The 288,358-nt window shown below is 41.5% G+C and overlaps 2 protein-coding genes across 8 annotated transcripts; one reads left to right on the forward strand and one right to left on the reverse strand.

Moving 5' to 3' along the window:
* Window positions 1-21,740: 21,740 nt before the first annotated feature.
* Window positions 21,741-178,413, reverse strand: LOC139754494 (major facilitator superfamily domain-containing protein 4A-like). 2 transcript variants are annotated; one of them, XM_071671761.1, is made up of 12 exons: window positions 178,362-178,413; window positions 137,122-137,605; window positions 101,709-101,831; window positions 95,782-95,884; window positions 54,659-54,854; window positions 31,128-31,352; window positions 28,787-29,044; window positions 28,181-28,354; window positions 27,283-27,430; window positions 26,416-26,486; window positions 23,886-24,003; window positions 21,741-23,237 (listed from the first exon to the last, which is right to left on the reverse strand). In XM_071671761.1, the coding sequence occupies exons 2-12, from the start codon at window positions 137,240-137,242 to the stop codon at window positions 23,020-23,022; spliced, it is 1,755 nt and encodes a 584-aa protein (XP_071527862.1). In that variant the 5' UTR covers window positions 137,243-137,605; window positions 178,362-178,413; the 3' UTR covers window positions 21,741-23,019. The 2 variants fall into 2 exon arrangements, with proteins under 2 accessions (XP_071527862.1, XP_071527863.1); XM_071671762.1 differs by having other exon boundaries at window positions 137,122-137,602; window positions 178,362-178,404.
* Window positions 178,414-202,480: 24,067 nt separating this feature from the next.
* Window positions 202,481-248,340, forward strand: ENGase (cytosolic endo-beta-N-acetylglucosaminidase). Of its 6 annotated transcripts, none has more exons than XM_071671764.1 (12): window positions 202,481-202,616; window positions 207,672-207,881; window positions 208,430-208,578; window positions 215,908-216,071; window positions 219,339-219,478; window positions 223,200-223,365; window positions 229,375-229,581; window positions 232,296-232,358; window positions 235,708-235,802; window positions 236,471-236,611; window positions 243,532-243,702; window positions 247,076-248,340. In XM_071671764.1, the coding sequence occupies exons 2-12, from the start codon at window positions 207,679-207,681 to the stop codon at window positions 247,200-247,202; spliced, it is 1,626 nt and encodes a 541-aa protein (XP_071527865.1). In that variant the 5' UTR covers window positions 202,481-202,616; window positions 207,672-207,678; the 3' UTR covers window positions 247,203-248,340. The 6 variants fall into 6 exon arrangements, with proteins under 6 accessions (XP_071527865.1, XP_071527864.1, XP_071527867.1 ...); XM_071671763.1 differs by lacking the exon at window positions 202,481-202,616 and adding an exon at window positions 202,692-202,820; XM_071671766.1 differs by lacking the exon at window positions 202,481-202,616 and adding an exon at window positions 202,692-202,820 and having other exon boundaries at window positions 243,535-243,702.
* The last annotated feature ends 40,018 nt before the right edge of the window (window positions 248,341-288,358 follow it).

The raw sequence follows: 288,358 nt of genomic DNA on the forward strand, positions 1-288,358 counted from the left end.
CTACGGTGACTTCAAAGTCTGTCAGTCGCCGGCCTCCTAGTCCATCTTCTTCACTCATCCTTACTGTTTTCTACAACTTCCTCCAGAGTTCCTATTTCTTTCAAGTGATCTTTTGATTGCCTCAATTTACCTTATTATGGGAAGTCCGGCTGGACGTATTCCTTCCAAGGTGAGTGATACTTTCTAGCATATCTCGCGTGTTTCACAAATGCAGTATAACGTTTAAGTCGTCTCATATTCTGGTGTTTTTGATCTTCTCCATTCTTGAAACTATCACGTCGGCTTAGTCCCAAAACTTTGACTTCAAAAATGCCACCACGCTCACACCCATCCAAAAATTTCACCATCGCTCTCCGTTTCTGACAAGTTCCCGCATCACCTCAAAGACAACCAATTTCCTCTCTTTCTGTCACAGTTTCATATTCTACTTTAAGTTTGCGTCTATATTCCTCTATCATTGCACTTTATCGCCGGCACTTGCCTATTCAGCCTCAGTTGTATTACTGCCAAAACCTGACGTAACTCTTCTTATATCCAGGATTGGTTTACTGCTGTTTGAATTCCTTTGTATTCCTTTGTATCACAAACCCCTGCCGCAGACCAACCTTCACCTAGAACCATTCATTCTCCTCTCTTTCTACACCCTTGATAAAAACTTTTCACCGTTTCTAGCAGCTTTCCTCTCACACTGTATATTCTTAAGACGTTCCACAAGGTATCTCTATCGACCCCATCATATGCTTTCTCCAGATCCATAAATTCCACACACAGATCCATCTGTTTCTCTATTTCTCACGCACACTCCTTAATCAAATACCTGATCCACACATCTTCTACCACTTCTGACACCACACTACTCCTCCTCTGTCTCCTGTTCTGTACATTCCTTTAGCTTCTCAGTTAATACTCTCCCATACTCAACAAACTTATACCTCTGTAAATTGAACGTTCAACTTTATCCATCTTATCTTTATATGATGACACTATACATTCATCCTACCAATCCTTAGGCACTTCACCATGATCCACACAAACAATGAATATCCTTACCAACCAGTCAACAACACAGTCACCCACTTTTCTCAACAAATTCAACTGCAATACCATCCGCTCTAGCCGCCTTGCTACATTTCATTTTACTTAAGACTTTCGCCATTTCTTCTCTCTTCACCATACCACTCTCTATGACTCTCGCATAGCACCCCAACCCAAATACCCTACATCTGCAACTCTATTATCAAACGCATTCATCAGTCCTCCAAAACATTCACCCCATCTCCTCCTTACTTCATCATTACCTGTTATCACTTCCAATTTTGCTCCCCTTCACCGATTTTCCTATTCATTCTCTTGTTTTTCGCGTAATATTCACCTTCTGAAACATTTTCTCATTCTTATTAAGTTTACTGATACTTGTTCATCCCAACTCTCATTTGCCTTGTTTTTCAACTACTGCATACTCCTCTTGACCTCCTGCTGCATTTTCTTATACATCCCTTAATCATTTGGACGTCTTTCCTGTATTTATCTTTCAAACGCCTCTCTTTTCTCTCTCATTAGCAACTTTACTTCATCCTATCACTCACTACCCTTTCTAATCTGCTCACCTCCCACCTTCAGCATGCCACATACACCTTTTGCACATGCCATCACTGCTTCCCTAAATACCTCCTATGCCTCACTTACTCCCCTCGCTTCATTTACTCTTGCCTTTTTCCATTCTGCACTCAATCTCTTCTGGTATTTCTTCACATAAGTCTCTTTTCCATGCTCCTAAACTCTCACCACTCTCCTCTCATCGACACTGTATCCTCCTTAAAGAAAATCTTTACAAATCTTCACCCTCGCCTCCACAAGATATGGATCACGTATCCTACCAGCTGCCCCTCACAGCATGTTTACATCCAAAGTCTCACGTTTACACGTCTCTCAATTAATATGTAAACCAATAATGGTGGCTCACATACCTCTACTCGAGTATATCACTCTTCTCAAAACAAGTATTTCCAATCACCAGTCCTTTTCAGCACACGACTCCACAAGCTGTTCCCCATATCCATTCATGATACTGAATACCCCATCCCCCCCAGTTGTACCCTTAATTGCTACATTACTCACCTTCGCATATAATTCACCCATCACTTATACCCTGTCTCTTACATCAAAACTGCTGACACATTCACTCAGTTGCTCCCAAAACACTTGCTTCTCATGATCATTATTCAAGGAGGGAGCTTTGCACTCGTGAGGCCCCATCTCTTGAACATTTTCTTATAATACATAACTTCTTAAATCCATGCATGATGGCTACCTTAACTATATCCTCAGTTATTCTATTCCACGTATTCAACAGGTTTACATAAATGTACTTTTTTACATCTTTTTAACAAGTGTTTGTTTAGATTTCATGCCATGTTGTCTGGTTGCGCAGTCCCTACACCTCTGGAAGAAGTCTTCAATGTACACGTCATCGGTCTTGTTTAATGCCTACAAAGTATATGTTCAGGTCACCCCTCACTCTTCTCTCTTCCAAGGTGGGCAAGTTTAAAGCCTCTAGCCTTTTTGTGTATCTGCTGTATTGACTCTATAACGTCTTTGTTGAACAATGTCCAGAATCATACTTACAGAATAGACAGAGCAGCAACAACACGGCGTACGAAAACTTGAGGAGAGGTGACGCCACGTGAATGTAATGAGATGGAAGGCATTTCATTCCACTCTGTACCTATTGTATTGGCTCATTGTGCTATTTTAGCTGGGTAACCAAACTTGAGAAGCATACGCTAGTTTTGGCCTTGTGAACGCTATGAAATGCATGTTGAATATTTCCTTATCAATGTACACATGTGAGTTATTCTAAGATTTGCCAACAGACAGTTTCCCTCCTTAACTATTATCCTAATGTTGGACTTTGGCGACACGTTGGGACGATGTCGTCTCCCAAGGACTTCTCACACACAGATACCCATTTATCGACCAGCCCCGAGGGGAGGGTGAACACCTTGGTTGGGGGGAGGCCGACTGCCATGCACAGGATTCGAATCCATGGAAGTCCGACTCCAGGTTGTCCATGCTAACCACTATACGAAGGAGGCCTGTGTATACAGGGGTGTAAGTTTGTTGAGTATTCCCAGGAAATTATAGGGAGGGTATTGATTGAGAGGGTGAAGGCATGTACAAAGCATCAGATTGGGGAAGAGCAGTGTGGTTTCAGAGGTGGTAGAGGATGTGTGGATCAGGTGCTTGCTTTGAGAATGTATGCGAGAAATACTTTGAAAAACAAATGGATTTGTATGCAGCATTTATGGATCTGGAGAAGGCATATGGTAGAGTTGATAGAGATGCTCTGTGGAAGGTATTAAGAGTATATGGTGTGAGAGGCAAGTTGCTAGAAGCAGTGAAAAGTTTTTATAGAGGATGTAAAGCATGTGTACGAGTAGGAAGAGAAGGAAGTGATTGGTTCTCAGTGAATGTCGTTTTGCGGCAGGGGTGTGTGATGTCTACATGGTTGTTTAATCTGTTTATGGATGGGATTGTTAGGAAGGTGAATGCAAGAGTTTTGGAGAGAGGGGCAAATATGCAGTCTGTTGTGGATGAGACGGCTTGAAAAGCGAGTCAGTTGTTGTTCGCTGATGATACAGCGTTGGTGGCTGATTCGGGTGAGAAACTGCAGAAGCTGGTGACTGAGTTTGGAAAGCAAAAATGGGTATGTTTGAAGGAATAGTGGTTCCAACAATGTTAAATGGTTTGCGAAACGTGGGCTATAGATAGGGTTGTGCGGAGGAGGGTCGATGTATTGGATATAAGATGTCTGAGGACAATATATGGTGTGAGGTGGTTCGATCGAGTAAGTAATGAAACGATAAGAGAGATGTGTGAAAATAAAACGAGTGTGGTTGAGAGAGCAGAAGAGGGTGTATTGAAATGGTTTGGTAACATAGAGAATGAGTGAGGAAAGATTGACAAAAAGGATATATGGGTCAGAGGTGCAGGGAACGAGGAAAAGTGGGAGACCAAATTGGAGGTGGAAGGATGGAGTGAAAAAAGATTTTGACCGTTTGGGGCCTGAACATGCAGGACGGTGAAAGGGGTGCAAGGAATAGAGTGAATTGGAACGATGTAGTATACCGGGGTCGACGTGCCGTCAATGGAATGACCCAGGGCATGTGAAACGTCTGGGGTAAACCATGGAAAGTTTTGTGGGGCCTGAATTTGGAAAGGGAGCTGTGGTTTCGGTGCATTATACATGACAGCTGGAGACTGAGTGTGAACGAATGTGGCCTTTGTTGTCTTTTTCCTAGCGCTACCTCGCGCACATGTGGCGGGGTGGCGAAGGGAATGAATAAAGGCAGCAAGTATGAATTATGTACATGTGTATATATGTATATGTCTGTGTATGTATATATATGTATACGTTGAAATGTATAGGTATTCATGTGTGCGTGTCTGGACATGTATGTATATACATGTGCATGTGGGTGGGTTGGGCCATTCTTTCGTCTGTTTCTTTGAGCTACCTCGCTAACGCGGGACAAAGCGACAAAGTATAATGAATAATATACTTATATATATATATATATCGTCAGGATTGGCGGAATGCTTGCATAGTGCCACTGTACAAAGGCAAAGGGGATAAGAGTGAGTGCTCAAATTAGAGAGGTATAAGTTTGTTGAATATTCCTGGGAAATTATATGGGAGGGTATTGATTGAGAGGGTGAAGGCATGTACAGAGCATCAGATTGGGGAAGAGCAGTGTGGTTTCAGATGTGGTAGAGGATGTGTGGATCAGGTGTTTGCTTTGAAGAATGTATGTGAGAAATACTTAGAAAAGCAAATGGATTTGTATGTAGCATTTATAGATCTGGAGAAGGTATATGATAGAGTTGATAGAGATGCTCTGTGGAAGATATTAAGAATATATGGTGTGGGAGGCAAGTTGTTAGAAGCAGTGAAAAGTTTTTATCGAGGATGTAAGGCATGTGTACGTGTAGGAAGAGAGGAAAGTGATTGGTTCTCAGTGAATGTAGGTTTGCGGCAGGGGTGTGTGATGTCTCCATGGTTGTTTAATTTGTTTATGGATGGGGTTGTTAGGGAGGTGAATGCAAGAGCTTTTGAAAGAGGGGCAAGTATGAAGTCTGTTGTGGATGAGAGAGCTTGGGAAGTGGGTCAGTTGTTGTTCGCTGATGATACAGCGCTGGTGGCTGATTCATGTGAGAAACTGCAGAAGCTGGTGACTGAATTTGGTAAAGTGTGTGAAAGAAGAAAGTTAAGAGTAAATGTGAATAAGAGCAAGGTTATTAGGTACAGTAGGGTTGAGGGTCAAGTCAATTGGGAGGTGAGTTTGAATGGAGAAAAACTGGAGGAAGTGAAGTGTTTTAGATATCTGGGAGTGGATCTGGCAGCGGATGGAAACATGGAAGCGGAAGTGGATCATAGGGTGGGGGAGGGGGCGAAAATTCTGGGAGCCTTGAAGAATGTGTGGAAGTCGAGAACATTATCTCGGAAAGCAAAAATGGGTATGTTTGAAGGAATAGTGGTTACAACAATGTTGTATGGTTGCGAGGCGTGGGCTATGGATAGAGTTGTGCGCAGGAGGGTGGATGTGCTGGAAATGAGATGTTTGAGGACAATATGTGGTTTGAGGTGGTTTGATCGAGTAAGTAATGTAAGGGTAAGAGAGATGTGTGGAAATAAAAAGAGCGTGATTGAGAGAGCAGAAGAGGGTGTTTTGAAATGGTTGGGGCACATGGAGAGAATGAGTGAGGAAAGATTGACCAAGAGGATGTATGTGTCAGAGGTGGAGGGAACGAGGAGAAGTGGGAGACCAAATTGGAGGTGGAAAGATGGAGTGAAAAAGATTTTGAGTGATCGGGACCTGAACATGCAGGAGTGTGAAAGGCGGGCAAGGAATAGAGTGAATTGGATCGATGTGGTATACCGGGGTCGACATGCTGTCAATGGATTGAATCAGCGCATGTGAAGCGTCCGGGGCAAACCATGGAAAGTTCTGTGGGGCCTGGATGTGGAAAGGGAGCTGTGGTTTCGGGTATTATTACATGACAGCTAGAGACTGAGTGTGAACGAATGGGGCCTTTGTTGTCTTTTCCTAGCGCTACCTCGCACACATGAGGGGGGAGGGGGATGTTATTCCATGTGTGGCGAGGTGGCGATGGGAATAAACAAAGGCAGACAGTATGAATTATGTACATGTGTATATATGTATATGTCTGTGTGTGTATATATATGTGTACATTGAGATGTATAGGTATGTATATTTGCGTGTGTGGACGTGTATGTATATACATGTGTATGGGGGTGGGTTGGGCCATTTCTTTCGTTTGTTTCCTTGCGCTACCTCGCAAACGCGGGAGACGGCGACAAAGCAAAATAGATATAAATAAATAAATATATATATATATATATATATATATATATATATATATATATATATATATATATATAATCTACAACGTTAGACTTTTTATGTGAATGTCAACTTGTGATTTAGTGAGATGTGGGTGTTAAGTACATCCTTGGTGAAAACGTCACCAATAGATCATCTTTATGCTAAACCAAGCTATGAATTACCAGCAAATGTTACGGTCTCCAGAACCTCGTTATTCCTGGTTAGTTTAACCAAAACAAGATTCCGTTCTCCTCACCTCACAACGTCTAGAAATCGAGACTTACTCACGCCTCACCCCTGACCACAGTATGCCACATGAACGCATTTCAGTGATTTTATCGTTCCAAGTATACTTCGTAGATGATGGAACTCCCATGCAAATGTAATATACCTGCACAAATTTTCTTCAGTGTCATGTATATGACATGGCAATATTTTCCAACGTGTCGTTGCTGCCACTTAAATCATTCCCCAGAAAATACTTACACGAGAGAATCTCCACACACATCCCCAAGCTTAGCGAGATGTAGCCTCAAAACGTTCTCGTCAGACATGTAGATTGGGCTCTTTGATCAATAGATATGTTCCTAAAATTCACTAGATATGATCCAAACATGAACTAGTGATGAGGAAGAGGAGTATGTGCTGTGACGTAGTGTAAGTAGGTGTGTTGTAGTTTTCTCTCGTGTTTCATCTATAAGTGACTATACTTATAATAGTACACTGTTGTGTTGTTGTTAGAACTTTTTCCTGAGGCATCTGATCTGTCACTATTGACTACCTGTAAGGTGTGTGAGCCCTGGTGGTGCTCTGTTGTGGCTGTAGGCTGAACGCTTTCCGTAGGCGTCGCCTTTGCTCCAAGAATCTGACTCTTAAAACAAAACTGCACGTAGCTCCTGCATGACCCGTGTGTACAGAGTCACTAACGCTGGTGATAATGATGAGAAAACAACCAAAACTTTTTTTGGGAAATGAGACAAAAAGAAGATACTTCACTTTATTGATACAATTATAGGAAATGAAAAACAGTTTCTGAACAACAGGCTTTCTATTGTCGCTGAAAGTTGGCGTTTCATGGAAAATCTGGAACGCAATTGTATCAAGACCAATATATATATATATATATATATATATATATATATATATATATATATATATATATATATATATATATATATATATATATATATATATATATATATATATATATATATATATATATATATATATATATATATATATATATATATATATATATATATATATATAACTAAAAGGAACAGCTAATACAACCATTTTTACAAAGAACTTTATCGAAACATCATCTGTAATAGTTTTGTGTCACAAAAATACTATCAATATCCAACTTTACAAACTAGTTTGAAGAATATCATTATATCCAGTTTGAGTGCAATACATAAACACTACTGCAAAAACTGTAATCTGTAAAACCACATTTAATAACGTTATTGCAAATTCATTATTGCTTTTCCTTGATCGACAAGAGGCAAAAGACGAGATCCTATAAACAGCAAAAGAACAAAGTCAATATACGTTGAAGTTCAGTTACAAAGCAGGAGAACCCTGGCAGGTTCAGGAACTACTTACACATGTAAGAGCCTTGGTTAGCTTATATCTACTTACACGTGAGGGAACCCTGCAAGGTTCAGCTACTACTTAAGCAAGAGAGAACCCTGGAAGGTTCAACATCTACTTACATGTGCATGACCATAGGTCAGTATGAAGTGTTGTCAGCTCATGACACAATAGAGTGTGCCTCATGATCAGGTTCTCCATGTGTCTAGTGTGTCAGGATCTGCACTCCCCACACAACAATGGTGACCTTTAAACATTTGGCACAGCATTGAAAAATGGAATTATATTTGTTGAATAGATCTTCATCATGTTATATGGTGTCGTGACCAAAAAAGCAGCCATATTTCCAAATGTGTCACACAATTTGCGAGTTAATGAGATAGGTGCAGCAAGGAGAAGGAGGGGAAGGGTTGATGTGGGATTTCCGGAAGAGAAGGAACAGAAGGAATATGAGAAGTAAGAGAGAAAAGGATAAAGAGATGGAAGGACGCAGACAATGTTATCAATATGAATAGAGCCAGTGTACCAGAACACATCCGGCAACTGACAGGACACTGGAGTACTTAGGAAGGACATGCATCAAGACACCAGCTGGTTCATAACGAAGTTAACTTTAAAGAAAAAAAAGAATGTAGGTATAGTGGCAGGTTATATCAACCATACCACAGGAGAACCCTCCGACCAGGAGCCAACACGGTAAGGTTCAGCAAAGTAGGTCCATTGCAATAACATGATAAATATATATATATATATATATATATATATATATATATATATATATATATATATATATATATATATATAAATATATTGGAAAGGATCACAATTTTGCGCGTGATCACGTACATTCCTATGAGTCCACGGAGAAAATGAAACACAAGTTCCCAAGTGCACTTTCGTGTCATAATCACATCATCAGGGGTGACACAAGAGAGAAATAACAGTCAGTTGATATACAACGAAGAGAAGTAGCAAGGACGCCATTTGGTAAACATGTGATTGTCCAAGACGGACAACGAGCATATCATAAACTTATTATGTGGACAAGAAGGTGAACTGTTTACAAATCTTATCAACAATATAGTTATTGTTGATAATGAATAAAGTTATTGTTGATAAGATTTGTAAACAGTTCACCTTCTTGACCACATAATAAGTTTATGATACGCTCGTTGTCTGTCTTGGACAATCACATGTTTACTAAATGGTGTCCTAGCTACGTCTCTTCGTTGTATATCAACTGACTGTTATTTCTCTCTTGTGTCTCCCCTGATGATGTGATTATTAAACGAAAGTTCACTTGGGAACATGTCGTGTTTCATTTTCCCCGTGAACTCATAGTAATATACATATATATATATCTTATATATCTTATCCCTAGGGATAGGGGTGAAAGAATACTTCCCACGTATTCCCTGCGTGTCGTAGAAGGCGACTAAAAGGGGAGGGAGCGGGGGGCTGGAAATCCTCCCCACTCATTATTTTCTTTTAATTTTCCAAAAGAGGGAACAGAGAAGGGGGCCAGGTGAGGAAATTCCCTCCAAGGCCCAGTCCTCTGTTCTTAACGCTACCTCGCTAACGCGGGAAATGGAGAACAGTTTGAAAAAAAAAAGAAAAAAAATATATATATATGTATATATATATATATATATATATATATATATATATATATATATATATATATATATATATATATATATATATCCCTGGGGATGGGGGATTAAGAATACTTCCCACGTACTCCCTGCGTGTCGTAGAAGGCGACTAAAAGGGGAGGGAGCGGAAGGCTGGAAATCCTCCCCTCTGTTTTTTGTTTTTTTTTTTTGATTTTCCAAAAGAAAGAACAGAGGGGGGCCAGGTGAGGATATTCCACAAAGGCCCAGTCCTCTGTTCTTAACGCTACCTCGCTAACGCGGGAAATGGCGAATAGTTTAAAAGAAAAAAAAAGAAAAATACATATATATATATATTTATATATATATATATATATATATATGTATATATATATATATATATATATATATATATATATATATATATATATATATATATATATATATATATTTTTTTTTTTTTTTTTTTGCTTTGTCGCTGTCTCCCGCGTTTGCGAGGTAGCGCAAGGAAACAGACGAAAGAAATGGCCCAACCCACCCCCATACACATGTATATACATACGTCCACACACGCAAATATACATACCTACACAGCTTTCCATGGTTTACCCCAGACGCTTCACTTGCCCTGATTCAATCCACTGACAGCACGTCAACCCCGGTATACCACATCGCTCCAATTCACTCTATTCCTTGCCCTCCTTTCACCCTCCTGCATGTTCAGGCCCCGATCACACAAAATCTTTTTCACTCCATCTTTCCACCTCCAATTTGGTCTCCCTCTTCTCCTCGTTCCCTCCACCTCCGACACATATATCCTCTTGGTCAATCTTTCCTCACTCATTCTCTCCATGTGCCCAAACCATTTCAAAACACCCTCTTCTGCTCTCTCAACCACGCTCTTTTTATTTCCACACATCTCTCTTACCCTTACGTTACTTACTCGATCAAACCACCTCACACCACACATTGTCCTCAAACATCTCATTTCCAGCACATCCATCCCCCTGCGCACCACTCTATCCATAGCCCACGCCTCGCAACCATACAACATTGTTGGAACCACTATTCCTTCAAACATACCCATTTTTGCTTTCCGAGATAATGTTCTCGACTTCCACACATTCTTCAAGGTTCCCAGAATTTTCGCCCCCTCCCCCACCCTATGATCCACTTCCGCTTCCATGGTTCCATCCGCTGCCAGATCCACTCCCAGATATCTAAAGCACTTTACTTCCTCTAGTTTTTCTCCATTCAAACTCACCTCCCAATTGACTTGACCCTCAACCCTACTGTACCTAATAACCTTGCTCTTATTCACATTTACTCTTAACTTTCTTCTTTCACACACTTTACCAAACTCAGTCACCAGCTTCTGCAGTTTCTCACATGAATCAGCCACCAGCGCTGTATCATCAGCGAACAACAACTGACTCACTTCCCAAGCTCTCTCATCCCCAACAGACTTCATACTTGCCCCTCTTTCCAAAACTCTTGCATTCACCTCCCTAACAACCCCATCCATAAACAAATTAAACAACCATGGAGACATCACACACCCCTGCCGCAAACCTACATTCACTGAGAACCAATCACTTTCCTCTCTTCCTACACGTACACATGCCTTACATCCTCGATAAAAACTTTTCACTGCTTCTAACAACTTGCCTCCCACACCATATATTCTTAATACCTTCCATAGAGCATCTCTATCAACTCTATCATATGCCTTCTCCAGATCCATAAATGCTACATACAAATCCATTTGCTTTTCTAAGTATTTCTCACATAGATTCTTCAAAGCAAACACCTGATCCACACATCCTCTACCACTTCTGAAACCACACTGCTCTTCCCCAATCTGATGCTCTGTACATGCCTTCACCCTCTCAATCAATACCCTCCCATATAATTTACCAGGAATACTCAACAAACTTATACCTCTGTAATTTGAGCACTCACTCTTATCCCCTTTGCCTTTGTACAATGGCACTATGCACGCATTCCGCCAATCCTCAGGCACCTCACCATGAGTCATAAATACATTAAATAACCTTACCAACCAGTCAACAATACAGTCACACCCTTTTTTAATAAATTCCACTGCAATACCATCCAAACCTGCTGCCTTGCCGGCTTTCATCTTCCGCAAAGCTTTTACTACCTCTTCTCTGTTTACCAAATCATTTTCCCTAACCCTCTCACTTTGCACACCACCTCGACCAAAACACCCTGTATCTGCCACTCTATCATCAAACACATTCAACAAACCTTCAAAATACTCACTCCATCTCCTTCTCACATCACCACTACTTGTTATCACCTCCCCATTTGCGCCCTTCATATATATATATATATATATATATATATATATATATATATATATATATATATATATATATATATATATATATATATATATATATATATATATATATATATATATATATATATATATATGTATGTATGTATGTATATCCCTGGTGTAGGGGAAAAACAGTTTTACCTCCATATTCCCTGCGTGTCGCGGAACCCAAATGAGAAGGGTGGGAGCGAGAACTGGAAACCCCCTCCCATATCTTTTTTAAGTTTATGAAAGATGAAACAGAGGAAGAAGCCAAGCCTTGAATACTCATCTTCCTCGAAGGCTCCTTCTGCGTGTGTATATGTTTGTGGATGTAACCAAGATGAGGAGAAAGGTGATATGTTTGAAGAAAGGAACCTGGACGTTTTGACTCTGAGTAAACAAAGCTAAAGGATAAAGGGAGAGAATGATTTGGAAATGTCTCATGAGTAATATCTTAGGATAGCGAGAGAGTAAAAGGTTAGCAGGATTTGTGAATTGTGTGAGAGTGTGAGGAAAAGAGCTCCAGATTGAAGTGGGTAAAAGTGGAACTGGATCACGGGAGATGGATGATCATTAGTGCTTATGCACCTGAAAATAGTGATGGGTAATTTAGATGCGAAAATGAGTAATGATATAGTTAAGAGATATAGGATATTCAGTAATGTAAATGGAAATGGTGAATAGCTTGTGCGACTGCATGAAGCAAAGTGCAGTTATTTGTCCTACCTTGTTTGATTAGAGGCAAATACACAAGTGTCAGTATGTGAAATACCCACTTACAAGGAAGGAAAACAAATGATTGGGAGATGTATGAGAGAAAACGGAAGGAGGTCAAGAGGAAGGTGAAGGGGCTGAAATAGACGGCAAATGAGAATAGGGGTAAGAGAAAATTATCAAACTTTCGGAAGAATAAAAAGAAGTTTTTAAAGGAGGTAAATAATGTGCGAAAAACGAGAGAACAAATGGGAACATGGGTGAAGGGGGCAAAAAGGGGAAGTGATGATAGGTAATGATGGAGTGAGCATTTTGATGGATTTTTAGAAGTGTTTTATGATAGAGTGGCAGTTGTAGGGTGTTTTGTTTGGGGTGAAGAGTGTTTTAGGGGAAAAAAGAAGAGATAATGTAAGCCTTGCGTAAGATGAATAGTTTGTAGTCGTAAAGTATATTCTTGTCTGTAAAGTGCACAACTTTACACTTGTCTACATTAAACATCATTTGCTATCTGTCTATCCGTTCTACTAATAAGTTAAGATCTCGCTAAATCATTTCGCAGACACGTATGTTTACAGCTTTATCTCCTAGATTAGTATCGTCAGCAAATTTGGAGATCTTAGATAAGAGACTGAGTTCTTGGTCATTAATGTATGATAAGAAAAGAAATGGGCCTAGGATCTACTCCTGTGGCACACCACTCGTTACGTCTATCCAATCTGAGGCTTCGCTGTTTAATACTACACACTGCTTTTTTCCGGTAAGCTAGTCTCTGGTCCATGTTCAGAGTTCTTCACCGATTCCGTGGGCTTTGAGTTTATTTAAAAGTCTCTTGTGAGGTACTTTATCGAAAGCCATTTGGTAATCTAAATATACTACATCAGACGGCAATTTTTCATCCCAATTCTGATAAATAACGTTGAAAAATTTCAGCACATTCGTCAGACAGGATCTTCTACTGCGGAAACCGTGTTGGTTGTCCGACATAATATTGTTCTTCTAAAAACGGGACAATTTCATCTAGCATTTTTTTGTCCATCGTTTTACTTAACATTGACGTAAGGCTAATTGGAAATGAAATGTTTGAAAGCAATTCCTGTGTGAGGTGGTTTGATCGAGTAAGCAATGAAAGGATAAGAGAGATGTCTGGTAATAAAAAGAGTGTGGCTAAAAGAGTAGAGGAGGGTGTTCTGAAATGGTCTGGACAAATGCAGAGAATGAGTGAGGAAAAGTTGACAAAGAGGATATATATGTCAGAAGTGGAGAGAACAAGGAGGGCGGGGAAGCCAAAATGGTGATGAAAGGATTGGGTATAAGATATTTTAAGTGATCGGGGCCTGAGCATGCAGGAGGGTGAAAGGCGAGAACGGAATAGAGTAAAATGGAACGATGTGGTATACTAGCATAATGAGGTCAACATGCCGTCAGTGGACTGAACCAGGGCATTTGAAGTGCGGTGTGTGTGTGTGTGTGTGTGTGTGTGTGTGTGTGTTTAGGTGTGAATTTGTTGTGTTTACCGTGATATAAATTTTTGACAATAGACTGGAGACTGTTGAAAAGGACTGTTTATACATTGTTATACTTAACATACACACACACAAGATTATAACAAGCATTTTGAATGGTACCGTTATCATAAAACATTAGATGCCCCATGAATTAACAGAAGTGAATAACATATATACAGTAAAACTGAAAAAACTACAATACATATTCCAAAGATCATAACTGCCTTCACAAAATCAAAATCACACCACTAATAAACAAGCCAAACTTACTGACGCCACCGTAGAAATAAGAATCTTGTGTAGCTGACCTTTGTAGTGGTAAAGTGGTCATAGTACACCAGGATTGCCCAAATGACGTTATGAAATATGACCAACCAATCTGAACATGATGAATATCAGCCTCAAAATTGAACTTTGATATTCTGGATCATACTTTCAGTCCACACACACTACGTATATCGACAATGCGTGAGTGTGGCGCCACGCCCGGACGACAGCTCAACGTTTGTCACCATCTTTGACGTCATAAGCAAGGCCATTGTTACCCAAGATGACCAAAACATCGACATCAAGTAATTATTTACTAATACTTTCTAAGTTTAGCATACCCTTCCTCTAATACTTCCCAAGAAGGTGTAAGCCATAGGACGATTCAAACAATGAAGTACCCTCTTTATATCCCTCCATGTCCGGTTTATATATATATATATATATATATATATATATATATTTCATATTTGATATCTTATTTGCTTTGTCGCTGTCTCCTGCGTTAGCGAGGTAGCGCAAGAAAACAGACGAAAGAAATGGCCCAACCCACCCACATACACATGTATATACATACACGTCCACACATGCAAATGTGCATACCTATACATGTCAATGTATATATATATATATATATATATATATATATATATATATATATATATATATATATATATATATATTTTATTTCTTTCATACTATTCGCCATTTCCCGCGTTAGCGAGGTAGCGTTAAGAACAGAGGACTGGGCCTTTGAGGGAATATCCTGACCTGGCCCCCTTCTCTGTTCCTTCTTTTGGAAAATTAAGAAAAAAAAAAACGAGAGGGGGGGATTTCCAGCCACCCGCTCCCTCCCCTTTTAGTCGCCTTCTACGACATATATATATATATATATATATATATATATATATATATATATATATATATATATATATATATATATATATATATATATATATATATATATATATATATATATATATATATATATATATATATATATATATATATATATATATATATATATATATACATATATATATATATATATATATATATATATATATGTGTATATATATATATATATATATATATATATATATATATATATATATATATATATATATATATATATATATATATATACATATATATATATATATATATATTTATATGTATATATATACACAGACATATACATATATACACATGTACATAATTCATACTGTGTGCCTTTATTCATTCCCATCGCCACCTCTCCAAACATGGAATAACAACCCCCTCCCCCTTCATGTGTGCGAGGTAGCGCTAGGAAACGACAACAAAGGCCCCATTCGTTCACACTCAGTCTCTAGCTGTCATGCAATAATGCACCGAAACCACAGCTCCCTTTCCACATCCAGGCCCCACAGAACTTTCCATGGTTTACCCCAGACGCTTCACATGCGCTGATTCAATCCATTGACAGCACGCCGACCCCGGTATACCACATCGATCTAATTCACTCTATTCCTTGCCCGCCTTTCACCCTCCTGCATGTTCAGGCCCCTATCACTCAAAATCTTTGTCACTCCATCTTTCCACCTCCAATTTGGTCTCCCACTTCTCCTCGTTCCCTCCACCTCCGACACATATATCCTCTTGGTCAATCTTTCCTCACTCATTCTCTCCATGTGCCCAAACCATTTCAAATCACCCTCTTCTGCTCTCTCAGCAACGCTCTTTGTATTTCCACACATCTCTCTTACCCTTACATTACTTACTCGATCAAACCACCTCACACCACATAACGTCCTCAAACATTTCATTTCCAGCACATCGCCCTCCTGCGCACAACTCTATCCATAGCCCACGCCTCGCAACCATACAACATTGTTGGAACCACAATTCCTTCAAATATATATATATATATATATATATATATATATATATATATATATATATATATATATATATATATATATATATATATATATATTTATATATATATATATATATATATATATATATATATATATATATATATATATATATATATATATATATATATATATATTTATATATATATATATATATATATATATATATATATATATATATATATATATATATATATATATATATATATATATATATATATATATCATTTTGCTTTGTCGCTGTCTCCCGCGTTAGCGAGGTAGCGCAAGGAAATAGACGAATGGCCCAACCCACCCCCATACACAGGTATATACATACACGTCCTCACACGCAAATATACATACCTACACATTTTAACGTATACATATATATCCACACACAGACATATACATATATACACATGTACATAATTCATACTGTCTGCCTTTATTCATTCCATCGCCACCTCGCCACACGTGAAATAACAACCCCCTCCCCCTCATGTGTGCGAGATAGCGCTAGGAAAAGACACAAAGGCCCCATTCGTTCACACTCAGTCTCTAGCTGTCATGTAATAATGCACCGAAACCACAGCTCCCTTTCCACATCCAGGCCCCACACAACTTTCCATGGTTTACCCCAGACGCTTCACATGCCCAGGTTCAATCCATTGACAGCACGTCGACCCCGGTATACCACATCGTTCCAATTCACTCTATTCCTTGCACGCCTTTCACCCTCCTGCATGTTCGGGCTCTAATCACTCAAAATCTTTTTCACTCCATCTTTCCACCTCCAATTTGGTCTCCCACTTCTCCTCGTTCCCTCTACTTCTGACACATATATCCTCTTTGTCAATCTTTCCTCACTCATTCTCTCCATGTGACCAAACCATTTCAAAACACCCTCTTCTGCTCTCTCAACCATACTCTTTTTATTACCACACATCTCTCTTACCCTATTATTACTTACTCGATCAAACCACCTCACACCACATATTGTCCTCAAACAGCTCATTTCCAGCACATCCACCCTCCTGCGCACAACTCTATCCATAGCTCACGCCTCGCAACCATACAACATTGTTGGGTCCACTGTTCCTTCAAACATACCCATTTTTGCTTTCCGAGATAATGTTCTCGACTTCCACACATTCTTCAAGGCTCCCAGAATTTTCGCCCCTTCCCTCACCCTATGATTCACTTCCGCTTCCATGATTCCATCCGCTGCCAAATCCACTCCCAGATATCTAAAACACTTTACTTCCTCCAGTTTTGCTCCATTCAAACTTACCCCCTAATTTACTTGACTCTCAACCCTACTGTACCTAATAACCTTGCTCTTATTCACATTTACTCTCAACTTTCTTCTTTCACACACACACACACACACACACACACACACACACACACACACATATATATATATATATATATAAATATATATATATATATATATATATATATATATATATATATATATATATATATATATATTTTCCTTTTTTTTTTTGCTTTGTGGCTGTCTCCCGCGTTTGCGAGGTAGCGCAAGGAAACAGACGAAAGAAATGGCCCAACCCACCCCCATACACATGTATATACCTACGTCCACACACGCAAATATACATACCTACACAGCTTTCCATGGTTTACCCCAGACGCTTCACATGCCCTGATTCAATCCCCTGACAGCACGTCAACCCCGGTATACCACATCGATCCAATTCACTCTATTCCTTGCCCTCCTTTCACCCTCCTGCATGTCCTCACTCATTCTCTCCAAGTGCCCAAACCATTTCAAAACATCCTCTTCTGCTCTCTCAACCACGCTCTTTTTATTTCCATACATCTCTCTTACCCTTACGTTACTTACTCGATCAAACCACCTCACACCACATATTGTCCTCAAACAGCTCATTTCCAGCACATCCACCCTCCTGCGCACAACTCTATCCATAGCTCACGCCTCGCAACCATACAACATTGTTGGGTCCACTATTCCTTCAAACATACCCATTTTTGCTTTCCGAGATAATGTTCTCGACTTCCACACATTCTTCAAGGCTCCCAGAACTTTCGCCCCCTCCCCCACCCTATGATCCACTTCCGCTTCCATGGTTCCATCCGCTGCCAGATCCACTCCCAGATATCTAAAACACTTTACTTCCTCCAGTTTTTCTCCATTCAAACCTACCTCCCAATTGACTTGACCCTCAACCCTACTGTACCTATATATTTTTTTTTTTTTTTTTATACTTTGTCGCTGTCTCCCGCGTTTGCGAGGTAGCGCAAGGAAACAGACGAAAGAAATGGCCCAACCCCCCCCATACACATGTATATACATACGTCCACACACGCAAATATACACACCTACACAGCTCTCCATGGTTTACCCCAGACGCTTCACATGCCCTGATTCAATCCACTGACAGCACGTCAACCCCGATATACCACATCGCTCCAATTCACTCTATTCCTTGCCCTCCTTTCACCCTCCTGCATGTTCAGGCCCCGATCACACAAAATCTTTTTCACTCCATCTTTCCACCTCCAATTTGGTCTCCCTCTTCTCCTCGTTCCCTCCACCTCCGACACATATATCCTCTTGGTCAATCTTTCCTCACTCATTCTCTCCATGTGCCCAAACCACTTCAAAACACCCTCTTCTGCTCTCTCAACCACGCTCTTTTTATCTCCACACATCTCTCCTACCCTTACGTTACTCACTCGATCAAACCACCTCACACCACACATTGTCCTCAAACATCTCATTTCCAGCACATCCATCCTCCTGCGCACAACTCTATCCATAGCCCACGCCTCGCAACCATACAACATTGTTGGAACCACTATTCCTTCAAACATACCCATTTTTGCTTTCCGAGATAATGTTCTCGACTTCCACACATTCTTCAGGGCCCCCAGAATTTTCGCCCCCTCCCCCACCCTATGATCCACTTCCGCTTCCATGGTTCCATCCGCTGCCAGATCCACTCCCAGATATCTAAAACACTTCACTTCCTCCAGTTTTTCTCCATTCAAACTCACATCCCAATTGACTTGACCCTCAACCCTACTGTACCTAATAACCTTGCTCTTATTCACATTTACTCTTAACTTTCTTCTTCCACACACTTTACCAAACTCAGTCACCAGCTTCTGCAGTTTCTCACATGAATCAGCCACCAGCGCTGTATCATCAGCGAACAACAACTGACTCACTTCCCAAGCTCTCTCATCCCCAACAGACTTCATACTTGCCCCTCTTTCCAAAACTCTTGCATTTACCTCCCTAACAACCCCATCCATAAACAAATTAACAACCATGGAGACATCACACACCCCTGCCGCAAACCTACATTCACTGAGAACCAATCACTTTCCTCTCTTCCTACACGTACACATGCCTTACATCCTCGATAAAAACCTTTCACTGCTTCTAACAACTTTCCTCCCACACCATATATTCTTAATACCTTCCACAGAGCATCTCTATCAACTCTATCATATGCCTTCTCCAGATCCATAAATGCTACATACAAATCCATTTGCTTTTCTAAGTATTTCTCACATACATTCTTCAAAGCAAACACCTGATCCACACATCCTCTACCACTTCTGAAACCACACTGCTCTTCCCCAATCTGATGCTCTGTACATGCCTTCACCCTCTCAATCAATACCCTCCCATATAATTTACCAGGAATACTCAACAAACTTATACCTCTGTAATTTGAGCATTCACTCTTATCCCCTTTGCCTTTGTACAATGGCACTATGCACGCATTCCGCCATTCCTCAGGCACCTCACCATGAGTCATACATACATTAAATAACCTTACCAACCAGTCCTATATATACCAACCTTTATACCAACCTATATATATATATATATATATATATATATATATATATATATATTGTCCAATCACATGTTTACCAAATGGCGTCCTAGCTCCGTCTCTTCCATGAATATCAACTGACTTATATTTCTCTCTCGTGTCTCCCCTGATGATGTGATTATTACACGAAAGTGCATATATGTATATATATATATATATATATATATATATATATATATATATATATATATATATATATATATATATATATATATATATATATATATATATATATATATATATATATATATATATATATATATATATATATATATATATATATATATATATATATATATATATACACATATATATATATATGTTTTAGATATCTGGGAGTGGATCTGTCAGCGGATGGAACCATGGAAGCGGAAGTGGATCATAGGGTGGGGGAGGGGGCGAAAATTTTGGGAGCCTTGAAAAATGTGTGGAAGTCGAGAACATTATCCCGGAAAGCAAAAATGGGTATGTTTGAAGGAATAGTAGTTCCAACAATGTTGTATGGTTGCGAGGCGTGGGCTATGGATAGAGTTGTGCGTAGGAGGATGGATGTGCTGGAAATGAGATGTTTGAGGACAATGTGTGGTGTGAGGTGGTTTGATCGAGTAAGTAACGTAAGGGTAAGAGAGATGTGTGGAAATAAAAAGAGCGTGGTTGAGAGAGCAGAAGAGGGTGTTTTGAAGTGGTTTGGGCACATGGAGAGAATGAGTGAGGAAAGATTGACCAAGAGGATATATGTGTCGGAGGTGGAGGGAACGAGGAGAAGAGGGAGACCAAATTGGAGGTGGAAAGATGGAGTGAAAAGGATTTTGTGTGATCGGGGCCTGAACATGCAGGAGGGTGAAAGGAGGGCAAGGAATAGAGTGAATTGGAGCGATGTGGTATACAGGGGTTGACGTGCTGTCAGTGGATTGAATCAAGGCATGTGAAGCGTCTGGGGTAAACCATGGAAAGCTGTGTAGGTATGAATATTTGCGTGTGTGGACGTGTGTATGTACATGTGTATGGGGGGGGGGGGGTTGGGCCATTTCTTTCGTCTGTTTCCTTGCGCTACCTCGCAAACGCGGGAGACAGCGACAAAGTATAAAAAAAAAAAAAAAAAAAAAAAAAATATATATATATATATATATATATATATATATATATATATATATATATATATATATATATATATATATATATATATATATATACATATATATGTATATTGGAAAGGATCACAACTTTGCGCGTGATCAAGATATTCCTATGAGTCCACGTGGAAAATGAAACACGAAAAGTTCCCAAGTGCAGTTTCGTGTAATAATCACATCATCAGGGGTGACACAAGAGAGAAATATAACAGTCAGTTGATATACATCGAAGAGACGAAGCTAGGACGCCATTCTAAATGGCATCCTAGCCTCGTCTCTTCAATGTATATCAACTGACTGTTATATTTCTCTCTTGTGTCTCCCCTGATGATGTGATTATTACACGAAAGTGCACTTGGGAACTTTTTGTTTTTCAGTTTCCCCGTGGACTCATAGGAATACCTTGATCACGCGCAAAATTGTGATCCTTTCCAATATATATACACACACAATCTGTTACAAAGACTGTAAGGAAATATGTACTTTCTTCCACCTCCCAGCGTTCTACTTTTTCCGTCATACATAACTTAAAATAAAGTGGCCATGTACTTTATATATATATATATATATATATATATATATATATATATATATATATATATATATATATATATATATATATATATATATATATATATATATATATATATATATATATATATACATATATATATATATATATATATAATCACTTCCACTCTCTCGTCTTGAACTCAAAACTAAGCAAAAATGTTTTTAAAGCTGTAGCTACGCCACGTTCAGATATTTTGGCTTCAGTGCCAGAACAACATGCCTATCGAAGCATCCTTGCTTTATAATACTGAAAATAATAAATACAATAAAACTCTTTTTCCCTACACTTATATTCCACCATATTAACTTCTCATTCCTGGTTATATATGGATAGATCAGAGAAAGTGTAAAGTTTTTAAGGCTATAGGTATGTTCCACTTAAAGATTCATTCTCTCCAGATAAGCTTGAAGAGATATGAGGAAGCTTTTACAACCATATCAACGTTCCTCCGACGTAACCTCATTATACATCCAGTCGCACGACTACCCCTGAGCAGTTCCCAGAGCCACGGTGATCGTGTATGAGCAACAATAGACTTCCTCCACGTGACGACCCCTCAACTCAGCTGGACAGAAGTCACCTTGATTCATCACGGCCGCAATTCGACCTATAAGACTCATTAAAAATGAAAAATTTAATAGCTCCCTATATGTACTGGGCTGTGTTATAACGCAGGCAACTTCTTGCAGCTAAATGAAGATGTCGTCGTTAGGTGGACTGGGCAACAGTACCATCCAAATGAACTCTTACAGTTAAGCTGGTAAATCATAACTTTGGACTTGTTGATAGCACGACCCAAACGACTCTTTTCATGTCAAACAAGTGATTCGTAGCCCTGGGTGGACATTGCCATAGTACATCATGAACGTCCACTACAACTAAGCCGGGTAGTCGTGGCCAGGGTGTACTGGGCCACAGCATGACATACAATCCTCAGTTCTGTCCCGGGGAATCATCATCCCAAATGGACTGGTCTTTAGAATGACTACAAACGACTCCTTAGAGTTGAAATGAGGAGTTGTTGAACTTGGTAACTGGACCACGGCATCACTCAGACGACCCTTTAAAGCTGGGCGGGGGAGCCGTCGCCCTGGGTCGAATGTCCCACGGTATCCGCCCCGTCGGCGATGCTTGCGTCCTCTCCCAACGAGGATTCAGACAGATCACTTCTCATCCTTGTGTAGTACTTGACGTGGTGCTTCATGAGGCCCGTGTCCTCGGCAGCTTCCTCCTTTTTCCTCAGTAGCAGCGCCTTCAACCGTTTGATCAGATTCTGCTCAGCTAGAGGGCAGAGGAGCGGGGGTCAGTGTGGGGAGTGTTAGTAAAAACGGTTTGAAAAAGGGAGATAGATGTGTTTGATGATGATAACTATAGATATAATTAACCTGGATTCTAGGAAGAATCAGAGACAAAGATGTTATGACGAGATAGGAACAATGTGATGTGCTAACAAGACAGAGAGAACAGGTCCTCATAAGCTACACTAATGTTATGATTTAGGAAGAATACATCCTGTGGCAGTATGATCACCTGTCTTGGTTACGAGTCTTGGGGAAAAGGAGATATTAGTACCCTACAGAACTGAAGTGTGATGACCTGCACCATCAGCATGGCAACTGCATACGGCTGGAGGTGAATGGTGTGGACTATCAGCATGGTGACTTACAGGACTCTTGGGCGATGGTGTGAATTCCCGGCATGGCGTCTCACAAGACTGGCGGGTAACGGTGTGGGCCACCGGCATGGCAACTTACAGATTGGCGGGTGATGGCCTGGTCCACTAGCATGGCAGCTTACAGGATTCATGGGTGATGGTCTGGACTACCAGCATGGCAACTTACAGGACTGGTGGGTGGTGGCCTGGACCACTATCATGGCAACTTTCAGGACTGGTGGGTGGTGGTCTGGACCACTAGCATGGCAACTTACAGGATTGGCGGGTGATAGTGTGGGCCACCAGGTGCAGTAAGATGATCACCACGAAACTTAGTAGAGTCATCACCACACCGGATATCAGGACGCTGGCTGGACCGATCGAGTCAAACTCCTACAGAAGGCCAGAGCGAGTATCAAAGACGCTGGAAGAAACTGAAGTGTAGGTGAGACTGGGAAACAAGGCATTTGGGGACAAAAGCAAGAGAAAGAGGCTGAGAGCGAAATGGGGTGTTACACCGAGAGACAGCAGTAGGCTGGTGTATATATATATATATATATATATATATATATATATATATATATATATATATATATATATATATATATATATATATATATATATATATATATATATATATATATTTTTTTTTAATTTTCCAAAAGAAGGAACAGAGAAGGGGGCCAGGTGAGGATATTCCCTCAAAGGCCCAGTCCTCTGTTCTTAACGCTACCTCGCTAATGCGGGAAATGGCGAATAGTATGAAAGAAAAAAGATATATATATATATGTATATATATATATATATATATATATATATATATATATATATATATATATATATATATATATATATATATATATATATATATGTATATATATATATATATATATATATATATATATATATATATATATATATATATATATATATATATATATATATTCGCCATTTCCTCGCTAACGCGGGAAATGGCGAATAGTATGAAAGAAAAAAAGAAATATATATATATATATATATATATATATATATATATATATATATATATATATATATTTTCTTTTCTTTTCTTTTAAACTATTCGCCATTTCCCGCATTAGCGAGGTAGCATTAAGAACAGAGGACTGGGCCTTTGAGGGAATACCCTCACCTGGCCCAATTCTCTGTTCCTTCTTTTGGAAAAGAGAGGAAAGTGATTGGTTCTCAGTGCATGTAGGTTTGCGGCAGGGGTGTGTGATGTCTCCATGGTTGTTTAATTTGTTTATGGATGGGGTTGTTAGGGAGGTAAATGCAAGAGTTTTGGAAAGAGGGGCAAGTATGAAGTCTGTTGGGGATGAGAGAGCTTGGGAAGTGAGTCAGTTGTTGTTCGCTGATGATACAGCGCTGGTGGCTGATTCATGTGAGAAACTGCAGAAGCTGGTGACTGAGTTTGGTAAAGTGTGTGAAAGAAGAAAGTTAAGAGTAAATGTGAATAAGAGCAAGGTTATTAGGTACAGTAGGGTTGAGGGTCAAGTCAACTGGGAGGTAAGTTTGAATGGAGAAAAACTGGAGGAAGTAAAGTGTTTTAGATATCTGGGAGTGGATCTGGCAGCGGATGGAACCATGGAAGCGGAAGTGGATCATAGGGTGGGGGAGGGGGCGAAAATTCTGGGAGCCTTGAAGAATGTGTGGAAGTCGAGAACATTATCTCGGAAAGCAAAAATGGGTATGTTTGAAGGAATAGTGGTTCCAACAATGTTGTATGGTTGCGAGGCGTGGGCTATGGATAGAGTTGTGCGCAGGAGGATGGATGTGCTGGAAATGAGATGTTTGAGGACAATGTGTGGTGTGAGGTGGTTTGATCGAGTAAGTAACGTAAGGGTAAGAGAGATATGTGGAAATAAAAAGAGCGTGGTTGAGAGAGCAGAAGAGGGTGTTTTGAAATGGTTTGGGCACATGGAGAGAATGAGTGAGGAAAGATTGACCAAGAGGATATATGTGTCGGAGGTGGAGGGAACGAGAAGTGGGAGACCAAATTGGAGGTGGAAAGATGGAGTGAAAAAGATTTTGAGTGATCGGGGCCTGAACATGCAGGAGGGTGAAAGGCGGGCAAGGAATAGAGTGAATTGGAGCGATGTGGTATACCGGGATCGACGTGCTGTCAGTGGATTGAATCAGGGCATGTGAAGCGTCTGGGGTAAACCATGGAAAGTTGTGTGGGGCCTGGATGTGGAAAGGGAGCTGTGGTTTCGGGCATTATTGCATGACAGCTAGAGACTGAGTGTGAACGAATGGGGCCTTTGTTGTCTTTTCCTAGCGCTACCTCGCACACATGAGGGGGGAGGGGGATGTTATTCCATGTGTGGCGAGATGGCGATGGGAATGAATAAAGGCAGATAGTGTGAATTGTGTGTATGTGTATATATGTATGTGTCTGTGTGTGTATATATATGTGTACATTGAGATGTATGGGTACGTATATTTGCGTGTGTGGACGTGTATGTATATACATGTGTATGGGGGTGGGTTGGGCCATTTCTTTCGTCTGCTTCCTTGCGCTACCTCGCAAACGCGGGAGACAGCGACAAAGCAAAATAGATAAATGATATATATATATATATATATATATATATATATATATATATATATATATATATATATATATATATATATATTTCCCCAAATTGTATAATCATGGGCTTGCATGACCTAAGATAAGCCTAACTATATGGGAATCAGAAGACCTACTATAACATGGCCTATGATGACCCTAGCTCTATGATGTGGGACCTGCGACGATCCCTAACTGTATGATCTGAAACTCACATGACCTATGATGACTGGGATGATCATCTCGCCAGCAGCTGCCGTCACCACCAGCACACTCGTCATGGAAGCTGAAAGAGTTAGATCGAATATCAAGATAACAAAGTCTTAGAAAGAGTTTCTGGGTACGAGTAACACGAGCAATAACAAGCAGTGTCCCAAAGTAGCAATAACAATCATTGCACTATATTGGATAGTCTTTTTCCATTTTCATATTATCTCTAAGAAGATACGTTCTTCAGGGTTGAATCAAGATGTGATTACGGAAATGAGGTTTAAAGTGTTCATGTATCTTTAGCACTAGGTTATTCAAATAAATATTCACATTTCCAAACTTCATAAGGATTCATGAACTCATCAAACATGTTTTGATAACTGAAGATACGTATCTAATGACCTGATTGATGCACTAACTATTTTACGTATTAATTCCTTCTCTGTGTACCTGAAAACCAACTGGAGTATTTCAAAACTGGTTTACTGAATCAGGGTAGAGTCCATCAACTCGAGGTAGTGGGTGCCTCCTCATTACTGGTAATAACATATTGTCTGCAGTTAACCCCAAGCTCTCTGGTCTTTACGTTCGATGAACACTTTTCCTTATCCGAGACTTGATTTTAGGGAGGTTAGTCACAGCATCTCGTCACTGTGATGTTCTCACATGGACAACAGATGGCACTACTGGCCAAAGGACAAGTTGACATCGAAAAAGTAGACGGAATTCGTGTGTAGCGGTGTGTACAGTCACTCAAGAGGAATTCTTCTCACCAGCTATGTCCCAAGTACTCAAAAGCTGCCTCTTACAAGTAATCCCCAGAACAATAACACATGGCTAAGAAGATAAGTCTTTTGCATTAGGCTACTCACATGTGACGTGTATGTAGGTCTCGGCGAGGGAGACAGCAGTGGGGTAGACGGAGGAGAGGAAGGTGCCAAAGATGCAGGTGCCCACATACAGGACGGCGTGGTTATGACGAAGAGACAGCATCAGCACCATCGCCACCAAGCACCCACTCTGCAAGAGTGTCTCGTTAAGTTCCTCCAGCTGAGTAGCTGTGGCAATACAGGCAATTTTCTGTTCTGTATCTTATTGTCTTAGTCAGTTGTCGGGTCTTTGGTAGATTTATAAGTACAGCTGACGCGAAAATGAAAGAAAAATGTCTTCAGATCCCATAACCCTCCTGAAAATATATATCTAAGTGGCCTGTATTGTGCAGGTAGCCTGGATATCCCAAAGCTTCAAAGAAACACTCACGACATCAACAACTCTCACCACAACTCTCCCTCCTCACTTTATCTATCCACAGCTCACTTCCATCACATTAGTAATATACATTCAATCAATGTGCTGCAGTTTTTCCATATCTGGGACTTTAGACGCTCACGCTCACCCATCCTTCAACCTCTCTCTGCAGTCAGGATTCACGTCCATCCATTTTAAACACAACCATACTCTTACTTGGCTTCATTATTACCTTCAGAAAAGAACTAGATATTAATAACCATGGAAGAATACAACTTTACTACTAATGATTCATTGGCAGGAAAGTTTTGCTGTTCATATATTTTTGACACAAGCTGATTATCTACAATGTATGTCGTTCTTGAAGTAAGCAAAAAGTAACATATCCAAACTAAATGTGAAATAAAAAAATCCACACAGTCATGAATAGAAACTGTTGATATAAGCAAATCTTCAATCCACACTTGAGAAAGATTTTCGCTATCATATATCATCAAGCAGCTGAGAACACTAGTGACTCACAATATTACACATGAGCATAAAGGAAGGAGCCAGCTTGGTGGCTATGCCGATGGACATCAGCCTTCCGAAGGCGAAGGTACCCCAGAAGCAGGCGTTCAGGTAGGCCGCCTCGTTCGTAGACATTCCCGCGATGCTCTTGATGGCATAGGAGAACACATATCCTCCGTAGCCCGCCTGCAGGATTTACCATATAGATTAGGTGGGAGGGAAACAGTTACCACCTACTACCAAGGGTGCTTCTTACATACGGCTGTGGAGTCACTATGTATTGCTGCTAAGAGGACACTTCCTACTTTATGTCAGGGAGATATGTCATTCCCGCTGCTAAGGGAACACTACCTATCAACTGGGAACACTTCCTACCTACTGCCAGGGAGACATTTCATTCTTGCTGTGAGGAGGACACTTCCTACTTCTAGAGGACTTTTCCTATTTAGCATCAAGGGGACACCTCCTACATACTGTCATAGGGACACTCTCCGTATACTGCCATAGAAACATTCCCTACTGCTTACTCTTACTTGGACACTTTTCATGCTCATTGTCATGAGAACACCATGGAATATATCACACCTGCTTCCAGGGGAACACCACGCCATCACCCACCTGCAGACCATCATAAAGGAAGAGCATGATGGCCGTTAGGAGCGTCACGGCGATGACCTGGTCCCTGGTGACTGCCGGACGTTCCCCGCCAGCTGCAGGGGTAGGCTTGGCTCCTGCTCCTGCCGACGTCTGCATCTCGTAGGCCTCTTTGCCAGCCTCTACGGTAACTCCAACACTAGGCGCTTCGGTCTGACCACCGTTGCTTAACCCGAGCACCTCTCGGGCCACTAGTACTGCCAACAGCAGCAGTACCGGTGCCTGGCCAGGAAAAAAGGTTAAAGAGTCTTATTACTAGACAAAATATAGTAAGTATAAAGGTGCAATGGAAAAATTTCTGTTGTTGCTGAGGCAGACCTAATCTGTTGTCAAAGACAAATTTTGCAAAATCAGCATGAATTTTGGAAATCATTATGAGATCTTTGATATTTGAGTCTCATCACAACTCCGACCATCAAGGCATGAGATAACTTCACACGAAAACTTGTTCACAAGTACAGAGAATTACTTTATCATTCATCCTGTCTGACTTACTGGCCGTTGTCGAAGCAAACAGTATTTTACCATCTCGGATGTACAGAATTTATCTCTGGCACCGTCCTCGTCGAAAAAAAATCAGTTTTTCTTCTTTTTTTATAAGTCCATCACATAAACTGTAAAGTGACGACTTGCCTGATGGAACTCCTGCGACACACGTGAAGGTCATGATTGTGGTATATTAAGTGTCACCACTTTATCGATGTTGATCTTTGTCCGTATCTCTGTACGTGATGTTCACTAGTAACCTAGCCTAGTATTGTCTATCATAGTTATTACAGGGTGTAATGATGGTAAACTCAACCCAGTAATGTTATTTGCCGATCGAACCCCAACAGGTATAGTGAGAGAACACTGGCTTGGTTCTCACCAAACACGTACCTGACGAATGATTCTGCTTAGACGAAAGTTATCATCTAAATATGTAATCATTGATTACAAGCTTTCATGACCCCCACACAACATTTGAACCGCAGAATCGTATTCACCATGAAAAATAGTCTTTATGATAAGGTTTTAAAGCAAATATATTTCCTTCTAAAAGATACCAAAAACTAGATAACATTTCAGGATAGATTTTTAGCCCAAATCTTTTATCTTTTAAAACTATAATAAGACATAATGTAACACTTCTATACTCGAAACAGTTATGGAAAATATCTTATAATGTTTCCACTAGCAGGCAGACATCTGATAAATACGAAAGGAATAATGACAATCTTTAAATTTAATCATGAATTACAGGCCTTAATGATCCCAAACAATATTTCAACCGCAGATTCGTATTCAGCATGAAATCTCGTCATTATTCTGAGAATTTCAAGCAAAACTATTACCTTCCAAAAAATACCAAAAATATCAGGTAATAATTCAGGATATCTTTTAGCCCATAAAACCTTTTCTTTTTAAACTGTAATATAAATAGGAAATGGCTTTGTACTTGAAATAATCAAGTAGAATACCTCATAATGCTTCTAGCGGGCATATACCTGATGAATGAATACGAAATGAATGACAATCTTCTTAAAATATAATCATCAATATAGTCCTTGATGACTCCAAAACAATATTTCAATCCAGATTCGTATTCAACATGAAGATATTCCTTTTACTGAAGTTTTCAAGCAAATCTAATGCCCTCCGAAAAATACCCAATTTTGTAGGGTATTTGTTACCCAAAATGTTTTTTTCTTTTAAAGCTGTAAAATGATATAATGAAAAGTTCTTTACCCGAAATAATCATGATCAATATCTCATAATTCTTCCCCTTGTAGTGTTGCTTGCTCCTCTGCTCGGTTACTGGAGGCCACACACCTACATAACCATCATATTATCGTTGCTCTGGTGGTATACTTTGTAGATAACTTGTCCAGACTCTTTAAAGCTATCAGCTATAATGATGTTCCTGGTTGCAGACAATCAAATTACTAAAAAGATAATTTTCGGTTGCTTATACCGTACATTTGCAGCTTTCGATTTCACTGGTCATATTTTCCTCTTCCATCACCGTTAAGCGGATAAGGAGCTATTTCTGAGAGTCGACATGTTATTCAGAAAACGGTAGAAGGCATAGATTATGTTTTAAGTTCTAGGCTACATTGATTCGTATTACTAGTTTCCAACTAGCACAAGAATATCATAAAACTAGAACTGCCATTCAGCTCATCAAGGGCATGTAAGTGTAATGTAATATCTTTAAATAAATTAGGCAGTACCACGTCCTTCAGGTCTCCCATGAACCTAAGATCATCCATTAAGGATACTATACCTACCTCTAAGTGCCTTAGGTAATGAGACCTAAACTTACCTGCAGGCTAGAGAGGATCCAAAAAGCGTATTGGATCTCAGAGGTATTCTTCGCGTCCTGAATGTCATGAATTTGCTGTGACATATTAGGTGCATTTTCCAGGTCCAGTCTGTGGTGGTTATGGGTCTTGTTAAGAGCCGTCGCCGTGCAATCCTTGTTCAGCAAGAATGGCTTGGCGATCATGGGGGATAGGAACGCCCCCAAACCGTAGAAGAAGTGGAGGGCCTGAGAGAAGGACAGAACGTTATAGAATCCGTTCGCCATTTACGCAAAAGTGGCGTTTAATGTTTGGCTTGTGACTGTGGAAGTTACATGTGTTGTTCCCGCCTCACGGCTTTTTTCTTTATCCTGGCTGACGCTCGTCAAACAGCAAGAAAAGTATATGTATATGATCAAAGGCAGGTTTATGTTGAAATAAACTTTTGCTCTGTTGGTCGATCCTAACATTATACTTATGTTGTGAGATCCTAGTATCCAAATCTTTCCCCGATTGTCCAATAAAGTCTGGTTACAGTCTTTACATGGGACTTTGTAAACAACACCTGTATTATTTGATGGGTTATTATTGATGATGGTTTTTTTTTTATGGCGTTGTCATATTTGAATACTACTTGAACATTAAGTTTTTGAGAATGTTAACACATTCGAGAAAATTCTCATGGAAGGGGAAAAACAAGGGATCTTTGGCAACTTTTACGTTCTGACTTATTATTTTGGCCACTATAGAAACGTTTCCTGCTGTATTCTGACACTGATTAAGTATATTTATTGAGTATAGTAACTTCTGTCCAATGTACTGATTCATTTTCAGTTCATCATCTAAGAATTCAGGATCTGAAATTCAATATGCTCTTAGGTACATAGATATGATAACTTATCTTTTTACATTAACATGATGATTTGAATGATAGTGGACATAAGACAGTATTTTTGTAGGTTTTCTGTAAGCCTTAGTAGCGCCAGCATCACCGAATTGAGAAAGGGACTAAAACTTTAAGGTCACTGAGTAAACTTGGATTGCACAAAGCATTTTTGTTACCAACAACATCATTGCTGCATGGGATAATCTTCCAGAAAATGTAGTTCAGAGTAACACCTTCAATGTCTTCAAAATTAGGCATGATCATCATTTGTCATTTTCCTGTGGTATATCGCTCTACCTTCTTAACCACCGATCTCTCCCTGGCCATTTTGTGGTAACATACTAACCGTGATTAGCCCATGTCACATGCTGTGAGAGAGTAAGTAAGAATCTTTGATCATTTTCCAACAACAGGAATGATATAGGCATGGTTAGTCGAGAGGCTGGAGTTATAGCTCATCCTTACTATTGTCTCTATAACAAAAGGTGTGAAGGGATGCATGTCGTTGGTGATGGATGCGTGATATATTCATATTTATTTCACATGACTTTCTTATAGAAGAAATTTCCTTTAGGCATATTAATCCTACAAGGTATTTTTTTCTACCTAATTTCCGTCCGGCGTGTTTCCGGAAGGAGTGGAAAGAGGGATGAAACCTTGGTTTTGCTATACTTTTCTTCTGTTTTTAAGAAGGCTGCTCTTTTTGTGTGTTAAGGCTTGACCACCATGTTTGGATTTTGGGTCTACGTGGTTCATGTATCTACATAACTCTCTCTCTCTCTCTCTCTCTCTCTCTCTCTCTCTCTCTCTCTCTCTCTCTCTCTCTCTCTCTCTCTCTCTCTCTCTCTCTCTCTCTCTCTCTCTCTCTCTCATCACATTTTTACTCTCCTCTCCCACTACATTCGTTCCGTCCTCTTTCTCTCCCTGCCCCTCAATCTACTCCCCCTCTCTTCTTCCCTTACGCCTTCTCAACCAAACAAAGAAATGTAAAACTACTGTCATGAAAGGATGTCTTCCAGTTTGACGAAGTGAAACAAATAGGACTCGATCCATCATTTCTTTCATCTGCCATCAGTTCTCCCACATATATATCTATGAATGCGATTCATGTGTTTATCATGTCTAGACTCTAACGTGTTAGCAAAACCGATTATCATAGACAACATTTCCAACTGAAGAGGAGATCTAAAACATTTCCCAGACGTCCAGTTAAATAGATTCAAGCAACATGACACTGTAGCCCATCGTCTTGCGAGTTGTTTTGTGTGGTCTTCTCTACACTCGTCTGGCCACGCTCAGCTCCTGCGTGCTAACAACCCTTTCACCCAGACGCTCCTCACTCTCTCCTCGCAAATTACACTCACTCTCCCTCTTCCCTACTTCTGCTCATTTCATTCAAACACGCCATCCTCGGCAGCCTTTCAGAATCGGTCCTTTCCATTTGCTCGCCGTGTCTCTGCAACTCATCGTTGGTTATTTCACCCACATATATTTTCCTTTTCTGCACCTCCTTTTCACACTCTCTCTCTCTCTCTCTCTCTCTCTCTCTCTCTCTCTCTCTCTCTCTCTCTCTCTCTCTCTCTCTCTCTCTCTCTCTCTCTCTCTCTCTCTCTCTCTCTCTTCATATTGCAGTAATCATCTCTAAGTTCTGCCATACACGCACGCCTCATACTGACAGAGTAAACAGGCACCTGCACACTTACGTTCCAACTTCTTCAACCTTTCCTGAACTTTCAACATTCTTCTCAATACTTCATCTTCTTATTCCAACATTTTTCCTGAACTTACCGTCAGACAATTTGAAACGCAAGCGATTGTCCGTCAATCTCTCATATCGGATAAGACCCTGTTACTGTACTGCTCTACCTCGTACGTTCTTGCGGCAGCTTCGTGACTGCAAACTCTGCTAGTGCTCTGCCTTGGGTTCACTTGGGATAGATTCAAGAGCCACATAGAAATACATAGATTCACAGACCACACAGACCCATGGTCCAAGCGAGGTAGTCTGGCCTAAACACTAAAGAAAAATGCAGTGCCCTCAAAAGCGGTAGAAGAAGAGAACAGCAAAACAATGGCTCTCTCCTCATCCTCCACTTCCCTCGGCAACACACTTGTAGAGTTTATGTCTGCGCCGGATAGCTCTTGGAATATCTGCGGTGAACCATTCAGACCTGTAGTTAGTTTTATCATATTTGTCATGCACAGGAACGAATGTGTCCTGTTGAATCATAAACTAGCGCTTAAAACATACCCATTATTCGCCTGTAAATGAACCAACAAGAATTAGACTTTTCAATGCGTTGCGCAACCCATTAAATCTCCCTTTAAAGATAGGGGTAATATTACTTAAACATGTTATGGTCACATGCACCTAGGTGTTCATCGACACCGGTATTAGTTATTAAGAACTCATGGCAGTAGTGTCCAAAGTGAAGAAGGGAGAATGAAAGAGGAGAGAAAGACGTAGATTAATTGGTTAATGTGAATAGGTTGATAGATAAATGGATAGACAGATAGACAGAGAGATAAGATATGATTAGATAGATAGATAGATGAGATATGATTGAATACATATCTCAAGGAACAGAAAAGAAGCAGAGAGATGTAGATAATCACCTACTTAGAAAGACAAACAGACTCACGAGGAAGACAAAGAAAGGCCAACGTTGATACAGACAGACGGACGGTTAGACGGACGGCAAAACATATAGACAGACGGAAAGACACACAGACAGATGGACAAACGAAAATGCGCAGACAGAAGAAACAACCAGAGTACATCTCACCTGGTCGACCATGATCCTGTCATCGATGATCACTTCATCAGAAAGAGGAACACCGTCTTATGTTTCCCACAAGGTCTTGGACGCAGCTTCTCCTCCAACCCACCCCCTCCTCTCCCACCTTCACCAAGTCTTTTCGTTTCCACACTCCCTTTTTTCTCGTGCGTGCCAACATGTTCATCTGTGTACCCAAACCGCTCTCTTTGCCCCTCCATCCCTGCATCAGTTCCTCCTCTATCTTTCCAATTTCTTCTCTGGCTGTTCTTTTTCGACCTCCCAATTTACCTTTCCTTTGCTTTCATCCTAAATCCCTTACCCCAACACCTCACTTTCCCGAAGGATCTCCCTCCCTCACCCTCTACCTCCTCCTTCAAATAACCCAGTTCCACCGTTTACTCAAAGCCTCAGCTGCAGCACGTCTCGGCCTGACCTTGGTACCCCCAGGGGCTACGACTTCACCGTGTGTGTGTGTGTGTGTGTGTGTGTGTGTGTGTGTGTGTGTGTTTGTGTGTGTATGTGTGTGTGTGTGTGTGTGTGTGTGTGTGTATGTGTGTGTGTGTGTGTGTATGTGTGTGTGTGTTTGTGTGTGTGTGTGGGTGGGGGGGGGGAATTGACTATTTTGTCAGTTTCCACGTTCTGGACCCTCATCATCGCTACAGACCCGTCCCTCTCAGGAACCTCATCATCTTATGCATTAAACTATCCACCGAAGAGGAAAATCATGTCATATTGTGATGTTAGTTTATTTCACATCACACAGTGTTGAAATGTGTCTTTTTTTTCTTTCATATTGTGATACCATTATATCATATGCTATGTTCATCAAGCTACTTTAATCAGGGAATCTAAGAAACGTTTTTCGAATAGACTGTGTACCGCTATATTGTACAAATCTAGTGAAGACTACAAGGCAGAAAAATTATCAGTTATGGACATGGGTCAAACATACCTATTTCAATCTCAAAAGTAATTTGCGTATAGAAGGAGACTTGTGAGCCGGATTGAGTGGGTCATTACAATCAATAGTGTAGACAGGTGAGGGTGGGAGTCTCCCTGAGAGGGATAGAGGCCAGACACTGGTTGGCTGCAGGCTGCATCCTTCACCGAAACTGGTGACTTCAGAAACAAGTCCATTAATTTGACTCTTACGCAGGAATTCTTCTCCAAGGCCATTTTACTCTGGAACTGCACTTCTATTCCACTCCAGTCTAGAATATGTCACCAAGAAGCATAACACTGGCCTTACACGATACTTAACTGCTGGATCTACATGAATACGCCGTGAACAAAACTCAGCACGACTACACATCAGCGAAACGCTAATCATTTAGGAACAACAACCTAAAACCAATAACGAAAACCCCGGCCAAGACAGGATACTACTACTACTACATACCCCAGCACCACGCAACAACCAAGGTGCACGGTGCGCTACATGAACGTCCGCCTGTGGGTACTTCCTAACCTCACCCAGCAGTCATTCCTGGTGGCTCCAGCAACCTCTCCACACACGCTTCTGTAGATGATTTGATGAATGCAGAGCGAAACACTGAGGAAACTCTTAGAGGTATGTTATCACACTTCTCAGCCATATTCAAGAGGATATTAGACGAGGTGAATGATTCAGAAAAAAAATCTGATAACAAAAGGTTATCTAGTAATCTTATCAGAGAGAGAGAGAGAGAGAGAGAGAGAGAGAGAGAGAGAGAGAGAGAGAGAGAGAGAGAGAGAGAGAGAGAGAGAGAGAGAGAGAGAGAGAGAGAGAGAGAGAGAGAGAGGACTCCTCCCTCGTAAACCCTCGCAAACTTTATTGTGTGTGATAACATTATATTGCTGATGATTAGCTCTCACGAGGCTCGTGGGTTATGGTGGGTGAGGGGACTAGAGGCAGGATGAGGGATGGGGGGGAAGAGTAGGAGGGAGGGAGTGCTGGTGATGGTGGGTGATTGGGAGGGAGGAATTGTGGGCTATGGTGGGTGAAAGGGCGGGAGGGAGTGTGTTGGGAATGGGGAAAGAACTGAAGGTGAAGAAACACAGAATGAAGGGATGGAGCGTAATATTAGAAGGATTAGAGAAGACTGGAAACAGCGAGTGATGCAGGAGGAAGTTAGGGGATTTAGACAAAAGATGGACGTTTGTCTCGTGCTTGAAACACAGGGAAAATCGTAGGACGGGTGTGGCGATGTCTGGGAAAGTAAGGTTGCGGGAAGACTACCGGAAGAGTAGCAAGTCAGTACTTGTCAAGTATCTATGCCAGGCCCAGTTTCTCTCTCTCTCTCTCTCTCTCTCTCTCTCTCTCTCTCTCTATATATATATATATATATATATATATATATATATATATATATATATATATATATATATATATATATATATATATATATATATATATATATATATATATATATATATATATATATTTTTTTTTTATTTATTATTTATTTTGCTTTGTCGCTGTCTCCCGCGTTAGCGAGGTAGCGCAAGGAAACAGACGAAAGAATGGCCCAACCCACCCACATACACATGTAATTACATACACGTCCACACACGCAAATATACATACCTATACATCTCAGTGTACACATATATATACACACACAGACATATACATATATACACATGTACATAATTCATACTGTCTGCCTTTATTTGTTCCCATCGCCACCCCGCCACACATGGAATAACAACCCCCTTCCCCTCATGTGTGCCAGGCAGCGGTAGGAAATGACACCAAAGGCCCCATTCGTTCACACTCAGTCTCTAGCTGTCATGTAATAATGCACCGAAACCACAGCTCCCTTTCCACATCCAGGCCCCACACAACTTTCCAAGGCTTACCCCAGACTCTTCACATGCCCTGGTTCAATCCATTGACAGCACGTCGACCCCGGTATACCACATCGTTCCAATTCACTCTATTCCTTGCCCTCCTTTCACCCTCCTGCATGTTCAGGCCCCGATCACTCAAAATCTTTTTCACTCAATCTTTCCACCTCCAATTTGGTCTCCCACTTCTCCTCGTTCCCTCCACCTCCGACACATATATCCTCTTGGTCAATCTTTCCTCACTTATTCTCTCCATGTGACCAAACCATTTCAAAGCACCCTCTTCTGTTCTCTCAACCACACTCTTTTTATTTCCACACATCTCTCTTAACCTTACATTACTTACTCGATCAAACCACCTCACACCGCATATTGTCCTCAAACATCTCATTTCCAGCACATCCACCCTCCTGCGCACAACTCTATCCATAGCCCACGCCTCGCAACCATACAACATTGTTGGAACCACTATTCCTTCAAACATACCCATTTTTGCTTTTCGAGATAATGTTCTCGATTTCCACACATTCTTCAAGGCTCCCAGAATTTTCGCCCCCTCCCCCACCCTATGATTCACTTCCGCTTCCATGGTTCCATCCGCTGCCAGATCCACTCCCAGATATCTAAAACACTTTACTTCCTTCAGTTTTTCTCCATTCAAACTTACCTCGCAATTGACTTGACCCTCAACCCTACTGTACCTAATAACCTTGCTCTTATTCACATTTACTCTTAACTTTCTTCTTTCACACACTTTACCAAACTCAGTCACCAGCTTCTGCAGTTTCTTACATGAATCAGACACCAGCGCTGTATCATCAGCGAACAACAACTAACTCACTTCCCAAGCTCTCTCATCCCCAACAGACTTCACACTTGCCCCTCTTTCCAAAACTCTTACATTCACCTCCCTAACAACCCAATCCATAAACAAATCAAACAACTATGGAGACATCACACACCCCTGCCGGAAACCTACATTCACCGAGAACCAATCACTTTCCTCTCTTCCTACACGTACACATGCCTTACATCCTCGATAAAAACTTTTTACTGCTTCTAACAACTTGCCTCCCACACCATATATTCTTAAAACCTTCCACAGAGCATCTCTATCAACTCTATCATATGCCTTCTCCAGATCCATAAATGCTACATACAAATCCATTTGTTTTTCTAAGTATTTCTCACATACATTCTTCAAAGCAAACACCTGATCCACACATCCTCTACCACTTCTGAAACCACACTGCTCTTCCCCAATCTGATGCTCTATGCATGCCTTCACCCTCTCAATCAATACCCTCCCATATAATTTACCAGGAATACTCAACAAACTTATACCTCTGTAATTTGAGCACTCACTCTTATCCCCTTTGCCTTTGTACAATGGCACTATGCAAGCATTCCGCCAATCCTCAGGCACCTCACCATGAATAATACATACATTGAATAACCTTACCAACCAGTCAACAATACAGTCACCCCCTTTTTTGATAAATTCCTCTGCAATACCATCCAAACCTGCTGCCTTACCGGCTTTCATCTTCCGTAAAGCTTTTACTACCTCTTCTCTATTTACCAAATCATTTTCCCTAACCCTCTCACTTTGCTCACCACCTCGACCAAAACACCGTATATCTGCCACTCTATCATCAAACACATTCAACAAATCTTCAAAATGCTCACTCCATCTCCTTCTCACATCACCACTACTTGTTATCACCTCCCCATTAGCCCCCTTTCACTGAAGTTCCCATTTGCTCCCTTGTGTGTGTACGTGTGTGTATGTGTGTGTGTGTGTGTGTGTGTGTATGTGTGTCTGTGTGTGTGTGTGCGTGTGTGTGTGTGTGTGTGTGTGTGTGTGTGTGTGAGGAAGTGTTTGTCAGCTAATGAGTCACGTCAGGACTTCGCTGTTAACCAAGTTAAACCTTTCCCGTATCATTACCAACTAACTTTCCACCTTCAGAGCCCAGTACAAGGAAGGAAAACGATGTATGTAACAAACGTAATAAAACTAAAGGGAAGAAAGGTTTTAGAACGTCGTATTTAGAAAAAAAAATAATTGTTCTAGTAAAGACAGAAGGTAAGATTATAACAAGAAAACATGATCAATGTGGAGATTTAAAATGATAACGTACAGATGTGGGACTTGTTAATCAAGACTGATACTTAACATACCCAACACAGTATTTCAATTTTTAGGAATGCGATGCTGTCTGGGAGTCACTTAAGTAAACAAACCTCACAAGAGAGGTCTGGAACAATAGTCACTTCCTGCAAGCTGAAGGGTCGTGATGATTCCGTCTGCTGCTGGTGTGCGGTTTTCTTCTTACCTTCTAGGAGACAGGAAGTTATCAGATGAGTGTGTTGGAGAATGGTGATCACCAGGTGTATGTGCTGGAGGATGATGATCAGGTGTATGTGTTGGAGAATGGTGATCACCAGGTGTAGTGCTGGAGAATGATGATCACCAGGTGTAGTGCTGGAGAATGATGATCACCAGGTGTATGTGCTGAAGAATGATGATCACCAGGTGTATGTGCTGGAGAATGATGATCACCAGGTGTATCATATGCATCACACTGTCTTTTTTTGTTTGTTTTTGATGATGTAGATTGCCTCCAGGAACAAGAGACGGCGAGGGTCTTGTTCTGTGTTGATGATCTTGGTGTTCTCGTCCAGGTCTTGTGTCAGGCGGGAGTTATGTAGAGTGGCGTAATGGTTCTTGATGCCTCCGTTCTGTAGGAGAGAGGTGAGGCGCCTCGATAGTCTGGTCCGTGTCATTCCAATGTATGAGTGAGGTCCACTCTCCTCACTGTTGCAGTTGTGCTGGTAAATGACACGGTCCTCCTGAAGGGGCGTCTTGGTCACGGCGGATCTCTTAGGAAGCAGATGTTGGGCTGTTTTCACAGCCTTGTAGTAGATGACTATACACATTACCACATTACCTCTATCAAAACTAACATCCATGGTCACTTGACTACAGACTGACGTGCTTAGGTAATTTTGCCATGGGTCAGGTCAAGGCAGAGGTGAGTCAGGCTGCCGGCCAGCAGTCCCCTGGGAAATCCATATTATATTACTCTCTGGCCTTTGTAGCCAACCCGGCCACTCTACATTTCTCGTTTTCTTCTTTTCTTTATTGATCCTCTCTGTAGTGTCTAGCCAACGTGTCAACACATCCTAGATAACATTTATATGTTATATTTGCTTCTAATATCATAATGTTATCAAAGAGTTAGATGATTTCCTTTAAGATTACATAAGACGTGTATGTTCAGATCTGCAATTCCCTGGAAGCCACACATGTGCAACAACTTTGGCAATGTGCGAGTGTTCCTTTAGTAGACATATACTGAAATGCTGCGTTGCAAGCCTGCAATAAGCATAAACTGGAAGGTTGTTCCATGAAATGCTTGTGTCGCCTACACAGCAGCATAGATACATGGAGTGGAATATAAATAGGTTGAAATCTTATTATAAAAATTTCAAAAGCATTTGTATTACGTTCCATTGCCAAACGTGAATTTTTCTCCAAGTTATGACCCAGGTTAGATTCCAAGTTTAACCTATCCATATTTGACATAAGTTTCTAACCAGAGTTATGGGTTTTGTGTTTCAATTCTTTCGTTTTTTTGGCAACATTTGTGTAAAGTTTTTAACCAAAAGTTAATTGTTCTTAAAGTTAAGAGGTAGGCTGAAATATGAGTTAGATCTTTATAAAGGGCTCTAACTCATTCAAAATCCAAACTAGAGTTATGGGTCGTATTCCATTCAGTTCCTGCTGAGAAACTATCATATTAAGCTTCCTGAGTATCAGATCACAGGTCTTGAGTATCAGATCACAGGTCTTGAGTATCAGATCACAAGCCTTGAGTATCAGATCACAGGTCTTGAGTATCACACAGGTCTTGAGTATCAGATCACTGGTCTTGAGTATCAGATCACAGGTCTTGAGTATCAGATCACTGGTCTTGAGTATCACACAGGTCTTGAGTATCAGATCACAGGTCTTGAGTATCACACAGGTCTTGAGTATCAGATCACAGGTCTTGAGTATCACACAGGTCTTGAGTATCAGATCACAGGTCTTGAGTATCACACAGGTCTTGAGTATCACACAGGTCTTGAGTAGTGTTGAAAGTTATGTTGACGGCTGAAGTGTGCCTCCAGAGAATGACTGTGGCTACGGACAAAATGATCCCCATGTGTCCGCCACGCTCGGCAGGCGACACAATAAGCAGTTCTCACAACTTCGTGGTTTTATCCGAGGGCAATAGTCTTCTGGCAGTTCGATGGAAGTTTAGGAAAGCATGGGAATAAAAGGCTTGTCCGGTGTTTGTGTAGCAGAAGAAAGGAGCCGCACGTGATTATTGCAGGCTAAGCGGCCAGCCACACCAGGAAGATAAGAATAATGACGTGATAATCTGATTTTGTTTTCTGTTCAAAACTAATACAGAAGTTATTATTCAGAGTTTTGTAGCAGTATTTATACTTTATACTAATCTGGATTCGCATTTTATACTAGTCAGTATCTATAGTTATACTAGGCAGTCTTTCAATGTCATTTATATTTACAAATCTCTTTTTTTAAGCATTATTTTCAGTACTAACTCAGAGTTCATCATCATCAGTGATAACCCAAAACCAGTACTCTTTACTATCATCTGAGGTACATTGTAGACCTCTTACAGTTCTTTGTATTTTCAGGTAAACATCTGACAAATATTTCAGTGGTGAGATTTACGTTAACCTGTCACCAGCTGTTCCCACAACACTGACTTTTACGGTGACATTTATTTTATCATGACATATGAGAACCGTTCTTATGTGTAATACATCCATCGAAACACTCGTGTTGGTGGTATTTTGTGCATAACGCGATAAAGACACACGGACGAACACACGTGTAGCTGGGAAGCGTTCCCCTTGCCCCAGGTCTTAGTGTGCAAGGGAAGCAGAAAAACGTAACGTGAGACAACGGAGAGATTTACTCACACACCAGCAGAATGTTCAGCACAAATGATATTTTTAAACTTAGTAACTCATGAGACGACACACAGACACCTTGGTGAGGACTTTGTTGTCGTTACGTGAAGATAAACGAACACAGACACGCGAGGATTAGCAGTTCGTGAATAAAACACTGGCCCACTGAGTGATGATGAGTGGTGCATTATACTGAGGCAAAAGAGGCTGTAATGGAGAAAGCATTTTAATTGCGATTAGGAAAACTAGGATGGTATGAAAATTGCCCGACATACAATGAACGAATTTACATGCTGATCTGCATGTCGTACCACCGAACATAAGAGGAAAAATATCAAGAGCAGTGTCAGCCATGGAAGTATGGGTTATCATGCACTCAGACGTGATGTGATACGTTGGTCCCCGGCAGTCATGCGTATAGATATAGTATGACATGTTCAACTGTCAGTCACAGTAGCATGAGATGTTACATGTTATCATTACAAATCACCCGGCAAATGAGCTCACATAAAGAATATATTGTCATAGACCTCAGTCATGTGCCCGTAAAGAACATGAGAAAAGAATCGCAAGATTAAGGTATAAAACTGACACTATATCCCTTGTGCACGTGGATACTATCCTTAAGCACAAAGGTACGACCCTTGGGTATGATAGCGTGGCTTTTTACGTAACCCTTAAGGATCAGATCGAAGAACTGGGGTTAAGAAAGTATTATGCAGCACCAACTTAAAATGTCGTCTAGTTCCTAATTTCTGAGTTTGATTTCACCATGAGAGGAGACGCATAACCCAGTCACCTCACAAACTTGTCCATGGACTGTGCTTACGAGGAGCCACCCTTGGTCAACATCTTCAATGTTTAGATAATCCAATCAGCCGTCTGTCATTTGCGACTGAGAAAAAGGGATGAAAGTACAGAATAACTTTTATAAAATGTACGTTCAACACTGTCTCCTGTTCGACGAGTCAGCTGCCCATCCTTCGCCCTCCTAAGGCAGCAAGTTCACATAGTGATGTCATGGTCAGCAACGTGGCTGGAATCGCTTACATCAAGTTAAGGCATCACTTCTGCCATTGCTCTGTATGCTTTCAAGTTTTGCTACAAATCTTAAGCTCACAAACTGTCTTGAAAGACCTAATGGTCGAACATTATACCTTTTTATTTGTTTGCATCATCTGCTCTTTAGATTTCAAAACTTTACTTGCTTCTTAGTGTGCTTGGTTCATGCAAGCGCCAACAGACGTACTGATGTTGGCGATTTACTCAACTCTCGTAAAAGCATTTAAGAGTGCATGATGATGGTGTTCCATTGGTGCACAAAGAATCTCACCTAAAAATAAACCAACGTATCATACGACATGAAGGAAGAAGTTTAGGTTTGGTGAAAACTGGTCGAATGGTTAGAGTGACACTCAGACTCCCGCTCCACCTGGGTTCACTCACATGAAGCTAAACAAATATAACTCAACCCCAAACAAGGTTAGTTTAGCTTAAGTTTGTAAAGACTGTGTTTAAATGACCGTGAAGCCACATGTGACTGCGTTCGTAATATGACGAGAGATGAAAGTGCACAAACGCTAGTGCCCGCATCAGCTGAAGGCTCCTGAGCCATGTGTTTCCCCACCACTCAACCCTCTCCTGCCGCAGCTGTGTTAGAGTTGCTGTTGTTGCTCTGTTGGTCTTCATAACAAAGTTAGCCAGGATGGTGGTAGTCGTGGTGATGGAGTTACCCCGCCAGACTCTCTGGCCGTAGCAGAGGTCTAGGGACGTCACAGGGACTGTGAGATAGGTGAACCTGCGTCCTGACGCAACACCTAATCCATTCGCCCCAACACCTGGTGCGTCCCTCGTTTCAGTGGACGACGCGATTACCACCTGGATCGTCCGCAGGGGCCATCGCTGGTGACCCTGGCTAGTGCCCAGCACTTTGCATGCAGAGCAGCTCAGACGACTCAGACACAGGATGGGATCATCTGAGACCGACCAGCCTTCATGGCAGCAGACGCACCCGTGCCTTCCCTGAATTACGAAGCCGTCGTCACAACTGGACTTATAACTGTAGTGATCTTTATCTTGCAATTCTTTTTGTATCCTAACTGATTCTTTAGATTTGCACAATATTTCAGAATGGAATTATTTTCCAAAAGAAGGAACAGACAAGGGAGCCAAGTGAGGAGTTTTCCCTCTAAAGATCAGTCATCTGTTCTTGAACCCCACTTCGCTAACGCGGGAAATAGCGAATATGTACAAATATATGGAGAGAATAGTTTGATTAAGAGAAGAGTTAGTGAAAGCCTTTCGGAAGATAGAATCCAGCAAGGCAATGAGTTTGGATGGTATTGCAGTAGAATCAATTAAGAAATGGGGTGACTGTTTTTTGATTGGTTAGTAAGGATATTCAGTGTATGTATGGATCATGTTGAAGTGTTTGAGGATTGCCGGAATGCATGCATAGTACTATTGTACTAAGACAAAGGGGATAAAGGTGAGTATTCAAACTACAGGGGCAAAATTTTGTTGAGTATACCTGGGAAATTATATGTGAGGGTATTGATTGAGAAGGTAAAACCATGTACAGAGCATTAGATTGGGGAAGAGCAGTGTGGTTTTAGAAGTGATAGAGTATCTGCGTATCAGGTGTTTTCTTTGAAGAATGTGTGTGAGAAATACTCAGAAAAACAGATGGATTTGTATGTAGCATTTATGGATCTGGAGGAGGCTTAAGATAGAGTTGATATAGATGCCTTGTGGAAGGTTTAAGTGTATATGGTGTGGGAGGCAAGTTTATCTGAGATAAAAACTTTTCCCTGCTTCTGGCAACTTGCCTCCCACACCATATATTCTTAATATATATATATATATATATATATATATATATATATATATATATATATATATATATATATATATATATATATTTTTTTTTATTTACTTTGTCGCTGTCTCCCGCGTTTGCGAGGTAGCGCAAGGAAACAGACGATAGAAATGGCCCAACCCATCCCCATACACAATGTATACACACACACGTCCACACACGCAAATATACATACCTATACATCTCAATGTACACATATATATATACATACACAGACACATAAATATATGCCCATGCACACAATTCACACTGTCTGCCCCCATTCACTCCCATCGCCACCTCGCCACACATGGAATACCTTATCCCTCCCCCCTCATGTGTGCGAGGTAGCACTAGGAAAAGACAACAAAGGCCCCATTCGTTCACACTCATTCTCCAACTGCCACGCAATAATGCCCGAAACCACAGCTACCTTTCCACATCCAGGCCCCACACAACTTTCCATGGTTTACCCTAGACGCTTCACATGCCCTGATTCAATCCACTGACAACACGTCAACACCGGTATAACACATCGATCCATTTCACTCTATTCCTTGCCCTCCTTTCACCCTCCTGCATGTTCAGGCCCCGATCACTCAAAATCTTTTTCACTCCATCTTTCCACCTCCAATTTGGTCTCCCACTTCTCGTTCCCTCCACCTCCGACACATATATCCTCTTGGTCAATCTTTCCTCACTCATTCTCTCCATGTGCCCAAACCATTTCAAAACACCCTCTTCTGCTCTCTCAACCACGCTCTTTTTATTTCCACACATCTCTCTTACCCTTACATTACTTACTCGATCAAACCACCTCACACCACACATTGTCCTCAAACATCTCATTTCCAGCACATCCACCCTCCTGCGTACAACTCTATCCATAGCCCACGCTTCGCAACCATACAACATTGTTGGAACCACTATTCCTTCAAACATACCCATTTTTGCTTTCCGAGATAATGTTCTCGACTTCCACACATTCTTCAAGGCTCCTAGGATTTTCACTCCCTTCCACACCCTATGATTCACTTCCGCTTCCATGGTTCCATCCGCTGCCAGATCCACTCCCAGATATCTAAAACACTTTACTTCCTCCAGTTTTTCTCCATTCAAACTAACCTCCCAACTGACTTGACCCTGAACCCTACTGTACCTAATAACCTTGCTCTTATTCACATTTACTCTTAACTTTCTTCTTTCACACACTTTACCAAACTCAGTCACCAGCTTCTGCAATTTCTCACATGAATCAGCCACCAGCGCTGTATCATCAGCGAACAACAACTGACTCACTTCCCAAGCTCTCTCATCCACAACAGACTTCATACTTGCCCCTCTTTCCAAAACTCTTGCATTCACCTCCATAACAACCCTATCCATAAACAAATTAAACAACCATGGAGACATCACACACCCCTGCCGCAAACCTACATTCACTGAGAACCAATCACTTTCCTCTCTTCCTACACGTACACATGCCTTACATCCTCGATAAAACTTTTCACTGCTTCTAACAACTTGCCTCCCACACCATATATTCTTAATACCTTCCACAGAGCATCTCTATCAACTCTATCATATGCCTTCTCCAGATCCATAAATGCTACATACAAATCCATTTGCTTTTCTAAGTATTTCTCACATACATTCTTCAAAGCAAACACCTGATCCACACATCCTCTACCACTTCTGAAACCACACTGCTCTTCCCCAATCTGATGCCTTCACCCACTCAATCAATACCCTCCCATATAATTTACCAGAAATACTCAACAAACTTATACCTCTGTAATTTGAGCACTCACTCTTATCCCCTTTGCCTTTGTACAATGGCACTATGCACGCATTCCGCCAATCCTCAGGCACCTCACCATGAGTCATACATACATTAAATAACCTTACCAACCAGTCAACAATACAGTCACCCCCTTTTTTAATAGATTCCACTGCAATACCATCCAAACCTGCTGCCTTGCCGGCTTCCATCTTCCGCAAAGCTTTTACTACCTCTTCTCTGTTTACCAAATCATTTTCCCTAACCCTCTCACTTTGCACACCACCTCGACCAAAACACCCTATATCTGCCACTCTATCATCAAACACATTCAACAAACCTTCAAAATACTCACTCCATCTCCTTCTCACATCACCACTACTTGTTATCACCTCCCTATTAGCCCCCTTCAATGAAGTTCCCATTTGCTCCCTTGTCTTACGCACTTTATTTACCTCCTTCCAGAACATCTTTTTATTCTCCTAAAATTTAATGATACTCTCTCACCCCAACTCTCATTTGCCCTCTTTTTCACCTCTTGCACCTTTCTCTTGACCTCCTGTCTCTTTCTTTTATACATCTCCCACTCATTTGCATTTTTTCCCTGCAAAAATCGTCCAAATTCCTCTCTCTTCTCTTTCACTAATAATCTTACTTCTTCATCCCACCACTCACTACCCTTTCTAATCAACCCACTTCCCACTCTTCTCATGCCACAAGCATCTTTTGCGCAATCCATCACTGCTTCCCTTAATACATCCCATTCCTCCAACACTCCCCTTACCTCCTTTGTTCTCACCTTTTTCCATTCTGTACTCAGTCTCTCCTGGTACTTCCTCACATAGGTCTCCTTCCTAAGCTCACTTACTCTCACCACCCTCCTCACCCCAACATTCCCTCTTCTTTTCTGAAAACTCATACAAATCTTCACCTTCGCCTCCACAAGATAATGATCAGACATCCCTCCAGTTGCACCTCTCAGCACATTAACATCCAAAAGTCTCTCTTTCGCGCGCCTGTCAATTAACACGTAATCCAATAACGCTCTCTGGCCATCTCTTTTACTTACATATGTGTACGCATGTATATCTCTCTTTTTGAACCAGGTATTCCCAATCACCAGTCCTTTTTCGGCACATAAATGTACAAGCTCTTCACCATTACCATTTACAACACTGAACACCCCATGTATAACAATTATTCCCTCAACTGCCACATTACTCACCTTTGCATTCAAATCACCCATTACTATAACCCGGTCTTGTGCATCAAGACCACTAACACACTCATTCAGCTGCTCCCAAAACACTTGCCTTTCATGATCTTTCTTCTCATGCCCAGGTGCATATGCGCCAATAATCACCCATCTCTCTCCATCAACTTTCAGTTTTACCCATATCAATCTAGAGTATACTTTCTTACATTCTATCACATACTCCCACAACTCCTGTTTCAGGAGTAGTGCTACTCCTTCCCTTGCTCTTGTCCTCTCACTAACCCCTGACTTTACTCCCAAAACATTCCCAAACCACTCTTCCCCTTTACCCTTAGGTTTCGTGTCACTCAGAGCCAGAACATCCAGGTTCCTTTCCTCAAACATACAACCTATCTCTCCTTTTTTGGTCGAGGTGGTGTGCAAAGTGAGAGGGTTAGGGAAAATGATTTGGTAAACAGAGAAGAGGTAGTAAAAGCTTTGCGGAAGATGAAAGCCGGCAAGGCAGCAGGTTTTGATGGTATTGCAGTGGAATTTATTAAAAAAAAGGAGGTAACTGTATTGTTGACTGGTTGGTAAGGTTATTTAATGTATGTATGATTCATGGTGAGGTGCCTGAGGATTGGCGGAATGCGTGCATAGTGCCATTGTACAAAGGCAAAGGGGATAAGAGTGAGTGTTCAAATTACAGAGGTATAAGTTTGTTGAGTATTCCTGGTAAATCATATGGGAGGGTATTGATTGGGAAGGTGAAGGCATGTACAGAGCATCAGATTGAGGAAGAGCAGTGTGGTTTCAGAAGTGGTAGAGGATGTGTGAATCAGGTGTTTGCTTTGAAGAATGTATGTGAGAAATACTTAGAAAAGCAAATGGATTTGTATGTAGCATTTATGGATCTGGAGAAGGCATATGATTGAGTTGAAAGAGATGCTCTGTGGAAGGTACTTAGAATATATGGTGTGGGAGGCAAGTTGTTAGAAGCAGTGAAAAGTTTTCATCGAGGATGTAAGGCATGCGTACGTGTAGGAAGAGAGGAAAGTGATTGGTTCTCAGTGAATGTAGGTTTGCGGCAGGGGTGTGTGATGTCTCCATGGTTGTTTAATTTGTTTATGGATGGGGTTTTTAGGGAGGTGAATGCAAGAGTTTTGGAAAGAGGGGCAAGTATGAAGTCTGTTGGGGATGAGAGAGCTTGGGAAGTGAGTCAGTTGTTGTTCTCTGATGATACAGCGCTGGTGGCTGATTCATATGAGTAACTGCAGAAGCTGGTGACTGAGTTCGGTAAAATATGTGAAAGAAGAAAGTTAAGAGTAATTGTGAAAAAGAGCAAGGTTATTAGGCACAGTAGGGTTGAGGGTCAAGTCAATTGGGAGGTAAGTTTGAATGGAGGAAAACTGGAGGAAGTAGAGTGTTTTAGATATCTGGGAGTGGATCTGGCAGCGGATGTAACCATGGAAACAGAAGTGAATCATAGGGTGGGGGAGGGGGCGAAAATTCTGGGAGCCTTGAAGAATGTGTAGAAGTCGAGAACATTATCTCGGAAAGCAAAAATGGCTATGTTTGAAGGAATAGTGGTTCCAACAATGTTGTATTGTTGCGATGCGTGGGCTATGGATAGAGTTGTGCGCAGGAGGGTGGATGTGCTGGAAATGAGATGTTTGAGGACAATATTTGGTGTGAGGTGGTTTGATCGAGTAAGTAATGTAAGGGTAAGAGAGATGTGTGGAAATAAAAAGAGCGTGGTTGAGAGAGCAGAAGAGGGTGTTTTGAAATGGTTTGGGCACATGGAGAGAATGAGTGAGGATAGATTGACCAAGAGGATATGTGTCGGAGGTGGAGGGAACGAGGAGAAGTGGGAGAACAAATTTTAGGTGGAAAGATGGAGTGAAAAAGATTTTGAGTGATCGGGGCCTGAACATGCAGGAGGGTGAAAGGCGGGCAAGGAATAGAGTGATTTGGATCGATGTGGTATACCGGGGTCGACGTGCTGTCAATGGATTAAATCAGGGCATGTGAAGCGTCTGGGGTAAACCATGGAAAGTTGTGTGGGGCCTGGATGTGGAAAGGGAGCTGTGGTTGCGGGCATTATTGCACGACAGCTAGAGACTGAGTGTGAACGAATGGGGCCTTTGTTGTCTTTTCCTAGCGCTACCTCACACACATGAGGGGGGAGGGGGATGTTATTCCATGTGTGGCGAGGTGGCGATGGGAATGAATAAAGGCAGACAGTGTGCATTGTGTGCATGTGTATATATGTATGTGTCTGTGTGTGTATATATATGTGTACATTGAGATGTATGGGTATGTATATTTGCGTGTGTGGACGTGTTTGTATATACATGTGTATGGGGGTGGGTTGGGCCATTTCTTTCGTCTGTTTCCTTGCGCTACCTCGCAAACGCGGGAGACAGCGACAAAGCCAAAAAAAAGTGTATATATATATATATATATATATATATATATATATATATATATATATATATATATATATATATATATATATATTCGAGTAAGTAACGTAAGGGTAAGAGAGATGTGTGGAAATAAAAAGAGCGTGGTTGAGAGAGCAGAAGAGGGTGTTTTGAAATGGTTCGGGCACATGGAGAGAATGAGTGAGGAAAGATTGACCAAGAGGATATATGTGTCGGAGGTGGAGGGAACGAGGAGAAGAGGGAGACCAAATTGGAGGTGGAAAGATGGAGTGAAAAAGATTTTTTGTGATCGGGGCCTGAACATGCAGGAGGGTGAAAGGAGGGCAAGGAATAGAGTGAATTGGAGCGATGTGCTCTACCGGGGTTGACGTGTTGTCAGTGGATTGAATCAAGGCATGTGAAGCGTCTGGGGTAAACCATGGAAAGCTGTGTAGGTATGTATATTTGCGTGTGTGGACGTATGTATATACATGTGTATGGGGGTGGGTTGGGCCATATATATATATATATATATATATATATATATATATATATATATATATATATATATATATATATATATATATATATATATATATATATATATTTGGTAAATATGTTTACCAAATGGCGTCATAGCTTCGTCTCTTCGATGTATATCAACTGACCGTTATATTTCTCTCTTGTGTCTCCCCTGATGATGTGGTTATTACACGAAAGTGCACTTGGGAACTTTTCGTGATTCATTTTCCTCGTGGACTCAGAGGAATATCTTGATCACGCGCAAAATTGTGATCCTTTCCAATATATATATATATATATATATATATATATATATATATATATATATATATATATATATATATATATATATATATATATATATATATATATATATATATATATATATATATATATATATATATATATATATATATATATATATATATATATATATATATATATATATATATATATATATATATATATATATATATATATATATATATATATATATATATATATATATATATATATATATATATATATATATATATATATATATATATATATATATATATATATATATATACATATATATGCGTGTGTGTGTGTGTGTATTTATCATATGTGATGTAACTTGAACATTCATTGAACTCCAGGCGAAGCGGTGTCTTGCCTGAGTTCGCACTTTTGTAACCTCCTCATGTGGTTTCTCACTTTGCGATCCTGGCTCCGTGTTATGCCTCTATATTTCCCAAGTTGTAGCAGCCTTGTGGAAATAACGTACGCCGTGAAAGCCTCGCATGGAAACATCTCATCACACTGCCAGGTCCCTGGTGGAAATATCTCGCAAAACTGGTGTTTCTCGTGACAATATCTTGCATAGCACGGGAGTTTCTTGTGGATATATTTCGTGCACTTTGGGAGACTCTCGTGACAATGTCTCGCACACTTCAAGGGTCTCTCGTGTTAACATCTAGCATTTAGATGTCTCTCGTGACAGTATCTCGTACGCTGCTGTAACCTCGTGGAAACCTGGCTCACTACGGGTGTCTCTCATGACGGTATCTCTCACGGATCCCAGTCAGAGGTGCCCCGCCTCTACACACTGCCAGCCGCGCCACATTTACGTATAATCATTTTCCCAACTTTTGTCTATCTTTCTCTCCTTTTTTTTCCGGTGTCCAGTAAGTATTGCTTCTTCTTTGTTGTTACAGGTCCATTTTTGAAAACTTTGTAACTCTCTCTCTCTCTCTCTCTCTCTCTCTCTCTCTCTCTCTCTCTCTCTCTCTCTCTCTCTCTCTCTCTCTCTCTCTCTCTCTCCATCTGTTCCTCTCACTTCCTCCTTCTCCATCTCTACTCTCCACCTGTCTTACCTTTAAAAGATCTCCAGCAGGCTGCCGAGGGTGAGGTGGTGGAGGCCTAAGAGAGTATTGTGAGGGAAGAGACTACGTAAACAATTGTTTGTGGTGTGAGGAATACATGACTCGAGGTGAGACTTTGAACAAACTTTGTCTCATTGGATGTATGAGTCCGAGAGTATATATATATATATATATATATATATATATATATATATATATATATATATATATATATATTTTTTTTTTTTTTTTGCCGCTGTCTCCCGCGTTTGCGAGGTAGCGCAAGGAAACAGACGAAAGAAATGGCCCAACCCACCCCCATACACATGTATATACATACATCCACACACGCAAATATACATACCTACACAGCTCTCCATGGTTTACCCCAGACGCTTCACATGCCTTGATTCAATCCACTGACAGCACGTCAACCCCGGTATACCACATCGCTCCAATTCACTCTATTCCTTGCCCTCCTTTCACCCTCCTGCATGTTCAGGCCCCGATCACACAAAATCTTTTTCACTCCATCTTTCCACCTCCAATTTGGTCTCCCTCTTCTCCTCGTTCCCTCCACCTCCGACACATATATCCTCTTGGTCAATCTTTCCTCACTCATTCTCTCCATGTGCCCGAACCATTTCAAAACACCCTCTTCTGCTCTCTCAACCACGCTCTTTTTATTTCCACACATCTCTCTTATCCTTACGTTACTTACTCGATCAAACCACCTCACACCACACATTGTCCTCAAACATCTCATTTCCAGCACAGTAAGTCTTCTCAGTTGACAACATTGACTCCGGGATGTTAAAGAAGATAGACAGTAAGTTATACATCCCACCCTGTCTATTATTCCTTAGAAATTATTCAAGTTGATATGTTCTCATAATGCTAAGGAACAAAAAAAATGATCACAGGAGGTGTGTCAATCGCTGCAAAATTACCCTGCAGTGAAATTACTCTTAAACTGAAGACCCTGATTATACAACACAGTAAAATACTGCTTCAGTTTTCATGACAATATCGTAAAAAGTCCGAGAAGCCATTACTAATACATTTACTGACTCATATGTCCAGTCAGAGACGAGTCTCATATTCTAGAAAGAGAGTGATGTAAGAGATGTGAGATGCGTTATGTTATACTGATCATCTCAAGTTATAATGTGTGCCGACCTCCGGCTGGTCTTCATAGATGTATATAAAAGACATGGGACATAAGACGGAAGAGATCATCTCCAGGACTTGAATACGTCCGTGATGAGGTAACTCTTCTAAATTACAAAATAATATGTTTTCAGAGAATATCCTGCACCCAAGTGTGTGAAAGGCATCATAATCTTATCTCAAAGGAATTTGAAGATAAAGTGGCAGAAACCCACATCAAATATCCTCCCCCCAAGTGACTCATACTTTGATAACAATATGGTCGACCCTCATGCGACAAACCAATTATGCTTTGCCTGTATTTCTCATGGACTCAGAAATATGAGACTCGCAGACAATGGACGCGTAACTAGGCGTTTGTATGATTTACAAGATATCATAGCAAAAGAATTCCAAAGGACTTTCTATCGTTTTACATCAACATCAAGAATGCACAAAAGTTACAAAATGATTATAGTCAGGAACATTCGAGTTAGTCCTACGAGCACCTCACAGCGGGCATACCACCCTCCACTGCGTCCTGAGATTCATATACAAAGCTGTTAACCCTTGACCTCCTGGAACTAAGACACCATTGACGCCTTCCTGAAGTCCTTACTACACACAGGAACTTTTCCTTACAGAGATCCTTACTTCAACTATACTACGAATCACTAAAGATTTCCCAGAAACCTTTCCTCTCTCTCTTCCCCATCCTATGGCATCCATAGGAATCCATCTTCTGTTTATAACATCCCATCAAGTCGTCCCTGAGATCTGTCTGTCACTTACCTGGAGGAAGGGAGCCACGTTCATGCCGTACAGCTGGATCATGGATATGTTGGCCACGGTGTCGATGGTGCCCATGAAGAAGCCCATGACGGCGAGGACGGTGGCCAGCCAACCCAGCACGGTGCAGTAGGGGATGATGGCCAGCGTCACTGCCAGCATGGCCGTCGACGTCAGCAGCACCACGTGGTTCCCGAGCCTGGGGTGCGAGACCGAGGGACAATCAGTGAGGTGCGCTCGGCCGCTGGTCGTCAGGCCAGGACAGGATAGAACTGCGCGCCGAGACGCCAGTAAAACTTCCACCTGAGAGGTGTACCTTCTGATGCTGGTCGTTGTACCTCCCAGACCAATTGTTTTGCACAAGATTCAGGGCAGTAAGATCATGAGACATTTTATCTATATCATTATATATATATGGTGGCGTTCGAGTTGGTGTGTTCATATCTTTACGTGCGCTCTTCAGCTTATTGTAGATAATGGATTTCAAAGATCTGAAGGAAAGGGAGAGAGTTAAGGAGGAGGGGAAGGTGAAGGGAAGGGGGAAAGTTCAGAGGAAGAAACCAAGATCATATAACTTTGATGTTACTAAATAGCTATGAATGATTTCATTTTAGTGTGTGCGTGTGTGTGTGTGTGTGTGTGTGTGTGTGTGTGTGTGTGTGAGGGATGTGAGTAATTTCTTAGGAAAGTCAGTTGTGAAATGAATGTAATTCAAACAACCAAGATATTAGAAAGTGGTGGGAATGAGTTACCACATGCCACATGAAGGATGAAAAAAAGAAATGAATTTCCGGGAGGAGAATGTTGACCATGTATTGATGGGGGCGAGAGAGAGGTTACAAGGAGCAGCTCCAGCTGCTCTCACTAGATAATGGTCATGATATGGGCAGACATGAAGACTCGCTGACGGAGTCATCTTACGTATATTTGAAGCTCCCGTCTACTTCATCACCAAAGACCTAGGGGTATAAAGAGAAGAACTCCAACTCATTACGAAAACCAGTCTTTCTAAAAACAAATTTGAGTTTCTAATTCTCTTCGTCAGATAGTTAGCCGTTGTAAAGTGGTAGAATTATAAAGCCTGTCGTCTTATCACAGACTTGGTCACTGTGAAGAAAAGAAGAAACTTCCTACATAGACCGATGTCAGAAAAGCAAATAAGTTCGGCAAAATTATCTATAAACTGAGTCTTTAGATTTCACATTGTTTTAATAATCACTTGAAAACTTTAAGTGATATCTATTTTTCTTTTTTTTCTGCAGCAATCCCAGAATGTGATAATGAACAAGATCTGCTTTTAAGAAACAAGTGACAAGACAGAGGTAAATGTATAGAAGTAAATACCATACACCAAAGAGTTACCAGCGCCTCCAAGACCTCTTGACACAGTGGAAATGGTTCAAGATGGTGACCATCTTCTGGTGCAAGATGATAGTGACCATCTGCTGCTGCAACTTGATGGTGACCATCTACTGGTGCAAGATGATGGTGACCATCTGCTGCTGCAACTTGATGGTGACCATCTACTGGTGCAAGATGATAGTGACCATCTGCTGCTGCAACTTGATGGTGACCATCTACTGGTGCAACTTGATGGTGACCATCTGCTGGTGTAACTTGATGATGACCATCTGCTGGTGCAACTTTATGGTGACTATCTAATGTTGCAAAACGGTGAACTTTCATCAAGAACCTCTAAGAACTTCCCTGAGTTTTTCGAGAGCTCTTAGAACTTTCTTTATCTTACAAGAAACCGTCAGAAGTTTCCGACATTTTTCATAATCTCTGAGGAAACAGCAGAGCATCTCAGAATTTATAATATCTAACTCGAGCCTGAACGATCTACATAAATGTGAAAACATATAAGACAAGTATCAATTCTTAGAACAAACCAAATTATTTTACAACTCAGCAGAATTTTCAGAACTTATAGGAATATCCTGCACCCTCATGGAACTCTGCAACATATCCACACAGGTGGTCATGGAAGAGGCAGGACGGAGTGGTCAAGCAGTGGAGGAGGACCTGCTTCCTGCTTCCCTGCACCAGGGTGCAGGCAGCAGCCCGCATGGCCTTCATGTCTTGTGTGTGTGTATGTGCGTGTGTATATGTGTGCGTGTGTGTGTGTGTGTGTGTGTGTGTGTGTGTGTGTGTTTGTGTGTGTACGTGTGTGTGTGTGTGTGTGTGTGTTTCATAAAGTAAAGAATTCTATGTCAAGAGATAGAAATAGAGCGAAAGAGTGACGCAGACAACCAGATAGACGGACGGAAAGACAGACAGACAGAGACAGATGTAGAGGTAAATCGGTAGAAATGGAGAGAGAGAGAGAGAGAGAGAGAGAGAGAGAGAGAGAGAGAGAGAGAGAGAGAGAGAGAGAGAGAGAGAGAGAGAGAGAGAGAGAGAGAGAGGAGAGAGAGAGAGAGAGAGAGAGAGAGAGAGAGAGAGAGAGAGAGAGAGAGAGAGAGAGAGAGAGAGAGAGAGAGAGAGAATGGAGATAGACGAGGAAAGAAGAGAAAATGTGGGAGGAAAGAAAGAGGCATTACTACACATCTAACTTACCCAAATATCAAACGCCTGCAGGGAGGCTCTAAAAGCTCTTGAAAGGAAAATTTAAGTGATGAAATGTGAGTTTTTACAGCTACTTTATAATAGTTCTCAAAGTTGAAGTTCTTAGAAGAGACCATGGAGGGGCCCAGGAGGTGGACCAGACATCCGAGTTCCTGCCGACAGTAACTTGGTCTTCAAGAACGAGGACCGACCATGGGGAAATGCACTCACTCTTATTTTTTTGCTTACCTTCCTTCCCCAACCATCCTCCTCAACAACTCGCCATACTTACCTTCCTTTTACTTCCACTTCCCATACTTACCTTCCTCTCTTTAACACTTATCTCACTTACCTTCTTTGTCCTGCCACTCACCACAATTATCTTACTACCCCTTCCACTCCCCACACTTACCTTCTTCCCATGCTGAATTCCTCTGCTCATCTCCCCATCCTACCTACATACCCTACTGTCTTACCTCGACCTGCCAAACGTATATACTTCTCGTCCACAGGAAACAGGTGCTTTGAAATGGTTTGGTCACATGGAGAGAATGAATGAGGAAAGATTGACCAAGAGGATATATGTGTCAGAGGTGGAGGGAACGAGGAGAAGTGGGAGACCAAATTGGAGGTGGAAAGATGGAGTGAAAAAGATTTTGAGTGATCGGGGCCTGAACATGCAGGAGGCTGAAAGGCGTGCAAGGAATAGAGTGGATTGGACCAATGTGGTATACTGGGGTCGACGTGCTGTCAATGGATTGAACCAGGGCATGTGAGGCGTCTGGGGTAAACCATGGAAAGTTGTGTGGGGCCTGGATGTGGAAAGGGAGCTGTGATTTCGGTGCATTATTACATGACAGCTAGAGACTGAGTGTGAACGAATGGGGTTTTAGTTGTCTTTTTCTAGCGCTACCTCGCACACATGATGGGGGAGGGGGTTGTTATTTCAAGTGTGGTGCAGTGGCGACGGAAATGAATAAAGGCAGACAGTATGAATTATGTACATGTGTATATATGTATATGACTGTGTGTGTATATATATATATATATATATATATATATATATATATATATATATATATATATATATATATATATATATATATATATTTCTTTCTTTCAAACTATTCGCCATTTCCCGCATTAGCGAGGTAGCGTTAAGAACAGAGGACTGGGCCTTTGAGGGAATACCCTCACCTGGCCGAATTCTCTGTTCCTTCTTTTGGAAAAAAAAAAAAAAAAAAAAAAAAAAAACGAGAGGGGAGGATTTCCAGGCCCCCGCTCCCTCCCCTTTTAGTCGCCTTCTACGACACCCAGGGAATACGTGGGAAGTATTCTTTCTCCCCTATCCCCAGGGATATATATATATATATATATATATATATATATATATATATATATATATATATATATATATATATATATCCCTGGGGATAGGGGAGAAAGAATACTTCCCACGTATTCCCTGCGTGTCGTAGAAGGCGACTAAAAGGGAAGGGAGCGGGGGGCTGGAAATCCTCCCCTCTCGTTTTTTTTTTTTCTTTTTTTAATTTTCCAAAAGAAGGAACAGAGAAGAGGGCCAGGTGAGGATATTTCCTCAAAGGCCCAGTCCTCTGTTCTTAACGCTACCTCGCTGTCGCGGGAAATGGCGGATAGTATGAAAAAAAAAAAAAAAAAAAAAATATATATATATATATATATATATATATATATATATATATATATATATATATATATATGTATACGTTGAGATGTATAGGTATGTATATTTGCGTGTGTGGACGTGTATGTATATACATGTGTATGTGGGTGGGTTGAACCATTCTTTCGTCTGTTTCCTTGCGCTATCTCGCTAACGCGGGAGACAGCGACAAAGCAAAATATAACTATAAAAAAAAATACATATATATATAAGTTTCACAATAATTCTTCCTCACTTGTGTGTACCAATTCCTATGTTGGATGATCCACAGTGAGGCCAGGCTTTAACTTGAATGCAAAAAAGCTTTAAAATGAAGGGGGAATGAAAAAGTGGAATGAAAATATTTTAGAACTTTACGGGGAAATGGAAAATCTGGCTTTTAAGAAGGGTCATGTCGTAGTTGTTAGGAAAGAGTTCCAAAGCTTCACACTGATGGGAAAGAATGATATCATGATGGTGGAATGCAGTGTTGAGTCATTAGCGCATGAGCACATGTGCTTATCTGTTGAAGAAATACAATCGTTGATAAAAGGAAAATGAGTGTAGGAAAACGAACAGATCCCGAGGGACACCGCTGTTGATAGAGAAAGAGGAGAGGTTGACCCACTGACAGTTCTAGGAAAAGATCGGGCTGAGAAGCAGTGAGATATGAGGCAGCAACGAAAAGGATAAAAGCCCTGACAAAGAGCTTTTCCTGTATCAAGGGCTACAAAATAGCATTCTCCAAAGTCTCTTAGAGTTGATGACCAGGCATACTGCATGGGAGGCTAATTTAGAAGCGCGATCACCGGACAGGAATAAGGGGAGGGGGTCTCTTCGAATGAAAACATATCATTTCAATGGAATGGAACAAAAAATACATGTGAGAGGAACGCATGCGAAATGGTTGACCTCACCAGCAGAGTGCCACAGGAGTCTGTTCTTGATCCATTACTCCACTTGATCCATGGGAACGACTTCACTTCCACTCATGAGGGAAGCGAAATGCATGGAAGATTATATTAATTTAGACTCATTCTAAAGTTAGTCTGATACATGTTCGATGAAACACGACCTGACAAGATATAGAGTAATGTGGATGGATCACTGTGGAAGCAGGCCTCAGTATGAATATTATCTGGTGGAAGATATGTTGCAGGAATCCGTGTGAGAATGACTTGGGAGTCGACATAGTCCCTAACCTGTTGCCAGAGCCCAACCTTAAGAGACCAGTAAAGGAGAAATACTGCTGTCGAATAGCATTCAAGTTCACGGATGAGGAAATATCTAGCAATCCGTTCACATCTTACTTTAGGCCAAAATTATGATATGCATTTATCATAGCACATATAACTAGAGAATGTACAGAGAAGGACAACAATTATGGTACAAAAAATAAGACAGTTGATTTATCATAGCACATATAACTAGAGAATGTACAGAGAAGGACAACAATTATGGTACAAAAAATAAGACAGTTGATTTATCATAGCACATATAACTAGAGAATGTACAGAGGACAACAATTATGGTACAAAAAACAAGACAGTTGATTTACAGCGAGAGACCAGACGCCATGAGTTTGCTCACCCTGAAAGAGAGAAGAGTAAAGGGTAACTTAATCACAACCTCCAGTCTGATGGTGTCGACACAGGACAGGTCTTCGAAAGCTGTAAACATAAGGTAACCAGAAGTCACAAGAACAAACCTAGCGAGAAAAAAGTTGAAAGATATGTAAAGATCTATTTTTGTAGTATAAGAGCGGTAGATGATCGGAATAAAGTACGAGAGGAAACTGTAAATGATAATGGCGAACACAAGTGTATCAAGACGTATGAAAGTAGAGACAGCTCAGATAATGAGACCCCATAGGTCCTGACATCCTCACCCGTATGGAACATGTAGGTTATTATACACATACACACACACACACACACAGACACACACACACACACACACACACACACACACACACACACACACACACATACACGACTGTAACCAGCTCACTGAAATAGTTCCAGCTAAACACTTTAAGAATTCCTAATGATTCAACTCCACATTCAGAGAAAACGAAATCTCTGCCACTTTCCGACACTTTGAAGGGGATAGAGGTAAAGGCTTACCTCTCGAAGGCGCTCCTCTTCGATGTGTGCGTGTGTGTGTGTGTGTGTGTGTGTGTGTGTGTGTGTGTGTGTGTGTGTGTGTGTGTGTGTGTGTGTATGTGTGTGTGTGTGTGTGCGTGTGTGTGTGTGTCCGTGTGTGTGTACCACTGAGATATCTTTTTTCCTGCGCTTATCTGAAACATTTCACATCTATAGGTCCCCCATTATTCATGGAGTCGTTGATATTGCAGTAGCATTTGGAAAATGTACCAAATATTTCAAGACCTTCTGTTAAGGTGAATCAGTCAACAAAGAGAATATTTACAACTCACTCTTGATGATAATGTTTCCCGCCACAACCATCCGACATGATGGCTGTGGCTCAGAGTCTCTCTCTCCCGTGATGTACAGAGGAGGAAACTGTAGGTGAGACGTGAGCTGATAGTTATAAAGAAAATGTATGAGTATTCTCTCTCTCTCTCTCTCTCTCTCTCTCTCTCTCTCTCTCTCTCTCTCTCTCTCTCTCTCTCTCTCTCTCTCTCTCTCTCTCTCTCTCATCTCAAGGCATATTTTCCCTTGCGTTGTTTTTCCTCTTGTTGTATAAGAGGCATACAGTGCTCTCGCTTCACAATGTTTCTCCAAAATAATCTTCCTAAACCACAGTAACATTCGAGCGTTGACTGAGGCCAGCTGTATATGCTGACCTAGGTCAGCTTGATGCTGACCTAGCCTGCTCGACAAAAATTAACCTGACTAAACTGTGGAAGTCACTCAGTTTCACATTAGACATATAGTGGTCATTTATCATATACCTTATTGTAGGATGTTTGTCTTTTACGATTTTTATAAAAAAAAAACGAAAAAGCATAACTTTAGTTCTCAAAGCCGATCGAATAACTTTTAACATGTTAAAATTCATAAACTTGTAACGGCAAAAATGATTGGGCATTATATTTCATGACTTTACAGTTTCACGAATTTTCTAGACTACGTCATAATGTGTACAGAACATGGTAAATGTACAAACATATAAGGAAAACTGGCTCAAAATGAATGAAGGACGCTCATCTAAAATTGATAAAGGGCGCTAATTCAAAATGGAAAGAAAGAGACTCGCTCACAACGAACAGAGGTCATTAATTAATTATCCAACAACTACGTCTTTACCTCCAACAACGAATTAGACGCACTCATGGGTAGGAGCTCCCGAGGATGTTAAGTGATGAACGTTCTGAAGGACAACATGAGTGATGGAGGGCGAGCTGGTGTAGACCTAGGGAGTGTGGAGGTGTAGGAAGGGTAGAGGGATGCCAGTGACTGACACAAGGGTATAGGAGGAGTAACAGTGCTGGGATGACATGCCGGTGAGGGTAAAAGGGTGAGGGAAATGCGATAATGCTGGAGAAGCAATGTAGAGTTACTGAGAGGCAAGGTTAATGGAGGTAGAAAGCTGGTGGGAACACAGAGGTATAAGAATGCTGGAGCAGCAATGGTGTTGGATGGTTTGTGTGGTGGAGAACGAGGGTGGTAGAGGGTTATATTGATGGAGAGATAAAAGCGGCGGAGGAGCAAGAGTGTCGGGGGAAGAAGAATGGTGGGGCTGTATAAAGCATGGAGGATGAACGAGAACAGAGCGGACTACCTGATATAATCTTACAGATAACTGTGAACATATATCTACTGAGGGACGAGTAAAGAAACAAGAAATAAGATAACTTCTAGACCTTTAGAGAGACAACATCAGAAAAACTTCTATAATCTTATAAAGTTACACAAATTAATATTAAAATTCGCTCTAAAGCAGTTATAACCAGAAGCGAAAATGCCATAACGTAACACAGCAAAGCAAATGGAAATGGAGGACCTCATCAGAGCCAGCAGGGCGCGCCCAGGGAATTTGCATAGGGAGGGAAAGAGAGGTAGAACTCCGCCAAGTTCGCTCCATAAAATCCTGGTATATTCCGCTTGGGACCGGGTGGGACCGCCGCTCACCAGCGCTCGTCTCCCGGTTCACAAACCTCAACGGAACCTTCCCCACACTTGACGAAAACCAGTGGAAAAAAAATTCACGTAATTCTTGAAGATGGTCCTGTGACAGTTATGTTTGGTGGGCGTGCGAGTTTTCCACGGCTGGTAGGCGACAGTTCGAGGTGGGTGGTGTGCAAAAATTCTGGGTGCAGGGTGTGCGACAGTTGTGGGTGGAGAGCGTGCGACAGTTGTGGGTGGAAAGTGTGACGTATAATCTTCACAGCAAATGTTCGTCCGGTCATTGGACAGAGCTCAGGCCATCCTCAAGGCTAATGAATAGTTAAAGGTAAAATCAGCCGATGATTGTAACAAGTGGTGGACACGTTTTATGCATCAATACATGTTTAAGACGCCACCAACAGGAACGCTGGTGCACAGTCTGCTAAGTGTTGGTCCTGCGCCATAACTGCCTCACCTGTTGTCACTTGCGACCACTGTAATAACGTACACGAATAATTCCACATACACTGGGAGGGAAGGAGCTGCCTATCTTCTGCAGACGAACAGATCCCATGACATTCTCTGTTAAAGTGACTTCAGGGATTAATGTCGGGATAGCCGGGGAAAATGATGCTCACATGGATTATATTTTATAGCTCTGTAAATTCAATACATTGTTGTTTATTCCTTAGTGTAGGATTCTCAGTGGATGTATCTATACTGGATATATTTCTTGTCAGTGAAGAAGAAAAATTTGGTATATTTTGTTTCTAAACTCATACTTTGAGAAACTCGTCTCATCATCAATCATCAGTCATATCAAAGAGACAAGATGGCTGTCGAAATAGAACCCATTTGGTCTCTCTTAATAGTAGTAAAGAGATGCGTGGTTACGCCTCTACTGACGGGAGGGAGTTTAGGCCGTACCATTGTGGAAACGAGGGTCGCCCCCGGCCGTGGCGCAGGAGATATAGCCATCGTCAGGGTTAAGCAGGACAAACAGGATGCGTTTATTCTTTAAAACTCTGAATATTGTCCCTTGGTAAGACCCCGGATCAACATAAAAGACCATGTGTGTGTGTGTGTGTGTGTGTGTGTGTGTGTGTGTGTTATTTGTAAATCATCAGGAGAGAGTTCTACATTCATGTTGCCCCATTTCTTAACCTTATATGTATGTACCATACACTCTTTACTTATATGTGTGTGTAAATATACATATACAATCCTCTTACCCGTCACACGAAAGCCTGAAACTGGTACCTATTCATCGACCAGCTACGGAGAGAGAGAGAGAGAGAGAGAGAGAGAGAGAGAGAGAGAGAGAGAGAGAGAGAGAGAGAGAGAGAGAGAGAGAGAGAACATCTGGACTAGGTGTAGGACGACTGCCGTGTCCAGCATTCGAACCCTTGCGGAACCGACAAAAGGTAGGCCTATCTGACTCTATACATATGTATATATATATATATATATATATATATATATATATATATATATATATATATATATATATATATATATATATATATACATATATATATATATATATATATATATATATATATATATATATATATATATATATATATATATATATGTATATACAGAGAGAGAGAGAGAGAGAGAGAGAGAGAGAGAGAGAGAGAGAGAGAGAGAACCAATCACTTTCCTCTCTTCCTACACGTACATATGCCTTACATCCTCGATAACAACTTTTCACTGCTTCTACCAACTTGCCTCCCACGCCATATATTCTTAATACCTTCCACAGAGCATCTCCATCAACTCTATCGTATGCCTTCTCCAGATCCATAAATGCTACATACAAATCCATTTGTTTTTCTAAGTATTTCTCACATACATTCCTCAAAGCAAACACCTGATCCACACATCCCTACCACTTCTGAAACCACACTGCTCTTCCCCAATCTGATGCTCTGTACATGCCTTCACCCTCTCAATCAATACCCTCCCATATAATTTACCAGGAATACTCAACAAACGTATACCTCTGTAATTTGAGAACTCACCTTTGTCCACTTTGCCTTTGTACAATGGCACTATGCAAGCATTCCGCCAATCCTCAGGCACCTCACCATAAATCATACATACATTAAATAACCTTACCAACCAGTCAACAATACAGTCACCCCCTTTTTTATTAAATTCCTCTGCAATACCATCCAAACCCGCTGCCTTGCCGGCTTTCATCTTCCGCAAAGCTTTTACTACCTCTTCTCTGTTTACCAAATCATTTTCCATAACCCTATCACCTTGCACACCACCTCGACCAAAACACCCTATATCTGCCACTCTATCATAAAACACATTCAACAAACCTTCAAAATACTCACTCCATCTCCTTCTCACATCACCACTACTTGTTATCACTTCCCCATTAGCCCCCTTCACTGAAGATCCCATTTGTTCCCTTGTCTTACGCACTTTATTTACCTCCTTCCAAAACATCTTTTTATTCTCCCTAAAATCTAATGATACTCTCTCACTCCAACTCTCATTTGCCCTCTTTTTCACCTCTTGCACCTTTCTCTTGACCTCCTGCCTCTTTCTTTTATACATCTCCCACTCATTTGCATTATTTCCCTGCAAAAATCGTCCAAATGCCTCTCTCTTCTCTTTCACTAATAATGTTACTTCTTCATCCCACCACTCACTACCCTTTCTAATCTGCCCACTTCCCACGCTTCTCATGCCACAAGCATCTTTTGCGCAAGCCATCACTGCTTCCCTTAATACATCTCATTCCTCCAACACCCCCCTTACCTCCTTTGTTCTCACCTTTTTCCATTATGTATTCAGTCTCTCCTGGTACTTTCTCACACAAGTCTCCTTCCCAAGCTCACTTACTCTCACCACTCTCTTCACCCCAACATTCCCTCTTCTTTTCTGAAAACCTCTACAAATCGTCACCTTCGCCTCCACAAGATAATGATCAGACATCCCTCCAGTTGCACCTCTCAGCACATTTACATCCAAAAGTCTCTCTTTCGCGTGCCTATCAATTAACACGTAATCCAATAACGCTCTCTGGCCATCTCTCCTACTTACATACGTATACTTATGTATATCTCTCTTTTTGAACTAGGTATTCCCAATCACCAGTCCTTTTTTTCAGCTGCTCCCAAAACACTTGCCTCTCATGATCTTCTCATGCTCAGGTGCATATGCACCAATAATCACCCATCTCTCTCCATCAACTTTCAGTTTTACCCATATCAATCTAGAGTTTACTTTCTTACACTTTCTCACATACTCCCACCACTCCTGTTTCAGGTGTAGTGCTATTCCTTCTCTTGCTCATGTCCTCTCACTAACCCCTGACTTTACTCCCAAGACATTCCCAAACCACTCTTCCCCTTTACCCTTGAGCTTCGTTTCACTCAGAGCCAAAACATCCAGGTTCCTTTCCTCAAACATACTACCTATCTCTCCTTTTTTTCTCATCTTGGTTACATCCACACACATTTAGACACCCCAATCTGAGCCTTCGAGGAGGATGAGCACTCCCCGCGTGACTCCTTCTTCTGTTTCCCCTTTTAGAAAGTTAAAATGCAAGGAGGGGAGGGTTTCTCGCCCCCGCTCCCGTCCCCTTTAGTCGCCTTCTACGACACGTGAGGAATGCGTGAGAAGTATTCTTTCTCCCCTATCCCCAGGGAAGTGAGTCAGTTGTTGTTCGCTGCTGATACAGCGCTGGTGGCTGATTCATGTGAGAAATTGCAGAAGCTGGTGACTGAGTTTGGTAAAGTGTGTGAAAGAAGAAAGTTGAGAGTAAATGTGAATAAGAGCAAGGTTATTAGGTACAGTAGGGTTGAGGGTCAAGTCAACTGGGAGGTAAGTTTGAATGAAGAAAAACTGGAGGAAGTAAAGTGTTTTAGATATCTGGGAGTGGATTTGGCAGCGGATGGAACCATGGAAGTGGAAGTGAATCATAGGGTGGGGGAGGGGGCGAAAATTCTGGGAGCCTTGAAGAATGCGTGGAAGTAGAGAACATGATCTCGGAAAGCAAAAATGGGTATGTTTGAAGAAATAGTGGTTCCAACAATGTTGCATAGTTGCGAGGCGTGGGCTAAGGATAGAGTTGTGCGGAGGAGGGTGGATGTGCTGGAAATGAGATGTTTGAGGACAATATGTGGTGTGAGGTGGTTTAATCGAGTAAGTAATAATAGGGTAAGAGAGATGTGTGGTAATAAAAAGAGAGTGGTGGAGAGAGCAGAAGAGGGTATTTTGAAATGGTTTGGTCACATGGAGAGAATGAGTGCGGAAAGATTGACCAAGAGGATATATGTGAACGAGGTGGAGGGAACGAGGAGAAGTGGGAGACCAAATTGGAGGTGGAAAGATGGAGTGAAAAAGACTCCTGAGTGATCGGGGCCTGAACATGCAGGAGGGTGAAAGGCGTGCAAGGAATAGAGTGAATTGGAACGATGTGGTATACCGGGGTCGATGTGCTCTCAATGGATTGAACCAGTGCATGTGAAGTGTCTTGGGTAAACCATGGAAAGTCCTGTGGGGACTGGATGTGGAAAGTGAACTGTGGTTTCGGTGCATTATTACATGACAACTAGAGACTGAATGTGAACGAATGGGGCCTTTGTTGTCTTTTCCTAGCGCTACCTCGCACACATGGGGGGGAGGGGGTTGTTATTTCATGTATGGCGAGGTGGCGATGGGAATGAATAAAAGCAGACAGTATGAATTATGTACATGTGTATATATGTATATGCCTGTGTGTGTATATATATATATGTACACGTTGAGATGTATAGATATGTATATTTGCGTGTGTGGACGTGTATGTATATACATGTGTATGTGGGCGGGTTGGGCCATTCTTTCGTCTGTTTCCTTGCGTTACCTCGCTAACGCGGGAGACAGCGACAAAGCAAAATAGATAAATAGATAATAAATAAAATACATATTTCAGGAGTCACCACGTTTCCGGATTCCGCCTTCATGTGGTTACACTGCGAGTGAAAAGTCACCTTCGAAAAGGTTGCATCATCACCAATCGACGAAAAGGAGTACAGTTTCGTTAAAGGACTTCTCACTCCATAGAAATCTATATTTCCCTGCTACTGATTGTAGCGTAGTGTTGAAGCTGCAGGAGTCTTGTTATAGGGGTTCTGGAGTTATATGATTAATTGGATAAATGAAATGTATGGGTATGTGTAAGTGTGTGTTACATGATGATGCAGTACTAATATGATGATCTCGGCGGCCACTATGGAAACGTTACTTGGTATTTTTACGTGCGACTCCCTCACGACGGACCCTGACGGAGGGAGGGCTGGCCTGACTGCTGTAAGGTGTCGCGAGGGGTACAGAGGGAGCCTGGCATTCGTGGGGGCCGGTTGAGATAACAAGCCCAACCCCTTAGGCCCAGTGCCTAGGCCCCTCACCACCGGCGGGCCACCCTAGAGCATAGGGCCCTCACCTCCTGAGTTGTAGGCAGTTTTAGTCTCAAACAACAACAGCGGGGATATCCACTAGGACGCTCATTCACCATTTTTTATGAGCACTTGGAACGGTGCAAAGAACCTTGGAGGATGATTCTGTTCTGAGGTTCATCTAACATGTTTATGTTATTACAAATATCCGTTTCCAAGACATACTTATACTGGTCCACATTATCTTACGGAGAGACTACGGGTTTACATTAAGGTCGTTAATATAAACTTCTCATTTACCGCAGACATAATACCAAAAGCTTAACACAGTGAAGCAAATCCACATTCTTAATGTACTCTTTAACCACAACGATGATTAAGAACCGCAACATACTACCAATAAAGAAGAAATTACCCAAGTTATAGACAGGTCAACAAAGTACATCACGGTAACTCAGCGGCCCAGACATAGTGTTAATGAATGAGTCATTAGAGACTTTCTCCACAGCAACGCCAGGCGGAGGTAACATCCTCGTGCGCTGCTGCTACAGACCACTAACGACCTTCTTATGAAAAGCAAAATTAAGCACTTCCCTGAGGCGTCTGCGGACGAATGTCAGGATCTTACTTGCTCAGTCGAATTCCTTAACGATGCAGATTACATACATCTGACTAACAACCTGGAGAAGGCCTACTGCAATTTATTAGCCATGAAGAACAAAAGAAAAAAGTCAAAATTACTTTAGGAAAAAAAAGCAGCTTTAGTTGTCAGATTTTATCTTTAATAAACATCCGACACACAGGCCAGTGACGCTCAAGCCTTATTCACCTTAGAGCCACCACTGCGGCAGCACCTCACCTCACCTGACCCAGTTTTATACCCACCGACATTCACGCGTAACCTGACCAGCCATCCACTTAGTCTGTCCAAACGGGTGAATCATTGTCAGATCAAACTCGACTACTTCTGATCCGTCTCCACTGTGTTGGTGAGGAGCGTCCTCTGCCAGCGTCTGTCTGTCACTACTTGTGCTCGGGAGCAGAGCTGGAGATGGCCTGGGTAGTAGGATGCTCATAACGCTATGTGTTGGATTTAAGATCGTTACAAAGTATCTAACTGCAGACGAAACGTGTGGGTCAGGTGTGGTAGAGGAAATGTGGATCTGGTGTTTGCGGCAGGATCAGGCGTATGAGCCAGGCCTTGACTGCACATCGCCATTCTTTTCATACTAGGGTCACAGGTTCTGTCTCAGTCATGTTCTTCCTCGTTAATCTAACAATATGACCCAGTAGAATATGATCGCCTCTTGTTCTGCGATAATTTCCTAAGCACCATCAGGTGGCGGGGACTTTCCGAGTTCCATGATGAAACAAGCACACTGACACCTGGAGTGACACTCATCAGCCACTCACACACTCTAGCTAAGTGTCTCCCACGTCAGAGTGCTGGACGCCTACCATCCACAGGCAGGCCACGGCACGGCAGGAGCGCCAGGGTGTGGTGGAGTATTTGCAAGAGAGGAGAGCGAATGGTCCTTTCTGCCAGGATGACACTTGTCGTCATCGACCATAACACAACTCAAGGATCGTGTCTCGGAACTCGACACAATCAGCTTTTCCTCAGTCGAAGAGGCAGCGCAGCAGCGGCCACCTGATAAAAATAAGATTTCTGGGAATCTTTACTTATAGACTTGATAAGGGATAAAGGAGTCGTACTTTAGTGGACAATTATATTCTTATTTTCAAAATTCATTCCAGTTTAATGGACGCTCCTAATCTTCCCGGCAAAACCAAACGTTTGGTTAACAATCTTGATTATGATATCATCCTATTCTATGATATTTGTTTTGCTTTATAGTTTCATTCCTGAACTAAAAGTCTTAACAGCTCCAAGCTAAGTAAAGCTATAACTTCAAGAGACATTTTCTGAGGGCTGAAAAAAAGCACAATACGCCTCGCTACTCACAATACACAAGACCATCAGAGCTGAAAGGGAAAATCCAGACACCTGCATCTCTAGTAACCGCGAGAGTGGAAAAACAGTCATGATCCTAACTGAGCATTCAACCACGAGGTGTACGTGTATAATCAGCTGCAGCTGACCAGATAAGACGATGATTTAAAAAATGGCTGTGATGATACAGGACGAGCAATGGCTTCTTCATTTGATTTGTCAGTACTAAGTCATAAAGTTGAACTCTAGGCAATTAGCCTTGGGATGAATCTTTAGATAATTGAGAAATATCAAGTTTTTCTTTTAAGTCATCCCAAAGGCACCAGTGAGGAGGAAAGAGGGAAGGAGTAATCACACGGGTCATATCTTTTTCCCTCAGCATCAGGTTAGAAGCCTAGATGCTTCTTGCTACTTTATGCAAACCGTTTGTCCTTTTGGCTATGATCTCGCTGCCAGTGTTTCAAGCTTCCATCAGTGCTTCCTTCTCAACATGATCTTCTGATGAAAGAAAAGTGTCGATGACGGCTTCTCTTCAAAGACTACCTTAAAGATTTTTCTCATTTTCTCGCTTTTAGTACCACTTGCGGAAGTGTTGTTAAACTATATGAAAAAAGAAGCTTAACCATCTTTGGTGCAAGGAAGGTAGGGTCAAAAGAAATGAAAAAAATAATCGGAGCATCTTAGGTGTCTGTAGACCTGACTCTTAAAAGTGAAATGGTTAAGGAAGAGAAGATACATACACGACGTGAAGATCAAGGAAGAGTCCATCTGACACCGATCTATTGACTTTAAAATTCGTGAGTGGGAACAGCACCTGTGGTGAGGATTATCATCGAATTACTTGCATTCGTCAGTTGTTTAGTCTCACAGCAATTCTTGTAACGTCCCACGTGCACTGCTGGAGAGCATGTGAGCGTCCATGTCCCTGAAGTTTGATACATCGAAGTTTACGGACGAGTTTGAGAATCTGCTCTAAATGGAAATGATCGATTATGAGCAAAAAGATGCATAAAGGACAGTAAATATCCTCATGAGTATCACAATTCTTACCAATAAATACTAAGTGCTAAGAACGAGGATATCATCTACTTAGAATCTAATCGTTCATCTTAACCTTTTTGGTACTGCAACACAGCTACTTTTAGCTTGTGTTCAGACAGTGCTTTCCACCCTTCATGCCTCGGAACTCCAGCTACTCTATTTGAACAAAATATATGCTTCCAGCTCTTTGAGTGAGCCTACCCTATCCTCCAGTCTGTAGGTACATTACTGGGTGTTAAGATTGAGCTTTCAAAATCCTTCGTTGTCATCCCTCGAATCATTCATTAACGATGATTGAATCTCCCCAAGAGAGGTTAAAAAAAAAATGAGGGCGCATCTGGAGGAATATTGGATGAGCGGGAAGTATGTAAGGCTCACACTGAGGAGGATTAGGTCAAAATCGCAGCGGGTGCATAGAGATGTGGTGAGGGAGGACGCCTCTTTTATGGATACCATCGCCACAGGACATAACTAATACCTTATATGCTTAGTCTCGTGGAAAAACTCTCTCTCTCTCTCTCTCTCTCTCTCTCTCTCTCTCTCTCTCTCTCTCTCTCTCTCTCTCTCTCTCTCTCTCTGTTCTGTAGGTATCATCAAGGCCACTTCTTTTGTGGGTTGTCTGCGTGTTCCGGTCCCTACGACCTAGATCCGCAGCACGCGACAGCCTGCTTCTTCCCACACTTTCTGTGCGAACACCAGTCACACGAGAATTGGGCTTTATTTTGCCTACCTCTGTCTTCCCGCTCAAAGCTGTGGATTTCTTTTTTATCCTTGCCTTCCCCCTCCGTAAAACTTTACTGGTGTCAAGAATCGGTGTTACAAACGCATGAGGAGCTCAAATTACTTCCAGAAGCAACACTGTTTATATATTCTGATTACCTTCCTAACTCCCGATGTGTCGAAAGGGCATACTTTTGTCCTTGTCTTGCTGGGTATCATTAAGACAAGAATATATAACCTGGTCACACTTTTCTAACTCTGCCAACTGGAGACAGTTGCTTGTTCAAGCATACACTACGTCACTATTCAGCTACGTTTTCCACCTCAGCATCTGGAAACATACACTTGGCCGCATTTACATAACCTCACCACCTGGCCACACTTCATCAACCTCACCAGCTGGAAACATGCTGAACCACACTAACAATACCTCCTCGCCTGGCCACAGCGTCAAAACTTCGCCGCACTCACCTGGCCACATTTACCCAGCGTTATTACCTGGTGGTATCTACCTAGGTATGTACGCCGGTCACTTTTATGCAACCTTATTACCTGGCTAAACTTACCCATCCTCAACATCTTGCAACTTCCATCAGTGAGAAATCACTAGCTATGTTCACCTGGATATATTCCCCAGTTGTGTTCACATCCTCACCAACTGAAGCCACTGAGCCACATTCCTCTGGCCTCATTACCTGACAGCACCCACCTGATCAGATCAGACTCAACAAACTCACCTGATGCTCCACCGTTTGGTCATATTCACCTGGTCACACTTACCTGGCCAAGTCATATGGCCACACCCACTGGGCCATACATGGCCAGAACTATATATAATTTCATCACCTGTCAACATATTCCTGACTCCATTCAAGAGGCCCCACCTGCCTGCCGGGCGGGTGTCACCGATACCCCTAACCAGTCCGCTCACCACACCTGCTGCTTGCTTCGTCCCCCTCCTTATTGTTCACTTGTTCACCCTCCTACGTGCTTCCATGATATCAGTCTCTTCATCAGTGAACACCAACATACTTATCCTCCTCTCATACTTTATCCCATCACCGGGAGTATCTTCCTCATCATCGTCATTACCATGATCCTTATCACATCACCATCACTAAAGTCATCACAATCACCATCATTAAAGTCATCACAATCACCATCACTAGTCATTTTGAAGCTAGTCATCCTCCCCGGCTCCCTGCTTAACCATCTCCTGCCGTGGAACGTCTCCAGACTCGCCACTTCTGAAGTCTCAGCACACCGTTCTTAATCCTAGGCGCACGGCTCCAGGTTTCTCCCTGCAACCACCCCTCCTGTCCGCCGGGAATAATGTGTTCTGGGTAGCGTTAGCGGCTCCTGCAGCTCCGGGAAGGGAAGTTGCCCCGGGCACATCCTCAGGGGCTCCTCCTCCACCAGGGGTTGATGGAGAGGTGTAGACCTGCGAGCGTGACATTAAAACTCAGGATCTCCTGAGGTCTATCACTGCATAAAAGAAGAGACATAGAGACAGAAGCAGACATATACTGACAGGTAAAAACGGAAGAATACAGACACAGAGACAAAGAAAAACGCAAGCAAACATATAAGAATTGGGGGGGGGGGGGTTAGAATAACTAGCTACAAGCACCCATGACAGTATTTTGCATGAGCCAGAGCTCGCACGAATCAATCACCGCAGAGGATGGGGGAAGGACAGTAGGGAGACACACCATGCTCGAGTGTAATGGATGCGTTCCATAAATAGTCGACCTCATCAAGCATTGAGAATGAGCTTCAGTTACCAAAAGCAAATAAAACAGCAGTGACATCATCATCATCATAAGGCACTCAGTGATATAATTCACTCGGCGAAAAATTAGTGAAAGGCTCCTTTCAAAAGATGCTAGAGATGAGACTTCTTCATTAAGAGGAACTTCCTACCAACTGTACGTGGGTTAAGTGTTTATATCACTGAAGAATTGCAAGAGATGTAACACAGAAGGGTAGGAGAAGCGGGTAATGCTCCTATACTAGCGCTTGAGGGACTTGATAATCTGTAAATGACGAAAGGGAAGTAGAGTTACTATGAAGATTAGAAACGTAGAAGGTAAGGAGCTAAAACAAAGAAAAAGAAATGATTAATTTTGCCAAGATAGAGAAACTAAATGTAGATAACTGCAAGACGGACTCAAGCAGAGAGGGAGGTGTACCACAGGACAGACTACCTGATAAATGGTACATGAATTATGATGTCCATGTGATAAAGAAGTGTCAAATGGTTGGAAGTCTTGGTGGTATCGAAGGAGATTATGTGTACTGTGGCTCACATCAAGACAAGTCTGAAGAGTAACCACTTAGTATTTTCATGCTCTTCGCTACGTGGTGTTCAGTTCACCTTTAATACACTTGGGTCATAAAAAAAGGTTTACCAACTATGATGTCTCGCACTCCGATTTACAGAATGTTATGCAATATGAGTATCTAAAACTGGTATCGCGTTCCCCGCACGCTGAACTGTAGCCTGGAAACCGATGGAACAAGGTCTCCAGACGGAGACAAATATACAGGTCCGAACTTAGGTCGTTAAATGATGAAGTCGAATAGACATGTTTAACGGGATTCTCCCTGACACTCTTCTGTAATCAGCTTAGGTCTATATTATCGTTGCTCTACAAAGAATGTGTGGAGAGAACATTATCTCGGAAAGCAAAAATGGGTATGTTTTAAGGAATTGTGGTTCCAACAATGTTATATGGTTGTGAGGCGTGGGCTATGGATAGGGTTGTGCGGAGGAGGGTGGATGTGTTGGAAGTGAAATGTTTGAGGACAATATGTGGTGTGAGGTGGTTTGATTTGCATGACATCACTGCACCGCCTGTGTTACAACACTATTCCAGTAGCAGATAGCGTGAGGTTACTGCCAGGTAATGACCTCAGGTCACGTATCTTTGGAGCCGAGTCAGCGACCTCTCTTTGTGTCGGAAGGAGGATTCGGCTGGACGCACGTCAACCCTGTCCTGCAAGTCGATCACAGAACACCTTCAACGTCCCACTGCGTTCACGGTTCTCTTCTTCAGGTAGCTGTGACCTTTTCACCTTTTGAGAGTGAGAAGCAGCAAGGTTATGACAGACTTCTTGACCTTATCTCCTCACTTATCATGCAGTGGTTCCTCTTGAAATGAATCTATTCATCTTACCTGGTGGGAATATTTCACTGAAGATAACTACAGTTGAAATTCGTTCCCTGAACACGGTAAGACAGCAGCGCAGTGGTTGCACCAGCTGACACACTGACACATAGGTACGTTATACGAAATAATTGAGAAATATATGGAGAAAAAGATTTTATCTGTGACAGTGAAACAGATTTTAGACAATGTATGACATGACCTTGTACGGTACAGCTGCAGTTTTCAGCACACACACACACACACACACACACACACACACACACACACACATACGCACACACACACACACACGCACACTCACGACCTCACACATCAATAGGAAAAGTAATAACAAAATCCCTGAGTTTGATTAAGTAGTAAATAAGGACATAAAACGATCAGAGAGAAAAGCAGACTAAAGAGAAGATATAATCGTGAATAACAGAGTTAAGTGAACATGAATTGAGATAACAGAATTTTGTAGCCATGATACAGCCACTGTTGTGGGAGAGTCTGTGTAAAAGGTGACAAACAAAATTCTTGGATTCATACAAAAGACTTTCGAACTTAAGTCTCGAATTTAAGTCTCGGGAAATTATCCTAACTCTTTACAAATGAGTAGCGCATCCCAAACTTGAACACTGTGTTCAGTTTTGGTCACTCTACTTGAGGAAAGACAGAGACAGAATGGAGAGAGTATACAGGCGAAGATTTCCGGATTTCTGGTCTGCAAGACACTGGAATTGATAAGAATGTAAAGAGACTGCTACTTACAAAGGAAAAACTGTAAGTGAGAGGCGCATTAGCTTCACGGAAAGAGATCATGTGTGAAAAACGTCTTAGATATCTATAAGCGAGTGAGCTCCAGCTAGCTGGATTTTTTTATGTAACTCGATTGCTAAAAAGCATTTGAAATTGGAGGCTGATAAAGAAGCTGGGGCTTCAGGCACGCATGAAGTAGAGACTCCTGCCATGGAATGAAAATTTCCTTATTGAAAGAGAACAAAGGACACGTGTCAGAGAAGCCCTTTCACTATGGGCTAGAGTCATCACTGGTGTGCCACAGGGCTCGAACCTGGAACCACTGCTTTTCTTGGTATGTGTAGAAGACTTCTCAGAAGACTAGGCTCATACCCAAGTATGTTTGCAGATGATGCCGAGATCATGAGGGAAGTAATGATTGAAGAGAACTGCATCATCTTACGGGAGGATCTAGACAAATTCTTAAGTTGTTTTGATACACGGATGATGAAATCTTGCTCGAAATAAATGAAGATTAATATGGATGAAACACACGAAAAGAAAGCCTTCATACGAATACTATCTAGGGAAAGAGGCTTTTGATCTGTGTCAAATCTGACTAAAGTGCCACACTATACTTAAAGTACCATCAGAAACCCACCTTAGTGGAACTGTAGAGGACATAAGTGTCTGCTTGCAATATCGCATTCAAGTAAATGAATCAGAAAATATTCAAACACTATAACCAGGGCATTAGAACAAGACCTGAATATACTTCTCAAAACTTATCGCCGCAATTATTGAAGCACAAAGAATTAATAGAGAAGATCCAAAGGAGGGCAACAAAGAAGACACCAGAGTTAAGGGAGCTGGGTTTACAGTAAGAAGTTAGAGGCTGTGAGTTCGTCCACCACTGAAAATGTGTAATGACTGTTTTATCTGTTACGTTATCTCCACCATCGGCAGTTACTGTACATGTGGGAGAAGCCTCGCACTCTGGTGTCACTTGCTCTCGACCAGTACTCTCCCTGTGGTCCACGTCTGCTTTCTCAAGGCAGGCGTCCCAGAATATATTACTCTGATATAACGTACGTAGTGTGGGCAAACTGCTGATGAGACCAGTGCTTCATATGTGATGACCTGACCCTCATTCGTTTGCAGGTGTCGGATATATGTAACGTTGGTCTGATATATACCATAAAGATCCTATAGCGTCCAGTAATCGCCTAATCTAATGATATATTACGTTTTCTTGAAACTCCATGCTTGACCTTGACCTTGAATAAGCTATTCACGATTTACGATTTGTTACGAAATAATGATCATTTACACTAACTTACCAGCTCATATTATCTTTGGCTGTAAGATTATCGGATCGTATGTGCAAAAAAAGTGTTTAATCTTTCGTTTGATTATATATATATATATATATATATATATATATATATATATATATATATATATATATATATATATATATATATATATATATATATATTTGCTTTGTCGCTGTCTCCCGCGTTTGCGAGGTAGCGCAAGGAAACAGACGAAAGAAATGGCCCAACCCACCCCCATACACATGTATATACATACACGTCCACACACGCAAATATACATACCTACACAGCTTTCCATGGTTTACCCCAGACGCTTCACATGCCCTGATTCAATCCACTGACAGCACGTCAACCCCGGTATACCACATCGATCCAATTCACTCTATTCCTTGCCCTCCTTTCACCCTCCTGCATGTTCAGGCCCCGATCACACAAAATCTTTTTCACTCCATCTTTCCACCTCCAATTTGGTCTCCCACTTCTCCTCGTTCCCTCCACCTCCGACACATATATCCTCTTGGTCAATCTTTCCTCACTCATTCTCTCCATGTGCCCAAACCATTTCAAAACATCCTCTTCTGCTCTCTCAACCACGCTCTTTTTATTTCCACACATCTCTCTTACCCTTACGTTACTTACTCGATCAAACCACCTCACACCACACATTGTCCTCAAACATCTCATTTCCAGCACATCCATCCTCCTGCGCACAACTCTATCCATAGCCCACGCCTCGCAACCATACAACATTGTTGGAACCACTATTCCTTCAAACATACCCATTTTTGCTTTCCGAGATAATGTTCTCGACTTCCACACATTCTTCAAGGCTCCCAGGATTTTCGCCCCCTCCCCCAAGCTATGATTCACTTCCGCTTCCATGGTTCCATCCGCTGCCAGATCCACTCCCAGATATCTAAAACACTTTACTTCCTCCAGTTTTTCTCCATTCAAACTTACCTCCCAATTGACTTGACCCTCAACCCTATTGTACCTAATAACCTTGCTCTTATTCACATTTACTCTTAACTTTCTTCTTACACACACTTTACCAAACTCAGTCACCAGCTTCTGCAGTTTCTCACATGAATCAGCCACCAGCGCTGTATCATCAGCGAACAACAACTGACTCACTTCCCAAGCTCTCTCATCCACAACAGACTTCATACTTGTCCCTCTTTCCAAAACTCTTGCATTCACCTCCCTAACAACCCCATCCATAAACAAATTAAACAACCATGGAGACATCACACACCCCTGCCGTAAACCTACATTCACTGAGAACCAATCACTTTCCTCTCTTCCTACACGTACACATGCCTTACATCCTCGATAAAAACTTTTCACTGCTTCTAACAACTTGCCTCCCACACCATATATTCTTAATACCTTCCACAGAGCATCTCTATCAGCTCTATCATATGCCTTCTCCAGATCCATAAATGCTACATACAAATCCATTTGCTTTTTTCTAAATATTTCTCACATACATTCTTCAAAGCAAACACCTGATCTACACATCCTCTACCACTTCTGAAACCACACTGCTCTTCCCCAGTCTGATGCTCTGTACATGCCTTCACCCTCTCAATCAATACCCTCCCATATAATTTACCAGGAATACTCAACAAACTTATACCTCTGAAATTTGAGCACTCACTCTTATCCCCTTTGCCTTTGTACAATGGCACTATGCACGCATTCCGCCAATCCTCAGGCACCTCACCATGAGTCATACATACATTAAATAACCTTACCAACCAGTCAATAATACAGTCACCCCCTTTTTTAATAGATTCCACTGCAATACCATCCAAACCTGCTGCCTTGCCGGCTTTCATCTTCCGCAAAGCTTTTACTACCTCTTCTCTGTTTACCAAATCATTTTCCCTAACACTCTCACTTTGCACACCACCTCGACCAAAACACCCTATATCTGCCACTCTATCATCAAACACATTCAACAAACCTTCAAAATACTCACTCCATCTCCTTCTCACATCACCACTACTTGTTATCACCTCCCCATTTGCGCCCTTCACTGAAGTTCCCATTTGCTCCCTTGTCTTACGCACTTTATTTACCTCCTTCCAGACCATCTTTTTATTCTCCCTAAAATGTAATGATACTTTCTCACCCCAACTCTCATTTGCCCTCTTTTTCACCTCTTGCACCTTTCTCTTGACCTCCTGTCTCTTTCTTTTATACATCTCCCACTCAATTGCATTTTTTCCCTGCAAAAATCGTCCAAATGCCTCTCTCTTCTCTTTCACTAATAATGTTACTTCTTCATCCCACCACTCACTACCCTTTCTAATCAACCCACCTCCCACTCTTCTCATGCCACAAGCATCTTTTGCGCAATCCATCACTGATTCCCTAAATACATCCCATTCCTCCCCCACTCCCCTTACTTCCATTGTTCTCATCTATGTATATATATATATATATATATATATATATATATATATATATATATATATATATATATATATATATATATATATATATATATATATATATAATCAAACGAAAGATTAAACACTTTTCTTGCACATACGATCCGATTATATATATATATATATATATATATATATATATATATATATATATATATATATATATATATATATATATATGTATATATTTTCTTTTCTTTCTTTCAAACCATTCGCCATTTCCCGCGTTAGTGAGGTAGCGCCAAGAACAGAGGACTGGGCCTTTTTTGGAATATCCTCACCTGGCCCCCTCTGTTCCTTCCCTTGGAAAATTAAAAAAAAACGAGAGGGGAGGATTTCCAGCCCCCCGCTCCCTCCCCTTTTAGTCGCCTTCTACGACACGCAGGGAATACGTGGGAAGTATTCTTAATCCCCTATCCCCAGGGATAATATATATATATATATATATATATATATATATATATATATATATATATATATATATTCTTCTTTTCTTTCTTTTAAACTATTTGCCATTTCCCGCGTTGGCGAGGTAGCGTTAAGAACAGAGGACTGGGCCTTTTTTGGAATATCCTCACCTGGCCCCCTCTGTTCCTTCTTTTGGAAAATTAAAAAAAAAAACGAGAGGGGAGGATTTCCAGCCCCCGCTCCCTCCCCTTTTAGTCGCCTTCTACGACATGCAGGGAATACGTGGGAAGTATTCTTAATCCCCTATCCCCAGGGATAATATATATATATATATATATATATATATATATATATATATATATATATATATATATATATATATATATATATATATATTCTTTCAAAAGAAGAAAGAGCGGGGGGCTGGAAATCCTCCCCTCTCATTTTTTTTAATTTTCCAAAAGAAGGAACAGAGAATTGGGCCAGGTGAGGGTATTCCCTCAAAGGCCCAGGCCTCTGTTCTTAACGCTACCTCGCTAATGCGGGAAATGGCGAATAGTTTGAAAGAAAAAGAATATATATATATATATATATATATATATATATATATATATATATATATATATATATATATATATATATATATATATATATAATTTTTCTTTCCAGACTTAGAAATACAGGCCATTATATTTTGACAATATCTAGTCAAATACATTTGTGCACTTTATCTGCGATACTGTACGACTTCTGTAAGATCAATATTCTGCATTGATAAATAATCAATAACTAGAAAATTCAGCTGAAATTCAGTAATATGAGAACACCGTTTTTTCCATAACACAAAAACTAAATGAAACAACATACGCTTATTGGACAGGTGATGGGCACGTGCACCTGGGTGCTGGGGTGTGGTGCTGGGGTGTGGTGCTTGGGATGTGGTGCTGGTGTGTGGTGCTGGGGGAGTGTTGCTCGGGTGATGGGATGGTGGTAGGATGGTGATGCTTAGGGTGTGGTGCTGGGGGAGTGTTGGTCGGGGTGTTTCTCAGGAGAACATCAAGGATGTACCGCTGGTAATGAAGTGTTGCAGGTGGTGACCTCCACAGCGACAGGCTCGTCGGGGTCCGGCGCGGGTCGTCCCCTTTAATGCTGGAGGCGCGGGTCTAGTGGAGGTGAAAAGCTGGCATGGCGTCAGGAAACAATGACAGTCACTGACGACTAAATGGAATAGGAGGGAGTCCAGCAGGAAGAAAGACCACGTGCGAATCATACTAGATTAAGAAGCAGAAGAGACAACTTATGGTGAACACTGAAGTAACGAAAAGTTATTTGCAGTTATCTGACATCCTCTGTGACGCCGCACGGTAATCCCAGCAATGTTCCTCCTGTCATCCCCTGCACGACCTCTCGCTTCCCTCAGTAACTAATATCTGGAGAGGAATTCAATAGTGCAACTTTATCTTAAATTTTAAACTTTTATCCTCGATATGTGAAAATCCAGACGGAACTTACAGTTTTCTTTTGATGACTAAATGCCCACTCACACACCAAGAGCATTATAATATACCCGAGGAGCTCACCACGCCACCGAGCTTTGTCATGAACCGATTGCGTTGAGATGAGTGTCATCTGCAGCCACCACGCAGGTCGCGCTACAGCATCTTAGTTGCTCAAAGAAACGTCGAACAATGTCATCACTGACGGAGCTTCGGTCCCTGTGAGGCAGGCGCCCACATACTGCTGGAACGTTATCATGGCTGAACATGAACTTCATGTATCATCTAGGACTTAAATGTAAAACATTCTACGTATTTCTGAAACCTTAATTTGTCTGCATGATTCCTTGGATCTAATAATGAAATATTTGTCTGTTGACATCCTCGGGGCTGGTCGATAAACTTGAGTGACTAGCATAGGATAGATAGATAGCTAGATAGATATGTAGAAATCACAACAAACACGTGACTTCATAAAAGCAGAATCGCAGCTAGGAAAAGAAAACAATAGAATCCTTAGCGCTTTCAGTTATCACCACATCTTCAGGGAACCAGTTACAGGGTGAAAAATTAGATACAAACAATAAAGGTTGTGTATACATAACCGGAGGACTCATGGATCATGCAACCTTGTGATTACAAAGTTACATTTCACCATTCCATGTTTCCGGTTCTGTATACAAAACCCCTATTGTATCTATTTTCTTACTCTAAAACTAGTTCTCTGACGATGTGATAATACAAAATAGCGCTCTTCTTAGTGGATGTGTTAGAAATGAAATGTTTGAGGACGATATGTAGTGTGGAGTGGTTTGATCGAATAAGTAATGAAAGGGTAAGAGAGATGTGTGGTAATAAAAAGAGTGTGGTTCAGAGAGCAGAAGAAGGTGTATTGAAATATTTGGTTTGGTCACATGGAGAGAATGGGTGAGGATAGGTTGACAAAGAGGATATATGTGTCAGAGGTGGAGGGAACAAAGAGATGTGGGAGACCAAATTGGAAGTGGCAGGTGGAGTGAAAAAGATTTTTAGTGATCGGGGCCTGAACATGTAGGAGGATAAGAGGCGAGTAAGGAATAGAGGGAATTGTAATGATGTGGTATACCGGGGTCGACGTGCTGTCAATGGCATGAACCAGGGCATGTGAAACGTCTGGGATAAACCATAAAAAGGTCTGTAAGGCATGGACGTGGATAGGGAGTTGTGGTATCGGTGCATTACACATGACAGCTAGAGCCTCAGTGTGAACGAATGTTGAATTTTTGTCTGTATTCCTGTCGCTACCTCGCTGAAGCAAGGGGTGGCGATGCTGTTTCCTGTGGGGCGGGGTGACGCCGAGAATGGATGAAGACAAGCAAGTATGAACATGTACATGGGTGTATATATATATATATATATATATATATATATATATATATATATATATATATATATATATATATATATATTATCCCTGGGGATAGAGGAGAAAGAATACTTCCCACGTATTCCCTGCGTGACGGAGAAGGCAAGGAAGAGGGGGTCTGGAAATCCTCCTCTACGTTTTTTTTTTTTTTTTTTTTTCAAAAGAAGGAATAGAGAAGGGGGCCTCACTAACGCTACCTCACTAACGTGGGAAATGGCGAATAGTACAAAAAAAAGATATATATATATATATATATATATATATATATATATATATATATATATATATATATATATATATATATATGTATATAACTTTCTTCTTTCACTCACTTTACCAAACTCAGTCACCAGCTTCTGCAGTTTCTCACATGAATCGGCCACCAGCGATGTATCATCAGCGAACAACAACTGACTCACTTCCCAAGCTCTCTCATCCACAACAGACTTCATACTTGCCCCTCTTTCCAAAACTCTCTCTCTCTCTCTCTCTCTCTATATATATATGTATATATTTTTTTTTTATTAAAAGTATAATAAAAAAAAAATATATACATATATATATATATATATGGAGGGAACGAGGAGAAGAGGGAGACCAAATTGGAGGTGGAAAGATGGAGTGAAAAGGATTTTGTGTGATCGGGGCCTGAACATGCAGGAGGGTGAAAGGAGGGCAAGGAATAGAGTGAATTGGAGCGATGTGGTGTACAGGGGTTGACGTGCTGTCAGTGGATTGAGTCAGGGCATGTGGAGCGTCCGGGGTAAACCAAGGAAAGCTGTGTAGGTATGTATATTTGCGTGTGTGGACGTGTGTGTATGTACATGTGTATGGGGGGGTTGGGCCATTTCTTTCGTCTGTTTCCTTGCGCTACCTCGCAAACGCGGGAGACAGCGACAAAGTATAAAAAAAAAAAAAAAAAAAAAAAAAAAAATATATATATATATATATATATATATATATATATATATATATATATATATATATATATATATATATATATATATATATACATATATTTAATTTGTTTATGGATGGGGTTGTTAGGGAGGTGAATGCAAGAGTTTTGGAAAGAGAAGCAAGTATGAAGTCTGTTGTGGATGAGAGAGCTTGGGAAGTGTCAGTTGTTGTTCGCTGATGATACATCGCTGGTGGCCGATTCATGTGAGAAACTGCAGAAGCTGGTGACTGAGTTTGGTAAAGTGAGTGAAAGAAGAAAGTTAAGAGTAAATGTGAATAAGAGCAAGGTTATTAGGTACAGTAGGGTTGAGGGTCAAGCCAACTGGGAGGTAAGTTTGAATGGAGAAAAACTGGAGGAAGTAAAGTGTTTTAGATATCTGGGAGTGGATCTGGCAGCGGATGGAACCATGGAAGCGGAAGTGAATCATAGGGTGGGGGAGGGGGCGAAAATCCTGGGAGCCTTGAACAATGTGTGGAAGTCGAGAACATTATCTCGGTAAGCAAAAATGGGTATGTTTGAAGGAATAGTGGTTCCAACAATGTTGTATGGTTGCGAGGCGTGGGCTATGGATAGAGTTGTGCGCAGGAGGGTGGATGTGCTGGAAATGAGATGTTTGAGGACAATGTGTGGTGTGAGGTGGTTTGATCGAGTAAGTAATGTAAGGGTAAGAGAGATGTGTGGAAATAAAAAGAGCGTGGTTGAGAGAGCAGAAGAGGATGTTTTGAAATGGTTTGGGCACATGGAGAGAATGAGTGAGGAAAGATTGACCAAGAGGATATATGTGTCGGAGGTGGAGGGAACGAGGAGAAGTGGGAGACCAAATTGGAGGTGGAGAGATGGAGTGAAAAAGATTTTGTGTGATCGGGGCCTGAACATGCAGGAGGGTGAAAGGCGGGCAAGGAATAGAGTGAATTGGATCGATGTGGTATACCGGGGTTGACGTGCTGTCAGTGGATTGAATCAGGGCATGTGAAGCGTCTGGGGTAAACCATGGAAAGTTGTGTGGGGTCTGGATGTGGAAAGGGAGCTGTGGTTTCGGGCATTATTGCATGACAGCTAGAGACTGAGTGTGAACGAATGGGGCCTTTGTTGTCTTTTCCTAGCGCTACCTCGCACACATGAGGGGGGAGGGGGATGGTATTCCAAGTGTGGCGAGGTGGCGATGGGAATGAATAAAGGCAGACAGTGTGAACTGTGTGCATGGGTGTATATGTATGTGTCTGTGTGTGTATATATATATGTGTGTACATTGAGATGTATAGGTATGTATATTTGCGTGTGTGGACGTGTATGTATATACATGTGTATGGGGGTGGGTTGGGCCATTTCTTTCGTCTGTTTCCTTGCGCTACCTCGCAAACGCGGGAGACAGCGACAAAGCAAAATAAATAAATAAAAAGAAAAAAAAAAAAAAAATATATATATATATATATATATATATATATATATATATATATATATATATATATATATATATGTGTGTGTGTGTGTGTGTGTGTGTGTGTGTGTGTGTGTGTGTGTGTGTGTGTGTGTGTGTGTGTTCTTGACTACTCATTCGTTTATACACAAACAAATCGTGCATAAAACATGGTATATTAGCAACTTAAGTAAAGTTATAGATGTCACAAATGTAACCCTATAAACTCATCATAAGCAGAGCTTGATGCCACAAGGGATACATAAGAGAACAGCTCTGTGTGGCCCCAGCAAACATGCCCAGCTAGCGAGGTGTTCGGCCGCCGAGGCCTGATATGGCGTGGTATACATGTGGGAACATGGACGAGGCAATGACACAGCCGCTAGGTGAGGCTCGTGTAAGTCCGCATGTGAAGGGTGGTTTATGATGGATCTGGACGAGTAAGGGATGAAAACATGAGGGTTGAAGAAGTAGTAACGGACTGAAAGATATGGAGAACGAATCTCATGCCCAGCTGGATGGACGATGGAAATAAGTTGAAAGTGAAAAATAAAGTGTAAGATGAGCATCACATAATGAGACTGGATATCGGGTATCAGTGCCGAAAGGCGCATAAGAATGACACCTTGAAAAGATTTTGAAGCCGCACAAAGACTCTCTTGGTTACCTTACAGGAAAACTAACCAAAAATCAAAACGAATTATAAAATGGCGTTGCTGGTCTACAAGTGTTCAGCAGTACAAAGTTAAAATGAAAAAGTGATGATAAACCTGACGCATTATAAGATGGGTCACATTTTCCTCTGCCCCACAAGTCTGGCCTGCTCGCTGCCTATTCCACTGTTCTCTGTTTCATATGTCTGACCTATCCCCGACCCATTCCAGTGTTCCCACGTCCATAGGGCCTGCCTGCCCTAGATCTATTCCGCTGTTCTCTAGTCTTCAGGTTTGGCCTTCCCCGACCCATTCCACTGTGCCCTAGTCTAAATTCTGGTCCGTTATCTTCCCATTCCACTGTGCTCTCTTCCACAGGTTTGGTCTTCCCTCGATCCATAACATTGTATTGTCAAAGGAATCACGCCCAAGTGCCAAATTTTTCCAGAAAGGGAGTGCTTTTGGTCGGCGAGACTTGGGCGTGAAACGAAGAAACTGAAAGAGAGTGAAATGCGATGAGTCAGGTTACATTCTGCTCGAGGTTTAGGAGGAAAAGGATGAGAATGAATTTAAGCACGTAGGTGCCTCCCCGAAATTTATGATAATTTTCTCTTTTTCATATATATATATGGTGATTAAAAAAGTGGAAGAGGTGGGACATGAAAAGAGATGGTTTAAAATGAAAAAGACCCAAGTGTATACAGGTATAACGGTGTAAGTTTATTGATACATGGAAAAGCGTTTTTGATGCCTTGTTTATATTCTCCCAGCAGACTCAGGGTGTGTATGTACTAGGGTTGTATCTTTGGTTTTTGAAAGAGATTCAATGAGCTAAATATTGTTCACTGTGTACATCGATGGACAACTGGATCCTCTCTGAGTGCTTTGAGGCTTCGAGTGAGCCAAGGGTGTTCCGTGTTTGTACTGTTGTCATGATTTCGAATTTGTCTGAAGTTTGTATCATTGCTGTCTTCAAGTCTCTGCCATACTCTCTAGACTGCTTCTCTTAGGTATGAACCGACTGGTTAATATTCAATCGTTCTTTTTGTGTTACTGTGCTTTCAATACAAGATATTACAGATACATTTCTACATTGCATCAAGCTCCCGACATGAAAGGAGAAGAAAAAACACGGTTACAAAGAAGCATATTGAGCAGAGGTGGTGGTGCGTGTCACGTCTGGATGGCTGCAGATCGTGTGACTGAGTTTCTCAATATCTGTGTTTGGTGTTGCTTGTTGATACTGCTTATGTGTCCGGTCCCAGTTTTCCGGGTGTTGATATGAATTAGCTTGGTTTTTCCATATATCCTCTGTAAGTCGTTGTATATATTCCTGACTCCCTGTAAAGAACCGCTATAGATTGTTTAGTTTGTAAACTAAGGATCTTGGAAAGTTAAGACACCTCAACAAACGCGGAAACTTAGACATTTATAGAATAGTACATCCAAAATTTATAGACTTAGTGGACCAAGATCTGAGACACTGCTGTATACATGAATAACGGAATTAAACAATCAAGTGTCCGACTCCTACAAATATATCGTTAAACAATCCATCAGATGGGTAATACAATGATTATTGTAGTCATCTGGTCTTACTTCAAGTGTCAAGATCCTTGCTGTAAGGCAAAGAGAAAAAAATAGTTTTACACCTTGACCAAGTCTTCAGCTTTCTGAATCATTTCCTTGGATGACTGACGTGTGGTAATGACGAGTGTTGTCTCACAGCAGGCTGTAATTGTTATCTAACACAGATCAGAAGGGGAAGGTGAAGAACTGGATGATAAGAAAAGAGAGCAGTGTAACTGAAGGTGTCTTGGAGTGGATAGGAGTGCAGGTGAGGTGGTGGTGTAGAGTAGTTGGTTACTAGGAGGAATGAAAGGGAAAAAAGAGCAAGCAATGAAATGAAAGTAAAGAGAGAGAAAGCAAGGAAATAGAAGGAGAAAGACAGTGCAGGGGTAGAGGGCATATAAGAAAGAGACGTGAGTGAGCATGAATAGGGCAAAAGAAGAAAATAATGGGTAAGGGTGAGGAGGAAAGAAAGAAAAGGTAAAGAACAAACTGAGCACAAAGTCGAATAATGAAGTGGAAGAGCTGAGTGACGAAGTGACAAACAGATAGAATAAGAATTATTAAAGGAAAATGTGAAAATAACAATGAAAGATAGAATCTATAATGGTATCTATATCTAGGTCTTTCTTGTGTTCCATAACCGTCTGAATCACATATTAGGGTTGGGAATCTTGGGAAATATTGTTATACGTTTTCAACTGAGGTTCCACAATTAAGAGTCCTCAAGAACAATTCCGCTTCAGAAAACATTTTCAGGCTAAGGGCAGCATCACAGTCACGGAAAAAGACGAATTCAAGAGCCATTTATGGGCCTTCTACGAAATCATTCATCTGAGGACGTAATTCGTGCAGCCACCCAACCCTCCATACGACCCAACTGGTTGAATGGCAACTTCCTCAGCCATCCAGCTAGAGATAGTCTCAAGGACCCACTAAAGACTCGATTCTAGGGTTCAGAATCTCCTGCCTCCTTTCCAACATAAGCCAACCCCTACCGAGTCCCTCCTTCTACTTGTAGAATGGCTTCTTGTTCCCAATCTTCGCCGACACTCCCTTTAAGAGCACGAAACAACATGTTGTCATCCCTAAAGTCTGAAACTAACGCTCACACCCGACCGAATGATGTGGGGTCTCTTGCAGCCGTTCATTCATATCAAACTCATGCAATGTTTTGTGTGTAGAACAGAGCAAGTGACTCTGAATCCATGTGTAGTTAAACCCGATAATGTTAGGGGAATGACCATGATAGTTGATCTGTTGGTCTCGCGTGTCTAATGCTTGTAATGCAGGCCATATCATTAATGTATATGGGAAAGAGAACCGGCCTTAAGATTAATCCCTGTGACACTCCACCTATTACATCGAACCATTCAGAGGAATGATCATTAATCACTACTCCTTGTTTTCCTGCCAGTCAACCAAAATCCTATCCACTGAAGTACAAAGTGACTGCATTTTTGTTTTATGATCTTTGATGTGGAAAATATCGAATGCTTCTTTAAAGTGTACATGGATAAAGTTAACTTATGTACTTTCCTCATACATGTTGATTGCATCATTAAAGAAATCAAGCACATTTGTCAAACATGAACTATATCGTCGACTACCAAGCTGAGAATCATTTGTTAAGTGGTGGTGCATCGTGCAGGTGTGTTGCACGGAGAGGCGGAGGAGGATCCTCACGCATGAGGGTTCTGACAGATGGCTGTCATCTGGGGTGAGGGTCAAGGCGGAGGTGCATCATCTGGCACAAGGGCTGTAAAGTAAGTGCCATATTTACCAAGAGCATGAAGCAGAGCAACGGGTTCAATGACCCTCACAATGCTATCTCCATATTTTTACGGATTGTGTATATATATATATATATATATATATATATATATATATATATATATATATATATATATATACGAACAAAGTGCATATGAACGCGCACCTTCATAAAACATAAAAACCTCCAGCAGCCAAGATCGAACCCGGGACCCCTGTGCAACAGGCGGGAACGCTACCGCTAGGCTATGATCGCCCCTAATAGGGAAATGACTTTGAACACTATGTACTATATGTATATATATATATATATATATATATATATATATATATATATATATATATATATATATATATGTATACATATATGTATATATACATTCCTATGAGTCCACGGGAAAAATGAAACACGAGAAGTTCCCAAGTGCACTTTCGTGTAATAATCACATCATCAGGGGAGACACAAGAGAAGAAATATAACAGTCAGTTGATATACATCGAAGAGAAGAAGCTAGGACGCCATTTGGTAAACATGTGATTGTCCAAAACATCATGTTTTGGACAATCATTTTGGACATCACTGTACTCGATCAAACCACCTCACACCACATATTGTCCTCAAACATCTCATCTCCAGCACATCCACCCTCCTGCGCACAACTCTATCCATAGCCCACGCCTCGCAATCATACAACATTGTTGGAACCACTATTCCTTCAAACATAGCCATTTTTGCTTTCGGAGATAATATTCTCGACTTCCACACATTCTTCAAGGCTCCCAGGATTTTCGCCCCCTCCCCCAACCTATGATTCACTTCCGCTTCCATGGTTCCATCCGCTGCCAGATCCACTCCCAGATATCTAAAACACTTTACTTCCTCCAGTTTTTCTCCATTCAAACTTACCTCACAAAACCTACATTCACTGAGAACCAATCACTTTCCTCTCTTCCTACACGTACACATGCCTTACATCCTCGATAAAAACTTTTCACTGCTTCTAACAACTTGCCTCCCACATCATATATTTTTAGTACCTTCCACAGAGCATCTCTATCAACTCTATCATATGCCTTCTCCACATCTATAAATGCTACATACAAATCCATTTGCTTTTCTAAGTATTTCTCACATACATTCTTCAAAGCAAACACCTGATCCACACATCCTCTACCACTTCTGAAACCACACTGCTCTTCCCCAATCTGATGCTCTGTACATGCCTTCACCCTCTCAATCAATACCCTTTCATATAATTTACCAGGAATACTCAACAAACTTATACCTCTGTAATTTGAGCACTCACTCTTATCCCCTCTGCCTTTGTACAATGGCACTATGCACGCATTCCGCCAATCCTCAGACACCTCACTATGAATCATACATACATTAAAGAACCTTACCAACCAGTCAACAATACAGTCACCCCCTTTTTTAATAGATTCCACTGCAATACCATCCAAACCTGCTGCCTTGCCGGCTTTCATCTTCCGCAAAGCTTTTACTACCTCTTCTCTGTTTACCAAATCATTTTCCCTAACCCTGTCACTTTGCACACCACCTCGACCAAAACACCCTATATCTGCCACTCTATCATCAAACACATTCAACAAACCTTCAAAATACTCACTCCATCTCCTTCTCACATCACCACTACTTGTTATCACCTCCCCATTTGCGCCCTTCACTGAAGTTCCCATTTGCTCCCTTGTCTTACGCACTTTATTTACGTCCTTCCAGAACATCTTTTTATTCTCCCTAAAATTTAATGATACTCTCTCACCCCAACTCTCATTTGCCCTTTTTTTCACCTCTTGCACCTTTCTCTTGACCTCCTGTCTCTTTCTTTTATACGTCTCCCACTCAATTTCATTTTTTCCCTGCAAAAATCGTCCAAATGCCTCTCTCTTCTCTTTCACTAATACTCTTACTTCTTCATCCCACCACTCACTACCCTTTCTAATCAACCCACCTCCCACTCTTCTCATGCCACAAGCATCTTTTGCGCAATCCATCACTGATTCCCTAAATACATCCCATTCCTCCCCCACTCCCCTTACTTCCATTGTTCTCACCTTTTTCCATTCTGTACTCAGTCTCTCCTGGTACTTCCTCACACAAGTCTCCTTCCCAAGCTCACTTACTCTCACCACCCTCTTCACCCCAACATTCACTCTTCTTTTCTGAAAACCCATACAAATCTTCACCTTAGCCTCCACAAGATAATGATCAGACATCCCTCCAGTTGCACCTCTCAGCACATTAACATCCAAAAGTCTCTCTTTCGCGCGCCTGTCAATTAACACGTAATCCAATAACGCTCTCTGGCCATCTCTCCTACTTACATAAGTATACTTATGTATATCTCGCTTTTTAAACCAGGTATTCCCAATCATCAGTCCTTTTTCAGCACATAAATCTACAAGCTCTTCACCATTTCCATTTACAACACTGAACACCCCATGTATACCAATTATTCCCTCAACTGCCACATTACTCACCTTTGCATTCAAATCACCCAACACTATAACCCGGTCTCGTGCATCAAAACCACAAACACACTCATTCAGCTGCTCCCAAAACACTTGCCTTTCATGATCTTTCTTCTCATGCCCAGGTGCATATGCACCAATAATCACCCATCTCTCTCCATCAACTTTCAGTTTTACCCATATTAATCGAGAATTTACTTTCTTACATTCTATCACATACTTCCACAACTCCTGTTTCAGGAGTACTGCTACTCCTTCCCTTGCTCTTGTCCTCTCACTAACCCCTGACTTTACTCCCAAGACATTCCCAAACCACTCTTCCCCTTTACCCTTGAGCTTCGTTTCACTCAGAGCCAAAACATCCAGGTTCCTTTCCTCAAACATACTACCTATCTCTCCTTTTTTCACATCTTGGTTACATCCACACACATTTAGGCACCCCAATCTGAGCCTTCGAGGAGTATGAGCACTCCCCGCGTGACTCCTTCTTCTGTTTCCCATTTTAGAAAGTTAAAAAGATACAAGGAGGGGAGGATTTCTGGCCCCCCGCTCCCGTGCCCTCTAGTCGCTTTCTACGACACGCGAGGAATGCGTGGGAAGTATTCTTTCACCCCTATCCCCAGGGATAATATACACACATATACACACATACACACACATACACACACACACGCACACATACACACACACACACACACATATATATACATGTGAAAAATGTAAGAAACAATTTAGAAAACTGAAACTTCTAGCTTGAAATGAAATGAAAAAATGAAAGTCACATAATGGTTCAACCTCTGGCTATGGAAAGGAAATGTTTAATTTATTTACACAAACGTCAATAGTAGTTCTCACACAATTTAACCACTGTATCAATAAGCTTCAATGTCTAAGCTACATTTTTTCCAATTTCACTATTTTCTTGTCAAAGCACCATGTATAAAAACTATCACTCCAGTAACACAACTATAAACATTTACTTCCCCTTTAAAAAAAAGTTCTGGGGAAGTCTGTCTCGATACACTGCGGGACACTCTACCACCTGGCGAGGTTTGTGTTGCAATGGTTCTTGATTCACAAACGTAGTAGCATCACTGGTGGGCCAAGGTAGTTCCGTTGACGAAGAGGAGCTCATCGCTCCAATTCACTCTATTCCTTGCCCTCCTTTCACCCTCCTGCATGTTCAGGCCCCGATCACACAAAATCTTTTTCACTCCATCTTTCCACCTCCAATTTGGTCTCCCTCTTCTCCTCGTTCCCTCCACCTCCGACACATATATCCTCTTGGTCAATCTTTCCTCACTCATTCTCTCCATGTGACCAAACCATTTCAAAACACCCTCTTCTGCTCTCTCAACCACGCTCTTTTTATTTCCACACATCTCTCTTACCTTACGTTCCTTACTCGATCAAACTACCTCACACCACACATTGTCCTCAAACATCTCATTTCCAGCACATCCATCCTCCTGCGCACAACTCTATCCATAGCCCACGCCTCGCAACCATACAACATTGTTGGAACCACTATTCCTTCAAACATACCCATTTTTGCTTTCCGAGATAATGTTCTCGACTCCCACACATTCTTCAAGGCTCCCAGGATTTTCGCCCCCTCCCCCACCCTATGATCCACTTCCGCTTCCATGGTTCCATCCGCTGCCAGATCCACTCTCAGATATCTAAAACACTTCACTTCCTCCAGTTTTTCTCCATTCAAACTCACCTTCCAATTGACTTGACCCTCAACCCTACCTAATAACCTTGCTCTTATTCACATTTACTCTTAACTTTCTTCTTTCACACACTTTACCAAACTCAGTCACCAGCTTCTGCAGTTTCTCACATGAATCAGCCACCAGCGCTGTATCATATATATATATATATATATATATATATATATATATATATATATATATATATATTTATATATATATATATATATATATATATATATATTTATGTTCTAACATTATAATACAGAAGAACAGGTCTGATTATAAACTGAACACACTCATTGTGAATATATGAACAGCGACACAAACATTATATATGAACCAATCAGCCACCTTAGCAATGGTGGAGTGGCATGGCTTCTGGGCCAATTTAGTGTAAGGCGATTTTAGTATAAATCACTCTTATATATATATATATATATATATATATATATATATATATATATATATATATATATATATATATATATATATATATCCCTGGGGATAGGGGAGAAAGAATACTTCCCACGTATTCCCTGCGTGTCGTAGAAGGCGACTAAAAGGGAAGGGAGCGGGGGGCTAGAAATCCTCCCCTCTCATTTTTTTTTTTTTTTTCCAAAAAAAGGAACAGAGAAGGGAGCCAGGTGAGGATATTCCCTCAAAGGCCCAATCCTCTGTTCTTAACGCTACCTCGCTAATGCGGGAAATAGCGAATAGTTTGAAAGAAAAGAAAAAAAGATATATATATATATATATATATACATATATATATATATATATATATATATATATATATATATATATATATATATATATATATATATATATATATATTTATATATATATATATATATATATATATATATATATATATATATACATATATATATATATATATATATATATATATATATATATATATATATATATATATATATCACAGTTCTAGATTCCCTTTCTAAGAAAGATTCTTACTACTATCTTTCTTTTCAGATGTTCCTGCAGCTTAAGACTGTGCTACCTCAAGTAGCATGGAAATGATGGATATCCTGGTTTATGAACCTTGTTCTTACCAACACCAGCTCACAGACTTAGGCCCCCCAACAAGCGAATGGAATGAAATCCAGCACAGTTCTCAGCCAACATCCCATGAACATGGAGGACCTTACTTATCCACGAAGGAACGATCCTCGTTTCATGCTACCACCGTTTCATTTTGCCTCTGCTTTCCCCGTGATGCTTCTCTTCCCCTCGTCACCATTCCCCCCGCACCCCACCCCCAACCTCGCTGCTCCTCTCCCTCTGCAACCACTCTCCCTCCCGCTGCTCCTGTCCCCTTGCAACCACTCTCTCTTGCTATGAACTTTGTAAATCCAACAAATATCGTTTCATGAACTTTCACATCAGAGAATTAGAGTTTAAGAACCTTGCCAGCATGAGATCGGATGAGAATACGGAAACTCCTCGCTGGCTACCATCAGAGCCTCACAGTGCATGTGACGTGTGTACGTCCCACTCTCTCACAAGACATATAAAATGTACATGATAAACGCAGGTTTTTGGGGGGAAACAATACAATACTGTTACTGTATTGAATATATATATATATATATATATATATATATATATATATATATATATATATATATTATATATATATATTGAGATATCCTGCTACCCTGAGGCGGAAAGTACAAGCATGTTATACATATTACTCAGTACAGAGGTGAGAGTCAAATACAACTCATCTTAAATTTAGAAGAAGAGAAAACTCGACAAATTCTACTTTTTCAGCCATAAAACTTTTATATAAGGCAACTTTCATTTTTCCGAGGAGAATGTCTACTGTAAGACATGTCTGGCTCACCTTATAGATCGTGCGTAGGGCAGAGTCGTTCATATTCTGCTAGAGTAAACAACAGTTTTTGTACCCAGTGAGACCACGAAAAAGGAGAATCAGTTGACCTTACAAAACAAAAATCGTGCCAGAAGCAGACGACCCAACTTACCTCAGCAGAAGAAGAACCGTCCACGTAACAATGGCATCACAGGGAAACGAACCATAGGTAAGATGGATCCTGTGAACCACAGACTAGAGGCCACAGGTACTAGACTCCACTCACCTCTGGATGAGAAATCCTCCGCAGGCTGAGCCGATGAGCGTGAAGAGGCTCTGGGAGAAGAACACCCATGACATTGTGCTGAAGACGGAAGAAATCCTGCACTCTGAGGAAGACAAAAAGAGAAAATCATCTGATTTGGTTTCACTCTGGACGTGGTGATGCACTCAGAATCGTGCATGACTTATGACGTACGTCAGACACGCTCTGGACAAAAATCATTCTTGTTTTAGCTCATCATGATCCTCATATAGTCACATGCTGGTACTTATTCTGATCACAGGTGTGGTCATCATATCTTGAACTTAACGTAATGGTTGGCATAAGGCTGTTGCTGTGTCAGACCACACTGTCGGGGGAAACCTTCAGGCACAAGAACAGAAAAGGACAATGAATAGGTAAGAAGGTGGGACGATGAGTAGAATTTTTATGGCATTATTAGATCACTTGGAGGTGTATGTACACTGGCTTGTACAGCATGTGTACGGGGCTTATATGTGAGCTCATGTCAACTCATACTTAACAGTGTGTGTGTGTGTCAAGTTGAATGTAAAGCAGACGTATTCGAGCACGGGTGACCAGCGCGTTTGTTAGGGATTAATGTAGAGATATGAGTGCGAGCGTGGCTCAGGGTGAGTAATTTACTGATGTTCTTATGAAGTGTTTTACCTGTAATCAAGAGCGTATGTAAACTGGTACTAAAGTATACCTATTTACTTTGTTATGAGATGTATAGAGATATAAAGACATGAGTAAAAGCATCACAGCAAACCCAGGTTGTCCTCATGTAGGGTCATAACTAGGCATAGAAAAAACTCGTCAATCATGATCAGACGATGACAGGTTGTTACCTGGGCACCAGGCAAGTCACTGGTCAGATCTTACGTGAGTGAGGAAGGACGAAGAACTGAAATGATGACCTGAGATGGAAATGAGCATGGGAGAAATAATAAGATTCATAACCGAGATGAGGGACCATAATTGTAATGGGGAGAAGGTGATGGAGGACAAGAAATGGGTAGTGTCGTTGGCTACAGAAGCGCAGAAAAAATGGAGACGTTAAAGGAAGAAGAAATAAGTAGGCTGGATATAATTAGGCTCATTGGATGATGATATCAACAGTTCTCTCTCTCTCTCTCTCTCTCTCTCTCTCTCTCTCTCTCTCTCTCTCTCTCTCTCTCTCTCTCTCTCTCTCTCATTCCTCTAACACATTCTTGACTACAACTAACCATCATCTTCACAGGATGCCATTGTCTCTCAGTATGCTGTGCACCCGAGATAAATGGAAAATATTACCTGAATATAACTCATACTGAACTTCCATAAAAATACACAGGCTTTAGTTAAGGATTCAAAATTCAGTTACTAAACATAGACTTGTTAAAGGTGAACACACGGTCTGCCTGTACTGTGGCCTGCAGGCGCTACCTGCCCCTGACCGATAAGTACAGTAACTCCGCTCAAGGAATGTTGTTGATGACCAGTGCTTCAGGAAGCCATATGATGAATGATTTCATCTTGTATCCTTATCTCATACATTCACTCAGCGTTTCTTAATGTGCTTTTTAATCAAATTTTTGTGACTGATACAAACATATGTTCATAGATGCCTATGTGAATACTTACATACATACATCAAACACACAATCAAACACTGACCATGATTCATACATGGCCCCGCCTGGGGTCGAATCATGGGATCTGCATTCGACCCACAGTTAACTCAACACTTTATCGTCCCATCAGGACACGTGGTCCTTTAATGGGAACTTGGGTCACGCTGTTGTTTGTGCATGTATATGTGTGTGTGTGTGTGTGTGTGTGTGTGTGTGTGTGTGTGTGTGTGTGTGTGTGTGTCCATTATGATTACATAAACAAATACCTTATGAAATATTTGAGGACAACATGTGGTGTGAGGTGGTTCGATCGAATAAGTAATGAAAGGGTAAGAGAGATGTATGGTAATGAAAAGAGTGTAGTTGAGAGAGCAGATTATGGTGTGTTGAAATGGTTTGGTCATTATTGAGGACAGGTTGACAGGGAGGATATATGTGTCAGAGGTGGAGGGAACAAGGAGAACGGGGAACCAAACTGGAGGTGGATGGTTGAAGTGAAAAAGATTTTGAGTGATCAGGGCCTGAACATGTTGGAGGGTGAGAGGCGTGCAAGGAATAGAATTAATTGGAACGATGTGATAAACTAGGGTCGGCGTTCAGTTAATGGACTGAACCAGGGCACGTGAAGCGTCTGGAGTAAACAATGGAAAGATCTGTGGAGCCTGGATGTGGAGAGGGAGCTGTGGTTTTGGTGCATTACACATGACAGCTAAAAATGAATGTGAGCGGATGTGGCTTTTTTCGTGTTCCTGACGCTACCCCGAAAACACGGGATACGGCGATTATGAAAAAATAAGAAAACATATTTGGTCACGAATGTCTTAAACACAACACTCAAGACTTTACTCTTACTTGCAAGAAAGGCGTACACACGTACATTTGATCATATATTTACACAACTTTCATATACTTATACTGTGATGTTATATACATACGCTCAACTGCCATATATATGGGTGTACAAGACTGTCAGGAACTAGTAGCAGTCAACATGTGTTCGCGAATCATAAGCATAACTCAGCTGTCATGTTCACGCCAGCAAGTCTGAAATTATCACACAAATTATACTTGTAGAGTATATTCATACATGACCCCATATCTTTGAGTCAAAAGACATTCGTAGAGAGACAGTATTCTTGAATGTTCACATAGCTGCCACCTATGAATGTACAGCCGTTGTACAACCTCTCACAAAAGTCAAACATGCACACTCACACTCACACACACACACACACACACATACACACACACACACACACACACACACGTGCTCGAAACTCACACTCATAAACACGTCATAGACGGAACGTATATATATGTTTGAATGGAGAAGAACTGGAGGAAGTGAAGTGTTTTAGATATCTGGGAGTGGATTTGGCAGCGGATGGAACCATGGAAGCGGAAGTGAGTCACAGGGTGGGGGAGGGGGCGAAAGTTCTGGGTGCGTTGAAAAATGTGTGGAAGGCGAGAACATTATCTCGGAGAGCAAAAATGGGTATGTTTGAAGGAATAGTGGTTCCAACAATGTTATATGGTTGCGAGGCGTGGGCTATAGATAGAGTTCTGCAGATGATAGTGGATGTGATGGAAATGAGATGTTTAAGGACAATATGTGGTGTGAGGTGGGTTGATCGAGTAAGTAATGAAAGGGTAAGAGAGATGTGTGGTAATAAAAAGAGTGTGGTTGAGAGAGCAGGAGAGGGTGTTTTGAAATGGTTTCGTCACATGGAGAGAATGAGTGAGAAAAGACTGAGAAAGAGGATATATGTGTCAGAGGTGGAGGGAACGAGGAGAAGTGGGAGACCAAACTGGAGGCAGAAAGATGGAGTGAAAAAGATTTTGAGCGATCGGGGCCTGAACATGCAGGATGGTGAAAGGCGTGCAAGAAATAGAGTGGATGACGATGTGGTATACCGGGGTCAACGTGCTGTCAATGGATTGAACCAGGGCATGTGAAGCGTTTGGGGTAAACAATGGAAAGTTTTGTGGGGCCTAGATGTGGAAAGGGAGCTGCGGTTTCGGTGCATTATACATGACAGCTAGAGACTGAGTGTGAACGAATGTGGCCTTTTTTGTCTTTTCCTAGCGCTACCTCGCACGCATGCGGGGGAAGGGAGTTGTCATTTTATGTGTGGTTTCATGTGTGGCAGGGTGGCAACGGGAATGAATAAAGGCAGCAAGTATGAATCATATACATGTGTATACATGTATATGTCTGTGTATGCATATATGTGTACATATGTATACGTTGAAATGTATAAGTGTGTATATTGCGTGTGTGGACGTGTATGCATATACATGTGTATGTCGGTGGGGTGTGCCATTGTTTCGTCTGTTTCTTTGCGCTACCTCGCTAACGCAGGAGACAGCGACAAAGTCTAATAGATATAGATATAATAAATATATATATATATATATATATATATATATATATATATATATATATATATATATATATATATATATATTTATTATATCTATATTGAATTACATTTGGATGTATAGATATATACGAACTGCTGATCCATATGCGTGTGGGGTATCTGTCAACTAACCTGACTTGATGAAGTTAAAACAGAATGTTCTGTTACCACAGCGTGAGGAGGACTGCTGCACACACGAGCTCTTCTGCTCGACTGGCGTGTTACCATACCTTACGCTGGTGGATGGGACACATTTGCCAACTCAGTGCTTGGGACACGTACATTTATGGCCGATTGACGAGTGAATGACAGCAGGCAGTTGGAGCTTTGAACCGGAAAAAATGAGCAGATTTTTCTGCCATTAGTAAATAGTAGTTCAAATTCTGTTTGTTGTCAGACTTCCCTATTCTTTTCACATAAAAATTTTTTGTACGAGAAATATTTTGCAGGATAAGATAAACGTCGGAAAATGTCCTCTGTTGGTAGTGGCCTGGACGATGTTTACACTTATAACGGTTGTTTAGGAATGTCTCTCCATGTTGGTGGACGGTGAGGTTACTGAGCCAGCATGAAATACAAAACTGCTAAAGGAACTGGATTTGCTTCTCAAAGGAATCGTACAGATGGAAAGTTCTGTGTAACAAAGTTATGATAGCACTGATCTTAAAACTGGAGTAGCTTAACTGATTGCCAGGCCTCAGAGCGGTGCTTTCTATAGTTAGAAATTGGAAGTTTTTCGTCATCCCTTTCTAGACGTAAAACAAATATAGGTAATTCCTCATCATTTTACTTGTTAGAGTAAAAGATATCCCAGTGATGGTCATCATCTTCATTATAAATTGGATTTGTGATTTCCGTGTCTGAATGATATAAACGTATCGTCAACATGTAAATAATGTTGCAGTTTGTTCGGTAGAATGATTTTGATGAAGTAAATTTTTCTTGCAAAAAATACCTATTGAATTTCTGTGCAAAATTCAAACGGCATATTTTTGTAAAAATCATTCGTAAGTGGTTCCATTTTCCAGTTTCGAAATCCTTTGCCACTTGCTGTTTGTTCATTAGCAGTCTATATGTTTACACGGCCCAAGTGCAAGGGGGGGGGGGGGGGGGGTGACCGTGGTATGGTGGTAGTTGTATCCAGGTCATCAACGTGTGGGTGTGGTGACCACGCTGGTCAGTGGCGCTCGTCCAGCAGGCCCCCTCAATCTCCTGGAGAGGGTTGCATTGTTAAGGTAAACATCTTGGAGACAGTTTACTGTTATTCAAATGAAAATGGTTTGGGTTTCTTGTGTCACTTCACATATCCAATACAAACTGGAAAAAACAATACGTCCACACATCCCATCGATAACATATGCTTACAACACACCCGCACACAACCACGCAAATCACACAACCAATAAGTTTGTATCCATTGACGTTTTATGCAACTTCCTGCAGTTCGGCTATCTTAACGAAAAACTTTCTGGATTCAGTGCAAGTTCTTCTGTAACTTAGAAATGACAGGCGATTAGATGACGTAACAAGAAACAAGATTAGGATTAAATCAGGCACAGAAAAAGCACCAGTCAAACATAAACATTTTGAATACATTGAAACAGCCACATTACACTCAAGATTTGTTTAGGTTGAGCCCTAGAGTCTGATATAGTCATAATCTATAGGGAATGTTTATATATTTTCAAGAACTACATGACTCATGTCTGATCAAAGACAAACGTTCTGGGCCACGCCTGATTGAAGCTGTACCGAGGCCTCTGTCTCAACAAGCAGAGACAGAGGCCTCGATACATCTTGGACCAGGAGCAGAAGCCCTCCTGAGATCACAGTCGTGTCTGAGGATTTATGGGCGAGTAAACGTACATACAGATGACCACCCAGGACTCACCCAGGTCCAGCAGTGTGGGTCCCAGGAAGGCGACACACATGCCGAACGACCAGAACACAGAACAGTACGTGATGGTCTGCAACCGGTTCTTCCAAAACAGCTCCCGGAACTTGACACTTCCACCTGTGGGGAAGAGGAACAGTATTAAACTAACAACAGTAAACTGATGCCTAGAGTATTCCTCATTACTGCTTACGCTGATGATTTAGTTTTCTACCCTTGAGCACGAAGATACGGCCCTTATAGGTAGAAGTGAGGTTGTCATGCACATGGGTCGAACCGTTGTATGCAAGGGCCATACCGCCGCTCTCACTGATCATACCATCCTGCTCAAGTGATTAACATGAGGTGAAAGTTTGCAACTTACGTGTGTACGAGCATAGAGATACATGTATTAGCAAGATCTTAATGTGAGAAATATTCATCATTCATCAACGGTATTGACTTATGCAAAACAGTGTCATGAATGTCAGATTAGGTTACGATGATGATGTCATTTTCTAAAGTTAGTAACGCGATTAGCTTGAACTTTCTTCCACGTCCTTATTTTTTTAACAGGGAAATGATTATTCCTAAACCTGATAGTTCAGCTGGATATCATATGTTTTCTGTCACATGTAATCTGGATGAAAAATGTCTCGGTTTGATTTCCTCCATCACGCTAAACCTTATGTTTGTGTGTAGAGAACAGAACAATAAGAGGTTTTGGCTGTCGTATGGTACAAATAATGTACACTCTATGTATTCACAGCGAGACGTCTTATTGTGATAGGTGCTCGAAACACAGGAGACCTTGTGAGTTGTTGACATACAACATTGCAGACTTTGTCTCTCTTGGGTTCATTCTATTTTTATTTTCGTCTTCTTTTAATCATAGCCGATATGGCTTGGGCATAATCATATCCTAACTAAAGCCAAGTCGGTTGGAAAGGAATGAATATGAAAGCTTTGATATATATATATATATATATATATATATATATATATATATATATATATATATATATATATATATATATATATATATATATATATATATATATATATATATATATATATATATATATATATGTATATATATATTTTTTTTTTTTATTATACTTTGTCGCTGTCTCCCGCGTTTGCGAGGTAGCGCAAGGAAACAGACGAAAGAAATGGCCCAACCCCCCCCCCCAATACACATGTATATACATACGTCCACACACGCAAATATACATACATACACAGCTTTCCATGGTTTACCCCAGACGCTTCACATGCCTTGATTCAATCCACTGACAGCACGTCAACCCCGGTATACCACATCGCTCCAATTCACTCTATTCCTTGCCCTCCTTTCACCCTCATGCATGTTCAGGCCCCGATCACACAAAATCTTTTTCACTCCATCTTTCCACCTCCAATTTGGTCTCCCTCTTCTCCTCGTTCCCTCCACCTTCGACACATATATCCTCTTGGTCAATCTTTCCTCACTCATTCTCTCCATGTGCCCAAACCATTTCAAAACACCCTCTTCTGCTCTCTCAACCACGCTCTTTTTATTTCCACACATCTCTCTTACCCTTACGTTACTTACTCGATCAAACCACCTCACACCACACATTGTCCTCAAACATCTCATTTCCAGCACATCCATCCTCCTGCGCACAACTCTATCCATAGCCCACGCCTCGCAACCATACAACATTGTTGGAACCACTATTCCTTCAAACATACCCATTTTTGCTTTCCGAGATAATGTTCTCGACTTCCACACATTCTTCAAGGCTCCCAGAATTTTCGCCCCCTCCCCAACCCTATGATTTACTTCTCCTTCCATGGTTCCATCCGCTGCCAGATCCACTCCCAGATATCTAAAACACTTCACTTCCTCCAGTTTTTCTCCATTCAAACTCACCTCCCAATTGACTTGACCCTCAACCCTACTGTACCTAATAACCTTGCTCTTATTCACATTTACTCTTAACTTTCTTCTTTCACACACTTTACCAAACTTAGTCACCAGCTTCTGCAGTTTCTCACATGAATCAGCCACCAGCGCTGTATCATCAGCGAACAACAACTGACTCACTTCCCAAGCCTCTCATCCCCAACAGACTTCATACTTGCCCCTCTTTCCAAAACTCTTGCATTCACCTCCCTAACAACCCCATCCATAAACAAATTAAACAACCATGGAGACATCACACACCCCTGCCGCAAACCTACATTCACTGAGAACCAATCACTTTCCTCTCTTCCTACACGTACACATGCCTTACATCCTCGATAAAAACTTTTCACTGCTTCTAACAACTTGCCTCCCACACCATATAATCTTAATACCTTCCACAGAGCAAGTATATTCCTGTGAGTCCACGGAGAAAAGAAACACGATAAGTTCTCAAGTGCAACAGTCAGTTAATATCAAACGAAAAGACGTAGCTAGGACGCCATTTGGTAAACAAGTGACTACCCGAATGGAGGTCGGGTGCGTTTAAGTCTGGCAACATGTGTATCATAAATTTTTTATGTGGACAAGAAGAGGAGCTGTTTACAAATTTTATCAACAATAATGCTATCCAATTTGTGCAGACCTTCACTAATATCAATATCACAATTCTTTGTGTATTTCATAATAGAAGATTCAATGATATTTCTCGTGGTACAGGAGTTAGATTTAACAACTGAGATGGCATTACTCTAATCAGTACAATCATCATAATCTTTAACATGATTAAACATGGCATTTGATTCATGTCCTGTTGATATACTATATCTATGTTGCTTAAGTCTAATATGAAGAAGATCCTTACCAGTCTGCCCAACATAAAACTTATAACAATTTCTACATGGTACTCTACAGATGCATCCTGCAGAACTTTCTGGAGAGTTCAAGATTAAGATATTCTTTATAGTATTGTTCTTGCTGAAGGCAACATTTACATTAAAGGATTAAAGTAACTTGGGAAGTAAAGTAGAATTATTACTAAAAGGGAGAACTAAAAGGTTTTTAGTGTCAAGCTGGGTTTGGGTACAGCTCTATAAAATGATTTACTTGCCAAATTAAGGGATTTGTTAATGAAAGATCTAGGATACTTTAACTTGGATCCAATAGAATATATCTTCTCAAACTCATCATCAATAAACTCTGGGCTGCAAATACGTAATGCCCTAAGGAACAGAGACCGGAATGTCAGTAATCTAACTGTCATGTTGAGCTGATTAATAATGGATACATGAGTATACATTGGTAGGTTTTCTCTATATGCTAAACTTGAGGTTGTTTCTATCCCTATGGATCATGCAATCTAAAGATGGTAACATACCATGGTAACATAACATACCATTACAGTAAAGTTGATGGAAGGTTACTAAATTGTTAAGTAAAGGGAGAAATGTTTGTAAATTTTCATTTGTTGGCGAAACACAAAGAATATCATCTACATACCTAAATCAAATTGCGTTACAGGGTAAGATATCCTTTTGTAACTTTGTTCCAAAGACTCTTGCTGATTATCTCCAACCGCAGACACCACCCCCCTCCACCCACCCCCTTCACCTACCCCACTCCGCCTCTTGCAAAATACTCCAACACAGAAAAGAGGTCTGAAGTCCAGCCATGTCTTTGTTTTGAGTTTGTTTTATGTTGTTTCTACGGCGAGTAGAAGTGTGGGTCGCGAGCAGAAGTATAGCCTGCACTTGTTTTATGTTAATCCTAGTGTGTGGGGGGATGAGGGCCATATTCCTACTTCTGTGTTACACAGGACTTCGAGGGTTAGATGTTAATTTTCCATGGAGTGAAACGGAATATATAAGACCCAAGTATAGATCTATGTCCAAGTGAACAGAATAATGTGTATGAATTCTTGGTGGACCACCAAGTCTGGATTATGAGTTGATAACGCTCATCATTTGATGAAGTAATCCTGGTAGTACAACCATTACCCTGACGCCAGATTGTTGACGAATTATTCGGTTGACTCAGACATGATGATGATGAGCATGGTCCAGTCATGCTCGTGTTGAACTACGCTTTAGTCTTAATCATGTATCCTGAACGCTACAACAGGTCTCCATATTCATTCTCGGTAAAAGAAATTTGAAGGAACTGAGATCCTACATGGATCAGTGAGTGACAAAGATGACTGAACGACACCCATCTGTATTCTAACCATTCTTATTGCTTTCAAATGCGTCTTGAATAGCATAGTTTGTGTGTAAACGTCGCCAGTATTATCGATTTAGTGTACCGATTTATGAGCTTGAATGAGATTGTTATCTGCCATGAAAAAAAGACAAACTTATCACTGACAGTGTTTCCCATTAATGTCTTGCAAGGACGTCAAAAATGTCGTTTCGCTCTCTGTTCTAGACCACAAGGGTAGAGTTTTCTGTCGGGGAAATACCTGACTCTCTACATGATTCAAGATTAAAAAAAAAGACTTTCTTGATCCTTAAAGTTACCGAGTCATCAGTGCAGACGCTCAGATTATAGACCTCCAGTACTCAGCTGATGAACATTGCTTCTCTGCAGCAAGTCAGCCATACGGAACACATCGTCCCAGACACATCTAAACATCACTGTTCCCCACGATACCCTTACCAGTACCATTATAGTGTTACCTACCAGCATCTGTAACTCAGTTTGATATCTGTAAAATTCTCGTATTTTGTAAGGCTCTATCTTATTACAGGCAGTCCAGTAGTCCTCCCGCGTCAGGATCTATCAAAGATGTCAAGGATTTTACGATGGCTCCCACATCTGCCGAGCAGCCTCGCCACACAACTTAGTATCACGTAGCACAATCTTCACCACAGTTTCTATTGTTTCCCGAGTCTCTCTTAACTTTGCCTGACTGCCATTTTTTTCTGACTTTTCTGTTTACCCTAATTACTGTTCCTTAACTTTTAGCTACAGCGGGAGGGAACAGCAGATATGTTAGGAAGTGATATGGAGCGTAAATGTAGATGGGAAAACTAAAAAGCCAAGTGGTGTTCCAGAAATCTTCCAAACAAGCACAAAAAAGTAGAAGTATTAAGCTGGCAGTTGACACTACAAACCTGAGTGTGAGGCACGTAACAACTTTCCACCAAAGCTCACACACACACACACACACACACACACACACACACACACACTTACCAGAACGATATCATGTTTCCGTAAATGGACAAAATTTTTCAGGTCGGCGGACAGAAAATTGCTTTTTCCTCAATTGTTCGCAGCAGCCAGACTACATGATAGCTGCGTCCTGATCACTGTCAGGCTAACTGTTCAATCCTCTTCTCTCCTGCCCTCCCGCTATCATGTAGTTATCATATCTTTACTATGTTTCTGTGTTTATCTCTGTATCGCTTGTACACCAGTTTTTCAGACTATTTCATCGACTCTGATATTATCCTAAGAGTTTTACCAATGTCATCCAATTATTCTGACTTTCGCTATCATTTTCACCACAGTTTTTCATTTTCTATTATATTAGAAATTCTATCGACTTTCAGTTTTACGTAAGTTTCCATGATTGTATTACTATCAGTGTCATGCTAGTTTTCCCAGCTTCATCATCCTAACAATATCTTTACAACTCTCTCCATTGGTCGAGGTCATCGTGAGAGTCACGTTGTGTGAAAACAGAAACGCCATCAACAGCCTAAAGTTGAGACATCAGTTCAGACGCACGTAGTTAAACGTAGCAGCATACTCGTTTCTTTTCCCTGATATATCCACCTACGCATTTCACCCAGGTATCCCGACCAGTGCCTCAGTATAAGCAAGTCATAAACTCACTTCGAGTGTGTCCTCGTCTTTCCTTGTCTGTTTTGTCTTTCGTTCCGACTTTTCTCCTAAAATATTCCCGTTTTCCAGCCATTGCTTACCCACTCTCAACTTTTTGTTTATTCTTCTTTATTTCCATTTTCCTAATCCATTTTCTGTTTTCCTTTACTACTTTTCCAATTTCCTTCTTCATTTCTTTTCCTTTTTTGTAATATTTCTTGTAATTTTTTCCTTGTGCTCTTCCATCCCTACTTCTTTGTTTCGTGTTTTCTATCATCCTAGTTCCTCTTTTACTATTCCTTCCATCTGCTATCTTTTGTCTGTCTTCTCCACCACTTTCACTCCTTCGTTTACTATTTTTTTCACTCTTTTTTCTTTAGTTAGGACCCTTGTGCCGGCCGTTAACTCTCTCTGGGTAAGTGAGTGAGTCCTCAGCCACAAGTTGTTTCTTTGGTTCAGAATCACTTCCAAACACAACTCCATAAACACACCTATATTTCTTTCTTATCTTGTGGGATTGATGGCTCAGTTTATTTTCTTACGAAACATAGAATGTCACTGGGATTCCCATGAGGAATTGCCATAGATTGTCATCAGAGGAGGTTGCCATACAGGGAAGGGAGTTGCCAAACTCGGAGGCTCAAGCTGCGTTTATGAATTGCCTCGCGTGTTCCTCCCCTCCTCACCCCACTCATCCATCACTGGGAGCCTGGATCTTTCATCCAAGCTGCTCTTACCTCGCGGGACGCAGTAGCCAAGAGCGTAAAGTCTCCTTTACGCCGACGTTTTGCTATAGATTCACTCTCTTTAATGAAGCAGTCGTGGGTGAGAGAACTGTGTTGTTGTACGAGCCACGCTGGAAACACCATCTGGAAACCCAAAAATATAAATCCTTTGTATCATTCCAGCGCAAAGAGCTTAGAGTTTTCCATTTTTTCTATGAGAAAGGTTTCCGTATCCTTCGGCACCAGCTATTTGCAACACTGCTAGCCCCACCATCAACAGCCCTCCCCACAACCCAGCCCTGCCCACGGTTTTACCGTCACCAGCCCTACCCACACCTCCATCACCAGCCCTTCCCACACCACCACAGTACCACAACCCAGCCCTGCCCACACCTCCACCACCAGCCCTCCCCACTCCCCCACAACCCATCACTCACACACACACTCACATGAAACATTCATGCCAGTGTCTCCCTAATCTAACCTAACCTAACCTAACATCCTTCTTTGGTTTCTGTTTTATCGACATCATTCTCCGCGAGCGGCTCTTGACATTTCACGTTCCCTTCACAAAGGATTTAAGTGTTGCTGACCAAACATAGCATTCTAAAATCCGGCATTATGTTACGTGATCACTATGATACATATCATTACCAGGAAAGATTTATATTGCACTGCAAGAAAACCTATTGTATGGTAATTTGTAAAGGGATCCTGGTTTGCTGCTAGCTGGTATAGATCAAGTGGCTGAGTGTATCGTCAGGTATATCTTCTATAGTTACTTTCCTTCAATCATTATGATATGAGTCAAAAGAATTTAGTTCTTGAGAGGCCCTCCCCAACTCTCTCTCTCTCTCTCTCTCTCTCTCTCTCTCTCTCTCTCTCTCTCTCTCTCTCTCTCTCTCTCTCTCTCTCTCTCTCTCTCTCTCTCTCTCTCTCTCTGCGAAGGGAAGCTTGCCCTTACCCCTGGGAACCTGAATTACTTATCTCTGGCTTGTTGACGTCTACCAGAGATAGATTAGCCAAGAGTGAGCATAAAGGTGAGCCGCGCCTCGTGGCCAGGCCAGACGTCCAGGGTATGGGACCCTCCACAGTAAGGTATGAACCTTCTCCCCGTCAAGTACATCATTACACGTGACAGTCCAGTGTACAGTAACTGAAATCATTGGAATCATATCATTCATCTCGAAGCATCTCTGATCAACAGTGCCTCAGTAATAATGCAGATGGGTAAGCCATCAATATGTACAATGCAGAGTTTTGTAAAGCGAATCGTTCACGTACTGTTTCATACTACATTGTGCAATATCCTGACAAACATAGGGTAAAAAAGATGCTCTCTAGAAAAAAAAGAAACAAGGGAAGCACTACCTGAAGGAGCCTGAAGTTAACGCAACAGAAAAATGTGGTTGGCTGCTCTCCTGAATATCGATGAGGGGAGAGAGACCGCTGGCCTGACACGTCCTCCTACAGGTTTAGGCGTCGTCTGCTTATGCTGGGAGGACCTTCTTCAGGTGTTGCTCCTGATCCCTCGGACGCACACTGACCGTCTCTGTATCATCTGCGACTTATTGGCTGTCGATTCTTAGATGGTCATGGCGTCAACATTCACACAACGAATGATATATATTTAACACAAAATATTGGCCCCGCTGTGCCATATTAGCTCCACTGTACCATATTGGCCCCGCTGTGCCATATTGGAGGTTAGGATATCTCCTGAATACGAAATATTTCATCGGTGGTGTTAAACTGGAACGCCATATAAGTATAATGATAAGCAATATTTGATATATCGAACACCATTTATTACTTAACATATTATGGAAGTTTTTCATACTTTTTTTTGTTGCAGAAATCTATATGAGGTCGAGCGTTATGGTAACATGTTCAGCCTGAGGCAGAGGTTCGGCCGCCTCCTGGATGAAACCAGATATCTCTCTCCACACTCAAGTCTCCATCTCTGGTTACCTTCAGACTAACAAAATAAACAGCAGTTGGGAGACACATTTATCGCTGTTTAATGACTGGAAAATGTTGACTAGAATATGACAATACGACCAAATTGAAGAGGATCAATTTACTTTTTCTTCTCCTTGGAAGCATTTATTGATACATCCCATCCCTAAGAAGGGTTACCGTTCTGACCCGTCTAATCATCGTACCATTGCTTTGACATCTACCTTTCCATAAGTCTTTGAATCCCTCCTCAACTCAAATATCCTTAAACACCTCGAAAATCACAGTCTTCTCTCGCATCATTAGTGTGGCTTCCGTAAGGAAAGGACCACTGGTGATATTCTTTCCTATCTCACTAATGTCTGGTCATCATCCCTGAAAGATTTTGGGGAGTCAAGTGTAGTTGCCCTTGACATATCAAAGGCTTTTGACAGGGTGTTGCATCGAGGTCTCATCTTTAAGCTACCCTCTTTTGGCTTCCCTAACTCACTTTGTTCCGTCATATCTGGCTTCCTCTCTGGTCGATCTAGCTCTGTGGTTGCTGATGGATCAGCCTTACCCCTTTGTTCCATTAACAGCTTTGCCCCTCAGGGTTTTGTCCTGTCCCCTACACTTTTTCTCCACTTGTTCAGCGATTTCCTCTGCCTCAAAAATAATCCAATGCATTCATTCGCTGACAACTCAACACTGCACACCTCCACATCCTTCAACTCTGCTCCCTCTTCTCTCACTCGATCTGCATCTTGTCTTGACACAACCTCCTTAGGAAACTCAGACTTGGACAGGATATCTTGTTAAGGTTGATGCCTCCAAGACCTAGTTTCTACCCATCTCTCCATCGAAAACTCCTGACACCTCTCGTGTCTCTATTTTGACGGTTCTGTTATTCCACCTCTTGACTCAATGAACATACTAGGTATTGCTGTTACATCCACCTTTTCTTGGAAACCCCACATAACAGGAATAGCTAAGTCTGCCTCTAAGAAACTGGGTGTCCTGTTTACAAGTCGAAACTTCTCTTCTGAACAGTTGCTCCGTTTATACAAGGGGCTGATTGTATGGAGTACTACTCTCACATTTTTTCCGTGACTGGAACCTTCAACATAAAAGAAAAGTGCATTGCTAATTGAAGAAATGTCCCTCATGAGGGCCTGACACGCCAGGAAGCCATCGCCTGCTTTTTAGAAGTGGAATATGATTCTAACAAACTACTGATAGAATTTACGACTCAATAATTCTTAATGAATTAGTCAAGGAATATCTTATTTCATTAATAGACTTATCTATATCATAACAACACAACCATCATTATCGGAACTACACCTCAAATATCATAAAAACACCAGAAATATGCAAATAAAAAAAGGAAATTCCTCCATGACCTTCGGGATCCAAAATGAATCTATAATAGTCAGGGAGGCACGCGTGACACCTACTGAAAGACGGACAGATTTTCTGACGCAAGTGAAATTCATATCCAGGAATACAGGAAAGAGTGAGATCTGGTGAGCAAGAGAATTTTCCCCCTCCGTATGAGTCACCAAAGTGGCCAGGATGAGGTTATATTGTTACTGGCAAATATTATGAAAACCTTGTTTATTCATGGCATCTCTGATGTAAATATGGAATGTCTGTAGGGCGTCTGTTTTAAGTTCTTAGAGCCCAGACGTGTACAGACACTGTGACACCTGAGGACGATTGTATTTCCTAAAGTCTCCGTGGATAAAAACTTAATAATGACACAAAATATAACTAGTATGATAGTGGAAAGATTTTTCATCCCTTGTGTGACGTTGCACAGGACAGTATGACGGGTTCATAAGAGCATTGTGAGAAATTCTAAGTGTAAATGACGGTTTGTAGATTTGCTCTTATAAACTATGTGTGTTGTGACCAGTTTGTCGTACTTGTGGCGTATACGATCACCATTGTCAGTATACGAGCACCGTTGTCAGTATACGAGCACCGTTGTCAGTATACGAGCACCGTTGTCAGTATACGAGCATCATTGTCAGTATACGAGCACCGTTGTCAGTATACGGGCACCGTTGTCAGTATACGAGCACCGTTGTCAGTATACGAGCACCATTATCAGTACACGAGCACCGTTGTCAGTATACGAGCACCATTATCAGCACACGAGCACCGTTGTCAGTATACGAGCATCATTGTCAGTATACGTGAATCATTGTAAAGATTAAATGAGATTCATCATTTTGATCAACTTTCTGTGGATTTACTTCGCTTCTCCCTCCGGCTGTTTCCACTCCCCTCTTTTCAAGTATGGAAGACAGACATTCCTTTACTGCGCTACCTGGCTCCAGCCCATATAAAGTGACCACTTCAAATCATGCATCAGGAACTAACTCCACTGCCACAGGAGGAAGAGAGGTTTATGTATAGCTGGCTGGTACACAGGTCTATGAATTTTTTCAAGTTCTTGGTACCCAAACGTCTCTCCACTCATCTGTACATTCTTGTTTTCTGAGCAGTCGTCTACATAGCATTTCCTCCTCCTACAGTATCCCGCACGTCCCTCTCTGCCCATGCACTAACCCCACTTCACTCAAACATCCTTACATCCGTAGGTGGGGTCACATTTTGGTGTCACACTTCCCACAAGATTAGTTAAGGTTGACGTAAGCAGTCAAGTGACGGCGATGACTCTGTCCTAACAGCAGTGACACCACTGACCTGGTGACCGTGATGGCACTGGTCTGATAGCTGTAATGGCATTAGCCTCAGTGCTGATAGCATCGGCCTGGCAGTGAAAAGTCACTTCTGGCGACACTGTACAGTCTTCGTATGAGGAAACAGAGGAGAGTTTCGTTATAGAACTCTTCGCCTCAAAAGAGTCCATCTTTTCCCTGCTACTGAGTGAAGCACCTACCACCACTACCATCACCGCCACTACCACCACTACCATCATCACCACTACCACCACTACCATCACCACCGCTACCACCACTAACATCACCACCACTACCACCATCGTATACACCTCCACCTACCATCACCACATAAAAATCTTCAGCAGTCTATCTCACTTTAGGCCTTGTGTTCCGGGGTCTCCCTCGCGTTATCTTACAAAACATCAGAATCCCCGAATCTTTTACATCTGATGAAATTGGTTTTCTCTGTGTATTCTGCTTGTCTCGTGTTTTGATGATTAATTTGGACAATGGTGTGTCGCAAGGAGAGACGAACCCAAATTGCATAAAGTTGGGAGGAATTCTGGAATGTCTGGCAAAGATGAGGATGCCACGTCTGGCATGGGTAAGAGTGATGACACACAATTGCTGATTTTCTTTATTTCTCAAAATACTGTAATCATATTTTTTTACTGATAGTTCAGATACTTTCCTGGTCGCCCATAGCCAAGCCGTAGTGAGATATTGTCCTCATCAAAACAGGAACAGACGATTCAGCTGGGTAAATCAGTCGTATGTACGAAGGATATCAAGATGAAAAATGTTTATCACGTTCGTTGTGACAACTTTTACAGTAATTATTCAGCAGGAATGAGTGCCTGGCTGACCTGAGGTTGTGGACCTGTTAACTCTGACCAGTGAAAGAAACGGTCTCTTCCCCTTGACTCAGAACCGTTGATGTTATAACCGTTCGTGTCGGGAGGAAGATAGTGTTATGTTGGCTAGGACCGGATGCTGTTAAAAAGCAGCAAGGAATGTCTGCATGGAATCGGTTCAGCCCGTTCTGTTTGTATTGTTAGTGTAAGCGCGTGTGTATCTTGGATATGTCTGTCTTTTTATTATGCATTCATGTGCTTATACATGTATATATGTGTTTGTGTGTGTCTCTGTGTATGAATATGAATGTATGTGTGTGTGTGTATGTGTGTGTGTGTGTGTGTGTGTGTGTGTGTGTGTGTGTGTGTGCACCAACAAACAGGCGCACGTGACCAGTGGCATCAATAAGATCCTAACTCGTCCGTCTATTTACGGGAAGGACGCGGGAACTGCTCGTAAATCAGTGTAAATAAACGACGCTTAACCTTGGCAACAACTGTGTTCACTGCCTGCCTGTGTGAGTGAGTGAGGGAGGGAGGGAGTGGCGGGCGGTGCACTACGTCATTGTTTTCTCTCGACGTCCACGATGCTGCGCTGTGTTGCTCATTCGCCTCCCGTCGTTACAACCTTCCATCCCTGTTAGCGTGATGGATATGGCTCTGTTGACTTTCCCGTTGACCCTGCAGACGAAACTCTTCGGACAACAGACGAAACTATCTGGGATTTAGGGTAGAAGGCCAGAAGGGAAAAGCAAGGATCTTCGACCTTATCTGCGTGATTCACTCGCTCCCGGAGGAAAAATGTGGGTTTATGGTACGTAGTGTTCTTGTGTGTGTGTGTGTGTGTGTGTTTCCCTCGGCGCCTCTCTGTCTGGCCTGGCCACGTCGTACGGTAAACAGAATTCGACTTTAACACCATTTTACACTTCACATAAGGATCATCCATAAAAGATTTCTCCCGGGAATCTCATCCTGACGACCATTTTCAAATTTAAACAATTGTCTTTATCTTCACCACAAGGAATATAGAAGTATTTTCTTTTCTTTTGCGTTAGGTTTTAGTCTTCTGATGCAAACTACTGAAGTGCATCTAGAGCACTATTTCAGTGAAAAAAACAAATGTATCTGTCAGCCATTAGAGCCAAAGAACAAAGCTGACGCCAAACAATGATTCAAACGTTCTATCAACGAGACGTTTGAAATGATGGCAGCAAGAATCGAGTCTGTCAGTTGTTGTCTAATGTTTATCCAGATACCAAACGTGGGATATAAGGAATATAGGAAGACAATGTCGAGGGCATATTCGATGTTATTGCAGTATGTTATGTGGGATAATTCTCCTCGGGTTGTAGATTGTGAGTTGTTATAAAATCCGTATGATTCCTCTTGTCTTGTGTATAGCGTATGTCTCGGTGACTATGATGCATAATAAGAACATAAGAAGTGAGGACACTGCAAGAGGCCTAGTGACCCATGTTAGGCAGGTCCTGAGTCTGTCCACCCTACAACCAACCGCCTGAACCCATCAACACATCCAACCTTCGTTTAAACCTACCTAAAGACCCACGTAGCTTCCACTACTGTACTGGGCAGCTTGTTCCATAAATCTGCTACCCTAATTCTGGATCAAAATTTACTCACATCCGACTTAAATATATTTTTCTCTAATTCATATCCATTATTTCTTGTCCTATCCGGTAGCGACATTCTAAGAACTTTTTATTCATGTTACCTTTATCAATGCCCTTCAACCATCTAAAAACTTCAATCATATCCCCTCTAGCCCTCCTCCTCTTAAGTGAGAATACGAGTATATTCCAATAAAGTGAATTGGGAAGGTGATATTGCTGGACACAGTAATGAAGTGAAGCAGGTGTGTCCTGCTGGGAGTGTTCCTCAACTTAGATTATCTTTTTTGATATTCCTACTAACTCCTTGTACAGGATTGTGTGATGTCCTGGCCTCTGTTGTCTCTAGAGATCACAATGGAGGTTAAGTCATCATAAACAAGAGTCGAAGCATCGTGCCCAAGAGCCGAAGCGTCGTTCCCAAAGTTCTAAACGTCGTGACAAAGGGCCAAAACGTCTTTCCCGTGGGCTGAGACGTCGTTCCCAAGAATTGGAACGTCGGATCCAAAGGTTAAAACATCGAACCTAAGGGTTGATGCGTCGTGAACGAGGGTCGTAACTTCATGCCTAGGAGAGATGTCTCGTTCTTGTTATGTCAGACGTGTGACACAGTAAAGTCTCTCTCTCTCTCTCTCTCTCTCTCTCTCTCTCTCTCTCTCTCTCTCTCTCTCTCTCTCTCTCTCTCTCTCTCTCTCTCTCTCTCTCTCTCTCTCTCTCTCTCTCTCTCTCTCTCTCTCTCTCTCTCTCTCTCTCTCTCTCAATACAATTCAGAACAGACTACTGCCTTCAATACAGCAACATTCAAGAGTTTCCACATCAATATTCAGAATAACCTGTCTTAAAACGTGTCTTTGTAAGTGACTGATCTCACTATACCCACGGAAGGACTATCTTGTAGGTCTTCCTCTTACGCAGACAAACCTGCTCAAACATTACGGCACTACTACTCCACCCTCAGTACCACAGTCAGTCCCCATCTACCAAGAGTCACCCATAATTCACCACACTCCCTCACACTCCTATACCACACTTAAACAGCTCAGCCACACCTCACCCTCTCCACAGCCACACAATACCTACGCCAACCCTACTCACTGTCCCCTCCTCTTGCCTACATTCACCCCACCTCACTCTGTGAGGCCATCGTCGACCATGTAGTTGCTGAGAGATTTCCTAGCAAGGAAGGATAGAGCGCAAGACTACCTTCTCGAGGGGCACCTACAACCACGATCACCAACCGATCAACCACGACCACCGCCCCCAGCGACACCCACCACTACTACCACAGCCTATGCACCCACCCACTACTACCACCGCCACACACCCTCCCTTTACCACCTCCCACAAATCACCACAACCATCCCGTCCTCCTTGCATAACGGTTGTCCTAGCTACTGACGCCAAGCAGTAGTATACTCCCTCGCCACACTCCCTCCAACCCTTCCACCTCTGCTACACTCCTAACCCTCCCCACCCCTTGCCACACTCCCTCTCCCACTCCACTCCATTCTACCATTCTTACGCTCCCTTCATCCATTGGCAACCCCCTGCCACACTCCCTCTTTTCCTCGCCACTCCCCGCCACACTCCTTCCACCCCTTCCCTCCTAGTGCCACAACCCCAGTCCTGGCCTCTGGCTGAGTGCCAGCCACCCCCTCCTGCCTCACACCCACCACACGCCAGCGGTCTTGCACCCCGCTTCGGTACACTGGCCAGCAGTATCTCCGCTACGGTACACCGGACTGCATTACCCTAACTCCAGTATACTAGCCAGTAGTACCCCCACCCCGGTACACTTGTTAGCGTTACCCCCACCCCACTACACTGACCAAATGTACCGCCACTCCGGTACACTCTCCAGCAGTACCCCCACCTCGGTACAAGTACTTCCATCTCAACTGCCGAGAGAATTTGCTCTTAGTTTGCTCGAGTGAAAGACCTAATGTGGTTTGGGCTATAGTGCAGTGGTATATGGTTCGCCTGGCTCTTCTCTTACTGCGCTGTACCTTCGTACGTTTCTCTATTGCCAGGATGTAAACTCACCATGAGAATACTAGCGTAAAAACATGATGTGTTGCATCATTATTCTACTAGCTTATAGGAAGAAAACATATGACGTCAGAGGTATCAAAATGCTTGGTACTTCTACCGCTAGATTACGTTAAGCTTCGTCGCTAACTCTACTAAATTGTTGATCTTTACCATCGAACTAAGTTTTCTCTGCTAGACTGGTAAACTCGCATACCGTAAACTGTATCATGCTCCTGTATACCACTAAGCCGTCTTTCCACACCCAGGGAAGTAAACTCCATCAGTAAAATAGTTCATTTAATTCCTTTTAAACTCTAACCTCCGCCTCTCGCCCACTAAAACCTCAACTTAGGTTAAAGCTGTCTTATAGACCGAAGAATACCTCCATTAAACCATCAGGTTCGCTCACTAAACTGTTTATCTATTCCACGAACCCACTAGACCCCTTTCCCTCTCCAGTGACGCAGCTAAACTCATCTCAGCAAGGCTGACGCAGACCTCTATAAGCTAACAGAATATCCTTAAGTCCGTCCTAATCCACCAGTCCACACTACATGCTACACCGCCACTACCTTCTACACAAACAACTCAGCCCTAAGGGCAGTGAGGGCAGCCCAAAGGGGTGCAAGTGTATCCCTGAAGGCTGAGAATGATCTTTGAAAATGCAGAGAATTACACAGAGCTGACGTTTTCTTAATAGAAGCAAAACAATAGATAAATCAGAAGGAGATATAGCCAGGCAGACGACTGCGAGATCCTTGCTGAAGGTTTTCATAAACAGGAAACTAGACCTCTCTGCAGAGAGGATATTCAAATTATATGGTCATATCTTACTTAGACTTACATAAACATAATCAGTTTCTTCCTCAGACAAAGATAGATTAATGTTAAGTCATGTTCACTGGGATAGGTAAATGGAGCTTAATAGCTTGATATTAATTGGAGGGTAGATATATGAAAGAGCAATTCATAATACAGCCATAAAGTTAATTCTTGGCAAAAAACATATATTTATATATGAAGAAAAGATTTTATATATATATATATATATATATATATATATATATATATATATATATATATATATATATATATATATATATATATATATTTTCTTTCAAACTATTCGCCATTTCCCGCATTAGCGAGGTAGCGTTAAGAACAGAGGACTGGGCCTTTGAGGGAATACCCTCACCTGGCCCAATTCTCTGTTCCTTCTTTTGGAAAATTAAAAAAAACCGAGAGGGGAGGATTTCCAGCCCCCCGCTGATATATACATATCATAGCTAGGTTGACACTTCTTGAGAAAAAGATGTGTATATATACATCTACATATGAGGCCAGTGTGATAGAGAGAAGTGAGCCAGACAAGCAGAGAGCTAGTGTCAGTGACACATTGATCTGAAGAAACTATGAGTCGCTAACTGATACCTTCCTTATCATTTAGTGGTAATCTCATTTATTCCGCACAGTTGTCATCTTGAATCTAGCCAATGCATTTAGTTTGATATGCTAAATATTTACACGCACGCTTGCTCACACTTATTCTCGTTTAATTCACTTCTTTGAAGAAACGTTTTTAGCTGGAAAGATGCGTTCAGTATGTTATCTCTGAAGGGCAACAGCTTGCAGGGTATGTAATGTGTAAAGGTGAGGGAGTCATGGCGAGATCCTTGTTCGTATCTGGTGAGGAGCTTCGGTATTGATTTAACCAACTTATTCCCAACTTTCCAGAATTTTGCACCAAGCACACAAAACCCTCACCTTGAGGGAGAAGAATCTGTCTTGAAACCGAGTATGTGATCCCTTGTATTGTTTACATGACATGGAGTCCTGCTCAAGCTTCCAGAGCGTTTCTGCTCAAGCTTCACATCTGTGGATGGTGGGCGACACACATGAGTTATTTTGTTGAGAGATCATTCCCTGGGGTATAAACAATGGATGCCGTCAACCTAAAGAAAACAAAATGAGCTGCATTTTACAACTTCGTAAACCAACTTATTGTTATAGTTACGCTCACAAGTAGCTGATGTAGTACAGGTTATGTATTCGTTAAAACTTGTTGAATCAGGTAATCTATGTGAAAATTTCGATAGATCTGAAAATGTACTGCAAAGAAACGGAATAAATCAGAGATTAAAAGAAAACGAGACGGCGATATACGCTATCAAGCACGACGTTTTACGCCTGATGTTGATCCCTGCCAGACCTGCTGTGTTGGGTTTGTTCCAGGACTATTTCACAAAGGCACTAAAGATCAACTTCGGCAATATAATCATGATTAATGATGCAGTGATGAGGGTAAGCACCAGAGAGTATCGTGTTGTTAAGCGTGGCACCAAATCTAATTAACGTTCCTAGCCTGACCTGTGTTACCGGAGTGCAGGTAATCAAGGGAAACAATTAGTAAAGTGATGGGACTCCAGACCTCCACTCCCGTAATGACCAGTAGTGTCTGTGTTGTACCAGTTATGTGTGTAGGTGTGCCTGTGTTAGTGTGTGTATCTATGTATGTGTCAGTGTGTATATGTGTGTCTACAATATTGTGTCTATTAGCATTTGTGTGTTAGTGTGTAAGTTTTAGTACCTTCGTATTGTTATTCGTATCTTTAGTTACTACATATGATAAAGTTATTTACCAGAACGGGTGTTACCGGACTCCACTTGCTCGAGGTTAAACCGCAAGTCAAGCGTTACCTTTGGCGAGGCTGTATCACTGGAGTAGTCACGTCAAAGTATTTCTCATTCCAAAGAAGTTCATTTCACTGATTCTGGAAGTAACGAAGCCTTACAGCCACAGGATATTATGGAAAGAGTTCCTAGGTAACACCACGACTCTCTCTTACAAAGATGTCCAGGAGTAATAATATATGGGAATACGTATGAGTATGTTATCTATGTTCCTACCTACCACTGATATACACTGAAAGCCAGGCAAGCTGTAAACATACGTAATTACCTACAAACAGATGGCCTAGGGGGAGGCGCGGGGGAAGGTGGTCAAAACATCACTCTCAGTAAGCAGGGTTTCCTCACACCAAGACCTCTCAGATCCTCGTCATTTTCTCTACATAAGATTTTAAAAGGTAATCAGATTGAAATTATTTCTATCTCGGGCTGATCGACAACAGTTACACTACACTAAGTATAACTCACCTGCATCTTCATATTATAGAACAGATAACCTGCCTACGGGCACATAACTGACATGTCATGCAGTTAAAACCCCAGTTGTACGACATCAGTCTGTCCTGACGTATGTGTGTCGTACCCAGAGCAACACACGTGATGGTCACCTCGGCCAGGATAGTCAAGTTACTCTCAGTATTTCAAATGTGTTGTAACTTTGCGCACGTCACTTGTGACTAGTTCTGATGGATTCATCATTAATCTTATCCGTTTCCTTAGGAAAACAGTGTTATGATTATCATTCTAAATGCTGCCAATAAGTATAGTTCATTTAGACTTACAGCCTGGTTTAAAATATACTATCTTTCTCTAAGCCATTTGTTAAAGAAGAATCTTAGTTATGAGATGGAAAAATATATTTATCTCAGCCTCATGATGACAACATCCACCAGGTACTGCGGGGTCCGGGGAAGCCTCGGCACATGATTGAGTTGCTACAGTGAGGGAGAGATGGGTGTGATTACCTCAGGCTGACGCGTCGGGGCCTTTGGGGCGCGCCCCTCCAGTATGAGGTGTGATTACCTCAGACCGAAGCGTCGGGGCCTCTGGGGGCAGGACCTTCCAGGTAAGACAGATGTAGGACGACAGAGGTCGCACCTCCACCATGGTGTGTAGCAAATGCGAAGATCATTTGATAAGATATTTGCCAGCAATTGTCGAATGCATGCAGAGAGTTCCATTCCAGCACCGTCATATCCTCCTTTACATGATCCATCTCCCTTCCCTTGTGTAATTTCCAGCCTTTCTTTCCTTTCCATCGTCTCCCAACTTTCCCATCTATTATCTCACTCTCTTCCCTTCCATGACCTTCCTTTCGTCTTTCCAATATTTTCCTAAATTCTCTACTATAACCTCCTTCTTCACCTCCACCACCCCCTATAGCCTCCTTTCCTTTTCCATCCAGCGCTTTCCTCCCCTCTGATCACTTACTTTCTTCCCTTCCCTTCTCTTCACTCTCCTCTCTCTCTGATCCCTCTCTCTCTCCTTTTCACATCTCTCTTCCCGTTACCTCCTCTTCCTCTCACTTTCGTTCCTACATTCCCTCTCTTGTGTTCATCTGTCCTGTCATGAACACTATCCCTTCCCATCCCGTCACCTTCCATCTCCCGTTCGTTTTCCATCCATATCCTTTCCTTTCTCATCTTCCCCTTCCATCCCCGTTTTCATTTTTATGTTTACCCTCACCGCTTTACCTCCATCCTTCCCTTCTGAATCCTCTCCGTCCCTTCCCCCTCACTTTCCCAGCTTCCCTCCACGCACCAACCCCTCTTCTTTGCCTTCCCCTTACCTAAGTACCGCTGAGGATTCTCCCTGGGCCTTAGTACCCCCACCAGGAGGCTTCACACAAGGATCAATAAGAATCCTCGGTGATCCAGAGTAATAGCCGCGTACTGAGGTCTTCCCGGCCAGGGTCGTGGGCCAGTTTTACTAGCTAAGGGTCGTAGTGGACGTTCTAGCCACCAGTTAAGATCATTTAACATACAAATGCAACCAGGAAGAATCTTAAAAACTTATGTAAGGTCGCATGTAACGTGTATACAACCGAACAACCAGCTGTGACTACCACCATCAGATAGAGTCATGTCTGACGCTAATAGTACCAACTTAGGTCGTTTGTGTAGATATGACTCTAGATAAGGCTCAGGAAATTGTTCACGCTTATTGCCTCGGGCCAATAATGAGTTTAATTTCTCTCTCTCTCTCTCTCTCTCTCTCTCTCTCTCTCTCTCTCTCTCTCTCTCTCTCTCTCTCTCTCTCTCTCTCTCTCTCTCTCTCTCTCTCTCTCTCTCTCTCTCTCTCTCTCTCTCTCTCTTTTTCTCTCAAGTCCATGTCATCTTGCCACAGTGCCGATGAGATGGAGTTACAAGGATGGATGCTGAAGTATTAATGTTTCGCCAGCAGTGGAGGCGGACGTGTTGGTATGGAATACAGGGAAGGGCAGTGCAGGCTTCCTCTCCCTTCGTGCTTACTTCATGGGTTGTTGGTCTATGCCTCCAGGGTAAGTTCGGCCAGGGATTTTACCGAATATGACTGATTTTCCTCAGAAATTATTGACGTGTCGTGATCTTATGTTTGGCGATGTTTGGTAGGCAACTTACAGTCAAGACACGAGCTGCATCAAGACGAGCGACCATGACGTCATAACAGTAGTCTCTCCTGACCATCCTGCCACCGCACACCCGCCTTATCTACCAGCACCTCATTCACTTCTAGCTCTCCTTACTACCTCAACCTCTCTTCATTTCAACATGCCAACCAGCTCCTTTTCCTGCACGTAAACCATCTCCATCCCTAGCAAAACAGCCATCTCCACTCCAACAGGTCACCCCCCCACCACCCTCAGTATAGCAACCATATCCATCACCAGCACAACAGCCCTCTCCATCCTAGTGCGTCACATACTAACCATTAACTAAGCAACCACAACCTGAATCCCCGGCAATTCCCCCACATCCACAGTTTCTCACTAAACCCAGCATTATTTATCTATTTTTCCTGCTCCTGAGCAACAGATCCACAAAAACTTTGGCAGGAAACATTGCCTCGCCTGCTCATCCCTACATCATTCTTTGCAACTCTCTTTTCGTGTTTCTAGGAGCAGTTTTGTCTGTAGCTTCCCTGCATATTTTTCTCTTTTTCCTCCCTGGTATCTTTCCCTGCAACGTTCTCGGTACCTTTCCAGTCATTTTACTGCCTCATTCTCGTCTTTTACGCCTTTATTCTGCCCTCTTCCTCCATCCACCATTACCATACCTAGACACAAGGATCGAACCCCCCTGTAGCAGAGGTTACGACACAGTCGTCAGGTCACTAACCCCTTTGTTCGCTAGTTGCCTTGATCCAGCAAACGATAAAGAACTGACGATCTTTTGGTCGCCTCCCTCGTGGCCTCTCCTGAACCATAAACTATTCTAAATCAAAATTTCTTTGTTGGAGAAAGACAAGACTAAAGCTCTGGGAAAGGATGGTTTTGTTGCACTGACATGTAGTAAGGATCACCTTCCTCCTGCCATGTCCTTCTGTAAACCAACAGAGACAGTCGATGATTGGATGAGTAATGGACAGAAATACTAAAGTGACACCAGTCCATTAGTTCGAGTCCCACGTGGAGAGGGAACGGACCAAGAGATTTCGAATAAAACATTTCAAAGTGGTAAAGGACGTGAAATGTGAAATTGCTTAATATCTAAGTGAAACAAGTGGCACCATTAACATGTCTATCGTAAATAGCAACACATGAGATGGATACTTACTTAATTCCACTAACACGGAATCTGCAACAGATTTTCCCTCTTAAAGAAATATTCTGTTTATCTAGATAGATAAAACATAAGACCACGATGAAACACACAGTAAACTTCTTTGCAATAAGCCCATAAAGAACGAGGGCTGATGATGTCAAAAACTGACCAGTCACTCAAAAGGGAAGAAGGATACTTCTATCATAGGTCACTTTCTACAGAGAGAGAGAGAGAGAGAGAGAGAGAGAGAGAGAGAGAGAGAGAGAGAGGAGAGAGAGAGAGAGAGAGAGGGAGAGAGAGAGAGAGGGAGGGAGAGAAAGAGAGGGAGACGGAGAATGTGAGGGAGAGAAAGAAGGTGGTAATTAAGCTTCGTTTTCATTTCATGCGATAACATAAGTTCAGACTATCATTTCCCAACACTGGTCTAAAATGCCGTAGTGAGAAGCACTGCTCCCACAGCTCTCACAGCCGCGGCTCTCACGGAGAACAGCCACGCCATCTCCCTCGAAACAAGAGTCTTTGAACTATTTTAGGGGCATTAACTCAAGCCTCCTCTCTCGACAGCATAAGTGACTTTGAGACGCTCAGGCTCCGGGCCCACCTCACCCCAGCGGATGGTTCGTGTGTGTACCTGATGGCCATAGGTTAGTCTGCCCTCCAGGTGTGAGGCTCCATAACTACGTGTATCAGAGGGCGGTTGTCGCGTGCTACCCGTGTCTTGACCCATGAATGCTTGTTGTCATCATTAAGTAGTTTCCGCTCTTCTGTCCATCTTTGCTACACAGCGTCTGTTTCCACGGGATTTGTTAGGTGCACACAGGCGACTCTTTTAGAGGAATTAATTCAACAGAATTCTGGCCCCCAACACCAGGCCCGCAGGCTGGCAAATGGAAGGGAGACCCAGGACCATGGGGGTAGTCTTGCTAAAGTGGGGTCATTTATCTATAAAAGAGTGATATCTACTGAGTAGGATGTCCTGCTCCTGGCACAGGGAGAGAGAGAGAGAGAGAGAGAGAGAGAGAGAGAGAGAGAGAGAGAGAGAGAGAGAGAGAGAGAGAGAGAGAGAGAGAGAGAGAGAGAGAGAGAGAGAGAGAGGAGAAAATTATGATTCATCACATGACCTTGTGTTTCTTGGTGTGCTTTGATACGATATATGCATGTATGATTATTGACCTTTGGTCTACCCTCCTTCTGCTCTCTTACCCGACCTCTTCCATCTCGTTCCTTCACTCAACCAAGCTTCAATCGTTCCGCTCCTCCATCATCATCCTCACTTCTGCAATCTATTCATCCTAATCCATCACAACCTAGCTCCCTCCCATTGACCCCTATCCACTCCATCCACCCAGCCGGTCGACCACCATAACGGTTGCTGCCCATTTCCACCTCAACCCAAACCTCTGAGTTCCACAGTCAAACGCCAAAGGCGAATCTAAAAGTCACTATCAAAGTAAAAATAAGAAAATAAAACTTGTCATATTTGCATCCGACATTCTACTTTCTCTCGCTGAACACCTTTTTCTGTTCTATCTCTCCAAATTTACTTCCCTTATATTCATCATTAGTTTCTCTGTCTGTACCACCTTTGTCTCCCATGTGTGTACACTATTGCCTGTAATGTTCCATGATTCACATTAGCTGTATTCGAAGATCAGTGCCAATTACAGTGGGAAGAAATCCGCGGTGTTGACAGACAATTACTGGAATTTTGATAATCTACTTCCCACTGAGCGACAGGGTCCTACACTGACCCAGTCTGCTGATGCAATTAAGCAGATTAACAAGCGTAAACAATTTCACAGAAAAACAGAACAGTCGTAAGGACCCCTACGAGAGAGGTTTCCTTGGACAGTAATGATGATCACTCGCTTTACTGTCCTCAGGGGTAATTAACAGACTGTGCATGTTTTGTATTTCTTTTCTTCCCTCTGTCTGTGGCTATCCGTATCATGTATACCTACTGACATCTTAAATACGTCATACATATACACACACAGACACACACACATATACACATGTACACACTTCACACTGTCTGCCTCCACCCATTCCCATTGCCACCCCGCCAGACACGGAACAACATCCCCCTCCCCCCTTATGTGTGCGAGGTAGCACTAGGAAAAGACTACAAAGGCCCCATTCGTTCACACCCAGTCTCCAGCTGCCACGTAATAATGCCCGAAACCACGGCTCCCTTTCCACATCCAGGCCCAACAGAACTTTCCATGGTTTACCCAAGACGCTTCACATGCCCTGATTCAATCCATTGACAGCACGTCAACCCCGGTATACCACATCGATCCAATTCACTCTATTCCTTGCCCGCCTTTCACCCTCCTGCATGTTCAGGCCCCGATCACTCAAAATCTTTTTCACTCCATCTTTCCACCTCCAATTTGGTCTCCCACTTCTCCTCGTTCCCTCCACCCCCGACACATATATCCTCTTGGTCAATCTTTCCTCACTCATTCTCTCCATGTGCCCAAACCATTTCAAAACACCCTCTTCTGCTCTCTCAACCACGCTCTTTTTATTTCCACACATCTCTCTTACCCTCACGTTACTTACTCGATGAAACCACCTCACACCACGCATTGTCCTCAAACATCTCATTTCCAGCACATCCATCCTCCTGCGCACAACTCTATCCATAGCCCACGCCTCGCAACCATACAACATTGTTGGAACCACTATTCCTTCAAACATAGCCATTTTTGCTTTCCGAGATAATGTTCTCGACTTCCACACATTCTTCAAGGCTCCCAGGATTTTCGCCCCCTCCCCCACCCTGTGATCTACTTCCGCTTCCATGGTTCCATCCGCTGCCAGATCCACTCCCAGATGTCTAAAACACTTTACTTCCTCCAGTTTTTCTCCATTCAAACTTACCTCCCAATTGACTTGACCCTCAACCCTACTGTACCTAATTACCTTGCTCTTATTCACATTTACGCTTAACTTTCTTCTTTCACACACTTTACCAAACTCAGTCACCAGCTTCTGCAGTTTCTCACATGAATCAGCCACCAGCGCTGTATCATCAGCGAACAACAACTGACTCACTTCCCAAGCTCTCTCATCCCCAACAGACTTCATACTTACCCCTCTTTCCAAAACTCTTACATTTACCTCCATAACAACCACATCCATAAACAAATTAAACAACCATGGAGACATCACACACCCCTGCCGCAAACCTACATTCAATTTGTTTATGGATGGGGTTGTTAGGGAGGTAAATGCAAGAGTTTTGGAAAGAGGGGCAAGTATAAAGTCTGTTGGGGATGAGAGAGCTTGGGAAGTGAGTCAGTTGCTGTTTGCTGATGATACAGCGCTGGCGGCTGATTCATGTGAGAAACTGCAGAAGCTGGTGACTGAGTTTGGTAAAGTGTGTGAAAGAAGAAAGTTAAGAGTAAATGTGAATAAGAGCAAGGTTATTAGGTACAGTAGGGTTGAGGGTCAAGTCAATTGGGAGGTAAGTTTGAATGGATAAAAACTGGAGGAAGTAAAGTGTTTTAGACATCTGGGAGTGGATCTGGCAACGGATGGAACCATGGAAGCGGAAGTGGATCATAGGGTGGGGGAGGGGGCGAAAATCCTGGGAGCCTTAAAGAATGTGTGGAAGTCGAGAACATTATCTCCGAAAGCAAAAATGGGTATGTTTGAAGGAATAATGGTTCCAACAATGTTGTATGGTTGCGAGGCGTGGGCTATGGATAGAGTTGTGCACAGGAGGATGGATGTGCTGGAAATGAGATGTTTGAGGACATGTGTGGTGTGAGGTGGTTTGATCGAGTAAGTAACGTAAGGGTAAGAGAGATGTGTGGAAATAAAAAGAGCGTGGTTGAGAGAGCAGAGGAGGGTGTTTTGAAATGGTTTGGGCACATGGAGAGAATGAGTGAGGAAAGATTGACCAAGAGGATATATGTGTCGGAGGTGGAGGGAACGAGGAGAAGTGGGAGACCAAATTGGAGGTGGAAAGATGGAGTGAAAAAGATTTTGTGTGATCGGGGCCTGAACATGCAGGAGGGTGAAAGGAGAGAGAGAGAGAGAGAGAGAGAGAGAGAGAGAGAGAGAGAGAGAGAGAGAGAGAGAGAGAGAGAGAGAGAGAGAGAGAGAGAGAGAGAGTTTCCTTCTTGAACGCATGTGAAGAATGTAAATTATATTCTAGAGGTTAAAATTAGGTATTTCAGTATACAACTGGGAAGCAATGACGTGCAGGTTGTAACAAAAACATGATAGGTATTCGTTTATTTTTTCAACAGTAAAATGTTCAGTAATGGTACATGTGTTCTTTATCAAAACCGTCACCATAGATATGTGACAGATGAACGTCTAATGATTCTGATGTTGTTCAGATAACAGATGTTTCCGAGACTGGCTTACAGGAATGCAAGCCTCAAGGACTTTAACCAGGTGATGTTTAAACTTTGTAGATCTTGTCTAACATTATGACCCTCTGGCTCACGTCTTGAAACTTTCCTTAAGACGGATTACAAGAGCCAGTGGTGAATATCATGTAAAGCTCACTAAATGTTGAGTATTATGGAAGGCAACATTGAAACAATAACGAAGCAAATAACAGAAGAGCAAAGAATCGTGAATGATCACAAAACTTAAAACACATTTGCCGTATGCAAGGGTATTGATCATAGAGAACTATGTGTAGAATTAAGGTTTTAGAATGAATGAAAACATACATTAGTACAACAGAATCTGCGAACAGATTTCATCGTACTTTGAATGTAGAGTGATTATGTCAGCGAATATATACCAAGAACGACTTATCTACTTAATGGTGAGTAATGTATCAGGGATACATGGCCATAAGACGAACTCTGACTCGATTAGTAGACTCAAAATAAAGAGCTGCACAGGATTTTCTTAAAAGTAATTGTATTAGTTGCATTTATCCATCCTCTTCCTGTGGTTCCTCACGTAGCATACCTCCCCGACCCGTCTTCCCTCGAGTCTCCCCAAGTGTTTTAGGGATTGTTCCCCATCCTTACACCCTATCACCACTCCAGCTTACACAGGCCTCCACACTCTACACCTCACCTTTCACACTATCATAACTACGTTAGCCACACCCCTTCCTGCCAGCCCCCTGCCACAGCCATAACAACTCCCTCCAGCCGTGCAGTAAGATATCCTTGTACTATGTATGCCGTTATCTCCTGCTGCCTCTCGACTCCAGCGTCCTGCTGCCTCTCAACTCCACCCTCCTGCTGCCTCTCAACTCCACCCTCCTGCTGCCTTTCAACCCTGTTCCTCCCACACAAGTCCCATAGGAGGAGAAACCGGTGAAAAATAACTCGCGAGACGGAGCAACACATGGGGGGTATCAAACAGCTCGAGTCCCATGGTGTACTGAGTTGATTTACTTCGCTGAGTAAACATGATCTCTTCCGGCCAGTAAACAACAATGGGAACTTATACATTCAATAAGGCATCTTACAGACTGACGTGTCCACAATGGATTAAATGCGTCATTCCATTATTTTCGCAGTCAACTTTCATACGACTGGCGCCAACAAACCCCACCCTCCTGCTGCCTCTCAACTCCACCTTCCTGCTGCCTCTCAACTCCACCCTCCTGCTGCCTCTCAACTCCACCCTCCTGCTGCCTCTCAACTCCACCCTCCTGCTGCCTCTCAACTCCACCCTCCTGCTGCCTTTCAACCCCACCCTCCTGCTGCCTCTCAACTCTACCCTCCTGCTGCCTCTCAACTCCACCCTCCTGCTGCCTCTCAACCCCACCCTCTCGCTGCTTTTCAACCCCAACCCTCCTATCCACCGAGAGAGCCTACCTGGCTACCCTCCACCGCAACCACAGCCTAAGCTCAACTTACATATATACCTCCACTCCCTCCATCCCTTCTCACTTCCCCTAATTCCCTTCCTCCTCCCTTTTTCTCCTTCCATCTGTCTTTCTTTCCTCTTCCTACTCTAGAATTATATTCTTCTTCATCTTACGCTCTCTGTCCAGACCATCAATTTCCACCTCCTAACTACCCAATAAGAAAAATGATTGAAGGGCTCCTCCCTCACCACCACGGCCACCCCTCCCTCACCACCTCATTAGCTCCATCCCCTCACCATTCCCCCCATCACCCCCTCCAGTATCTCTCCGACCCTTGTCAACTCCCGGATGTCTCATTTCGTTCACCAGCTCATGTATATCCCCAGCCGCTCACTACATCCTCAAGCCCTCAACTCTTTACCTCTTCATTTACCTCATTCCTTCCTCTGCATTCCCTCGCACTCGCTGCTGGTCCCCCACCCAACAGATATACCTAATACCAGCACCTCTGCTCTTATCATCTTCCTTTTTATTTCTCGCTCTCTACCCTCGTCCTTTCCCTCTTCTCCCCTCTGCTTCTCCTCTCCTCCTCCCCAGCTCTCGACCTACTTTACAGATCTCATCGATCATACCAATTTACAGTGTTAGAATCAGGTGCATAATGCCAGTAATTTACTTGTAATTGAGGAATTATATGATTGGGAACGGGATCATAACAGCAACTAGCTAATGGATCATAAAAGAGCTTAAGATCAGGGCGGGACTGGATACTTCTACTCTTTGGTTAAGCACATGTGTAAAGTCTGTCTACATAATACAGGAAGTTCCACATAGCAAAGTCTATGGTCTATGGTTTATACATTATACATTTGGTGGTGATTCGTTGAGCATTATATGATTTAAAGTTACATATTGGTAAAACTGCAATAGCGTTATGTTGACATATATTATGTATTTAATAGTAAACATTAAGTGATATAAAGTTACATGCTGAACTGCAGAAATATTATGTGTCTAATGATGAACACTAAGTAATGAATAGTTCACGTTGATTGCGTTACAGTCATATAATAATGGACACAAACATAACTATGGGAAAACTAAGATATTTGCTTGCTTAGCTGTGCACTGTTCATGAAATATTTATGGCAATCACAGTAGTAGGTGTATGTCAACTCTTGTATCACTATGAGCACTGGTTGGTGGTACAAGGTGATTGTGGCGACGGACATTGGTCAAGAGATCGCTCCTCGAGGAAATTCTCCTGAGTCGCTGTGGTCAGCTGGGTTTCTGCTCCAAACGTCAGAATAATACGTCAGTGACATAGAATTTGCACTGAGGAGACTGCAGCTGCGACTGTAGCCTCTCGAGAGACTTTAACTGGGTTACTGGTTTAACAGTCCACTGTTAAAGGCACCTGATATGTATATCTCTTTCAAAATCGAATTCATTGGAAGTAGAGTCTCTTGTGTGAATGTGATTGGTCCAGTCAGGCGCAATCCAAGGATCAAGCTGCGTGTGTGTGACACACGTCCTATCCCATCGAGAGTTGGGCGAGGGGTCTGTCTATCTGTATGTATGTATGTCTTCTGTCTGTCTGTCTGTCTGTCTGCTTGTTGTTACCTAGTTGTTATCAGCTACGACTACATGCGCGGAGTGAGCTTTACACTGGTGGAGACTTGCTTATTCATACATTTTGTCCTAATGGGTTTTGAATTTTCCAGTGATACAGTTACTTCTTTATCACTTAGCTTGTTCCGCGGGCCCACGACTCAGTGGATGCAAAAAATCTTGCTCACGTCCTCCTTCGTGTACCATTGTTGCGTCACTACCAATAATGCTGCATTTTCTTGGATATCCATCGGACCTTAGAGAACTGTTATGTGTTAGCATGTAATGGCCTCCCAGAACTTATGTAGTCATCATGTCTCCAATTATCTCTTTCTTTCTTCCAAATTGGAAAGACCGAGGACTTTCTCCCTTCCTGTAATGCACCTTATGCTTACTCATTTTTGGAACCATTCCTATTACGATCCTTTAGACCCTATCAAGTTTAATTGGATTCTTCGTGTAATGATACAAGACTACTACGACAAGTTCAAGCCTCGGTCGAATGTCCCTCGTTTATATCACCCTAAACCTCCCGTTGTCCATGTACAACTTGAAGACAATATTAATGTTGACCAAAACATAGTTTGCTTCCCTCACGCTCCTTCAAAGAGGTTGTTCTGAGGACAAGTTTAGTAAGATGTCTAATTATGAGACTCCTCCATCGTACGATTATCTTAATGAGTGTCTCCCAGCTTGGTACTCACAGTCTGTTTACTTATTCTCTCTTCCATCTTCAACAATTTTCATTTTTTCGGATTAGATATAATTAGCCATTTATTTGAACACAGTTGCCTCTTGTTATTCTGCAGTTACGTTTACTTCACACTTCTCATGATTTTGACATTATCAGCAAACATATTCACTTAAGATCCTCATCCATTCGGTAAGTAAAACACATAGACTCACATCAGTAGTGTCGCCACCATTGACCCCTGGGGGACCCCGCTTGTCAACCTAATCCAGTTTGAAAAAGATACCTTTACATGTTCTCCCCCCCCCCCAAGTTGGTGGCTGTCAGTTCAGTCATGTAGCCGTCTTCTGATCCTCAGCTCCGATGTCTACTCTCATGATAGATATTTTATAGTGGACAGTATCATAGGCCTTCTATCAGTCCAAGAATACAAATCTTCCCATCTATCTTTTTGTTTTTCTTCCAAGATGTTGCTTCCTCTGTCAGAAATATGAAACAGATTCATCACACAAAATGCTTTACCTCTGAATCAGTGACTCGGTGTTCTCTTCCACGTAAATAGTTTGTACTGGTCAAGAAATCTTCTGTCTACTTCATGATTATTTTCTCTTGTAAGTCACTCTGTTCGTGATACTGGCCTGTAAGTCGCGGATACTTCTTCGTCACTATTCTTGAATACTGTACAACGTTTGCTGTCTTCCAGTCTCTTCCAACACTACTTTTGTTAAGGTTAATCGTAAACATCACTAGCGAGTTGATAAGGTTTCGGTAAGATCTTTCATACAGATCGTGAGATGATATCTACTCATAAGCTTTGTGATTCCTGCTTGTGTGTTACGGGGAGAGTTTTACGCTCGAATTGTCCTGCCTCTTAACCTTGTATATATGTACCATGTCTTTACTCTAGTGTCTGTATGTACACACACACACACACACACACACACACACACACACACACACATATTCCAGCCAGATACCCATTATTATCATTGGACCAGTCCCGAGGGGCTAATATCAGTTTCTGATCTCTTCCAGTATCAAAAGCAGCCTCAAAAAGAGGCAGTGGATTGTTATTGTCCGTATTTCTTTGTATTATAGGTCGTCAACCAAGCAGTGGTCAAATTATATTCTGACCTCTATGACCGACATGTGATGAAGGAACGATAATGTTCATGTACAGCATCTTGTCAGCCGATAAGTCTTGGGTAAAGATGTTGAACGTTTCATTACCATTGTCTGCTCCAGCATTATGATACCCTGGATGTGTCTGCTCCAGCATCATAATACCCTGGATGGGTCTGCTCCACCATTATGATACCCTGGATGGGTCTGCTCCAGCATTATAATACCCTGGATGGGTCTGCTCCATCATTAAATTACCCTGGATGGTTCTGCATGGTAGAGTCAGAAAAGCAGACAAAAAAGGCCACATTCGTTCACACTCAGTCTCTAGCTGTCATGTGTAATGCACCAAAACCACAGCTCCCTATCCACATCTAAGCCCTACAGAACTTTCCATGATTTACTCAAGACGTTTCACATGCCCTGGTTCAGTCCATTGACAGCACGTCGACCCCGGTTTGCCACATCGTTCCAATTTACTCTATTCCTTAGACACCTCTTACTCTCCTGTATGTTCAGGTTCCGATCACTCAAAATCATTTTCATTCCATCCTCCACCTCCAATTTGGTCTCCCGCTTCTCCTTGTTCCCTCCACCTCTGACGCATATATCCTCTTTGTCAACCTTTCTTCACTCATTCTCTCCATATTTCCAGACCATTTCAACACACCCTCTTCTGCTCTCTCAACCATACTTTTCATTTTCACACATTTCTCTAACCCTTTCATTATTTACTCGATTAAATCGCCTAACACTACATATTGTCTTTAAACATTTCCTTTCCGATACATCCAGTCTACTCCGCGCGACCCTATAGCCCTTGCCTTGCAACCATATAGCATTCTAGAAACCACTATTCCTTCAAACATACCCATTTTTGTTCCCTGAGATAATTCTCTCTTTCCACACATTTTTCGTCACTCACAGAACCTTCGCCCCTTCCCCGATCCTATGACACTTCCGCTTACATGGTTCCATTAGCTGCCATGTTCACTTTCAGATATCGAAGACACTTCACTTCCTCTAAATTTTCTCCTTTCAAGCTCATATCCCAACTAACTTGTCCCTCAACCCTGCTGAACCTTATAACCTTGTTTTTATTCACATATACTCTCAACTTTCTCCTTTCACACACTTTTCTAAACTCAGTCACCAACTTCTGCAGTTTCTCACTTGAATCAGCCACCAATGCTGTATCATCAGCGAACACCAACTGACTCACTTCCCACGCCCTATTTCCCCAACAGATTGTATCTTCCTCCCCATATGTTCTCCCCACACCACACCCTTTCCCATACGTTGGACCCTCTCTAAGTGGTGGCTCCTCACCTTACTCCACCCCAAGTGTTGCCCTTATACCGTATCCCTCCCCATGTGTTGCCCTTATATCTCACCCCTCCCCATGTGTTGCCCTTATACCTTACCCCTCCCTTTGTGTTGCCTCTAAACCCGCTCCTTCTCACTGGATAGCCATACATCCCATCCTTGCTACGCGTCACCTCACCAATCCCTGCAACTTATCTCTCCCCAGGCATCACTCTACTCCTTACTCTACATGCCGCCCCCAGTCTGGTCGCCCCCAGTCTGGCCGCCCCACCTGGCTCCTCCCCACCCGGCCCGGCAAGAGCAGTGGGAAGGATACATCCCCTTTACGATGAGCCGGGTGTCAGGGAGCTCACAACCCGCTGTGGCGTCGGCCTCTACAACTGGGTCCTTCTCAGCCATTTAGTGATAGTCTGACAGTCACACAACCAGCCATAAGACTACAATGATTACCAAAAAGGCCATGTAACTCCAGTAGATACCCAACCGGTCATAAGAATCCAGTAATCACCCACCAGGCCATAATACTCCAGTAAATCCCCAACAAGCCAAAGGACGCCAGTAAATCCATAAAAATCTGGAAATTACCCAATAGGTCACATGACTCCAGTAATTGCCAAACATGTCATAGGATTCAAGTTAACACCGAACAGGTCGTAAGACTCTAGTAATATCCCAACAGACCATATGACCCCTATGATTACCCAACAAGCCATAAAACTCCAGTGATTAACTAACAGGCCATAAGACTCAAGTAATTACCCAACAAGCCACAAGACTCTATTAATCATCCAACAGGCCACAAAACTCCAGGAATCACCCAACTGGCCATAAGACTGTTATCATGCAAGAGGTCGTAAGACTCCAATAATCACCCAGAAGGCCACAAAACCCATCAATTAACAAACAGGTCATAAGATTCAAGTAATTACCAACTAGCCATAAGATTCGATTAATTGCCCCATAGGTTACAAGAATGCAGGAATTATCCAACAGACAAGAAAACTCTAGTAATTACTGAACACGTAAGACTCCAGTAATTACCCAACAGGCCACAATATGTCAGTAATCATCCCAAAAATGACGAAAAATTGCTCGATATTGCTATTATGACGTATGTCCGTGGTAAGCCTCGTTCCTTGCGCTGCATCCTTCCATCTCCACTTCTCAACTAGTGTTGTTCATGATACAGGGGGAAATATTTAAAAAACTTTACATGACCATCTGGAGAGAGGGACTGTAGTATGTTGAGGGAATTGCCGTTATTGCAAACTGTTTGGATTAAAGTCTTCCCAGCTACAAGAAGGTTGGATACCCTCTCAGATCCAGCAGAAGACAACGACGAAGCTCCATTCTTCTGACCACCACTGATGGCGTTACTGAAGGGGCTTCTTGAGGAGGTGCATGGAATTGGAACAGGAGGGGAATTCCTGCCTAAGAGGAGGTGCGTAGGATGGACACAAGAGGTGACGGAACTCCTGTCTTGGAGGAAGTGTGTAGGACGGCAAAAGAGGACGAGACACTCTCGCCTAGGAAGGAGTGTGGGAGGATGGGCAGAGGCGGCGGGGGAAATCCCATCCGGGAGTTGGTGTTTGGTACGGTCACGGGAGGAATGGTAACTCCTGCCTTGAAGGATGTTTCTGGGATGGACACAGGATGAAGGCAACTCTTGCCCTACGAGGCCAGAAGCGTAAGCTTCATTATCACCAAAAGCTCGCAAATCTGCACATTTCGCCGCTCAGCACTGTTTTCTCAGCCCCGATCTCTTTTCATCTCGTTCTCATTCTTTTTCTGACCTGCTGACCTTCTCTTTCGTTTTTCTCTGTCAATCTATCTAACGCTATATTTACTAATTTGAATCTTTGTAGATTAGTATTACAAACTGGATAGCTACCTTTATCGTATTTCATATCAATCTCAGTGTGTGTTACTAGAGTCTAGCGTCATGAAGTTAGTTACGAATATCTAATAGAACAACGTGTCCTCTACTGCAGTACTGTTTCAGAATCTAACGTCAACACATCAAAAGTTTTAGCTCTTCACAAACTATACACTGTAGACTATGTAATGTTTGTGTGATTATTCAATATTATTTTTCGGTTGAGCACCCCTTAATGGTAAATGAATAATCTATGTAAAATGACAATACAAATGCATTCATTTCGCAGATCAGACAGTACTTGTTCAGAAGAAATATTTGGTATGTACATACATCATTGTATTGTCCCTCACATCATCTGTACACTGAGCTGCTATGGAAGGACAGTAGAAGACCTAGATGTAATACACATCTTCATGCCAGTGATAAGGTTTAATCAGATCAACAGATCAGGAAATGGTAAGATTAAAGTCTGGAAAATAATCATGAGGTTTATTCGTTGAGCAAACTAATAATCATGAGGTTATAAAATCCTCCTTGATGAACTAAGGTATTCATGTTATTCACATTAAATCCAAGAAAATTAAATTTACTAAAGCATTCCTCACTGAATAAGAATATCAGTCTTATTAGACGATAAAATATGGGATTTGGTTTTAAGGTAACGTACGTAATGTATATTGAATCTATGTACATAAAGGAAACGTAAGTAATGTATACTAAACCTATGTACATAAAGGTAACGTAGGTAATGTATACTAAATCTATGTACAGAAAGGTAACGTAGGTAATGTATACTAAATCTATGTACAGAAAGGTAACGTAGGTAATGTATACTAAATCTATGTACATGAAAGCAATGTACGTAATGTATACTAAATCTATGTACACTAAAATGTTGTAGTTGTCAGGAGTGGTGTACTCACCCACTGGTGGGGGAACCATGGTGTGGCCCATCTTGTTGACGCACAGTTCCTTGGCGTGACCTAGCACGCCCGCTCCGCCCACGTCCCCGTTGGATGAGACATCCATCCCGACTCCGCCCATCCTGTTGCTGGTCCCTTGCTGGGAGGACCTGCCCCTGCTGAGCCTAACAGAGGCTCACACAACACTCACAGTCTCACCACAAGACTCAAGCACATGTAGGCTCCCTAGAGATGTTGGGTGAAGTTTACGAATTCCAGTTGTGTGTGTGTGTGTGTGTGTGTGTGTGTGTGTGTGTGTGTGTGTGTGTGTGTGTGTGTGTGTGTGTGTGTGTGTGTGTGTGTGCGTGTGTGTGTGTGAGGGTTGCTGTTTTTCAGGCTTAGACTCGTGTTCTTTTCTCTTAGTTAAATCCACATTTCTTTCATCTTTGCTTTTGTTGCAGTTCAGGATGACTGTGTTTCCCAAGTCATCACCGTATCATCACTGCTGTCATTAGAAAAACACATATCATATAAGAGATGAAACACAGATTCAGTGATTCATCTAAAAGGTATCCAGAAGGGACACAAGAGGGAAGACCCTTCTCTCTCGTCTGTCTGGTTATGGAGTTTGCAAAGACTCAGGCCTATGAATGTATGTAAGTCTTCAATTCAAAATACCATTTTCTGTATCACATTCATATAGTCTATGTAAATACTGCACCACTGAAATCATAATTAATTCAACAGACACGAAAGCATATATAAAGACGTGAGCTTGAAATAATGGACACGTAGCTGTAGAACGATTGGTTGTAAAGAGGTTTGTGTTGTGATGACTATGTAGCAAAGGTTGATGCTAATAGGTTGATAGGAACATAGACAGTCTCCAGCTGAAGTCTGATGATTCTCTCTCTCTCTCTCTCTCTCTCTCTCTCTCTCTCTCTCTCTCTCTCTCTCTCTCTCTCTCTCTCTCTCTCTCTCTCTCTCTCTCTCTCTCTCTCTCTCTCTCTCTCTCTCTCTCTCTCTCTCTCTCTCTCTCTCTCAAGATCAATGAAATTTTCCACTCGTTCTAAGTAATGTGATTAAAAGATACCGAGTCAGTTACCATTAGAATAACAGTACCTATTTTTCTTGCGATTTACATCCCTGAGCATCATTACCAAGTACAAACTGGTGCATAGAGAACCTCTCTGTAGCAGAGACTCATTAAGCACCACTGTGATTTAGTGACATGAACTGGAACCACTAAAGCCTCAGCTGCCAACACATCTGTCATAAGATCAAGTATTCTGTCTATCTTTATGATTCCTCCCGATGTACTTTAGAAATTGGTTAAGCAGTCCCTAGTCATTCAATTTGTTACGTGACATATTCAATACTCATGCATGTTCCCCACCACTTCTTGCCAAATATTTCCCTACTGGAAAATCTACAACAGACGATCAAGGTTTTTGATTTTGTAAATAAAGTTCTGGATCAAAAACATCAACAAAGCTCCTGCTGCAGCAGATTCTGAAGGACACAAGACGAACTGATGTATCGTGCTATGTATCTGTGGCCATCATGGCAATCCTCACCTGAAAATATGTTATTAAAATAGTTCTAGTTTTTGTGTCTGATTGTCGGTAGGCAAACAGTCAGTCTGAGGCAGCATTGTGGTTTACGATCATTGTGCGATCGTGCCGTACTGTCAGGTCTGTGCTTCCTGATGAAGGAATCTCCTGTCTCTGAAAATTTCTGGACCCATGGGTTCAGCAAGCGCTTCAAGCGATCTCGTTCGCTCATCAATGTTTAAACATGTGGTGTTGTATGTTGACCACAGCTTGAACGTGTAGTGTTGTATGCCGAACAAAGCTTGAACTTGGAGTATTTTATGACGATCAAAGCTTGAATGTTTGATGTTGTAAGCTTACCAAAGCTTTATAGCATCTTTCTGGACATACTCTGTACAGACAGACTGAGAAATATTGGTGTATGGTTCAGATTAATCTCTGATGTTTAGTGATCAGTTAATTTTTTGTGATAACAGGAACACACAGGACCTACTGGTAAACAATATGAAGACTGGTGATGCTTCTTTGTTTGAAAACTAGTCTGAATCACAGTGTCTGTGTGGAAGAAATAATGCCAGAAACATTTGTTTCTCTGGAACGATGTCTTGATCCTTAGAAACTTTATAGATAGGTATGATGAGGATAATGTTTCACTTGCTACAAAGTAAAGAAAATGAAATACTGTCAGAAAAATGATTCCTCCTCCCCTAAATGAGAATGGCTTAGAGGCTGCTATAATATTTAGTATTTATCAGAATAAAACGTCTATGCTCTCTGGGATTTACTGAAAAGTCGTAAAAATGTCAAGGTAAAAACAGGCCATTGGTCCCTTTGAATTTTCAACGGACGCCCTTGGAAAAGTTTCATTTTCTTTGAGAGAAGGAGACCCATAGTCCTCTGACGGGATGCCAGGTGGAGTACCCGTACTCATTGTCTACGTTGTGGTAGCTATATCGTGGGCTTAAAGAATCTTGGGATATGTTGAAACAGTGGTTGTAGTGTTTTCGAGGTGAGTGATGCACGGAGCGTAAACGGGAAGATGAGACTCGTTTTTGTGTGAGGTGTGTTGCTTCTGGTGGGTATATGTCTGGCATGGTTGAGGTTAAGATTGAGCCGAAAAGGCGGTCGTGTGGTGCTTGACGGATTACTTCAGTCTGTATGTCTTGTTGGTTGGTTCTGGATGGGGGAATCTCTGAGCAGAGTTTGCCGAAGTGTGAGGCAGAGGTAAGCTAATTATTTCTACTTGAAGGCCGGAGGTAAATTATGGAGTAGCTCGGGTGGGAAGGATCTGCTACGATTACATTGAGTTCAGTGCCGAGCGTGTTGAGGTGGGATTGTATAGGGAAGCATTTTGTTTCACTGTGTGAGTGTGAGTGTTTTTGGCTCTGAATGCACAATTTTGTGTGGATCGTTGTTTTTGTACTCATTGCTCAAGTCAAACTCAAGTTTCATGAATTCAACTATAATTTGCACTGAATATAGATATGGCATAACTCAATTTTTAACACAAAGACGTAAATGAAAAAGAATTTTTAGATTTAACTGAAACTTCATATTCAAATTTTGCTAAGAATGAAAGTAATCAGCGTTTTAATGAGTTAGATAAGAAGACCTGCGTGTATTGTAAGATTATGTGCGTTTATCAAATGCTTGAAAAACACGACAGAGAAAATGTGCCATGGAAAGATGGGCAGAGGAGGAGGAGTATTGGTCCCTCTGCAGGGACCGCCACAGGACGAGGATGTCAGGGAACCGCCACAGAAGCAGGACACTATGGGAGTATGATACGCACATCTCCAGGGACTGCCACAAGAGTGGGATACGCACGTTTCCAGTGAATACCACAGGGGTAGGATATGCCTTTCTCAAAGGAGTACCATAAGAGAAGGTTATGAAAGCCTACCATTAAAAGGGATATGGGCATATCTGAAGGGACTGTCATACCAGAAGCAGGACAACTACCTAATTACAACTTTCCCCGAAAACAAACACCCATGTGAGGTTTCCAATACCTTCCTGTTCCTTGGAACATTTGCTGAGCATTCGAATTCACAAGACCCTGTATCAATATACAGTGGGCCAGTGGCTAGTATAGCAGTGGACCATTGGGTAGTGTAGCAGTACACGCGTGGCTAGTTATCAGTGGGACAGCGGCTAGTGTAGGATATATACTATACTAGGATGTGGTAAAACCTCTTACAAACCGGGATAACTTGCGACGTGTTCAGCCTGTCCCTCCTTCCTGTGTAATACGTTTGTATAAAATGAGACTAAACTCTCGCGGTATTGATCGATCGACAGACTGAGGTATCCGAGGTTAAAATTGGATACCAAAGCCATGCTCAACTCTCCAAAAATGTCATTAAATCCTCACTGATTATTTCCTTTCGACGCCAGAGTCCCACACATAGGTAAATAATGTTTTCCAGACACTTGAGTAAGCAAATCAGGAGGAAGAACATTGCACGTATTAAGATCAATAACTAAACTATTGAGTGACGAGAATTATGCATATGAATGGAAATCTGGTGTCTCAAGAATACGTATATATCCCGTTAAAAACTCGTGTGCAAACTAGGTATTGATGATTTCCTTTTGTAAACTACAGTATTTTGCACAGGAGAAACGATGTACACAAATACGATACATTCAAACTGAATTGCAATAGAAAAATGATACATAATGAAGACTAATCGGCTCTAAGCTATTATGATGAGGGAACACGTTTGGTGAGGTAATACATGTGGTGAGGGAACACTTGTGGTGAGGGAACACATGTGGTGAGGGAACACATGTGGTGAGGGAACACTTGTGGTGAGGTAACACATGTGGTGAGGGAGCACATGTGGTGAGGGAACACTTGTGGTGAGGGAACTCGTGATTCATTATGAAAGTCTAGAGACACTTCCTCCCGCACACCTCGCCTCTCACCTGACATGAGTGCCACCTAACTGTCTTCAGCAGCTTCTTAGCACGCGTATCTAGCAGCTTTTCGCCGCTGCAACTCTTTTCCAAGAGTCCTTCCCCAACAGTCCTTACGGAGTATCTCCTCCCCCGCAGCCTTATCAGTGCCTCTTCCCCACCAACCATTTCTCAACGGCATCTCTCTAAATACCGTTGCCCTTCTTCACACTAGCAACCTTACCCAAAAACCCTCACCAACATTATATCCCCAGCAACGCTCACCAACAGACCTTCCCTAAAATTACCTTCCCAAAGCTCCTCCCAGCATTACCTCCCCACAAACCTCACCATCAACAGCACCTCTCTGAAAGTACCTTCCATAACAGCTCTCTCCCATACATGAGATACTACCCAAAAGAATTTGCATCAGTGTCCCCACCATCATAAAACAAGATATACAGATAACCAATTTTCTCTCACACATAATGTCAGAGGGATAGCTTAGGTCGGCTGTTCTCTCCAGTCACGTACCAGCAACAGCACTGCTATCAATTCTCTGCTCCTAACTTTATCGTTAGGAGTTTCTTTTCATAGCATGAAGACATTCTCGTCAACCTTGCAGCATCACGGTCGTAATAGCTGTTGCTATACGCTATCTTCATCACCAACTGAAGTATCACATCCTTCACCAGATCTGTTCCCGTCATACCATTCTGATCATTATAATGAGATGCTTATTACACCTCACCGTCTTAACCTAAATTACATTTAGGATCTTATGTCATTCTCAAACTTTACTCCCATCTTTCTTCTGCTAACTTTCAGATGGCGGGTAGAACATCATAGCTTACCGCGTGTATGTCATGCAAGTTCTTTATAGAAGATCTGACATAAATACCGCTACACACTCCTTCCATGACGACCTCAAAGAATGGTCTGAATTTGAAGAATTCCATGAATTACGTTAAGAAAGTTCTCACGTTGAGAAAGTTCTCACGTTGAGAAAGTTCTCACGTTGAGAAAGCTCTCCCATCTTTAAAAGATGAAGTTGGTGTTGTAAACCCATCATAGTGGCCTGTGTTCTGCTGTGCCCGGGATGTCTTTTCATCATAACCGTCTCACATCGTCCACGACGCCACAACCAGTAAGACCAACATCACTTTACACTTCACCATCCACGCCATGTTCATCTCCAACATGACCAATACATCAATATGGACACCAACACCAACACCACTAACATGACCAACGTAGTAGTGTCAGGAACCACCACCCAGATCTGTGGCAGTAAAACCAACCCATCAACACTACAACAACACTTCTGACCATAAAACTAACACATCAACACTACAACAACACTTCTGACCATAAAACCAACACATCAACACCACAACAACACTTCTGACCATAAAACCAACACATCAACACCACAACAACACTTCTGACCATAAAACTAACACTTCAACACTACAACAACACTTCTGACCATAAAACTAACACATCAACACTACAACAACACTTCTGACCATAAAACCAACACATCAACACTACAATAACAGCAACAGAGGACACATTTGAGCAGCACCACAAATGTTACGACATTTCTTCTCCTTCCAGTTTAATGGGAAATCAATGCGTCATCTGGACAACGCACGACCAACAACCAGGGCAGTGAGCCAGCTCGTCCACCGTCGTTACTGTGTTGCAGAGTAATGATCACTGTACCACCGTACATCTGCTATTACCTCCACTATTACAATTACTATCACTTCTGCTACTACCACTACCGTTACAACTACCACTACTTCTTCTAGTACCACTATTACCACTGCTACTACAACTACCATTATCATCAATACATAATGATAATGATAATGATAATAATGATAATAATAATAATAATAATAATGATAATGATAATAATGATAATAATAATAATAATAATAATAATGATAATAATAATAATAATAATAATAATAATAATAATAATAATTGTAATAGTAATAATGATAACAATGATAATGATAATAATAATAATAATGATAATAGTGATAATAATAATAATAATAATAATGATAATAATAGCAATAATAATGATAATGATAATAATGATAATGGCAAAATTATGATAATAATGAAGATGATAATCAATGTTCTTATCATTGCTCACGTACTACTAGTATGGTTCATCACGACTAATATTACATCAGTTTGATAGCTGCTTTACAATCCACTCTCCCTTAAACTCTTACAATCGAAAAAAAAAACATATGAAGAAATTTTGTCTAAAAATTTACGAATACAGTGAGAATATGAATCATTCTTATCGTTGGTCAGAAGAAAGCAATATAATTCCCGTCTTATTTTCTCAAGTTTTCGGCTCTTGATTTCAGCGACTTTGTTGCTGGACAGAGGCTACGGCGGCGGTGCCTGTCTGTCTGTCCACTGCACTGCCTCACACTGGACAGTGTCTGCCAAATACTAAATGTTTGCTGGGAGCAATGTGATGTGTGTACTCCGTGTGTACATGCTGAACGAGACTTGCATGTCCACACTGTGTTTGGGGATAATGTATGTGAACACTATGTGAGGATAATGTATGTGAACACTATGTGAGGATAATGTATGTGAACACTGTGTGAGGATAATGTATGTGAACACTATGTGAGGATAACGTATGTGAACACTGTGTGAGGATAATGTATGTGAACACTATGTGAGGATAATGTATGTGAACACTGTGTGAGGATAATGTATGTGAACACTGTGTGAGGATAATGTATGTGAACACTGTGTGAGGATAATGTATGTGAACACTGTGTGGGGATCATGTTCGTACAGCATAAGCTCCTGTGCTGTGTTGGCTTAGGATGTAATCTACTACCACAAAGCAAAGCCACCAGTGCTTTCATCTTTGACCACATTCTGTGCTACAGTAGCCTCTTCTACAACCACCATCAATAGCAACACCACCACCAACGCAACAACGAACACCACCCTCACTACCACATTCATTAGCATTATCACTTTCACTGATCCACCACATGGTATCATCACCATCTGGTACCATCACCACCTGGTACCACCACCACCTGTTGCCACCACCACCTGTTACCACCACCACCACCTGTGCCAACCAGAAAACAAGCACTTGGAACAACACCTCTGCATCATAACCTCTACCGCAAATGTCATCATCACTTGGTCCCACCACCATCACCGCCTGGTACCACCACCACCACCACTCACCAACACCATCACCAACACCATCACCAACACTCATCACCGTCACCACCACCATCACTGCCTGGTACCACCACCACCACCACTCACCAACACCATCACCAACACCATCACCAACACTCATCACCGTCACCACCACCATCACTGCCTGGTACCACCACCACCACCACTCATCAACACCATCACCAACACCATCACCAACACTCATCACCGTCACCACCACCAGGTGAAAGTGGCTGGCAACCTAGCCAGACCAGTATTGATCATTCAGACACCATATCCATAGCTGGTACACGGGATAACCTGGTAATGACTGGCTGCCAGCTGGGGGAGGGCGGCCAGCTGGGGAGGGCGGCCAGCTGGGGAGGGCGGCCAGCTGGGGAGGGCATGAGTGGCAGAACTGGAATGGTAAAAGGATAGTGTGGTGAGAGTGGTGGAGTCGGATGGTTTTGTGGTGAGTGTATTGGAAGGTGGTGGTGTGAGAGATGATGGTGATGATGATGATGATGGTTGTGATGGTGATGGTGGTGGTGTTACTGACGATGGTGGTGATGATGGTGATGATGGTGGTGATGATGGTGGTGATGATGGTGATGATGGTGGTGATGGTGGTGATGATGGTTGTGAAGATGGTGGTGATGGTGGTGGTGATGATGGTGATGATGGTGGTGATGGTGGTGATGATGGTTGTGAAGATGGTGGTGATGATGGTGGTGATGATGGTGATGATGGTGGTGATGGTGGTGATGATGGTTGTGAAGATGGTGGTGATGATGGTGGTGATGATGGTGATGATGGTGGTGATGGTGGTGATGATGGTGGTGATGATGGTGATGATGGTGGTGATGGTGGTGATGATGGTTGTGAAGATGGTGGTGATGGTGGTGTTATTAAAGATTATGGTGGTGAAGATGGTGGTGATGGTGGTGAAGATGGTGGTGAAGATGGTGGTGATGGTGGTGGTATTAAAGATTATGGTGGTGAAGATGGTGGTGAAGATGGTGGTGATGTTGGTGGCGGTGTTAGAGATCATGGTAGTGATGATGGTGGTGATGTTGATAGTGAAGACATCAGCATTGGCAGTACTGATGTTATCAGCCAGTGTTGCAGGGTGACATCATCAGTGGGTGTGGGTCAGTGACGTCAGGAGTAGCAGTTGATGGGTAGATGATAGATGGTGACGGGTGTGGTCTTCTGCCACTCTGGTGGGTTGAGAAACGTCCTCCACGCCCGAGGTTGGACGAAGAAATGATACGCAAGAGGCGAGACCCAGGCGTGAAATGTGTGGGCTGGGTCGTGAAATGTGTGGGGAAATATACCACCTGGCAACTCTTTCTTTGTATCTCCTGTAATCACACATTCCTAGACTGGCTCATTCGTTGATCTGATGCAGTTACGTAATACAAGAAACTGTCGTTAGTGATGACGTAATTTATCACACATTTCTTTTAAGAATGGAAATGATCCCTGATATCAGTATGCAGATATATCTCAACAACTACTGTGAGGCTTGTCTTACTGTGAGAACACATGAGGCGAGTGTTATGGGCTCCAGCAATACCCAAGATCACTAGTGACGCGTGAGCATAACACGGATCTGTCCCGGGGCTAGTGCTGGCACGGAATGCAGCTTGACAGTGTAATCGAAAGCATTAGCTGGTGATTGAGTGCTCTCTCTCTCTCTCTCTCTCTCTCTCTCTCTCTCTCTGTCTCTCTCTCAATTCTAATCTCGGGAGGTTACCGTCCCCATTTTCCTACATCTCACACATGTCACCCGCCAGAGAAGCAAATATGATACGAATGATTTAAGATATTCTGGTCTGGCACTCCCAGAGCTCAGGCTATATAATATACAGGATATTGCCGCTGGTGAGGCAGAACTACAGGATACTAGCTCACTCTGGGTGAGGATCTGGTGGTCCTCCTGAGGGGTGTCTGGAGGATGACGCATCACTTGGGGCTAGGGAAATGTGAGCCACTAAGGTCCGTCATGATCGCTGTATTTCCTACGGTGATTCAGAGATACGTGAACAAGTTACAAAGCCTTTGAGAAATACCTTCATTGTGCGAACTTCAGTGAGAAATATCAGAGCAATACTGTTACTCGAAAACCTCTGGATGAAATGGAAAATACTCTCAAAGATAAAACGTCTCGAATGCTACCCTCAAGCCCAGGGAGGGTACCTGTCTTTGCCTAGATGTGGGAGGGACAGGGACACCATCTTCGACCACACATGACTATTGCACGGCGACTTGTTTGTTGGGGGACTTTTTAATGTGTAGTGTATGAACTCTGACTACGAATTGATATAAAAGGCCAGGACTCCTCAGAGAAGTATCTTCCCTTAATGTGAGTTTTTCTTCTTCGAGGACGAGTCCGTTTGACAAAGGCATCTGTGAAAATCGTGAGTGATTTTCCTTTATCCTTCGGCTTCACTCGACCTCAGCCGAGTATCAGAAAAGACACTCACTCAGAGAAATGAGTCGTTTAGAGACCTTATAAAATATGATAGCATGCTTTCACACATGACCTCTGAAGGCGAGGTTTTATCCTCTGATTTTCGGGGAGGAGAGCGGTGTTGTCACGTCCTGAGTTCCCTTTGGCACAGTGGGTAGGGAAACTCCTCTGTGGACTGAGCACCCACAAGAATACATACTTTCAGGCACCATTTTGATGGCCTCCCATAACATCCTTAAAGGTTCCTCTACAGAAGAGTTGATCAGCTACGTTGAGAGTTGGATTGTTCTGATGTGATCTCTCGCAGGGCAAGTGGAAGATGACATGCGTGGCTGCAGTCCCGTCGGGCCTCGCCCAGTGTGCAACTCCGGAGGATATAAGATACCTGAATTACTGACGGAGACGAATGGAAGAGAGCGAAAGAAACAGGATTAGAGAGAATGTGAAGGAGAACGAGAGTGAGGAAGAAAGAAAGAAAGAAAGAAAGAAAGAAAGAAAGAAAGAAACGAAATACAAAGGCAAACAATATAAAGGAGAAATACAGACAGAAGAGAAAGAGTCGGGGAAAAGAAGGTAAGACTAGCAGAAAAAAACTATAGGTAAAGAAAGAAGCAAAAAGGGAAAGAGGGGAAGTAATGGAAAAGAGAGAATGAAACAGCAATTGAAAGGCCGGGAGAAAGAGTCCGACAAAGACGCGCCACTCTTTTATCTAGTGGAGTCAACACTCAGGTATCCGAGTCACAGCGACATCTCCTCCACAGACCCAGGGGGGAAACAGGTTCCCTGCACGGAGAACTGCCTCCACTCCAATTCCACTGGTAGTTTCTAAGGAGTTCTTGCCCTCCACTCTACACCTAGGGGAATCCTACGTGAATAGTTATACACTCCATTCAAAGCACCACAGAACCTTAAGAAATAGCTAGGACCTCCATTCCATCTACATCAGAGATCTACAGGGAGAACTTTTCCCTCCGTTCCAACCTCAACAGAAGCCATGAGGGAGACCTACCTTTCATTTCACTCACACCGGAAGCTTAAAGAAACACCTGCATTCCCCACCCATGGAAAGCTATGCCCTACATTCCAACCACAGGAAGAGCCACCCAGGGAAGGAAGTTTCTTCGTTTACAACCACAGCAGGAGCCAGCCAGGGAGAGCTATGCTCTCTATTCCAACCACACCAGGATCCTCCAGGAATACTTCCCCTCCATATCATTCCAGTTTCCTGCGGCATGGACTCCTGCCTGCGGCTCCAAATCTGTTGATAGCAGAGCCGTTGCCTGCTTTTACGGGAGTGGCTCCGCTCCAACAGTCGTAAGCCCCACCCACGCGTCCGCGGCTTAAAGGTACCCCTGCGATCTCCTGCCTTTGTGCTCTGGGAGATAGGAAGGGTGTAACAGGGAGAGGAGGATGGAATAGAGAGAGAAAGAGGTAGACTGATGTTGAAACAGAAAGACAGATATAACGAAAGCTAGGAAAAGGGATTGTGTATACACGATCTTACAGCTTTTGGTAAACTGCTATGAGAGTTAACCTGTGTTGAAAGCTTAAGAATCAAACAGCATGATAAGAAACTACAAGAGGAGTTACGATTCTTTATATCTTTCGGTTGACGTATCTTTAAGGTATCATCCCCTTAACTGCCTTCTTGGTAGGGCAAAGATCTCCTGGCCAAGTTAGTAAAGAGAAACAACGAGAAAACAAGGAACTAGAGGAGTGGAAAGACCAGCTGAGATTACGTCGTTTATGGAACTAATTAAAGCGCCAACATTCCCACTCATCCTGTGGTGTTAACTGCTAGAAACACATGAGATTTTTATCTGCCTAATTGAATCCCAGTAAATGTAATGCAGACTTTAATAAACTCCTCTTTGCGTGTGAGGGAGAGGAATGTGGAGAGTTAATGTTTCCCATAATTCTTGTCGTGGCGTATGTAGCCTCCTAAATGACTTCACTGGTGGGTTTTGTAACTTAAAAAGTTTCATGTAACATATTCATTCATGGAAGATAGTGCTGATTCATCATCCAGTAGCTGTTATATACTGGCAAATGAAAGCCATTAAATATTCTATAATGAAAGCATCATTGGGATTATAGCTTCCAATGTTTCGATCTTCATGTTTGTCAAGTTAATTACAGCTGGTGTTCCCTTCCCACAACAGGTCGTGCGTTGTTAACCCTCTTGGAGACGACAGTACAGCCATTGAGTACAATGACCTGGTCACACCGTTATAACCAGCGTTCGTACCGTCGAGCTCAAAAGTCGTACCGTAGAGTTCCATGATCGTACCGTCAAACTCAAGGGTCGTAACGTCGAGCTCAAGGGGGTAATGTTCCTGGTCTACTCTTTGGTGGGGACGACCTCACTTGTGTCAGGTCTCAAGCGGACTGCTCCTGGCTCATTGGCCTAATCGATCCACAAGTTGCGTCCCTCTGTCTAGCATGCTAAACTCTCGCTAAGAGATGAGGAGGAGAGAGAGACGAGAGAGAAAGAAAGAGATTTCCTGAATATCTTGATACGAAGTCAAAAAGACCGAGAGAGAGAGAGAGAGAGAGAGAGAGAGAGAGAGAGAGAGAGAGAGAGAGAGAGAGAGAGAGAGAGAGAGAGAGAGAGAGAGAGAGAGAGAGAGAGAGACTTAAGAAAGAATGCTTGTTTCAAGATTGTGTCAGAGGCAGGGCTAGTGTGTAGTACTCATCACAGGAAAATCTAGTTACAAAGGACGAGTTGTGTGCGATCAGTGCGGTCAAGTGTTATGTGTGAGATGGAGGGAAAAAAAATTATGAACGAAAACGGAGAAGAATAAATTCTTCATGGGAGGTGACATAAAGTATAATAGAAAGAGAAACAAAAGGAATGAAAGGAAGAAAAAGAAAGGAAAAGACGTGAAGATCTAAAGGGGCAGACAGAGGAAACTCTTGCCACGAGAGAGTAGGAGAAAGAAAGGAAAAGCAATGAAGAGAAATAGAACGGACGGGAGAGCTTTGCTTGACACCTGACATGTAGCAGCGACACGATATGACCACGATTGAGCTGTCATGTGTTGTGTGGCACGACGTGTTGTCTACCGTGTGGCCTGGAGAGCTCACCTCCCACCATTATCTCCCAGCAGCATCATTAAGAGCAGCTCCTGCGTGTGTGGTCTTGTTGATGATAAGTGTTTACGATAATCTGTGACAAATTCGGTCTACATGAGTCTTATTGTGGTACTTGCATTTCAAATAATGATCATTTTGTGTGAATATATATATATATATATATATATATATATATATATATATATATATATATATATATATATATATATATATATATATATATATATATATATATATATCTTTCTTTCATAATTGTTAAACATTTCCTGAGAGATAGCGCCAGGAACAGATGAAGAAAAGTGTGTAATAAATTGAAATCACAGCTCCCTTTCTATGTATATCCCGTCTGCATTACACTCATTGGTTAAGTCCACTGACAGTACGTCGCCCCCTGTATACCACATGGCTCCAATTCACTCTGTCCCATGATAGGCTTGCACCCCCCTACCCCCACTACATGTTCGGGCTATGAACACTCATAATCTTATCCTTTGTATCGATCCATCTCTAATTAGGTCTCCATCTTCTCCATGTACACTCTTCTGATACATATGTTTTCTTTGTTAATAGCCCACGGCGAAGGGACGTTCAGAACCGTATGGCGTCAGACTTATTCTATTGAACAAATCGACTGTCGAATTAATCGTTGCCTCCAAATTTGATTTTGGTCTCATATACATTAACGCCACAAACGACGACCAGGTCTGGAAACTTCACAAGAATATATTCATAGTTTGACCTGGAGAGGCAGCAACTCGACCAGCTTAATCAGATGTTAATGCTAAAGAAAAAAGATCACCTATTTATTCATGAAATAATCTATCAACGATGCATTTGTTTATATACGTAATCACTTCCTTTTGGATAAACGTAGAATACTGTTTAGTGAAGAGCCTCCATATTCTGTATTCATGACCACTAATGTGAGCCTCGGATAACGAGCAATCCAAACCCGCCGCCTTGCTGGATTTCATCTTCCACGAAGCTTTCACTACCTCTTATCTCTTAACCAAACCATTCTCTCTGACCCTCTCACTACGCACACCACCCCGACCAAAACACCCTATATCTGCCCACTCTAACATCAAACACATTTAACAAACCTTCAAAATACTCACTGCATCTCCTCACTTCATCACTACTTGATATTACTTCCCCACTTGCCCCCTTCACCGATGTTCCCATCTATTGTCCTACACACGTTATTTACCTCCTTCCAAAACGTCTTTTTATTCTCTCTAAAGTTTAGTGATACTCTCTCACCCCAACTCTTAATTTGCCCTCTTTTTCAACTCTTGCACATTTCTCTTAACCTCCCAGTCATTTGCAGTGCTTCCTTGCAAGTATCGTCCAAACACCTCCCTATTCTCATTCACTAACAACTTTACTTCTTCATCTACCACTCACTACCTTTTCTAATCTGCCAACCTCCCACCTTTCTCATGCCACATGTAGCTTTTGCACGAGCCATTCCTCACCCACTCCCCTCGCGTCATTTGCTCTCACCTTTTGCCATTCTACTCTCAATCTCTCTAGGTACTTCTTCACACAAGTCCCCTTTCCAAGCTCACTATTCTCACCACTCTTATCTCCCCAACATTCTCTCTTCTTTTTTGAAAACCTCTACAAATGTTCCCATTCGCCTCCACAAGACAGTGATCAGACATCCCTCCGGCTGCCCCTCTCAGCACACTAACATCCAAAAGTCTCTTTTACACGCCTATCAATTAACACGTAATCCAATAATGCCCTTTGACCATCTCTCCTACTTACATACTTATACTTATGTATATCTCTCTTTTTAAAACCAGGTATCCAAAATCACCAGTCTTTTTTTAAGACACAAATCCACAAGCTCTTCACCATTTCCATTTATAGCACTGAACCTCCATGTACACCAATTATACCCACAACTGCCACATTACTCACCTTCGCATTTAAATCACCCATCACTAAAACCCGATCTCGTGCATCAAAGCTGCTGACACACTCACTCAGCTGTTCCCAAAACACTTGCCTCTCAAGATCTTTCTTCTCATGATCAGGTACATAAGCACCAATGATCATCCATCTCTCTCCATCCACTTTCCGTCTTACCCACATCGATCTAGAATTTACTCTTACCCTCTATCACTCACTCCAACAACTCCTGCTTCAAGAGTAGTGGTACTACTTTCTAAGCTTTTGTCCTCTCACCAACCCCTGACTTTACTCCCAAACTTTCCCAAACCACTCTCCCCCATTACCCTTAAGTTTCGTTTCCCTCAGAGCCAGAACATCCAGTTTTCTTTCCTCAATACATACTCCTTTCTTATCTCTTGTTACATCACACATTCAGACACCACAGTTACTCGAAGGACCCCAGCTTGAGCCTTCGGAGATGTTCCCGTTTAGAAACTTTTACATCAAAGAGGGAGATTGCAACAGCAAGCTTTCCCTGACATATATATAATGTATATATATATATATATATATATATATATATATATATTATATATATATATATATATATATATATATATCATACAAACTCAAAGGGATCGAAACTTCCCCGTGTACATGGCGTAGAGCGACTACGCTGGGCAGGATCGCGGGGGGAAATCTCCCATGTTATTTTTTAATACCTTTCCAAATAAGTAGGAAGGGAACGGGGTACGGTTCCCTCCAAGGCCATCACAGCCACCGCAGATATTCGATCCTGCTATGGGTAATGGTCGTAAAAGGTAAAAAAACAATATTGCACTTTTTTGTTTTATTTTTTTTTATTTTTTTTTATATTTATATCTATATTATCGAGTATAATAAAATAAAGTAAAAGGGCCAGAGCCCCCCCCCATACACATGAAATCTCCCCCCTATTTATTTAATTTCCAAAAGACAGTACCAGGTTTGACCCAGGTGAGGTATCCTCAAGCCATCTGTTTACGCTACTCGCTAATCGAATGCAATGATGAAGAAGAACCTATATAACATTATTCAATTCACTTATTCTTTCATTCATATATACCATTTCATATATATAGAAATTAATAAAATATTTTATCACTACAAGCATTATCATTTATGGATTTATTTTCTATATGATGAATCCTGCCGTTCATCGGAACATTAGGAATCTGGTCATCGTTTGCCTACTTCGTCATTTATGTAGTAATTTCCATCTCCAGAAGACACTGATCGTAGTCTCAGTAACACTACCTTATTACTTTCCACTACTTCTCCAGATACTTCCACGACTACGGATATGCACGCTGCAAGACCACCCAAATGTCTAGAATGTTCTCTTGCACTATCGTAATTCCTGCGCACAATTATGATAGGCCCAAGAGGACTCTAGTTATAACGTTGTTCAAAATCATAACTACCATTTTGCTTTCAATAGATTTCATCGCTCGTCATACGATATCTTAACTGCCCGAATTTGTACTCTTGTTGACCCCTCCGAATCTATGTAGTCGTCTTCATGGTTATCGTGCCAGAGATCCTTTCGCATTTACTTTAACAATTCACTTCCTGAGTTGTGTCCATGTCTCCTCCACCGTATTGACTTGACCCTGAACCTTACTGTATCCTAAACAGCCACTCTATCGAAGTTACAGTTAGACCACTCTTTTGCTGTCATGCTAACCACTTTCAACTGCAGTGGAGCACCACTCTGCCGTTGTCAGTGATAAAGCCCCACTGCGCTGTTAGAAAGTCAGGTACACTTAAGCTGACGTCACTCCCAGCTCTCTGACCCAAGTAGTTACACTGCAACGTGTGAGCTTTCAAAACTCTTGCCTTTACCTCCCTAACAACCCCATCCATAAACAAATTAAACAACCATGGAGACATCACACACCCCTGCCGCAAACCTACATTCACTGAGAACCAATCACTTTCCTCTCTTCCTACACGTACACATGCCTTACATCCTCGATAAAAACTTTTCACTGCTTCTAACAACTTGCCTCCCACACCATATATTCTTAATACCTTCCACAGAGCATCACTATCAACTCTATCATATGCCTTCTCCAGATCCATAAATGCTACATACAAATCCATTTGCTTTTCTAAGTATTTCTCACATACATTCTTCAAAGCAAACACCTGATCCACACATCCTCTACCACTTCTGAAACCACACTGCTCTTCCCCAATCTGATGCTCTGTACATGCCTTCACCCTCTCAATCAATACCCTCCCATACAATTTACCAGGAATACTCAACAAACTTATACCTCTGTAATTTGAGCACTCACTCTTATCCCCTTTTCCTTTGTACAATGGCACTATGCACGCATTCCTCCAATCCTCAGGCACCTCACCATGAGTCATACATACATTAAATAACCTTACCAACCAGTCAACAATACAGTCACCCCCTTTTTTAATAAATTCCACTGCAATACCATCCAAACCTGCTGCCTTGCCGGCTTTCATCTTCCGCAAAGCTTTCACTACCTCTTCTCTGTTTACCAAATCGTTTTCCCTAACCCTCTCACTTTGCACACCACCTCGACCAAAACACCCTATATCTGCCACTCTATCATCAGACACATTCAACAAACCTTCAAAATACTCACTCCATCTCCTCCTCACATCACCACTACTTGTTATCACCTCCCCATTTGCGCCCTTCACTAAAGTTCCCATATATATATATATATATATATATATATATATATATATATATATATATATATATATATATATATATATATATATATTTTTTTTTTGGAGTGAGTTGGAGCGATGTGGTATACCGGGGTTGACGTGCTGTCAGTGGATTGAATCAAGGCATGTGAAGCGTCTGGGGTAAACCATGGAAAGCTGTGTAGGTATGTATATTTGCGTGTGTGGACGTATGTATATACATGTATATGGGGGGGGTTGGGCCATTTCTTTCGTCTGTTTCCTTGCGCTACCTCGCAAACGCGGGAGACAGCGACAAAGTATAAAAAAAATATATATATATATATATATATATATATATATATATATATGTATATATACATCATACAAACCTCCAACAGCCAGGATCGAACCCGGGACCCCTGTGGAACAGGCGAGAGCGATACCGCTGGGCTATGATCGTCCCTAATAGGGAAATGACTATTCGAATGTTATGTACTCGAATACCCTTCGTCTCACGTTAGTGAGCAACGGGGTCTACACCGGTCAATTCTCATCAGGCTCACACAGCCAGCCAGCAGATATTCGATCCTGGCTGTTGGAGGTTTGTATGTTCTATGATGGTACACGTGCATTTGCACTTTGTTCGTATATATATATATATATATATATATATATATATATATATATATATATATATATATATATATATATATATATATATATATATATATATATATATATATATATATATATAGAAGGAATTATCATTTATGGGATTTATTTTCTAAAATAGTGATAGGAAGTGCCGTTCATCGAGAACATCTAGGAAAGGAGTGCTGTTGTTGCAGGCTAATTTCATGTGTACATTCATGATAGTTAATTTCCATAACCTCCTGGAGAGGGTAAGATGATCGTAGTCAGTGAACACTACCTAGATAACGTCCACTTATTCTACCGGAGGAAGATAATCCACAGAGCTAGGATATTGCAGGCATGAATGAGCTACTCCAACGTGGTGTGAGGATTGTTGGGTGCTTGCACTATCTGTGAATGTACACAGAATCGCAGGCCAATTTTGATGATAGGCTCAAGAGGGACTTTGGTTATAACGTTTGCACATCAAATGATGCGATGAACCCATTAGGCCTTCTACAGCGTAGATTTGCATAACGCTGTCTGTTGAATTTACGATGAACTTACCTGGCACGAATTTCGGTACTGTCTTGTTGAGCTGCCCTGCTGAATTTTATGTAGAGTCGTAACTTGTGATGTAATGGAGCAGAGAGAATGGTTGGGGTTTCTGCTTTTCACTTTAACATATATGTATCCTGGAGTGTGGTGGTCAGTGATGGTCTCCTTCAACTGTATTGACTCGATGTGAGCTTGTTTTTAAACAGGCCACTCTGATGAAGTAGGAGGGTAGACCACTCTTTTGCTGTAGGTGGCTAGACCACTTTCCCGCTGTAGGATGGTAGACCACTCTGCCGTTGTAGGTGGATAAACCCCACTGCTGCTGTAGGAAAGTAGGTTACACTTATGCTGTAGGAGGGTAGACCCCGCTGCTGCTGAGGAATGTAGGTTACACTGCAACCGTAGTGGAGGCAGGGTGCCGTGTTACGTAGTACCTTAACATCATCAGAAGAAGATTACGCAACCCCCTCTCTGTGAGAGGGACGACGTCATTTACAGCCTATCGTGGAGACAGTGTTGCTGTAGTCTGCTGATGAGCTGGGATTAGAATACATCAGTTTGACGTAAAACTGCTCCTTAGTTGGGAATTTGAGAAAGGGTTATTTCTCCTGCAGATTATGTGACGCGTCGTAGTTGTGGTGAATTTCTCTCCTGACGCTGGTGTAGGGAAGATCTTCTGTGTGACATTATTGTTTGCTTTTCATTACGACACTTGCTACTTATCAATCTATTTTGAGAGAGTCACTTCATTTTGATATCTGCCACTGTTACCAATATCATCTGATCACCATCACTGTCATTACTGTCGTGTCTTCTGTCAACACTATCGTTAAGATCACAATCATTGTCACCATCGTCGTCTTGAATGTCAGAACGTTCTACGTACTTCACCTCCCAGACCAGACCAGACCAGACGTCCTCCACAAGCAAAAGCCAAAAGGAAATTTACCTTCAAACATGATCTCACAGAAATATGACATAATCACGGCGGTCAACACCGCAGACACAGAGAACAAAAAATTGCCAGAGTAAACACAGACGCACACCATAGTTCCAGGTTCAGACGCAGAGTGATGAAGCTCTACGATCAGAGAAAGATTCTATTTTCTACAGCGCTTCTCCTACTTGCGAAGAGGACGAGACAATTTGTTTACGGCCTCACAAACTCGCGTTTACCTATGCAAATTTTTGCCTATCCTCACAAACCGCACCCTCACAAGCTTGTGTACGTCCTCATAATCTTGTGTACGTCTTCATAAACTTATGGTCACCCCAACAAACTTGTATACGCTCTTGCAGACCTGTTTACGTCTTGCGCATCCTCACAAACCTGCATGCGCCGTGCATGTCCTCACAAACCTGTATACGCAGCGTAAGTCCTCACAAATCTGTGTAAGCGTGTATGTCTTCACAGATCTGTGTACGCCGTGTACACCTTCACTCATCTGTGTACGTCGTGTGCACCTTCACTTATCTGTGTGCGCCTGTACGCCCTCACAAACGATAGATTAACTTTTCCATAGGTTATGAAAGGCAGAGCTTATGGCATCTTACTTTGAGAAAATAATAGATCATGGATGAGCGACATCATTACACGTAATAACCGGTCGACTTGTACACTGTGGGTTAAGCTGCACACAGTAAGTTAAGTTATATATAGTGTGTTATATAGTGTGTTGATCTGTAGAAAGTGGGTTCATCTCTCGTGTGGAAATATTAGAATGTTGCTCACTTAGTAATTGTGCAATCAAAACACTTTCTGGACACAGTGAACCCAGTTACTTGAACGAATACATGAATTAATTAATCAACATGATGACTTAAACCTGTCGTATAAAGGAGCTAGATTAGCTCCACAGAGGCTACATTACCCCATACAGGAGCTGGGGTACTCTATACAGAAACTAGGTCACCGTACACAGGTTCTGCATTATCCCACACAGAAGACAGATTACCCTACACAGACAGATGGCCCATACAGGAGGATTACCCCACACAGGAGCTAGATCATTAGATACAGGAACTAGTTTAACCCACTGAGGTTTTACTTTGCCCCTCGCAGGATACAGATTACCCCATACAGGAGCTAGATTACTCCACACAATACACAGAAGTTAGGTTACCCAACACAGGAACTAGATTACTCAACACAGGAAGGAGATTATCCAACACAAAGCAACATTACCTCATAAAGGAGGATGCTCACTCACATAGGTACTACACTATTCTCGAACATATGTAACATGCTCAGTCATCAGGCTAATCTCCGCTCCTCATCAGGGTGTGAGGCCAATACTGGGGCGTTGTGAAGCCTGCACCGGCAGTGCCTCCAGCAGCAGCAGCAGGATAAGGCCTGCATATATGCTTCGGAAGACGCCGTGCCTGGAGAGGGAGTATACCTAGCCTCCTTTGTGATGTCCATAACACACAGGAAATGAATCCACGGCTTTCTGATCTGGCCAGGCGAGGGTAAACACATCACCCGAGACGTATGTGTTCCCCCCCACTAGAGACCGACGGCCGGGTGGTTTATGTGTCGTCTTGTTGATGCAGGTGTAGACGTTATGACATACCATCGTACATTGTATAGGTATGTAGGGTCACGGAAGACACTTGAAAACAACCTCCTTTTCTTCATTTTATCACTAACAAGACTTTCTCAGTGCCAGCGTCTCTCCATCACCATCATCCTCCCATCACCATCACCATCCCATCACCAACACCTCATCATTAACACCTCATCGTCACCAAAACTTCATGAACAATACCTTCCCATCACTGACATCTTCCTATCACCTACACCTCCCTATCGACAGCATTCCATCAGCAAGACCTTCCAACATCTTCACCTACCGCATCACCTAAACCTACCCGTGATGAGCGTCTGCCCATGACCAAAACCTTCCCATTGCTTCCACTTGATTGATATCTCGTTATTACCAAGTGAGTCAGCCAGGGTAGCGTGCTCTCCAGCAGATGTGAACGCAGCTGTTATCCTAGGTAAACTCCTCAGGTATATGTGGTGTTTCATGATAAACGCAGCAGCCACTCTAGAGTTATGATAATCAACTGATCTAAGGTTAGAAAACACGTATTCATGGAGCCTGATGAGTGACCAGAAACAGGAAGTCGGTTTCAACATAGAATATGAGCGAAGAAAAAAGTGTGGAACTGTTAACGATAGCCAGAGTGAAGATGGACAGAAAAGAATTTGAAACAGACGGAAGAAAGGTAGTAAGTGATAGTCATCAGCAAGTTGGATCGAATCAAGCTTTATTCTATGGTTAGAACTTCCTAGTGTAAGGCAGCAGCGAATTCATCACTCACTGGATGATATAAAAATCTTAGTTGTGGTGGCAAGCGAACCTACACATTATAGATGAAAGAAAAATATTACTGCTAAGATATTCATTGTGGAGACTGACTAAGACCGGTATTCAGAAAACACAGTCAAGGTAAAAGTTTGTTTTGTGTGATGGAACAAAACTAGTGGAAATTCAGTGGTAACAAGGCCTGTAGTCTGGACAGAAAGATGCTGGCAACGCTGAGACACTGCTAGTATAGCACTATCTGCACCCAGGAAACACGAAACTCTGTAATTAGGGGACCCAAGGAAGTCATCATCCTCCCGAGATTTGTTTGCTGATGAAAAAATGACTGAGAGTGACGTCACCAAGCTAAAGACGATGAATTTACCAATTGAATCACAATGACGTCATCAAGCTAACGTCAGTGACGTATGACCGACGTCAAGGACAGTAATGTCACTAAGCCAATATTGGTGACGTCATCAAGATTAGGACAGTGGTGTCACTAAGCGAAGAACAATGTCTTGTTGAGTAGCTTGTGTGATGGTAAACACTGGAGGTGGAAGGTGAAAGATTTCTGTACTGGAGTAAGATCTTTTGTGTAGAAGGAAAGACACTGTGAAATATGGACAAAATGCAGAACTGCTCTGCATATTCGGGGGTGGGGTCTAACTAGACTAACGTGTAGTGGCAATGTCACATCCTTGCTTTTGTTTGAAAAGTTTGTGTTGATAAATCGTAACGTGCGGGACATATGCTTACTTGGCAGCTTCATTACAATGCTGAGAGGATTTGAAGTTTTCAGAGACAGTGACCCTGGATCCCTCACACAAGGGGTGTCTTATCTTGTTGTTGCCGCTTACTTTATGATAGAATTTTTTGTTGAGGTTCCCTACTTGTAAAAGCTGACTATTACTGATGTTAAAAGGCATTTGCCATTTTCTAAACCATTCCGCGATTTTAGCTAAATCCTCTTGTAATCTAAGCTTATCTTCTTCAGTTAATAAGGCATTGCCGATCTTTGCGTGATCTACAAATTTGGCCACTAAGACCCACGTCATTAATGTCATTAATGTAAATGATGAAAAGTACAGGCCCAAGGACGGATCCCTGGGGAACCCTACTAGTAACTGGTAAACACGGAGATGATTCACTATTTCTTACGAATCTCTGCCTCTTTTCACGTAACCAGGTTTGTATGTAACCGGTAATCACCAAGGCCTGGACTCTATGCATCAACATAGCGGGGAACTTTGTCGAATGCTTTTTGGAAGTTCTGAAGTATGAAATATATCGCTTTTGTATTGTCTTGGGTACTGAATGATTCATAATAGAATTCAAGGAGGTTTGTAACGTATGCTCTGTGCCTTCTAAAACTAAGCTGTATATCATTGGTCAAACTGTGTGGTTCTCGGTAGGGTACGATTTTATCTCTGAGAATCGGTGCCAGAAGTTTGCATAAAATTAATATGAGGTTAATGGGATGGTAACTGCCAAGCATTTTCCGGATTCCCTTCATGAATACAGGAGTGACATCTGCCAGTCTCCAGTCCTGAGAGACTATTCCATCCTGAGGAGTTTTATCAAGAATATAGGTTAACGTTTGGCAATTTCGTGTCTGACTTTTTAACCCTCGAGGATAGAAAGGATGAGGACCTGGACTTTCATTAGTCTTCAACTTATCTGTATTAGTTTTTCCCTAACCTTGACGGTAAATACAGGTATCGTGTAAGTGCTGTTTATTTGTCTCAAAATTCACGTCGCTTCCTTCTAGTGTCAGAAGAGAACTAAGAAAAAATCAGTGTTGTTGCTATGCTTTCATCCTCCACAATGGGATCCCACCTTCGTTTCTTAAGTGTCGTATCCCACTCATATGTTTATCATTATAGATATATCTATGAAATATTTCAGGATATCTATTACTATATCTTGCAGTACTCACTTTATACTCTATCTTGGCTTGTCTGATCATTCTATACACATCTCTCCAATGTGTGTTATACTGCGTTACAATATTTGAGTTATTATCTGATTTTTTTAGCTTGTAGATATCCAGGCTTGTTGTTGGTTTGATTGTTTCTGTCGTGCATGGAAACGAGTGAGTCTTGTTGGTGGATAAACCAACGGTTAAAAGTGACCTATGATTCCTCTGAACATGAATCAGCAAGGATGAGACTTTTGATGCGTCGCGCAGCCCATTAGAATTCTCCCTTTTAAAGTTATGGGCAATGGTTCTGGTTTTAGGGGATGTCGGTTTTGATATTTGTATCGAAACTTAACCATGTTATGGTCATAAGTGCTTAGATGTTCTTCATCACAGGTATCAGTAACCAAGAACTCCTGGGACGCAAGAACTAAATCAAGTATATCAGCTTCCCTCGTCGGTTCAGTAACAGTTTGGTAGAGAAGATTGTCTTCGACATAGTTGATAAGTCTGGCAGACTCACTTTCTACACCTGAGACAGTTCGCCAGTTGATTTCTGGTAGATCTAGACCCCCTGAATGATCGCGTCTTTATCCTGTATTGCTCGTTGTAAACTCTCATACATGACATTGTCAGTGTTTGCTGGCTGACTATGGTGTCTATAGACAACGTTTGTGTAAAGTTTGGAAGATCTTGTGTTAATCTGAGCACGCAAATGTTCCACAGAAGCAGGCTGCAGGCTGAATTTCGATGAGGTTTAGTTAAGTTTTTACATACAGTGCAGCTCCGCCCCCTCGACCGTCTCTGTTCCTTACAAATGATTTGCAGTCTAGAAAGTCTTACTCGCTGATCAGATCGATGTTTTTTTTTATCAGAAATGTTTCTGTTAAACCACTGATGTCAGCGTGTTCAGTATTTGCTTACCAATATGTTTTGGGCCATAAGGAGAGTGAATCCATACCACCCTCTCTTACTTTCGCTGTTTCATCTGCTCCCTTCTTTCGTCGTCATCCCTTCCCTCCTTCCTCCTCTACCATTCGTGTCTCACCCGGCCCCCTACCTGTACCTGTAATTTCCCGTGCTCATCATGCCGAGCGAGGCAGACTTGGGGGTCACATTACTCTGGAGTGCTGATCCCTCTCTGTACACAGTCTTTGTGGACAGTGCCATTACACACACCTTCCAGTATGCCGTAATTTAGGGATTTTCTTTTTTAGTCTGGTTTATATTGGTATCATCCTGAGAACAGCGCTCGTATGGCACAAGGGTTTCTGGTAACATCCACCGGAGGGGAGTGAGGCCAGCCTTCACGTATTCTGGCAGTTTCATTATTTCCTCTCACGCAAGAGTAATGTTTTCGTAATTCGATATATCACATAAACTGGACATAGCAAGTTATTTACCCTCATCATGACTGACGACTTTTCTTTCCCTGACATAGGAAATTATTTTTCCGTATCGTCGTTGCAAGATATAGTGGCTTACGCTATCTCTGGCTCTGTTGCTGGATATATGCTCTTATAATCGTCTTAGGCTTGGTCTCCAGTTCTTATCAACGTCTTTTGCATTCTCTTGAAACCTGGTAACATTCATCATGAAGAATGACCCGAGTAACAAAGTGATGTTCTTATCGTCCTTTATTACCACTTACTCTCTGGCCACAATGGTGCTGATTCCCTCACATCTGTATGTGCGACATTATCTGAAAAAAGTTGGTTGTTCCTCGCTTGTTCTGTAAGGGGGAAGTGATCTGCTCAAAGAAAAGTTAACTGCACAGTGGGAGGTGGGCTAGCTACCTGCCGAGGGAGATGTTCTTCACTCAGGTGGATGTTAACAATCTCGAAAAAATTTACCTACGCATAAGGAAACTACCAAATTAGAATTACATGAATCAGATGTATAACGTTAATGTACTGGATATCTATTCATTTCTCTCTCACGTCACACCGAGGTCTGACGTCATGATGAACTCTAACGTCAAAGTGCTCTCTGACGTCACGGGGAAGCATGGCTTCAAAATGGACGCGTTCACACAAACGAGGACATCACAGACGACGTGGACATCGTAAAAGGATCTGACTTCACAGAGGACTTTGATGCTACGACAAAGACTGATGTCAAAATAGATTGTGACGTCACAATAGATGATGAAGATGATATGATAAAGTCTGGTATCACAATGAACGTTAATGTCTTAAAGGATTTGGACTTTGCCATCACGCGAGACCCTGTGATCAAAGTGGAATCAGATATCAGTGGATGCTGACGCAGCAGGGGATCCTGATGTTACAGTTCGTGTTGGTGAAGTATTAGACTTTAATGATGGCACACTTGACATTCATGTTGCCGAAGTTTCTGAGGTCACAGCGGGTTCTGATGTCACTGTAATCTTTTACATCACAATGGACTATGATGGCCGATGGAACACCATTTTCGTTTCAAGTTCTCGTGCTGTTTTCTTTTATGATTTGAAAAGAATGCATTTTAGATTCATTTCTCACATGAGTAAAGTTATGTGAATTGATCATTAGCATCTATCGTAATTAGAGTATCACATGCCTAGTAGTATAAGACGACTCCTAAGCACACACACACACACACACACACACACACACACACACACACACACACACACACACACGCTCGTGTTCGCCGTATCTTTAGAAAAGATGTGTACGGGTGTTAGCCTGGATCCCAGAGCGCAAGAGGGTGCCAGGAATCAGGCTTCATTAAATACAACTATAGTCTTACGTCATTATTCAGTTAAATACAGCTATAATCTTAGGTCATTATTCAGTTATTGTAATTAGACTGAGGCATCTAGTCATAATGTGAACGTCAGAGAGAAATGTATTGTGTCAGAAAGAAGGCGATAGTGGTTTAAACATTTCCATTTATCTTCAACAAAGAGACAAAAAAGTGGTCGGTTGTCTCGTTTCTTCTCAAAAGATGAGTCAGCAACAGTTGGGTTTTTCGTGTCCTCATGAGTCAACACAGCAACAGGTAAACTCAGCCAATTCGTCCTTAACAGGTTAGCCAACAGAATGGAAATCCTACTTCTTACCATGAACAAGGTGGTGAACATCATTTAATGTCTCCCTTGTGTCCTCAACAATGTCAGTAGCAATTACATTCACACGTCCTCTCAGCAGTTGCTCAAAAAAAGTCATGCCAAGTGTTGAGGAGTAAGTGGTATCACGTAGTCAGCAACACGTGCTGGTGCTCAGCAGTAAGAAACGTCTCTAGATGTTCACTGACACTTAAACCTGACGGTTTGCCTGCCACTTATCTAAGCTTGTCGTATCAGACTCAAACACATTATTATCATCCGGCAACTTTGAGTTGTGATCGTTGACTTCGACTCCTCGATTAAAAACTCGATGTCTTAGTAACGTTCGTTGTATTTACGTAACGTGTCATCAATTATCTTCTTGGTAGATTTCCTGCCATTCTACATACTTTTCTCATATTTGTTATTTTCTATCAACTGATAATTTCCTTCTTTAGTTATCTATTATTCTCATATTTTTCCTATAATTGTGCATTTTCTCATCATGTCTCCTCGTTTATTTCATTCATCTTCTTTTCCTTGTTTTATTCCTATCATCATCTTATTACTTCGGTAATAAGTGTGTGTATAACGTCCTGTGTTGTGCATCTTTTGTCATCAGTTGAATTATTGCTGATTTTCTCAGAAATATGGACGAGAGAGTGACACTGTCTCCAAGACGATGAAACACGAACCTTTCTTAGCCTCTACATGTGAGTGGTAATGAAACCTTCGAAACCAGTAGTACAACAATCATTTTCAATGGCTTGTTTAGTAAATTCCCACAGAGATTAAGATACTGAATATATATGTCAGTGGTGATCGTGACGCATTCACGAGTCGCCGGGGTCGAACGCATAGGTTCGAATCCTTGTGGTGGCAAAGGGTCCTTAGTGAACCCAGCTGTTCATCCTACCGTAAAGGATAGTCGATAAATTGGGTACCTGGCTTAGGATATATATACATATATATATATATATATATATATATATATATATATATATATATATATATATATATATATATATATATATATATATATATATGTACAATATCTTGCTAATGATAACGTACCGTTATGGGAATGTTCGCATTAATGAAAAGAGTCATTCAGGTTGCAAACAATGGTTTGGGTCCGCTTTTGTCCAACAGTGTGGCTCACCGCTGAATTAAATTCTATACCCTATTGTGTGGCTGAGTGTGACGGGTCTATGTGTTAGGGAAAGATAAGAACATATTGATGTTCTTCGTCTCAACTCTGTCTTTGTTTGCCCTCACCTTCCCTAAGCACTATACTTGCTCCCTTATTCAGCTTGTGCTGAAGATTACATTAAATTCCTATAATCTCTTCTGTCAGAGTGAGAAATTAGAAAATATTGAGATATGTGTGGTCAACCCAAACCAAGTGTGACCCAGCCCTCGCCTCTTACCCGGCAACACTGTAGGGTATAGAGAATGGGGCCATGGGGGCCATGCACCCCCTCAGCCTGGATGTGGATCGACAACTTGGATGGAAACAAGACAAACCCGATATGATAACAATACATAAAGGTAATAATGATAATGATATATAATAGTAATATTGATGATAATTTCAATGATGATAATGATAATAAAAATAATGATAATCATGATAATAATGATAATGATAATGATAACAATGATAATAACAATGATAATAATAATGATAATAATAATGATGATAAAAGGATTAGACAAAGCAGCTGGAACTGACGTCGGATTAATATACATTTTCCCATCGTCACTGTTACAGGGAACACATAGAGAGTTCCTCCTCCTGTGTATTTTTCACTGGAATATATTCAACATTGTCGCGGTAGCAATGACGACATCAGTTATATTTTTTGCGAACTCATTTGCATACAGTTGTTGTAGATTCCTCAAAAAAATTAGTGTAACGTTCTTCATTCTACAGAAGTACATGATCGTATTCACCGACCCTGAGGTCAAGGGTGCGTGAGTGGAGAAGCATGCAGACAGGAAGAACATAACACCATACTAGCGTCGAGTTTCCTGAATATATTTGTGCCTGTCTGACGCAAATGGTCTTAGAAGAGCAGCATAAGCGAGGGCTCCAGCTACCTACCTTGGGTAGGAAGGCGTACAAACACGCACTCAGCTGTTGGCTTACGGTAGTAACAAGTTCTTCATGCCTCCCACAGTCTTTGTAGATTTCATGTTGATCGAACTGTATACATCATCTGTTGCCCAGTCCCCCTCCCTCCTCCCCCTCCCCCACTACACTAGGCATGCCTAATTAATAAAAGAAAACCAATTAGCAAAACAGTTTTACCCATGTGCTGGAGATAAAATCATCTGATGTTACTGGCTCAAGCGAAACAACTAAGACCTTTGCCCCACTAACTCACTTCCTCCATCACCCTCAGCTCTCCGCCTCCGTCACGAACTCCAGCCTTCTTCAGATACTGCAAGACGAGTATACCAGCCGGATTTCAAGCTCCTCTCTATTCTCAACACGTACAAGGACACAAGCTCATTTTCTATTTTTCTCCAATTATTCGCAGACAGCAAGTACCATTATGGAACGCTGGCGGAGCTTATGTGGTAATGACAGTAGTGCTGCTACTGGTATTGTGTAAAGGTAACGAGTCCACTGTCACTAATATATGACGAAATGTATGTACCATCTTAGTCCGCATCCTCTGGTTGTGTATTGATTATATTTCTGTAGTGCTCTGAACTGGTCAGCCTAGCCTGAACCTGTGACAAGAGCTACAGAACTAAGGTGGTAGGGAAATGGACAAGTTTCGTATGGAATGTGGTGTATTGTGAACCTTATATAGTTCGTCAGCATTACGTGCATAACCGTGAGACATGTGTAGCTTCTTTAGGTTTTGCTGTATTCATGATTTCAGTTCATAAACAAGGCAGAAAAATTATTCACAGGTCTCAGTAAATTTAGAAAGTGCTCGGATATGATCTGTCTATGTACACACAAGCTTGGATTAATGTGGTTATATATGGCAGATGCTATGTTGTGTACACACACCAGACAGTCACGGAAATGAAATATTTAAGCTAGACTAAAGTGTGATGTGAAATTCGTTGCCTCGCCCCAAAGATTGATCTTTGCTGTGTGTGCTGTGCATGATACTTTAATTGAACTCTTCCTCCTGAGTGTTGGTTATGGTGGGTGTCAAGAGGTTGGCACTATGGCCAGTAATGCTCTCAGATCACATGTGTCCTGGGATGACCGAGGGTCACGTTTGTCCTGGGATGGCCGAGGGTCACATGTGTCCTGGAATGGTCGAGGATCATGTGTGTCCTGGGTTGGCCGAGGGTCACATGTGTCCTGGGATGGCCGAGGGTCACGTGTGTCCTGGGATAGTCGAGGGTCATATGTGTCCTGGGTTGGCCGAGGGTCACATGCCACCTGGTATACCGTCCTCTTTGTTTCCATAAGTTTATCTGTACTTTCACAGATTATCTTTTTACTTCTTCATTTATTTGTTGGATAATTACTTAAGGTTTGCTTGGTGTTATATGGAGATATTTGACTGTAATATATGAACTATACAAAGATTCCTGAAAAAGTATGAGAAGTTCTTTGTTCTCGCTGCGCTGTAAGACATTACAGTGAATATAGCTTAGTGGTTTATTGATTGAGTATAAGTTAATGTGTTACTGTGTGTGTGTGTGTGTGTGTGTGTGTGTGTGTGTGTGTGTGTGTGTACGATGAGTTTGTATGGCTGTATATATGTGCATGAGAGCTTGTATACTCCATGGTATATGAATATTGTTGTTATTGATGTTTGTGTAAGATGATACTTCTTGGTGCTGTGAGCAACAGCAGTGACGCGTGTTATGTGATGTCAGGACGTCATGCGTCATGCCATCTACAAGAGGCAGGTCAGGCCTCTGTAAGAGCAATGTTTGTGTCTGGTATCATTACCCAGGTCTCGCCCTTGTTTACCTTGGACCAATAAAGTGACGGGGCAGTGGTAGCCACCTACTGACACACTCAATTTTCCGTAAGCTAATGATATTTGTTGATGCTGAAAATCATTTGGAGTACGACGTATAAAGTTCCTAGTCTGCAAATATTGATATTCAAAATAGTTAAGAAATACTATTGACATCATACAGAGATGTTGAGATGATATCGCTAAGTGAAAATACCGTTATCAGCAAGACAACCACGGAGGTTCAGGCGCACATGAAAGTGAGAGAACTGAAGTTCATGATAACATAGACTATTGTTCAATAGCGATCTATAGACCATGGTAATAACATAAACATTGTTGGTAACGTTCTAGGGATCAAGATATAACATCAAGTGTTGTGTTGTTAGCTCAGGCTTGCGTCCCAGACATGGCCGGAGGACCGGCATCATGAAGCCAGGGAAAGTGAGGGCCTTCCAGCAGCTACATCTTCCTCAGTAAGGTCTTCCTCAGTAAGGTCTTCCTCAGTAAGGTCTTCCTCATTTTCCTTGATGCTGCTGCTGACGCCACAGGTCAACAGTGCCAGTGCTTATGCTGGTGTCACAATGCACGATGGTGTCAGTGTTTGTGGTGATGGCACAGTGTTGACCTCATTACTGGGGGTGACGTCATGATGCTGAAATATGTCATCGTCAGCCCTGACATCAGTCCTAGATCTGCTGAACCTCCATGTTTTATCGTGTGCACTGTGTTCAGCAACACTGTGAACACTTGTTCCGTCGCCAGGATCACCTGGGCCACCTCAGGTACCACGTTAGCGACCACAGAGATACATTCATAATGTAACCGTCGTACGCCTGACTCCAGCAAGGCAGGCCAGGCCTCCACAACACATCAGGGGGAAGATATGGGACTCCGGTCGGTAGATGGACACAGCGATGACGTCGGCACGATCGAGGGCGCCTCTGGGGCGGCAGCGACAAGGATGATCGTCGGAAAATATTACCAGTTCAGCGCACTGACATCCAGCATCACTAAGCTTCTCAACGTGACCAACAACGTTGCTGGGCTTCACAACCTAACATGGATCACCACAGCAAACTCTGGCGACACAAACCTCAAGGCTGCTAAACAGATTTCCCGTAGAGGATTTTACGAGGAAATGGCCATCTACGATGACGTGACGGGGTAGCAACACATCCCGCGAAGAAAAGAATAAAATCACACTTTGATCGTGAAATACAGCGTGGGTTTCCACCGACCATGTTATAGAATGTCATATCATCGATGATCTATCATCATTCTCTCTCTCTCTCTCTCTCTCTCTCTCTCTCTCTCTCTCTCTCTCTCTCTCTCTCTCTCTCTCTCTCTCTCTCTCTCTCTCTCTCTCTCTCTCTCTCTCTCTCTCTCTCTCTCTCTCTCTCTCTTAGTTTACACCCTCCACCCGTCCCTTTACCTCGCATCACAGATCATCAAAGATGGATTCATCTAACTCTCATATCAGCATTTGATGCCGCCTGGCACGTCCCTGCTCCTCCGTACAGCCATTATGGGTTATTCCGTCATTTCTTTTCGTCCCGCAGTTTGACATAAATACACCGTCCTTACGTCACTTCTCACATCAAAGAATCTAACTTTTTTGTCCCAAGGAGGCGGAGCGGTCAACACGTCCTCCGGCCCAGGATGACCCTTGTCATCCCCAGTCTCGGGAGTCGCGTTACAAACCGGTACAGCGTGATTCCCTGCACCTCGTCAGGTGACACATGACGTGTCCTGACGTGCACCTTGGATGAGGTATCCACGTTATCAGTAAAGGGTGAGTCAACTAATGTGCTCACCGTTTCCCAGCCTGAGACTGTTGACTTCATCATCCTCGAGGAAGCTAAGCCTCCCGTGGCGTCGTGGCTCATCGTCAGAAAACCTGTGTCTTCATGATGAAGAAAACCCTAAGATCAACATAGTGTCAAAGATACACACACTGTCCACAGGCGAATCTTCTGTTCTTGAAAACCTGCTGTTTAGTTGAGTATGCCATCACAGCGTGGCTCGTGTTCTTTGGGGCGGTAACGTCCACGAAGACGGTGAACAGACACACACACACACACACACACACACACACACACACACACACACACACACACACACACATATATACATATATGTATATATACGTATATAGATATACGTGTTCACCATCGGCGTGGACCGTCCTGCTCCAAAGAAGCCCAACTTTACACTTACCGCGTGGAGCGCAGGATCAAAGTCGCAGGAACCTTGTTAAGGGAGTCTTGGTGTTCTACATATGTATCCTCAGAGAACGTGTTATCAGTTCTGAAGAAGCAAAGAATCGCTTCTTAACCTTTACTAACGATTCATCTACTCCACCCTAAATTATGTCTCACCTGTCTAGTCATTCACATTGTCAAATGTAAACATATCGAAGGAGCAAATCATACAAAGCAGAGCACACAGAATAATCACTGGCTCCCTGACAAAACCAGCACTCAGCCCCTACACAACGGAACAAAGATCAACCTCATATAATCTTACTTGAATATGCTCTGCACCCATTTGTTAACACTCCACCCTTCACATCCAAACCACTCCACAACAAATCTCCATCCTCAAGTAGAAATGAAAAGCTTATTCTTGCTCACACTTCACCAACCTCTGCTCACATATCTCGCCACCCAAAGAAAAACACAGCACTAACAAAGATTAGATCCTATCAGCCTTTACATCTATCCTCATGATCACCAGCAGTTACTCATGAAGTACATCTTGCAGTGACATATGTCTGTAACCCAGGACTACTTTCATCAATTCCTTGAAGGAATATCATATTTGCTCTCCTTCGTTCTCCTTCACTGCTTTCCTAAATAGTATGCCTAGCGTCCTGTCTTTACTTCTGATGGTACAACACTCGCTGTCTTATCTATGGTCCTTATTCTAACCAGCTCCTTCAGATCATGACATCTCATGTCACTGTATTTCACACTGTCACCCCTTTCCAGTCCCACAGTGCTGGAAATGTTCAGAGTCACCTATGGCAGATAGAGTATAATAAAACTTTGTATTCAACTCTTGACATATACTCTTTTCTGTGTCAGTAACATTTCCCCTGACTTGGTAGTCCTGAAGTTTGATCCTACACTGATATCTTTGTCCAAACAAGTTGATGGAACTGGTGTGTGTGTGTGTGTGTGTGTGTGTGTGTGTGTGTGTGTGTGTGTGTGTGTGTGTGTGTGTAATTACATTTGTGTGTTACGTGCAAAGACTGTTAAATTCATGTTGACCATCTCTTTACCTTGTATTCTGTACAATATCTATACTCCTTAGTATGTATGTACACACACACACACACACACACACATACACACCGGTCTAAGTCAGATTATTTTATGTGTGTGTGTTTGTTTAGACAATATATATATATATATATATATATATATATATATATATATATATATATATATATATATATATATATATATATATATATATATATATATATATATATATATATATATATATATATATATATATATATATATATATATATATATATATATATATACATATATATATATATATGTATATATATATATATATATATATATATGTGTGTGGAAGAAGAAAGTTAAGAGTAAATGTGAATAAGAGCAAGGTTATTAGGTACAGTAGGGTTGAGGGTCAAGTCAATTGGGAGGTGAGTTTGAATGGAGAAAAACTGGAGGAAGTGAAGTGTTTTAGATATCTGGGAGTGGGTCTGTCAGCGGATGGAACCATGGAAGCGGAAGTGGATCATAGGGTGGGGGAGGGGGCGAAAATTTTGGGAGCCTTGAAAAATGTGTGGAAGTCGAGAACATTATCTCGGAAAGCAAAAATGGGTATGTTTGAAGGAATAGTGGTTCCAACAATGTTGTATGGTTGCGAGGCGTGGGCTATGGATAGAGTTGTGCGCAGGAGGATGGACGTGCTGGAAATGAGATGTTTGAGGAAAATGTGTGGTGTGAGGTGGTTTGATCGAGTAAGTAACGTAAGGGTAAGAGAGATGTGTGGAAATAAAAAGAGCGTGGTTGAGAGAGCAGAAGAGGGTGTTTTGAAATGGTTTGGGCACATGGAGAGAATGAGTGAGGAAAGATTGACCAAGAGGATATATGTGTCGGAGGTGGAGGGAACGAGGAGAAGAGGGAGACCAAATTGGAGGTGGAAAGATGGAGTGAAAAAGATTTTGTGTGATCGGGGCCTGAACATGCAGGAGGGTGAAAGGAGGGCAAGGAATAGAGTGAATTGGAGCGATGTGGTATACAGGGGTTGACGTGCTGTCAGTGGATTGAGTCGGGGCATGTGAAGCGTCTGGGGTAAACCATGGAAAGCTGTGTAGGTATGTATATTTGCGTGTGTGGACGTGTGTATGTACATGTGTATGGGGGGGGGGGTTGGGCCATTTCTTTCGTCTGTTTCCTTGCGCTACCTCGCAAACGCGGGAGACAGCGACAAAGTATATATAAAAAAAAAAAAAAAAAAAATATATATATATATATATATATATATATATATATATATATATATATATATATATATATATATATATATATATATATATATATATATATATATACATTGCTCAGACAGATACACACACCCTCTCAACTTACCAGGTATACTCAACAAACTTCATTCTCCCCTCCTTGCTTTATACATTGTCACAATGCATGCCATCCGCCAGTCCTCAGACACCACACCATAATTCATACACACAATGAAGATCCTTACCAACAAATCAAACATATAGTCACCACCTTTCTTAAAAAATTGAACTGCAAAACCATCCACTCCACCCGTCTTGCCGCATTCATCCAACGTAAGGCTTTCACCACATCTTCTCTCTTCACCAAACTACTCTCCATAACTCTCTCACCCCAACCCAAACACCCTACATTTGCCCCTTATGGTCGAACATTCAACAGTCCTTCAAAATACTCATTCCATATCTTCCTCACTTCATCTCTACCTGTTATCACTTTCCCTTCTGCCCCCTTCACTGGCGTTCCTATTCTCTTGTTTCTCGCACATTATTAACAACCTTCCAAAAAAATCTTATTCTCCGTAAAATTTACTGATACTCACTCACCTCATTTCTCATTTGCCCTGCTTCTTAACCCTTGCACCCTCCTCTTGACCTCCTGCCGCTTTCTCTTATACATCTCCCAGTCACTTGCACGCCCAAACGATTTCTCTTTTCTCTTTCACAAGCAACTTTACTTCTTCATCCCACCACTCACCACCTTTTCTAATCTGCCCACTTCCCGCCTCTCGCATGCCACATGCATCTCTCGCGCATGCCATCACTGCTTACCTAAATGCCTCCCGTGCCTCACCCACTCCCCTTGTTTCGTCTTATCTCACCCTTTACTATTCTTCACTCAGTCTCTCCTGGTATTTCTTCGCTCAAGTCTCTTTTCTAAGTTCAGTTACATTCACCACTCTCTTCTACCCGACACTGTTTCCTCTTTTCCGAAAAACTCTTCAAACTTCACCCTCACCTCCACAAGGTAGTGATCAGACACCCCATCAGCTGCCCTACTCAGCACATTTATATCCTTTCTTTTACACACCTATCAATTGATATGTTATCCCGTTATGCCCACTGACATCGTTATATATGCAGAGATAGATATATATATAGAAGCTGATCACATATACACACACACACACACACACACACACACACACACACACACACAAGAATATATATATATATATATATATATATATATATATATATATATATATATATATTTTTTTTTTTTTTTTTTTTTTTTTATACTTTGTCGCTGTCTCCCGCGTTTGCGAGGTAGCGCAAGGAAACAGACGAAAGAAATGCCCACCCCCCCCCATACACATGTACATACACACGTCCACACACGCAAATATACATACCTACACAGCTTTCCATGGTTTACCCCAGACGCTTCACATGCCTTGATTCAATCCACTGACAGCACGTCAAACCCTGTATACCACATCGCTCCAATTCACTCTATTCCTTGCCCTCCTTTCACCCTCCTGCATGTTCAGGCCCCGATCACACAAAATCTTTTTCACTCCATCTTTCCACCTCCAATTTGGTCTCCCTCTCCTCCTCGTTCCCTCCACCTCCGACACATATATCCTCTTGGTCAATCTTTCCTCACTCATTCTCTCCATGTGCCCAAACCATTTCAAAACACCCTCTTCTGCTCTCTCAACCACGCTCTTTTTATTTCCACACATCTCTCTTACCCTTACGTTACTTACTCGATCAAACCACCTCACACCACACATTGTCCTCAAACATCTCATTTCCAGCACATCCATCCTCCTGCGCACAACTCTATCCATAGCCCACGCCTCGCAACCATACAACATTGTTGGAACCACTATTCCTTCAAACATACCCATTTTTGCTTTCCGAGATAATGTTCTCGACTTCCACACATTTTTCAAGGCTCCCAAAATTTTCGCCCCCTCCCCCACCCTATGATCCACTTCCGCTTCCATGGTTCCATCCGCTGACAGATCCACTCCCAGATATCTAAAACTTTATATATATATATATATGTTAATGTGCTGAGAGGTGCAACTCGAGGGATGTCTGATCATTATCTTGTGGAGGCGAAGGTGAAGATTTATATGGGTTTTCAGAAAAGAAGAGAGAATGTTGTGGTGAAGAGGGTGGTGAGAGTAAGTGAGCTTGGGAAGGAGACTTGTGTGAGGAAGTACCAGGAGAGACTGAGTACAGAATGGAAAAAGGTGAGAACAAAGGAGGTAAGGGGAGTGGGGGAGGAATGGGATGTATTTAGGGAAGCAGTGATGGCTTGCGCAAAAGATGCTTGTGGCATGAGAAGCGTGGGAGGTGGGTTGATTAGAAAGGGTAGTGAGTGGTGGGATGAAGAAGTAAGATTATTAGTGAAAGAGAAGAGAGAGGCATTTGGACGATTTTTGCAGGGAAAAAATGCAAATGAGTGGGAGATGTATAAAAGGAAGAGACAGGAGGTCAAGAGAAAGGTGCAAGAGGTGAAAAAGAGGGCAAATGAGAGTTGGGGTGAGAGAGTATCATTAAATTTTAGGGAGAATAAAAAGATGTTCTGGAAGGAGGTAAATAAAGTGCGTAAGACAAGGGAGCAAATGGGAACTTCAGTGAAGGGCGCAAATGGGGAGGTGATAACACGTAGTGGTGATGTGAGAAGGAGATGGAGTGAGTATTTTGAAGGTTTGTTGAATGTGTTTGATGATAGAGTGGCAGATATAGGGTGTTTTGGTCGAGGTGGTGTGCAAAGTGAGAGGGTTAGGGAAAATGATTTGGTAAACAGAGAAGAGGTAGCAAAAGCTTTGCGGAAGATGAAAGCTGGCGAGGCAGCAGGTTTGGATAGTATTGCAGTGGAATTTATTAAAAAAGAGGGTGACTGTATTGTTGACTGGTTGGTGAGGTTATTTAATGTATGTATGATTCATGGTGAGGTGCCTGAGGATTGGCGGAATGCGTGCATAGTGCCATTGTACAAAGGCAAAGGGGATAAGAATGAGTGCTCAAATTACAGAGGTATAAGTCTGTTGAGTATTCCTGGTAAAGTATATGGGAGGGTATTGATTGAGAGGGTAAAGGCATGTACAGAGCATCAGGTTGGGGAAGAGCAGTGTGGTTTCAGAAGTGGTAGAGGATGTGTGGATCAGGTGTTTGCTTTGAAGAATGTATGTGAGAAATACTTAGAAAAGCAAATGGATTTGTATGTAGCATTTATGGATCTGGAGAAGGCATATGATAGAGTTGATAGAGATGCTCTGTGGAAGGTATTAAGAATATATGGTGTGGGAGGCAAGTTGTTAGAAGCAGTGAAAAGTTTTTATCGAGGATGTAAGGCATGTGTACGTGTAGGAAGAGAGGAAAGTGATTGGTTCTCAGTGAATGTAGGTTTGCGGCAGGGATGTGTGATGTCTCCATGGTTGTTTAATTTGTTTATGGATGGGGTTGTTAGGGAGGTGAATGCAAGAGTTTTGGAAAGAGGGGCAAGTATGAAGTCTGTTGTGGATGAGAGAGCTTGGGAAGTGAGTCAGTTGTTGTTCGCTGATGATACAGCGCTGGTGGCTGATTCATGTGAGAAACTGCAGAAGCTGGTGACTGAGTTTGGTAAAGTGTGTGAAAGAAGAAAGTTGAGAGTGAATGTGAATAAGAGCAAGGTTATTAGGTACAGCAGGGTTGAGAGTCAAGTCAATTGGGAGGTAAGTTTGAATGGAGAAAAACTGGAGGAAGTAAAGAGTTTTAGATATCTGGGAGTTGATCTGGCAGCGGATGGAACCATGGAAGCGGAAGTGAATCATAGGATGGGGGAGGGGGCGAAAATCCTGGGAGCCTTGAAGAATGTGTAGAAGTCGAGAACATTATCTCGGAAAGCAAAAATGGGTATGTTTGAAGGAATAGTAGTTCCAACAATGTTGTATGGTTGCGAGGCGTGGGCTATGGATAGAGTGGTGCGCAGGAGGGTGGATGTGCTGGAAATGAGATGTTTGAGGACAATATGTGGTGTGAGGTGGTTTGATAGAGTAAGTAATGTAAGGGTAAGAGCGATGTGTGGAAATAAAAAGAGCGTGGTTGAGAGAGCAGAAGAGGGTGTTTTGAAATGGTTTGGTCACATGGAGAGAATGAGTGAGGAAAGATTGACCAAGAGGATATATGTGTCGGAGGTGGAGGGAACGAGGAGAAGTGGGAGACCAAATTGGAGGTGGAAAGATGGAGTGAAAAAGATTTTGAGTGATCGGGGCCTGAACATTCAGGAGGGTGAAAGGCGGGCAAGGAATAGAGTGAATTGGATCGATGTAGTATACCGGGGTCGACGTGCTGTCAATGGATTGAATCAGGGCATGTGAAGCCTCTGGGGTAAACCATGGAAAGTTGTGTGGGGCCTGGATGTGGAAAGGGAGCTGTGGTTTCGGGCATTATTGCATGACAGCTAGAGACTGAGTGTGAACGAATGGGGCCTTTGTTGTCTTTTCCTAGCGCTACCTCACACACATGAGGGGGGAGGGGGATGTTATTCCATGTGTGGCGAGATGGCGATGGGAATGAATAAAGGCAGACAGTGTGAATTGTGTGCATGTGTATATATGTATGTGTCTGTGTGTGTATATATATGTGTACATTGAGATGTATGGGTATGTATATTTGCGTGTGTGGACGTGTATGTATATACATGTGTATGGGGGTGGGTTGGGCCATTTCTTTCGTCTGTTTCCTTGCGCTACCTCGCAAACGCGGGAGACAGCGACAAAGCAAAATAATGATAATGATAATATATATATATATATATATATATATATATATATATATATATATATATATATATATATATATATATATATATATATATATATGAATGTTATTCGGAACCGTGGTAGAGGTAATGATGCTCATCAAGGCCACTCAGGACCTGGTTGGTCTCCCTCCACACCACAAAGCCACATGCAGGAGGTAGTGGTGGTGATAAGGTCAAACTGTAATACCATACCAGGCACACACCACAACTGCAACAGCTTCAGTGTGGCACAGATTATAAAGACAGCAACTGAAGTACAAAGAACAGTCATCTTTAAATTGGGCGGAAAAATTAGTACCATTGCCTTCACAGCATGAGTTGCCGTGTACCACCGTGGAGGAAGACAGAGCAATTAATAAGGGTGGCCAACACACGTGTGCCACCACTGACTACCCACGACACTCAACCAACCACGGGGAACAACACTCTCTAGTACATTCATGTTCAAGAATTGTTTTCTGTTCAATCGTCAATGCACTATGAACACATAGTCTCAGTTTCCCCTTCCGAACGTTGTCTGACATTCCCTCGTGAACCAGGGCATGACAGAGACAACCCTGCGTTACAAGAGTAGTAGGTGAACCCATGATAAGAGATGGGTTGTGGGATGTGGAAGAAGTATGTGAGAGAGTGTACAGCTCGAGGGATGACTGATACGTTCGCACACCACCACGGTCACGGTAATACTGAGCTCCCCGCCCGCTGTCCTGGCCACCAAGCTTCCCTCTTTGGTGTCTTCTGTCGTCTGTGTTTCCTCTAACTCTTGCCCGTCCTCTGTAATGTCTATTGTTTTCTCTGCTTACCTTTTCCCTCCTCCCTTGCTCGTCGCTACTGTTGGTGTTCTCTTGTTTACGTTGTCTTCATAGATGGACCTCTCACCTCTACTTAACTTCATCTCTCTCTCTCTCTCTCTCTCTCTCTCTCTCTCTCTCTCTCTCTCTCTCTCTCTCTCTCTCTCTCTCTCTCTCTCTCTCTCTCTCTCTCTCTCTCTCTCTCTCTCTCTCTCTCTCTCTCTCTCTCTCTCTCTCTCTCGTTACTTTTCATCCTTGTGTGCTCATATACATATATGTGCAGACATTAACTAGGGATATTATATATTCATCAGTTAACATTGCAGTTCTCTTCAACTTTGTTTCATGATGATTAATAACATATTCTAGCCAGTGTCTTTGACCCGCTTACTATCTCCACTCTTCATTTCCTCTCTTCCCTCCTCCCTTCTTTCATTTCTTTTTTCCTCCTCATCCCTCCTTCCTGCCTTCCATTATGATTTGTTTGTGATCACGCACGCCGTTTCCTTCCCTTTGTCAAAGCTCCGGAAACAAGTTTGTAATCTTTTCCAAGTGTGTTTCTGTGGCATCGTATTACTTGTGGGGCGACAGGAGCAGACCAGCTCAGCTGATAATAATCAATACAGGTATACGCCTCCTTCTGAGAGTCCTAAAGCAGTATTTGTCTCCCGTACCGAGGGAGTGAGTGGCTCTGGTAGGGCAGTCAGCTGCCTGGTGACCGGGAGACCAACCAGCGATGGCGTCGTTGTGATGGTGTCTGTGGTGGAGGCTGGTGAGCGGTAGGTGCTGGTGTCTCTCTCTGTCTGTACACACGTGTACGTGAATGTGTGTGTGTATAGGGAGGGGGGTATTCCCTTAAGTGTGCACCAGTAATGTACGCACGTGCACATCAGAGAAATTTTCGTTGATGACAATAAATGAAGAATCCTTAGCGGTAGATCCTTAGGTCGACCTGGCGTGTGGCCCTGCAGGATTGTGTTGCGCAGGTTCACAGTGGGACGTTTGGCCTGGCGTTATCTTAGAAATTAAAAGATCAGCTTTGATAGCTTTAACTTTATTATAAATGTGACCAAGACTTGATGGGGGTGACGGTGACAAAGCCCTGGTTGTGGCTTCTGGTGATGGAAACTTGTGGTGGCAGTGGCTGGCGGCAGAGTAGTACCTGATAACTGATGGTATAGTAAGTGTTAGTGATGAAGCCTGTTGTTGGCCAAAATGGTGATGGGGGATAGTGATGGCAGACCGGTTATGGATGAAGATTGGTAACAGAGGTGTAATGGTGGCAGGCAGGTATGGGTTATGGTTGCTGGTTAAGACATCACACCCGACACCACTTCGTTGCGCTGATGAGGGTAATGAACCTTAACCAGGGGAAGAAGAGTGAGAGAGTACTGCGGGAGAGGTGGCGGTACAGGGAGAGTAGAGGATGGAAAGGAGAGGGGGAAAGATTCGTTATGGGAAGGAATGAAGAGACAATAGAAGAAATATGGAGGGGAAAACAGGGACACAAAGAAAGATTTTGAACAGAAGGTCGACAGAATAGAGAAATGAGAATATAGAGAAGGAATGTGGAGAGAGATAGGTGGGAAATGCATTAAAGAGGGAGATAGAAGATGCAGGAAGACAATGAGATATATGGAAATGTATCAAGTAAACACGATAGATAGCTGGCAATCAAAATGAAATTCGAGAAACTAGTACGGAGATAGAGGGATAATGATGATGCGGTCGTAGACTAACACAGAACAACCATTAAGGAAAATATTTTCGTTATGTGACGATTAATTTCTAATACTTACAGGCAACGGGAGAGCCGATAAATCTGATTGAATCTTGGTCGTGTTGAGACCTTTTAAGTCCTATGAACAAAGTTTTCCAGTCGAGGGAGACCAGCTAAAGGATACTTACCAACCGAGAAACGTCGATCAAAGATAATTTATATATATATATATATATATATATATATATATATATATATATATATATATATATATATATATATATATATATATATATATATATATATATATATATAGAGAGAGAGAGAGAGAGAGAGAGAGAGAGAGAGAGAGAGAGAGAGAGAGAGAGAGAGAGAGAGAGAGAGAGAGAGAGAGAGAGAGAGAGAGAGAGAGAGAGAGAGAGAGAGAGAGAGAGAGGGGTATGCGAATAATGTACAATATGCTTCGTATTCCCTGAGAGTTCTGAGAACATCCGTCTTATCTGTCCAGTAACAGTTCACTTCTTTACATATGTTCAGTGTCAGTATGGATGAACTGTCCCAGTATGCAATTCAATGTGAGAGGAAGTGATGGAGTTCCTCCATTCTGGAGACTACACTGATACAGAGTGGGGAGACTGCCCTCCCGCCATAGACTTCTGGCCACTAGCGAGCCCGGAGTATACACGTTCACACGATCTATCTTGTGTGAAGTCCACACAGCTTCATCCAGCGATCCTGCGGCCTGCAGGATGCGCTCCAACAATGCCTGCCAATGTCCCCTATCATCCTGTCTTTAACCAACACTTCTCTTACTTAAACACTTTACGTACTTAAACAATCTACTTGGAAAGACGCCGACCAGGAGCTTGAACTCGTCACTCAAGTCCTTTTTAACAACGGCTTCACTAACACCGACGTATTCGAAGCAATTGATACATGGACTAATGGTATATTCACCACCACATCTATAACCGGCGAGCACATCAAGATATACTATAGAAACCACATGTCTACATACTACAAGACAGATGAGAAGATAAAGGTAAAGGACTTTCCGTAGTGAGTATGGTGTAGTGTACATCACGAGAGTAGGTCCAATATGTAACTGACAGTTGTGTGCGTCAACCAAGAGAGGAAGCTCGGTTGCTGCAGGGCTTGCAGCTTCCTGCAGATGAAGGAAGGTGAAGTCAACGTGAATGTGGGTAGATGATGCCTGGACACCACATGAGGAAAAATTGGCGTATGGCTAACGAAACAGAAGGTGAAGAAAGGAAGCAATCTTTTCATTTCATTAGTTTTTTATTATAAATGATGGAAGAGTGGCAGCTGTGTTACCAGGGAGTTAAGAGGGAGCGAGTCTGAGTCTTAGATCGTTAATAATGCATCGCGAGGGAGGGGAAAGCAAGTGGGTGGAACTACAGGACTGGAGAGAAATATGTGGGTATGGAACAACGTTGCTGGGGGGAGAGATATGTGTATGTTGGACGGCAGTTCTGGAGGGAAAGACGTGGGCGTGGATCAACAGTGATGGAGGGATAGGTATGGGGGTGATACAGCAAGGAAATATTACAGGGGAGGTGTATGGCAGTAGTGGTTGTACATGATCGGAAGTGTTGGTACAAGAAGGTGGTGGTACAAGGAAGTGCTGGTACAACTATGTGGTTACACAAAGAGGTGATGGTACAAGAAGGTGGTGATACAAAGACGTTTTGATACAGTAGAGTGGCGGTACAATGAAGTGACGGTAAAAGAGTAGTGGTACAAGAGAGGTCATGGTACAAGGAAGTGGTGGTGCAAGGAGGTAGCTGGTGAAATAGATATTGGTAGGGTGAGAGAGAGAGAGAGAGAGAGAGAGAGAGAGAGAGAGAGAGAGAGAGAGAGAGAGAGAGAGAGAGAGAGAGAGAGAGAGAGAGAGAGAGAGAGAGAGAGAGTAATAATAAAATGCCATAAATGACGGGGAAAACAAGAAACGATACCGTTAGACCGCTCCTAAGTGCATTATGCTAAATATGTTGCTAATGAGTCTGGCTGGGTCAGCTCGGTGTATTTACTTTCAGTTAAACACGAGCACAAAATTCAACTTACCCTAAACAAAGATATCTATATTTTGTTTACCTAAAACAGAGAGTTTGTAAAGCTTTATCATTGTCATCATGGAATACGTGGTAAACTAACGTAAACTTTAATCAGAATGATACACAGGTTTAACTTGGACAAACGAAAACTTCAAAACAAAACTTAGTCTCAGTTGTTGTAAGATTATCACTGTGTTTTGTTTATCAGTTGAACAGAATATAAAGTACTTCTGAAGAATTTATTTGGAGCCCAACAGCTGCTGCGTTCACTAACTACTTCAAGTAATATCGCCAATAATGTATCTTACTGAGTACAAATCTCAAGATCACCTCCACCTCACATTAACTTCAACCTTTCTGGTAAGGCTGCCTCTAGAGAAATTAGAAAATAAAGCAGAACTTTTCGAATTCAGTGTCATTTCATCTTGCCACTGCTGTCAGATTGGCTGGTGGGACTCTCGGTGCTGAAGTGGTACATTCAAACATTTTCCACTCACTGGTATGGATCACGGGATTTGTCATGGAAAATATATCATAAAACTTCCACACACCGAAGGCAGGGAGCATAAGAGCGTGCTTCATAAACTGATGACCTTGTTGACCATTTTATATTCACAAAACATCACTTTGATCTAACAGCTCCCGATCATGGCCAATGATTACAATACATTGTTATTCGTTCTCTTAAGCTCTATCCTTTTTCTTACATGGATTTGATGAGAAGCCTGGGACCCCCCCCCCCCCCCCCCCCCCGCCGCTGGCATCTAACCCGGGTATTGATGGTTATATCCTCGATGCACTGTCTTAACTCCCAGAATTATCAGTCACTGTTTCATCGTTTCCTAAGACCAGCGCTGTCTGCGTGAGCACCGTCAACAAAGACTTGGCCACGGCGTAGGATCACGGTCGAGTCGAAGTAAGCAACGTTATAGGGCAATTCCTAGAGTAAATATCAAACGTTCCACTGTTTAGCTTTCACAGTCATCAACAATTAAGAAAAAGCTTTCATCTCTTTGTAATCAATATTCATCACGATATGTGTAGTAACACAGAAGTACGAGTATTTTTGTCTTACTAACATCGCTATCAGTCTTTTATATGTTCGATGAAACGGCACGGGCAATTGAGGCCTTAATCAAGGTCATCCCATAAACGCTATATGTGTATATATATACCCTAACCTAAGCCAGGTACCCATTTCATCGACCTTGTTTTTCGCATACAGATTAGAATTATCCCAGTTCAAAGCCAAACAAATTATTTTTTCTACTAAAAAGGACGAATTAGTAAGGACAGAACTGTCAATAATATATGCAGCAGCCAAGGGCTGGAAGAGGTAAAGACACCTAATACAGTGCCATGAAATTAGATCACAGCCGGTCAGTCTGGTACATTCATTGGCTTAAGTTTGAACTTAAACTCAGGAGAAGACCGCCAAACCCTTAGAAACTAGTACAGGCCAAGATCGTTTCGAGACTGTTGCTCAATAATGCGCAAAGCATTTTGTTGCAAGAAAAGATTAGGTCTGTATAACCCAAATGTTTCGCAACAATCCAATCTATTGAGATACCGTTTCGAAACAGTTGATTGCTGTCATCTCCCGTTGAAAATGGGAAACAAGATACAGATTCGCTCTTTGTGGTTGTGGACGTATCTGGTAACATGGGATAGTGAACGGTGATGGATCGACGACGAGCCGCGAGGTTGAATACCGGGCACCGGTTTGATGGTGACGCTAAACACATGATGACAGAAACAGCAAAGAAAATAGCAGATAACACGTACTGATATTACAAAATCAGTTTTAGTTTGTTCATATAAAGTTATCACGTATATAATGCATGAGTATTTCAACGTATTTAACACTACACCTCTGCACTAATCGAATACTGAACATCGTCATTAAGTTCTTTAAAGGTTTTGAAATCCAGCTGCATCCTTTAGTCTCAGTTATAAGTTTGTCTCCATGTGTTGTTCCCTCTTTCAAGACTTCTGCATCCACCTCCGTTTAGGCTATCTCCTTGTTTAACTGCCTCCTTTACCCAGACGCATACGTAGCAACACTTCAGCGGCTGCGGTTATTCTTTTATTGCACAATACCACGCTGATGAGTTATTCCCGCCAATTTCTTGGTTTAGCTTGGTCAAGAAACAAAGTCGCTCAACTGTACGCATACACTATCTAGAATTTTTTTGTTGTTAGAGGCTCCAATCACGGACAAAACCACATCCTGAAATACAAGAGGTTAATGAACAGGAAGAAGAAGAGATGGAGTAGCATTTACGAATTTTGGAGGAAGTAAAAAGAAAAACTTTCGAAAAGTGCCGGGTCGACAGTTATTGAGAAAGCCATGAGAGGATAGATAGTTCCAAACCATTGAGGCGTAGGGAAAGAGACAGTTAAAACGGCCCACCTTAAGTAACCAATGGCCACAGTTCCCATATGACGCAGCAGCTTCCTGAGCGTGGTCTACCAACTGGTGGAGGCTCATAAGCAGCCAGCACCCGGGAGCAAAAACCGAAGTATTACCTGCAGAAAAGTTGATATGAACCAACATTGCTGCGTAGAGCACGTGAGTTGATGAGTCGGACTGCTTTCTACTTTGTCAAGTAAGGATGCATAGCTAGAGCCACTCCAGGTACGAACGTAGTACTCCATCCATTCAAGCACGGATAACGCCTTTGTATTAACAGAGAAACTGTTCGGAAGAAAAGAAATTCTAACACCGAAACAGGAGACCTAGGCAAACTTAGCAATTTCTGTAATGTTGGGTTTCCAAAATAGTGTGGATGTTATAGTAATACAAGTACGTTTATTGAGTCAAAAAGTGGAATTACGGACCCTTCAAAGGAGGGAGGAGAGTCGTGAGGAATTTTCGATAAAGAGATGAGCAGAAACTGGGTCTTGGAGGCAATAAAGTTAACGATATTTCGTCCACCCCATTGAGATAACTTGTCCAAGTTTGAGTTTATTGAAGTTGTTTCGAGGCGAGATGCAGATCGAGTGAGAATTTTAAATGCACCAAAATGTGACTGTTCTCTAACAACCCACTGACGCTTCTTAAGCACAAGAACACATGAGCATATAACGTGTTATAAACAATCTGTCAGATAAGTAGAACTGAAGTTTTAAAAACACAGCTTTTCGTTATGTATATACGCGCTGCTAGTTAGTTTAATGTTTTACCATTTTAGAGACACAATAACCTTTGTCTTACAGGAATCAAGATAAGTATTATACGACGTCACGCGAGGAATCTTCAACATCTGTTTGTGTGTGGTGTACTTCTGTCGCCATTTTTGCGTCATCATCGTACTACTCAATTCTATGTTTGACGTGACCCAAGACTCAGTTATGACATCTACTGATTATTGTTGTGGCGTCATCGGCCCACAAACATCATCTAGTTTTGTGACTCGTGACTCAACACAGCTTGCAGCTCACACTCGTTTGTTTGTTTATTGAACAAGGTGATTAGACGAGAGGAAGAAGAGGTGGGAAGGGGGAAGGGATGGTTTGGAATGAAGTAGAAGATTGAAGCGTATACAGTTGCATGTATATCCTTATATACATTCATGCACAAATATTTAAGTAAGCAGAAAAATATACCTACACACACCTTTCCCCAACAGACACACACAAACACAGAAATATTCCCCTCCAACACAGGATACCGCTCTAAACACAGTCCTTCCCCACTAACACGATAAATTCCTGAACACAAAAGATAAAGAAAATCTTTGGACCGTACCTCCTCGTTATGCGTCTGTCCGGTCGTGTGTGACCCGACCATTGTACCTGCCAGGTCGTATGTGACCCGACCATTGTACCTGCCAGGTAGTATGTGACCCGACCATTGTACCTGCCAGGTAGTATGTGACCCGACCATTGTACCCACCAAGCAGTGTGTGACCGGATCATTATTCATGCTTGTCATTAAGATATATCCTACATATCGATATCTGACAATATCAACTCTATCATAGTTCTCACCAGGTGGAAACTCCAGTCTTCAAGACCAGTGCCTGCTCATTAAACTAAGCAGGACCAACACAGATCCACCAACATTCCCACCATGATGTACCAGGTGAGAGCGGAGACCGGGTATTATGACGGACGTTTTCAGTTAAAAGCAAAGCTTGGGTTATTCAGAGCCTCGTATGAACATCAGCATTATACTGCAGGCCTCTGAACGTTTTGGTTGAATATAATTCATGTTACAAAAGGTAATAGCCTGAGCATACCTGAATTTTGTATATAGTGTTGCAAAAAATCAAAAACACTGGCGTTCAGATTTCTTTATGAATATGACAAGTAGTGACCTTCCTAAACCAAGTAGTTCCGCAGTTAGTTTCTCTCAATTAAAGAAAGGATTACAACTAACGACGTCATTTCTTAACAAGAGAAGACATTGCTGAGTTTCCGGAAACTGGGGAAAAAATCCAGAAACCTTTACGCAAAGATAAAAAAAAAAAGGGAAAAATAGCGAGAACTTTCGATTTGGAAGGAATCCCAGGACCAGGAAAATTTACGGACGCGAGACACCACGATAGTCCGGGGTTGAGGGCCGTGTCTGGAGGTACAGTCTGGAGGTTTAGCCTAGCTGCCTCTAGCAGGGGCACAGAGCTGCCTTATAGTATGTGGGGAAGTCATGAAAACGTCGTAGATGCCAAAGAAATATTTCACTTTTCCGTTTTCAGGTTACTCGTCATTAACTTAAATAGATCTCCATATGGTTACTGCATAACAAAGACAAAGCATTTGGGTAATTTTGGAAAGATCTTTCTGGAACTTTTTCTTTCATTTTTTTCATCTCTTCCTACAATGAATGCCATAAATTCCCAAACACTTCTGAAACAAAAATTCAGAAAACCGAACTTCAAGTATTAAGCAGATGTATGAGGCAAGACTGGCTGGAGCTGGGGCGACTGACATGAATCACTGTCGGAGGAGGAAAGGAAAAGGAAGAATCTGCTGGACAAGTTGTCTTACCGTATGTGTGCAGACCTCAAGGAAGGTTCCTATGTTGTGATTAATGTTTTTCATACATGATCGCCTTTTTTACCCAGTGAGCGAGGTAGCGCTAGGAACAGATGAAGAAAGACCACATCCGTTCACATTCATTCTCTAGCTGTCGTGTGTAATGAATCGACCATAGTTCCCTATTCACATCCAGCACAACCTTCTAAACTTTCCTCTGACGATTACTCGCCGATCATTCCAATGCGCACGAGTCCCAGTATAGCACGACGTTCCATTATTAATCGTGCCATTCCTTTACCCGTGCACGCTTTCAGCCATAATTAATCAAATTTTTCACTTTCAACCTTCCATTCCATTTGCCTCCCAGTTGCTCCCTTCCTCTTTTTACCCTCTTTTTAATCCTCTCCCTTAACCTATCCTTTAAGCCACAACTTTTGATCATCCAACCATTGCTGTTTATCCACTGCTTCTTATTACCTCACCTATTGCTTTTACATATTTATATATGTATAATATATTATATATATATATATATATATATATATATATATAATATATAATATATATATAATATATATATATATAATATTATATATTTTATATTTCTTTTTCATATATTTTTCATATTTTCTCATTTTCTTTGCGAGTTTTCTTTATAGATTGAGCTGTCCTCCACGTTGCCGTTCGTCATGGAAAATTGAAAAAAGGCCAGACCCCCCCCCCCGACTTACAACCCTTTAATCGCCAAAGTAACATACGTACAAGTTTCAGTTTACCCTACCTACCAGCTTGCATTCAATCATACATAATCATACCATGTATAACATGACACAATTCACTATATTTTTATCTCTATTATATCTGATTATCATAGCCGATCACAAATAGAATCTTTACCACTTCATTTCCACCTCCAAATTTTTTATTTTCCCTAATCTAATGATACTCCTCTCACCCCACACTCTCATTTCCCCCTTTCACCTCTTCCCTTCTCTTCCTCGTCCTAACCTTTTAAAAACTCCTCTCTCCAACTGCATCTTTTCTCTGTTAAAAATCCTCATCTCCCTTACTTTCTAATCAATCTACTTCTTCACCCACACATGTCCTAAACCTTCTAATCACCACCTCCTACGCCTTCCTCTATCACACACTTCGCAAGCCATACCAAACCCATAATTGAACCATCCTTCCCCTCCACATCCCATTTTTCTTTCCAGATAATTCTGACCAGCTTCCTTAACATTTCTTCAAAGGGTCCATTTCGCCCCTACCCCACCCTATATCACTCCCATTCATGTTCTTCCTGACAAACCCATACCAATCTTCAACCTTCCCCTCCAAGTTTATCCCATCACCTCACCAATTGACTTGACACAATTCACCAAAGTCTCCTTCGGCCTGAATTCACATCTAATCCAAACTTTCTTGCTTCCTCCACTTACAAACTATCTATTTACCAGCTTTGCATTTCCACTAATCCACCAGTGCTTTTCAGCGACAAATCTACAAGCTTCACCCCATTTCAACACACACACAACTTATACAATTCCCTCTTCAACCTGCATTTACTTTCACCTTCCATCCCTAACACAAATAACTTAACCAGGTCTTAGAATCACACACCCCAAACACTACTTCACTGAAACCAACACTTTCCTTTCTCTACTACTACATGCCTTACACTCGATAAAAACCTTTTCACCTCTACATATAAATTTAGTTTATCATATTTAATCTTTTCTTTTTCTTACTTTCTTTTCATACCAACTCTTTCAGGCTAGCGACTCGCGTTAAGAGGACTGAGCCTATAATCCTCACTTGGCCCCCTTCTCTGTTCCTTCTTTTGAAAAGTTGAAAACGGTAGGGGAGGATTTCCAGCCCCCCGCTCCCTTACCCTTTAGTCGCCTTCAGCGACACGCAGGGAATACGTGGGAAGTATTCTTTCTCTCCTATCCCCAGGGATATATATATATATATATATATATATATAATATATATAATATATATATATATATATATATATATATATATATATATGTATAGTCTTACGCACTTTATTTACCTCCTTCCAGAACATCTATTTATTTTCCCTAAAATCTAATGATACTCTCTCACCCCAACTCTCATTTGCCCTCTTTTCACCTCTTGCACCTTTCTCTTGACCTCCTGTCTCTTTCTTTTATACATCTCCCACTCAATTGCATTTTTTCCCTGCAAAAATCGTCCAAATGCCTCGCTCTTCTCTTTCACTAATAATCTTACTTCTTCATCCCACCACTCACTACCCTTTCTAATCAACCCACCTCCTACGCTTCTCATGCTACAAGCATCTTTTGCGCAAGCCATCACTGATTCCCTAAATACATCCCATTCCTCCCCCACTCCCCTTACTTCCATTGTTCTCACCTTTTTCCATTCTGAACTCAGTCTCTCCTGGTACTTCCTCACACAAGTCTCCTTCCCAAGCTCACTTACTCTCACTACCCTCTTCACCCCAACATTCACTCTTCTTTTCTGAAAACCCATACAAATCTTCACCTTCGCCTCCACAAGATAATGATCAGACATCCCTCCAGTTGCACCTCTCAGCACAATTACATCCAAAAGTCTCTCTTTCGCGCGCCTGTCAATTAACACGTAATCCAATAACGCTCTCTGGCCATCTCTCCTACTTACATACGTATACTTATGTATATCTCGCTTTTTAAACCAGGTATTCCCAATCACCAGTCCTTTTTCAGCACATAAATCTACAAGCTCTTCACCATTTCCATTTACAACACTGAACACCCCATGTATACCAATTATTCCCTCAACTGCCACATTACTCACCTTTGCATTCAAATCACCCATCACTTTAACCCGGTCTTGTGCATCAAAACCACTAACACACTCATTCAGCTACTCCCAAAACACTTGCCTCTCATGATCTTTCTTCTCATGCCCAGGTGCATATGCACCAATAATCATCCATCTCTCTCCATCAACTTTCAGTTTTACCCATATTAATCGAGAATTTACTTTCTTACATTCTATCACATACTCCCACAACTCCTGTTTCAGGAGTACTGCTACTCCTTTCCTTGCTCTTGTCCTCTCACTAACCCCTGACTTTACTCCCAAGACATTCCCAAACCACTCTTCCCCTTTACCCTGGGAACTTCAGTGAAGGGCGCTAATGGGGAGGTGATAACAAGTAGTGGTAATGTGAGAAGGAGATGAAGTGAATATTTTGAAGGTTTGTTGAATGTGTTTGATGATAGAGTGGCAGATACAGGGTGTCTTGGTCGAGGTGGTGTGCAAAGTGAGAGGGTTGGGGAAAATGATTTGGTAAACAGAAAAGAGGTAGTAAAAGCTTTGCGGAAGATGAAAGCCGGCAAGGCAGCAGGTTTGGATGGTATTGCAGTGGAATTTATTAAAAAAGGGGTGACTGTATTGTTGACTGGTTGGTAAGGTTATCTAATGTATGTATAACTCATGGTGAGGTGCCTGAGGATTGGCGGAATGCGTGCATAGTGCCATTGTACAAAGGCAAAGGGGATATGAGTGAGTGCTCAAATTACAGAGGTATAAGTTTGTTGAGTATTCCTGGTAAATTATATGGGAGGGTATTGATTGAGAGGGTAAAGGCATGTAAAGAGCATCAGATTGAGGAAGAGCAGTGTGGTTTCAGAAGTGGTAGAGGATGTGTGAATCAGGTGTTTGCTTTGAAGAATGTATGTGAGAAATACTTAGAAAAGCAAATGGATTTGTATGTAGCATTTATGGATCTGGAGAAGGCATATGATAGAGTTGATAGAGATGCTCTGTGGAAGGTACTAAGAATATATGGTGTGGGTGGCAAGTTGTTAGAAGCAATGAAAAGTTTTTATCGAGGATGTAAGGCATGTGTACGTGTAGGAAGAGAGGAAAGTGATTGGTTCTCAGTGAATGTAGGTTTGCGGCAGGGGTGTGTGATGTCTCCATGGTTGTTTAATTTGTTTATGGATGGGGTTGTTAGGGAGGTGAATGCAAGAGTTTTGGAAAGAGGGGCAAGAATGAAGTCTGTTGTGGATGAGAGAGCTTGGGAAGTGAGTCAGTTGTTGCTCGCTGATGCTACAGCGCTGGTGGCTGATTCATATGAGAAACTGCAGAAGCTGGTGACTGAGTTTGGTAAAGTGTGTGAAAGAAGAAAGTTAAGAGTAAATGTGAATAAGAGCAAGGTTATTAGGTACAGTAGGGTTGAGGGTCAAGTCAATTGGGAGGTAAGTTTGAATGGAGAAAAACTGGAGGAAGTAAAGTGTTTTAGATATCTGGGTGTGGATCTGGCAGCGGATGGAACCATGGAAGCGGAAGTGAATCATAGGGTGGGGGAGGGGGCGAAAGTCCTGGGAGCCTTGAAGAATGTGTGGAAGTCGAGAACATTATCTCGGAAAGCAAAAATGGGTATGTTTGAAGGAATAGTGGTTCCAACAATGTTGTATGGTTGCGAGGCGTGGGCTATGGATAGAGTTGTGCGCAGGAGGGCGGATGTGCTGGAAATGAGATGTTTGAGGACAATGTGTGGTGTGAGGCGTTTGATCGAGTAAGTAATGTAAGGGTAAGAGAGATGTGTGGAAATAAAAAGAGCGTGGTTGAGAGAGCAGAAGAGGGTGTTTTGAAATGGTTTGGGCACATGGAGAGAATGAGTGAGGAAAGATTGACCAAGAGGATATATGTGTCGGAGGTGGAGGGAACGAGGAGAAGTGAGAGACCAAATTGGAGGTGGAAAGATGGAGTGAAAAGATTTTGAGTTATCGGGGCCTGAACATGCAGGAGGGTGAAAGGAGGGCAAGGAATAGAGTGAATTAGATCGATGTGGTATACCGGGGTTGACGTGCTGTCATTGGATTGAATCAGGGCATGTGAAGCGTCTGGGGTAAACCATGGAAACCTGTGTGGGGCCTGGATGTGGAAAGGGAGCTGTGGTTTCGGGCATTATTGCATGACAGCTAGAGACTGAGTGTGAACAAATGAGGCCTGTGTTGTCTTTTCCTAGCGTTACCCCGCACACATGAGGGGGGAGGGGGATGGTATTCCATGTGTAGTGAGGTGGCGATGGGAATGAATAAAGGCAGACAGTGTGAATTGTGTGCATGTGTATATATGTATGTGTCTGTGTGTGTGTATATATGTGTACATTGAGATGTATAGGTATGTATATTTGCGTGTGTGGACGTGTGTGTATATACATGTGTATGGGGGTGGGTTGGGCCATTTCTTTCGTCTGTTTCCTTGCGCTACCTCGCAAACGCGGGAGACAGCGACAAAGCAAAATAATAAATATATATATATATATATATATATATATATATATATATATATATATATATATATATATATATATATATATATATATATATATATATATATATATATGGGACCTGGATATGGAAAGGGAGCTGTGGTTTCGGTGCATTATTACATGACAGGTAGAGACTGAGTGTGAACGAATGGGGCCTTTGGTGTCTTTTCGTAGCGCTACCTCGCACACATGAAGGGGGAGGGGGCTGTTATTCCATGTGTGGCGAGGTGGCGATGGGAATAAATAAAGGCAGACAGTATGAATTATGTTCATTTGTATATATGTATATGTCTGTGTGTGTATATATGTGTACATTGAGATGTATAGGTATGTATATTTGCGTGTGTGGACGTGTATGTTTATACATGTGTATGTGGGCGGGTTGGGCCATTCTTTCGTCTGTTTCCTTGCGCTACCTCGCTAACGCGGGAGACAGCGACAGAGCAGAATAAATAGATAAAAAAAAAAATATATATATATATATATATATATATATATATATATATATATATATTTTTTTTTTTTTTTTTCATACTATTCGCTATTTCCCGCGATAGCGAGGTAGCGTTAAGAACAGAGGACTGGGCCTTTGAGGGAATATCCTCACCTGGCCCTCTTCTCTGTTCCTTCTTTTGGAAAATTAAAAAAAAAAAAAAAAAAAAAGAAAAAAAAATAAAAAAAAAAAAAAAAAAAGAGAGGGGAGGATTTCCAGCCCCCCGCTCCCTTCCCTTTTAGTCGCCTTCTACGACACGCAGGGAATACGTGGGAAGTATTCTTTCTCCCCTATCCCCAGGGAATATATATATATATATATATATATATATATATATATATATATATATATATATATATATATATATATATATATATATATATATATATATATATATATATATATATATATATATGATATAAAGACGAGAGTGTTAAAGTCCTTGTGATAAGTCGATGTGAAAATTGAACTTAAGTTCTGATGGGGGTGGTGGATCGAGCCTCATCTTGAGTGGCGTAGTCTTGATGCCTCGCTGGTGTGGATAGCATAACCTTGAAGGGCAGCTCGATCTGCAGTCCATGCGACACATTGGCTCTGTGCCTGGACGTATGGATCTGTGTATTGCGGGATGGTGGCGAGGCCTGGAAATGCGATCAGTACTGCGTGCACATGCTGGAACCATCTTATCTTCATTCACACACACACACACACACACACACACACACACACACACACACACACACACACACTATTGTACACATGTATGAAGATGGAAGAGTGTGTGAGTAAAGCGGCGACAGAACAGCAACCCAGCCAGTGCGGGCGACTACAGACCGTTGGTCCCACGACTCACCACCATCAACTCCACCATACACCGGCTACCCTGACCCCAACACACCACTACCATCTGTCGTCCTGTCATGACTTAGATCATTCCCACGTTGATCAGGTCATCTTGTCTTCAAGGTGTGTGAGCTGAGCGTCCTTCAATGTTGAGGTGTCAACGTTTGTCACGGGTTAAGTTATATGGCAGACGACGGTGACAACCTACAACATGCTCTTATTTCGATCACGTTTGACTGATAACCTTTTGTTGCAACAAACATTGAATTAGAATGATATAATACAGTAGTATAATTTGTGGTCCTGTATGTGTGGCCAACATCGGGAAATGTCAGCTTCTGCAGGGGAAGACTTCCTGTCAGACGACCTCAGCCTCTGAGGAGGAAAGGATCCCTCCCTGTCACATGATCTCAGCTCCACCGGGAATGGATAACCTGAGTCCGTGTCTCAAACTATTCCATGAGTCGAGGATGGAAACTTAAGTATACGAATTATGGATGACTTTGAAAGGAAGAAGTGGATGGCTTCACTTTGCGGGCAGAGAGCTGACAGATAGTGTGGCGGGCAGCAATAGAAGACCCTGACCCTGAGAGCAGAGGGATGACTGATGAGAGTCCTGGGAACAAAGACTTGCAAGTTGTAACCCTGAGGATAGTTGAAGGCTGGTCAGGAAGGGTAGTAGGTCAGGACCTTGGGATTAAGGGCTGGTAGGTCTTGACTATGACAGGAAGTTCCTGACAAGCCGTGGCCCCTGAGTAGGGAAATAGTACAAGAAAGAAGTTCCAGTACGGCCCATGACATCAACTCCATTCCAGACGAAACTTATGACCATACATGATAACTTTAACCCAAACGCTAGTGTTGAGACTACTTCCACTATATTCCGCCATGTTTGGCAACTTCCCCTATAAAGACAGAGTTAAAACCCGGAAATCATGGCAACTGAATCCTCTCTCTCTCTCTCTCTCTCTCTCTCTCTCTCTCTCTCTCTCTCTCTCTCTCTCTCTCTCTCTCTCTCTCTCTCTCTCTCTCTCTCTCTCCTATTGATGACACAGTCTCCGTATCGGTCTAATGATAGTAACAATGGCGTCGGAACCAGCGAGATCCCCATCAATAACCTCCGGAGTCAGACAGACCTTCACAGTGTTCCCGCAGTTCCTGGTGTTCATGGTATATCATGTCGTATATGAAATAACTGTTACACTCTCGGGACCCAGGATGAAACTTATGGAACGGGAAGTTGTACAACGAGAAACCACAGTGGAATCAATGTTTTTTTCTTTCGTTCAGATGTGTTCCTGTGTTTTTCTTCGACATTTAACTGTTCTTTCCCTGGAAGACGATGGTACAACCCTTGGGTGTGATGGCCTTGACCATCACACCCAAGGGTCGTTCCTAGTGCTGAAGGATCGTACAGCCGCTTTGCTACTCCTTGGTGCTGTTGGTGTGTGAGCGCCAGGGAAGCAGGTCAGCGTGGCGCCAGACGCCTCATGGAGGTGGGGTGGGAGTGGCGGGAACAGGGGGAGGAGAGGGGTAGGATCGCTGTCTCACTTTCTGGCGCCAAACTCCAGAAGGAGGGGGGTTGCGGTGGGGTCTGGTGCTGGCGACGAGGAGAAGAGCCAGTGGAGAGCGCTGGTGGCGGCCGCTGGAGAGAGATGGTGCCAATCAACACCAGGATTGCGGGAGCGGCGCCCCCTTCCCCTAGGACTCCTCTTTATAGGAGAGAAAATTCATCCATCTTCGTTTATTACTCATTAAAACTAAGCTGTCTGGCTGGACTTAGCGTCCTGTTCCAACGCGCACCATACAGCTCGACCCCTCTATATCTACTTTTCATATACACATTTTCATACCCTCTCTTTACTACGCATACATCGCATATTTTCCTAACAGTCATGAAGCGCCTCTTCAAAAAAAGATAGATTTTCCGCCTATTCAAAAAAACTGATTATTTTCTTCTTTCCACACCTGACCCTGAAAAACGAGTCTGCCCAATGGCTGGCCAGAGATTCTGGTACTGAGACAAGCACCAGGGCAGCATGACTCTCCTACATCAGAAGCAACAGCAGATTAGAAGAGGTAAAATAAAGCAGGAAAATAGATGATTTTATGAATTGATCAGGATGTAGGAGAATATTGCTGTTCCACTTCCTGTAAACAATCCCAGATTCTTTTTCTGTTTCGAGATCATCCATAGATGTAGTTATTATGAAGACAATATCGTCTCTCCTCCTTGGCACTGCGACCTAAGAAAGTACCACACTGATGACATTACTGGTTACAGAGACAACACCTGCTTGTTAACTGCTGTACACTTTACTCTCGGAACAGATGTGTCAGAAAGATGACATTGTTTGATGACTATCCCATGATTAGGCTAAGAGTTGGTATGTCTCCCTGGTCATCACACCGCTGCTCGCTACAGCAACAGCCTGGTTATAACAGCACAGCGCCCAGTCGCACAACAAGCAAGAAGCGGAACAACTGCGCAGTTCAGCCCGACACACAAAGCCTCCCCTCCCACCGGGTCCAGTCTGGCAGCTCCAAACCGTCAGACTCTAACGCTTTTTGCTTGACGAACTCGTCCGGAATTAAAGTGAGTGTTTTGAAAATTATGTGGATGAAAATATAACTGCTCCCATGATCCAAGGGGATCACACACACACACACACACACACACACACACACACACACACACACACACACATATATATATATATATATATATATATATATATATATATATATATATATATATATATATATATATATATATATGTATATATGTGTGTGTGTGTGTGTGTGTGTCGGTTTGCGGCAGGGTTGCGTGATGTCTCCATGGTTGTTCAATTTGTTTATGGATGGGGTTGTTAGGGAGGTGAATACAAGAGTTTTGGAGGGAGAGGCAAGTATGCAGTCTGTTGTGGATGAGAGGGCTTGGGAAGTGAGACAGATGTTATTTGCTGATGATGCAGCGCTGGTGGCTGATTCGGGTGAGAAACCGCAGGAGTTGGTGACGGAGTTTGGTAAAATGTGTGAAAAAAAAAGCTGAGAGTAAATGTGAATAAGAGCAAGGTTATCAGGTTCAGTAGGGTTGAGGGACAAGTCAATTGGGAGGTAAGTTTGAATGGAGAAAAACTGGAGGAAGTGAAGCGTTTTAGATATCTGGGAGTGGATTTGGCAGCGGATGGAACCATGGAAGCGGAAGTGAGTCACAGGATGGGGGAGGGGGCGAAGGTTCTGGGAGCGTTGAAGAATGTGTGGAAGGCGAGAACATTATCTCGGAAGCTAAAATGGGTATGTTTAAAGGAATAGTGGTTCCAACAATGTTATATGGTTGCGGGGCGTGTGCTATAGATAGGGCTGTGCGGAGGAGGGTGGATGTGTTAGATATGAGGTGTTTGAGGACAATATGTGGTGTGATGTGTTTTGATTAAGTAATGAAAGGGTAAGAGAGACGTGTGGTAATAAAAAGAGTGTGGTTGAGAGAGCAGAAGAGGGTGTATTGAAATGGTTTGGTCACATGAAGAGAATGAGTGAGGAAAGAATGACAAAGAGGATATATGTGTCAGAGGTGGAGGGAACGAGGAGAAGTGGGAGACCAAATTGGAGGTGGAAGGATGGAGTAAAAAAGATTTTGAACGATCGGGGCCTGAACATGCAGGAGGGTGAAAGGCGTGCAAGGAATAGAGTGAATTAAAACGATGTGGTATACCGGGGTCGACGTGCAGTCAATGGATTGAACCAGGGCATGTGAAGCGCCTGGGGTAAAGCATGGAAATTTCTGTGGGGCCTGGATGTGGAAAGGGAGCTGTGGTTTCGGTGCATATACATGACAGCTAGAGACTGAGTGTGAACGAATGTGGCCTTTGTTGTCTTTTCCTAGCGCTACCTCGCGCGTGTACGAGGCGAGGGGGTTGTCATTTCATGTGGCGGGATGGCGATGGGAATGAATGAAAGCAACAAGTATGAATTATGTACATATGTATATATGTATATGTCTATGTATGTATATTGATGTATACGTTGAAATGTATAGGTATGTATATGTGCGTGTGTGGACGTGAATGTATATAAATGTATATTTGGTAAGGTTGGGCCATTCTTCTCTTTGAAAACATGTTTAGTACTTTTACTCAACTGATTTCCTCCTTTTATATTTGTACTTATAGCCCTACGATTTCTGAAATATACGTAAGACCTACGTGCCACTATCATATTATCTGACATCTTATCTCTCACGGCCTCATAATACACACCGTCGATCATATTCATTCTTAGTTGAAGCATATCAACCATACCTTTGTTTACCATGTCTTCCCCATGTACTACATACCATGTATTATCTAGGGACATTGCTGATACAAGAATGTACATGCAAAGCTCATTATCACTGCGGAGTTGTTCCATGTATCTCTCTACTACTGTCAGTCCCACCAGGACCCTATAGCTACATGTCTCTCCTTCTGCCTCGTCCGCCACTCAGCCACTCCCGTCTCCCTCCTGAGTAACCTTCTTCCCTGGGTAAAATTCGTCTGCTGTTCTTTCACGTTCTTTCCAGCGAGAATTCTTAAGCTCTCCTCTTCTGTCATTATATGGCTATTCAACACTGCAATAACCCTTTCAGATATATCGTACTTGAATTATGTAGCTGATACGGTAAACTTGGCTCGCCAGCGGTAACGTCTCACACCACTGTCTCTAGTCTAGTTAAGTGTTCCACTTCCCATTAACTTTCTTATACACACACTTAACATATCTTACACCAACTGTTCTTCTCAAGACTAGCTGAATCTCCCGGCCTTTCTCAATCGTCACCTAATCCTTTCACAGTCCTAGTAGTCCGCACGAATCTAAGGAGCCTGTCGTGGGCGGTTGCCATACGCTTCTTACGTCACTAAAGACTATTCAGCGAAAATATATTATACTAAAATTGTATTCAGCTCCAGACAGCCATGCCCGCTTATCCACGGGTAGGGGGGGTAAATGATGGAGAGGGAAAGGGAGTGGAAAGGGAACATGGGGGGGAGGGAAAGGGGGAGCTAAACGGAAGCGATGAGGAGACGAGAACTACTTAGGTCCTAATGGAGAGGGCCTCAGGCAGTTTCACACGGGGACCACCTTAAATGTGACGGTATACACTGCATCGTTGTGACGACCACCGCCACCACCGGTTGAACACTCTCTCTCTCTCTCTCTCTCTCTCTCTCTCTCTCTCTCTCTCTCTCTCTCTCTCTCTCTCTCTCTCTCTCTCTCTCTCTCTCTCTCTCTCTCTAATGTAGAATCTTAAGATTATCAAGGGAAGTCTACCATCCTGTATGCCAAAAGACCAAAAACTTACAATCACATCGATGGTGTCGAGACACAGGGGATCCAGCCGCTGGCCGCTCATAGGCACCAGTCACCCTCCACCTCAGCCTGACCAATGTAGCGGGCACGCTAGTCACTCTGCAAGATTTAGGTTCTTTGATTATCACCTAAGAGAGAGAGAGAGAGAGAGAGAGAGAGAGAGAGAGAGAGAGAGAGAGAGAGAGAGAGAGAGAGAGAGAGAGAGAGAGAGTATACCAAGTCCATGACATCTGCTTTACATGTTGAAAATAAGACTTGCCAAGAATGCAAGACTAAGATGAGAACTCAACATGAGGACTGCACCGTGGCTGGAGTAGCTACCAGTGACGTGACTAAAACATCTCGATCCTCATAAACCCCACTTGGCTTACTGCTGTGCGCTACGACAGGTTCTGCTGTCAGGCTTATTGTGGTACAACAGGACAAGTTCTGTTGCCTGATTACTGCTGTACAGCAGGGTAGGTGCTGCTGCCTGGCTTGCTGCTGTACAGCAGGGGAGGTTCTCCCCTCCTTGCATGACTCGCCCAGCCTGACCCTCGTCGTTAATCTTGCATCACCATCTGAGCGCCGGTAGAGGCCAGGCAAATGCAGTAGACAAACTTTCAACCAAAATATTACCCAAAATAGGAAACTGTGCAGTCTGGTGTGCAGTGAAGCTAGTGCCACATAAATATATAAGATTCGCCAGTCAGTGTCATAAGATGCCACATGTGTTATCAGTGCACATCACACATGTTACACATCTGTTCACTTTACAAATACCTCGACCAGGGTGGCATTCACACCGTACGAACATACCACCTTCCTATCTGGCTGAGCACCTACCTCGACAGGTTTCAGATCTTCAGAAAAGCAATTTGTCAAATTTTCATGTACACGGATGGAGTCTAGGAAGGAACTGTCTGAGTAATGGTAAAGCAGGGAGAGGAGGGTCAGCTATAGTGAGAGTTGCACTGACCTGGTGTTGGTATAGACTGGTCATTCACATGAGTATTAACCATGCAAAAGGCACTGGGAAACATTGTCATAATGACGTAACAGTTTAATATCTAACTAAAGTCATTAGCTTTGAGAAGCTACTAATGAGTCAGTCTCTCAGTAGAAGCGCCACAACTTATCTAGTTGCAGTACAGCTGGAACGAGACCAGTCTTTACCACCACCAATACATTAGGTGGATGTTTTTTAGGTCTAAATATAGGATTCTAGTCTTCTCATACTCTAACTCTACATGCAGCATCTGTGACGTTACCCTCATGAGAACGGCCGCTAAGAATCTTCCATCTGCACGTACGAACCTCGGTGATCTCTGTAGAACACACACACGATAAATAAATGATATATATATATATATATATATATATATATATATATATATATATATATATATATATATATATATATATATATATATATATATATATATATTGATCGAGTAAGTAACGTAAGGGTAAGAGAGATGTGTGGAAATAAAAAGAGCCTGGTTGAGAGAGCAGAAGAGGGTGTTTTGAAATGGTTTGGGCACATGGAGAGAATGAGTGAGGAAAGATTGACCAAGAGGATATATGTGTCGGAGGTGGAGGGAACGAGGAGAAGTGGGAGACCAAATTGGAGGTGGAAAGATGGAGTGGAAAAGATTTTGTGTGATCGGGGCCTGAACATGCAGGAGGGTGAAAGGAGGGCAAGGAATAGAGTGAATTGGATCGATGTGGTATACCGGGGTTGACGTGCTGTCAGTGGATTGAATCAGGGCATGTGAAGCGTCTGGGGTAAACCATGGAAAGTTGTGTGGGGCCTGGATGTGGAAAGGTAGCTGTGGTTTCGGGCATTATTGCATGGCAGCTAGAGACTGAGTGTGAACGAATGGGGCCTTTGTTGTCTTTTCCTAGTGCTACCTCGCACACATGAGGGGGGAGGGGGGAGGGGGAAGGTATTCCATGTGTGGCGAGGTGGCGATGGGAGTGAATGGGGGCAGACAGTGTGAATTGTGTGCATGGATATATATGTATGTGTCTGTGTATGTATATATATATATATGTACATTGAGATGTATAGGTATGTATATTTGCGTGTGTGGACGTGTGTGTGTATACATTGTGTATGGGGGTGGGTTGGGCCATTTCTTTCGTCTGTTTCCTTGCGCTACCTCGCAAACGCGGGAGACAGCGACAAAGCAAAATAAAAAAAAAAATATATATATATATATATATATATATATATATATATATATATATATATATATATATATATATATATATATATCATACATGATAATGCCCAAAGAATGTATGAGATGTAACATTGAAATGGTCAATCATCAGCACATGTATGGAACAAGAACTCGTGATTTATCGTTTGTTGTCCATAGAGTATGAGATTTAGTAAGAGATCGTTTACCTACACCAGTATTGTTTTGTAGAATGATCATACACTAATGATCGAACAATGTCAGACTAAATATGCAAAGAATCGGCAGTACAAAACTTGGCACGGTCTTCTTGAGAGGTCCTTCCCAGATGTACCATTAGTGGCACAAGGCTTTTGTGTGTGCACATGGTGACACTACTAGTACAGTTAGGCCCATTTGTAATTTGCGTAGTGAGTTCTGAAGCTGATATATAATATGTTTTGTGTAAAATGTAACGACTTTCTTCATTCCAGACAAATTCAATTCATCAGTGGCAACTAAAGATGCTTCTGAGAAACAAATAAAATCAAATGCTAAGTTAAATAAAAGTTAAATGCTAATGATCTCACCGTAATTGTAACTAATTTATGATTATTTTACACTGGGCCAGTAACACTTCTAACTTCTCTAATATTAGTCTTCAGGCATAAAGAACTTCTTTTATCTTATATCTAATTCATTTGTAATTTTGTACTCTTGTATTTTTCTTTTTGACGAAATGTATCATGAGGACCGCATTGGAAATAAGTGCCTAAATGTACTTTATCCTTTCATTGGTTATATTAATATGTAAATTTACAAAGATAAACCCGTTTCTCTGCATTAATGTTACTCGGAATCATGGTCGTACTTTCATAGAAAATATAGTGCTTGATTCAATTCATAGACCAATAGTGATCATACTAAAATATGTTTTGCTTGTTTTTTCACTTTTGTTTTAATATGCATCACATTATGATAAAATTAGTTCAGTGAATTTCATCGTTATGAACATTTTTTCTGTTAATTGTCTTCATTTCAATTTGAGATTTGATGGAAATGCATCCAAACATTTGTAAACAAACTATTGTCAATATTTACATGAGCGCCGCCGAGCTGTTAAAGTTCCGGATTGTCTCATGGAGAAAAGTAAGTACCTTAATGCCGTTTTATGATGGTATGTACCATTAAAGAATAAGAATTTAGACTGCATCTTTATAGTTGTTTTGTCTTATGGACGGAGGAAAGTATCGTAATAGTGTATAATCGGGAAATAGTAAACTTTGTGAATTATTGGAAGATGTAACTATGATGAAAGATGATATAGCAATACTCCTCTAGTTACAACAAACTGTGAGTATATAATGTAGCTCTGATCACTGTATTACAGGATGGATATTGATTCTCTGGAAGGCAATCATAGGAGAGGTAAAAATCCAGTTTAGCACCTCAGCGTTATTAGCTTTGAATATCAAGAGATTTTGTAGTGCAGTATTCGTGTCTTGTTTTGAGAATGTAATAAGGTTATAAAGCATTACTTTATTGTAATAAGGTTATAGAACATTACTTTAGAGCTGTATATTTACTTGAACAATATTGAGTAAGGCGGTAGACGTGAAAACCGTATACATCAGGGGACATGTGGGGCTCGATGATTTCACAAGTAAAACACTAGTAGAATATCAAAACCTATGTGAACCTTACCTTCCTGGTTATGTTTTTTGTTTTTCATGTATTTTTATTACACAAATATATGTGGACGGATTAATCTTATTCCTCACAATGAATGATATTAAACAAGGTGTTGGTACTATATCAGGGAAATTTTTGAGTTAATCAATGTGAAATTAGGTAATACACTTTTAAAAACAATATTTCCGATGATATTATATGGTTGTGAGGCATGGGCTATGGATAGGGTTGTATGGAGGAGGGTGGATGTGTTTGAAATGAAATGTTTGAGGACAATATGTGGGGTGAGGTGGTTTGATCGGGTAGGTAATGAAAGGGTAAGAGAGATGTGTGGTAATAAAAAGAGTGTGGTTGAGAGAGCAGAAGAGGGTGTATTGAAGTGGGTTGGACAAAGGAGAGAATGAGTGAGGAAAGATTGACAGAGGTGAAGGGAACAAGGAGAAGCAGGAGACCCAATTAGAGGTGGAAGGATGGAGTGTAAAAGATTTTGAGCGATTGGGGCCTGAACATAAAGTAGGGTGAGAGGCTTGCAAGGAATAGAGTGAATTGGAACGATGTGGTATACTGGGGTCGATGTGCTGTCAACAGACTGACCCAAGGCATGTTAAGCGTCTGGGGTAAACTATGGAAAGGTCTGTGGGGCTTTGGTGTGGATAGGGAGCTGTGGTTTTGGTGCATTGCACTTGACAGCTAGAGACTGAGTGTGAACGAATGTGGCCTTTTTTTTTTCTGTTTTCCTGCTGCTACCTTTCTGAAGCAGGGCATAGCGATGCTGTTTCATGTGGGGAGGGATAGCACCAAGAATGGATGAAGGCAAACGAGGTGGAGGTGGAAAGATGGAGTGAAAAAGATTTTGTGTGATCGGGGCCTGAACATGCAGGAGGGTGAAAGGAGGGCAAGGAATAGAGTGATTTGGAGCGATGTGGTATACCGGGGTTGACGTGCTGTCAGTGGATTGAATCAAGGCATGTGAAGCGTCTGGGGTAAACCATGGAAAGCTGTGTAGGTATGTATATTTGCGTGTGTGGACGTATGTATATACATGTGTATGGGGGTGGGTTGGGCCATTTCTTTCGTCTGTTTCCTTGCGCTATCTCGCAAACGCGGGAGACAGCGACAAAGCAAAAAAAGAAAAAAAAAAATTTATATGTCTGTGTATGTAATGTATGTATATGTGTATATGTAGATATGTATATGTATGTAAATGTGTATATGTAGATATGTATATGTATGTATATGTGCATGTATGGGCGTGTATGTATATATATGTATGTTTATATGAGTGGATAGGCATAGCGATGCTGTTTCGTGTGGGGCGGGATAGCACCAAGAATGGATGAAGGCAAACGAGTATGAATATGTATTAGTGTATATATTTATATGTCTGTGTATGTAATGTATGTATATGTGTATCTGTAGATATGTATATGTATGTAAATGTGTATATGTAGATATGTATATGTATGTATATGTGCATGTATGGGCGTTTATGTATATATATGTATGTGTATATGAGTGGATAGGCCATTCTTCATCTGTTTCCTGGCACTACTTTGCTGATGCGGGAAACAGTGATCAAGTATAATGAAGTAGATAAATAGTACTTTTAAGAAATTAACAGGATGCGTAAACACCTTACCTAACCTCCCAAGCAGTCAAGATTTATCTTATTATTCAATATTCTCTTTGAAATTTACTATTCAGAATCTTGATTAACATCACCAATATAGACGTCATCAGACATAAAGCAGACTGACTGGTCATATTATTTCCAGCTGTAGATGAATATAATGATATATTTATTCTATCATTTTGATCCTCAAAGTTCATATCACTGAGTTTGATGCTCATCTGTTAACATTTCTCTAGATAGTCACTACATTCACCCCAGAATAGTAGATCTTCAATCCGTTAACAAAACTGCATCTCTCCTTGTAACCTGTCTCATAGTCTTTTCATGATTCTTACAGAAGTTTACAGAAACTCTCAGAAATCACATCACAGGAATTACAACTCTCTAGCCTTGGATTCAAATAGATACTGTATCTGAAATGCAAAAGATGCCACAAGTTAGCTGCAAATTATAACTAAGACCCTTACATCCTGCAGTTTGCATGCTTTTGCTTTGGGGAATAAACAAATTAATTAGTAGCCATGGAAATACATACAATGCAAAGATAACAAGGAGCTCGAAGTTCTATGCCAAGGAACAGAAATAGTATGTGTGTATGTATCTGTCTATCTGTTTATATCTCTGATGCCCATTCCCTTTGGTAACCCCCATTAAGGGGGTGGTCATAGCAAAAGTCTCCGCTTATGCCTGTCCTCTCATGCCTCCCATGCTTACACCATTCCATGCATTCTTCCTTCATTTCTCTCTTTTCAGTATTCTCCCACTCTATTTCCCCATATCACAGATGGTCTTTCTCTCATGCTAACCCCTCTAATTGTACTATCATACACTCTCCTGGAAACTCCCAGTCTTGCATTCTTTCCAAATGCCCAAACTATCTAAGAGTATTTCGTATCAAACACTCCACCACTCCACATTCTTTTAATCTACCATATTCCTTTATCTCCTCTTCATGAGCATATTCAATCTCCTCCATCCACCATGCATTGCTTTTTTTTTTCTTATATCTTATTACCTTGTATCCACCTATTAATTTCTATATTTATTATACTTTGTCGCTGTCTCCCGTGTTAGCGAGGTAGCGCAAGGAAACAGATGAAAGAATGGCCCAACCCACTCACATACACATGTATATACATACATGTCCACTCACGCACATATACATACTGATACATCTCAACTTATACATATATATACACACACAGACATATATACACATGTACATAATTCATACTGTCTGCCCTTATTCGTTCCCGTCGCCACCCCGCCACACATGAAATGACAACCCCCTCCCCCCGCATCTGCGTGAGGCACTAGGAAAAGACAACAAAAGCCACATTTGTTTGCACTCAGTCTCTAGCTGTCATGTATAATGCACCGAAACCACAGCTCCCTTTCCACATCCAGGCCCCACAAAACTTTCCACATCATTCTGATTCACTCTGTTCCTTGCACGCCTTTCACCCTCCTGCATGTTCAGATCCTGATCACTCAAAATCTTTTTCGCTACATCTTTCCACCTCCAATTTGGTCTCCCACTTCTCCTCGTTCCCTCCACCTCTGACACGTATATCTTCTTTGTAAATCTTTTCTCATTCATTCTCTTCATGTGACCAAATCATTTCAAAACACCCTCTTCTGCTCTCTCAACCATACTCTTTTTATTACCACACGTCTCTCTTACCGTTTCATTACTTACTCGATCAAACCACCTCACACCACATATTGTCCTTAAACATCTCATTTCCAGTACATCCACCCTCCTCTGCACAACTCTGTAGCCCATGCCTTGTAACCATCTAACATTTTTGGAACCACTATTCCTTCAAACATACCCATTTTTGCTTTCGGAGATAATGTTCTCGCCTTCCACACATTTTTCAACGCTCCCAGAACCTTCGCCCCCTCCACACATTTTTCAACGCTCCCTGAACCTTCGCCGCCTCCCCCACTCTATGACTCACCTCCGCTTCCATGGTTCCATCCACTGCCAAATCCACTCCCAGATAATAATTTCTTCTTTTTTTCTTTTAAACTATTCGCCATTTCCCACGTTAGTGAGGTAGCGTTAGGAACAGAGGACTGGGCCTTTTTTGGAATATCCTCACCTGGCCCCCTCTGTTCCTTCTTTTGGAAAATTTAAAAAAAAAGAGAGGGGAGGATTTCCAGCCCCCCGCTCCCTCCCCTTTTAGTCGCCTTCTACGACACGCAGGGAATACGTGGGAAGTATTCTTAATCCCCTATCCCCAGGGATATTTTACTCACATTATTATTATATTTTCATCCTTTTAATTTCATGCCTTTATTTTTTCCATTTATCCCTGGGGATAGCGGAGAAAGAGTACTTCCCACGCATTCCCTGCATGTCATAGAAGGGGACTAAAAGGGAAGGGAGCGCGAGGCTGGAAATCCTCCTTCCCATTTTACTTTTTCCAAAAGAAGGAACAGAGAAGGTGGCCAAGTAAGGATATTCCCTGTAAGGCTCAGTCCTCTCTTCTTAGCACTATCTTGCTAATGTGGGAAATGGCGAATATGTATAAAAAAAAGAATTGAATTTATAGTGTTATTTTTATTATGTTCATTATGGGTCAGAAGATATGAATTTTGCTCTGACACTAGGGAATAAGCATTTTATTGAGTACACAGTTCTTGGTTTTTTGAAAAAGACATTGTAGATTAGAATTGTTACTCTCTTGATCTCATTCTTGTATTACATTTTCATTGTTAGAATAACTTATTCCATCTGTTCATTGAGGCATCTTGTCATCAAAGGCCCCATAACAACACTTGTCATTTTGCTGAAAACTGGTAATATTCATATGCAGTGAACTGGTTATCATTCCACTCTACCCTTGTGATGATATTATTTTTACCACCAGGAAGACCATGCCACCAGCAAAGGATTGCAATGCTGGAGAAGTTCATCCATTAAGGACTTGGGAGGAGTTTGCACAGTGGACTGAACCAAATAACCACATAGAGGAGATTGTTAATGTAAAGGAACTACATACTCGGGCTTCCCATCATCCTTCATCATACCCAAAGACACTTCTTTGTCATGATATGAAAGGAGGCTATTTAGATGACAGGTATGTAGTGTTTTGTCTGTATGTATTTTTGATACTTAGTAGACAAATAAGCCATGAGTTATAATGATGTTTTTGCCCATACCATATCATTCACTGAAAGAAGAAAATAGATACTGTGAAAAAGAACAAAAAGTAGAAGAATTTTAAGATAAATAAGGTATCCAAACAAACTAATTTTCCTTACATTTCACCACTTGCTACTAGCTTGCATCCCATGCAACACCTCCTACTTCCCCTTCCTTTCCCATTCTTGCCCCACTTTCTCTCAGTGTCCTTCCACTTCTTTCTTTTCCTCCTCCCCCCCAGCTCCTCCCTCTATTGTCTCCCACTCCCTCTTCAAACTCTCCCTCCCTCTCCTCCAACTTTCCCTTCTCTCTTCTTCCTTCTCCAAGTATGGAAAATGTTATACATGTTGCAGAGCTAGAAAAGTCTCTAACAGCAGACAAATGAATATTAAATAGTGAAACAGACATGAATTATTTTATTCATGACAGCTATATTAGATAACTTCCAAAGCCATACTATCAGCATGTCATTTTGTTTGGCAGATTCTATAAAGGATGTAGAAACAAGGATGCATACAGATTTTATCACTGGTCAGGCATTGACATGTTTGTGTACTTCAGTCATTCCTTCGTTACAATACCTCCACCAGGTTGGATTAATGCAGCTCATCAGCATGGAACAAAAGTTCTTGGTAAGTTACAGCTTTTCTCTTCCTGAATTCATAGTAAGTCTTTTGATGGAAGTGTTCTCTGTCATAATTCATTTGGATGAAAATGTAGATCTTAGTACACTTATGGAAATTACACTGTAAAGGTTTAGATTGTCTATGGTAAAAAAGTAGCTAAAGTATGATCATCAGGATTTCACTTGAGTTGCAGAGCTTGGTAATTTATGTAATTCCAAGTTTGGAATGATTGCATTGGAAAATCTACATTTGCTTTGCTCACTTCTTATTACTCATTTACTCTGTTAGCCATGCATAGTAACCATATTTATTTATTTATTTTGCTTTGTCGCTGTCTCCCGCGTTTGCGAGGTAGCGCAAGGAAACAGACGAAAGAAATGGCCCAACCCACCCCCATACACATGTATATACATACACGTCAACACATGCAAATATACATACCTATACATCTCAATGTACACATATATATACACACACAGACACATACGTATATACACATGCACACAATTCACACTGTCTGCCTTTATTCATTCCCATCGCCACCTCGCCACACATGTAATACCATCCCCCTCCCCCCTCATGTGTGCGAGGTAGTGCTAGGAAAAGACAACAAAGGCCCCATTCGTTCACACTCAGTCTCTAGCTGTCATGCAATAATGCCCGAAACCATAGCTCCCTTTCCACATCCAGGCCCCACACAACTTTCCATGGTTTACCCCAGATGCTTCACATGCCCTGATTCAATCCACTGACAGCACGTCAACCCCGGTATACCACATCGATCCAATTCACTCTATTCCTTGCCCGCCTTTCACCCTCCTGCATGTTCAGGCCCCGATCACTCAAAATCTTTTTCACTCCATCTTTCCACCTCCAATTTGGTCTCCCACTTCTCCTCGTTCCCTCCACCTCCGACACATATATCCTCTTGGTCAGTCTTTCCTCACTCATTCTCTCCATGTGCCCAAACCATTTCAAAACACCCTCTTCTGCTCTCTCAATCACGCTCTTTTTATTTCCACACATCTCTCTTACCCTTGCATTACTTACTCGATCAAACCACCTCACGCCACACATTGTCCTCAAACATCTCATTTCCAGCACATCCACCCTCTTGCGCACAACTCTGTCCATAGCCCACACCTCGCAACCATACAACATTGTTGGAACCACTATTCCTTCAAACATACCCATTTCTGCTTTCCGAGATAATGTTCTTCAAGGCTCCCAGGATTTTTGCCCCCTCCCCCACCCTATGATTCACTTCCACTTCCATGGTTCCATCCGCTGCCAGATCCACTCCCAGATATCTAAAACACTTTACTTCCTCCAGTTTTTCTCCATTCAAACTTACCTCCCAATTGACTTGACCCTCAACCGTTCTGTACCTAATAACCTTGCTCTTATTCACATTTACTCTTAACTTTCTTCTTTCACACACTTTACCAAACTCAGTCACCAGCTTCTGCAGTTTCTCACATGAATCAGCCACCAGCACTGTATCATCAGCGAACAACAACTGACTCACTTCCCAAGCTCTCTCATCCACAGCAGACTTCATACTTGCCCCTCTTTCCAAAACTCTTGCATTCACCTCCCTAACAACCCCATCCATAAACAAATTAAACAACCATGGAGACATCACACACCCCTGCCGCAAACCTACATTCACTGAGAACCAATCACTTTCCTCTCTTTCTTCACGTACACATGCCTTACATCCTCGATAAAAACTTTTCACTGCTTCTAACAACTTTCCTCCCACACCATATATTCTTAATACCTTCCACAGAGCATCTCTATCAACTCTATCATATGCCTTCTCCAGATCCATAAATGCTACATACAAATCCATTTGCTTTTCTAAGTATTTCTCACATAGATTCTTCAAAGCAAACACCTGATCCACACATCCTCTACCACTTCTGAAACCACACTGCTCTTCCCCAATCTGATGCTCTGTACATGCCTTCACCCTCTCAATCAATACCCTCCCATATAATTTACCAGGTATACTCAACAAACTTATACCTCTGTAATCTGAGCACTCTTATCCCCTTTGCCTTTGTACAATGGCACTGTGCACGCATTCCGCCAATCCTCAGGTACCTCACCATGAGTCATACATACATTGAATAACCTTACCAACCAGTCAACAATACAGTCACCCACTTTTTTTATAGATTCCACTGCAATACCATCCAAACCTGCTGCCTTGCCAGCTTTCATCTTCCGCAAAGCTTTTACTACCTCTTCTCTGTTTACCAAATCATTTTCCCTAACCCTCTCACTTTGCACACCACCTCGACCAAAGCACCCTATATCTGCCACTCTATCATCAAAAACATTCAACAAACCTTCAAAATACTCACTCCATCTCCTTCTCACATTACCACTACTTTTTATCACCTCCCCATTAGCGCCCTTCACTGAAGTTCCCATTTGCTCCCTTGTCTTTTTTTTTTTTTTTTTTTATACTTTGTTGCTGTCTCCTGCGTTTGCGAGGTAGCGCAAGGAAACAGACGAAAGAAATGGCCCAACCCCCCCCCATACACATGTATATACATACGTCCACACACGCAAATATACATACCTACACAGCTTTCCATGGTTTACCCCAGACGCTTCACATGCCTTGATTCAATCCACTGACAGCCCGTCAACCCCGGTATACCACATTGCTCCAATTCACTCTATTCCTTGCCCTCCTTTCACCCTCCTGCATGTTCAGGCCCCGATCACACAAAATCTTTTTCACTCCATCTTTCCACCTCCAATTTGGTCTCCCTCTTCTCCTCGTTCCCTCCACCTCCGACACATATATCCTCTTGGTCAATCTTTCCTCACTCATTCTCCCCATGTGCCCAAACCACTTCAAAACACCCTCTTCTGCTTTCTCAACCAGGCTCTTTTTATTTCCACACATCTCTCTTACCCTTACGTTACTCACTCGATAAACCACCTCACACCACACATTGTCCTCAAACATCTCATTTCCAGCACATCCATCCTCCTGCGCACAACTCTATCCATAGCCCACACCTCGCAACCATACAACATTGTTGGAACCACTATTCCTTCAAACATACCCATTTTTGCTTTCCGAGATAATGTTCTCGACTTCCACACATTTTTCAAGGCCCCCAGAATTTTCGCCCCCTCCCCCACCCTATGATCCACTTCCGCTTCTATGGTTCCATCCGCTGCCAGATCCACTCCCAGATATCTAAAACACTTCACTTCCTCCAGTTTTTCTCCATTCAAACTCACCTCCCAATTGACTTGACCCTCAACCCTACTGTACCTAATAACCTTGCTCTTATTCACATTTACTCTTAACTTTCTTCTTCCACACACTTTACTAAACTCAGTCACCAGCTTCTGCAGTTTCTCACATGAATCAGCCACCAGCGCTGTATCATCAGCGAACAACAACTGACTCACTTCCCAAGCTCTCTCATCCCCAACAGACTTCATACTTGCCCCTCTTTCCAAAACTCTTGCATTTACCTCCCTAACAACCCCATCCATAAACAAATTAAACAACCATGGAGACATCACACACCCCTGCCGCAAACCTACATTCACTGAGAACCAATCACTTTCCTCTTTTCCTACACGTACACATGCCTTACATCCTCGATAAAAACTTTTCACTGCTTCTAACAACTTTCCTCCCACACCATATATTCTTAATACCTTCCACAGAGCATCTCTATCAACTCTATCATATGCCTTCTCCAGATCCATAAATGCTACATACAAATCCATTTGCTTTTCTAAGTATTTCTCACATACATTCTTCAAAGCAAACACCTGATCCACACATCCTCTACCACTTCTGAAACTACGCTGCTCTTCCCCAATCTGATGCTCTGTACATGCCTTCACCCTCTCAATCAATACCCTCCCATATAATTTACCAGGAATACTCAACAAACTTATACCTCTGTAATTTGAGCACTCACTCTTATCCCCTTTGCCTTGTCTTATGCACTTTATTTACCTCCTTCCAGAACATCTTTTTATTCTCCCTAAAATTTAATGATACTCTCTCACCCCAACTCTCATTTGCCATCTTTTGCACCTCTTGCACCTTTCTCTTGACCTCCTGTCTCTTTCTTTTATACATGTCCATGTTTATATTCTATTAAGTCAGTGGTATGAGGTAGCACTTTGAATAAAAAAGTAGCTGTCATTTTATTGTAATTTCATAATTTTTATGGGTATATTACACAAAATATATTAATGTTGATTTCAGGCATGTGAATGAAAAAATAAAATATTAAGAATTGTGGAATTACCTGTAAGAAAACTCGTACTCCCACGTAATCTTCATCACTGAGGACAGAGATTTAGTCTCTGATATTGACCACTGCTTACTGTGGCTTCATTCAAGTTAGAAAAGTTGCACTGGATGGGTTACTGACTGTGACACATTCATGGGCCACTTAGGGTTGAGAGCATAGGTTCGAATCCTGGTTGCAGCAATCAGTCCACAGTCAACCCAGCTTTTCATCCACCCCTAGGGTTGGTCAGTAAAATGGGTACCTGGCTCAAGAGAGGGTGGATGTGTCGGAAATGAAATGTTTAAGGTCAATATGTGGAGTGGGGTGGTTTGATCGAGTAAGTGATGAAAGGGTAAGTGAGGTGTGTGGTAGTAGGGGGAGTGTGGTTGAGAGAGCAGAAGTGGGTGTGTTGAAATGGTTTGGACATATGGAGAGAGTAAGGGAGGAGAGGTTGACACGGAGGATATATGTAGGGAGTGGCAATGCTGCTTCCTGTGTGGCTGGGTAGCGAGAGGAATGGATGAAGGCTAGCAAGTATGAATATGTACATGTGTATATGTCTTTGCATGTATATGTTGATATATATATATATATATATATGTATATGTGCATGTGTGGGTGTTTGTATATATATATATATGTGTATATTAGTGGATGGGCCGTTCTTTGTATGTTTCTTGGCACTACCTCGCTGATGCTGTAAACAGCCATTATGTATAATAAGTAAATATAACATATATAGATATTTTCTGGGAGCGGGGGGCTGGAAATCCTCCCCTCTCATTTTTTTTTTTTTCCAAAAGAAGGAACAGAAAAGGGGGCCAGGTGAGGATATTCCCTCAAAGGCCCAGTCCTCTGTTCTTAACGCTACCTCGCTGATGCGGGAAATGGCGAATAGTATAAAAAAAAAAGAAAGAAAAGATAAATATTTTCTATACATATTTGCCATTTCCTGCATTAGCGAGGTAGCCTTAAGAACAGAGGACTGAGCCTTAGAGGGAATATCCTCACTTAGCTCCCTTCTCTGTTTCCTTTTTTGGAAAATTGAAAAAATGAGAGGGAAGGATTTCCAGCCCCCTACTCCCTCCCCTTTTAGTCACTTTCAATGACATGCAGGGAATATATAGAAAGTATTCTTTCTCCCCTATCCCAGGGATATGATATTTATGTATTTATTTATATTTTTTATGCATAATCGCTGTTTCCTGCATCAGCAAGGTAGTGCCAGGAAATAGACAAAGAATGGCCCATCCATTCATATATACATAAACACCCATATACACACATATGCATACCTATACATATCAGCATACACATACTTATACATATCAACAATACATACATATACAAACACATACACAAACATATACACATGTACATATTCTTGCTTGCTTTCCTTCATCTATTCCTGTTGCTACCCCGCCCCACAGAAAACAGCATCCCTGGGTATTGGGGAGAAAGAATATATGTATATGAGTGGATGGGCCATTCTTCGTTAGTTTCCTAGTGCTACCGCACTGGGGGGGGGATGCTGTCTCTTGTGTGGCGGGGTGGAGATGGAAATGGATGAATGCAGCAAGTATGAATATGTACTTGTGTATATATGTATATGTCTGTGTATGTATATGTATGCATGTGTTGATACGTATATGTATATATATGTGTGTGTGTATGGGCATATATGTGTATATGTACTGTATGTATATGATATTAATGGGATGGCCTTGATTATGGCCTCAGCTGCCTGTACCATCTCAGCTAACATAGAAATAAGAATTAGTTTGAAGCATAAGCCAGAGGTATTAGAAATTAGTACACACACAAAGTCCACTTTTCTACTGATCGTTACGATTTAGTCAATGATGTTAAGAGAATAATGATAATTAGGGTACAAGTAGATTTGTTTTTCTCCCTTTACTTTTAAGTCCACATCAAGGCCAAACCTTAATTGTAATATAGAAATGATTATGAAAGGGAAAAAAAGAGACAAGGAAAAGTATTTATGAATTTTGGAAGAAGTGAAAAACTTGTCTTTTAACATGTGCCAGCTCATAGTTACTGGAAAAGGCATGAGAAGATAGAGAGTTCCAAAAGTTTGAGGTGTAGGGAAAGAAACAGTCACTAAAACAGCCCACCCTTGAGTTGTCAGTTGCCATACAATGATCATGTGGTTCAACAGCTTTTTAAGTATTGCATGGTATACCTATTGATGGGGACACACAAACTGCCAGCTTTTGGGAGCAAAAACCAAAGTAATACCATATATAGTAGAGGTAAAGGAACAACACTGTGGCATTGGGCAAGTGGGTCAAGTTTTGAATTCAGCCTGGGAAAGTCTATAAATTGGACTGCTTTTGACTAAACTGTCAAATAGGAATGCAGAGCTAGAACCACCCCACATATGAGATTTGTATTCCATACAAGGAGTGATTAATCCAGGTTGTAATGTTCCATTCTTTGAACCCAGTAGCTATCTTTTTTTATGCCTTATCCAAACGTGGACTTGTGGCATTTTGTCTATAAACATACAATATCTCCTTATCACACATAACACTTCAACAACACTTAACTCATACAACTCATTCTTCGTAATTCTAGATTTTTGTGTGTTGAGCGCTGTGCTAGCTCTGCCTTTTAGCAAAACAGCAGGAGCAGTTGATAGAAATAGTAGTTAGTAACATTTGACTTGAGCATTATGTAGAAACATTAGGTAGAAGCATTAGGTAGAAGTAGTAGTTTGGAACATTTGGCAGAAACATTAGGTAGACACATTGGGCAGAAGTAGTTAGTAGGAAGGTAGGAGCCTCTAAAAACACTGGCGCTAAAGTTGCCTTCTGCTAATGACCTCTTAAGGGTGAGGCACTAGAAGCTATGAAGGAGCTCAGGAGTTCATCTGTTATGGAGACTCTCTCGCTTAGGGCCATCCCCATAAGAGTTTCCCAGTGGGACTTGGTATCAGAAATATAGATAGATAGAAACAATTTTAATGTATTTTCCATTCATAACTAAAGAATTCTTGATATGTAATCTAGAATTTATTTTCTAGGAACACTTATAACAGAGTGGGATAAAGGCACTGATATATGTCACAGTATTCTGGCAAGCAAGGATTCTGTGGCATCTACTGTGTCACAGTTGGTTAAGATTGCCAGATACCACGGCTTTGAAGGATGGCTCATCAATATTGAAAATGAGATTGATTCCAAACAGGTAAACTGTTTCATGACTTTTTTTTTAAAGGAGCACTACTCTGTAACCATAATTACTTTACTCTTTTTTTGTCTCTGTTCTTTTTTCACACTGGTCCACCTTTTCCTGCATTGGTGAGGTAGTGCCAAAACAGACAAAGAAAGAATGCATTTCTTTACATATGATCTTTAGCTGTCATGTGCAATGCACTGAAATACATTGTGTTTTTTATGCCCGATATTGATTTTACTTATAAAGGAAATGACTTATTGAAAACAACATATTTCTATGTTTTTATGTCGTGTAGTACTTTTTCTTATATAAAAACTGACTAATAGATATTCATCTTAGCATGGGGATAGGTAAGAAAGAATAATGCCCATGTATTTTTGTGAATGTCAGAGAAGGCAAGTAAAAAGGGCAGGAGCAGGTGGCTAGAAATCCTTCCTTCATGTATTACTTTTGAAAAGAAGGAACAGAGCAAGGAGCCAAGTGAGGAATTTTCCCTCAGGCTCAGTCATCTGTTCCTGACGCTACCTTGCTCATGTATGAAATGATGAGCAATTATGAATAGAAAAATTTTTTCTTTCTTTCAGAAAAAAAAGAAAAAAAAGAAAAAAAGAGAAAGAAAAAATTTTGAAAGAATGGGGGAGAAAGAATACTTCCCACGTATTCCCTGCATGTCGTAGAAGGCGACTAAAAGGGGAGGGAGCGGGGGGCTGGAAATCCTCCCCTCTCATTATTTTTTTTTTAATTTTCCAGAAGGAACAGAGAAAAATTAAATGTTTTAAATGTAATAAGAGTAAAATTTCAGTCTTCCAAAACCTTACAGACTGAAGTATGTCATAAGTTTTGTTACTATTAGGCAATTTTTAATTGCATAAGTTTCTTGGGAGGTGAGTTTGAATTGAGAAAAACTGGAGGAAGTGAAGTGTTTTAGATATCTGGGAGTGGATCTGTCAGCGGATGGAACCATGGAAGCGGAAGTGGATCATAGGGTGGGGGAGGGGGCGAAAATTTTGGGAGCCTTGAAAAATGTGTGGAAGTCGAGAACATTATCTCGGAAAGCAAAAATGGGTATGTTTGAAGGAATAGTGGTTCCAACAATGCTGTATGGTTGCGAGGCGTGGGCTATGGATAGAGTTGTGCGCAGGAGGATGGATGTGCTGGAAATGAGATGTTTGAGGACAATGTGTGGTGTGAGGTGGTTTGATCGAGTAAGTAACGTAAGGGTAAGAGAGATGTGTGGAAATAAAAAGAGCGTGGTTGAGAGAGCAGAAGAGGGTGTTTTGAAATGGTTTGGGCACATGGAGAGAATGAGTGAGGAAAGATTGACCAAGAGGATATATGTGTCGGAGGTGGAGGGAACGAGGAGAAGAGGGAGACCAAATTGGAGGTGGAAAGATGGAGTGAAAAAGATTTTGTGTGATCGGGGCCTGAACATGCAGGAGGGTGAAAGGAGGGCAAGGAATAGAGTGAATTGGAGCGATGTGGTATACAGGGGTTGACGTGCTGTCAGTGGATTGAATCAAGGCATGTGAAGCGTCTGGGGTAAACCATGGAAAGCTGTGTAGGTATGTATATTTGCGTGTGTGGACATGTGTATGTACATGTGTATGGGGGGGGGTTGGGCCATTTCTTTTCGTCTGTTTCCTTGCGCTACCTCGCAAACGCGGGAGACAGCGACAAAGTAAAAAAAAAAAAGAAAAAAAAAAAAAAAAAAGTTTCTTGGCATTTGCCACAGCAACATTTTCCAGTAAGTTGCCTTACCTTCCCTAAGTTGCCTCACCTTTCATATAGTTCTTTCATGAACCATCAGGACCCTGTGGGTGAGGAGGAACATGGAACTGATTATGCTACTTAGCCTTTATATGGTTGCCATCATCATATGATGGTCCTTTACTGGATGGCAGCCATTGTCAAATGATGATCTGATATTTCCCACCTCTTGTTAAAGTATCCAGGTGACTTATTGTAATATTAAGTCTATTCTGTCACTATGAAAGTGCAAGGAGAAGTTTGGCTTCATTTGTTCCTGTTACTACCTCACTAATACATATGAAGCACTTGAATGAAAAGAAAGATTAAGATGAATTCATTACTGTATAATATTTCAAGTAAATCTCATTACTTCCAGTTTTGCCTCTTGAGTGAAATATGAACAAATCCTCTAAAGAGATGGGGCATAATGAGTAGGAGATTCCCTTTCCATACTATACAGATCATGGAAAGCTGTGTAGGTATGTATATTTGCGTGTGTGGACGTATGTATATACATGTGTATGGGGGGGGGGGGTTGGGCCATTTCTTTCGTCTGTTTCCTTGCGCTACCTCGCAAACGCGGGAGACAGCGACAAAGTATAATAAAAAAAAAAAAAATACTATACAGATAGGTATTAACAAATGTGACTACGCACGTACCTACAAAATTCGAAAGAATGTTAGGTGAGCCATCAGATTGCTGGGGTATTTGTGTACAGAGTGCTTTACCATATTACTTGATTCTTGAATATGTTAGTTATTGTTGACTGGTTGGTAAGGTTATTTAATGTATGTATGACTCATGGTGAGGTGCCTGAGGATTGGCGGAATGCGTGCATAGTGCCATTGTACAAAGGCAAAGGGGATAAGAGTGAGTGCTCAAATTACAGAGGTATAAGTTTGTTGAGTATTCCTGGTAAATTATATGGGAGGGTATTGATTGAGAGGGTGAAGGCATGTACAGAGCATCAGATTGGGGAAGAGCAGTGTGGTTTCAGAAGTGGTAGAGGATGTGTGGATCAGGTGTTTGCTTTGAAGAATGTATGTGAGAAATACTTAGAAAAGCAAATGGATTTGTATGTAGCATTTATGGATCTGGAGAAGGCATATGATAGAGTTGATAGAGATGCTCTGTGGAAGGTATTAAGAATATATGGTGTGGGAGGCAAGTTGTTAGAAGCAGTGAAAAGTTTATATCGAGGATGTAAGGCATGTGTACGTGTAGGAAGAGAGGAAAGTGATTGGTTCTCAGTGAATGTAGGTTTGCGGCAGGGGTGTGTGATGTCTCCATGGTTGTTTAATTTGTTTATGGATGGGGTTGTTAGGGAGGTAAATGCAAGAGTTTTGGAAAGAGGGGCAAGTATGAAGTCTGTTGGGGATGAGAGAGCTTGGGAAGTGAGTCAGTTGTTGTTCGCTGATGATACAGCGCTGGTGGCGGATTCATGTGAGATGTTAGTTATATGTCTTAGATTTTATTCATGTGTTGATTAAGTTTGTAAGCTGTAACACAGTTACTTTCTTCCTCAGATTGAACAACTGATTAACTTTGTTCAGAGGCTGACATTAGCAATGAAGGATTACTGTCCCAATGCAGCTGTGATATGGTATGATAGTGTCACCATAGAGGGCAAACTAGATTGGCAGAATGAACTCAATGACCTTAACAGGTATAATATTTTGAAGAAAAGTTTTATATATTTCTAGTCTGTCTTTGACGATTGCAGTGGCTGTAATATTGTGAGGGGAGTTTGCTTGAAAATCTCCATGTTATTGAAGTTGGTTACTCACGAGGCCCTTGCATACCTTTCAACATTGGCAACATTAGTTGAGACAACCCCTGTAAGGAGAATTCAGGGAATGAGAAGGATGTAGTTATACCTTTGAAATCCTTGGTGAATTTTATTCTAGCTATGCATGATTAAGTTTATGCTTGTTTCTTGAGCCCGTTCTCTAAACAGAAACGGTGAGCTTAACATTAGTAATTGTCTGTTTGCATTGTATGGGGAGAGGGTGTTACACTTGCGTGGCACTATTTCTTGAAATTTCTTTACCATCAAGTAGCCTTTTAAAAACATTTCTACTGCCAGCATTCTTAGTTTCATTGTATAGTCTATTACAACCATCCATCACTTTCACACAAAAACAGTATTTATGTCTTCTTTCTTTTGTTTGGGCCTGTGATTACATTAGGATTGCATACCATAAACCAATGTTCCCTGTCAGCATCACCCAAGTGAATTAGAAAGTAGGGAGCTCTGGTTAGATTACCTCTCTCTTATCTCACTGAAATGGTGGACAATTTTATAGCCCTTCACTTTTCATCATAGTTATGTATGTGTATGCGTGCATTTATCTAACTGTGTGGTACAGGGTAGGAAGAGAATTTTACAGCTCAGCTGCCTGAGGGAAGAAGTATTATGATAGAGGATTTGGTTATGCCCAACATGTTCATTTTATTACAGGATTGAACTGTAGTGTTTTTAGATTAAACAGAGGGAGGTAAATGTCTCTTTGAAAGAGACATAGGGAAAAATTGCATTTCATTACTATTAAGCTGACTTGGCTACTGCTCTCATATTGTGAGAGGCTGGACAGTTCCGAATTGAAAGATGAAATATGTTCAGTACAAAAAAGAAAATGAGGATTATTAGAGGGTGGGAAGGAATGTGAGTTAAAGTGTGTAAAGTGGAGTCATTCTCATGATTTTGAATATGGCTCAAGGTAGAAGAGAGGTCTTTTGTTGACAGGAGAAAGAGAGTAGCCGAAAATGTCTGAATTGAAAGAGAGAAAAAACTGTTGGATTAGAAGGACTTTGGGAGGGAAAGTGAGTGTGTAAAGTGGAATCATCAGCATGAGGGTGAATAGAGTTAGAGTTAGAAGAGATGTCTTTTTTCGAAAGGAGAAAGAGAGTAGGCAATAGAATAATGTTAAGAAAACTGCTGTTGATAGGATAGGAGGAAGAATTGCTCAATTAGTGACTTTATTAATGGAAAAATCATAGGGGAGACTGTTTATTATGGAACACAGAGAAGGAGAAAAACCAAAGAAAGGGAGTTTAGAAAGCATTTGCTCTGTCAAGTGGTTTGGAGGTGTCGAGGGTTAAGACAAGATTTTCACCAAATTCCCTGAGAGAAGAGAACCATAGGTGAGGTACATAGGAAAGATTGCCAGTAGAACTATCACTGATATTTTTGTTTGTGATGAGAAAGACTGGAATGGGAATCTATGTGTTTAAGACAGTAAAAGAGAGTTTCAAAGACTGTGGAGGAGGCAGAAGTGAGAGCACCTGGCTGTTAGTTGGATGGGTTAAGTGGTATCCTCCAGGGATAGGCTGCATCAAGGCATGCTTCCAAGCTGAAGGAAAGGTCTGGAATTCTAGACAGAGGCAAAATAAGCAAGCAAGGATCAGAGCTAGCTCAGGGGCACACTCTTTAGAACATGAGGAGGTATACTATCTTGGCCATATACCTTTTCCTCCTGAAGCTGGGAGGCACTTGAAAGACCTTGTGCAGGGAAAATGTGGGTGTTAGCATAGTTTCAGTGGAAGGATATGGGGTGAAGGTTTTTAAGTTAAATCATCCAGAGCTTACTTAAGGAAAATAGGACACCAGAGAGTGTTTTCATCATTTGGAGAGAGAAGAAAGTGTTGAATTGCAGAAATTATGTGATGTTTATGGTTAAAGATCAGAAAGATTAGTCTGTACAGTAAGAGGTAAAATTGCCACTCTTTTTGAATGTGCGTTTAATTTTACACAGAAGAGTAAGCAGTGATTCTGAGTAGAAATGAAAACCAAATAAGTTTCAGGGGAAGTTAAGAGTTTCATAGTCCTGTGCACTCTTCCTCTTGATACAACAAGCATTAGAGCAGGAGTTATCAAACTATAACTGGGATGGATAATTTAATGGAAGATGAGACTCGAGACTGCATACCAGCCAAGATAATCTCCATTATGCTTTCAGTACAACATGAGGCATCCTGCTCAGTGAGTAAAACCTGTCCTTGTGAAAATTTGTAAAACTACACATAGGTGACATGAGTGGCATTTTGATGGGGAAGGATAGAGGGTGAACAACCCCAATTAAAGGGGGGATAATATGAAGACTTTGGTTGGAGAACCATTAAGGGCAGAAATATTGTGTATATTTTGAGAGGGTTCAGAAATTAGAAATAAAGGTTGAGTGTGTTAGAGGAGCAGTGATGATGGCTGGATCATTAGATGTTGAATTATCTGTTCTAGACCATTAAGGAAGGAAAAATAAAAGGCTTCGTCTCTGCCAGGACCAGCCTGAGTGGATGTATGCTGAGAGCCCTTGCATGTAAGGTTTCATTAAGTTGATGTGAAGAGAGCAGTGTTTCATAGCAGGAAAAATGTTCAAAGAGTTGTACACATTTGAAGGAATTGGAGAAAATTTACAAAACTTAAAAATGAGTTTATAAAGGGTAGAGGAATTTTAAGCCAGATGGCATTATAGGCAGAAGACTCAAAATTCATGTGGTGAGCATTGGGAATTTTGTATTACAGTAGGTGCAAACATCACTCTTGGAAAGGTTTATGGTAAAGGTTGAAGTAAGGGATCTAGTAGTGAAGAGGGGAAGAAGCCTTTAACATATGGGATTCAGAGAGAAAATCAGGGGTGAAGTGGACAGATGATGTTTTACAGATGGAAGGTTAAATTTGAGACTGAGGATGTTGTAGAAATGAATTGAGAAGAGCCAGGTGTAAGAGCCTTGTCCAGGAGAGTGGAGTTGGTCCCAGTCTCTTGATGTTAGTCATGGGGACACATTGTGAGAAGGATGGTTCCATACTGGTGGTACTGTTCGGGTTCATCGCAGGAGAATCTGAATGGAGATGTGTGATCATGATATTTGCAAAGATGGAAAAATTGGAGAGTAGAGTAAAGGGTTTTTATGAGTTATGTGCTGTCGAGTGTTATGTTAGAAATGAAGAGGGTGTGAGTTTGTTGATTGGATACTATCAGCCTTTATGTAGGTGAGGAGATTGGATGGTGTCTGTTCCCTTGATTTGTGTTATATAAACATATTGGTGTATTTCCTAATGAAAAAGTTGGTGATCCTTCTCTTAAAAGTCAAACTAATCAAAAACAAATTAAAGCCCATTAGTGGTGTATGGTTCACATTTGTTGAAGGCATAGGATTGCACATCTGGCTAATCTATTTAATGATCTGGTTTGTCTCTAAAAGAGTGGACAGAAAATCACCAACACTAGTTTTTATGATTTTATTTGTTTCCTATGATACTTTTTATTAGAAAATAATAAATTCTGAATTATTTGCCAAAGAATTAAATCACTTATTGTTGTAGACTATAAGTTTGGTTAGATTTAAAGATGATAATTTAAAGACCTTATTGAGTACTCATTCTTCAGACCATTTTTTGATGCCTGTGATGGGATTTTCCTTAACTACACATGGACAGATGACCACTTGAAACGTTCTAGAAAAGCAGCTGGTGAACAGTGTAACCAGGTCTATGTGGGTCTGGATGTATTTGGCCGTAACTTCTTTGGTGGAGGAAAATATAACACATTCAAGGTATTGTAACTCTTTGTTGGTGGGCTGATAAGAGAACATTTTCATAGAATTAACTATGCATTTAATTATTGGGACCAAACTGTTGCATGCTCAAAATTGTTGATGCTTTTGCAGGGTGTAGATTTATTATCCCTGGTTATCTCATTTCCAACAGACTGCATACTCGCCCCTTTCTCCAAATCTCTTGCATTTATCTCCCTAACCACTGCATCCATAAGCAAATCAAACAACCGTAGGGATATCACACACCCCTGCTGCAGACCAACCCTCACTGGTAACCAATCACTCTCCTCTCTTACTGCTCGTACACATGCCTCATGCCTTTGATAAAAACTTTTCTGCTTCTAGCAGCTTACCTCCCACACTGTATACTCTTAAGACCTTCCACAAAATATCTCTGTCCACCCTGTCATATGTCTTCTCCAGATCCATAAATGCCACACACTAATCCATCTTTTTCTCTTAGTAATTCTCACACACATTCTTTAAAGCAAACACCTGATCCACATATCTTCTACCACTTCTGAAACCACACTGCTCCACCCCAATCTGATGCTTTGTACATGCCTTCACCCTGTCAGTTAATACCCTTCCGTACAATTTTCGAGAAATACTCAACAAACTTATGGCTCTGTAGTTTGAACATTCTCCTTTATCCCCTTTGCCTTTTTACATTGGCTCTGTACATGCACTCCACCAATCCTCAGGCACTTCACCACAATCCATACATATATTGAATATCCTGACTATCCAATTGATAATACAGTCACTCCCTTTCTTAAAAGTTCCACTGCAATACCCCAACCCCACTGCCTTGCCAGGTTTCATCTTTCACCACCTCTTCTCTCTTCACCAAACCACTTTCCCTGACTCTCTCACTTCGAACATCACCCTAGCCAAAGCACCCTACATCCTACACTCTTATCATCAAACACATTCAGCAAACCTGCAAAATACTCACTCCATCTCCTCCTCACTTCATCACCACCTGTTATCACTTACCCCCTTGCCCCCTTCACTGATGTCCCCATTTGTTTTCTTGTCTTGCGCATGTTATTAACCTCCTTCCAAAACATCTTTTTTTTCTCCCGAAAGTTTAATGATACTCTTCTCACTCTAACCCTCAATTGTCCTATTTTTCATCTCTTGCACCTTCCTTTGACCTCCTGCCACTTTCTCTTATACATTTCCTGTTCATTTGGACTCCTTCCTTGCAAGTATCTTTCACTAACAGCTTTACTTCTTCATCCCACCATTCACTACACTTTCTAATCTGCCCACCTCCAACATGTTTTCATGCCAGATGTATCTCTTGCACATGCCATCACTGCTTCCTTAAATACATCCCATTCCTAACCCACTTCCCTCACATCAATTGCTTTCACCTTTTGTCATTCTACACTCAATCTCTCCTGGTACTTCCTCTTACAAGTCTTCTTTCCAAGCTCACTTACTCTCACCACTCTCTTCTCCCCGACATTCTCTTTTCTTTTTTGAAAATCTCTACCTCTTTTACATGCATATCAATTGACTCATAATCAAATAATGTCCTTTGACCATATCTGCTATTCACATACATATACTTGTGTATATCTATCTTTTTATACCAGGTATTCCCAATCACCAGTCTTTTCTCAACACACGAATCCAAAAGCTCTTAACCATTTCCATTTACAACACTGAATACCCCTTCTTGTACACCAGTTATATCCTCAACTGCGACATTGCTCACCTTCGCATTTAAATTGCCTATCACTGCTACCCATTCTAGTGCATCAAAACTGCTGACGCACTCACTCAGCTGTTCCCACAACACGTCTCTCAAAATCCTTCTTCTCATGACCAGTTGTATAAGCACCAATGATCAACCATCTCTCTCCATATACTTTTAGTTTTACCCACATCAGTTTAGAATTTACTTCCTTACACTCTGTCACTCACTCCCACAACTGCTTTCAGGTGTAGTGCTACTCCTTTAGTTCTTGTCCTATCACCTACCCCAACTTTACTCCCCAGACTTTTCCAAACCATTCTTCCCCTTTACCTTTTGAGCCTCATTTCCTTCAGAACCAAAAATCCATTTTTCTTTCCTCAAACTTACTACCTATCTCTCCTTTCCTCTCACCTTTGTTACATCCACACACATTGAGACACTCCAGTCTGAGCCTTTGAGGAGGATGAGCACTCCCCACTTGACTCCATCTGTTTTCTCTTTTAGAAATTTGAATACAAGGAGGGGGGGTTTCCAGCCCCCCACTCCTGCCCCCTTTAGTCACCTACAACACACAGGGAATAGGTGGGAAGTATTCTCTCTCCCTTATCCCCAGGGATATATATTTGTATTTATTATACTTCATTCCCATTTTCTGTATCAGCGAGGTAGTGCCAGGGAACAGATGAAGAAAGACCCATCCACTCATATAGACACACATATATCACACAGTATCATTATTATACTTGATTGCTGTTCCCTGCATCAGCAAGGTAGCACAAGGAAACAGATGAAGAAAGGTCCATTTGCTCATATACAAATATAGGTTTGCGGCAGGGGTGTGTAATGTCTCCATGGTTGTTTAATTTGTTTATACATGGGGTTGTTAGAGAGGTGAATGCAAGGGTTTTGGAAAGAGAGGCAAGTATGCAGTCTGTTATGGATGAGAGAGCTTGGGAAGTGAGTCAGTTGTTGCTCGCTGATGATACAGCGCTGGTAGCTGATTCGTGTGAGAAACTACAGAAGCTGATGACTGAGTTTGGTAAAGTGTGTGAAAGAAGAAAGCTTAGAGTAAATGTGGATAAGGGCAAGGCTATTAGGTACAGTAGGGTTGAGGGACAAGTCAGTTGGGAGGTAAGTTTGAATGGAGAGAAAATGGAGGAAGTGAAGTGTTTTAGATGTCTGGGAGTGGATTTGGCAGCGGATGGAACCATGGAAGCAGAAGTGAATCATGGGGTGGGGGAGGGGGTGAAAGTTCTGGGAGCGTTGAATATGTGGTGTGAGGTGGTTTGATCAAGTAAGTAATAATAGGGTAGAGAGATGTGTGGTAATAAAAAGATTGAGGTTGAGAGAGCAGAAGAGGGTGTTTTGAAATTGTTTGATCACATGGGGAGAATGAGTAAAGAAAGATTGACCAAGAGGATATATGTGTCAGAGGTGGAGGGAACGAGGAGAAGTGGGAGACCAGATTGGAGTTGGAAAGGTGGAGTGAAAAAGATTTTGAGTGATCGGGGCCTGAACATGCAGGAGGGTGAAAGGCGGGCAAGGAATGTCTCCCGCGTTTGCGAGGTAGCGCAAGGAAACAGATGAAAGAAATGGCCCAACCCACCCCCATACACATGTATATACATACACGTCCACACATGCAAATATACATACCCATACATCTCACTGTACACATATATATACACACACAGACACATACATATATACACATGCACACAATTCACACTGTCTGCCTTTATTCATTCCCATCGCCACCTCGCCACACATGGAATAACATCCCCCTCCCCCCTCATGTGTGCGAGGTAGCACTAGGAAAAGACAACAAAAGCCCCATTCGTTCACACTCAGTCTCTAGCTGTCATGCAATAATGCCCGAAACCACAGCTCCCTTTCCACATCCAGGCCCCATACAACTTTCCATGGTTTACCCCAGATGCTTCACATGCCCTGATTCAATCCATTGACAGCACGTCGACCCCGGTATACCACATCAATCCAATTCACTCTATTCCTTGCCCGTCTTTCACCCTCCTGAGTGTTCAGGCCCCGATCACTCAAAATCTTTTTCACTCCATCTTTCCACCTCCAATTTGGTCTCCCACTTCTCCTCGTTCCCTCCATCTCCGACACATATATCCTCTTGGTCAATCTTTCCTCACTCATTCTCTCCATGTGCCCAAACCATTTCAAAACACCCTCTTCTGCTCTCTCAACCAGGCTCTTTTTATTTCCACACATCTCTCTTACCCTTACATTACTTACTCGATCAAACCACCTCACACCACATATATATATATATATGTTTTATTTATTATACTTTGTCGCTGAATGCAAAGGTGAGTAATGTGGCAATTGAGGGAATAATTGGTGTACATGGGGTGTTCAGTGTTGTAAATGGAAATGGTGAAGAACTTGTAGATTTGTGTGCTGAAAAAGTACTGATGATTGGGAATACCTGGTTTAAAAAGAGAGCTATACATAAGTATACATATGAAAGTAGGAGAGATGGCCAGAGAGCGTTATTGGATTTCGTGCTGATTGATAGGCGCGTGAAAGAGAGACTTTTGGATGTTAACGTACTGAGAGGTGCAACTGGAGGGATGTCTGATCATTATCTTGTGGAGGCGAAGGTGAAGATTTGTAGGGGCTTTCAGAAAAGAAGAGAGTGGTGAGAGTAAGTGAGCTTGGGAAGGAGACTTGTGTGAGGAAGTACCAGGAGAGACTGAGTGCAGAATGGAAAAAGGTGAGAGCAAAGGATGTAAAGGGAGTGGGGGAGGAATGGGATGTATTTAGGGAAGCAGTGATGGCTTGTGCAAAAGATTAGAAAGGGTAGTGAGTGGTGGGATGAAGAAGTAAGATTATTAGTGAAATAGTGCAAATAGGGAAATAGTGCAAATGACTGGGAAATGTATAAAAGAATGAGGCAGGAGGTCAAGAGAAAGGTGCAAGAGGTGAAAAAGAGGGCAAATGAGAGTTGGGGTGAGAGAGTATCATTAAATTCTAGGGAGAATAAAAAGATGTTTTGGAAGGAGGTAAATAAAGTGCGTAAGACAAGAGAACAAATGGGAACATTGATGAAGGGGGCTAATGGGGAGGTAATAGCAAGTAGTGGTGATGTGAGGAGATGGAGTGAGTATTTTGAAGGTTTGTTGAATGTGTTAGATTATAGAGTGGCAACCATAGGGTGCTTTGGTCGAGGTGGTGTGCGAAGTGAGAGGTTCAGGGAGAAGATGATATGGTAAACAGAGAAGAGGTAGTGAAAGTTTTACGGAACATGAAGGCCGGCTGATGATACAGCGCTGGTGGCTGATTTGGGTGAGAAACTGCAGAGGCTGGAGACTGAGTTTGGTAAAGCATGTGAAAGAACAAATCTGAGAGTGAATGTGAATAAGAGCAAGGTTATTAGGTATAGTAGGGTTGAGGGACAAGTCAATTGGGAGGTAAGTTTGAATGGAGAAAAACTGGAGGAAGTAAAGTATTTTAGATATCTGGGAGTGGATTTGGCAGTGAATAGAACCATGAAAGCAGAAGTGAGTCACAGGGTGGGGGAGGGGGCGAACAATCTGGGAGCATTGAAAAGTGTGTGGAAGACGAAAACATTATCTCAGAAAGAAAAATTGAGTATGTTTGAAGGAATAGTGGTACCAACAATGTTATATGGTTGCGAGGCATGGGCTATAGATAGAATAGTGCGGAGGAGGATGGATGTGTTGGAAATGAGATGTTTGAGGACAGTATGTGGTGTAAGGTGGTTTGAACGAGCAAGTAATGAAAGGGTAAAAGAGATGTGTGGTGATAAAAGAGTGTGGTTGAGAGAGCAGAAGAGGGTGTTTTGAAATGTTTTGATCACATGGAGAGAATGAGTGAGGAAAGATTGACAGAGAGGATATATGTGTCAGAGATGGAGAGAACAAGGAGAAGTGGGAGACGAAATTAGAGGTGGAAGGATGGAATAAAAAAGATTTTGAGCGATTGGGGCCTGAACATGCAGGAGGGTGAAAGGCATGCAAGGAATAGAGTGAATTGGAACGATGTGCTATACTGGGGTCTATGTGCTGTCAGTGGATTGAACCAGGGCATGTGAAGCGTTTGAGGTAAACCATGGAAAGTTTTATAGGGCCTGATGCTTTGCTTGCAATTGTGAATGTATTCAATCATATTTAGTATAGTGTATTGCAACCTTGCATATTTGAAATTCTGCTTCATATATATGAATGAATATGTGAAATCTGAAGGCATATATCAAAATTTTTGATAATTGCTTTTTACTGGCTTATGAATTTTACCATCAGGCAATGGATGTGGCAAGAAGTCATAATTTGTCAGTGGCCATTTTTGCCCAAGGATGGACATACGAGACCCAAGATGATTTTGTGGAAGCTGAAAAGAAGCTCTGGAATTCCTTGGCACCATATCTTGCACATCATGGGCCTCAGTGCCTACCTTTCCGAACATCATTTTGTCAAGGTTTTGGGGAAAAATGTTTTTTCAGAGGAAAGGTAAGGATATTTAGAAGTTCTGTTAATTATGTGTGTTTCAGTCTGCATAGAATGCAAATCAGTAGAACAATAGAAGTGGCATGTGTGATACAGGTTGGAAAGAGATTTCATTTTAGCCTGCAGTAATGTACCAGTGGTTGTAAAATGTCTTTTGTAATTCATTCTGGTGGATGCTAATGCTTGAGTGAGAGCATTTACTCGGAGGGACCTGGCTAACTAATTTATGCATTGATCTTGTTAAGATAGCCATGGAAGATTTTGCTTAAATGAGCTTATGTTGATATTGCAGATATTGAGAATTAGTAGCGAGATTGAATACTGCATGAAGTTGATGATTGATTTCTCTCATGTCAGGTGAAAACCCAGTACATGATAGCACTACCCACTGAATTACTTGCACTTTCATATAATATTGGTTGTATTGTATGTAGCATTTGGTAGGCAGGCACCAGCCAGGGAGGCACTACCACCTTGTTGTAGGGAGGAGTAATATCAGCATTGTAGTGAGTTAGCACTGCAGCCGTTGTCATGCTCCCCTCTTTAGCTCAAATTCCTTTCTTTCATTTCTACCTTATGTATTTGTAAATTGGAGGAACAAAGTCCGCAAGCACAACTTTCTGTCACTTTTAAGACTTGACAATCTATAATTCACTTGATTCTTTATCTTTAATCACATATGTCTTCTATCCTTGAGGATAGAAAGGTACCTAACCTACCCACGTATCTCATGTGCACCATAAGGGTAACCAATGCAGACTCACTTGGATGATATGGTTCTGACGGGGAGTAGTTGTCAGTATTTTTTTTCTTCAGGGGCAGGTCTGGGGTTAGTGTGAAGGTACAAGAGCAAAAATGAGATGGCACTTTAGATAATGAAAGAGCTGTAAGACTGTGGTATAGAGGGTGAGAAAATGAGTTCAAGATTAATGTTGGTAAGAATGAAAGTAAACTGTAAGAGGTAGCTGATTGTTAGTGTTTATGCATCTGGTAGTGAGAAGAGTTAAGAAGAGGGTGCTTTTTGAGAAAAGCTGAGAAAGTTGCCAAGGCACTTTTGATGCATGGTTATGTCAGTGTGAGAGTGGCTGATGTAGCAGTTGAGGGTATAATTTATGGGCATAAGTTACATGGTGGAAATGAAAATGGGGAACAGTTTGTTGAGTTGTGTATAGAAAAAGGATTAATGAATGGGGTTGCTTGCATACATGAATTTATGTGGATGAGTGTGGTAGGGGGTCAGTAAGCATTGTTTGTTTATGTATTAGTTCAGAGGCATGAGAGAGAGGATATTTGATTTGAATGTACTAAGGGATAACTGGTAGGATGTTTGCCTATTTATTGGTGGAAACAAGTGTGAAAGTTTAGTTTTAGGAAAGATAAAAGGATATGTGTCTGAAGGGACTTGGGACAGTGAGTGAGATTCAAGAAAAACCTGTATATAGAGGTACCAAGAGTGATTGAGTGAGGATTGGCATAGGATGAAAATAAATGATACAAAGAAGGTGGGTGAGCAATCGGAAGTATTTACTGAAGCACTACTCATGTGTATGGATGATGTGTGTGGTGTGTGGCTGGTGGGATGTGGATGAGATCAGAAACATAGAGATTGGTGTTGCGTAGGTGAAAAGCAAGTAAATTAGGAGAATGAAGAAATACCTTTAGATGTAGTATGTTACTGTGGATGTGCAAATGATATCAGTTGATGGAATTGAAGCAAAGTATTTTTGTTAGTGTATTCTTAATCATATATGTTGTGTTGATTTCAGCTACTCCTGTTGTTATAGAGATGGGTTGATTGAGTAACAAATGACATTGTAACAGAGGTGTGGTAGTAAGCATGGTCTGGTTAAGAAAACTTACCAGGGTGTACTGAAAATGATTGACGTTTAGAGAAATACTGTCTTAGAAGAAATATGTTTCAAAAATGGAGGGAGTTATGGGGAAAATATAGTGAGGGATGCCAGATTTGGGATACTAGGGCCTGAATTCACATCCAGGAGGGTGAGAGGCTTGCATGGGATAGAAAAATTGGATTAAAATTGGTATATGGGAAGAGTGGCATGTTGCAAGTGGATTGAACCAGGGCATATGAAGTGGTCAAGCTAAATCATTTGATAGTATTTTTTTTATTTGACTGCAGATGATAGGCTCTGGTTTTAGTGTATTATCCATGATGGATAAAAAGTAGATTTTTGCAAATTGGTGCAAATGAGGCCTTTTTTTTCATGTTACTCCCTTAAGCCAAGAAAAGCAATTTTGTCCAAAAACAAAGTTTACCATCAACTCAGTTCCAAATTCCGTGAGTTGAATCTGGTACATGCAGTCTCTCAATTTACTGGAAGTGAATTTTTTTTGTAAGTACTTAAATAACAGTGGTGTTCATCATACCCACAGAGAAATAAAGCTATTGTGGAATGATTCCTGATCCAGCTTGCTTTGTAAAAACTACATCTTGTGATACATGTTAAACATAGTCTCCTTTGGCCAGGATGGTTGTGTTTTTAAGATGATTTTATTCTATAAATGGAAGTATTGTATATATGTGACCTAAGATATCCTTTAGATGGAAAGAAAATCATCGACTTTTCTATTTGAATGATACTTGGACTATCAATGTTACCTGATCACGTTTTAAGTATATCTTCTGTTTCTCAGAGGGCTTCATCAGTGTATGCAATTCTTATCATGTAGTATTAAGTGTACCTTTTTCATTTCAGGTAGAGAGCCATGATCCCTGGCATAACCTAAGTAAGCAGCAGCACCAACCTATGTGGTCTCAGGTGAGTTCCTCTTATGATACTAACTTCATTCATGTGATAGTCTGAATGGATATACAAGTATATTTTGAAATGTTATAGGATAGTACACCTTTTGATGTAAGTGTTTGCTGCCATTATCAGATGGTATTACAGTATCATTAACTTTCAGTATGAGAGGTAACACAAGACTTGCTTATATTGGTGAATTAAAGTTAAAGGAAAAACTTCTATGGCTAGTGGTTAATGTTGCTGACCATGAGTCATGCACAGTCCTGCCCAGGTTCAAATCCTGAGCATGACAGTTGGCCTGCTGTCAACCTAATGGTTCATCCTACCCTGCTGTATGCAGAGATTGTGTTCCAAAATAGCCTTTCTAACTGTTTCATTACTCATTCAATGTAAAAATCACCTTTCTATCTATCTGTTTATATCTCCGACACATGTTTCCATTTAGAACTCCCTCAAGGGATGGCCGTGCACTGTAGTCTCCATAACTAGTGAACTCCAGTGCCACTTAATAGCCTTTAGTGCCTCACCCTTAACAGGCCACTAACTGAGGGCTTCTCTGGTGCAGTATTTATTTACGGAGACTCCTGCTTAATATTCCTACTGACTACTTCTACTTAATGCCCCTGCCTTTTGTTCCTACCTGCTACTTCTACTTAGTGTTTCCCCCTAATGCTCCTGCCTAATTGTTCCTTCCTACTATTTCTGTCTATTGCTCTTAACATTTTGCCAAAAGACAAATCTAGGAAAATCTAAAGTTACAAAGAATGAGTTGTATGAGTTAAGTGATGTTAAGAGTTATGTATGATAAGGAGAGATTGTATGTTTGTGGACAGAATGCCAGTAAATGAGAGATTGTATGTTTGTGGACAGAATGCTGGTTGTCACATGTGGGTGAGAAAGAGAAAAAACAACTGAGGAAATAAAACATTCATTCGACATTGTATGAAGAGCATTTAAAGAAATGATTGCTTGTATATATTTGGGATGTCTCATCGCTGTCTTGTGGAGACGAGGGTAAAGATTTGTAAAGGTTTTCGAAATAGAGGAAACAATGTTGGGAAGAAGAGAGTGGTGAGAGTAAGTGAGCTTGGAAAAGAGGCTTGTGTGAAGAAATACCTGTAGAGATTGAGTTTAGAATGGTAAAAGGTTGGAGCAAATGAAATGAGGGTAGTAGGTGAGGAATGGGAGGTATTTATGGAGGCAATGATGGCATGTGTTAGAGATGCATATGGCATACAAAAGGTTGGAAATGGGCAGATTAGAAAGGGTATTGAGTGATAGAATGAAGAAGTAAAGTTGCTACTGAAAGAGAAAAGAGAGGTGTTTGGGCAGTACTTACAGATAAGGAGTGCATATGATTGGGAGATGTATAAGAGAAAGCAGCAGGAGGTCAAGAGGAAGGTACAAGGGTTGAAAAAAAGGCCAAATGAGGGTTGGGGTGAGCAAGTATCAGTAAACTTTAGGGAGAATAAGGTGTTTTGCAAGGAGGTAAATAATGTGCGAGACAACATATGGGAACATTAGTGAAAGGGATAAAAAGGGAAGTGATAACATTTAGTGGTAAAGTGAGGAGGAGATAGAGTGATTAATTTGAAGGATTGTTTAATGTATTTGATGATAGAGTGGCAGATGTAGGGTCTTTTGGTCAGGGTGGTGAGCAAAGTGAGAAAGTCAGGGAATGTGGTTTGGTGAAGGAAGAAGAGGTGTTCAAAGTGTTGCATAAGATGAAATGCTGCAAGGCGGCTGGAGTGGATAGTGTTGCAGTTGAGTTTGTTAAGAAAGGGAGTAACTGTCTTGTTGATTGGTTGGTAAGGACTTTCATTGTATGTATGGATCATGATGAGGTGACTGAGGATTGGCAGAATGCTTGTATAATGCTGCTGTAGAAAGGCAAGGGGAATAAAGGTTAAAGTTTAGTGTTCTGACTACAGAGATATAGGTTTGTTGAGTATACCTGTTAAGTTGTATGGGAGGGTATTGATTGAGAGGATGAAGGCATATACGTGAGCATCAGATTGGTGAGGAGCAGTGTGGTTTCAGGAGTGGTGGAAGGTGTGTGGATCACTTGTTTTTAAAAAGAATGCTTGTGAGAAATACTTAAAGGAACTGATGGATTTGTATTTGGAATTTATGGGTGTGGAGAATACATTACGATATACTTGCCATGATTATTTCAAGTGTAGAAGTGCTTGAATATCTTATGTTTCAATTTTGAAACAAAAAGTTTTTTGGCATTTTTCTCTGAAAAATAGATTTTCTTTAAAAATTCATTATAAGAAGTATTTTTCCTGCTCAATACAAATCTGGTGTTGATATATCGTTTAGTCACCTTTATGATGTTTATTTAAGCTGTTAAATGTAGTCAATTTTGAACTATTTTGTGCTCCTTTGCATCGTATTTACTGGGTATGTATCGGTAACTGAGAGCATTACGATATATTTTCCATGATTATTTTAAGTATAGAAGTGTTTGAATATCTTATATTTGAATTTTGAAACTAAAGTTTTTTGAGCTAAAAATCTCCTGAACTATTATTACCTTCAATTTTTGGCATTTTTCTCCGAAAAATAGATTTTCTTTAAAAAGTCATTATAAGAAGTATTTTTCTTGCTTCATACAAATCTGGTGTTGAAATATCGTTTAGTTGCCTTTATGACATTTATTTAAGCTGTTAAATGAAGTCAATTTTGAAATATATTCTGCTCCTTTTCACCTTTATGACATTTATTTAAGCTGCTAAATGAAGTCAATTTTAGAATATATTCTGCTCCTTTGCATCGTATTAACAAATTATGTATCGGTAACTGAGAGCATTACAATATATTTTCTATGATAAATATTTCAAAATTGACTTCATTTAACAGCTTAAATAAATGTCATAAAGGTGACCAAACAATATTTCAACACCAGATTTGTATTGAGCAGGAAAAATACAACTTATAATGAGTTTTTAAAGAAAATCTATTTTTTGGAGAAAAATGCCAAAAGTAGAAGGTGATAGTTCAGATTTCTTAGCTCAAAAAACTTTTTGTTTCAAAATTGAAACATAAGATATTCAAACACTTCTATACTTGAAATAATCATGGAAAATATATAGTAATGCCCTCAGCTACCGATTCATACCCAGTAAATACGATGCAAAGGAGCAGAAAATATTGCAAAATTGACTTTATTTAACAGTTTAAATAATTGTCATAATATATGTGTGTGGGTGGGTTGGGCTTTTATTTCATCTGTTTCCTTGTGCTACCTTGCTAATGCGGGAGATGGCGATTAAGTATGATAATAAAAGATAAATAGATATGTACTGTTATTGATAATAGACACATCATTGATATGATTTTGTTTTCTGTTGCCTAGGAGGGAGAGGATGCACAACTAAGCCTTGTGACAAATGAAGCCTTCACTGGAGGGGGTTGCTTAGGGCTAACCACAGCCTGTCCAGCTACAGTCAGGTGCGTAAGGATGATTACCTATGGATGCCAGTGTTTCATGGAATTCAATATATTTTGGGCATCATCAGGCTTTGTAACTTATCTTTGGAAGTCTTTTTTGTATACTTTAACAAAGATATTTGCAGCTTGATAGTAGGCTCAACAGTGTTTATTTTTCCAAGGAAATTGATGAATTGATTATTGGCAGCTGTGTATGGGGTTAGTTGATTATGCATCTGGAAACTTCCTCATTGTGTCTACCCACTTGCGTACATCTAGCGGTTTTCTTGCTTTGTTTAGAGACTGGGGACATATAGAGAGGTGTGCTATTTTATAGTATAGGTACTGTATGGTGGGCTATGTGTTTTGCATGGAATTTGACGGTTAGTTATAGGATGATTTGAATGGGAGGGGTTTGGTGCTTTTGCAGAAGGAATGGATACCAGCATGTTGAGATGGGACTGTATTGAGAAAATTTTGCTTCTGTTATACAGATGTCAAGTGTTGTTTATAGGCCCAATTCTAATGTAGGCATTACTTTCTGTGATCAATTGGTTACTAAGAAAAAGATATGAAGAGGGTAATTAGAATTACATTGATAGATAGTTTAGTCTTTTGGCAGATCCTAAAAATTTCATGAGGTCCTAGAGAAGCTTTTAGCCTTAGATCATTTGCATTATCTTTTGCAGATTATTTGTTTGTGGGATACAGTGGAAAACAGCATTGATTGTGTCAGTGTATTACAAATGGTGTGGACCAATTGTGCCTTTTAGCCTAAGATTGCATCTTGGACCAGCTGTAGACTTGGAGGATGCATCAGGGACCAAAAGGTAAAATAGAAATGGTGTTTTCATGTTGTGCACTTGTAAAGTGAGACAGGATTGCTCTTTCCTCTAGTTTCTTTTAATTCTCATGAAATAGAGTGAAGACTTCAGTGATGTAAATGTTTGCTTGATTTTCTGCTTGATATGCATGCTCTACATATAGCAAGTAGTGTATTAGATTGCAAAATATATGTAGATTTTTTTATAAAGCTAAAGAGAATGTTTGTTGGCCTATTTCCATCTAATTAGTGGCCATTAAATAGTTAAGCAGCAGCTTGTGGATGATTGTTTATGATACACGAAATTGATAATGATTGTGATGAAAAATAAGGATAGGGATTTTTCATTTACAAATCTTGTTATCATGAAATTGTTGTTACTGGTATGTGCAAAATTTTATTCAAATTACTTAGTCATAGCTGTGTTTTCTTTATCATTTAGTATGTATTGAATATAAAAAAGGTATGAGCCTCTGCAGACACTGCACTAGAGTTGCCTTTTAAGGGTGAGGCACTGAAGGCTAAGAAGTGGCACTGGAGTTCACTGGATATGGAGACTATTGCTGTGACCACCCACTTGAGGGAGTTCCATTCCTGTTCTGAAGCCATTCAGGCAAGGGATCAAGCATATCATTCTTGAGAAAACTCTCCTTCTGACTTCCATGCAGCATTTGTCACTGTCCGTAATCATTGCAATTATGTTATCAGAGGCAAAGCATTCGTATATTCAGAGGATGCACAATAACCTTTCCTTGTCATCCACTGATATGTCTTTCTGGTTTTCAGCCAAGGGCATCTCTAACTTCTGTCATCCCATCATTCCTTCCATTGTCTGTTTAGTCAGTACTGTAACTGTATCTCCTATAGACAAATTAACTCCTTTAACTCCACCTTGGATGATTCAAACATTCCTTTACCTTCCGATGCTCCTCTTATTAATCCTTTGCCCCTCCCTGTAATCTCTTTTTGGAATGTGTGAAAAATGCTTATTTCTCAGGACACAAGCAAGGCTTATGGTCCTTATGGCATCCATCTCTATATACTGAAAGAGTGTGCATCAGAACTTGCACCTGTGTTTGCATACCTATTCTGTTTCTGTTTAAAAACCAGAACTTTCCTTTGTAGAAGCATGCATTGGTACACCCATCCCTAAGAAGGCTGACCATTCTAACCCCTCGAACTAGCTTTCCAAAGTCTTTGAATCCCTCCTCAACTCCCATATTCGTAGACATCTTGAATCTCACCGTCTTCTCTTGATCATCAGTATGGCTTCCGTTAGAGATCCGCTAGTAATATTCTTTCATATCTTACTAATGTCTGGTCATCATCCCTGAAAGATTTGGGGGAATCCTGTGTACTTGCCTTTGTTATAGCCAAAGCTTTTGACAAGGTTTGGCATTGGGGTCTCATCTCTAAACTTTACTCTTTTGGCTTCCCTCCCTCTCCTTGCTCCCTCATATCTACCTTTCTCTCTGGCTGATCTATCTCCATGGTTGTTCATGGATCAGCCTCCCCCAATGTCCATCAGCAGCAGTGTCCCTCAAGGTTCTGTCCTTTCCCCTGCACTTTTTCTCCTTTTATCAATGATTTCCTGTCTTCCACAAATAACCAAATGCACTGATACACTGACAACTCAACACTACATTCCTCCCCATACTTCAATTCTGCTCCTTTTTCTCCTACTTGATTTTCATCACATCTGAACACAACTTCCTCAGTAAACTCTGACTTGGATAGACTATCTCAGATGGGTAGATGAAATATGGTTAAATTTAATGCCTCCAAGATCCTGGTGTTACCCATCTCACCCTAGAATATTCCTCACAACTTTCCTCTCACCTTTGACTTGCTCTTTAATTCCACCCCTTGACTCTGTGAACATGATTGGTATTATTGTAACATCTGCTCTTTCTTTGAAACTCCTTATTACAGAAATAGCTGAGTAAATCTACCTCTAAGAAACTGGGAGACCTGTTTAGATGTCAATATTTCATTTTCTTTTTATCCCTGCATCTGTACTTGACAGAGTGTAGTTGAAAGTGGTCCAACTTTTAAACTCTCCCAGGCTGACTTCAAAACTTGACCCACTTGCTCTATGCCACAACTTTGGCCCGCTTTTCCTCTTATGTTGGTATTACTTTGGTTTTTGCTCCTTAGGGCTGGCTGCTTCTGTGCCCCCTCCGTCAACTAGAACACAAATTACTCAGCAAGCTGCTATGTCACATGATTATTGTATGGGCTTTGGTAACACAAGGGTGGGCCATTTTGATAACTGTTTCTTTCCCTACACCTCGAAGCTTTGGAACTCTCTACGTCTTTCCCTATAACAATGACTTGGCAAATTTTAAAAGACGTGGACATTTGTTCATGACTGGAGCTTCTAGTGTAAAAGAAAAATTTTATTTTACAAGTTCTTTTCTTTCTTTCATACTATTCGCCATTTCCCGCGATAGCGAGGTAGCGTTAAGAACAGAGGACTGGGCCTTTGAGGGAATATCCTCACCTGGCCCCCTTCTCTGTTCCTTCTTTTGGAAAATTAAAAAAAAAAAAAAAAAAAAAAAAAAAAAAAACGAGAGGGGAGGATTTCCAGCCCCCCGCTCCCTTCCCTTTTAGTCGCCTTCTACGACACGCAGGGAATACGTGGGAAGTATTCTTTCTCCCCTATCCCCAGGTAACCTAAATTGAACACTATTTACATTGGGTTTTTTCAATCTTCCACACGCACAGTACTTCTTTGATCTTAATCAGTATCAGCATGAAGAGGTGTATATTTTTACACCATGTATTGGGGTTATAGTCACTTCCCCAAAAATAATTTTAGTCATCTTATTAATTCAACATGCAGTGAATTATCTGTCTATCTTTTTATGTATTAACATTCAGTTTTCTAACTATGATTGCTGTAGTCTGTTGTATATGTATAAGACATCACCACTGGATTAGTGAAGTCTCTCTTTAAAGAAAATATCATACCTTGGGATTGCTAACTAATGATAAGTGCTGTTTTCATGGATTTTTCCAGATCACTGTTATTGCTCTGATAAAATGCTTCTCTGACAGAACATGTGAATCCCTGTCATTGCTATGATATTAGGCTTTTATGACATGGCACATGATGTCAGTTAATCATGTTTTAAGGTTTTAGCATTGGTATAAAATACATTAATGCTCCAATCAGTTTGGTATGGTGATTGTGCCACGGATCTCTGAGATGGCAAATTGAAATGACCATGAAGAGGTTGTATAAAGGTACCATCAAGTATGACATTGTTAAATATGGTGTTGACTGGTGGTATGTAGGAACATGCCTTCCAATTAAGTCACTCTGCAGTACAAGGAGGAGGTCTGCTGCAGTTGCATTGCATGTAACACCTGTTATTATATAAAGCATGCATTTATACTGGTAGAGAAATTTATTTTAACACGGTTTGAGAATAACAACATTGAGAAATTCATTCTAATGGTTTGATGAATAAGGATCTAACAGTGCACCACACACACACGGCTTCCCTGTCTGCTAATGGATTGGAAAACCTTCCGAAATAATACAGTGATTTCAAATAACTTGCCAGTGAACAGAATCAACTGACTGTTGAAGTTACGAAACCTTGGGGTGAGGGACATGTGACAAGTCAACTACGCACAACGGTTGGCACCAGTTCAGTGTCACGCTGAGCAGGCCGTGTTAACAGTTAATTCAATGCAGCCAGTGTCCACTAATCGAGCGACAAGAAAAAGATGAAGGACGGTGATCCAACGGTCCCACAACTCCAGGCCAGAGGGTAGCAACAGCATCTGCTGGTTTGACATCATTTATATTAATACATCAGGGAACAAAACCCATTCCCTCTCAGAGTAAGCCCCAGCCAATCCCAGAGAAAGATCAAAATTAGCATTAAGTGACGGTTGTTACCCAAGTAGAGTGGGTCATAATAGTCTGACAAAAGAAACAAACACCATAATTTGGACAGCCTTTAAACATAACTAACACTAAAACGACTGCTTCATACACACACACACACACACACACACACACACACACACACACACACACACACTCAGAATTACTTCCGTAACGAATAAGCTTAAAAGTCATTAGTGCAATTGTGGGTTGTAGGGCGGACGAGTCTATGTTCCTGGGCACTGTGGCCGACCATCGTGTCATACTTCATGATGGCTCTGTTCACACTCTTCTCCAGATTGGCTGGTGAGGTCTACTTCTGCAGGTGGTCCGAACAAGAACTACTTCTTCACCAGACGCATGCAGAACATCTTTTACATTAAAAAAGAACAAACGAAGGTGTTCACTAAAAACGACAGAACATAGAGCAAGGCTTCTTGAAAATTATATTTCTACTTTCGAAAGAAATAAGGAAAAGAAAACGAAATATATGTGTCAGTGGAAAGAAAATAAGAGAGACTTTTGGATGTTAATGTGGTGAGAGGTGCAACTGGAGGGATGTCTGATCATTATCTTGTGGAGGCTAAGGTGAAGATTTGTATGGGTTTTCAGAAAAGAAGAATGAATGTTGGGGTGAAGAGGGTGGTGAGAGTAAGTGAGCTTGGGAAGGAGACTTGTGTGAGGAAGTACCAGGAGAGACTGAGTACAGAATGGAAAAAGGTGAGAACAATGGAAGTAAGGGGAGTGGGGGAGGAATGGGATGTATTTAGGGAATCAGTGATGGATTGCGCAAAAGATGCTTGTGGCATGAGAAGAGTGGGAGGTGGGTTGATTAGAAAGGGTAGTGAGTGGTGGGATGAAGAAGTAAGATTATTAGTGAAAGAGAAGAGAGAGGCATTTGGATGATTTTTGCAGGGAAAAAATGCAATTGAGTGGGAGATGTATAAAAGAAAGAAACAGGAGGTCAAGAGAAAGGTGCAAGAGGTGAAAAAGAGGGCAAATGAGAGTTGGGGTGAGAGAGTATCATTAAATTTTAGGGAGAATAAAAAGATGTTCTGGAAGGAGGTAAATAAAGTGCATAAGACAAGGGAGCAAATGGGAACTTCAGTGAAGGGTGCAAATGGGGAGGTGATAACAAGTAGTGGTGATGTGAGAAGGAGATGGAGTGAGTATTTTGAAGGTTTGTTGAATGTGTTTGATGATAGAGTGGCAGATATAGGGTGTTTTGGTCGAGGTGGTGTGCAAAGTGAGAGGGTTAGGGAAAATGATTTGGTAAACAGAGAAGAGGTAGTAAAAGCTTTGCGGAAGATGAAAGCCGGCAAGGCAGCAGGTTTGGATGGTATTGCAGTGGAATTTATTAAAAAAGGGGGTGACTGTATTATATACTGGTTCTCAGTGAATGTAGGTTTGCGGCAGGGGTGTGTGATGTCTCCATGGTTGTTTAATTTGTTTATGGATGGGGTTGTTAGGGAGGTTAATGCAAGAGTTTTGGAAAGAGGGGCAAGTATGAAGTCTGTTGTGGATGAGAGAGCTTGGGAAGTGAGTCAGTTGTTGTTCGCTGATGATACAACGCTGGTGGTTGATTCATGTGAGAAACTGCAGAAGCTGGTGACTGAGTTTGGTAAAGTGTGTGAAAGAAGAAAGTTAAGAGTAAATGTGAATAAGAGCAAGATTATTAGGTACAGTAGGGTTGAGGCTCAAGTCAATTGGGAGGTAAGTTTGAATGGAGAAAAACTGGAGGAAGGAAAGTGTTTTAGATATCTGAGAGTGGATCTGGCAGCGGATGGAACCATGGAAGCGGAAGTGAATCATAGGATGGGGGAGGGGGCGAAAATCCTGGGAGCCTTGAAGAATGTGTGGAAGTCGAGAACATTATCTCGGAAAGCAAAAATGGGTATGTTTGAAGGAGTAGTGGTTCCAACAATGTTGTATGGTTGCGAGGCGTGGGCTACGGATAGAGTTGTGCGCAGGAGGGTGGATGTGCTGGAAATGAGATGTTTGAGGACAATATGTGGTGTGAGGTGGTTTGATCGAGTAAGTAATGTAAGGGTAAGAGAGATGTGTGGAAATAAAAAGAGCGTGGTTGAGAGAGCAGAAGAGGGTGTTTTGAAATGGTTTAGACACATGGAGAGAATGAGTGAGGAAAGATTGACCAAGAGGATATATGTGTTGGAGGTGGAGGGAACGAGGAGAAGTGGGAGACCAAATTGGAGGTGGAAAGACGGAGTGAAAAAGATTTTGAGTGATCGGGGCCTTAACATGCAGGAGGGTGAAAGGCGGGCAAGGAATAGAGTGAATTGGATCAATGTGGTATACCAGGGTCGACGTGCTGTCAATGGATTGAATCAGGGCATGTGAAGCATCTGGGGTAAACCATGGAAAGTTCTGTGGGGCCTGGATGTGGAAAGGGAGCTGTGGTTTCGGGGCAGCTGGGGACTGAGTGTGAATGAATGGGGCCTTTGTTGTCTTTTCCTAGCGCTATCTCGCACACATGAGGGGGGAGGGGGATGTTATTCCATGTGTGGCGAGGTGGCGATGGGAATAAATAAAGGCAGACAGTATGAATTATGTACATGTGTATATATGTATATGTCTGTGTGTGTATATATATGTGTACATTGAGATGTATAGGTATGTATATTTGCGTGTGTGGACGTGTATGTATATACATGTGTATGGGGGTGGGTTGGGCCATTTCTTTCATCTGTTTCCTTGCGCTACCTTGCAAATGCGGGAGACAGCGACAAAGCAAAATAATAATAAAAAATAATAGATATAAGATTATTCTGATGCATTACTTTGACTGTCTCTTGGTCACAGAGTGGACTTAGAATTTATTTATCACATTGCAGAACCACCAGTAAAGGGAGAAAATTCCAGATAGATATTTTTCTTCCTCAACTTTAAAATTCACTTTTGGTAATCCCCTGTGATAATGCTGTGAGACTTCCCTGTGCCAATCCATCTCACAGAAAAAATAGTTTTTCTTGTTTTGCTTGCACATAAATCATAATGTTTCTTTTTAGCAGGATCTTGATGCTGAAGTGTGAGAAAGATTTTAGCAATAGCAAGGATATTGATGGGAATGAGAGTGTGCAATTGGGAACAGAAAGCTCTCAAAGGATCAATGAGGAAGATGATCACGTTCATGAAGTTGAGATTGTTGTTGATAGTACAGAAAATGGATGGACATTTAAGTAAGTTTATTTATGAAAATTCATTCAGAGACTAAGCATAAAGTCAGCAGTCAAAAAGTAGAAACTGTTAGATTCATAGGTTATCACTGTGATCAGGTCATATACAACAATTTAATATATTTTTTGTTTGGTTGATGCATATATGCTAGAAAATTTTTAATTAGGTATCTTTACCGTGAGATGAAATATATAGCAATTAATACTTGTGGTGTCATCCCATAAATTGTTATCAGATGCTCCAGTCTAAATTATTTCCATACACTGGTCAGTCTGTGTGGAGTTGTCTAGGAGGCCCTTGCGAGATGTGCACCCTCATCATATGTAATGATTTGTTTAGGATTAGTACTGTTAAAAGATAATGGATATTAGTAATGAAAACCCTATGTAAACACATTTTCTCTCCCCTTTCATACTCGTTCGCTGTTTCTCAAGGTAGCACCAGGAACTGATGAAGAATTGACCTCATTTGATCTCTTCCACTCTCTAGTTGTCATGTATAATACACTAAATCCACATTTCTCTATCCACAGTCAGGCCCCACAGACTTTTTCATGGTTTCACCTGACTGTTTCATGTGCTTTGCTTCAGCCCATTGACAGCACATGATCCCTTGTATACCACATTGCTCTGAATCACTCCATCTCATGTATGCCTGACACCCTTCTACATGTTCAGTCCCTGAACCCTTAAAGCATCTTTAACTAATCTCCATACTTCCACCTCCTCCTTGGTTGCCACCTTTTTATTTTCCACCTTTTCATACATATATACCCCATTTTAGCACACCTTCTTAAGCTCTCTCATACTAACTCCACAAACTATGAAACCTCTGTTTTACCTTATCATTTCTTATGTGATCAACCCACCTCACAGTACATATTGTCCTCAAACATATTATTTGCAGCAGATCACCCTCTCCTTTACATTTTTGTTTGAGGCTTATGCTTAGCATTCATAGTGCCAGCAGGACTAGAATAACATCAAACACATCCATCTTTGCCCTTTATGATGTCAAGTGATCTCTCTTTCCACACATTCCTCAGTGTGCCCAGAACCTTTGCCTACTCACCCATCCTATGGCTTACATCAGTTCCTGCAGTTACGTCTGCTGCCATAACTACTTCCAATTATTTTAGAACACTCCACTTTTTGTAAGTTCTTTACATTTAATCTCACACTCTATTCACTTTTCATTTATACTTGCACTCTATTCACTTTTCATTTAAACTCACACTCTATTCACTTAACTTTGCTTTTATTCACATTTATTATTAACTTTCTCCTTTTACACACTCTCCTAATCCAGACATAGTTTCTCCAGTTTCTCACATGAATCTTTCACCAATGCTTTGTCATCAGCATGCAGCTGTTGATTAACCTTCTCGCCCCCCTAATCCCAGCAGACTGCAAAACCCCTCTTTCCAAGACCCTTACAATCACCTCTCTTACTACTTATTTATTTTATTTATTATATTTGATCATTTCTTGAATCAGTGAGGTAGCACCAGAAAACAGACGAAGAAAGACCAATCTCCATGGTTGTTTAATCTGTTTGTAGATGGGGTTGTTACTGAGGTGAATGCAAGAGTTTTGGAGAGAGGGGCAAGTATGCAGTCTATTGTGGATGAGAGGACGTGGGATGTGAGTCAGTTGTTGTTAGCTGATGATACAGCACTGGTGGCTGATTCAGCTGCAGAAGTTGGTGACTGAGTTTGGTAAAATGTGTGAAACAAGGAAGCTGAGAGTAAATGTGAATAAGAGCAAGGTTATTAGGGACAGTGGGGTTGAGGGACAAGTCAATTGGGAGGTAAGTTTGAATGGAGAAAAATGGAGGAAGTGAAGTGTTTTAGATATCTGGGAGTGGATTTGGCAGCGGATGGAACTGTGGAAGAGGAAGTGAGTCATAGGGTGGGGGGAGGGGGCGAAGGTTCTGGGAGCGTTGAAGAATGTGTGGAAGGCGAGAACATTATCTCGGAAAGCAAAAATACGTATGTTTGAAGGGATAGTGGTTCCGACAATGTTATATGGTTGTGAGGCATGGGCTATAGATAGGGCTGTGCAGAGGAGGGTGGATGTGTTGGAAATGGGATGTTTGAGGTGCTTTGATCGAGTAAGTAATGAAAGGGTAAGTGATGTGTGGTAATAAAAAGAGTGTGGTTGAGAGAGCAGAAGAGAGTGTATTGAAATGGTTTGGTCACATGGAGAGAATGAGTGAGGAAAGATTGACAGAGAGGATATATGTGTCTGTGGTGGAGGGAACGAGAAGTGGGAGACTAAATTGGAGATGGAAAGATGGAGTGAAAAAGATTTTGAGTGATTGGGGCCTGAACATGCAGGAGGGTGAAAGGCGTGCAAGGAATAGAGTGAATTGGAACGATGTGGTATACCGGGATCGACGTGCTGTCAGTGGATTGATCCAGGGCATGTGAAGCGTCTGGGGTAAACCATGGAAAGTTCTGTGGGGCCTGGATGTGGAAAGGGAGGTATGGTTTTGGTGCATTATACATGACAGCTAGAGACTGAGTGTGAACGAATGTGGCCTTTGTTGTCTTTTCCTAGCGCTACCTTGCGCACATGTGGGGGGAGGGGGTTGTTATTTCATGTGTGGCGGTGTGGCGACGGGAATGAATATGGGCAGACAGTATGAATTATGTACATGGGTATATATGTATATGTCTGTGTATGTATATATATGCATACATTGAGATGTATAGGTATGTATATGTCCATGTGTGGACATGTATGTATATTCATGTGTATGTGGATGGGTTGGGCCATTCTTTCGTCTGTTTCTTTGCGCTACCTCGCTAACGTGGGAGACAGCGATAAAGTATAATAAATAAAAAATACAATGTTATCTGACCCACAGTGATATTTTGAATTAGAGATGAGCGCTGAATACCAGGTTTTAAGTTGCTTTAAATATTGAAAGTTGCATGTGACATATTTATATATGTTACAAAGAGTAACATACAAAAAAGGCAAGAATGTTGTTGTTTTTGTGATGCCTCAAGGAAAAGTAAGATGAATTATTAAAGTAAGATATTGTGAAAATGTTCAGAGAAGAAAAGTCTTCAGAACAAAGGACAAAGTAGAAGATCTCGGATGAAGAGTAATCATGCATTTTTAGACCAAAATTGGCTATTATGTAGAATGGTATCCATTCACTTTAATTTGCTGGGCTAGATTCTTTGATAGTATTACTAGAAAAGGGTATGCATGGTAATATAGTTTTCTCTATGTAATCACAACCATTTTAGCACCAGCCATATCAGTGAATAGGATTAAAAATCAGTATATCTTTTTCATATATTCCTTTATTCTTTCAGCTGTGTTGAGTCATTTGGGCTTATCTCTTTATTTATGCTTTCAGATCATTTGCAGTTAAAGAGACTGAAGGAAACGAACTGAAACAAATTGATGTTAAATTAGGAGGAGCTTCATCTCTTTTAATTGGCGAGCTAGATGTTGTCAATCGTTGTATTAAAGTTCAAGTTTAACTAATTTATTGCATGGAGAAATTTGGACATTGGTTGCAACTCAATATTAGAATTGCTTGTTGAGTTAAACAGTGCTTATTGGACATATATCAAGTTTATTGTGATTTCTGATTAACCACAAATTATTAATTATGTGATATAAGTATCTTTTTTACTGTTGTTGAAAAATAGGTTAAGCTAAAAAAACCTAGAAATTCTCTGTTTGTACACTAAGTAATAAAAATATTGTTATCCCTGTATAGTGTTACACCAGGTGTTTCAGTTTAGTCAGTACTTATGATTGTTTAGAGTATTCCATTTACATTGTAAAATCCCTTCTCGTGCCACTTTTTTCTTTTTTACTTAAATGTCAAAACATTTAAAAATTATATGTTTATTGAAATAACCTGAATATGTGTAATTCATTATATTGCTGATACTCAAGTTAAGAATTTTTTGCAAAACCCTTATATATAAGAAACAGAACTTTGGAAAGTCAAAGTGATGAGTTACCACCTACCAAGTATTATGTAGTTATGAAAGATGGTAAGAAATTGAAAGAGTTTGACTGTTTTCATTAGAAACTAATAATCATGCCATAGAAAATATTTGATCAGAGAGACACAAACACATGTATAGATTATCATAACATAGTTGACTTGCTCATGAGGAAATAATGAAACCACTACATGCCAGTTTTTCTTTATGTAATTTTGAAGCATGAATGACTATGAAAGTTCAAAAGATTCAAATCAATGTTAAATTTGTATAATTGAATCAGATTCAAAATTATATATTGCTGCTCCAACGATTCCATACAATAGAGCATTTATAGAGAACGGAATGTGCTAGTCATTTCATAGCAGTGACTCTATCTTACTGAAGTGGATTTCTTCTCTCCAATCCACTGCATCTCCTCATAATTGATTAGGTCTTTGTAGGTGAGGGAGCTGATTGCATCTCTCATTTCATGTGGTCTCATAATTATTGCTTTTCATTCTTTATAAATGTTTAATTGATGAATAGAATTGTCATATGTATCATTTTAATCTAATCATCCATTCATTATTTTACACTAATAGATGTTTATTTATATTTTACAAACAAGTTCAAGAATGTTTTCAATGTAACAGATCATAGACAATGGGAATATAGAAGTATCTGGAGTCTCCTTCATCCCTCTGGATGTATCTGATATCTTTGTTGGGTCATTGCCAGATAAGTTAAGCAGACATATCAATACATGACAAGACCAAGAGCAAATGTCATACTGTTTCAAAATGTATATTCTGGCAAGTGTAATGATACATTGTTGTTAACTATACAGTGGAGATCAGGTTATCTAGAACAATTGTGACTTAACCCTTTGTCCAAGAGAGTCTTCTTGTCTATAAAGCATTCAGAACTTCACTGTATAGTATATTAATTATGTTTTTGCAAATTATTGAACATTCTTTTTTTTTTTTTTTCATACTATTCGCCATTTCCCGCGTTAGCAAGGTAGCGTTAAGAACAGAGGACTGGGCCTCTGAGGGAATATCCTCACCTGGCCTCGTTCTCTGTTCCTTCTTTTGGAAAATCAAAAAAAATGAGAGGGGAGGATTTCCAGCCCCCCGCTCCCTCCCCTTTTAGTCGCCTTCTACGACACGCAGGGAATACGTGGGAAGTATTCTTTCTCCCCTATCTCCAGGGATATTGAACATATATATATATTGAACATGTTATTGAACATATATATATATATATATATATGGTGTGGGAGGCAAGTTGTTAGAGGCAGTGAAAAGTTTTTATCGAGGATGTAAGGCATGTGTACGTGTAGGAAGAGAGGAAAGTGAATGGTTCTCAGTGAATGTAGGTTTGCGGCAGGGGTGAGTGATGTCTCCATGGTTGTTTAATTTGTTTATGGATGGGGTTGTTAGGGAGGTGAATGCAAGAGTTTTGGAAAGAGGGGCAAGTATGCAGTCTGTTGTGGATGAGAGAGCTTGGGAAGTGAGTCAGTTGATGTTCGCTGATGATACAGCGCTGGTGGCTGATTCATGTGAGAAACTGCAGAAGCTGGTGACTGAGTTTGGTAAAGTGTGTGAAAGAAGAAAGTTGAGAGTAAATGTGAATAAGAGCAAGGTTATTAGGTACAGTAGGGTTGAGGGTCAAGTCAATTGGGAGGTAAGTTTGGATGGAGAAAAACTGGAGGAAGTAAAGTGTTTTAGATGTCTGGGAGTGGATCTGGCAGCGGATGGGACCATGGAAGTGGAAGTGAATCATAGGGTGGGGGAGGGGGCGAAAATTCTGGGAGCCTTGAAGAATGTGTGGAAGTCGAGAACATTATCTCGGAAAGCAAAAATGGGTATGTTTGAAGGAATAGTGGTTCCAACAATGTGTTATCATTGCGAGGCGTGGACTATGGCTAGAGTTGTGCGCAGGAGGGTGGATGTGCTGGAAATGAGATGTTTGAGGACAGTATGTGGTGTGAAGCGGTTTGATCGAGTGAGTAATAATAGGGTAAGAGAGATGTGTGGTAATAAAAAGAGTGTGGTTGAGAGAGCAGAAGAGGGTGTTTTGAAATGGTTTGGTCACATGGAGAGAATAAGTGAGGAAAGATTGACCAAGAGGATATATGTGTCAGAGGTTGAGGAAACAAGGAGAAGTGGGAGACCAAATTGGAGGTGGAAAGATGGAGTGAAAAAGATTTTGAGTGATCAGGGCCTGAACATGCAGGAGGGTGAAAGGCGGGCAAGGAATAGAGTGAATTGGATCGATGTGGTATACCGGGTCGACGTGCTGTCAATGGATTGAATCAGGGCATGTGAAGTGTCTGGGGTAAACCATGGAAAGTTGTGTGGGGCCTGGATGTGGAAAGGGAGCTGTGGTTTCGGGCATTATTGCATGACAGCTAGAGACTGAGTGTGAACGAATGGGGCCTTTGTTGTCTTTTCCTAGCGCTACCTCGCACACATGAGGGGGGAGGGGGATGTTATTCCATGTGTGGCGAGGTGGCGATGGGAATAAGTAAAGGCAGACAGTGTGAATTGTGTGCATGTGTATATATGTATATGTCTGTGTGTGTATATATATGTGTACATTGAGATGTATTGGTATGTATATTTGCTTTGAAGAATGTATGTGAGAAATACTTAGAAAAGCAAATGGATTTGTATGTAGCATTTATGGATCTGGAGAAGGCATATGATAGAGTTGATAGAGATGCTCTGTGGAAGGTATTAAGAGTATATGGTGTGGGAGGAAAGTTGTTAGAAGCAGTGAAAAGTTTTTATCGAGGATGTAAGGCATGTGTACGTGTAGGAAGAGAGGAAAGTGATTGGTTCTCAGTGAATGTAGGTTTGCGGCAGGGGTGTGTGATGTCTCCATGGTTGTTTAATTTGTTTATGGATGGGGTTGTTAGGGAGGTAAATGCAAGAGTTTTGGAAAGAGGGGCAAGTATGAAGTCTGTTGGGGATGAGAGAGCTTGGGAAGTGAGTCAGTTGTTGTTCGCTGATGATACAGCGCTGGTGGCTGATTCATGTGAGAAACTGCAGAAGCTGGTGACTGAGTTTGGCGTAAGAGTGTGGGAAAAGAAAGTTTAAGAGTAATGTGAATAAGACAAGGTTATTAGGGGACAGTATGGTTTAGGGTCCAGTCAATTGGGAGGTGAGTTTGAATGGAGAAAAACTGTGAGGAAGTAAAGTGTTTTATGATATCTGGGCAAGGGAGATTCCTGAGCAGCGCGGATGAACCATGGAAAGCGGGGAAGTGGATCCGAGGGTGGGAGGGGGCGAAAATTCTGGGGGGGCCCTTTACAAATGGCTGTGGAAGTCGAGAACATTATCTCGGAAACAATAAGGGGTATTGTTTGAAGGAATAGTGGGTCCAACAATGTTTGTATGTTGCGAGCGATGGAGCTATGATAGAGTCGTGCTCAGGAGGAGGGATGTCTGGAAATGAGACTAGGTTGAGGCCCATGTGTTGTGTGGTGGGTAGTTAGGTTTGGATCGAGTGAAGTACCAGTTGGGTTAGAGAGATGAGTGGAAATAAAAGAGCGTGTTGTGAGAGACAGAAGGAGGGAGTTGAAGTGTTGGGCACAAGGAGAGACTGAGAGAAAGATGACCAAGTAGGTTAGATGTGGTCTGAGGTGGAGGGAACGGGAGAAGAGGGAGACCCGCAATTGGAGTGGTAAGCATGAGTGAAAAAATTTGATGTGAATCGGGCCTGAACATGCAAGGAGGGTAAAGGAGGGCAAGACAAAGTGAATTGGACGATGAGGTATCCGGGGTTGACGTCTGTCATGATTGTTTCATGTCTCTATACTCGTATCTATCTCTCTAGGGTAAACCAATGAAAGCTGTGGTGTGAGCGAGTGAGCGATTTGTCTGTGTGTCGGAAGATGAGCGTGTATACATGTCTATTATGGGGGGCGTTGGACCAGTTCGTTCGTCTGTTTCCTTGCGCTACCGAGATCGCTGAAACGCGAGAACAGCGACAAAAAAAAAAAAAAAAAAAAAAACTCTTATTTGAATGTAGGTGTGATCAGTACCGGGAGTGGGTGATGCCGTCCGAGAGTGTTGTTTAAGTTTGTTATATGGATGGGGTGTTGTTAGGGATGAATGCTAGTGAGAGATTGAAAGATGTGCTGTTGTGATGAGAGGACTGGGAAGTAGTCCGGAGTCTTGTTCGCTGATGGCGAGCGCAGCCAGTCGCTGGTGGCGGCGAGTTCATGTGAGAAACGCAAGAAGCTGGGAACTGAGTCTTGGTATAAGTCAGTGAAAGAAGCACAGAGTTGAGAGTAAATGTTAATATAGAGCGCCGTGATTTCTCTCTCTCCTCTCTACTCTATGTTGAGGGTCAAGTCAATTGGGTGGTAAGTTTGAAGGAGAAAAAACGGAAAAGTGATAGATTATTATAGATATCAGGGGAGTGGATTTGGGCAGTCTGTGAATGGAACCATGTAAAGCGGCATGTGAATCAAAGTGTTGGGGGAGGGGGCGAAAATTCTAGTGAGCCTTGGGAAGAATTGTGATAGCGAGAACATTATCTCGGATACAAAATCTGGGTATGTTGAAGGATTTGTGGTTCCAACAAGGTGGTTATGATTGCGAGGCAGTGACTATTGGCTTGAGTTGTGCGCATGGGAGTGCGGGAATGAGATGTTGGAGTCAGTATTTGGTTGAGGTGGGTGGATCGAGTGAGTAATCTATACCGCACACTACACTCTGCTCAATAAAAAGAGTGGGTTGTGAGAGCAAAGAAGGGTGGTTGAAAGGGTTTGGTCACATGGAGAGAATGAGTGAGGAAAGATGGACCAGAGGATATAGTTCGAGTGGAGAGGAACGTGGAGAAGTTGAGACCAAAATTGTGTGGAAAGATGAGTGAAAAAGATTTTGTGTCGGATCGGGGCCTGAACATGCAGGAGGTGAAAGAGGGCAAGGAAAGATGAATTGGAGTGATGTGGTGTTTACCGGGGTTGACGCTGTTCAGTGGATTGATTCAGGGCATGTTGAAGCCGTCGGGGTGAACCATGGAAAGCTGTGTAGGGTTGTATATTTGCGTGTGTGGACGTATGTATATACATGTGTATGGGGGTGGGTTGGGCCATTTCTTTCGTCTGTTTCCTTGCGCTACCTCGCAAACGCGGGAGACAGCGACAAAGCAAAAAAATATATATATATATATATATATATATATATATATATATATATATATATATATATATATATATATATATATGTACATATATACATATATATTTCTCTCTTTCATGCTATCAGACATTTCCCGCATTAGCGAGGTAGCGTTAAGAACAGAGGACTGGGCCTGTGAGGGAATATCCTCACCTGGCCCCCATCTCTGTTCCTTCTTTGGGAAAATTAAAAAAAAAAAAGCAAGAGGGGAGGATTTCCAGCCCCTGCTCCCATATATATATATATATATATATATATCATTATACTTTGTCGCTGCCTCCCGCATTAGCGAGGTAGCACAGGAAACAGACGAAAGAATGGCCCAACTCACCCACATACACATGTATATACATACACATCCACACACGCACATATACATACCTATACATTTCAATATATACATATATATATATATATAAAGACATATACATATATGCACATATACATAATTCATACTTGCTACCTTTATTCATTCCTGTCGCCACCCCGCTACACATGAAATGACACCCCCCTCCCTCTGCACTGTGCGCGAGGTAGCACTAGGAAAAGACAACAAAGGCCACATTCCTTCACACTCAGTCTCTAGCTGTCATGTATAATGCACCAAAACCACAGCTCCCTTTTCAAATCCAGGCCCCACACAACTTTCCATGGTTTACCCCAGATGCTTCACATGCTCTGGTTCAGTCCATTGACAGCACGTCGACCCCGGTATACCACATCATTCCAATTCACTCTATTCCTTGCACACACCTTCCACCCTCCTGCATGTTCAGGCCCTGATCACTCAAAATCTTTTTCACTCCAGCCTTCCACCTTCAATTTGGTCTCCCACTTTCCCTCATTCCCTCCACCTCTGACACATATATCCTCTAGGTCAATCTTTCCCCACTCTTTCTCTCCATGTGACCAAACCATTTCAAAACACCCTCTTCTGCTCTCTCAACCACACTCTTTTTATTTCCACACATCTCTCACCCTTACATTACTTACTCGATCAAACCACCTCACATCACATATTGTCCTCAAACATGTCATTTCCAGCACATCCACCCTCCTGCGCACAACTCTATCCATAGCCCACGCCTCGCAACCATACAACATTGTTGGAACCACTATTCCTTCAAACATACCCATTTTTGCTTTTCGAGATAATGTTCTTGAGGTTCAAACATTCTTCAAGGCTCCCAGAATTTTCGCCCCCTCCCCCACACTATGATTCACTTCCGCTTCCATGGTTCCATCCGCTGCCAGATCCACTCCCAGATATCTAAAACACTTCACTTCCTCCAGTTTCTCTCCATTCAAACTCACCTCCCAATTGACTTGACCCTCAACCCTACTGTACCTAATAACCTTGCTCTTATTCACATTTACTCTTAACTTTCTTCTTCCACACACTTTTCCAAACTCAGTCACCAGCTTCTGCAGTTTCTCACATGAATCAGCCACCAGCGCTGTATCATCAGCGAACAACAACTGACTCACTTCCCAAGATCTCTCATCCCCAACAGACTTCATACTTGCCCCTCTTTCCAAAACTCTTGCATTCACCTCCCTAACAACCCCATCCATAAACAAATTAAACAACCATGGAGACATCACACACCCCTGCCGCAAACCTACATTCACTGAGAACCAATCACTTTCCTCTCTTCCTACACGTACACATGCCTTACATCCTCGATAAAAACTTTTCACTGCTTCTAACAACTTTCCTCCCACACCATATATTCTTAATACCTTCCACAGAGCATCTCTATCAACTCTATCATATGCCTTCTCCAGATCCATAAATGCTACATACAAATCCATTTGCTTTTCTAGTATTGTCTCACATACAGTCTTCAAACAAACACCGGATCCACACACTCCTCTACCACTTCTGAAACCACACTCTCTTCCCCAACCTGAATATATATATAGAATATATATATATATATATATATATAATATATATATATATAGATATATTTATATAATATATAATATATTTTCTTTTTTTTAAACTAGTACGCCATTTCCTGCATGAGCAGTAGCGTTAAGAACAGAGGACTGGTCCCTTTTTTTGGAATATCCTCACCTGCCACGGCCCCACTCTGGTCCTTCTTGGGAAAAGTAAAAAAAAAAAATGAGAGGGGAGGATTTCCAGCCCCCCGCTCCATCCCTTCTAATATATTATATATATATATAATTTTACTTAAGGCGTAAGGCGTTTGTTTTTATTTTTTTTTTATGTCTGTGAACCATCACTTGATTGGAATTTTTTGGTAATCTTTTTTAGCTGGATTATAATACAGTTGTAAACAAAGATCTTGCCAACTTGTATGTAAATATCTCGATGCATGGACTATGAATGCGTGGGAATACTACATTTTTTTGTATTTTATTGAAAAGCTGAAGTCTTCTGATATATAATTGAACAGAATAGATCCAAAAAGTTGATTATAGTTTGAACCTTCCCCAAACCTCAAGTCTGGTGCATTTACTATTAAAGGAAAAGAATGCTTGGAATCAGCCATTTCCAAGTGTAATTTTTGAATGTGAAAACATAAGCAAAATTGTTGAGAAGCACATTTTCAACTGCTAAAGGTCACCTTGCATGGAACATCATGGTTTCAAACTCTCTCTGAAATTCTAAGACAAAAGTAGAGATATTAATATCACATACAGAAATGATGAACTTACTTTTCATTCACCATAAAGTAAGCAAGCAACCTGTTCCACACCGTGAAAACTAAGAAATGTATTTGTGCGTACAAGCATGGCACGTTCTCAGCAGTAGAAAACAAATTGAAGTTGTTTTCCTCTGCCAAAGTCTGATTATTCATTCCAATAAAAAGATTATGAGTTTATTTAGTTCATTTTCCCTGAGAATAGGTAGAAATAATGCGCCCTCAGTATTCCCCGTCTCCATGGAAAGCAACAAGGGGGCTGATATCCTCCTTTCGCCGGGCTATCGCTCTGTAGCACTTTCCCAAAGAAAGAACAAAGCCAGGAACCCGGTGAGATTTTTTTGCCCTCTAAGGCCCTCCCAATCAATGTGTTCTTGATGCTAACCATCGCTCACATAGGAAAAGACGAGCAGGGATGAAAAAAAATGATTTTATATTAAAGGAGAGATACTTTATGGGGCATATCATATGGCAAAGAAGTAACATGAAACCCCAACTTGTTGACTCATTTTCTTAAAAAATTTTGTGTACCAGTGTTTTCTTGTTCGGTAATGATGAAACACCATTAATGTAAAGGATTTTAAAAGTTTTTTTTAATTATGTATTTTGAATACAGCAAATCAAAATAATGTGGACATTTTCACAACCATGCCAGAAAGGATTCATATCCCGTAGAAACTCATGTAGTGGTTTACAGATGTGTTATCATTCATAATCAACTAAGCAGCTAAACAAAGAATATATACCAGATTAATTATATAGAGCTAGTATTTTGCTCACAACCATCACCGACGATCGTTATGAGGTCGGCTTACTTTGTCACATGAAAATTGGCTTTCCCCACCTCCAATTAAAACCCAGCTAAGTTTGCTTCCATTGGTTGCCCTTAAACATTATGGTGCTACTACCAAAACTGAAAAATATCGTGCATCTCATAGCTCCTCCTACAGAATGCCAAATAGAGTGCATAACTTTAATGGGCATGATCCACATGTTAACACACCAAATGTTCCAGCAGTTTTAGAGTGAAAGATCCTAATTTCTGTGTTATACAAAGTGTTAATATTCATGTAAAAAGAAAGTAATTTGTTTATACATTCATGTGATGAAATTATATCTTGATAACATGTACAAGTAAAAACATCGAAAGCACACAAAATGGAAGAGATAACATAAAAACTGGCACCTCAACAAAGCTGACTGGAATAACTTATGGTAACTTCTTTTTGACTTTTCTGGAGTAAATTACTGTCTCTTACGTGGCACACTTCTTTCTCCGCCAAATGTATAGCAATGGTTTCTTGTTACAGAATGGAAGCAATCTATCCTCTTTTTCCTTCAGGAGGATCTCTTTTTTCAAGTCCATGGTTCCACCACTTCCTGTTCTGAGGTCATTCAGGCAGGGATCAGGAATTGGAAAAAAATCTCCCCTCCCTGGCTCCCATCAAGCTTATCACTTCCATAATTGCTGGCAAGCAATGTCATCCATGAGGTGGTGTTCCTTTATTCCAAGAAGTGTGATGACCTCTCAGCATACACTGACAAGTCTTTCAGGTCTTCTGCGAGGGCAATCGCTTACGTCTGTCGCTCTAACCTTCCTCACGTTTCCGCTCTGACAGGACGACAGCTGTCCCTCTCCCACAAAGAAATTCGCTTTGGTTCCTGTTTTCTCTCTTAACTCCACTGTGGATGGCTCTAACATAATTTTCCCCTCTGAGCTCCTCTGCGAATCCTATCCCCCTTCCCAAATCTCTTTCGTTTTGGACTCTGCAAAAAACATTTCTTTCTCTGGAATAAGCATGGTATGGCCTGGATAGCTACATTCCTGTGACTAAAAGAGCGGTGTGCCTCTGAACTTGCACCTGTGCTCTGCTTGTTCTTTTCCATTTCTGCGGAAAAACCAAAACTTTTCCTTCACCTTGGAAGCATGCATTAATACATCCCTGTCTAAGAGGGGTGATGGTTCTGACCCCTTTCATCTATTGTCCTATTGCTTTGAGACTAACATTCCAGAGTCCTTTGAATTCTTCTCTACTCCCTATCCATAAACACCTTGAAAATCACAGTCATATCTCTCTGATCACCAGTATGGCTTCTGTAGGCGAGAGTCACCGATGATATTCATTCCTAATCCTTGATATTTTTAATCGAGGATAGTAAAGTATGTGTGCGAGTGGGAAAAGAGAGGAAAGTGATTGGTTCTCAATGAATGTCGGTTTGTGCGGCAAGGGGTGCCGTGAGTCTCGATGGTTGTTTAATTTGTTTTTTTGGATTGTGTTAGGGAGGTGAATGCAAGATTTTTTGAGAGAGGGGTAAGTATGCAGTCTGTTTGGATGAGAGAGCTTGGGAAGTGAATCAGAATGTTGTTCGCTGATGATACAGTGCTGGTGGCCCTGAATTCGGGTGAGAAACTGGCAGAGCTGTGACTGAGTTTGGTAAAATGTGTGAAACAAGGAAGCTGAGAGTAAATGTGAATAAGAGCAAGGTTATTAGGGACAGTGGGGTTGAGGGACAAGTCAATTGGGAGGTAAGTTTGAATGGAGAAAAATGGAGGAAGTGAAGTGTTTTAGATATCTGGGAGTGGATTTGGCAGCGGATGGAACTGTGGAAGAGGAAGTGAGTCATAGGGTGGGGGGAGGGGGCGAAGGTTCTGGGAGCGTTGAAGAATGTGTGGAAGGCGAGAACATTATCTCGGAAAGCAAAAATACGTATGTTTGAAGGGATAGTGGTTCCGACAATGTTATATGGTTGTGAGGCATGGGCTATAGATAGGGCTGTGCAGAGGAGGGTGGATGTGTTGGAAATGGGATGTTTGAGGTGCTTTGATCGAGTAAGTAATGAAAGGGTAAGTGATGTGTGGTAATAAAAAGAGTGTGGTTGAGAGAGCAGAAGAGAGTGTATTGAAATGGTTTGGTCACATGGAGAGAATGAGTGAGGAAAGATTGACAGAGAGGATATATGTGTCTGTGGTGGAGGGAACGAGAAGTGGGAGACTAAATTGGAGATGGAAAGATGGAGTGAAAAAGATTTTGAGTGATTGGGGCCTGAACATGCAGGAGGGTGAAAGGCGTGCAAGGAATAGAGTGAATTGGAACGATGTGGTATACCGGGATCGACGTGCTGTCAGTGGATTGATCCAGGGCATGTGAAGCGTCTGGGGTAAACCATGGAAAGTTCTGTGGGGCCTGGATGTGGAAAGGGAGGTATGGTTTTGGTGCATTATACATGACAGCTAGAGACTGAGTGTGAACGAATGTGGCCTTTGTTGTCTTTTCCTAGCGCTACCTTGCGCACATGTGGGGGGAGGGGGTTGTTATTTCATGTGTGGCGGTGTGGCGACGGGAATGAATATGGGCAGACAGTATGAATTATGTACATGGGTATATATGTATATGTCTGTGTATGTATATATATGCATACATTGAGATGTATAGGTATGTATATGTCCATGTGTGGACATGTATGTATATTCATGTGTATGTGGATGGGTTGGGCCATTCTTTCGTCTGTTTCTTTGCGCTACCTCGCTAACGTGGGAGACAGCGATAAAGTATAATAAATAAAAAATACAATGTTATCTGACCCACAGTGATATTTTGAATTAGAGATGAGCGCTGAATACCAGGTTTTAAGTTGCTTTAAATATTGAAAGTTGCATGTGACATATTTATATATGTTACAAAGAGTAACATACAAAAAAGGCAAGAATGTTGTTGTTTTTGTGATGCCTCAAGGAAAAGTAAGATGAATTATTAAAGTAAGATATTGTGAAAATGTTCAGAGAAGAAAAGTCTTCAGAACAAAGGACAAAGTAGAAGATCTCGGATGAAGAGTAATCATGCATTTTTAGACCAAAATTGGCTATTATGTAGAATGGTATCCATTCACTTTAATTTGCTGGGCTAGATTCTTTGATAGTATTACTAGAAAAGGGTATGCATGGTAATATAGTTTTCTCTATGTAATCACAACCATTTTAGCACCAGCCATATCAGTGAATAGGATTAAAAATCAGTATATCTTTTTCATATATTCCTTTATTCTTTCAGCTGTGTTGAGTCATTTGGGCTTATCTCTTTATTTATGCTTTCAGATCATTTGCAGTTAAAGAGACTGAAGGAAACGAACTGAAACAAATTGATGTTAAATTAGGAGGAGCTTCATCTCTTTTAATTGGCGAGCTAGATGTTGTCAATCGTTGTATTAAAGTTCAAGTTTAACTAATTTATTGCATGGAGAAATTTGGACATTGGTTGCAACTCAATATTAGAATTGCTTGTTGAGTTAAACAGTGCTTATTGGACATATATCAAGTTTATTGTGATTTCTGATTAACCACAAATTATTAATTATGTGATATAAGTATCTTTTTTACTGTTGTTGAAAAATAGGTTAAGCTAAAAAAACCTAGAAATTCTCTGTTTGTACACTAAGTAATAAAAATATTGTTATCCCTGTATAGTGTTACACCAGGTGTTTCAGTTTAGTCAGTACTTATGATTGTTTAGAGTATTCCATTTACATTGTAAAATCCCTTCTCGTGCCACTTTTTTCTTTTTTACTTAAATGTCAAAACATTTAAAAATTATATGTTTATTGAAATAACCTGAATATGTGTAATTCATTATATTGCTGATACTCAAGTTAAGAATTTTTTGCAAAACCCTTATATATAAGAAACAGAACTTTGGAAAGTCAAAGTGATGAGTTACCACCTACCAAGTATTATGTAGTTATGAAAGATGGTAAGAAATTGAAAGAGTTTGACTGTTTTCATTAGAAACTAATAATCATGCCATAGAAAATATTTGATCAGAGAGACACAAACACATGTATAGATTATCATAACATAGTTGACTTGCTCATGAGGAAATAATGAAACCACTACATGCCAGTTTTTCTTTATGTAATTTTGAAGCATGAATGACTATGAAAGTTCAAAAGATTCAAATCAATGTTAAATTTGTATAATTGAATCAGATTCAAAATTATATATTGCTGCTCCAACGATTCCATACAATAGAGCATTTATAGAGAACGGAATGTGCTAGTCATTTCATAGCAGTGACTCTATCTTACTGAAGTGGATTTCTTCTCTCCAATCCACTGCATCTCCTCATAATTGATTAGGTCTTTGTAGGTGAGGGAGCTGATTGCATCTCTCATTTCATGTGGTCTCATAATTATTGCTTTTCATTCTTTATAAATGTTTAATTGATGAATAGAATTGTCATATGTATCATTTTAATCTAATCATCCATTCATTATTTTACACTAATAGATGTTTATTTATATTTTACAAACAAGTTCAAGAATGTTTTCAATGTAACAGATCATAGACAATGGGAATATAGAAGTATCTGGAGTCTCCTTCATCCCTCTGGATGTATCTGATATCTTTGTTGGGTCATTGCCAGATAAGTTAAGCAGACATATCAATACATGACAAGACCAAGAGCAAATGTCATACTGTTTCAAAATGTATATTCTGGCAAGTGTAATGATACATTGTTGTTAACTATACAGTGGAGATCAGGTTATCTAGAACAATTGTGACTTAACCCTTTGTCCAAGAGAGTCTTCTTGTCTATAAAGCATTCAGAACTTCACTGTATAGTATATTAATTATGTTTTTGCAAATTATTGAACATTCTTTTTTTTTTTTTTTCATACTATTCGCCATTTCCCGCGTTAGCAAGGTAGCGTTAAGAACAGACGGACTGGGCCTCTGAGGGAATATCCTCACCTGGCCTCGTTCTCTGTTCCTTCTTTTGGAAAATCAAAAAAAATGAGAGGGGAGGATTTCCAGCCCCCCGCTCCCTCCCCTTTTAGTCGCGTTCTACGACACGCAGGGAATACGTGGGAAGTATTCTTTCTCCCCTATCCCCAGGGATATTGAACATATATATATATTGAACATGTTATTGAACATATATATATATATATATATATGGTGTGGGAGGCAAGTTGTTAGAGGCAGTGAAAAGTTTTTATCGAGGATGTAAGGCATGTGTACGTGTAGGAAGAGAGGAAAGTGAATGGTTCTCAGTGAATGTAGGTTTGCGGCAGGGGTGAGTGATGTCTCCATGGTTGTTTAATTTGTTTATGGATGGGGTTGTTAGGGAGGTGAATGCAAGAGTTTTGGAAAGAGGGGCAAGTATGCAGTCTGTTGTGGATGAGAGAGCTTGGGAAGTGAGTCAGTTGATGTTCGCTGATGATACAGCGCTGGTGGCTGATTCATGTGAGAAACTGCAGAAGCTGGTGACTGAGTTTGGTAAAGTGTGTGAAAGAAGAAAGTTGAGAGTAAATGTGAATAAGAGCAAGGTTATTAGGTACAGTAGGGTTGAGGGTCAAGTCAATTGGGAGGTAAGTTTGGATGGAGAAAAACTGGAGGAAGTAAAGTGTTTTAGATGTCTGGGAGTGGATCTGGCAGCGGATGGGACCATGGAAGTGGAAGTGAATCATAGGGTGGGGGAGGGGGCGAAAATTCTGGGAGCCTTGAAGAATGTGTGGAAGTCGAGAACATTATCTCGGAAAGCAAAAATGGGTATGTTTGAAGGAATAGTGGTTCCAACAATGTGTTATCATTGCGAGGCGTGGACTATGGCTAGAGTTGTGCGCAGGAGGGTGGATGTGCTGGAAATGAGATGTTTGAGGACAGTATGTGGTGTGAAGCGGTTTGATCGAGTGAGTAATAATAGGGTAAGAGAGATGTGTGGTAATAAAAAGAGTGTGGTTGAGAGAGCAGAAGAGGGTGTTTTGAAATGGTTTGGTCACATGGAGAGAATAAGTGAGGAAAGATTGACCAAGAGGATATATGTGTCAGAGGTTGAGGAAACAAGGAGAAGTGGGAGACCAAATTGGAGGTGGAAAGATGGAGTGAAAAAGATTTTGAGTGATCAGGGCCTGAACATGCAGGAGGGTGAAAGGCGGGCAAGGAATAGAGTGAATTGGATCGATGTGGTATACCGGGTCGACGTGCTGTCAATGGATTGAATCAGGGCATGTGAAGTGTCTGGGGTAAACCATGGAAAGTTGTGTGGGGCCTGGATGTGGAAAGGGAGCTGTGGTTTCGGGCATTATTGCATGACAGCTAGAGACTGAGTGTGAACGAATGGGGCCTTTGTTGTCTTTTCCTAGCGCTACCTCGCACACATGAGGGGGGAGGGGGATGTTATTCCATGTGTGGCGAGGTGGCGATGGGAATAAGTAAAGGCAGACAGTGTGAATTGTGTGCATGTGTATATATGTATATGTCTGTGTGTGTATATATATGTGTACATTGAGATGTATTGGTATGTATATTTGCTTTGAAGAATGTATGTGAGAAATACTTAGAAAAGCAAATGGATTTGTATGTAGCATTTATGGATCTGGAGAAGGCATATGATAGAGTTGATAGAGATGCTCTGTGGAAGGTATTAAGAGTATATGGTGTGGGAGGAAAGTTGTTAGAAGCAGTGAAAAGTTTTTATCGAGGATGTAAGGCATGTGTACGTGTAGGAAGAGAGGAAAGTGATTGGTTCTCAGTGAATGTAGGTTTGCGGCAGGGGTGTGTGATGTCTCCATGGTTGTTTAATTTGTTTATGGATGGGGTTGTTAGGGAGGTAAATGCAAGAGTTTTGGAAAGAGGGGCAAGTATGAAGTCTGTTGGGGATGAGAGAGCTTGGGAAGTGAGTCAGTTGTTGTTCGCTGATGATACAGCGCTGGTGGCTGATTCATGTGAGAAACTGCAGAAGCTGGTGACTGAGTTTGGTAAAGTGTGTGGAAGAAGAAAGTTAAGAGTAAATGTGAATAAGAGCAAGGTTATTAGGTACAGTAGGGTTGAGGGTCAAGTCAATTGGGAGGTGAGTTTGAATGGAGAAAAACTGGAGGAAGTGAAGTGTTTTAGATATCTGGGAGTGGATCTGGCAGCGGATGGAACCATGGAAGCGGAAGTGGATCAGAGGGTGGGGGAGGGGGCGAAAATTCTGGGGGCCTTGAAAAATGTGTGGAAGTCGAGAACATTATCTCGGAAAGCAAAAATGGGTATGTTTGAAGGAATAGTGGTTCCAACAATGTTGTATGGTTGCGAGGCGTGGGCTATGGATAGAGTTGTGCTCAGGAGGATGGATGTGCTGGAAATGAGATGTTTGAGGACAATGTGTGGTGTGAGGTGGTTTGATCGAGTGAGTAACGTAAGGGTAAGAGAGATGTGTGGAAATAAAAAGAGCGTGGTTGAGAGAGCAGAAGAGGGTGTTTTGAAGTGGTTTGGGCACATGGAGAGAATGAGTGAGGAAAGATTGACCAAGAGGATATATGTGTCGGAGGTGGAGGGAACGAGGAGAAGAGGGAGACCAAATTGGAGGTGGAAAGATGGAGTGAAAAAGATTTTGTGTGATCGGGGCCTGAACATGCAGGAGGGTGAAAGGAGGGCAAGGAATAGAGTGAATTGGAGCGATGTGGTATACCGGGGTTTACGTGCTGTCAGTGGATTGAATCAAGGCATGTGAAGCGTCTGGGGTAAACCATGGAAAGCTGTGTAGGTATGTATATTTGTGTGTGTGGATGTATGTATATACATGTGTATGGGGGGGGGGGGTTGGGCCATTTCTTTCGTCTGTTTCCTTGCGCTACCTCGCAAACGCGGGAGACAGCGACAAAAAAAAAGAAAAAAAAAAAAAAAAAAATATATGAATGTAGGTTTGCAGCAGGGGTGTGTGATGCCTCCATGGTTGTTTAATTTGTTTATGGATGGGGTTGTTAGGGAGGTGAATGCAAGAGTTTTGGAAAGTATGTAGTCTGTTGTGGATGAGAGAGCTTGGGAAGTGAGTCAGTTGTTGTTCGCTGATGATACAGCGCTGGTGGCTGATTCATGTGAGAAACTGCAGAAGCTGGTGACTGAGTTTGGTAAAGTGTGTGAAAGAAGAAAGTTGAGAGTAAATGTGAATAAGAGCAAGATTATTAGGTACAGTAGGGTTGAGGGTCAAGTCAATTGGGAGGTAAGTTTGAATGGAGAAAAACTGGAAGAAGTGAAGTGTTTTAGATATCTGGGAGTGGATTTGGCAGCGAATGGAACCATGGAAGCGGAAGTGAATCATAGGGTGGGGGAGGGGGCGAAAATTCTGGGAGCCTTGAAGAATGTGTGGAAGTCGAGAACATTATCTCGGAAAGCAAAAATGGGTATGTTTGAAGGAATAGTGGTTCCAACAATGTGTTATGATTGCGAGGCATGGACTATGGCTAGAGTTGTGCGCAGGAGGGTGGATGTGCTGGAAATGAGATGTTTGAGGACAGTATGTGGTGTGAGGTGGTTTGATCGAGTGAGTAATAATAGGGTAAGAGAGATGTGTGGTAATAAAAAGAGTGTGGTTGAGAGAGCAGAAGAGGGTGTTTTGAAATGGTTTGGTCACATGGAGAGAATGAGTGAGGAAAGATGGACCAAGAGGATATATGTGTCGGAGGTGGAGGGAACGAGGAGAAGTGTGAGACCAAATTGGAGGTGGAAAGATGGAGTGAAAAAGATTTTGTGTGATCGGGGCCTGAACATGCAGGAGGGTGAAAGGAGGGCAAGGAATAGAGTGAATTGGAGTGATGTGGTATACCGGGGTTGACGTGCTGTCAGTGGATTGAATCAGGGCATGTGAAGCGTCTGGGGTGAACCATGGAAAGCTGTGTAGGTGTGTATATTTGCGTGTGTGGACGTATGTATATACATGTGTATGGGGGTGGGTTGGGCCATTTCTTTCGTCTGTTTCCTTGCGCTACCTCGCAAACGCGGGAGACAGCGACAAAGCAAAAAAATATATATATATATATATATATATATATATATATATATATATATATATATATATATATATATATGTACATATATACATATATATTTCTCTCTTTCATGCTATCAGACATTTCCCGCATTAGCGAGGTAGCGTTAAGAACAGAGGACTGGGCCTGTGAGGGAATATCCTCACCTGGCCCCCATCTCTGTTCCTTCTTTGGGAAAATTAAAAAAAAAAAAGCAAGAGGGGAGGATTTCCAGCCCCTGCTCCCATATATATATATATATATATATATATATCATTATACTTTGTCGCTGCCTCCCGCATTAGCGAGGTAGCACAGGAAACAGACGAAAGAATGGCCCAACTCACCCACATACACATGTATATACATACACATCCACACACGCACATATACGTACCTATACATTTCAATATATACATATATATATATATATAAAGACATATACATATATGCACATATACATAATTCATACTTGCTACCTTTATTCATTCCTGTCGCCACCCCGCTACACATGAAATGACACCCCCCTCCCTCTGCACGTGCGCGAGGTAGCACTAGGAAAAGACAACAAAGGCCACATTCCTTCACACTCAGTCTCTAGCTGTCATGTATAATGCACCAAAACCACAGCTCCCTTTTCAAATCCAGGCCCCACACAACTTTCCATGGTTTACCCCAGATGCTTCACATGCTCTGGTTCAATCCATTGACAGCACGTCGACCCCGGTATACCACATCATTCCAATTCACTCTATTCCTTGCACACACCTTCCACCCTCCTGCATGTTCAGGCCCTGATCACTCAAAATCTTTTTCACTCCAGCCTTCCACCTTCAATTTGGTCTCCCACTTTCCCTCATTCCCTCCACCTCTGACACATATATCCTCTAGGTCAATCTTTCCCCACTCATTCTCTCCATGTGACCAAACCATTTCAAAACACCCTCTTCTGCTCTCTCAACCACACTCTTTTTATTTCCACACATCTCTCTCACCCTTACATTACTTACTCGATCAAACCACCTCACACCACATATTGTCCTCAAACATGTCATTTCCAGCACATCCACCCTCCTGCGCACAACTCTATCCATAGCCCACGCCTCGCAACCATACAACATTGTTGGAACCACTATTCCTTCAAACATACCCATTTTTGCTTTTCGAGATAATGTTCTTGAGGTTCAAACATTCTTCAAGGCTCCCAGAATTTTCGCCCCCTCCCCCACACTATGATTCACTTCCGCTTCCATGGTTCCATCCGCTGCCAGATCCACTCCCAGATATCTAAAACACTTCACTTCCTCCAGTTTCTCTCCATTCAAACTCACCTCCCAATTGACTTGACCCTCAACCCTACTGTACCTAATAACCTTGCTCTTATTCACATTTACTCTTAACTTTCTTCTTCCACACACTTTTCCAAACTCAGTCACCAGCTTCTGCAGTTTCTCACATGAATCAGCCACCAGCGCTGTATCATCAGCGAACAACAACTGACTCACTTCCCAAGATCTCTCATCCCCAACAGACTTCATACTTGCCCCTCTTTCCAAAACTCTTGCATTCACCTCCCTAACAACCCCATCCATAAACAAATTAAACAACCATGGAGACATCACACACCCCTGCCGCAAACCTACATTCACTGAGAACCAATCACTTTCCTCTCTTCCTACACGTACACATGCCTTACATCCTCGATAAAAACTTTTCACTGCTTCTAACAACTTTCCTCCCACACCATATATTCTTAATACCTTCCACAGAGCATCTCTATCAACTCTATCATATGCCTTCTCCAGATCCATAAATGCTACATACAAATCCATTTGCTTTTCTAAGTATTTCTCACATACATTCTTCAAAGCAAACACCTGATCCACACATCCTCTACCACTTCTGAAACCACACTGCTCTTCCCCAACCTGATATATATATATATATATATATATATATATATATATATATATATATATATATATATATATATATATATATATATTTTTTCTTCTTTTAAACTATTCGCCATTTCCTGCATGAGCAAGGTAGCGTTAAGAACAGAGGACTGGGCCTTTTTTGGAATATCCTCACCTGGCCGGCCCCCTCTGTTCCTTCTTTTGGAAAATTAAAAAAAAAAAAATGAGAGGGGAGGATTTCCAGCCCCCCGCTCCCTCCCCTTCTAATATATATATATATATATATATTTTACTTAAGGCGTAAGGCTGTTTGTTTTTTATATTTTTTTATGTCTGGCACCATCACTTGATGTGGAACTTTTGGTAATCATTTTTAGCTGGATTATAATACAGTTGTAAACAAGAAGATCTTTGCCAACTTGTATGTAAAAATCTCGATGCATGGACTGATGAATGCTGTGGGAATACTACATTGTTTGTATTTATTGAAAAGCTGAAGTCTTCTGATATAAAATTGAACAGAAGTAGATCCAAAAAGTTGATTATAGTTTGAACCTTACCAAACCTTCAAGTACTGGTGCATTTACTATTAAAGGAAAAGAATGCTGGGTAATCAGCCAGTTCCAAGTGTAATTTTGAATGTGAAAACTTAAGCAAAATTGTTGAGAATCACATTTCAACTGCTAAAGGTCACCTTGCATGGAACATCATGGTTTCAAACACTCTCTGAAATTCTAAGACTAAAGTAGATATTAATATCACATACAGAAATGGATGAACTTACTTTTTCACCATAAGTGAAGCAAGGCAACCTGTTCCACCGTGAAAAACTAAGAAATGTATTTGTGCTTACAAGCCATGGCACGTTCTCAGCAGTAGAATACAAATTGTAAGTTGTTTTCCTCTGCCAAAGTCATGAATTATTCAGTCAATAAAAAGATTATGATGTTTATTTAGTTCATTATCCCTGAGAATAGGTAGAAATAATGCTGCCCTCGTATCCCCTGTCTGCCATGGAAAGCAACTAAGGGGGGCTTGATATCCTCCCTTTCTGTAGCACTTTCCCAAAGAAAGAACAAAGCCAGGACCCAGGTGAGGATTTTTCCCTCTAAGGCCCTCCCTATCATGTGTTCTTGATGCTACCTCGCTCACATAGGAAATGACGAGCATGTATGAAAAAAATGATTTTATTATTAAAGGAGAGATTACTTTATGGGGCATATCATATGGCAAAGAAGTAACATGAACCTCACTTGTTGACTCATTTTCTTAAAAATATTGTGTACCAGTGTTCTTGTTCTGTAATGATGAAACACCAGTTAATGTAAAGGTATTTTAAGGTGTTTTTTTAATTATGTATTTTGAAATGACAGCAAATCAAAATAATGTGGTACATTTTCCACAACCATTGCCAGAAAGATTCATATCCCGATAGAAACTCATGTAGTGTTTACAGATGTTTTATCATTCATTAATCAACTAAGCATCTAAACAAAGAATGATATACAGAATATTATATATAGCTAGTATTTTGCTCACACCATCATCCGACGATCTTTATAGGTCTGCTTACTTCGTCACATGAAGATTTGGCTTTCCCCACCTCCAATTAAAATCCCAGCTAATGTTTGCTTCCATTGGTTGCCCTTAAACATTATGGTGCTTACTACCAAAACTGAAAAATATCGTGCATCTCATATCTCTACAGAATGCCAAATAGAGTGCATATACTTTAAATGGGCATGATGCCACATGTACACACAAAATGTTCCAGCTAGTTTTAGAGTGAAAGATCTAATTTCTGTGGTATAAGTGTTAATATTCATGTAAAAAGAAAGTAATTTGTTTATACATTCATGTGATGAAATTATATCTTGATAACATGTACAAGTAAAAACATATAAAGCACACAAAATGTGAAGAGATACATAAAAACTGGCACCTCAACAAAGCTGACTGGAATAACTTATGTAACTTCTTTTCTGACTTTTCTGGAGTAAATTACTGTCTCTTACGTGGCGACACTTCTTTCTCCGCCAAATGTATAGCAATGGTTCTTGTTACAGGAATGGAAGCATCTATCCTCTTTTCCTTCAGGAGGATCTCTTTATCAAGTCCATGGTTCCACCATTCCTGTTCTGAGGTCATTCAGGCAAGGGATCAGGAATTGGAAAAACTCTCCCTCCTCTGGCTCCCATTCAGCTTTTATCACTTCCATAATTGCTGCAAGCATGTCATCCATGAGGTGGTGTTCCTTTATTCAAGAAGTGTGATGACCTCTCATCATCCACTGACAAGTCTTTCTGGTCTTCTGCTGAGGGCATCTCTTAACTTCTGTCGCTCTACCTTCCCTTCACTTTTCCGCTCTGACAGTACTACAGCTGTCTCTCCCACAAAGAAATTCTCTTTGGTTCCTGTTTCTCCTCTTAACTCCACTGTGGATGGCTCTAACATATTTTCTCCCTCTGATGCTCCTCTTGCTAATCCTATGCCCCTTCCCAAAATCTCTTTTTGGACTCTGCAAAAAGCATTTCTTTCTCTGGACATAAGCAAGGTATGGTCCTGATAGCATACATTCCTGTGTACTAAAAGAGTGTGCCTCTGAACTTGCACCTGTGCTTGCTTGTCTTTTCCATTTCTGCTGAAAAACCAAAACTTTTCCTTCACCTTGGAAGCATGCATTAATACATCCCATTTCTAAGAGGGGTGATGGTTCTGACCCCTTTCATTATTGTCCTATTGCTTTGATATCTAACATTTCCAGAGTCTTTGAATTCCTTCTCTACTCCCATATCCATAAACACCTTGAAAATCACAGTCATCTCTCTGATCACCAGTATGGCTTCTGTAAGGCGAGATTCACAGATGATATTCATTCCTATCCTTGATGAAGTTTTTATCGAGGATGTAAAGTATGTGTGCGAGTGGGAAGAGAGGAAAGTGATTGGTTCTCAATGAATGTCGGTTTGCGGCAGGGGTGCGTGATGTCTCGATGGTTGTTTAATTTGTTTATGGATTGGGTTGTTAGGGAGGTGAATGCAAGAGTTTTGGAGAGAGGGGTAAGTATGCAGTCTGTTGTGGATGAGAGAGCTTGGGAAGTGAATCAGTTGTTGTTCGCTGATGATACAGTGCTGGTGGCTGATTCGGGTGAGAAACTGCAGAAGCTGGTGACTAAGTTTGGCAAAGTGTGTGAAAGAAGAAAGCTCAGAGTGAATGTGAATAAGAGCAAGGTTATGAGGTACAGTAGGGTTGAGGGACAAGTCAATTGGGAGGTAAGTTTGAATGGAGAAAAACTGGTGGAAGTGAAGTATTTTAGATATCTGGGAGTGGATTTGGCAGTGGATGGAACCATGAAAGCGGAAGTGAGTTGCAGGGTGGGGGACAGGGTGAAAGTTCTGGGAGTGTTGAAAAATGTGTGGAAGGCGAGAACATTATCTCAGAAAGCAAAAATGGGTATGTTTGAAGGAATAGTGGTTCCAACAATGTTATATGGTTGCGAGGCATGGACTATAGATAAGAGTTGTGCGGAGGAGGGTGGATGTGTTGGCAATGACATGTTTGAGGACAATATGTGGTGTGAGGTGTTTGATCAAGTAAGTAATGAAAGGGTAAGAGATGTGTGGTAATAAAGTGTGTGGTTGAGAGAGCAGAAGAGGGTGTTTTGAAATGGTTTGGTCACATGGAGAGAATGAGTGAGGAAAGATTTACAAAGAGGATATATGTGTCAGAGGTGGAGGGAACGAGGAGAAGTGGGAGATCAAATTGGTGGAAAGATGGAGTGAAAGATTTTGAGTGGTCGGGGCCTGAACAGGCAGGAGGGTGAAATGCGTGCTAGGAATAGAGTGAATTGGAACGATGTGGTATATCAGGGTCAACGTGCAGTCAATGGATTGAACCAGGGCATGTGAAGCGTCTGGGGTGAACCGTGGAAAGTTTTGTGGGGCCTGCATGTGGAAAGAGAGCTGTGGTTTCAGTGCATTATACATGACAGTTAAAGACTTTGTGAACAAATGTGGCTTTTGTTGTCTTTTCCTGGTGCTACCTCACATGCATGCGGGGGCAGGGGGTTGTCATTTCATGTGTATAATAATAATAATAAGTATAATAATAACAATAATAACTATATTTATTTATCTATTTTGCTTTGTCGCTGTCTCCCGCATTAGTGAGATAGCGCAAGGAAACAGACGAAAGAATGGCCCAATCCACCCACATACACATGTATATACATACACGTCCACACACGCAAATATACGTACCTATACATCTCAACGCATACATATATATACTCACACAGACATATACATATATACACATGTACATAATTCATAGTCTGCCTTTATTTATTCCCATCGCCACCTCGCCACACATGAAATAACAACCCCCTCCCCCTTCATGTGTGCGAGGTAGCGCTAGGAAAGACAAAGGCCACATTCGTTCACACTCAGTCTCTAGCTGTCATGTAATAATGCACTGAAACCACAGCTCCCTTTCCACATCAGGCTCCACAGAACTTTCCATGGTTTACCCCAGACGCTTCACGTGCCCTGGTTCAATCCACTGACAGCACATCGACCCCGGTATACCACATCGTTCCAATTCACTCTGTTCCTTGCACGCCTTTCACCCTCTTGCATGTTCAGGCCCCGATCACTCAAAATCTTTTTCTCTCCATCTTTCCACCTCCAATTTGGTCTCCCACTTCTCCTTATTCCCTCTACCTCTGACATATATATCCTCTTGATCAATCTTTCCTCACTCATTCTCTCCATGTGACCAAACCATTTCAGAACACCCTCTTCTGCTCTCTCAACCACACTCTTTTTATTACCACACATCTCTCTTACCCTTACATTACTTACTCGATCAAACCACCTCACACCACATATTGTCCTCAAACATCTCATTTCCAGCACGTCCACTCTCCTCCGCACAACTCTATCTCTAGCCCACGCCTCGCAACCATATAAAATTGTTGGAACCACTATTCCTTCAAACACACCCATTTTGGTTTCCGAGATACTGTTCTCGACTTCCACACATTCTTCAACGCTCCCAGAACTTTCACCCCCTCCCCCACCCTATGATTCACTTCCGCTTCTATGGTTCCATAAGCTGCCAAATCCACTCCCAGATATCAAAAACACTTCACTTCCTCCAGTTTTTCTCCATTCAAACTTACCTCCCAATTGACTTGTCCCTCAACCCTACTGTACCTAATAACCTTGCTCTTATTTACATTTACTCTCAGCTTTCTTCTTTCACACACTTTACCAAACTCAGTCACCAGCTTCTGCAGTTTCTCATAAAAATCAGCCACCAGTGCTGAATCATCAGCGAACAACAACTGACTCACTTCCCAAGCTCTCTCATCCACAACAGATTGCATACTTGCCCACTCTTTCTAAAACTCGTGCATTCACCTCCCTAACAACCTAATCCATAAAACAAATTAAATAACCATCGAGACATCACACACCCCTGCCGCAAACCTACATTCACTGAGAGCCAATCACTTTCCTCTCTTCCTACACGTACACATGCCTTAGGGTGCGTCCACACGGTCGAACAATGTCCGTCGGACAAACACTGTTACCAGTTAACGCTGGAAAGCGGAAAGGGTCGCTGATGACGTCAGAAGTGAGCACCTAGAGGTGTGCCGGACTCTATCCATGTTCGTAGCATCGGAACTTCGGACACTGTCTGGTGGGACAGAGGCGTGGAAGTATACGATACAGCCAGGCACACGATGAATAAAGTTACTTGGTTACTGGATTTTCTGAGTCTGTTTGTTGATTAGTTCTCACCATGGCATTCAGCCTCAAACGACTCGAGGGGGGGGGAGATCTTTAGTCACTGCCGAGGGGCATGAAATGCTTCAAGAAGCGCTTCATCAACTGAGACAATTATCTCGATCGGAGAAAGAGGATAGAGAGGATGAAAGTGCTTTTGGTGATGTTGTTACCAATGATTTACGAAAGATGAATGAAGAAAATAAAATCCAGGGACAAAAACTAATTTCTGAGGTGCTTTTTCTAGGAAAATTAGGCAAGCTCTCCTATTCATCAATGGTTGTTGAATAACTATTCCTATTTTCAACATGACGATATGTTTGTGCTATAGAATAATTATTTCTATTGTTGATATGATGATATGGTACGAACATAATCACAAGTGTCTGTGTATTCAAAATTACATGCAAATATACTCTCTGAATCATTTGAATTAAAGCTTAGCAAGAAACAGCAGTCGTAGTTTGTCTATATCCCATGTTTAGAAACAATATTCATTAACAACTTTACATATGTGTAAAGATTATCTCGTTTTATCTGCCGGATCGCCCCTCAAGTTGAGTAATGTCTGAGCACCAAACTCCAAGCAAAACAAGTGTCTTTTCCAATACAATTGACAGGAACTATAATGTATAATATCAATCTCAGGTCTATGTGCTCAATAGTGGGCCTGTCCTTCACACTATGCATGTCATTATTATTACCTGCCTTTAACCTGTCACAAAGAAGCATTGCATACGTTTAAGTATGGATCCTGAAGCACACCATAGATGGTTTGGCACGTATCAGGAATAATTGCAGATAGACTATGTTTAGATGTTCTTGTTCTGTATTGAAGGGAAGTGTAGGAGTACCCGGTGGAAAGGTAAATCAACATTGCCTCTAGACGTGCTTCTGGTGAAATGCTCTCTCTCATACAGGTGTCCTGCTTCGTTATAAAAGGTTTTACCTTCTCAAAAAAGTCTTGAAGCTGTTTGGGTCCATCCGCATATAGTTTGTGAAATCTGATTCATAAACAATTCGCAGTTCATGTAAAATGGTTGAATGGCTTCCCCTTTCGAATCGTTTCTGTAACCAGTCCTTGCACCATTCCCTTCTTGTCACCTCCTTGTCCTCACATAGTGTAGGAATTATCATGCTGCATAGTGCAATTTTCTTGGTTTTGTTTTTTTATCTTCTTTTGCACCATGGTAATGATGTATCGCACTAGACGCTGGCAACGACCACCTGTCGCCCAAGTCCACACTAACACTGACTTGAATACCTGTGTGTTGCCAGCGAAAATCAGCTTCGAACATCGTCTGCCGGTCTTTGCCTGGTGAATACAGTAGACACTGTGGTATACAATTTCATATGGTACCACGGATTGTTGCCATATCAAGTTCCCTCGTTTCGACTCTTATGACGTCATCCTGCTTCGCCTTATGATATGGTAACAGTGTTTGTCCGTCCGACGGACACTGATCGACCGTGTGGACGTAACCTTACATCCACAGTAAAAACTTTTCACTGCTTGTAACAACTTGCCTCTCACACCATTAGTCTCAATACCTTCCACAGAGCATCGCTATCAACTCTATCATATGCCTTCTCCAGATCCATAAATGCTACATACAAATCCATTTGCTTTTCTAAGTATTTCTCACATACATTCTTCAAAGCAAACACCTGATCCACACATCCTCTACCACTTCTGAAACCGCACTTCTCCTCAAAATACTCACTCCATCTTCTCACTTCATCACTACTTGTTATTACCCTCCCATCTTGAGATTCCTTCAACATTAATAAGGACACCAACTTATCAATTAATTCTCTCTGCATGTCACTTTTGACATGTGTCAGCAGAGAAATTCCATGATTAACTGCCACCTGGTTCAGTTCATCTTATTACACTGGTACAGAAAATGCACACCCTGAGTTTCAATAAACTTCTTAACGTTATCTGCCATGTTTAAGCACACTATATTTACAAGTATGAACACTTTCTTGTTTAGAGAAATCATCACATATTTCAAAAGAGCACAGGCAAGTACTAACCCACAACACTTCGGCCAGCTAGAATTATATGGTTTCACAATTTCATCTCCCTGACGGCAGGTTACACAGTTCACAATCCTGGACGGACCCCCATGTTAAGTTCTGCCTACAGCCCTTACATTAATGGGTGTATAATCAGCCCATAGGCTCATTAAAACAGAAAACTTTGAAATAACAGCTTCTGTTAACAGAGAGATTTGGGCTAGACATTGATTCCCTTACCATCTGGCTAACATCTCCTGATAGCTGACGGCCGTAGTCAATTACCTACTTTTGCTGCTTGTTACGTTGGTCAAAGACCAAACACAGATAAAAATCTATAAAAACATATTCATGATAGCAAAAATAAACATGGCTCTCTCATAACATACTACAATTTATACATGATACATAGATCTCTCTATATCTTACTCTACATCTCTTTGGCAAATTTACTGGCCTCAGTTATATAACATAAGGGTTTGAAATGACTAAGTGTAGAGATTACATTATACATTTAGCAACAGCTTTGTATCATCTTTCCTCTTTCAGCCATTCCTGAGAGAGATGGTCCTTGGCCCTCTTCCAGTTTCTATACAATTTCTTCATATCACTTTCTCTTGTCTCTTTCATATGTTTTGTCCTTCCGTAATTTGTAATAATACTGAAAATATTAACTCTAAATTTGTTTACACTCTAATAAACAAAATCTCTTATATTAACATACAATAATAAGACCCTCAAAATAATATAATGTACACTGGACATATCATTCCTCAAAGAAAATTGAATTGGATATAATGGATACCTAAAGACATTCACGTATATGGATATTGAAATATATAGCAAGTTTGTCGTCTCACACATAAGGCTAGAAGTAGAATATGTTTTTTAAGTCTGGTCATTGCACCTAACAGAGCAGGTCAAGAGGAAGGCAACAAAGATCACACCAGGGTTTAGAGAGCTGAATTATGGGAGGAGGGTAGATGCCCCAGCTTTAACCACCACAGAAGAGAGAAGAACATGGGGTGCCCTTAGTACATTATGTAGATTATGAACAGTTCTCTGGACGTAGGGTTAGAACAAACATAAACATGAGATCAATCAAGAAACTTCTTAAAACAGATGTAAAGAAGTATTTCTATAAGAGTGGAATAAATTGAACGAGGATGTGGTAAATATGGACACCATCCATTAATCTACCTATATCTCTGACGTTTGTTTCCTCCGGGAACTCCCATCAAGCTGGTCCACGGCAAAAGAGTCTCCACTTAACCCTGTCCTTACATGTCTCCCACACATGTACCATTCCATGCTTTCTTCCTCCATGTCTCTCCCTCCATTAACCTTTCATTCTCTTTCCCTGTTGCAGGCGGTCTTCCTCTCACACCAGCCCATTCAATCGTACTGTCATATATTGAACTTGTAATCTCCCCATCTTGCATTCTTTCCACATGCTCAAACCACCTCAAAGTATTAAATTTCACCTACTCTTCCAATCCACATTTCATTTCCTTTGAATTCCTTGCCATACTAAATTTTTCATATAACTCGTTACTCTTTTCATTCTATCTAGTCATATCACATGCTCCTCTACAAGAACTCACTTTCACAATCTGAATCTTGACTTCTGTGACGCATCCCATCTCCATGCTTTGGCTGCATAGGTCAGGTTCGGGAGGTGTATGCTCTACCTTATCCTTTCTCTACGTCCGTACTTGTATCTCTACCCTTCATTATTTATCATGCACAAGTTCAAAAAGTTGTAAAAAAGTAGGAAATGTTCAAGAAATAGGGCCCCATGAGTGTAAAACTCACTAGCCGTAGAATACAAATAGATAATTACATACATACACATGAAAGTAATGAAATAATTGATGATTTCTATATTAGGATCATCTGTTATTTCTTTGTCAGATCAGAAGGAGAGACAGAATATTTTCCAAACTCACAGGAAATAAATCATCAGTTATCCCGCCAAAAACTACACTTCCCAGACATATACGAGTTACTCTTTCCTATTTGCAGGCTAGACATCATCCATCACACGAAATTACAAACAATTTCAACATATCACATGATCCCCATGATGCAATTACTAGTGAAGATGCTGCTCATTTTGCCTGCACTCTCCCGATATGGACACACACAAACATCGCCATATGTTATGACCTGTGGTCCCACCCAGTGGATGTGGCCAGCTTCCTGAGCAATGAAGGAATCTAGTATCCTCTCTTTTCTTGAAGTTTTTCTATCTCTTATTGCATGAATTCTCTATTGGCCATATCTTCAGAACGTGACCTTAACAAATATGTCACACTTTGCTCTTTAGTTTCTTCAGAACTGAAATTGACAATTGTCTACTGTATCTGAGTCTTTGTGTCTTCTTGCTCAAAACGTAAATCATAGGTTTAACTTCCTTCCACGAGAGTATAATGTTCAGAGCATCTCTCATAACGTAATTCTTCCATCACTCCCTGATTGAAGGCTTACCCTCCCCATCTGTACCAGTGAAGAGTTGGCCGAATGTCTTCCTTGTGTAATATTCCTTCAAGGTGGCAGTTACACTATGATGCATGAGCTGAGACAAGGAAAAGTGGTTTTGAGGAGGATCTCTACCCTAATATTTTCATTTATCTCGGTCAGTCGCTGAAGATTGTGTAGTCCATTGTTAAGAATCAGCAGTACTTTATTGGAAAACTTTTTATTGACGCAGTAACGCTCTACTGCTGGAGAGAAATAGCTAGAAGGTCGATCGTTAAAACCATTTTGGATAACCCAAACCTTTTGGTTAGATTGCCAAACCACTGGTTGAGCAAACTTTACACACCCTTCAAGCTCTTGCAGGGGCTTAGAATCGTTTCAGCATTCCTTCTCAGTGGAGTTGTCAAAAGATCTTTACTTTAAACCACAAAACACATTTCCTGAAGATTGGATCTCCTTGCTGGCGTTCGTTCCCAGGTAGTATTCAGGCTACTGCTTGTGAGCCGTCGTAGTGTGTTCCAATTCCCCACCTATGAACTCAATCTGTAATACTTAATTACTTATTTGTACTGTACAGAGAGGGAGCTCTACACTCGTCCTACCTCTTCAAAATCTATGTTATACAACTTCGTAAATATATGTATCTCGTCTGCATTAATTATGTCACCAGCCATTCTATTTCGTTCATTGTGTGGCCGGCTCCTTCCTGTTAGTTCTGCATGTAGACGGCCACACAAGGTTTGACATTTTTCCTCGAACAGCGAAACTGAAGAAATTCTCGTTTCTATCTTTCTCTCTTTCTACTACCTTTTCACCTTAAAGAGATGAATCTACAAACAACCGAGGATTTTAGGTTCATCCCTTCTACTTTCATTTTCCTTAAAACTTTCATACCATTTTTCATATGAGATGGCCACGATTGGACCTTATTTTTTCCTCATACCATGTAAGTTGGTATGAAAAAAAGTAATATTCAATATTACCATAGGAAAAAAACTATTTTAATTGAGAAAATTTCATAGTTAATCTAGAAATTCCATTTTCAATCGTGATGTATATTGACATAGAAAATGGTTTCTACGGCGATTTCCAGTTTGTAACCTTTCGTTATGTTCCAGCTTATGTCATTTTTTTTCCCCAAAACTTTGAGGGAAATATAGACTAGAGTAATATCATTAAGTTCGTGAAAGCTATTAGAATTTTTACGTTATCGTGGAAGGCAACTGGCAGATGGGGGGGTTAAATAATTTCCTGAACAACGTTGACGAAATCAACTTACATCTCAACGACACTTGGAGATGCAAACAATAGAAAAGAAATTACGATTCAGGTAGTAACTTGCGTTTGAAAACCCATGGAATAGTTATTGACACATCACCAACTACTTCATATGATATATTTTGAAACGGAGGATGAAAAAAAAAAATTATGTTGGAACAGAAATAACAAAAGGAATGGGCTCTGCATTACCCAAAAAATACTTCGAAAGTGTTGCTTTTGGAACGATATCTTAAGAGCTTATCCAAACAGTTCTACGACAGATGGCAAGTATGTGGATGCGTGCTAGACTTTTGATCCTTCACAAAGCTCAAATACTTTTATAATTATAGTTTCATGACTAGGATAGATTTCCTGAACATAAAGAAGTCTTCCCAAAAAGGAAATAAGGGTATGGAGACGCAGATGTAAGTCTAGACAAGAAACCCACAAGCAATCAAGAAATGGCCTCAACAGATATAAAGTTAACACTGGAGCATATACGAGATGTGGCTGGCCTAACAGTTGTGCAGCTGGCCTAGATTCCAGTTGTTCACCTCTACATTTAGGTATTCCAAGATGTCACCGTCTGGGGACGTCTTTGTGGAGGTCCCAGGGTGGAGAAACAAGCAGAAAAAATATCACATGTCGAGGTATGTTAGGCTGTGGAGCTCGTATAGTAAACTAGTTGTGTTGAGGAGATGAAACCACGTCACCAGATCGATGGAGGCGGCCCTAGTCCAAACTATTCATGCCCTCAGCCATAAGAATATATTCCGCTGAAGTTAATGGGGATCCTTTGTATTCCATTATCCTGAGCTGAATGATAACTAAATTACCTTGAACAAATTGCCTCTAGGATCCTTTCTGAGATGTAGTGAATTAGAGAGACTGAGAATGAACCTCAGAAGTCCTACCACTTAGGGGATGGAGGGAAGGTGTTTACAACCTCTTCAAGCGGTTTGATTAACACTGACGTCTAGCATTTCGTAAATTAAAGTGAAGTAGGTGCAACTGCGTGGATTATAGTGCCATCAGGCTGTCGCGATTGATCTGTCTGTCTGCTGGTGGGTATGTGATTACGACTTAGGTGTTACAGGGAGAGAGTTTACACTTGTATTCACCTGTCTCTTAACCTTGAATATATGTCCTATGTCTTTTCTCCAATGTATGCATACGCGCGCGCGCGCGCGCACACACACACACACACACACACCTGGTTTAGGTGTGTGTGTGTGTGTGTGTGTGTGTGTGTGTGTGTGTGTTTGTGTGTGTGTGTGTGTGTGTGTGTGTGTGTGTGTGTGTGTGTGTGTGTGTGTGTGTGTTTGTGTGTGTGTGTGTGTGAGTTTAAGAAGGGAACTACAACATCAGTAGTGTTTATGGTAACAATGTGGCAGTGTGGGGAAACCTGACTTATACCAGATGACCGGACTAAAACAGGATCAGGCAAAGAATGGCCTCATTTGCTCGCATCCACTCTTTAGCTGTCATTTATGCTGCGGCATAAGCATATGGACCTTTCAGCGGTTTCGCCTCACCGCTTCGTATGCACTGATTCAATTCATTATCAGTACGTTGCCCCTTGTACATCATATCGCTCTATCCCATGCACGCCTCACACCCTCATGCATAGTTAGACTTCTAGGATTCAAGCAAAATTTGCTCCATCTTTCCATCTTGTCCTCGGTCTCCCACTTCTTTTTCCTGACGCACATGCCCTCTTAGTCAGTGTCTCCTTACTCATACTTTCGAAATGTCCAAACCACATCAGTACAATGTTTATTCCGTCAAAAATGCCTATCTTTAGTACCCCATGTCACTTACCTTGTCTTGATTGCTCTATCACCCCTCCTAACGCCACGCACCGACCACAATCATTTAATTTTTAACACATCCACCATCCTCCATTTTTTTTTTATTCAAGGCCCACGCTTTGCATTCATACAGTACCTTCGGAATTACCATACAATCAAACATAACCATATCTGCTCTCACAGACAATATCCTCGCTTTTCACACACTCCTTAAAACACCCAGGACATTTACTCATTCATCAACCCCTTTATTCCACTGCCATGTCCACTCTCAGGTATCAATAACACCCCAGTTCCTTCACGTTCATACGATCTAAATCACATTCAAACTGCCCTCTCTTTTTACCATGCCAAACATCATTACTCAATTCACTCTCAATTTTCTCGCGCGTCTTTGCGTGACTAAAGACGAAAAGAATCTGAGGCTAAAGAGAGGGGCAGATGATGAGCCCCTTTCCTCACAATTTCTTTTCTCAAGTGAGGTAAAGCTGGAGTCATTGTAAAGACTTTCAAGATATATCGGACGCTTGCTGAAGTATTTAATTGACGCTAACAAGTGGCAGTAGATGCAACGTACTTAAAGGCTCAGTGATCTTTCTTTTCTACTTGTTAGAGGTGTAGAAGTCCTCTCTCTGTCGTGCATGATTCATTAAATCCTATTCACATACGGAGGTACTCATGAAATTCGTCACGTGGACACTGTGCTACCTGTATTCTGAAGTTGCAGGTACACTCTGGTAAGTTTTGGTTACTTCTAAAACAATAACACAGATTCTTTATACAACATTTGTCATCAAGCTTAGCATAATGCTCTTCCTTCGACTAAAGAAACTTTTTTCTCTACTTCAACAAGAGTGGAAACCTTACAAGCACTTTTCTTAGCTGAACCTCTTCACTTACGCCTGCATTAAGATGGCTTTACATTTCAACTTTCATAATCTTCCAAAACTGCATGAAGTAGTTCATAAGGCAAGGCTGTAACCGCCAGAGACTTGATTCCTTTGATTGCATTTAATACATATCTAAAATTATTGTGTGTCGTTATCATAAGAGGTGGACGAAAATCAGTCTGAAAACTTTCAAAGCTCCACTCCACTTTTTCTATTTCCATTTGTTTTACAGAACTGACAGTAAGATTAAGATACGTCTATAAAACTGAAAAAGAAGACGCCATTTTCAATACCTGCCTAGTTGTTACTCTCCTCATTATTTAAATTCATCATCTACTAAGTGAACATGACAAGGAAAATCTATTTACTAGAAACAACGACCATTGACGGGAGAACAGACGGGCGACCAAGGAGAACCTCGCGGCCACCTGACCAGGGATCTCTGTTGTCCTTCCTGGTAAATAAAAGACAAGGTGTTTGAAGCCTGGTCTGTGCTGTGGCCTCAAAAATCCATTCTTTAACAGACACTATCTTGCTTGGTCGTTATCAGTAATTGCATTCTTTATCTTCGATCTTTTGTCTAGCATTTGGTAGCTGGTAGTTAATAAACATCCAGGGTATACAATGGTGTATCCTCATGTAAGAAGATCCTCGAATGAACCCGAGTATCAGAGGGTCGGAATTCTCATGTATGAAAAAGAGATTCTTATCTAAAATGATCTTTCCACTCCTCGTTTATGAGAAATACGAATTTCTTCAATACTGCAATCCCTGGGATCAGTATCTCCTTGTGGGTGATGAAGGTGATTGGAATCTTTAGAGGTGTAAGCGCCCACTGTGCCCGCCACGACCGAACCCCTTATTGTGAACCTGCTGTTTGTAGAATCGAATCAGTGTAGCGATGTTCAGTTGTTTCCAACGTGCATCACGGAAATTGTCTCGCCAGGAGCATTACCTGCCACAGGTAAAGCTGGAAAGAGATTACGTTTAGTTGGTGGATTTGCTCTTAGCTGCACAACATGTTCAGGCTTTAGGACAAAAGCCTTTACATACATGCAAAGATATGTATTTACACGTGCATAGAATATGTACTTTATGTTTCTTAAGTGTCACAGGAGCCCCCCTCTATGGAGCTCAAGCAGCACACAAGACAAAACCACGAGAATTATGGTGATGTGTGTTTGTTGATGTAAGTGGAGCGCAGGACATATATGAAGCAAGTGTTCAGTGCCTTCGCTATGAACATTTCATCTAGAGCACGAATGGTCCTTTCCTATATATATACACACTACTTTTGAGAGTGTACAAGTCGTATTCAAATATGACAACACCATGAAGAAAGCCCTCATAAAAAAAATCCTATCAAATGATACAGGTGTTGTTTATAAAGTCTCATGCAAAGACTGTAATCCATTCTATACCGGACAATCGGAGAAAGATTTGGAGACTTGTATCTCACAGCATAAGTATTGTGTTAGGATAGCCCAACACAGCAGCGCCTTATTCCAACATAAAGCTGCCTTTGATCACCATATTGACTGAGAAGGAGCTAAATCACATTATTTCAGTGAAAGAAATGTAATTGAATCCTGTTTGATCTCTGGCACATTTGGTCATCATGTTTGGCTATTTCAAATGCGACAAACTGTTAACTGGCATAATTATTAAAAAGTATCCCCAGAATAATCCTGTCCACACACCATGCAAGGGAAGGAAGGTCAGATACGTCTGGTCACATAATTAGCGCCCACCTGCACTCCACGGGAATTAGTGAAGCCCCCGCTTCACTGCTAACTGTGTGCTTTTAAGGATTTCAACACGTGTATCTTCCCGCAGAGGGGGCCTGGCTCCCGTGGAGGCCAGGTGGGATAACAAGCCCAACCCCCTAGGCCCAGTGCTTAGGCCCTAGAGCATAGGGCCCTCTCCACAGGCGGGCCGCCTTAGAGAATAGGTCCCTCACCACCGACGGGTCGCCCTAGAGCATAGGGCCCGCACCTTCTGAGTTGTAGCAAGGTTTGATCTCAAACAATTGTATCTCCCCCACTCTGAGGATGTAATAAACGAAAGCACTCATTGCTCTTATTTTCTCTTCCCAGCGGTGATTGTGCATATACCTCTTCACGGTGAAGGTTCTGCATACACACACACACACACACACACACACACACACACACACACGCATATATATATATATATATATATATATATATATATATATATATATATATATATATATATATATATATATATTATCTATTCATTTTGCTTTGTCGCTGTCTCCCGCGTTAGCGAGGTAGCGCAAGGAAACAGACGAAAGAATGGCCCAACCCACCCACATACACATGTATATACATACACGTCCACACACGCAAATATACATACCTATACATCTCAATGAACACATATATATACACACACAGACATATACATATATACACATGTACATAATTCACACATGGAATAACAACCCCCTCCCCCTCATGTGTGCGAGGTAGCGCTAGGAAAAGACAACAAAGACCCCATTCATTCACACTCAGTCTCTAGCTGTCATGTAATAATGCACCGAAACCACAGCTCCCTTTCCACTTCCAGGCCTCACAGAACTTTCCATGGTTTACCCCAGACGCTTCACATGCCGTGGCTCAATCCATTGAAAGCATCGTTCCAATTCACTCTATTCCTTGCACGCCTTTCACCCTCCTGCATGTTCAGGCCCCGATCACTCAAAATCTTTTTCACTCCATCTTTCCACCTCCAATTTGGTCTCCCACTTCTCCTCGTTCCCTCCACCTCTGCCACATATATCCTCTTGGTCAATCTTTCCTCACTCATTCTCTCCATGTGCCCAAACCATTTCAAAACACCCTCTTCTGCTCTCTCAACTACACTCTTTTTATTTCCACAAATCTCTCTTACCCTTACATTACTTACTCGATCAAACCACCTCACACCACATATTGTCCTCAAACATCTCATTTCCAGCACACCCACCCTTCTGCGCACAACTCTATCCATTGCCCACGCCTCGCAACCATACAACATTGTTGGAACCACTATACCTTCAAACATACCCATTTTTGCTTTCCGAGATAATGTTCTTAACTTCTGAACATTCTTCAAGGCTCCCAGAATTTTCGCCCCCTCCCCCACCCTATGATTCACTTCCGCTTCCATGGTTCCTCCAGTTTTTCTCCATTCAAACTTACCTCCCAATTGACTTGACCCTCAACCCTACTGTACATAATAACCTTGCTCTTATTCACATTTACTCTTAACTTTCTTCTTTCACACACTTTACCAAACTCAGTCACCAGCTTCTGCAGTTTCTCACATGAATCAGCCACCAGCGCTGTATCATCAGCGAACAACAAATGACTCACTTCCCAAGCTCTCTCATCAACAATAGACTGCATACTTGCCCCTCTCTCCAAAACTCTTGCATTCACCTCCCTAACAACCCCCATCCATAAACAAATTAAACAATCATGAAGACATCACACACCCCTGCCGCAAACCTACATTCACTGAGAACCAATCACTTTCGTCTCTTCCTACACGTACGCATGCCTTACATCCTCGATAAAAACTTTTCACTGCATCTAACAACTTGCCTCCCACACCATATATTCTTAATACCTTCCACAGAGCATCTCTATCAACTCTATCATATGCCTTCTCCAGATCTATAAATGCTACATACAAATTCATTTGCTTTTCTAAGTATTTCTAAGTATATATAGATATATACATAAGAACAGAGATGTTCGTCTGAATCTCTTGTCCGTCAGCGAATTTCATCCCATAAAGTAATGTGTGACCAGACGAGGTAAAAATTTGATTTCTCTTTCATGTTTACACAGATATAATATGACCATAGCTTAATGATCCTTGATATGAAGTAACGCCGTTAGCAACATCAAGTAACGAGACCAAATAGGTTTCCCCTCGTAGTTAGCTTTAAACTGACGCCATCTTCCTCGGCTGGGGTATAAACATACGCAGATGGTAATTTTAGACGCCGTCTCTTAATTTGCATTGCTGATGGCGTAGGAGGTTTTTCCCCATAACCAGTTATCTACCTTCCCTGTCCTCACTCTTCCCGCGCCACCTACATTTTCCCCGCCTCTGGCCACTAACCTCATCTAACACACTAGTCTCAACCGACACTCATGTCTCACCCAACTCTTGTGTCAATGTTGCTTTCCTTACTTTCGCCACATGGCTAGGTATAGTGTTCCTCAACTGCTGTGCAAATTGTGGCGTACATCATTGTGGTGTAGTGGTAAATACGCTGTGTCCATGATTCGCAAGCTTGAATTTGCTCACTGGTGCAATACAGACTTTGGCATGATTACTCATCTTGACTCTATCCTTATGTTTGCTGTCTATTTCTGCAGACGGATTATGATTAGTTGTTGGTATTCAGAACACGGAAATATCGGTAACAACAAGGTATATTCAGAATGAATTTATGGCATAAGGGAGTAAAATGCTGCTTTTGTCTAACGCTCGATGGTGTCAACTGCTGCTGAGCTGATGTGAAAAGATTTGATGACTTATGACGGGTACTTGTTTATCAAAGGGAAAGAATATTGTAATCTCGACTATAAAAGACCGTCTTATCCATTGTTTGTAGACATGCCGAGGAAGTTGCCAGGCGCACGAGGACTAACCCCATACACAACTGCCAGCAATTCATACATTTCATCGGTAGGATAGACTTTGATGGGTGACATTTTAGTAGAATATATTATTGTTCAGCGGAAAGGTTGTGTCGGCTATATCGTAGGTATGAAGAGGAAAGATGGTGATTAAAAGCTATACCCCTGAACAATGCTATTCTGCTGTTCTCCGACGTAGCACAACTAGGGTTGGTTGATGTGTGAGCATCTGTGAGCATCTCTCTAATGTAAGATCGAGTCTAAAAGTCAATGATCAGCTGGTCAACCCAGCTCTCCTCATGAGCGAACAGACGAGGACTAGGACGGCCCATATGGGTTAGCATTTATCAATTACAGTTTTGTGTCGGCTACTGAAGCATTCTTTAATATTTAGCATAAAAGTATTTTCACAATACAGTCCACCCTACGCTCTTATGCTGGATCGTTTTACACATCTAGTTTATCGCAAACACGGGCAAGGAACAAGTCAGCGCTGCAACTCTGACACAGTAGAAGGCCAGAGTTAATTCGGCAGGAGTTAACGCTCTTAATTACAGTGATAATTTTTCCGCAACGCACTGATGATTTAAGAAACAAAACAATGCAAAACAAAAGTACTTTTCAGCTGTATGAAATTACCGACCGAATTTCAAACTACTTGACTGAATTTTTTCTTGTTCTTGGATAATGGGTGAAGCTGATTTTTGGGGGCATGATATAGAATGATTTGTGCAATATCTTATCACCAAATTTTTGAGATAGTTTGTGTGATAACAGATTAGATCTAAACTCAAACTCGACAGAATTCTTGTCAGTTCCAGGACTGTACAATAACTTGTGAAACCTTCCTGATAATGTGTCGAACCATATGATCATTTCTGTGACTTCTACGTTGTCTTCGTTCATCCACTGCTGGAACCTTATAAAGCAACACCCGAAATTATGCTCTAGACTTCCTGAAGCCTGCAAACCTGGACAACAGGATGCTGAATGTAAACCTCTGGTGGTGGAGACCAAGACATCGGTGAGAGATGACACGAGTGAGACTGACTGTGATGATGTGCGTCAGTGTGAGGTTGTTGTGAGGGAGACGACCGTAATGTTATGTTTTGTCTCTATTTCCAGAGAAGTTCCTCAGTTACTTGAGTTCTATAATGGCACTGTCTAGAGGGAAGACCTTTAACTCCTAGCCTTAGATATTGGCACTGGTGTAGGACTAGACCCTTAACCTCAAATAATTACGCAGTCAGAGACCACATTCTTAAAGGAGAAAGTGCGCCAGGGGAAACAACGCTTCGATGCCTTTTCGCTTAGAATCTCACAGATAGAAAAGCCCAAACATTAAATGAACACGTTCGAAAAAAAAAAAATTCTCCAAAAACTTAAGCATCTTGGTATGGCTCCATGTGTCTGTGCTTGACCATGATATATGAGAAACATTCCTTCATAAAAACTTGCATCCAGTGAACAACATTTGTGCTGCATCTTTTCTCTCAAGATGATTTTTTCTTTCCTCATTTAATTTTTGCAATACGTGTTCCCTGTGTCTGCAACACACACACACACACACACACACACACACACACACACACACACACACACACACACACACACACACACACCTCCTTGATACAGTGATTAACGTTACTGTCTACGAGTCAGAAAAAGCCAGTCCAGCGTCGGGCCCACAGGGTTCGAATTCTGGACTCGGAATTCGGCCCACACTCAACCCAGGTGTTCATGCTCCCATCGGCGCTGGTCGACAAATGGATACCTGGCTTAGGCTTAGGCTGGTGTGTGTGTGTGTGTGTGTGTGTGTGTGTGTGTGTGTGTGTGTGTGTGTACACTTACATAGGAGTAAAGACATGGTACATATATACATGTTATGAGACGGGGCAACGTGAATGTAAATCTCTCCCCCAATAACACATAAATGATAATCACTAATAGCAATCAGACACATTGTCTGGTAGACTGTACTAAACTATAACATGAAAACCTTACCTTCAGGCTGGGAATAAATGAGTTAAAGTGAAGTTTTACAAAATACTTTGACTTTTCATTGAACAGGTCACGCTGTGAATTCGAGTAGATCGCAAAGTTTGATTCAGGAAGATGGAAGAGTTTTATGGCCCGACGAGCTCTGTTTTAATGAAACTGCTATCGGGTTTGTCTTATGTGGAACACAGGAAATCACCGCTTTTG

Source organism: Panulirus ornatus, chromosome 17 (genome assembly GCF_036320965.1).
Source record: "Panulirus ornatus isolate Po-2019 chromosome 17, ASM3632096v1, whole genome shotgun sequence".
NCBI lineage: Eukaryota > Metazoa > Arthropoda > Malacostraca > Decapoda > Palinuridae > Panulirus > Panulirus ornatus.

Bases quoted from the DNA above. Each gene is read 5' to 3' on its own strand.
- LOC139754494 (XM_071671761.1), bottom strand. From the start codon at position 137,242: ATGGGCGGAGTCGGGATGGATGTCTCATCCAACGGGGACGTGGGCGGA. The intron at 28,355-28,786 runs GTGGGTGATGGC...TAAATCCTGCAG, and splicing joins TCCTTTATGATGGTCTGCAG to GCGGGCTACGGAGGATATGT. The intron at 26,487-27,282 runs GTGAGTAGCCTA...TAACTCTTTCAG, and splicing joins GACCTACATACACGTCACAT to CTTCCATGACGAGTGTGCTG.
- ENGase (XM_071671764.1), top strand. From the start codon at position 207,679: ATGCCACCAGCAAAGGATTGCAATGCTGGAGAAGTTCATCCATTAAGG. The intron at 219,479-223,199 runs GTATAATATTTT...CTCATTCTTCAG, and splicing joins GAACTCAATGACCTTAACAG to ACCATTTTTTGATGCCTGTG. The intron at 236,612-243,531 runs GTAAAATAGAAA...GTTTCTTTTTAG, and splicing joins GATGCATCAGGGACCAAAAG to CAGGATCTTGATGCTGAAGT.